At 42.9% G+C, this 232,182-nt stretch overlaps 13 protein-coding genes and 2 non-coding genes across 22 annotated transcripts; 10 read left to right on the top strand and 5 right to left on the bottom strand.

The window, feature by feature from the left end:
- Positions 1-492: 492 nt before the first annotated feature.
- LOC118110500 (adenylate cyclase type 6) lies at positions 493-39,487 on the bottom strand. Of its 2 annotated transcripts, none has more exons than XM_035158285.2 (24): positions 39,252-39,487; positions 35,402-35,597; positions 34,366-35,305; positions 16,687-16,836; positions 16,089-16,210; positions 13,315-13,426; positions 12,171-12,298; positions 11,930-12,088; positions 11,339-11,480; positions 10,398-10,526; positions 10,282-10,310; positions 10,053-10,197; positions 9,865-9,962; positions 9,214-9,301; positions 9,007-9,123; positions 8,175-8,333; positions 7,892-8,067; positions 6,674-6,700; positions 6,554-6,583; positions 6,081-6,213; positions 5,664-5,927; positions 4,937-5,141; positions 4,700-4,824; positions 493-3,345 (listed from the first exon to the last, which is right to left on the bottom strand). In XM_035158285.2, exons 2-24 carry the CDS (start codon positions 35,419-35,421, stop codon positions 3,217-3,219), a joined length of 3,627 nt encoding a protein of 1,208 aa, XP_035014176.1. In that variant the 5' UTR covers positions 35,422-35,597; positions 39,252-39,487; the 3' UTR covers positions 493-3,216. The 2 variants fall into 2 exon arrangements, with proteins under 2 accessions (XP_035014176.1, XP_035014177.1); XM_035158286.2 differs by having other exon boundaries at positions 35,402-35,671.
- A 3,100-nt stretch (positions 39,488-42,587) lies between these two features.
- LOC118110502 (voltage-dependent L-type calcium channel subunit beta-4) lies at positions 42,588-63,038 on the top strand. Of its 2 annotated transcripts, XM_035158289.2 has the most exons (15): positions 42,588-42,934; positions 44,510-44,602; positions 53,900-54,019; positions 54,902-55,024; positions 55,122-55,237; positions 55,522-55,601; positions 55,762-55,781; positions 56,070-56,147; positions 56,339-56,397; positions 56,513-56,613; positions 56,841-56,992; positions 57,084-57,179; positions 58,076-58,246; positions 58,422-58,467; positions 60,202-60,340. In XM_035158289.2, the coding sequence occupies exons 1-14, from the start codon at positions 42,851-42,853 to the stop codon at positions 58,449-58,451; spliced, it is 1,323 nt and encodes a 440-aa protein (XP_035014180.2). In that variant the 5' UTR covers positions 42,588-42,850; the 3' UTR covers positions 58,452-58,467; positions 60,202-60,340. The 2 variants fall into 2 exon arrangements, with proteins under 2 accessions (XP_035014180.2, XP_035014179.2); XM_035158288.2 differs by lacking the exon at positions 58,422-58,467 and having other exon boundaries at positions 42,591-42,934; positions 60,202-63,038.
- A 1,072-nt stretch (positions 63,039-64,110) lies between these two features.
- ddx23 (DEAD (Asp-Glu-Ala-Asp) box polypeptide 23) lies at positions 64,111-70,584 on the bottom strand. Its single transcript, XM_035158287.1, has 17 exons — positions 70,433-70,584; positions 69,313-69,452; positions 69,053-69,160; positions 68,756-68,849; positions 68,599-68,664; positions 68,370-68,508; positions 68,152-68,285; positions 67,844-67,956; positions 67,611-67,754; positions 67,280-67,505; positions 66,864-67,009; positions 66,568-66,745; positions 66,035-66,277; positions 65,789-65,940; positions 65,585-65,693; positions 65,063-65,237; positions 64,111-64,837 (listed from the first exon to the last, which is right to left on the bottom strand). The coding sequence occupies exons 2-17, from the start codon at positions 69,450-69,452 to the stop codon at positions 64,614-64,616; spliced, it is 2,391 nt and encodes a 796-aa protein (XP_035014178.1). The 5' UTR covers positions 70,433-70,584; the 3' UTR covers positions 64,111-64,613.
- Positions 70,585-78,592: 8,008 nt separating this feature from the next.
- On the bottom strand, positions 78,593-88,300 carry LOC118111683 (rho-related GTP-binding protein Rho6). Its single transcript, XM_035160493.2, has 5 exons — positions 88,085-88,300; positions 87,080-87,167; positions 82,950-83,059; positions 82,673-82,807; positions 78,593-82,544 (listed from the first exon to the last, which is right to left on the bottom strand). Exons 1-5 carry the CDS (start codon positions 88,202-88,204, stop codon positions 82,299-82,301), a joined length of 699 nt encoding a protein of 232 aa, XP_035016384.1. The 5' UTR covers positions 88,205-88,300; the 3' UTR covers positions 78,593-82,298.
- Positions 88,301-92,921: 4,621 nt separating this feature from the next.
- On the top strand, positions 92,922-97,136 carry prim1 (DNA primase subunit 1). The gene is made up of 13 exons (XM_035158079.2): positions 92,922-93,310; positions 93,942-94,099; positions 94,217-94,323; positions 94,448-94,521; positions 94,623-94,759; positions 94,953-95,011; positions 95,154-95,263; positions 95,362-95,453; positions 95,567-95,699; positions 95,796-95,865; positions 95,945-96,045; positions 96,648-96,746; positions 96,833-97,136. The coding sequence occupies exons 1-13, from the start codon at positions 93,202-93,204 to the stop codon at positions 96,850-96,852; spliced, it is 1,269 nt and encodes a 422-aa protein (XP_035013970.1). The 5' UTR covers positions 92,922-93,201; the 3' UTR covers positions 96,853-97,136.
- A 1,377-nt stretch (positions 97,137-98,513) lies between these two features.
- naca (nascent polypeptide associated complex subunit alpha) lies at positions 98,514-106,899 on the top strand. 5 transcript variants are annotated; one of them, XM_035158354.2, is made up of 9 exons: positions 98,514-98,603; positions 99,626-99,700; positions 101,405-102,133; positions 105,338-105,423; positions 105,694-105,771; positions 105,875-106,021; positions 106,221-106,349; positions 106,444-106,566; positions 106,777-106,899. In XM_035158354.2, exons 2-9 carry the CDS (start codon positions 99,631-99,633, stop codon positions 106,789-106,791), a joined length of 1,377 nt encoding a protein of 458 aa, XP_035014245.1. In that variant the 5' UTR covers positions 98,514-98,603; positions 99,626-99,630; the 3' UTR covers positions 106,792-106,899. The 5 variants fall into 5 exon arrangements, with proteins under 5 accessions (XP_035014245.1, XP_035014255.2, XP_035014256.1 ...); XM_035158355.2 differs by having other exon boundaries at positions 98,532-98,670; XM_035158365.1 differs by lacking the exon at positions 101,405-102,133 and having other exon boundaries at positions 98,518-98,603.
- Positions 105,533-105,604, top strand: LOC118111706. Its single transcript, XR_004697124.1, has one exon. It is a non-coding gene; the product is annotated as a small nucleolar RNA SNORD59 (small nucleolar RNA).
- On the top strand, positions 106,633-106,707 carry LOC118111707. Its single transcript, XR_004697125.1, has one exon. It is a non-coding gene; the product is annotated as a small nucleolar RNA SNORD59 (small nucleolar RNA).
- A 1,908-nt stretch (positions 106,900-108,807) lies between the features above and the next one.
- ptges3b (prostaglandin E synthase 3b (cytosolic)) lies at positions 108,808-113,662 on the top strand. The gene is made up of 8 exons (XM_035159763.1): positions 108,808-109,006; positions 110,632-110,745; positions 111,379-111,448; positions 111,572-111,670; positions 111,801-111,890; positions 112,297-112,350; positions 112,501-112,528; positions 112,633-113,662. Coding segments are annotated over exons 1-8 (477 nt in total). The 5' UTR covers positions 108,808-109,004; the 3' UTR covers positions 112,653-113,662.
- A 2,534-nt stretch (positions 113,663-116,196) lies between these two features.
- On the top strand, positions 116,197-132,896 carry baz2a (bromodomain adjacent to zinc finger domain, 2A). Its single transcript, XM_047340286.1, is given in 29 exon segments — positions 116,197-116,400; positions 117,648-117,771; positions 118,046-118,897; positions 120,211-122,223; positions 122,410-122,685; positions 122,774-123,127; positions 123,220-123,280; positions 123,367-123,475; positions 123,632-123,733; positions 123,901-124,123; positions 124,266-124,474; positions 124,569-124,958; positions 125,053-125,307; positions 125,645-125,859; positions 125,948-126,022; positions 126,132-126,303; positions 126,388-126,450; positions 126,529-126,673; positions 126,763-127,382; positions 127,487-127,829; positions 128,042-128,197; positions 128,378-128,538; positions 128,871-128,936; positions 129,037-129,320; positions 129,410-129,545; positions 129,658-129,804; positions 129,954-130,183; positions 130,289-130,432; positions 131,030-132,896. Coding segments are annotated over 28 exon segments (8,085 nt in total). The 5' UTR covers positions 116,197-116,400; the 3' UTR covers positions 131,190-132,896.
- A 4,196-nt stretch (positions 132,897-137,092) lies between these two features.
- On the top strand, positions 137,093-140,640 carry LOC118111306 (aquaporin-4). Its single transcript, XM_035159746.1, has 6 exons — positions 137,093-137,232; positions 137,750-137,944; positions 138,611-138,772; positions 138,860-139,024; positions 139,223-139,303; positions 140,024-140,640. The coding sequence occupies exons 1-6, from the start codon at positions 137,218-137,220 to the stop codon at positions 140,237-140,239; spliced, it is 834 nt and encodes a 277-aa protein (XP_035015637.1). The 5' UTR covers positions 137,093-137,217; the 3' UTR covers positions 140,240-140,640.
- A 3,648-nt stretch (positions 140,641-144,288) lies between these two features.
- On the top strand, positions 144,289-145,492 carry mipb (major intrinsic protein of lens fiber b). Its single transcript, XM_035159422.1, has 4 exons — positions 144,289-144,648; positions 144,866-145,030; positions 145,135-145,215; positions 145,307-145,492. The coding sequence occupies exons 1-4, from the start codon at positions 144,289-144,291 to the stop codon at positions 145,490-145,492; spliced, it is 792 nt and encodes a 263-aa protein (XP_035015313.1).
- Positions 145,493-148,462: 2,970 nt separating this feature from the next.
- On the bottom strand, positions 148,463-165,339 carry rbm38 (RNA binding motif protein 38). Its single transcript, XM_035158715.1, has 4 exons — positions 164,846-165,339; positions 162,886-163,009; positions 160,113-160,167; positions 148,463-149,965 (listed from the first exon to the last, which is right to left on the bottom strand). Exons 1-4 carry the CDS (start codon positions 165,065-165,067, stop codon positions 149,614-149,616), a joined length of 753 nt encoding a protein of 250 aa, XP_035014606.1. The 5' UTR covers positions 165,068-165,339; the 3' UTR covers positions 148,463-149,613.
- Positions 165,340-167,981: 2,642 nt separating this feature from the next.
- On the bottom strand, positions 167,982-228,281 carry LOC118110718 (nuclear receptor coactivator 3). Of its 2 annotated transcripts, none has more exons than XM_047340238.1 (23): positions 227,810-228,281; positions 193,001-193,089; positions 185,994-186,101; positions 184,684-184,844; positions 182,653-182,753; positions 182,369-182,543; positions 180,152-180,334; positions 179,389-179,475; positions 179,106-179,246; positions 178,391-178,538; positions 177,493-178,070; positions 176,260-177,371; positions 176,016-176,148; positions 175,384-175,539; positions 174,951-175,181; positions 174,405-174,504; positions 174,153-174,324; positions 173,499-173,825; positions 173,060-173,182; positions 172,706-172,952; positions 172,296-172,473; positions 171,982-172,186; positions 167,982-170,656 (listed from the first exon to the last, which is right to left on the bottom strand). In XM_047340238.1, the coding sequence occupies exons 3-23, from the start codon at positions 186,080-186,082 to the stop codon at positions 170,645-170,647; spliced, it is 4,659 nt and encodes a 1,552-aa protein (XP_047196194.1). In that variant the 5' UTR covers positions 186,083-186,101; positions 193,001-193,089; positions 227,810-228,281; the 3' UTR covers positions 167,982-170,644. The 2 variants fall into 2 exon arrangements, with proteins under 2 accessions (XP_047196194.1, XP_047196193.1); XM_047340237.1 differs by having other exon boundaries at positions 172,706-172,955; positions 227,810-228,280.
- LOC118110719 (retinol dehydrogenase 11) lies at positions 194,648-198,089 on the top strand. Its single transcript, XM_035158714.2, has 5 exons — positions 194,648-194,888; positions 195,615-195,733; positions 196,169-196,292; positions 196,472-196,798; positions 197,687-198,089. The coding sequence occupies exons 1-5, from the start codon at positions 194,765-194,767 to the stop codon at positions 197,944-197,946; spliced, it is 954 nt and encodes a 317-aa protein (XP_035014605.1). The 5' UTR covers positions 194,648-194,764; the 3' UTR covers positions 197,947-198,089.
- Positions 228,282-232,182: the final 3,901 nt, after the last annotated feature.

Here is a 232,182-nt window from a genome sequence, read left to right on the forward strand (position 1 = left end):
GTCTTGTGCTGCAGGGTAAAAGAAGTGAAACTTTGTGTACTTGTGTGAACTCTAATAACATCTTAAGCAGTGTCATTGAGTACAAATAGTTTTATAATAGCGCTCTGATGGAGTATTATGGCCACTTACAGTGGGGGAAAATTGAAGATTACGAGAATAAGTTATGAGAATGAAGTCGTTGTGTTGTGAGAGTAAAGTCATCATTTTAGTTCAGGTGGGATATCAGGAAATCAGTCTGTCACCTGCATTTAAATGAGGAATGTGGAGCAAGAAACTTGTCCAACAGTCTCTTCTGAAGAAAGAACCACACCGACTTGTTGGAAATTTGATCTTTTGTGGAGGAGGAAATGTTTGGAATAGCAACCATTGAGCTGTGACTTCAACGTATGTGTAAACACACTTCTTCTATATCCCTCAGTTCCAATCAGCCACCAGTTGATACATATTCACAGCACATCTAACACCAAAATTAAATATATGACCACAAAAAACAGCCATTGATTTTTTTTATTTTTTCTTCAAGGGGAAATGTTATTTTTCTCTTTGTCATAGTCCTCAACTCTTCTCGTCCTTCAGCTTTGCAAAACACTCCCCTCTCAAAACTCCTCCAACTCAGGGAAAATACAAATAAAACAAAAACAAATGCGGAAGGATTCATCAGGCCTGAGCAAAACACTGTTTCAGTAGTATGGGGACAACCTTCCTCCCCTCTCATACCCCCAAAACATCCCAAGAGTTAACAATCAACACAAGTCTATGGACAGCCAATAGAAATAGGATACATACAATGCACATTTTTATAAACTCATGTCCATTCTATAAACTCTTTGCTTATATGAATCACTCATCATTGGTCACAGTTCACGTGATAGTTGGTGATCTCCCTTACATTGCTGTACTGTGGTGCACCCACTGTTCCCCGAGGCCAAGTATCATTGCACAGCAGGGGGCCGATAGCACAAGGCTGCGTGAGCTGGCTTTGGTACAAACATGATCAACTGTTGGATGCCATTGTTAGAGTGTGGCGGAAGAGCTGTAAGTCAGGGCTGATTCTCCCGATAACAAAAGTCGAAGCCGGAGAAACAAAGATCACCGTGATGATTAGAAGGTTTACTTCTCGACAAGCCCTTATCCCGTTCTCTCCGTTCAAACGTCAGCAGTCCAGACAGAGCAAGCAGGCACAGTTCCTGTTAAGTCTTATTCTACAATTTGATTTATATTAACTTAAGGCAATCAAACTCAGCTAGTAGTTTTTTCCACTGAAAGACTGAGCGGGGGGAAAATAATGAAAGAAGTATGCATGTCGGCCAAACTAATTCTGCCTGTCCTGTTCACATAGTGTTACACCAGGGATGTTACTACTTTGAAGTTTAATGTACGGACGGGAGAGCTCATTTCAAAGTCTGACTGAGATTTACAATACTGCAATAGTGGCGTAAATAAAAAAAAAAAGCACAGTGAATCATCTGTAAATGTGTGTTTACTGCTATGCTTACGTGAGCATACACCACTCAGGCTCCGCTGCAAAGGCAGCTAATGGTTATTACTATCTATACATGATCATCACACCTACCACCAGTTGAAATACTGTATTGTACATTAGGATTGAACAGTTGAATTCATTGGCTGCAGTTGATCAGTTGGTACCAGTGAGCTTGAGCTTTTCAACTGGCGTTTTACTAGAAAGCGTGCTGGTCTTTGATCCTTATCATTGGAATGAAATGATCATAATAAGCTTAATAATTAATCAGAATCATCAGAATAATAATAACAACATTAAGAATATACAAATGATGGATACAGAAGTGATACAAAATACCCTACATTAAAACAAACATAAATGAAAACAAGATACCACAATCAGACATGCTTCAAAGCGGTTATGTTTGGCAAGAAAGCAGTTTTGTTGTATCATAAAAACCTCACAGTGAAAATAGTTATGCCCCTCCTGGATTACAAAGCACAGTATTCAGTCAAAATCAATATATTTATATTTTTTTCCTTCATCTATTTCTTCTTCATAGAAGAATCAGGATGTGTGGGATCACTGCGCTGAAATCCAAGGCCCACCTATCCTGTCCCGATGGCTCTGGAACAACTCTCTGATCTAAGTTCCTTCATTTCCATTTGCACCAAAAAAATACTTGTCTGAAAGGGAAGGAGCCATTGTTGACAACATACTGTTATGGCTGAAACCCGCCGTGCACGGGCTGCTCAAGCTCTAAGGAACCAACCTGACATAAAATGACAATGAAGAGGATCCTAATTCTAGTCGAAGCTATTTAAACTCCTCAGAGAGCGGAGATAAAAATATATATTTCACTTTCCAATAACATCCATAGTCATCTTTAGCAGTTTTGTCTAGAGGTTGAGGGCAACATTATAATTTAGAACATATTTGATCAGCGTTTTGCTGCCTGAATGACAGACAAAATAAATAAATTGTACACATTTTATGAAAATAACGACGCAGCCTTTGCTGCCTGCAGTCGGGCAAAAAAGACAAAGGGTTCAGGTCTGCTGCCTAAAAAAACAGAGGCGGTGGTCATTGCTGACTTTAGCGAGAACATATCAAACATGTCTTGCCTTGCTTTTAGTAAATACTTTAGTCTTTGGTCAATATATTTCTCCTCAGTTTATACATATATTCATACACACACAAATATGCATGTACATACACACTTATAAACGTGTAATAAACTGGATATTTGTGCACGCATGTATTCACACTTCTTCATAAAGGACCTTTTGCACAAAACATCGAGATCGAAATAAATAATTAATCCAGAAAACAAAATATGAGTACCTGTTCATAATTCATGAGATAAAAAAATACAGAAAAAGAAACACAAAGTAAAATTAAAAAGTAGCCTTATGTACAGCGTTAATCTTCTTTTGACACAGGCTAAAAGGCGTTGTTTTAAATAAACAGACTTTGCATCTTTCAAGAAGCCTGAGAGAGAGGCTAGACATGAGAAAAACACTTGTCCTTCAACATGTACGTGGGCCAAAATGGCTGCCAACCGAGAACATTTTCCTCTCATCAAGAACACTTTCCTTTTTGAAGTCTTAAAAGGGTTTTTTTTCCCTCTTCGCTGGGGATTCAAGTGATGGCATCTCTAGTTTTTAGTCGCTCCCTCACACTGTGAGTCCTCACTCAGTGGTGCCGTGTCCATGCCGTGGGAATTGTCCCAGCATCTGCTGTTGCCACGGCTGCTAACTGTTGGGCGGTCCATCATTCAGGAAGTAGGTTGTCATTTCCCCTTTACCTTTGACCTTCACAACCCCACGACACTCCAGCACGTAGCCTTTGTCTGAGAGCACCTGGTGGAGGTCTGTGGTCACCTGTGAGCAGAGCAGGAGGAGGCACAGTCACGGGATACATTTGAAATTTACCCAAAAATATATCATATTCACTTTTTAAAAATCAGGTAAATAATTATTTTTGAGTCAGACACAGTTCTATATATTAGGTTGGCCAGAAAAACAACTTTTAATGATGCCAGTGTTTTCCTATGTATTGCGTGTTTAGTTTAATTCGACAACTGTTTGCTAAAATGTTTGTCATATCAGCTTTTTAAGGAGTTTATAGTTTGATTTGCTCAAAATAAAACAGTGCATTTAAAGAGGTGCCCTGCTTTAGAATATGGGCAATGTCTACACACGTTCACTGGAGAGCAGCTCGAGCCACATTTTTTTTGTATCTGAATCCGTCTGAGCCAGAGAGAAAACTGTCCGTGGCCGACCCAGCCCGACAGGCTTCTTGTTTTTTGTATCCAACCCAGATGCAGTTGATGAAAGCTGCACTGAGCTCGTTTTTCCCTATCACGCAAGGTTATTTGTTTTCTCAGATTACAGACATGTGCACTGCGAAACATCAGCCCAGCCGTTGTACACGCCCCAAACCTGAATATCATTTCGAAATGATTATCTGAGCCTCGACAGGTCCTGACGGGCTCTTGTCACTAATACAAACTGATATTTTATGCAACAGCCTTTGTTTGACAAATTTATTCTCAAGAGACAATTATGTTATATTGACAAACTGTAAATCCTTCATTGTCTTCCTCAAACCTGTTGACTTTGTTTGTTTTGCCGTCACCTGGCTGCTTGACGAAAAGGTAAATATTCTCAGCCGTGAGAAATAAAAGAATTTACAACCACAATTTTCACTCAGGATCATAAATCTGTCTTTAAAATTTAAATTAATAATAATGTTACCTTTGTCGTGATGATTATTTTAATTGACTGATGTTTGTTCAGGGAAGAATCCAACAATTTCATTGCACCTGAGGGTTAGGGACAATTTTACCTCTTTAAATTCCGGATCAGGTGGAGGATCCAGGAAGGTTTTTTTGTCACTTTCTTTAACATTGCAAGAAAGGACGTTTTTTGACATCTTTTGACGCTGACGTTCCAGTGAATAATTCATGGATCTTAACGAAAGACATTTAGGAGACTGGTATCTATGAGTGTTTGTAATCTGGTGAAGCTTTATTGAATTTAAGGGGACTGATGGGCCACGGTGGAGGTGTGCGCTCTATTGAGTGTCATTCTAGTTCTAAAATGTATTAAATCAAATACTGTAACAAATCCCATTCTATTGTCAGCTTAACTTAAAAAAACATATAATTGGTGTTTTGCATTTAAAACCCCTGTTTGGGCTGAATTTTGAAAGTGGTGAGAAAGAAAGTCGTACCTGTATGCGGTCAGGTACACCCGTGCTGTCCATACGACTGGCCACGTTGACTGTGTTTCCCCAGATGTCATATTGAGGCTTCCGTGCCCCGATGACCCCTGCTACCACAGGTCCAATATTCAGACCTGGGAAATTAAAGATAATTGAAAAAAAGAAATACATCACAGTGCATCAACAAAAGCTGCTTTCTTACTAGTTAATTACTGTCACAGATAGAGAGCGGTCATTTCCCCGTACCTATCTTCATCTGGAAGTTGTTGAAAGAATGCTCATTGATGTATTTCATCTGTTCTCTTAGTCTCATGGCGTAGTCGGCCAGTGCAGTGATGTGGGAGCGACCCTCCTTGTCGTAGGTGGAGTCATTGAGGCCGGAGGCCGCCATGTAGGTGGAGCCAATGGTTTTGATCTTCTCGAGCTGCCTGAACTTCTCTTCACTGATGATCTGAGACATAATAAAAAAAATTGAATCAGGACTTGTTGTATATCTCCGTCATCTCCTCCTCGTCCTGAGTTATGGTGTGAAATAATGGGTAGTTTCTACTGAACATTATGGTAAAATGCTCTGTATCTATATAGTGCTTTTCTAGTCTTGATGACCACTCAAAGCGCTTTACAGCTCAGTTTTGCCATCCACCTGTTCACACACACATTCATACAGACAGTGCTTCTATGTGCAGCATTCTACAGAACATTATGATGTCACCGTGAAATTGACTTTTTGGATATAAAATGTTATCATTATATTCAATTAGACATTTCTCTTAAAATTTGTCATAATTAGAGCATTCATTCTTGAGATATGGCCAAAAACTCAATTCAATGATTTGTGAATTTGACCTTTGACCTTTCGCCAGCATAATCTGATCACATGTTCCTCAGATGCCGTATGTTTGGACTGACTGACTGAGCAGAGGTCAAATCTGCAGAATAACAGCGACTCACACATTTTTTACAAATACTTCACCTCATCGAAGTCAGCGATGATCTCATTGAGCAGCCGGAGACACTCCACTCCCTCGTTGTTGGCCTCCAACTCCACGTAGAACTCGGAGAAATTGCTGATGGAGGCGAACATGACGGCCACGCACTCACACGACTGGTAGTACAGCTCGTCGTTACGCCGCTCACGCGCCAGGAAGTGGGCGGCCACGTCTTTAGGCAGAATATTGTGGAGTAGGCGACGATTGTAGGCTTGCAGCTCCTCCATCTCCTCCTTCTCCTCTGTGGCCTGGGAGTGAAGCGTCTTTGTTAGATGTGTTCATCTCTTATTATGACACGTTTCTTTATTCATGGAGAACTTTGAGGCATCTGCAGCAGTGTTACAAGCCTGTTTGTAGTTCAAGTCAAATGGTGTCCTCTAGTGGTGTGGGGCGGTACATACCTGTAGTTTCCACAGGAAGTCGAGGCGTGCAGTGGATTCGACCTGCTGGGCGTGCAGGTACAGTGCCAGGACAAAGACTGTGAGGATCACTGGAGTCATGACCCTCAGGGACACTTTGGTCACAACAAATGGGCTGTGAAGAGACAGACTCGTGGTCACACTAGGCTCAAAGATACAGAAACTATTTTTACCTATTTCTACTTTTTATTAATGTAATGGGTGGTCTGTAATGGTGCTTTAATTAGTTGGTTTGTGTTTTTATATTTTAATCTATTCTTTTATTTGTGAAGCACTTTGTAGTGAAGTAAATAATAACCTGACCTGTAATGCAGTAGATATTTACAACAACACCAAATGGAAATACTTGTACAGTGCAAGTACAACTTAAGTGTAGTAGTTAAGTAAATGAGTAAATGTATTAAATGTACTGTAATATTAAGAGATAAAAATCTTCAAATGCAAAACAATCTTACCACTGGTTTGTAGTTTCATTGAAACTGGACCTAAAAGGAAAAAAATTACAAAAGAAACATTTGCTTAAATAGAACAAATTATAATTATTATATTTAAAGTATTAAAATTTGAGATCTTACCATTGAGCATTAGTTTCATTTAAATCACTGAAAAAAAAAAGAAAAGTCAGATTATAATACACGATATATTGCAATTCATACATAAATATTGTCAAATTGGACTTAATGTGGACTTTTGTTGGACTCTATGTTTATGGACTTGTATCTTGTTTTTTCCTTGTGTTTGGTTTTGTGTCTCTGTTGTTTACTCCTTGAGTTAAGTTTTGTCCATCCATCCAAATGGAAATGGAAATGGTGCGAATCCCAGCTGACATTGGGCGAGAGGCGGGGGACACCAACATACAAAGACACACAAAGAGCCCCCCCAACCTCAATCTGAATGTGTTTGGAATGTGGGAGGAAGCTGGAGCACCAGGAGAAAATCCACGCAGACACGGGGAGAACATGCAAACTCCACACTCCATATCAGTTATTTCCTGTTTTATTTTGTTACCTACCCTTGGGTCTCACTTGACATCCCGTCTTTGTCTGCCTTTCCCCCCCTACCCTGATTATCTTGATTCTTTGCACCTGAGTCTTGGTGACTCCTGTATTTAAACCCTGCGATCCCTCCTCTCCACTTTGTCTTGTCAGGTGTAGTCCTCATGTTTTCCTCCTGTAAGTTGCTTTGTTTTTTGACCTTGCCTTTTTACCTCAGTGTTTTTGGATACATCTGCCTTTCCATGTACCAAACCTTATTTGTACTATTGAAGACTGTTTGGATTTGGGTGAATATCTCAGGTTAAAGTTCACCGAAGTTAAACTCCTTGTGAAGCCACGCTGCGATGTGCCTCGCCACAGGAAGCGAATGTTAATACGCCCCCTCAATCTCACAGATTGGAAATGAACAGAAGGCGAAAATTTGCCACTGACAAAGTTGCGCATGTGTGACCGAACCCAAACGATAAACACAGAGTTCAACAATATATCATAATAGATTAATCAAAAGTCCTTTAAAAGTTTAACACAGAACAGAATCAGGACAAAACTGATACCAAATGATGGTTTTACTGCTTTAATGCTGAAAACCCTAACAAATTGTGCCAAATTACTCAGTATTTCCAGATTAAATTTACAAGTTTAACCTAAATAAAGTAAAGGATTATATACATCAGGAAATATGACATTAATGAATAAGTAAACAAGACAGAATATGACCAAGAATTTGTTTGAGCTGAGGAAATTGTATTAATTGTATCCTGCTCTCTCTCTCTCTATGTACATCCAGTTGGCACTCACATGGCATTGGAGGTGACAAAGAGGTCGGCGTTGTCGAAAAGTGCTACTTGTGGCCACTCCACCAGCAGCAGGAAGATGAGCTGGATGAGCAGCATGAGGGCCAGCTTCCCTATGCTGCTGATCTGCAGGAACACCGAGCAGGCCAGCAGCGTCAGCAGCACGCTGTAGCTGAAATACTGACACGAGCGGGAGACGGCGGCGTCACACAGAGGTATGATCCACAACACATGTCAGAAAAAAACAAACACACAAACTAAAACATGGTGACGTAAGATGAACTCACCTCAGGGAAGGGGCAGGAGGGGCCCTGGCTGGGACAGATCTCCAGACCCCCCTCGACAGACACATTCAAGCTGCGGATCAGACAGGGCGTCACCAGGGCTGCAGTGGTGTTCAGCTTCTCTGCAACGCATGCTGCTAAGCTCGTCGTGTCACAAGCAAACTGCAGGAAACACACGTGCACACATGTTCATGACAGTTTTCAACACGAATGATCGGTAAACTGTGTATGTGCATCCACATTAAGATTTTGGATTTATCAAGTAACCATAGGTGGCAAAAGTAGAGACATTCTTTACTCAAGTAGACGTTCAACTACTTGAGTTAAAAACAACTCGAGTGAAAGTATAAGTACTCATTTAACATCTTTACTAAAGTAAAAGTATAATGACTTATTCAACCTCATGTAAAAGTATAAAAGTACTGGCTCTAAAATGTAAACAAAGTATAAAAGTAACGTTTTTTTTATAGGTGGTGCTCAATTATGCAAAATAAAAAACTGGTAGTTTCCCATAAATGCATTCAAATGAAAGTAAAGTTTTGAAAATATAAGGAGAAGAAAGTACAGATATCTGTGATCAAATGTGGGGAGTAAAAGTTGTAAGGAAAAGAAATACTCTAGTAAAGTGGAGATACCTGATAAATGTACTCCAATGCAGTAATGTGCTTTGTTACGTCCCTCATTGTAAATACCAGTATTAGAGCTGTTGTTGTTAACCTGTATTGATATCACTTGAAAATGCTAATATGGACGCAGATAGTTTCAGTTTGTTTTTAAACTTCATTCAGCTTGATGTAGATGACGATGTTTGAGCAGCAGTTACTTTCACACTTACCATATTAACAAAGGCAGAGATGAAGACGAGGATGATGGTGAAAACTCCAACCAGGGTGCTGTTGGTGCGAGACTGGACAATCTTCTTTGAAACAGTCTGCATCGCAGCTGGAAAGAGCTACAGCAAAGAATTGACAGGTCAAATACACATATGCATATAAAAATACGAGCCAGGATTCTGTTCATGTTTCTTGATGAGCTCCGCTACCTTGATGCAGGAGTATATGGCACAGATGAAAAGGATGTTGGCGAGAATGAAGAAGATACTGATGTAGATTCCCAGCATGACTGGGGTGCTGCAGGAACACAACAGAAATTAAGTTATAACTCAGCGTTTCGTGTTTCTGGTTTGTTCGTCTGTTCGGTTTGGTTCATTTGGGCTGGTGTAAAAGCTGTCAATCAAATTCTGGCTTATCCGGGACACAACCGAGAACAACTCCGGTGTTTGTTGTGTTTATGTTAGTGAAAGCAAAACCCACTAACCACAGGACTGTTAGAGAGAATATATGTGTTTTTAGGATCTGTTAGCTTTCTGTATAAGCCTCTCAATATATTCACCTGTAACCATGGTAACTCGTGAGTGAGTATGAGGATTTTTCCCTGATGGATTAAAAAGTTAACATGAGTTAGAACAGAGGTTCACTTGTGTCCTGCTCTGTGTATTTTAAAAGTTCCACGATAAAAACTGAATGACAGCAACAAGTCGGTCTTAATTCTAGAACTAAAAGTTGGCAATGTGATATTTAATATTTGGTCCAAACCAAATGAACCAAACTACAGATGTAAAAAGAACCAAACAACACAGACAGTAAATATTGAAGGATTTACATTGTAGTATTATGATGTGTGTAGTACTCACTGTGGAAAGATGACAATCTGTATGAAAGATATGAAGCAGAATACGAGTAGAGTACAAGCAACATAGCCTCCAAAACGATCGTCCACCTTCTTAGAATACTGTGACAGGAAAAAGAAGAGAAGAAGAGCGTTAGAACATGTATCAGTTGAAGAAGCAGAGGAAATAATCAGAGGTTTTTTAGTTTGAACCTTTTTCTCCAGGCTGGAGGTCTGGAAGGTGAGCAGGAACTTCTTCACGTGGTCTTTTCGTAGCTGGTCAATGCTGCGAGCGTCAATGGCTCGCCCAAGAAATTCATCCACCTCATCCTCCGGGTTCATGGCCTCCTGAACGCGGCTGCAAAGAGAGGAGACACAGATCAGACGGGCGATAAAGAAAAAAAGCAGGTTTCCCTTCACACATTAAAGAATCACTACTCACTTGTCTTTACTGGAGGTCTCATCAATCCCCTGAGGAAGAAAACAGACGGACACAAATTAAGACTCCGGCAGGCTGGCTCTATCGGCACAGAGGAGCGTGTTGATGTTGAGCCTCACCATTTGTCTGAAGACTTTAGAGTCTTTGGTCCTGGAGAAGGTTCTGTCAGGGACCCAGCGCGGCATCAGCCCCTCGTTAGAGTTGGCTCTCGTCCGCTGCATCTTGGCCATCATCGCCTTCTCCTCCTTCTGCTCACAGGCAAGAACACGAAGGCTTGAATAACTCACTCAACAGACAGGGAACGATAATAGAAGTTCTTACAGTTTTGTCACTGTTGACCTGCACGTCTCCACTAAAGACTTGTACATAAAGATGGATGATGCATCTCTATTTCTTCCCACTATCCAGAAATGAAGCTAAGACATACGGGATACAAACGCTGCCATCATGCACATTTGGAGACAGAATCTACGCTGATACATCCATTTGTCCGATCGTGAGTCAGTCTCAGCTGTCAATCATGTTTCACCCCGTTTTAATTGCATGAATTAACTAATTAAAACCAAAATTAAAAATCAATAAAGAAGTGACCTAAGAAATAATAATAAGAAAAATGCATTTGATGTGTTCCATGTCCCATCCACTAACATGGAGGAAGTGGGATTTATAACCTACAGTGCAGCCAGCCACCAGGTGGTGATAAAGACGCTTTGACTCACTTTCGGGGAGGAGTTATGTCATCCATCTTTATTTACACACCACCAGCATTAGACCAACTGTACCCTGTGTGAAATGAAGCAGCCCCCTCATTCATTTAAATGGGCTCTGTAGCGTGGGTCTAAACTCTCAGTTTGTTATGAACCACTGTGTCTGAAGAACAGAAGGCATCACGCCCGCGTCGACACGGCCCTTTTTAAAGTTTGGGCTATTTCTGTTCTGAACACCCACTAAAGCATCAGTGGGTTCTTTCGGCCTCAATTGGAAAACTGCAATCAATTTTCAATTCAGTTTCAAGTTTAAATTTGTAAACCTGAGCCGTGTGTGTTTTTCGTGCACTGACCCGTTTCTCACTGCAGCCGAGGACCAGGAAGGTCTCGATGCTGTTGTCCTTCAGATACGCATTCCTCTCTCCTCCGAAACCCGGCTCCACCTCGTAGTCTCCATTAAGATACTGCAGCGTGGCCTTAGTGATGTGGATCCGCCTGCACAGACAAATAATATCACATGAAACTACAGGGACGTTTTTCACACAATTTAAAAAAGTCTGACATTGGTCTTGTTGTTGTTCTTGACTTGATAAATAGATGTCTTATAGGGAAAAGAGATTTAAATGTTTCATAAAGTGATCAACTGTTCTGTTATCAGTTGAACAAAGACAATTAATCGAATAATGATCAATCAATTGAGAAAATAATCAGATAAATCTATAATAAAAATAATGGTTGAGTTGCAGCTCCACTATAAACAGATAGTAACAAAACTATGTATATATTCCCACAAACTAAATTTAACAGTTTAAGCAAGAAGGAGAAAAACTTTCTGCTTAATTGATTAATCTAGTAAATGACAGTCTGATTAATCTATATTGAAAACATTTGTTGGTTGCAGACTTTTCTGTAAACGTGTGTGAACCTGTGTTTATTCCTCTCACCCGGCTTTGCCTCCCGCTTCCATGTGATTGGCCAGCGTGACGTCGTTTGACCACACGTCAAACTGCCACTTCCTGAGTCCGAGCACGCCGCAGTGCACGCGCCCGCTGTGAATGCCAACGCGCATGTTAACGTTGACCCCCGTCACCTCGCGCACCAACCTGCAGAGGAGCCACAGAGCAGAGGGTCAGCAGAGGACAAAACTTTCAAACGCACACTCGTACAAACGGGAGTTCTACTCACGAGATGGCCTCTATCATGTCAACACCCATCTCCACACAGCAGTGGGCGTGGTCGGCCCGGGGTTCAGGCAGCCCGGACACACAGTAGTAACAATCACCCAAGATTTTAATACGTAGACAGTGGTTCTCCTGACGAAGGGATACACACCAAGCAAGAGAGAGAGGGAAGGAGAGGACGAAGGAAAGGAAAACGTTTAGAAGAATAAGGGTCACTTAAACAGAAAAAAACTTGAGGATAATGTCTCAATATTACAAGAATACATTAGTAATACGAGGATAAAGTGTAATTTAACAAAAGAAATTCTACATTTAAGAGAATAAAGTTGTAATATCACGGTACTAAAGTAATATGTCATTTTACACGGGATCAGAAGATCAGCCTGTTGCATGTGTTAAAATGATGTTACGATAATGTCGGTAACTTATACTTTAGTACGCAAGTTTCACAATAAACAAAATACTTCATCGTTTGGCTCATCAGCACCATTTTATGTAAAACGATACAATTACATCAAAGAACTATAAACACTGGAACAGGTTTTGGTCAATGTAATCCGAATCACTCTTTCAGAGAAACTTATGTGGGACAACATCCGTCAGAACTCCTCGCTCTGAGTTAAACTACAGTATATTTCACAGTTTATATATCAAGATAATATATTCAGCAGTGTTAGTTAAACACATCATTATGTTTTCCACTATCTGTTTATGCAAATTCCTCTTTTTAGTGTCCTCTTGCAGTGTTTACTTACTGAGCTACTAATACAAACTTGGTAACTTCAGATCGTGTCCACCGTGTTTGTTTACCTGAAACTACTGTTTGTTTACCTGAAACTACTGGAGTTTTATTTTAGCTTTAGTTTAACTTTATGTTTATTTAGATTCTGTTCCACATCACCTAATCTGAAATGTATCTGGGAATGTGTCTTATAATAAACAGGAAGAAGGATCACAGCGAGAAAAACCTGTTGCAAGTGAACTTTTGAACATTATGAAGCCAAATCTTTAAGTATGAATCCGTGGGGAGGACACTGTTCGCTTATCGTAGCTTAGCACAGGTACTGGAGGCAGAGACAGCCTGACCCTGTGGACGTGTGTGGACGTGTCTCGTCAGACATTGGAGACAAGTGACTGCAGTGACTTACCGATGCCAGCTTGTCAAAACGGGCAAAGAGTTCATTGAGTGTCATGACCAGCTCCTGAGCTGTGCACTGAGAGGCCAGGCTGGTAAAACCCTCGATGTCTGCAAACAGGATACTGTGGGCGAGAGAGAGATGTTGACAGACGGCGTGAGAGAGAGAGAGAGAAACAAACAAACATTACAGGAGGAGGTGCGCAATAAAATATTTCCCTTCCTACCTTGTGACAAGAGGCATTTTAACCATAAATAAATTACAGGAGCTGGGTTAATATCATTTGTATTGTTTAGCAGTAACCCTTTATTAATTATGTAATTTAAAAGTATGTAAAGTATGCTGTTTCGGCCGCTAAAAACAATAACAGAAGACGTAGTTTTAATGATGTTGTGAAGCAGCGTGGGATCATGGGAGTTGTCTTAACAACTATTGCAGATGAAAATCTACCTGATGTGACTCAGCTTCAAAACATGTTCATAGATGAGATGAGTTTTATTCACGTTACGCAGCAAAGGGCCGATGAATAACGGTGATCCATTACGAGTGACCGATAAAAACAGTGGAAGGAAAACATGTGACTGTCTAACTGGCGAGCAGCGTGTTTATCCTTCATCACACGTGGAAGTTATTGCAGAGACAAATAAAGCCACAGGTAAAAAGGGTATTACGCAATTAAAAGGCGGCGGCTACAGCCGTTAGTTACAACACATGTTTGTGATGAACCTTTTCAGGTTTGGACGCACTAAACCCGACCTCCAGCCTGGAGTGAGCGGCTTCTCACTGAGGTTGAAACATGCCTCAGCTGCACTGGCACTAAAATGACGTCCTCGTGAGAAAAACTGTGAGTCCAGTCCGAAAACTGTACAAATATCTTCAGAGGTTTGGTATGAACGTTTCATATCTGTGTTGTGTTATGTTGTTATCAGGGCTGCTGACCTTGAGAGAGGCAGGAATGTTGACCTTAAAGTCTTCTGAAGGCGATCTGAGCGTGTGTGTGTGACTGTGGTGTGCAATGTGTTTGCTCAGTGCTGTAATTGAATGTGTGCTGAAGCTCTCCATCTTTAGGGATTATCTTATCTTGGCTGCTGGTGATTAAGTATTCCCTCACTAATGTTAATTAGCCTCCACTCTGCCAAACCACTCTACCCTCTGCTGACACTGTGAGCGCGCTGGTATACGTGTGTGTGTGTGTGTGTGTGTGTGTGTGTGTGTACGTGTGTGTGTGTGAAATGTTCTCAGGAAGAATGTGTTTGTTTTTGTTTTCGATATTAAAGGATTAATGAATAACAGCTTAGCGTTAATTTTTATGTTTTGAGGATGACGTCACATGACATGATCATAGTTGGTGTTATGCAGCCGCTCTTTTTTTTTTTTTACCTCTGCCAAGGGTGTTTTCCCCCTGTCCGTCCGTTTGTTTGTTTGTTTGTTTGTCAGCACGATTACGCATTAACAATTTAAAAGATTTCCACGAAACTTGGTGGAAGGATTGGACATCGGCCAAGAGAGAAAACATATAATTTTGGCAGAGATCTGGACAAAGGGGCCAAACCAAGATTTACTTTCTTTGGCATCGGGTTTCCCGGTTTTCTCAGGGAATAATTCATGGATCTTGATGAAAAAAAATTAGGGGGACTGATATCTATGAGTTTTTGTAATGTGGTGCGGCATGATTGAATTTAGGGAAACTGTTGTGTATATATACTGTTGCCATATAATAATATATCTTATTCATGATATGATTCGGGATACTTTGCCTTCAAGCCCACGTCATGGGACAACTGTATGTGTGATACTGTAACTAAAACCAGATCAGTCTCTGCTGGGACTTTATTTTGGATGAGGAAATATTGTATCATCACACAGTTAAAACAACATGTTATGATATCATGTTGTTATAAAACAGTCACCACGAATATTACAAGTGACTTAGCTGATTCCAGAGCGGTTACGTAAAGAGCGGCTAGTGTTTGCCAGTCTTTGTTGTTTCCTTCCAGCTCTGTTAGTCCTTCACTCCCTATGTCAGAGTATAAAACTACTCAAATATTTGCTAAAATGTAGGTGGAAGGTGATCACAAGCAGCAGACGTCAAGTTACACAACGCAACACATTCCCACTTCCTGAGGGGACGGGAAGTTAAAGACAAACTAAGGGTGTGCTTGTTGCTGATATGCTTATGGTTGATTTTAGCCTGGACGACAAACTGTAAAATAATCAGAAAGCTAATAATATATTTTTTAAGCCAGAAAAATTGGTATTTATTTCCAATAAAGGCTGATGAAATTTGGCACAAACATTGAGGGAAATAATTCTTGTTTTAAAGAAAAAAATGTAAATTATGTAGTAGTTCATTAAAAAATGTATCTGTTGTTTCCAGCTGGATTAAAAAATACCTAAGGTTTGTGTTTCAAACTGATATGAACACACTTTTTACGGCAGCTAAACGGCACTGAAACATATTTCTATCTGATTTCCTCAAACCAGACCTGTGAGATAAAGTGACTCAGTGTGGCACATTTACTGTAACTAAAAATAAACTACCAGCTAATGTTTGGCAAATTATGTGGAGCATTTCCAGGAAATTAGCTGGAATAAACACTACCTGTAAAATGAAGAGTTACCGAATATTATTTCTAACCGTAAAAGAGATCAGATACTGATTATAACTCCTTTTGACCGAACGTGTAGTCACTGTGTTTTGCAGTAAGTGAGAAAACACATGCAGGTTGATGATTAATCTAAAATCCACATAAAATCACACGGTGAAACCCAGTGTCCCGGCTGACCTGACATTGTCATGTTTCTGGATATAGATCTTATGAAACATCATGTCTTCCTTCTTGGCATTGATGTCAGCCTTCATCTCCATGGCAACATGCCTTGGCAACACTGACAGCAACAGACGTTCCTGGAAAACACACAGAAAAGAAGCAAAATGCAAATTGTGTCCGTCACAATATTGTCTGTGTTGTGTGTGTGTGTGTGTTGCTCTTTTAATCATGTCCCTGATGTCACTAAAACTGAGTCCCAGCCGCTACAGAGCGCTGGTCACCAAAGTTTATAAAGGGGAGCTGTCAATCAGGACATTTTACCCAATTTTTATAGCGTCAAATAACTAATCATCAAAAATGTGATGTGTAATTTGACTTTTCAGTCTGGCCCATGTCCCATTCACTAACATGGAGGACGTGGGTTAGGGTTTATAAACCTATACCGCAGGCAGCCACCAGAGGGCGATTGAGAGACGTTTTGGCTTCACTGTTGGGGAGCTATCACGTTGTCTATCTTTATATACAGTCTATGGTTGGGGTTAGTGTTGTTGTTGATGAATTTCCTCACAACTATTGTGTGTGTGTGTGTGCGTGTGCGTGTGCGCCTGCCCACCTGTTGCTGGTTCTCCCTCTGCAGATGTAGTCTGGCCTGGATGTATCCTCGGGTCTCCTGAAAGGCTTGTCTCTGGGAAACCTCGGCAGGGTAGTGGGTACAGATTCCAATGATGTTAGTGCAGAGGAAGATCAGGACGTTAGCGCTCACCTGAAGAGAAGAGGAGAAACAAACGATCAAATTTAAAACGAGGACGGAAAGAGAACGATGCGAAACCTGTGAGATAACGGAGGGAGAAAGTTGTATAAAATAGATCAGTGCGAGTGCTTTAGTTATGTGTGGTTGTAGTTGATATTACTTCCTGGGAAAGAAATGGTCTCATGAATCAAACCCTCAGAACAAGCACACAGGATAGGATGTAAAAGTGTAAATAAAAAAACATGTTTATCTTTGAAATAAGCCTAGATGTGGTTTTCTGTCAGTTTAACCTTAAATCCTGATGGAGCCTTTGACGATGAGAGGGACATTAATGCAGACAGAGAGAGTAACGTCCCTATGAGACGCCTAAAGTGCTCAACTTTACTGGAAAATCCCTGTATAAAAAACACATGAAAACATTAACCGGTGACAGGATTTATTGCAAAGTTATAATACTAGTGGCATGAATTTAATTCCCCTGTTGACCTCCTTTGTCAAACACTCCTGTTCCCTGGGTCTCTCAGGAAACTGCTTGTGCATTCAAGTCACAGTTGAACATAAGTTAGAGCGTCTCTATCTTTAACCCGTGAAACTGAATGAGCAAGATTTAGTTACTGGAGGGATTTTAATCAAATTGCTTAGATCTGATTGGACGTCTCAAAAGTCCAGGAGGAAGATGAGGGCTTAATGGTCAAAATAGACTTAGACCGCTTTCTTTGTTTATTTTATGTTAATGTAAAGCATCAAACTGCATCGTACTTTTATGTTTTAAGGAAGACAAAGAAGGAAGCAATCTTTACTCGGAGTTGCTGAGTATTTGTACCCGATATATACTTTCAAATACACAAAAGTACACACAAGTACACACGCTCACAAAACATTTCCTCTGACAGGAAATGGTCCCGTTTGTGGGATCAGTCGTCCCCTTTGCTCCTCTCAGTTCACTGACCACCTAATCATTTTTACAGCGTGCTCGTCTGCTGCCGCCTGTTGAGCTGCGTCAGTGGTTAAATGTGTTGCTGCAATTGGGGAAAAACCTCCTGTGTCCAACAACAGTCCCTGAGTGCACGGTGGAAATGCTGTTGACCCGTTAGAGAGCCACTTCCTTAAGAGAAGTGCTCTTGTTCACAGCCTGGATGTGACACACTTCACTCCAGAGGCTACATTTGGACACTAAGGTTTGGGAGCGTGGACCAGAAGGAAGTGCAGAACTGGAAAACTGAAATGATAAATAATAGCTTCAGGCCTTTCCTAAATAATTCTGATTAAGAATTAGTGTTGTAGTTCAAAGTTGACACGTGAAAACTAGAAAATGGAAATCACAGAATTGAAAGAAAGAATCAGGATAAGGACTAGGGTTATGTTTTAATAACTTTTTTATAACAAGGCATCTGTGCAGCCCATGATGAACATACACAGTCCTTCATAACCTTTTTGGTACCAACTAGGTTTAAAGAACTTTTTCAGCACGATGCAGGTCGTTTTTCCGTTACTTGTAAAGAAATCAACACCAGACGACGTTTCAGATCAATTCTTACATCTGCTCATGAATGCAGATACATTTAAAAGCCCACACGGACTGTTTACCTGCCTGCAACCAGGTCTGAACAAACACCATTGGTCACTAGAAAAGGAAACCAGAAAGCTTCAAGCCACAATATCTTATAGAGATTAATAAATTCCATGGTTCTTCTTCAAAAGATCACCACAGTTCCACCTCAAGTGTTTTATCCATCGATGACAACCTCCTTTGCTTTTCAAGTTTCCCTTGAACTTTTGTCCAAATATGTATAAAAAAAAAGATCTTAAATGTTGTCTGAAGATCTTATATCTTGATTTTTCTCAATTGTGCCTCATTCACATTCTCAGATTCCAATCAGGGTTTCTGTTTATGCCGTGTTTCCAGTACTTGCTACAAAAACATGGTGCAATCTTGAAATTGCCCATGTCGAGAACATTTCCACCATCAAAAGAGACTCGTTGGCAATAAATGAAAAAGTATTTACCATGGCTATAAAAGAATTCTCAGAATAGCAATTCCGAGTAAAGGTGACCCAAGGTGCCATAGTTTACATATGTACCATAGACACAGGAACAGAAGCAGATGGGTAATGGACGGATGAGTTTGAAAAGAAAACAAACAAGGGGTGAGGTTTAAAAATAATAGGCCGGCAGTGTAATGGACAGCACAGATAAATGGGAAAAATGTTGAGGATAGGCAGGAAAAAGGTGGTGATGATCAGGGATGAAGGAAGGACAAAGACAACGCGAGGACAGCGAAGGAAAGACGAGTGAGTGAGACGGAGAGACAGACAGAGAGCAGGACAGATATAGGCCACAGTGACATTAGGCAGATGGCTCCGAGCGCTCAGCTCTGTTTACATTACTCTCACTGTTCAAGTAAAAATAGCCACCAGACAAAAGTGAAACCTGGAGCATGGTGTTTGCAGGTGAATACCTCCTGTCAGTGCGTGTGCAGTCAACGTGTGGATATGTGTTTTCTCTGCACATGCGACAGCTGCCGTACGTATTTCTCTGTGGAGATTCACTCGACGTGCGTCCCACACTCCAGGTGTCTGAGCTCACAGGCTCAAACTAATTGCTTGCTTTTCTCAAGAGGGCAAGGGCTAGTGGGTTGACAGAGTACACAGTAAGGTCCTGTGTTTACGCAGCAGCACTCCGCCACTTTAGGAGTCCTGCTCGGCAGCGTTTACCTGCTACCTGTGCACGCTGCCACGCTCTCAGTGCGAGGCCGCCGCACCTGCTCGTCTCCTCTGTGCTCAACAACACGTTCATTTATCGAAACTCATCACTCATTGCCTCATCCTGTCGGCCTCTACCTTTCCTGGCGCGTCCAGCACCTTTACACTCCCCGTCAGGTGGACTTCATGAATGAGTTACCAATATGATTATGGAGCGAATAAAAATTGTTAAGTTCAGTTTTTTGAAGATGAAAATAAAGCAGGGATTGAACATCACGTCCTTGGAAAATCCTATAATTGTATTTTTAACCATTACAGCAGTCGTCATTTCCCCGAGGGCGACATGATGGAACATCCACAAACCGGCTGGTCTGTGGAGAGGACCTCAGCCTAATCCCTGGATATCAAAATGGCATTATGTAAGAGATGCTCTGATCCAGACAGGAAACACAGCAGTGACAGTGGCCATTCAGCACAACATAGATTAAAATGTATTTTACAAAAAGCCCCCAACAGCTTAGGGAGGATATGGAGACATAATCAATAAATGATCAACATTGTGTGTGTGTGTGTGTGTGTGTGTGTGTGTGTGTGTGTGTGTGTGTGTGTGTGTGTGTGTGTGTGTGTGTGTGTGTGTGTGTGTGTGTGTGTGTGTGTGTGTGTGTGTGTGTGCGCGCCCTGTATGAATAAATATACACATACATTTATATACTGTATACACACATATCTAATGCATGTATTTATATAATGTACATCTTTATCAGAAGGTGTAGAAGTTTGAAAATTGTAGCTTCAATGAAGAAACACAACAAACTGATACAAAAAAAAAAATCCACCCATTTACCTAATATTAATTTCCTTCTAAGCATGATATACTTTATTTTAATTCAATGTCAATTTTATTTATATAGCACATTTAAAACAACTTGGTTGACCAAAGTGCTTCACAAAGTATTAAGTGTATATAATGATTTCTCTTAAAAATCCCCCCTATTTGAAACTTTCTTTGTTAGGACATATTGTCTTATAAAATGTTATAATAATAAAGTTATTAAAGTGAATCTTAAAGGGACATGAAGGTTTGTACAATAACAACAGCAGTAGTAGTGAGAAGTTTCACTAAAATCGATGAATCTCAGCCCGATGGTGACACGAGAAGAAACGTCAGGAGATCATCAAACAAAGATGAGATGATCTAATCTAAGGAGGAATCCCTTGATTTGCGTGACCAGCTTGTCCCACCCTTCCAGCTGTCGCTTAGCAACAGAGCTGCAGCTGGACACGACAAAGTTTCAATGCCCCTTTCAGTTCAGTTGAAGCTCGATACTCGGGCATCACATGTGTCGTCGCTTGCCGAAGCACAATGACTCCCGGGACAGGTTGACCCAGAGGAGGATCCACCCGTTGGATCCTTTGTTTCTCTGGGATGATTGAAAGTATTTTCCTGCCGCAGATGGACAGTCTAGTCGGGCCGCTGTTACGCAATCGGTCTTCACATGCAGCCGACGAAAGAAGCCTCAGCTCATAAATGCCTGCTCAAAATTTCATGCTCATCCAGTTGATAGTTTGATGGATAGATGGACATTGCAACCAGTGGAACCCTGTGATAATGATGTGTGGTGGTGTGAGTGAGGAACACAGATGTCTAAAGAAACATGTGGCAGGAAACTGATACCAGCGGCCTATCACTGGCGACGCCTCGACAGCTACACCGCACGCCTAACGTCTCCGAGCTGGACGAGCAGACGATGATAGGAGTGGGGCTAATGGAATATTCAGAATCTGTATTTATAATTTTTATGATGGATTTAACACACCGGCTATTTACTTTCACAGGAAGTCTGCTGTCCTGACAGTGAGTCTATAAACATTGACTTTTAAGGCCATCTGGCCCCTCTTCAGTCTGGGCGAGAGTTTAAAGAGCAGAGAGCATCGTGGGAGAATGTGGACGAATGGAACATTTAACAGCTTCCTGCAAAGACTGACACAGATCTAATGTATCAGGAGGAAATTACATGAAGCAGAAATAATCAATAGTTCACATCAACAAAGGATCATGTGGCAGCTCGCATGTGAAGGAGTTTGCTCACCGTGACAAATCCACAAGGAACCGGAACGGCTCTCAATAGGCCCAACAATCCTACTCTTGATTTTCTAGTTCTTATAGAAGAGATAAAAAAGAAAGAAGGAAGTGTTCTAATAGCCCTGATGATTTATTACCTCCGACAGAGTTTTTCTTCTTTCTGCGTTTGTCTGATACTAAGCAGGATTACACAAAACCTACAGGATGGATAACCACGAGACTTGATGGAGGGCTGCAGGATGGGTCAGGGAAGATACCATTAAGTTTTGGTGTGGATCCAGGAGTTCTCTTTCACCTTCTTCAACATTGTGAGATGGGGTGTTTTTCATCATTTTCCTTGATTGCACCACAAACAAACAGACATAGGTGAAAACAATACCTCCATGACGGTATTAAGTGTTTTGGTTCACTCTCGCTGTTCTTAGCATCAGTTTTGCTACCAACAGGCAACTGTCTTCACCACAGGAGTTGGTAAGGAGCAGAAACGGAGCTAAAATCCGACTTGTGTTTGCCAAGTGGACAGAGACATGACTCAAAACGGATGATGGTTAAGCTCTGTTAGCCAAATGTGTAAATAAGCAGTTGTTTGGCAACTGATTTGCCATATGAAGTGAATTTGTGTGTGTGTGTGTGTGTGTGTGTGTGTGTGTGTGTGTGTGTGTGTGTGTGTGTGTGTGTGTGTGTGTGTGTGTGTGTGTGTGTGTGTGTGTGTGTGTGTGTGTGTGTGTGTGTGTGTGTGTGTGGTGTCCACAGTCTGAAGGATGTGACTAATTATCAGCACTCAAAGCCAATTCCATTTCAAACAACGCAATCCTAATCAAACTGGCTGAGGTTTCTGCAGAGAGCTACATGCCAGTGTCTCTTTTCTTTTTCTCACTTTGTTCACACGACACAGCGGTAGGTGACCTGTCCCGTCCGTTAATCCCCCCCGTCCCGCTCTCCATCCAACTTAACTTAATATGTTCGGCCCACCCAACAATGAAACACTGATCACAAGAGGGTGAGTGTGCAACACGCACCGCTTCATTCATTCAGACCCCGTGTGAAATCACTTCAGTTGCATCTTTTTGCAAGAAAGGCTTTGTCTTCCTTGCCCAGTCGGTACATTTAGAAGTCATTGCTGCAAAAACAAGATTATCTGTAATGAACATGCAGGTGTTATGTTCACTTCCTTGACTTAATATCCCTTTTAGAGAGTTGACTTTGAAGGCATCAGTCATTATGCATGGGAGATGGAGATGTGATGAGGACTTTATATTTATATTGTAACACCATCTCTCTCTCTCGCTGCGTGTGCTTCGTTCTCAGTCTTGTGAAAGGTTCTGCTTAGTGTTGGCCCGAGACTCACACCCACAGAGACTGTGAATTATCAGAGACGGCAGCGCAGCTTTCACTTAGCAACTATCACCCACATTCCACAGCCTCGCTCCAAAGACCTGCAGCCCCCCCACCCAGGTTCAAGGAGGGTGCAGCGGGGGGGAACCTGTCGAGGAGGGTCAGGGGTTAGGGTCTCATGTCTTTGTCTTACAAGCTCATTAAACCAACATACCACAGTAGGAATATGTATTATACATATTGTTTTTATGGCTTGTTTGCAACCTATGATCACAGCTGCAAACTAGAGGAGCGCTCATACGTCCACAGAGGCTAACGCCCCATCTCACCATTTAAAGAAAATGGGGGGAAAAAACTCCTGGATCCGCCCGTTTATCTGGATCCACTTCAACATTTAATGGGAAGTTGAAGTCCATAGTGTTTGTGTAATTCTCATGACAAAACAAACAAATGCAAAATGATGACATAAGGTAGGTTAGCAAAATCCCTGTTTAATGCTCACTCTGAGTAATTGATGATATTTCTGATATAACAAATTAAAGTAGTCGATGATCTGTTAAATCTTGGCCTCTCAAGTACTAATCAATTACTAATGTACAGCACAAAAAGGTTCAAATCCTGGTTGGAGCAGGGTGTAGGAGTGGGTGTAGTTTGCATGTTCTCCCCGTGTGTGTGGGGGGTTTTCTCTCCACTCCGGCTTCCTTCCACAGTCTAAATACATGAAGATTGGGGTTAAATAGATTGGAGACTTGATGGTAAATGAGAATGTGATTGATTGTTTGTCTCTATATATTGGTGATTTGTCCTGGGTGGACCCCACCGCTGGCTCCACCTCCCCCATCCCCCTCAAAAGGATGGATGGTGTAGATGATTGATGGATGGTTGGATGGATGGATCATTAGTCAGACATGCTAACGACTGTAGACAGTTCAACAGATACTCAGTGTTTTCTATTCCTTACACTTTGGCTCTTCTGTTTCAAACGATACCACCTTTTTTACTCTATTAAGGCTGAATATCACTCATGCTAAAGTCCCATGTACATCCTGTTATGTGGAGAAATCCAAAGCTTTGCAGGCCATCAGTATTATACTTTATAATCTATAACTGCAACAATTTGTCAATTAACCAATAACCTGATTGACAGAGAAAAATTATCTGCAAGTGCTGATTTATTTTGAGTCATTTATATCAAGCTAAATATGTGGAAGTTTTCTAATTTCAGCTTCTCACATGTGAATAAAGTCTAGTTCCTGTAGGTCTTTATGATCTTTATGACATATCTGCTGCACAAAAAGAAAACAAATGGTTAAAATACAGAAGGAAGTATTTAAAGACCAATAACAGCCTTGAAACCCAAGTATAAACAGGAATATGCCATCTAATAAAAAGGATGTCTTTAGCAAAGACTTAAAAGAGGACGGCGTCTAAGACAACCTCAGTCGTGTGTGATGCTTTACATGATATGTTTTGTACAGTTTATCTGACACCTCAACATCTGTAAAGAACATTTTTCACAATTTCCTGATATATTATTGACCAAATAACTGATCAATTATTCAAAAGTTTAATTGATAATACAAATAATTATTAGTTGAAAGACGACTGATTGACTATTGATTGTGGGAGGGGTTTAACAAAATGTCACTTGACTGACTGATCCTTTCTGCGCTGCTTAATTTCAAACAGCCCGGAGCTGCTGCAGACGACAGAGGTCACTTCACGCTGACTTGGAATAAATCATTAAGCTGGACAGAACTGACCAGTAAAACAAAGATGCGGATTTTATAAGACATTTTCTCCAGAGGGAGCAAGGACTGATGGGATATTGTTGTTGAAATGGGGCCAACGAGAGTGCCAGTCTGCCTTTGAGGAACATCTGGAACTCCTTAGAACATCTGTGTTGGATCAGGCTCTGTAAAAACACACTGTCGCACCAAAAACACAATGACAGTGCTTTACTTGTGACAAAACATAAGAGTCTCTCCCGTAGGTTCCCCCTTATCTGTCCCTGAGAGCGCTGCTTATTTATTTCCATATTCTTTTATTTATTTTCTCCCTCCTCCTCGCGCTCACTGTCACTTTTAGCCTTTGTTACAGACTCTGTGAATGTGTGCGCGGTGCCAGGCAGCTGCTGGGTTTGTGTACTCAGCCTGAGCCTCGTGTCTACACACAGCTCGCACTGCCCTTATCTGAAATGACCAGAACCACATCAACAGATAAAGAGTCAAGTCCCGCCTGCTCACTCTGCTCCCTCACTGGGTCGGTCTACACTACACACTGTCTGGAGGTGAGACGCACAACAAGCAGGCATTTGTGTATCACCCCGGAAAAACGTTACATAAAAACTCATTATCTACTCACCACTATGCCGATTGGGGGGGGGGGGTGAAGTGTTTGAGTCCACAACACACTTCTGGAGTCTCAGGGGTAAACAGTGTTAGGGCGGAATCCAAAACAGTTGAAGTAACTGGAGACCAAAGCTTCAGACGTAATAAAACAACATAACATGCCTCCATACTGCTGGTGAGGTGTCATCCAAGTGTCCACAAGCCCCGACATTCATATTCCACTCGAAACTGCGTCATTTACACCGTGTTTTAACCCTAAAAGTCCACCAGAAGTGGCTAAGCTAGCAGACATCAGCAAAGAGATCAGCTGACTTTTAGGTTTAAAACTTGACCTAAATACCCTCGTTTTGAGTCGAATATGAATGTCGGGGCTTGTGGACACTTGGATGACACCACACGAGCAGTATGGAGGCATGTTGTTTTGTTTCTGTTGTTTTATTACGTCTGAAGCTTTGGTCACCAGTTACTTCAATTGTATTGGATTCTGCTCTAGCGAAGTTTACCTCTGAGACTCCAGAAGTGTTTTGTGGACTCAAACACTTCACCCACCCCCATCGACATAGTGGTGAGTAGATGATGAGTGAATTTTCATTTCTGGGTGAACTATTGTTGTGCATTGAGCCAATAAATGGATCGGGTTCTAATTTCTATTATATTTTTCTATCTTTCAAAGTGGTTTCCAATGAAGAGAAGAACAAGCCTCCTGCAGGTCTATAAAGACGCATGATTTATACATCATTTACTCTTAGTGAACAATAAAACAATAAAACATCCAGACTTTTTTGTAACCCATTAATTCAGTCATATAAAAGATGCAGTTTACTCTAGACTCCATTAGCAGCTCTGGTCCTGGAATCTCTGGAGGAAGTGGTGTGTTCTGTGTGTATCTAAGTAAAATATATGACGCTTAACTAACATGTGATGCACAAGATAGATCACAAATAGATCAGGAAATGTGTAGCGGACATGTCCTGTTATTTTACAACAGGATATGGTGCAAATGTTGTTTTTAGCTAAAACCTGCTGACCCTCTTTATTCTCATCTAAAAACATTGTCTAACCGGCAAACAGTGATTTATTGTGCGACGTTTCGGTACTAGACAGTTTGTGTACGTATGCATAGGCCACTCCCTATTCAAGATGAATTCTCATTATCAAAAAATGTTTGTCTGATGAAGGTCTTGTACCGAAACATCGCAGCATAATAAATCACCAGTTAGACAGTGTGCGGGAGCTCTTTCACAAGTTTTCATCTGCTCGTCCCTCTCCTACGCACCTGTTCCGTGAAATGGAGGTGCGAAGCATTTTTTTGTTTTCGAGTCATCTAAAAACATAAAAAGCAACTGAAGACACATGGATTCCTATTGATAATTTGACTTTTTTGTGTTTTCTCCGACATCTTTGAATGTTAACGAAGCCGTGCGCTGAAACACAAAACCATACGTGTTCCATGAATAATGTAAAGCTAGGTGGCGAGCGGTTACTTGTAACGTAAAGCCAGTTATCCTGATCATACTCCTCAGTCATGTTTCTGTAAACATGGAGCGGGGACATGCTGGGGGGGGCCCCAACACAGGCAAACTACACACCACACACACACACACACACTTCTGTTGGCAACCAGGCGGGTGTGACTTCTGTGGAGAGAGTGTGACTATTAAAGCGTTCTGGCTTTGGAGTTTGTATTTGTAGTTAAAGAACAACACAACCTGCATAAAAGAGGAGTTTGAGGAAATTTAAATTATTTTCACAATATTATCAAGTTCTTTTAAAGAGCATGGGACCCCTGGGGGGGCTGCAGGACTTCACATGCTGCGGACACACAACAGGTTCAGGGGAAACTGCTGCGATCAAACAAGAGGAACCGCGTCAACATAACAAGAACGTAAGAGGAGTTGTACTTAGCGATGAACCCAATTATCTGTGCTGGAAAACAGAAGCACACAAGCTCTATTATTCAACCAGGCCAAGTTTCTTGAGTGTTTCTTTGAGGCCTAAAAACACATCCTGCGTTTCCACAGCACGGGGACGACAAACATGCACAGTCATCGTGAGCTGACCAGAGATAAGCTTCCCTGTACCAGACAACTGGCAAACAACATCCTGTGCATCCCTCCCTCTCATCTCCCCCGCCACCTCCACTCGTATGACCTCTCCTCTGTCATCGCCATGTTTAATTATGGACTGTCTCATTTCAACAGCGGAGAGGAGGAGGAGGGGGGGGCGACAAAGCACGAATCCATCGCGGCAGCCAAACAGCGGCGTGTCCACGTCTCTCAGACCCCTCTGACGCTCCAGCTCTCAGATTCTCAGATGGAGAGGGAATACGGCAGAAATCAATTTTGACCTGGTTTTTTTTTTTTCTTCTTTTTCTTGAATCACTTGAAGCAGCCGTTACCAAACTGCACAGCGTCAGGCTGAACTGGGTCTCAGCTCCTTGAGTTGTAGTTGTTTCCATGACAACCGCTGGGGCCAACTGAACACAGGCGCTGAGTGAAGACACATCGCAATGCTGTTTATTCCCCATCATTCAGAAGTGACGCTAAACTGATAACCTTTTCCCGCGCTCTTATTCGTCGACGTATTGATGTGTTATCGGTAGGTGTGTGTGTGTGTGTGTGTGTGTGTGTGTGTGTGTGTGTGTGTGTGTGTGTGTGTGTGTGTGTGTGTGTGTGTGTGTGTGTGTGTGTGTGTGTGTGTGTGTGTGTGTGTGTGTGTGTGTGTGTGTGTGTGTGTGTGTGTGTGTGTGTGTATTCATGTGTCTGTATCCATTTAATCCTCATAGACGTACACTATATTCTATATTCCACATTATATACCACCGTATATTGCTGCACTGTAATCTATAAACTATAGAGTGTATGCTGAACTACAACCGGGAGATAAAAAATGTATTATCTAATTTTCAATAAATGTATCTGTTCTGTATTTGTGTCAACACTCGGAACAGATAACCTGATTAATGGATGGCTATCGAGAAGAGGAATTTAACAAATGAGATGAAAAGTGTTTCAGAAACAACTCATCAACCCGATGACCAATTCATACGGAACATTAACCTCCACCAGGAGCTCAGAAATTCAGCTTTGCCTCCTGAGGACTGGGCTTTTCTGCAGGTGGAGTCCACATATATAAAACAGAATTACGGACACTAAAGAAAACTGTGGAAACAAGACATTACCGATCATCACACATTCATACTCTCACATTCACTGCAACCTCAGGAGCCTTTGAGTAAGAGTGTAGTGTGTGTGTGTCTGTGTGTGTGTGTGTGTGTGTGTACGTGTATGTGTGTGTGATCCCATCAGTCAGCACCCATCCCGGTCAGGAGCAAAGTGTACATGTGACAGGTATCCTCGTTAAAATGCTGCTGCGGCGTTAAACACACAAATTATTTATCAAGGAGGCTGTGGAGGGACTGTGTGGGGAGAATATCGGATTTTCGCCTCGCCGCCTCCTCCTCCTTCGCGTGTACAGGGTGTCTTATTCTATAGCTGCAGCCTCGCACATGGTGATGATCACCAGCTGACACTTCCTCCTCCGCTGGGATCCAAGTTTCCCATCTCAAAGCATCGAGCACACACAAGGTTATTCCAGCACCTTGAGCTGCTGTGAAACTGTGAACATCTGATACGATGTGAGATCTGCTCTTATCAAAATCAGGAAAATCTGACGCGAGACGATTGTAGACCTGCGTATGTAAGTGCATGAGCAGCACATTGTTATTTAAACTAATTTCCCCTATCTTATCTAATGAGTACAAACCACTTAAAACACTTAGTGGGAGCTGGACAATGAGACCAGTGGAACCCAGAGCCCACATCAGGGCCGGGTTTGCCCTCTGTTCTGTTCAATGGGCTTTTAGGGTCCCAGTGTCTCTGCTGTGATCAAAGATCAGAGAAAAATGCATCAGACTAAGACATTGTTGTTGTTGTGTGTGTGTGTGTGTGTGTTTGTGTGAGAGAAAATGCATGGCCCATGTGCATGCAGAGAAAAGGGGGAGGGGGGTGTAGATCAACCTGCCTGTTGCTCTGACGCAGGCTCTGATAAGACTGTTCCATGTGACGCCACAGTTAGCAGAAACACACAGGGCCGGTTATTTTTAGGACCCAGTCTTTGACTTCTCACGGCCCTTGTGTCAACAACATCCACACAACAATGCGAGTCGCTGTCGGGGGCCAAACAGCGAAATAATGCCTGCGTGAGGAATGTGCAGTTTTTTGGTGACAGAAAGAATCCAGAAATTTCACAGATTAACCATCTCAGGTAAAATAAAAATATGCACCGTGTACAGAATGCGCTTGGTGCGAATCGTATCCTCGCCGGACACATGTACAGAACAAGTTAGTATTCGCCATTTTCACAGATATGACCGGAGAAAATCCAGGGAATCGGCTATGAAGTTTATCCGTAGTCGGCCTTTCTCTGCACGAACGCGTTCACAACAGCAACAAAACCTCTGCATTATTCAGGCAGGAGGTGGAGCAGCCTCATCTTCGTCGATGTCTTCTACTTCTCCTGTAGAAACCACAAGTCCGTATGATATCAGGAGAAGTACTACACAACCCACAATCCTCAGGTGTAGCAGCGACAGCTTTTCTGATTGGTGAAGCTTGCTGTTGACATGGAAATGTTTACCACGGCCGCAAAAATCACATCGGCTACGATATATAGCAACACTATATCAACAAGGTTAAACTCAAACATAAGTATTTATTTATTAGAAAGGAATCATTCACAATGGTTTATGGGATGTGTAGTTCCTTCACTGTTAATATAAAACAAAATCTTGTACCTTTGCCTTTTTTTTTACGTTTTCCAATAATAGTTTTGCTCAGAGTCAAATGTTTTATGGTCAGGCTTCCTCTCGCAGCTGGTTGGCCGGGTTCAAGGCTTCAAACTATTTTTATTTTGAAGGATTTTCTGAAATGAAGAAAAGTAATTTACTGCTGGAACCAGAGCCGTTCTAAAAATGGGCGGTTTCCGCTACGCTCTGTAAGAAGCAGGACGATGATCTGTGGTGTTATTATCCAAGAAAAACAAACATTCAACTGAGACTGTTAGAGAAGGCGTCAACCATAACAAAGCATGAGATGGTGTGTGTGTGTGTGTGTGTGTGTGTGTGTGTGTGTGTGTGTGTGTGTGTGTGTGTGTGTGTGTGTGTGTGTGTGTGTGTGTGTGTGTGTGTGTGTGTGTGTGTGTGTGTGTGTGTGTTGATGGGTGTGTGTTGATGGGTGACTGGGTGGAACACACATATGTTCTGTACCGCTGTGGCTAATTGATTTCAGCTGAGGAGTCTAAGGATCAGAGAAATGGCGACACAGACAACGAGGAGCGCGCTGCACGTGTAACCGGACACCAGGAATTTAAAAAACCACTGTTCCTGTTCAAACTATAACACAACTGCTGCTTGTTTATGAAAGCAGCCCTGCATATTATAAGAAGGCGGTTCAAACCCTACATAGATGGAAAGTAGTGGATAATGTGGGTTATGGGGATTCTGCTGGGAGACTCGATTCTGCTGTACGCAGCTGTAAAAACACGCATACAGACCCACGCCAAGAGCAATACAGCTCAAGAAACAACCAGATGGGCCGCATGTGTTTTGAGACGTTTGAAGGCATCGAGGGTCATAAATTTCAAGAGCCGAACATGAGAATACTTTTCATATAGCGAACGGACAGCATCAAGATGTCGGTTAGGGGCCTCAGCTGCAACTACACAACACATTTTGTTAGATTCCCTGAATAAAACGCACAACGCTGGACGGATAAACTCACTTTAAATGAGCTAAGGTCAACACTGTTTTTACCGATGTTTTGTTTTTATCTTATATTTACAAAATGCAAAATCTGGAGAACCTCACGTGACGGGACCTGAACGGTTGTAGCTGTGACAGGTGACTGCACATAGAGAGACACTGATTGATAAAACTGGTTTGTGAGAGTATAAATGATTGTTTATGCTGCTCGGCTGCTCGTGAGCTGGTCCCGGTGCTGCTGACTCACTTGTGGCAACACTGACATTGACCTCCGACCCTTTTGCCCTGAGTGTGTGAGGCACCGTCCATGTGTTTACTGTGTGGCCCTCATATGTAAGTCATTAATCCTCCAACTGTAAATGAACTATCGGATCAAAGTTCAAATGAGAATACAAAGGTTTTTGGGAAAATCTAAATCCCAAACGTTACAAAGGTTATGTTTTCATCTGGATTGGTTTGTTTATGTTTTGTCAGCAGGATTATGCAAAAAACTACTGGACCGATATCCATGAAACCTGGTGGACGGATACAACGTGGGTCAAAGAAGAACCCTTTTGTGTGTAATTTCATGCAGTAATATGCAAACTATAAGGAGACTGTTGGGCCTTTGCCGAGGTATGAGAATCTACTGAGTGCCATTCTAGTTCTGATAATGGAATAATCATCATCTTCTTTTTTTAACAATTGCTGATCCTCGCTTCTCAAATGAAAGGGTTTGATGCTTTTTTTGTAAACCGACTCTGGGTTTTGGACGGTTGGTTGGACAAAACAAGAAATTTGAGACATTGGGAAAAATAGGATGGTGGAGGTTTTTTTTGAGTGGTAGACGATGTGGTGGCTTCGGGGTTTAGTTTCTGCATAGATCTGAAAATGAGGGCAGCGCAGCTTCTCAGATTCCCACTCACGAGTGGTCGCTGGTGGCTGGGGACCGCCCACCTTTGATTAGAGGGTGTTAGGAGTCATGTTCAACCCATAAACGTAGATTTTCTTTGATATTAAAACCAACATTAAGGTATTTCATCGACTAAGTCATATAATTTAGTTTACAGCTAAAAAAACACTTTTAATTTAAAGAATAATCAAGAAAATAACAATCTGTTGTCGCCTAAAATGCAAAAAATAATTTATGCTACATGAGGAGAGATTTAAAAACAACCCCCCCCCCCCTTCGTGATAGAGAAGAGAAATCCAGAATCTGGTCCCAGTCCCAGTCAACAATAACTTCTCGACTGCACAGATTCCTTCACTGTTCCCTGTTTAAACCTGCACAGGCCGCGATGAAAAGATAAAAAACAGAAAAGAGGATGTGCATTCACACCGTCGCTCACACACAACTCTCTCATTATGCACACCCATCAACAGAAACCCAGTGAGGTTAATGAGTTACTGCAGAAAGAGGAAACACTCGTACACAAGCGTGAAGCAGTGATTGATGACGCTGTATTACTGTGTCACATTGCACACAGACGACCTCGGGAATAAACAGCATTGCTGAGCTGCAGCTATCTCATGACATTCATTCACTTAATGACGGCAAACAATGTTTGGTGCCGGTGATGGATTGTGCTCGGCTGTATCACGCATCATGTTACTGAGTTCCCACGAATCGCCAACCTGCTCCTGTACTTCACTGACTCATTTATAATACACAAGGAATTCAGCGAACGTGTGAGAGGACATGTTGCCGAATGCTTACTGCAGCGGCAGAGACGTTACAGCGACTATCAGCGCTTCATCGCTAAGTCCTATATCCCGTTATTGTTTTCATGTAATGGTCTTCCCATTATAACTTTTCCCCCGGGTGATGGACATTTGGGAAACAGCTCCGGCCAAACGGAGCAGCCACCGTACTGTGGCCTGACCCCCCCGTCACCCCGCCCTTGGAGAAATATACAAAGCGTCTCTTGTGTGTGTCGCACAGAGACCTGAGTGACACCGCTTTATATCATCATATTCTCCCACTGTCTCACAACAAGCACACACAGACACACACACACACGCACACACACACAGAGCCGTCCAGCCGGGGCGCTTCATTCAGCCCACTGACCTTCAGCAAGCCCCTTGGTCCTTGGCGTGACACACAAACAACACACTGTACAGAGGGACCCGTGAGCTTCGCAGTAAATATAAATACACAGATACAACATGGTGACATACACATCAGAGAGCAGTGAGACAGTGTGTGCACTGCATCAGCTGTGCAGCCTGTTCACACGGTATCAGCCCATCATACGTGTCATATCGAACTTTTAAACGCAGCCACACATGATGGCACGTAAAATGTCAACTTGTGTCAAACTGGAGTGGCACAGAGCGCATATAACTCCGCCAAGGCCCAACACTCCTTTTTAATTTAATGAATCTGCACCAAATTTCACAAACACTCATGGACATCAGTCCCCTAAATGTGCCTGATTATTTTCATCAAGATCTGTGAATTATTCTCTGGGATCCGCACTAAACTCAATGGGTTCCTCCCTGACACAAACCACATTCTTCCAAAACGTTTCACGGAAGTCCGCTGGGTAGTTTTTGTGTAATCTCTTAAACTGCTTTCGGACATGCACCAGACTCCGGAGTATCATAAGTGAACGTAAATGTCCGAGTGAGACTCTCCGTAGTTTCTACAGAGTTTATCCGCCTGACCGTAGAAATCCAGGAGACGTCGATGTGACAACACAGCAACAGATGCAAAAATGAAGTGTTGATAAGAGCCGACAACTGTGCCGGGGTGATGTAAACATGATCACATGATCTCCGCAGCGGAGTTAATAAGTCACTTCCTGCCTCTGCCTGCTGCACGCGGCTGCTCCACCTCTCGCCTGAATAATGTGGAGGATTTGATGCTGTTGTGAACGCGTCTGTGTCCTCTCGCTGTGTTGTGCATGTGTGAATGCAACTTGTACTGTAAAGCACTCTGAGTGTCCATAAGACTTGTGCGGTATATAAATACAGTGCATTTACCATTTAGAGCACACTGTTAAACTACTACATGTGTGTGAGAGGTGTCTCTTCTAGTGACAAACCCACAGCACATTATCATTTAGCACTGTTGTGCTCATTGTTTTGGACAAATATAACCATCTCCAGACCTCGTCACTCACTCAAATAAAGTTATCTGGACTTGAATGACGCTCGGCTGCACAACATACATTTGTGCTGATTAATCAGAAATCAGTCGGAAAATCTACAGGAAACAATTTGCACATCTGAATGAGAAACAACAGAGAGAAAAGAACCAGGAGAGTTTCTGTCCTGTTCAGGTCGGCCGTGATAAACAGAGTCAAACCGTCGAGCTTCTCTCACCTGTTTCCAGAGGAACGGGTCTTCCTGGTTGATCTGCCAGGTGGTGACCACGTGTATGATGGACAGCACCGCTCCGCTCAGCACCGCCGCTCTCATCCTCACAGGCAGCAGCGTGTAGATGATGTAGATGAAGAACACGGACCACCATATGCCCTCCGAGGCGCTCCTGGGTGCCACCATGAGCACCCCAAACACCTGCACCGTCACCAACACTCCGATCACCAGGTAACTGACCATCCACATGTAGTCCTGGTGGAAGCCGTTGCGGTTGCAAACTACCATGAGAGCCATGAAGAGCGCCATCGCCACGGACAGTGCCGACGCATAGGCCACGTGAGGGGGAGCGTGGACACAGTGGAAGGTCAGCATGATGCCGCACACGATCACAAGCACCCCCATGAGCATAGTCAGGGAGCTCTGGTTCAGCCTAAAGAAGTAACGCTGGTACAAGCGCTCCAGTTTGCGGGACTGGAATTTCTTCGACTGGAACACTTGCACCACCCTGAGCCAGCAGTCCGCAGCCGTCACCACCCCTGCTGCGCCGTTGGGACCCTCATCGCCCATGTCCCCGCTTCCTCCGTTACATCCCCCTTTCCTTCCTTTCAGCTCCCCATCCTCAAAGCCCAGGTCGACCGATTTCAGCCCCACCCCTTCCCCGGGAGCCCCTCCCCTTTTGCCGTAGTGGTCCTCCTGCCACCCGCAACGGACGCCAAAGTTGCCGCCGCCTCCCACAGCCCCTGCCACCCCTCCACGGTGGTGCTGATGGAGGGGGGCTCCGGAGGGGGGCTCCATAGCATCTGGGTCCCGCAGACAGCTCATGTAACGCGGGTTGCAGAGAGATGAGCCTCCCTTCCGTTTAGACTTCTTGCCATTGCGCTCCCCCCACGCAGTCTTTCGGTCGTCCACTCTGGCGACTAGGAAACCACTGAACCAGGACATTCTGTGAGGGCAGACAGAGACATGTTCAGGTCAGAGACAGATAACAACTACTGGTATCATGTGAGGAGTGTTTCCTCCTCAGAAGTTGTTCATTTACCTGTTGGGGTTCTGGTACATGTCCCAGCCCTTGCTCTTGCAGCCGGTTCACTCATTTATCCCCCTGGGCGAAATGTTGAAGAAGTGAGGAGGGGTGTGTCGAGGCCACACTGCGGAGCTGCAGGGTGGTGGGTGACTGGATGAGGTCAAAATCAGCACCAGTCGCTTCACGAAGCTCCAGATGTTTGTGCCAGAGCCTGTGATCAGAGACCAAGGTTAATGAGGAGACCAATCTCTGCTGCCAGGCCTATCTCCACAGCTTCTGCTGGGCCTGCAGAGAAAAACGCACAGTAGATTGTAGTGAAACACAGGAAAAGTTGGTGCACAAACTTAGATCAGATGAAACACATCACTGTGTGTCAATGCTATGACTCACACTAATGAAAAAGGCCTGTCTCACGTTTAGCTCTTCCAATAACTTGTTAGCAAAGAGCTCCTTTATCCCAAATCTGACAGGAAATGGAATGCATCCGATTTTCTGCTAAATGCACATAAATCTCATTTCCTGGATAACCCCAGCTCACTTGAGATTTCATCTCATGCATGAAAACTGAGAATCAGAGGAGAAGAACAAGCTACTTACAAATCTATGGGGCAGGAAGAGGGAAAGAGAGAGAGGGAGAGGGAGAGAGTTGGGGGAGTGGGACCCAAAATAGCATGCTGGACTGGGTTTTTTGAGGTGAACCAGAACTTGCTCAATTTGACCCTCATGCAAAAACACACCCTGTGGTACAAACACATAACATCATTTTGGAGTCAGCTGTGCCGAAGATAAAGACGGACCACTTCTGCTGCAGCTCTGTTTATTATCACAATCAATGAGAGAAGAGGAGCAATAAATACAGATAAATGCAGCTGGACAACAGGATACTGTCAAGACAAATATCAAGACAGTGACGGTATATACACCATGACAGGATCTGTGGCCCTCGCAGCATTAGATTAAACCAAAAGTCGTTTAGGAATTAGTCAGAAATCCAGCTGCCAATGCTTCCCTTTGAGCATTATATACTATATATATATATATATATATATATATATATATATATATATATATACACCATATGTACATCACAGATGCATGTGCCTCTTACTTAAAAATTAATTTTATATTCTCATGGTTTTATCATTATTTTTGAGGGTTTTTTTAAACTGTGCGCACTTCCCTGCTGTCTCTCTAGAATGACAGACACAAGGTTTCGTGGATGGATTACCACCGAACTTGGTGGAGGGATGTGGAATGGGTCAGGTGCAGCTCTGCATCCGGGGATCAGATCAAGGATTTTGTTTTATCACATTCTTTAAAGCCCGGGTTGGTAATCCTGGAGAAGCTAACAAGAGCAGGCTACTCTTTGAGACGATGCAACAGATACACGTCTCACCCTCTCCCATCGGCCCTCTCGTCAAACCTAGAAGCCGACTTTTCCGCGACTCACGCGCTCACTTCTGGCGAACATCTCGGCTCCAGTGGAGTACGTCTCTCCAGGTTGTGACGACTCCGGTCCAGGCAGGGTGAGCGCAGGGAGGCAGGTCGGTTGGTGATGGAGCCAATCATTTCATTCGGTCGTGTTGCTTACAGTTCTGTGAAGGCCACAGACACCGGCTTTTTTTTCATTTTTATTGATGGCTATCGGGATGTGCAGAGAATTTAGAAACAAATAAGATAGTCAAGAACTCAGTCATGAGTCTCTGTCTTTACCTGCTTGATTTGGACCAGAATGTCGATACAATCCTGTGTGTTCATTCTGTCACTTAAGCGCCTTTTGGTTACTTTGCAACAGAATCTGTATAATGAGGCTACACTGTGGTTGTGGTTATTGTACTGACATATAATATCTCAAATAATCGCCCCTAACGGACTTAAAGTGGGGCTGTGAGACTCAGCTGCACGTTCGTGTTGACCTGGTCACATATGACAGTATTTATATCTGCGGTGATGTCACCATAACATCCCTGAAGCTCTTTTATAATAGCAAATACAATAACAGTGTGGTGGAGTAATCATTCACTGTAAGTGCTGTTAATTTTCGTCCTGATTCGATTACAAAACGTCCACATATGCCTCAGCAACTGCTACCAGCTGATCTTACCAGGCCTCCTCCTCCTCCTCCTCTTCCTCCCTCTTCCTCCTCCTCCAGACGCCCCTGAGCTCCTAGCAGCGCACAGAGACGCGCAAACGCAACGCAGCCGCGGCTACCGCGCTGCTGCAGCCGCTTCTCCTTCTGCTGCCGCCTCCTCGACCGGCATTTTCACCGGAGAGGCATGCTGGGCTGTTGAGGCAAAAATAGCATTTCCTCGCTGTATGTCGCCTGCATGCATGCGCCCTTCTCTGGCACGTATCCGTCCGAGCCGTGGTCCTCCTCCTCCTCCTCCTCCCAGCTGGCAGCGGATCGACAAGATTCAAGGAGAACACCCCCTCCCTCCCTCCCTCCCCCTTCTCTCACACACCTCCCCTCCCCTCTGCTCCCACCTCACCCGGCTGCGTCCCTCACCCACCCCGCGGCACAAGGTCGACCAGCTTGTACCCTCTCGCAAAACGTTGCCAGTCGCTTTTCGGTGCGTGTTCGCGTGGTGCTGTGAAGCTGTACTCTCCCGGTCGGCTCCCCCCCCCCCTCTCACCCCTCTAGCATCCACTCCACTAGCGCTAGGATAGGGGGAGGAGGTGGGGAGCGGGGAAGCGAGGAAGCGAGGAAGGGGAAGGCGGAGGTGACTTGACTATTCCCGGGGGACATTTTCAACCGGACAGCCGCTACAGTACAGCATCAAATCATTCATTGTGCATGGGGCTTGTTGCAGTCAGACACATCCGAGGCTACCTCTCCCTCTATGTGTGTGAGTGTGTGTGTTTGTGTGTGTGTGTGTGTGTGTGTGTGTGTGTGTGTGTGTGTGTGAGTATGTGTGTGTGTGTGTGTGTGGCTCAGTTGTCATCCATATGATACAGATGCGTAAACAGAGATCGAAGATGCATGCAACACCTTGAGGAGTCGTTCTGTGCGTTTGTTTGCCTCCTCGTCTCTGATCATGTGCGGATGATGCGTTTGCGCCCCCATGCACGGGCAGGCAGGCCGTGCGTGAGGGCCCGCATTCAAACAGCGTAGGCTTCTTGTTACATAACACCGTGGCCTATGTGACAACCATAGCGGCGACCATGAAACCATTCGTCCGGCGGCTCAAGTTAACGCACAAACACGCCTCTTCTCTCATGTCCGTGCGTAATTACGCATGTATTTATTTATGTCACTGAAAATGCTCAATGTGCAGCGGAGCCATGTCGCTCCGGATTAGTGCACAGACGAGCACGGGTAAATAAACACATATAAACATGTTAGTGCTGCTGCACATTCCTCAGCATCAGTCAGTGGAGGGGGGCACAATACTCCCATCATCTCCAACACCCATGTAAAAGCGTGCGTGTAGGAATAAGTGCGGTGTTTAACTTTAAAGTCATGCTTTAAATATATTCGTGTGTATATGTGCAGCTGGTGTGAATCACTGTGGAGCCTGTGCCTGTGTGATGACACCCAGCAGGACTGTCAGCTGGTACAGGAAACGCACTGGGATGCAGCTCATCCTTTTTTTACCCCCCTCACACAGATATGTTGTTATTAGTGGAAAACATGAACTGACCGTGGCTCCACCAGCAGCACAACCAGCAGCAGCAGCAGTGGCAGCAGCGGCACAGTGGAGCGGAGGCCTCACAGCAACTGTCGCCAGAAATGGTGGAGTGACAGACAAGTGGCAGAGGCGCTTCAGTGCGTTAGTGTGACAGGAGCGCGTATAACCTACATTACATGTCGGCCTGCGGTGTGTGTGTGTGCAGCGGAGAACCGGGAGAGGACAGACGGACTCACCGTGATCATCTTCAGCCTCTGCTCCCCCGACTGCGCCGCGCAGCAGACTATCCGGATCTCGCGTACTCGTCGGTGCCAGCGTCCCGGGTGGAGGCGCATTGGAAGCCTGTCTCTCCGGGGATGGTCACGGGTAAAAGTGGTCACCCCTGCGCCTGGATCTCCTCCTGTCGTCTTCTCGCTCCACTCCCTTGCCTCTCCTCCCCCTGACCCTCTCGGCTCCAAGCACCACCGTCAAGGCGAGGTGGGGAAGACAAACGCCACACTTCCGGTTTCTGATTTCAAAATAAAAACCCAACAATAAAAAGTACTAGTTGAGGGAAGGGGGTTGTCAAAGTTGCAAGACCAAAATACAGGCCAGGGAAATTATTACACACCCCTTAGATGTCCTGTAGTCAGAGTATGAACTGCTTCCATCAGATAGATACTCCTTGATTCAAAATATTTACAGGACGAGATACCTGAACAGGTATAAAAACTATTTTATTCCTCTGTCAATGAATCTCCACACCTGAAGAAGGATGTGAGAGACCGTTGCAATGTTAAAGAAAGTGATCAGAGGAATTTCAATCGTGGATCTGCCAATTCTTCTGCATCCATGCCAAAACTTAATGGTTTCTTCCGACAACCATGTCCCATCCTTCCACCAAGTTTCGTGGAAATCCAAACTAGTTTTTGCGTAATCCTGCTGACAATCAAAAACCAACCAATCCACCAACAGAGAAACGAATGGGTGACAAGCTCCTTGGCAAAGCAGTTAATAGATAAATGATGCATTTAAAATGTCACTTAAATCTGAGGTTAGGTGAAAATATTAGTACCAATACATTTGATGTTTAAGTATTCAATCTTAATCTAAGCCGAAGTGAAACAGGCCACATGTCATGTGCTGGAAATGTTTCTTTAGTAAGAGAACATTAAGTTGCCTAAGTATCAGGGGCATCTACTTTAACATCATGTTTTTAAAAATAAATAGTATTATTTAGTAATTTAGTGGTTGTACTGTAGATCAGTCTGCATCTGTTCATAGTCGTCGTCGAAATTGTCAATGTCTTATTTAACTTTGAATATTGTGGGTATTGATTTCAATCAATTGTCAGTAAATACGCAGCAAATAACTGTGGCCATTTTGTGTATAGAAAACCAGAAATCATTGAGACAATTTATTCATTATTTCACCACAATAATTATAACCTTATTTTTCTTAAACAAGTGCGACTCACATGATTAATATTGTTTGAGTTCATCACTATGTAGGTGATAAGACTCAACTATCCCTGCAGGTGTGGACATATATCACTGTGCAGGTTTTTGCTGCTCTATTCTGTGCTCACTGCATCTGCTGCTTTACTTCTTCATCTCTTTCTTCAAATTTTCTCTAGAGCTGTTTTCAGGGAAAGTTCTTGTATCATATGTTGTGCAGATGAAAAGCACCTGACAAAACATTTTGATACTGAGCTTTATAAATTAAATCGATTGGACTCAATTGCACTACATGTAAAATCCCTTGCACCGCTTTTTTGCTCTCTTTTGTGTTTGAGCTTTTATTTTGAAATGAAAATCCACGCAGTTCCGGTATGTTGCTGTCTAACTGTGGCTAATTGACGCAGCCCAGGCGCGCTGCCGCTCACACCACTCACATTCCCACTGTTAGTAACTCGGCACTCCCCCTAGAGGTGACCACTGACAGTGCACTCCTGCTCGAGTCCCAGAGGGAGAGAACAGTGATGAAGAGGGAGGTGAAGTCTTCGCCTCCACCTACATGTTTGTTTTTTATCCCTTTTACAGTTTGTCAACCTTTTCACATGGGGCCCTGGGGCCAAAGCAAACATGTGGTCTACTCAACTAGAGGCCTTTTCTATTTTCACTTTAGCTTCAGGAAATAATAACACATATTTGTCTCACTGTTTCTTTTTCTTTCATACAATAAACAATCAATTGATTATTATTGAAAAACGATAATTTAAGTAAGTTAATTGCTTAAAACCATAGAACGAATATAAAAGTGGACAACATGACAGCTCCCCTAAAGTGAAGCCAAAGCATCTATAACACCACCTGGTGGCTGGCTGTAGTATAGGTCATAAATCCCACCTTGTCCATGTTAGTGGGTGGGTCACTAATCAAACAAAAAGCCAAAGTCGAATATATTTTTCTCAAAGATGGTTTCTGTCATGCTCTTATCACACTAATGTTCGTTCAAGAGCAAATTTTACAGTTTTTCGTTTGGTTTTAATTCATTATTTGATGCTTCAAAACAGAGTGAAACGTCATGATGAGACTGCACAAGATGGCAGCGTTCATGTCCAGGATATTTTGTCTTCATTAGTGTCTAGTGAGAGGCACGTGCTCCATCTTTATTTACAATCTATGGTCAAAACAAAACAACAATTTAGGAAAACACACGTTTCACAAAACAAAAAGTGTGCAAACCTAAGTTTGTTCTTTTTGATTTATTTAAAATCACTGAATGCTATGTTTGCATCTTTTCTACAGAAACACGGACCAGAGGTACATACTTAGTAATGAGTTACATTTACTCTCTTACATGTACTCAAGAAAACCGTTTGAGTAACTTGTAGTTATTAGAGTAATTTGAATGCAGCAAACCTATTACTCTTACTCGAGTATCAATCATTACTTCTATCTACAAAGTACATACAGATACGATACACAACTCAAGGTTTTTTTCTCCTGTGGATATCACTCTTACTCAATTAATTATTATATTTTATCAATTATTATTAAATATTCCCTTTTTATTAAATGAAAAGGTGTTTTCGCCGAACCTGTCAATATAACTATTATAACTCTCAGCGCACAGAGTACTGTACATTTTGTACGGTATGCGTATCTTTTGTTATAAAAAAGTTGTTTTTTAAAAAAGGTGAATGTAAGTGGGGTCTGCTTTTCTTTTCACTGTGGTTCTCCTTTCCTAACTCTATATAGTAGGATTTTAGATATTTTTCCTGGCTACGTTACTGGGAAATAAACACAATAAACATGCCATTGTACACTGGGGGGATGGGGGGGTCAAGAGGGGCCAACAGCACATTTTTTCCCACAGTCCCCTGTAGGAGCTCAATCCGCCCCTGCTCATCAGACTGGCACAGGAACATGTCTCAGCAGCTCCTCTGCTGTGAACCATCAATTCAAAGATCCACAGATAAATTGAGTGTATGAATTATCCTTTTAGAAAGAAAACACTCGACACAGATGAGAAGGACACGTTGCTTGTTCCAAACATAAAAAAAAGGAACAGACAGATGGTTGTTGCCGGATGAACCAGCCCTGACACCCCCGGCACAGACGCACACTTAGTACGGACCTGCCTCAGTCTTCAGGGTCTCTCTCTCTCTCTCTCTACGCTCCGGTGTTTTTCCTGCGCGCCTCCTCTTCTCCGCTGTTTTATTTGCGAATCTCCAGCTTTTTTTTTTTCCCCCTCCTCTCCATCAGCCGAACGTGGATTTGACTCGTCTTCCTCTGCGCATTTTTTCGCTCCTCTCCCTCTTTTCATTGTTGCACATAGATGCGTTCGGCGTCGCCTGTTTCCTCCGGTGACCCATGTCTGCGCGCAGCTCGCCTCCCTGCGCTCTCAATAGATGGTGCAAGTCAAAATGTCCAAATCGCCCGTAGACCCTCTGTCTGCCATGGAGACCAGCGGCTCCCAGTCGCACTACTTCCAGGTAAAGCCTCTCACTGGAGCCCGGTGATCTCACATCCATCGCATCCACACACAGGAGGAGTCACTTCATGCCTCTGCTACTTGTTGTCGAAATGGAGACGTCGCGTTTTGGCAGCGACTTTTTCACCATTTTTCTGTTTTTTTTTTTCAATTTTTCCTCCAACACCTCCGCCTTCACTGAATCTGCAGCTCGACGCAGAGAAGCCGAGGTTTTTTTGGTTGTGATGCTTTTTTTAACGCAAAAACAAGTCTTTTCATAATTTGCTCTTTGTTGATTGGGCCTTTTGTGCGTTGATTGTGTTTTTTTTATGCCTCATGCATCTCCTGCAACACTGAATCCACACAGAGATCAACACACATCTCGAACCTCATGTGACTTGTGTGCTGTTTTTTTTCTGCATGAGTCCAAGTCACCTGTAGCCTGAGTCTTCAGGGCCTCTCAGCTCCCACTGCAACATCCAAGCTTTCTGTCTCACTGTAGGCCTGGTTGAAAAGCTGACTGGACACCGTGTGCAGTCACATTCATTTAATCCTGAGATATGTGTGATCGTGGCGAAGTTGCAGCTGATTTTATGTGTTGCACAGCAGCTCCTTCACATCCATTCTCCTTCCACGTAGGCCTTTATTTCTGTATCAGCACAGACAAGTTGGTTTCTGTCTATATCTGAGGTTGGATTCATTGTCGGGGGCAAAACAAATGTGTTGTGTTTCTTTATTGTCTCCAGGCACCAAGAAACCAACAAGTATACTCCATAGGTAAACTGACAGAAAATGATTGGCAGTTTTTTGACTGTTCAAACAAAGCAAGAAATGTGAATAACGATGTGTTGATGGCGCTACCTACCTACACATCTACCTACCCACCTACCTACCTACCTTACCACTGGCCAACCTTCTTACCAACCTACCTGACCACTTGCCTACCTACCTACCTACCTACCTACCTACCTACCTACCTGCCTACCTTACCACTGGCCAACCTTCCTACCTACCTACCTTACTACTGGCCAACCTTCCTACCTACCTACCTACCTACCTACCTTACCACTGGGCAACCTTCTTACCTACCTACCTACCTACCTTACTACTGGCAAACCTTCTTACCTACCTACCTACCTACCTACCTTACCACTGGGCAACCTTCTTACCTACCTACCTACCTACCTTACTATTGGCCAACCTTCCTACCTACCTTATCACTGGCAAACCTTCTTACCTACCTACCTACCTAGCCACTGGCCAACCTTCCTTCCTTCCTTCCTACCCAGCTACCTACCCACCCACTTTTTACCTTCCTACTTACCTACCTGCCTACCTACCTACTCTTCTTCCTACCTTCCCACCAGCCTATGTACCTAACTACCTATACCTATACCTACCTATCTACCCACCTTTCTTCATACCTACCTACCCCCCTTCCTACCTTTCCACCGGACTACGTACCTTACAACCTATACCTACCTACCTACCTACCTGCCTGCCTGCCTGTCTATCTCTATTAAACTCTACTCTTTCCATCTACTCTATCTAATCTATCTATTTTCCCTCTCACCATTGTGTTTCTTTTTCATCCCAGCTGCCCAGGAAGTTGCCTAAACGCAAGAGCCGCTTCAAACGCTCAGATGGCAGCACGTCTTCTGACACCACATCCAGCTTCATCAAACGACAGGTAAAAACTTCTCCGAGCCAGTTCCTGCTCTTCCATGTTTGTTTATACACACACACACACATTGCTGGCTACCTTGTGCTCTGGTTGGTTCCGGTACAACACAGTCACAGGAAGGTTAATCTCACTGATTTGTAGATGTGGGCCACACTGTGCTCGAAGGTCCTGATGAAACTACAGTACGACATACTGCTTCTTAATCTGCATAAGTGTGTTTTCTAAGATATTTTGTTGTGGTGGTGAATGCAGGTTCCTCAAAAATACATTTACTGGAATCCAGCTCATGTGCGCTCCACTGCACCTGTACCCTTGCAGCTGTCTCCTCAGTCGCAGTTGTTGCTTTGCACAGGAGAGGGCAGCAAAATGCTTGAAAGTGGGAGGTGTGTTACATCAAAATCCCTCCACAGCCCAGCTTTTTAATTAATGTTTTTAGGTCACACATGTGCAGGAGACTCAGAAGGAGATTTGGTGTTATTTAAGATGATCTGTGTGAGTGGGAAAAAAAGGAAAAAGCCAAAGCAGAATAGAATTCCCTCATGCTTTTACTGCGTGGCTGTTGTGAATCATACCCTCACATCCAGTTCAGATGGTGCATAATAATCAGGATGATTGGGTTGTTTTTGATGTATTTGGTTTGATCTGGGTGTCGGTGTAAAAGCAGAGGTGGTGTCAGGGAGTCCAGCAGAGCAGAGACTCCTGTAGAAAACATGTATCGAGTCGAGAAGTTTCACCGAGCTCGTCCCAAACCACCAGATCCCCGAGGTTCACGAGCCTCGTTACATCAAAGAGGATGAAACTACAAGGCTCTCTCTCTACAGTCCTCTTCTAAAGAATACACCAGGTCTCCACTATCCACTCCCAATTTATTAATATAGAGCAGAATTAAATGGAATTTAACTATGATTCAAAAAGGTGGAAGTTTGTCTTTGGTTAAAACACTTTAAACACATTAACAGCTATTTTGAGAACTAACTAATAATCCTGCAAAAACACTGAAGCCTTCTGAATGTGTGAATATGCAGTGTTTATCTGTTATGGAGGATTTTAAACTTAATACCTTTGGTTTGCAGACAGTGGTGGAATAAGATTTTAGAATAAAGTACAATTAGCAATAACTTTGTGTAGAACTACTGTGCGACAAGTATTGATTTCAGAAATGTGCTTAAATAAGTATCGAAAGATGCATAAACTACCAAAAGTATGTAAGTATGTACTTTTGGCTTATTTCAGAATAATGACTCTTTTTGGATAATGACGGATATTAAATGTTGCAGCTGGCAAACTACTTTTTTTATTGATTATACTTGTGTTATTTATCAAAATCTTCAAAGTAACAAGTAACTTAAGTTATCAACTAAATTTAGCGGAGTAAAAAGTACAATATTTACTTCTGTATTGTAGTTGACCAAAATTTCATTACAAATATACACTGTAGAAGTACTTGAGATACATACTTTTCTGTTTTAGTTTCAGTTAAGACATTTTAAAGATGAAAAAAACTGTCTTTTATACAATGAATAATTTTGTCTGGATTTATTCAGCTAAACTAAAACTGAGCTGATAGAAAAGAAGTTGAGAAGTGAGACAATATAACATTTAAAAGAGGAAATAACACAATCCTCCTTATCGGCTAATAGTTAATGTTGGCAAACATTAGGTGAGTCCCCCCCACCCCGCTGACCTGCTCTCACTACACGTTAACAACAAACACCAACACTCGTCAGAAGTTATTAGGACACAAACAGTACTTGAAGTTTACTCTGTGCTTGTTTGATTCACTCTAGAGTTCATGATACATGTATTTAAACACATTGACAAAAAGTCCAACATTTTTTGTTCACCTGCCACAGACAAGATGTATCACGCACATCAGGGTTAAAGCGACAAGAATGATTAAATGCATGTGATCGTTTCAGTTTGTGTGAAGAGTAACAGACGGGCAGACACACATACACAAACAGGAGAGACATTCTTCCTGCAGATTATGATTCAACGCTGTGTTTTAACTTCATGTCTTCAGTGAAATTCAGATGTTTCCATTACACTGACTGTAACTGAGCAGAAATGTGAGTCCGATTTTGACTATTTAGACAGAATGAGTGTAACGCTACATGCTAATGCTCCTTTAATTCTACTGTTTCATCGATAAACATAAAATCCAGTTTGTCAAAGCGCTTTAGCAGCTGATACAACTGCTGTTCGGCTAATTTAGGTTCTATAAAATGTAAAATGAGGAGCCATGGTTTATATCATTTAAGTGTCTTTATTATCTGTTTAAAAAAAAACAATAGCACTTTAACAGATCCACAAATGCTAACTCTGTTTTTCTGGAGAGTGAAAATCAGGTCAACAGTAGCCTCGCTGCTATTTCACAACCAAAATCAATATTTCATATTCAGGTTGTACAGGTTGTGAATTAATTGGGATTCAGCTTCATTAATGTTAATATTGATTTATTTAGTGAGAGTAGTATTTCTGTCTTCTCACTCCAACAACAGGTGATCTCAGTCGCAAACTCAATCTGAAATGGGGTTTTTTGTAACTTTATTAGTTTCAAATAGTGAAAATGTACGGAACAGGATTCAATAATGGCTTTAACGGAGTTCGGATCGTCAGAGGTGGACGAGATACAGGATTCAGATTCGATAAAATCCTATCAAACCCCAAACACCTGCTCATAGTGACGTCCTTAAATCGCTTGTGTTGTCTGAACACTGCTCCAAAACCAAAGAGATTTCATTTTCTACCATATGTGACAGTAACGAGCAGCAAATCGTCATATTTGAGAAGCTGGAAACTGCAAATATTCTGCATTTTTGCTTTAAAAATGACTCAAAACGATTAATCGATCTTCAAAATTGTCTTTTGATTGACTTAAGTTCCCCATTAAAATTCACTTACAAGGTTTCAATGTCTACAGGCATGATGTTCCCCTTTTTTACCAGAATGAGTCATTTGTTTGATGCCCACAAACATGTAAAAATCCAACACCATGAAAAATGGTTTCATGCACAGCACCATTAGCATCAGGGAATGTGGAGCATGTGTGAGAGGCGTTAGCGAGAGAGGGGGGTGAAAAAGGGCTGAGCAGACATCTTCTTCAGGAGGGGACATTAGTTATCCTGATCGGGGGGGCTTAATGACAATCTACAGATTCCCTCAGAATATTGCACGGCTTAAAATATTCATGATGCTCATTTTTAAGGCCTCGGGCGACGTGATTGGTGGGTTCAACATTTAATTTCTATCATTATACCTCTTCTCTGCACGCACACACACACACACACACAACAGGCATCCCACCCATAGGTGATGTGACAAAGTGTTTTATGCAGAAGCAGTGAATTTCCCAAACGGAGCTGATATAGTTTCTTGTCTGTGGTAGGGGTGGGGTGTCTATGGAGGAGCACTGGAGTATGACTCATTTCTGCAGCAGGATACAATAAGCAGAAGCTGCCACAAGTGGGGATGTATGTTGTTGGACATGAGGCTTTGAAACGGGATCAATCCCCAGCTGTGTATCATATATGATTGTGTGTGTCTGTGTGTGTGTGTGTGTGATTATAACAGCAGCTCCCTCTCCACCTGTGCACATTGAATGGAGGATGATGTAAATTTAGAAAGGCGGCTCGATCCGGTGACGCAAAAGCCTCGCGTTGGTTGTTGTTGTTTGTGCATGTGCTGCCGTGATGGAATGAGGTGGGGGTGAGAACAGAGGAGAAGGTGTTGCTGGTGCTTTGCTCCAGTGCAGGTCGCCGCTGGTTTAGCGGAGGGGATGGGACTCGGTTACAGTCCGTCTGCATTTTACAGCATGTAGCGTACAGAGAGGGAGGGACCGGCAGCGGCAGCATCACCACATTAACCTGAGTGAGTACAAACGACTCGCAGCACCGTCTTAACTCCTCTCCCCATGTCTCGCTTTGTTCCATCTTATCGTTGCCACTCCTTTGTTTTCCCACCCCGTCTTCACCACATCTCGCCTTTTTCTTTCTCTCATTCCTTCACCCGTTTTACTTTTTGATTGGCATCGTCCTGCACGTACGCTCCCACCAAGTCTTGTGATTGATCGGTCTCACACACAGTTTTCCCAATCTCGGCTCTGGTATTGCAGTACAGCCACATTGTTAACGAGTGATTTATTGAATTGTGCACGAGAGGGCTCTGTGCATGTGTCACTCGCTAACATTGAATTATGACCGCACAGTTAATCGAACACTTTTTGAAATTGGATACGTGGCGACTGGATTTCCAAATCGCTCGAGCTTGCAGTTTTTCTTTTGGTTTTTTTTTTTCCCTCGGAGGGGAAAAAGGTGTTTCAGCCTCCTGAATAATATATTCTGCTGTTGTGCAGAATCTCCTTCCTGCAAATCAAGCCAGAGAAATTACTTTTTCCCCCATCAGCACTCACTTTTACTGTACATAACCTTAAAGAAATGTGTGTTTTACATTTTTAATAAACATATTACAGAACGTGCAGTGTCAACATTACCACCAACCATTTTTAGGCACAAGTCTTTTTTCTGCTTTCCAGGTAAACTTTGGTTTTGGTCATGTTAGCGCCGTGAATCAAGGAAAAGCAATGTTGATCTGTCGTCGGGCTCAGAAGACAAAGCAAACAATGACCATGAAATTTAGTGCAGACGTTCATGTCGGTCATTAAAAGTGTGCAGCGCCAAATATCTGCAATGGCTTTTCCATTAGCCCCATTGTTGTTGAGGGCTGACTTCCTCCATCATGGGAGGTTATGTTTTCATCCAGGTTTGTTTGTTACTTAGCGACAATTTGCAAAATCTATTCAGTCAATTTCCATGACATTGTGTGGAGGGGAGGTACATGACCTCAGGAAGGACCTGTTAAATTTCAGTGCGGATCAAAATAAGGATTCTGAGCTTGTGAATTTTAATGTGGTTTCATAAGAGGACTGTTTGGCCTTGGCAGAGATGTAAAGTCTACTTAGTGCCACTGTAGTTGTTTAGTGCTAATTAGCAAATGCTAGAGGCTAAACTCGAATGTTGAAGATGAGTTTTTGGATGAAACGAGGAGCTTTGTTAGTTCACGCACTTCAGGATTCACAGCGAGTCGTGTTTGTCACATCAAATTTAAATAGAGGAAACCTGAAACATGACACCCACCAAACATCTGCATCTGCACGCATATATGTCATAGCTCTGCAGTGCGAAGAGGCCTGTGTGTGTTTTGTGTTTGTCAGATGGTCAAACATCTTCTGAAAATCTGATCCTTCATCAGCTGTTTGTTTTCTGAGAGCGACAATCGGGCTTTTCCATCCTTCTTCAATAACATGGCAGCAAACTGGAGACTCATCCATTTCATACCATGTGGTACGAGCCACAACCACTCAGGTCCTCCTTGTGATAGCAACTTTGTTACTGCCATTCAGAACAGCCATAATATTTTCTTTAGGGATCATATTCAAAAGTAAAAGCTTGATTTATATCACAGTTTGCAAACATCACTGATATGAACCACCTTGATTTATAGCTACTTGAATCAATATTTTTATTTCAACGAGGCATCAATTGACCGTGTAAAGTGAGAGGAGTCGTTAGTACTGATAAACCCGTGGAGATTTATAGTTGGACGACTGTAGTTCGCCCTCAGCTCAATGGAGCATTTAATTGTCTTTCAACTGTAGATTTCTCACCTGCAGCTGTCACGTTTTGATTCACTCTCACAGCTCTCATCAGCTGTTTTCACTCACAAACTCCTGAAAATGTGTCTGGATGTATAGATTGTGACTTTGAGGAAATGTGAAATTGGCTCTGGAGTTTGTCTTTCACATAAAAAAACGCAGCAGGAGATTGTCCAAGTCAAACTGGTTCACAACAAGGGGAAAAAATCTGGAACATTCAGGTGAGGGGTGGCGCCTGCAGATCATCACTAATAAATCCTGCCACGGAAATCCCAGTATTTTTGGCGTCAGTCAAAAGTTGACATCTTTGTCTGTGTCTTCTACGTGTGCGGCTTTTTCCCGTTTTGCATCTTTTGTGTGAGTTTTATTTTTCGTGTGAGTAACATTTTCCTGCAGTGTTCTCACATCAGCTCTATCGAGACATTTTCCAGAACATCCAGACTTCAGTGCATCTGTGAAAGCAGCTTTTGTTATGTCACCTCCATTAAGGAGGTTATATTTTCACCCCTGTCCGTTTTATTGGTTTGTTTGATTTTAAGCAAGATCACAAAAATCAACTCAACTCGATGAAAGGATGTGTTCTGGATCGGGGGAAGAATCCAGGAATCTTTTTCTTTAGCTCGTCATACAGGGCGATTTCCCTGATTTCCCACAGAATAATTCATGGTTTTGCTAAAAAAAAAAAGTCAAACATATTTAGGGGACTGATATCTATGAGTGTGTGTAGTTTGGTGCAGCTTGATTGAATTTCAGGGACCTGTTGGGACTTGGCAGCCTGAAAAGCTCTGATTGACTGTTTGCCACCTGCCCTGCACTGCAGCACCTTTGTTGTTTCGTGATTTCTGTGGGTTTAACATTCAGCCCGTTGTTTTTACGACCGGGACATTCTTGCATTTTCATATTATTGAGGATTTGCATTGAATCTGATCCACAATAGTTGTTCTGAGCTGACTCTTTGGCTCACTCCACCATGTTGGACCAGCTTAAATCAAAGAACACACGTCACAAAAGAAAGTTAGAACCCATTTGAATGTAAATTACTTAACAACCGAACAACGTATGAGTAGAGTCGTGATAATTAGTGCAGATTAGTGCAGAAGTCCCCTGCTGTTGTGTCTCTGGACTGATCACTCGGCCCTCCGGAGGACTGGACTCGCTGGATGACACGCTTCCCCCGCCGACCCCTCCCTGTGGAGCTGAGGCCATCAGTGTTGCAGTGTGTAAAGAATAATCACAGAAGCAGAATAGGAAAGGAACAGAGTTAAATTTAGCCTCCAGACGGGAACATTACGAGGAGAGAAAACACATCCTCAGACCAGACAATAAAGATGCACCGAGACTCGCTCCACTCTGCAGTGCAGAACCTGCAACATGCGCAGTTTTCCGCTGGTAACGCTGTGTTTCTGAAGGATTTGACAGGCAGCCGTGGGACAGAAGCGTGTGCAGAGCAGAGGTCCACACGCCTCATGTCCGTAACATTAATAATGAACGACAATCGCAGCCCGGCCTCGCAGCTCTCTGTGTTCTAACATGATTAAACAGCCCTCTGACATAATCACAGTATTTATTCCAGCTTGTGTTCCCAGTGAAGACAGAGCAGTGAGAGAGAAAAAACTCAGATTCATGTCTTTATCCGGCTCTAGCGCCGTCCTCCTAATCAGCCAGGTACGCGACTCTCTCCTCTATCTTTGTGTCTCTGTCTCTCGTGGTCATGGTCCTGCCCCTCCTCCTCCACCTCCTCCACCTCCCTCCTCCCCCCACACACACACTTTTTTTTTTCTTCTATCTGCGACGAGGATGGATATCTGGGTCTCACTCCGCTCCTTCATAGCATTTTATTATGTTCTAATCTCATCTCCCCCCTGAGATAGCCTCGCTTTATCTCGTCATATAAACCGTTTATACCCGTCTCTCTCTCGCCTCTCCTGCCATCCGTCAGTCACTCTCCGTCCCTGTACACATCCTTCTCTTTTCAGGATTTCTTTACAACGATGTTCACCCCCCTTATCTATCTATCTATCCATCTATCCATCCATCTATCTTGTTCCTCCTCACCCTCCTCTTCTCTCTCGGTGCTGCTCTGGTGCAGTGTTGCTTTGCAGAGCTGCTGAAAATCAGATCTAGTTATCTAACATAGACACATACAAAAAAAACAGAAACAAGAGGAGCTGTGCGCTTGCTGCCTTTCGGGGGCTTGAAGCGGAGCTGTAGATAAAGGTTTATTATTTTACATTGTACATATGAATTCTGAAATGCAAAGAAAGAAAACGGTGGTGGTTTGTTCTCCACGTCCGGCCGCTGTGTTTTCTGTATTTTTTGTTGTGCAGCTGCTAATTGGTCCTCCAGAGGATGTGTTTGTATATGTTGGCAAGATGGATGACCAGGACTAAGTCCGTGCACAGGAAGGACAGGAAAACCAGAGTGAAACTGTATTATATCTAATATTAGCTTACAATGTGCTTGATGGTCTCATCGTGCAGTGTAATAATGTAATCATGAATACTGCAGTTAACTGTGAGAGGATTATCTGAGCTTATCTTGTGTGTTTCAGTCATCACTTCTTTCTGTTTGTTTCCCGTCACGCCTTCCTCTCACGCCTGACTCGGGTTTGTTTTTGCTGCAGCAGCTCTCGTTGCTGACAGATTCAGGACTAAGTTCCTTCAGCGAAGCAAAATATTGGACATACACACACACACTCACACACACACACACACACACACACACACAGATTATTTTCTTCTCATTTTCTCTTTGGATATCAGCCCAATGGTCACTGTGAGCGACCATAACAATACAGCTGCATCCGTTTGGTTCTTATTGATTAAACTCTCAATTAATAGATTTTTCCCTTTGGCTATAAGATGCCCATAATAATTCTCCAGGCTCCACAATGTCATTTAAATCATTAAATGTCTTAGTTTTCAGGTTATTTTTCAGGGGATTTTTTCTTTATTAAAGATTTTAATACTTACAGAGTTTTGATTTGGTCGACTTCCTGATTAATGGACTAATAATTTCAGATCTACACTATATAACACTGATATTCAATAAAACCTTCTGAATGAAGGCCAGAGCAGCAGCACCTTATCCAGTGATTTCCTGCTTTTGACTGTGTCTGTGTTTGCTTCATATTCCGCTCTCGCTGGGATGTGTCCTTAAAGCGCTTACAATGACAAATGATAACCAGCATATATTTTGCTAATGAGGAGATGTCCTTGGAGAATAAACAGGGGAAGAAAGGATGTATATGTGCTGCACTGTGGGGGATGATCGAATGGATTGGGGCCAAGCAGGAGAGAAGAGGAAGCAGTTGCCGCCTTTGTGCTATATTTGGTCTACCAGAAGATGGCTGGTGTGGGAGAGCAGCGCATTGTGTTGGAGACACACACACACACAGACACACACACACACACACACACACACACACACACACACACACACAACCACACACACACATGAATGTGTTCATGAATACAGAGAAGCATTTGCATGCACACCTGCAAACAAGCGGACTGCAGACCAGAAAACAGATGAAAGCAGGAAGATGAACAGCAGATCTATGTTTCTCACCTCAGTATCACATCAAGCAAATCATGAAAATTCATATATCACCAATGTTAATACCACCACATGCACCTTTCTCCTGACAGGGGTCGGCTGATTCCTACACCAGTAGACCGTCGGATTCAGACCTGTCAGCAGAGGAGGACCGCGAGGCGTATCGGCGTGAAGCCGAGCGCCAGGCACAGCTGCAGCTCGACAGAGCTAAGGTAGATTCTCCCCTGACTCACACCGCGGCATTCAACAGTTTGATAAGTTAGAGTATGTGTAGGAGACGGCTCAAGACAAATGTGCTCATCCGCTGCTTCAGGAAAACTTAAGTGCTGAAAATAATAAAACAGACGCAACCTCAGCAAGAACAAAGGAGGATTCCCTGTTTCAGGACAGACAGACATACAGAGGATGTTGTGTTTACAGAAAAACTACAGAATCTGTCATGTCCGTTTGGACATAGTTCTAAAACTATTAAAGATGCATATAAACTGTTTTTCTATTGAATCCACATTATCTGCGTTACTTCTAATTGATTAGGTTCAGGGGGAATAAAGTTTGCAGAAGTAGATTTAACAATAAAATGAACCCCTAAAGGTCGGGATGAGCCAGAAAAGGAAAAATAAACTAATAGTGACCAGGACCAATATGACTGGTGTAATGACTGTAAGTGCGACTGAAATGATGTCAAGTTGTGGTTGTTAAAGGTAAAGAATTAATTATCAGGCTTTACTTTGAAAGAGTCGATTCGAAAAACACAAGCAGATATATAACATTTTCCAAGTAGTCTTGTTTTATTTAAAACACTATTAATCATAATTCACACTCCAAAACCAAACAAAAATAATAAGGTGGTGAAATCTATAAACATACTTTGAAATACTCAGGGGATAAATAACTGTTTATTCAAGGGAATTTGTCATATTATTAGAGGTAATTTTCACTTAAGTCCCAAAGGATCCATTGTTTTCAAAGTGATTCTCTTTCTCCTGTCGCTCTCTAAACACATGTTTATCCTTTTGGCAGAGTAAGGGGTCAGTTTAGGTTCGTCCTGTATCGTTGACCAGTGTTTCTCTCGTTCTAACTTCTCGCTGCCACAGTCCAAACCTGTAGCGTTTGCAGTAAAGACCAACGTGAGTTACTGTGGAGCTCTGGATGAGGACTGTCCCGTCCAAGGAGCTGCAGTCAATTTCGATGCCAAAGACTTCCTGCACATCAAAGAAGTGAGTGACTGTCACTGATGAGGACGAGCACACCTTCCTTTACAAGAACGCACAACAGGTGATATGTGACCTGCTGCTGTTGTTGTTGCATTAACAGAAGTACAATAATGACTGGTGGATCGGTCGGCTCGTCAAGGAGGGAGCGGACATCACCTTCATCCCCAGTCCTCTACGACTGGAGGCCATGAGACTGAAACACGAGCAGAGACAGAGGTCAGTGATCAGTTTGACCGAGTGTGAGATTCTCTGATGATGAGTTTGTGTTGATATTAGTATGATGGGTTTTTGTTGATATAAGTGTGATCTGTTTGTGTTTGTGTTGATATAAGTGTGATCTGTTTGTGTTTCTGTTAATATAAGTATGATGTGTTTGTGTTTGACATTAGTATGATGGGTTTGTGTTTGTGTTGATATAAGTATGATGTGTTTGTGTTGATATAAGTGTGATCTGTTTGTGTTGATATTAGTATGATGTTTTTGTGTTTGTGTTGTTGAAGGAAAACTGGAGGAAATTCCTCCAGTTTAGGAGACATGGTGACTGGGAGCTGGAGGACCACACCGCCATCTGCAGGTGAATGTGAGTACCACAAATCTTCCTCATCTGGAACCGAGACCGACCTCACCTCAGTCTTCTTTCTTTTTCCCTACACTGATTCATTACTTCCAGATGTGTGTGTAGGGATGTGTGTATGTATGAATCGCTTTCTAATCCTGATTCTGATCCTTGTTTTCACAAGCCAAACAGAAGCAAAAACAGGTAGGTTGGTGCACTTTATTAGGACACAGTACCAATAATTAACTTATTAAATGATTTTTTTAATTAGTTAATTCACCCATCAACTTTCTATATATAGATTTATACATTTCTCTATTTGTTTTTGAGAATTAAAAATAAGAAACACATGGATCCGATTTCAGGGTCTTTAAAAGTCTTCTTTATGCAGAAACCCTGATTATAGATGAAGCTTTTCACAACAAACAAACCCAACCACTGTTCTGTCCGTTCTTCGTCCCTCTCCCGTTGTCCTTCCCCTATTTCTGGCAGGAACACGTCCCTCCCTACGACGTGGTGCCCTCTATGAGGCCGGTGGTCCTCGTGGGACCATCGCTGAAGGGCTATGAGGTCAGCTTCTCCCCCGTTTCACCTCCAGCGGCCGCCTCACACTCTGTTCAAATTGTCCCTGCACTGCTGCATGTGTTTCAGCTGTTGTTCGCATCTGAGCTTATCTTTTGAATCAGAATTGACTTAATGGTTTTGTTGTTTGGTTCCTGTTCTGTCTTTTTAAAGCGATGTCTGTCTCATTGTCCTTTTAGGTGACGGACATGATGCAGAAAGCCCTTTTTGACTTCCTGAAACACAGATTCGATGGGAGGTCAGTGAAATGGAGGAGTTACAGAATAGCTGCTGCAGTTATGAAAATCAGGCTTCTAATTAATTTGATAGAGAGAGTTTGCCTGATTATTTTTCTCTGTGACTTCGTTTTGCAGAATCTCAATCACCCGTGTAACTGCCGACCTGTCTTTAGCCAAGAGGTCCGTCCTTAACAAAAGACCCATCATGGAGAGATCCAACACTCGCTCCAGCCTCGGTAAAAAAACCACTACACACGCACAGTATCTGTGTTTTCTCACTTAAATAACTTCTCAGCATTTCATCAGGGTTCACAGTGTGGGACTTCTATTGGCTAGGTTCCCCTTTGTAACAAATTTGATTTAGTCAAAGTTTTGTGTTTTTGACGGTTTCCAATCACACCTGTGGGATTTCTAAATATCTTATGGAATACGATGAGTTAGAACTTGTGTCGTCTCTGTGCAGCCGAGGTTCAGAGTGAGATCGAGAGGATATTCGAACTTGCCAAAACTCTGCAGCTGGTGGTTCTGGACGCCGACACCATCAACCATCCTGCACAGCTCGCCAAAACCTCCCTCGCACCCATCATTGTCTACGTGAAAGTTTCCTCACCAAAGGTACAGTAGATTCCCTCACTAGTGACGGTCGGATTCAGGCAGCCTCATCTTTTTTTTGATCTATGTAACGCTCCCTCTGCTTTCCTCTCAGGTGCTCCAGAGGCTGATCAAATCCAGGGGAAAGTCCCAGAGCAAACACCTGAATGTGCAGATGATGGCTTCAGACAAACTCTCTCAGTGTCCTCCTGTGAGTGGAGGGAGCGGGTTGATTTCTGTTCTCTGTTATAAAGCATAGTGGGTCCGAATCAATTTAGACGAATCATTTAAAACCAACAGGTCATATTTACAAGGGGAAAAGATTCACTGCTTTTCATTCCCCGACTCTCTCACCCTCTATAATTTACTTTATACGTATCTTATTAGTTAGATAAAGTAAGATAAAGTGTTTGTACTCGAACAGTTGTCACAAATTTGTTTTGACTAATATGGAGCAGCTGGGCAATTTTATGTCTGTTTATACCAAAGAAATTAGGTTATTTGTCCAAAATCCAAATCAAACTCCATTCCAATGCAATATGATGACGTAACGTATGCAGGTAAAGGACGTCCATTGTCCAAACCAAGATTTTTACATTACAGAAAAAAACAAGCTCTAGATCCTCCAGGTGCATGCTGGTCCTCTTCCTGTCTACCTATGGGAAACCAGAGGGCCGACAGTGCTGCCCACACACACAATAAAGGCCAAATAAACTAAATACACAACACTAAAATCACAGTAAATCGCTGAAATGTTTTAATGAATTTTATATAAAACTTGTGCAGTGCCCGTCCTGAACATGACTGTTTGGTTTAGGCTGTTTGTTTGGCCTGTGGTGACGCTGGTTACAGCTTTATTTCTGAAACTGCAAAGTAAATATACTTGGGCTGAAATTAATTGTAATATTTAATAATATATAAAGTAATCATTATTCCAAATTATTAGATTTTGAGAGAAATGCGCCCTGTAACGCTCAAGGAGGTGTGTTTGCTGTTTTTGTTTGAAATCGACAAAAATTTGTGGTTTCAGGTAAAATTTTCTGCTGATCCTATTTGAGATGAAATGCTTAACTTCTTCTCTACTTGTGTGTGGTTGTGCACGTGCAGGATATGTTTGATGTCATTTTGGATGAGAACCAGCTGGAGGACGCCTGCGAGCACTTGGCTGAATACCTGGAGATCTACTGGCGCGCCACTCACCTGCCAGGAAACACGCCTCTTAATCCCTTATTGGAGCAGAGTCTGATGACCCCGCCCTCTGCCATCTCTAGCTTACAGGTGAGTTTTTCCTCATCTGTTTTACAACTGTGTTAATACTGTTTAAAGAATCCTGTTTTGAACGTGTTGTATGTCCCTGTCCTGACCGGCTCTTCCCATCTCAGATTCTGTGTTTTGATTTGTCCCAGGTTGTCTTGTTTGTCCTCTCACTCATCCGTGCTTAACATTTTTGCAGTTTTCTGAAACACAGGAATTAATTGAATGATCGCGTACAAACCGGGGTGAGTAGTAGGGTTTATATATTTGCACTCTCGACCCCCCCAACAGTCCCCCCCTACGCACCCACCACCGACACCTGAACACGACCGGCCGCGGCTGAGACGGCGAATGAACAGCATCTTTTTTATTCATTCAGATCTCACCACAGAAAAGATGGCGCGTGTTTCCTTTCTTGCATCCTGCCTCCTTTCTTTTCGTTGATGGTCTCAGGTGAATCACAGCTGCTCCACACGCTGCCTGGGAGAAAATTCACAAAGCAGTCGAGCTCGGGCTTTTAATTTAACCCCATAATGGAGAACATTATGTTTGGAGTTTGTGTGATAAGTCAAAGTCTCGCTGGTGATTCTTTTTTATTTCCCTTTTTTCCCAGCATGCTTTGTGAATGGCGGCCCTGCTCACAGTGGCACATTATGCTGTCTGGAATGACCGAGCGAATTAATGACGTATGATCGGAGCTTAAATAATATATTCTCTGGAAATATATTTATACACAATAACTACACAAGAATAAACTGAGACCATGATGTGCAGTAACATGTTATGTGTGAGAGAAACCCCCTGACCATCCATTCAAGTGTTTCACTTGCATTTCTTTGGTTGAGTATCTGTATTAATGTGTTTACACACGGATAAAACGCTGTGAACACTTCACTGAAAGGACTTTGAAGAGACACATCAAACACTGCTGCATGTCAGGGGTTAACACCGCCACCTAGAGGAGAGGCACAGAACGTGAAACGTACTCAAACCTAGATTTTCTTTTACAGATCTTTACAACTGAATTTACATATTTTGTATTTCCATGTTTACAAATCTCAGCAGAATTGCATTTTCCATTCAAATATCAGCAACGATTTCCTTTCAGTTGTAGCAGTCCTGTACAGCCACAAAACCTCAGCGGTATAAGTATAATATATACAAAATAAATCTATAAAATTGCAAAACAAGGAGCATTCACACTCTGGATAAATTAAGAAGATTAATGCTATAATTTATTTGTTGTTAGAGCTGATTTATATAGACAACTGCTGTTAACTGGCATCATATCTGACATCGTCGCAGTATTTGTAATTATCACAGAACTCAAAGATTTTACTTTCACTTATGACCTGCTCATATCTATGATGAGTCACTGGTCTCTGTGATTGTTGCTGCTGGTTCTACTGGTGTAAATAGATCCCACCCGAAAGTGAATCCACTGTTATGATTCACATAACTCCCAGTTCTGCACAAAACTTCAGGAAATTAAAGACAATATTCATTATTTATGTAACAATTCCTCCACTGAAACTCAGCAATGAGGCGTAAAACACTGAAAAAACAAAAAGAGAAATCCTTAAAAGTTCTGTAAGTTATATATTATCAGCCTCAAGACTTCGAATGCATTTTTGCACAGAATAAGGACTGTGCATTTTTTCTATAATGCATTGCAAACAAGGTAGGAAAGGTTGTGTTTGCAGCCAGTGTGAACAGTAGGAACAATTTCAGTGACCAATAACCTTTTTACTGTGCATTTGGGTATGTGAGTGTTCTAACAACGATTTGAACCTTCTCTTCAAAATCCTTCTTGATGGAGCGTTGCTTTGTTTTTTCCACTCTCTGTGTGTCTGTGCTTTTAACAAAAAAGAGTTTGTCGAAAGTGTGAAGCTTCTTTGAGATGTTGTCCTGGTTCAGAGTTTCGTTTGACTCTGTGTTTTTGTTCTTTTTCCTCCTCCATGGCTCCTCCAATCCTCCAGAACCAGAACAAGAACCAGCCGCAGCCTCGTGAGGCGGCTGGCCCGGAGGGTGAAGAGGAGGAAGAGGCGGGCGAGGAGGCCCTTTCCCCCTTGGAGCAGGACAGTCTCATGCCATCCGACGAGGCCAGCGACTCCCTGTCTCGCGGCCGCAGGGGGAGCCCATGCCAAAGGGGGGTCGAGGAGGACGAGGAGGAGGAGGAGGAAGAAGAGGAGGAGGAGGAAGAGGAGGAGAATGAGTTTGCCTCCCCCTGCCATGCTCGCACATACAGGGACATGTACCCAGCTCAACGCGGGCACACGGGCAGTGCTCACAGTGCCAACGGGCACGAGTCGCAGGACAGGCTGCTGCTCCAGCGCGAAGCTCAGCAAGGTCACAACCAGAGGAACAACCGCCAGCGCAGCCGCCCCTGGCCCAGAGACACCTACTGAGGAACCACCAGGCCCCCCCACCCGCTCTCCTCAGCATGGAGATCACCCCGAGCCCTCCGCCGGTCCAAGAGCCCCAACACAACATTTAAAGATTAGGAAAACAAAAACAAAACTTCCAAACTTTTTACGTTATAGATTCCCAGTTTATGAAGCGGTTCAGGTGTTTAGTCTTTACATTTCTTCCAGACTCCCAGTTTTAATTTACACCGAGTAGATGTCACGACCTCTCCAGGGTCGAGGCATTCCGAGAAAAGTCAACAGGGCTACTCACCTCTGCAAGGGAAAGGTTTCAGGCTACCAGCCGTTACTCAAACTCAAACTTTAGCTGCTTTGCCTAAGGTTTCTCTATTGTACGATGTCTCATATACTGGCCTTAAAATTCCTAAGACTTTTAACTATCTTTACTATTGCATGAGTATAATTATTTTAAGACTATTTGCACACGACGTCAGAACAGGAACTGAATGAAGCTAATGTAGGAATGTTCTACTGTTGAATCATTTTATGAGGAATAGTAATGCATTTGATTCCAGTGTATATACTGAATGGCCACCTGCTTTCGTTCCATTGCTACTTTATCTATTGGTTTGTTTGATTCTGTTAATATTGACTTGTTTGCTGTTTCAGAAAAAAAAAAAAATGCTGCCATCACTTTTACTCTGACGGCGGTAAATGGCGTTCAGGAGACACACGTACAGTTTGTCATTCTGTCACATTGTGTGAGTACGAAGCTGCGGTACAGTGTCGGTGTCACTCGCGGTACCAGTGCGGTCTGGGCATCACTTGTCTTTGCTGTTGCACAATCACTCTCTCAACACCTCTAAAAAGCTAAAAAATAAAAATAAAAAAACACGTGCACAGAGAATGTAAACACAACCGAGAAAAGGGAATGTCGTCTTTTCGCAGGATGAATTATTTGCCGAAAAACTTGCTTGTTTACATCGAGTCACCGACATATTCCAAGCACACGCTGCGCAGCCGCAGCTCCTCTTCAGATCCAGTCTTCAGAGAATGTAAGCTCGCACGCCTTCTTTGCACCTCCGACCCAAACCGATCGCCCTGTAATTCGATTGTAGCACGTCATTGATTGTAGCATCCACACATAAATCTCACCTCTTCCCCCCCTGATTTCAGACATTCACGTCACATTTTGTGTACTGCAGTTTTACCGCTGCTTTTTTTTTTTTAACCAAAGCGGATCCTCAGGTGTAAGTCCTACACGCTCATCGCTCAAGTTCAAGTTCATGCACAGAACGGGTATCGTGCTCCCGGAGGACTCGTAGCACCCACGGCACAAGGTCATTCTGTTCCTGCACCATTTTAAGTCCACGAGCCGATGACGAGTTCGGACGCGAACCTGCTTGTGTTCACATACAGGGTCGATACTGTGTTCCCAGTCTGCTTTCACTGGTTTACTGCTTCCATGTCTCACAGGTATCGCTATATCTAGTGTGCTGTATATTTTTGAAGATTTAAAAAAAAAAAAAAAACTTGAGAAAAGGAAAAAATCAGCATGATTTAGAAACAAAAAGAAGAAAAAAATCTATGCAAGTGTTGCATGAAAATCTGATTGTTTCTTTTTACAGTTCAGTACTTTGGTAAATGCATTGATTCTGATTCTCCTCGTTGTCTCGTAGTGATGGTCTTGTCTTTGGGGCTACTCACTCCTCACACCACTAACAACACGACTACTGAAAATCTGAATGCATCCGTTTATTTATCCACACAACTTTTTTTTTCCCATGATATTGGGTGGACACACTGTTTCACGCACTTTTAGAAGTCACTCACTAAAACTTGCCCCAGATCAGGCCTGTGATTTAATTTAGTTTAATTTGTCATTAGAATTAAAGAAAAAAGGAATGAGTGAATTATTAGAAGCAAGTCTCAGTTCACCAATTAGTTCTTGTCACTATAGTTTGGCAGAGTATGTTTTTCAAAGCGGACCAATTTAGCAACTGAAAAAAAGCAGTTGAGCTTTTTCAATTTTACGAAGCACAATTTCTACAAGGGTTATTATTTTGTTTCCTCTGTCTTATTCTGTATGCAATACGAAGCCGAACATTGAGAAACTTTAAACGCCTTAGACCATCTGGACTTCCTCTTTTGTGTGAGTAGAGAAAACAAAAAAGAAAAAAGAATTGCACTACTTTTCTTTGGGGATGGTTGCTTTGTAATGCAATAACTGCACTAAGTATAACGATGTATCCACCAGACTAACACAGCGTGCTAGCGTGGCCCAACACGCCTCTTCCCTCTATTTATCAGAAGAGACAGCAGACGTGTAAAAAGTGAGACATTTCCTGCCTGATGCTGTATAGAATGCTTTCTATTTGAAAATAGATTTACAACAATGAGTAAAAAATATGACTTCAACAAAATAAACATGACATTTTATGTACTTTTAACTGTTTTGGGTCATTTCTTGTGTCTCACTAACCAACAATCGGATGTCGTGGTGTAAAGTTTTGTACCGATAGTTTCCAGATGATTTATCCTACAACACACTGTTGCCACTGTGAGGTGGATATTTCTGGTTTTAAAAGTCAGTGAAACAACTCAACAGAAATTTGGTTTAAACATTTAGGTAAAAACTTTTGGTTTATGATCAAACACCTGCAAAACAAATGACTCAGCTTTATCTTTACTTGTATTAGTAGTATTGCAACCTTCAGGGGATAGAGGTACAATTTCATCTGTGTTAAAGCAACAGTCTAGTGTTGCTATATATGTTCACTGAAACAAGTTTTGGTTATTGTGATCAGTCCTGGACTTCATACTGGCCTAGAGAAGTTCCCTTTTTAACATTCTTACACTGGAGAGACAATCCAAAGTCCTCATGTGTAAAACACTATCTGCAGAAAAACTTCCAAATTATTCAGTTTTATGAATCTTCTTTCAGATGTATGAAATTGTTGCCTTTTCTGTAAGAATCACAGAGGAAGTTATATAATAAAAAGACTTTAACTTTAGAAAACTTTCACTTGATTAATAACTTTTGTTGTGAGTGATCAGGATAAAAATCTACAGGCGCCAAGTGCTGAGTAATGAACAGTTTGATGACAGCAGGTAAAAGATGCGCCATCGACATTTAAGAAACATATTCTTACATATAATGAAATATGGCCAATTGTTTTTAAAAATCCAACAGAAAGGAACCGGCTGGACTTCACTGAGTGATCAGTATTTGGTCCAACCGGTTTGGTTTATCAGTTATAATTTTCAACACTAAAACTCATCTGTGCTTTTTCCAGAATGTGTATTTTGATCAGGTTTGATTTAAAACAACTCATCACAAATGGATTTAAATCTTGATTGAAAATGTGGTTCAACATCCCATTTTTCCAAATCAGTCCCACTGAATTAGAATGAGACAAATATGAAAATCTCAAATACTAAATTACCAAAACGTTGGCAGAGCACAGGATCATGCAGATGTTTAGTCTTTTCACATTAAATCTTCAGACAATGAGACACAGATTTCACTCAAACGTTCTGTATTTAGTTCATACAAATGTTTATATTTAAAACAATTTACTACAGTTTAGCCAGCTGATGTATTTGTGAAAATCTTCACCTTCTCTCTTGGTCTCTTAAACAGGAAACTCAGATTATGATAATTGGCGACGCTCAATTAAAAAATACACAACATAGTACTTACTACACATCTACTCTCACATCCTCGTTGGTATTTGTCACATTTGATAGTAAGTGAAGGGCAGAATCTTTACAGTGCACATTATCAGTGTCCTGCTAAGTAATCATGGGGTCACGTTCATACACCTTTGAAATGCCCTTGTGCCATCCCAAAACCACTGCTGTGGATTTCTGAAAGCGTTTCTGTCCGGGACTGGAATAAAAGACGAAAAACAGAAACGGGAGGCAAGGTGAGAAACAACTTAAGATATTGGCAAAGTTAACTTGGAGAGCAAATCCCTTGATGTGTAAAGAAACAACACGATGAAACAGTCTGTAACGGTAAATCAGGCAAAGATGGTCTCCTCGCGTCGCTTCTTGGTCAGGATGGTTCCCGGTTTGTGCTGAGCCTCCGGGTGGTTGGCGAGCTCTGGTGGGCAGTTGGAGACCGGGCTCTCGAGGATGGCCTGCTTCAGGTCGTAGAACACCACCGCGTCCTCTTTGGTGAGGAAGGTCATGGCCATACCGCTCTTACCAGCACGACCCGTACGACCGATACGATGGATGTAGTCTGGAAGAGGAGGAGAATAGAGGAAGAGTATTTTGTTACGGAATAAAATACTAACATAAGGATGGGTTAATTCAAATGTAGTTATTTATATGTATTGAACATTGCTTATATATTCTTAACAACAAGACTCTTTTCTACAAATGAATATCAAATTAAAGAAAAATAGAAACAGTAAAGAAAGACCATGAGTCCTGAGGAAACCCTGCACTGAATGAGGCCTCTTACCTTCGATGTTCTTCGCCATGTCGTAGTTCAGGACCATCGAGACGTCGTGGATATCAATACCTCGACCAGCAACGTCTGTGGCCACCAGAATGTCTTTGGCTCCGGCCTTGAGATTGGAGAGTGCAAACTCTCTCTGTTCCTGGCCTTTGCCACCGTGCAGCGTGCAGGCATTGTACTGTGAGGAGGAGGAGGAGGAGGAGACCATTCAGATTCAATTTTGTTGTATATTTTGATTAAAGTCCACCACATTTAAACTGAGTATACATCTATGCTAACAGATCTCTGATGCAGCTCAATCATCACAGATATATTTTACTGGGTCAGTAGAAACTGTGACCTGCTAGTGGCCCTAGAGGAAGAGTCAGGGGATAGTCAAGGTTACCAGGATTAATTCTGTGGGGACCATGAATGACTGTAAACAATTTAATGACAATTCATCCAGTAGTTACATTTTTTCAGGAGAAATATCAAACAGTGAAACCATAGTTTGGCAAAGTTGTGGTCTAATCCCCAGTGACTCACCCCCATCTTCTCCAGTGACTTGGCGAGCACGTCGCAACCCTTCTTCTGGTTGACAAAGATGATGATGGGAGGCTCGAAACCATGCGACAACACCTCCAGTAGCTTTTTCCTGCATCACACAAAACAAAATCCACAACACTCAGTATGTCACAGATATAAAAAGGGATGTTTGGTGTTTACAGTTTGCCGTTGTGTCCGACTAACCTCTTCTCTCCCTCTGACATAAGCAGGACCTTCTGTTCCACTCTCTCGTGCGGTTTGCCAGCAGACCCGATGTAAACCACAGCAGGACGTCTCAAGTAGCTCCTGGCCAGTCTCTCCACAGCCGCAGGCATAGTAGCTGTGAACATGACCGTCTGCAATGTGCAATCAAATACACGGTTAGAAAACATTGACGTGAGAGCACTGGGAACCTACAGAAGTGTCCTGCTTAATAAAAGATAAACATACTTGTCTGTATTTGTGTTTTCCTGATTCAAAGTTCATCATCATTTTCTCAGGGTCCTCAGCTTCTTCTGTGTCAGGTTTCTGATTGGTCACTGGGATGTACTCCAGAATCTTTTGGACATCAGGCTCGAAACCCATGTCAATCATACGATCGGCCTCATCCAGGACCACGTAGGTGCAGCGGCCCAGGACCAGGTAGCGGTTCTCCAGCACGTCGATCAGACGACCAGGAGTGGCGATCACAATCTGAATAGATGAGGAAAAAGAAAAGAGAGAATAAGTGATTCAGACGTTACTTCGATAATAAAGAAAATATCTTTGAGTTAAAGACTATAAAGAAGAACAGTTTATTAATTTCTTAGATTATTCACAAAAGTGACCCAGTATAACCAATGTTACTGATTAACAGGCTTAGGAAAGACTTTTGCAGCATTTTGTTCTCTGGATATTAACTTTACACCCTAACTTAAATGATGTTGTTACTGTTTCTTTTATATTCTTCCAAGAAACACAAGTGTATTTGCTGAATGTTTCACCTCACAGCCCATCCGGAGACGGAAGCCCTGGTCTTCTCTTGAGATTCCTCCTATCACAGCCACTGTACGGATACCGAGCGGTTTGCCGAACTTTAATGTCTCCTCTTCGATCTGCTGAGCCAGCTCACGAGTCGGGGCCAGGATCACAGCGTAAGGACCCTGGTCAGAGTCTTCAATCCTGCAGCAACAGCCCAGTGGAGGGAGTTAATGTGAGTGAAAAGACATAGAAGCTAAAAAAGATTTGAGAATCTAATTAGTGAGTTTATTTGAGTTTAACAGATCATAGATGGTTTTACCTGTCGATTTTCGGCAGGGTGGTAATCCAGACAAGCAGAGGAATCAGGAAAGCAGCTGTTTTACCGCTGCCAGTCTCGGCCACACCAATGATGTCACGGTTCTGTAAGCCAATAGGAATGGCCTGCCTCTGAATAGGTGTTGGGTCCTGGATTTGAAGAGGAAAATGGATCATTAGCGATTAAGTTACTCACCTAAAGATGTTCAGTGTAAGCCTTGGTTACAGCATAAAGCAATTTTCAGTTAATGACTATTTTTCTTTCAGCTCTATATTTTTTTCCCAAAGCATTGTATCTCTGCAGTGAACATCATACAAACATAATTCAAAGTTACATAAACTTAAAGATGGTCAAATATTCATAGTTGACCTCCACCACTCTGTATTCCTCTTATGAAAACTATGACTCAGCGATCTGACCTTGTAGCCACATTGGTCGATGACCTCCAGGATGTGATCAGGCAGCGAGTACTCCTTCCAGTTCCTGATGGGGTTCGGGATCTTTCCTCCCTTGGTGGTGATGCTGTAGTCCTCTCTGAAGATTCGCCAGTCTCTGTCCGTCATCTCGTCCAGTTTCTTCTGGGACCAGTGTCTGTCGTCCCAGCGCTGCTTGGCCTCCTTTTTACGCATCTTCTTCAGTCTCACCCTAAATGGAGTAGAAAGATTGGATAGTTTAGAGATGGAAGTGACGCAAACTTCTTATACACTCAGCATTAGTTTTTTGAGCTGATCACTTCAATGGGTTACTCACTCTTCCTGCTCCTTCTCTTCCAGCGTCCGCCTATTCTCCATCAGGTCACCATAGAAACGTGACTGCTCTCTTTTCTGCTGCTTCAAGTCGATGCCAGCGATGAAGCCTCGTCCATACAGCTGCACTGAATGCTTTTCTTTGTAACTGGAGGACAGATTGTGTTGTTTAGATATTTTTAACAAAACCTTCAATTCAAGAAATAAGGTTTCAACAAGAAGTTGATGCTGACTCACATTGGGTTGTAGTCGACTGATGTGTCCTCAGAGGCATCCCACTCAAATACAAATTTCCTGTCATTCAGGTGACGAGTCCTCCGACGTTTCTTGAGGCCACCCAGGTAACGCTCCTGCAAAAGGTTAGACGTTTACATAGATCAATCAATCATCCGTCGCTGGCTATGCAGTTCAAATTTGCAGCTACACATTACATTTAAAGTTTTCTAATATAATTTGCCAACAATATTTTTCTTAGATGATAAATACAAATGGTTTTGGGGATATTCATCCGCCTAAAAAAAATAGAGAGGTTTAAGATGACAAACCTTGATGGCCTGAAGTTCTTTGCCTTTATCCTTCTCCTCTCTGAGTTTTTGTCTTCCATCATCTTCCTCATTCCCGTTGTTCTCTCGCTCCATTCGCTCTCTGCGCTCTCGTCTCTCCCTTTCCTGGGGGTCCTCTGTAACAGACACTCTCATTTATTATCCACATACAACAACATGCTGACTGTCTACAACTGAACAGAACAGATGCTGATACAAACCCATCATTTTTCTCCCGATGTCTTGGAACATCCTCCTCTTCTTCCTCTCATCTTCCAACAACCTCTTCCTCTCCTCTGTCTGTTGCACCCTCCGTTTCAGAGCCTCGGCTTCTCGCTCTGCTTTGGACAGGAACTTGGGCTGAAAAGGAAAAATTACAAAATAAGCAAGGAAAAACAACGGAGCAACAAAAAAGGAAAAATAAAATGTATTGCTCGTGGAACTTCTCACCTTTGCCTCTGCTTCCTCTTCTGCCTTTTTTTTGGCCAGAAGCTCTTCTAACGACAGAGGCTGGGCCTGCACAGAAGCAACACATGTTAAAAACTCAAAACAACAATATGAGAAACAATGCAACACTATGAAAGATTCATTCAAACCAAGTTCATACCTTCTCTTTCTTGTTTTTTTCATCTTCCTCCTCTTCTGTTTTTATATCCTTGTCTCTCTTTAGCTTGGCATCCTTCGACTTTGGTGAGAGACTCCTTTGAAAAGGTGAGAGTGAGAGACGAATTTTACAGGTGTAATCAAAAGTTTTTACAACCTGGACATTGATTTGAAGGTTGTGTCCAAGTTGGAAATGTCAATGACCATAAAGTTGTTTGACATCTGTAGGCAACGTCACAGAGTAAAGCTGTTAGATTAAAGCATCCATTTCACAGAGTTGTGTATTTCAGCATTCACTTACTTGGACCTCTTGCCACGATCACGTCGATGGACATCTCTTTCCTTACGGCCCCTCTCTCTGTCCTTTTCTCTGTCTCTTTCTCTGTCCTTGTCTTTCATGCGACGGTCTCTATAACAATGAAACACGTCAGACACAATGTTACATTTTTTTAATTCAATAACCAACAAACTGAAGCTTGCTGCGAAAAAAGATAAGGTAGAAGTCGGTAAGGATTGAGGAGACTTAAATATCTGAGCTTAGTTTGTGATTGCGTTTGTTACCTTTCTGCAGATTTGGAGCGATTTCTTTCACGAGACCGTTGCCGTTTACGCTCTCTGTCTCGTGAGCGGCTGCGTTTCCTCTCTCTGTCTTTGGGCGCTGAGGATTCCGCATCTTTCTTGTCAGCGGAGTCTGCTGCCATCTGGAAAGAGGGATTCAAAATTATATATTGTTTTTCTTTACACATATAATAAGTCACCAGACCTTATTCGGGTCATGTATAACACCTGATGGTAGTTTCTGAAAACTGGTTGGTGACCATCACTTGTGGTACTTTGTTGCTGCAGTACACTGGTCATATTTACTATAGTATTTACAACAACATTGATTAGAAGAAACAGTTTGTAACATAATGTAGAAATGAATCAATGTTTAAAGTATTGAAACAAAAGAAAATGTCGGATAGAGATGAAGGGAGCAGCCATGACAAACTAATTGTTATTACTACATTCTGCATTAACAGAGTTTAAAATAATCCAAATTTGACCCATTTAATTAAATAAGGTGGCTTTGGATAATTTGCAGCCACTTCTCAAAAATGAGCAAATATGCATTCAGATTTGAAAGTGTAGTGAGATTTGAGCATGTGTAAAAGAAAAGGGTGAATGTGTACAAAAACCTGCAAACTCAAGAAAGTTATGTGTAAAACGAAGCAAATAAGTGCACAAAAAGAACTGAAAAACTAAAGATTGATAACTTTGTGACTTAATCTATGTAGTTTATCACGGTTGTTCAATGCAATTTAGACAGATCAATATACCATGTTAAGACGTATTTAAACAGTGAATGGATGCTCTATTATCGCACACACTCCTTAAAGATTACTGCTTTTAGTTCAAGGTTGATCAACTTCTTATGTAGATATCACAAAGTTAACTAAATAAGCTCTTTGCCGCACAAGACGTGGATAACTAAAGAAAACAGAATAAAGAAACTCAGCCTGTGCAGAATGAAAGCAGTGAATATCGTGAACAAGCTAGCTCCCGATGTTAGCTTACAACTTAGCATGAAAGCTAATGCTCTTCAATAAACAGCGACATTTAAAAACCTTCAGGAGAGTAAAATGTTTACATTTACTAAAAACCAGGAGGTTAATGCGTCGTTTACAACATTAAAACTCACCTTTTATCGCTTGTCAACAAACTATTTGCGATTTATCAACGCTTCAAGAAGACGCCATGTTGCCCGACACGAGCTGAAGCGAGCAATGGCTTGTGGGAGTTGAAGTGTGTGGAGTTTGCAGGCAGAGTGGAGAAGAAGCGGGAGGAAGCCGGCGTTAAAACTACATTTCCCTGCAATGCGGGCGAATCTTGTCAGGGCCTCGCTTGTTTGGCACACGGACACCTAAACGCCTGAACAAAAACATTTCAGCATTTTCTCTCTCGAGCACAAGGTGGCAGCGTCGTCACGAGCAAACACGAAGTGACGCCATGAAGAAGTTTTCCCTGTTTAACCACGTGAAACCAGGTAACTTTAGTTAAATCCTGATTAGATTGACCCACAGAACTCAAATGTTTAAAACAAAAGGGGTAAACCATTTCAAATCAGACCAGTTTTAATAATAAACACTATATATGGACTGTATATATAAGCAGGAACAAAGGTTTTACAAATCTGAAACTGGTTTCAGCCTCTGTGGGTTCACATTACCCAGAATAAATTATATAAAAGGTGTGTTAATACCAATCCTGTCAATTTAATGCAGTTTATATATTTTTCCAGCCAAAGCCAAAGAAGCATGAAGTCATGTGGACAACAACAATGGAAAAAGCTCCAGATTTAGGAACCAGCTGCAACTAAAGTCAGTGCAACCTTCACTGGTGAGACTCCATTCTTTTATTTTTTAAATATTTATTTTCTCCACCTTCCTAGTGAATTGTGTGTTGCGTAATTTTTCAAGGTAATCCACTGTGACTTCTGATATGGGAGGTATTTCCATTCCTGCTCACCGCTGCTGCAGCCGAGCTAACGTTCAGTATCATGAAAGCTTCAAGGTGTATTGCGATGTGATATTTTAAATACAGTCGTAAGAAAGAGTAGATAAGACTAAACCGTGTAGAGTTATCAGCACAGGGAAAGAGTTTCGTAAGACAATTTATACTGATGGGACTGAAAGACGCCTCCTGAATCTATATAATTCCGTGGGACAGTCTCTTATCAGTCTGTTGTTGACCACAGATTATAAAGTGCAGCCATGATGAAACAGGTCTGTCTGCTTAGTGGCTACCACTTAAAAACACAAAGCCTCTGCAGCATATTAACATTCAAGAAGTGCAGACACCGAACCTTGTTTTCCCTGTAATCTAAACCGTCCTCTGGTGTCTGTGTGAGCGTACATGCTCCTGCAAACAGATGAAAGACGTTTCAGATGCTGCCGTGCTCGACTACGGTCCAGACGGGCTGGATGCTTGTTCATATTCTGGACCTGCCTTTTCATCCACGGAGAGATCAAGAGAGATTTATGGAGCCCTTGTGAAGGTGAAGCGCTCTCAGTAGGAACAGATCAAAGTTGATGGGATAAAAAAATAAATGCTCACACAAAAGGGGGAAAGATAGTGAGGAAGAAAACAATGAGCTGGTGAGATAAAAGCCAGAGCTTGTATTTAATGTATTGAACTGGGGGTAGGATTTGACAAGCACTGGCCTGACAAACACCACGTGACTTCATGAAATCCGTGCAATGGAATGAACAGGAAAAACACAGTTTATTTTAATTTGGGAGTGTTCACACATCACAAATATGTGTTATGAGGAAAGAAACAACAAATGCACAAAAAAAGTACCATAATTGAACTTCTTTTTAACCACCAACTATCGACAAGGATAATGTAAATTTGTGTATTTTTCAAAATATCATACAATTGCTTTACAGTACATGGATTACATAGACATTGAGTAGTATAAGTATAACAAAATATATTAAAGATGTTCTTTTGCTCCAAGTACATGGGCCAGATATGACCCTCAAACATGTAGTTCCTATGGAGCAGCACCTCTTTTGACATTTCTCATATAGGGTGTTGGTTCTGCATGTCATCTGTAGGTGTAAAGCAAGAAGCCCTATAAGAAGGTTGTGAGACGATCACACCATTCAGGGTTAATGCTATGTCGGTAGAATTGAATGAACAGGAAAAACAGCCTTTATTTAAATTTGGGAGTGTTCCCACATTACTCCATTCAACTAGTTATTCCTGTTTTGGTGAGTTCAGTGAGCGTGAGGAAAAAAACGGTATTTAAAGCTGGAGGACTACGTTTTATGAGGAAGGAAGCAACTGAGGAATAAACTAAAAACTAGAAAGGCACTCTAGAGCACATACCTCCACCAAGGCCCAGCAGTCCCCCTTGAATTCAATCAAACTGAACTGAATTTCACACACTCACAGATGTCACTCATCTAAATGTGTCTGATGTTTTTTCATCAAGATCCATGAAAATGTCAGAATTCTATAGAAAGTGGAAAAAAAATAAAATCCTGGATCCGTCCCCTGATCCAAATCCGCATCAAACTTCATTGAGCCGTACTACATCCTTCCATGAAGTTTCATAGTAATCCGTCTTGTAGATTTTGTGTAATCTTGCTCAGGGACAGCGGTGAGAAAGCCACCTGCTTGGTGGAGGTAATTACATTTCTTTTATACCACATGAGGCTCCACCTTTCTACATGTTTTATTTGTGTCACAGCTCATGTTAATGTTTCTTCAGGTCCGGAAGCTTAACTGCTTTCAGCTAATGTTGTGTAATGTTGACTATTACCTAATTCTGATCTCTAACAGCTGACTATTGATTACAGTTAGGAGGAGATCAATTTCACAGGGTTGACAAACAGTGTTTTTTACGGGCCATCTCTTTCGCTCTCGACACTTTTGATGACAAGATATAATCATGAATAGACTCCACTGATCAGGAAATATTCTGTAAGTGATACAGTAGAAACAGGCTTAAGATGGAACCACATGCTTGGGTGGCACAGATATGATTGTTTTTAGCGGTTCTCCAGATGTGCACACCACATCTCCCTCTCCCACCAACTCATAACTATAGTCAACCCCCATCCCGAGCACCTAATGCCTTCCTGTCTTGACTCCCATCCCTGCACATTTCCCCATGTCAGGCGTGGATGTCTAATTAAACCGCCAGAAGAGCGCTCACTCTTGACATGCCCTCAGGGGGTGCCGAATGGGCGACGTGGGCAGGAAGTGGGGGTTAGGTGTGGTGATGGTGAACAATGTGCATAAACAGGGGTTTCTGGGGAGTGTCATAATTTGGGGGGAATGAGGGGAGGCAGACCAGGGGAGTCGAGGGACACGCGGGGTCTTATCTTTCCTGCAGCCCCGCGCTGAGCACCGGGGTGTGTGAACCTCACCTCGCTGCACTTCATAGGAAGGAGAAAATATGCAGAGCAGACACGATAAACTGCTTAGTATACACAGCACACGCTGACACACATTCATACACCAGTTCACATGTACATCATTACGCATGGATGCCATTAGCTGCAAATACAGTGCTCACAGACACACAAAGAGACAATAGAAACGCACTGGCAAAGAATAACATGATTTACAGCAGCAGATGTAGTTAGAGTATTCTTTATTTAATGAATACTAAAGTTAATTCCTAGCATATTATGCACAATATGCTAATACAGCTTATTATAGTAAATATTAATGTGAGTCAGTCCTCAGGGTTCAGGGCGATAGAAAGGCTGTGCTCTGCTGTCTGGTGATGTTTGTGTGCCTCATTGAGTCGCCCAAAGCACAAAGACGTTCACAGGCTGCGAGCTGCCCCGCCGCCTCAACCTGTCACATCACAGCAGCTCTGGGCTGAACCGTCAGACACGGAGGGACGGACTGATTGAACGAGACGTCACTTCCATAAGTCCAGTACGATTCAAGAAAATCAGCTTTTAATCTTCTTATTTTTGTGCCAATGTTGGCTGTTATATTCTGTCCCTTTGTCCGGGAGAAGGCAGACGGAGCGATCAATCATACTATGAATATACATTGACAGCTTGTATTTGAAAAGATTAATAGGCTGTTAAAAGGAATAGTTTGACATTTTGGGGAAATATGCTAATTTGTTTCCCTGCTGAGAATTAGATGAGAAGATCAATACCACTCTGATAACTGTCCTGGCGAATATACGGCCAAACAACCAAGATATATGGTGCTCATCAGTGAGCTATATGTGCTGGTTTTTGGATTTGGTTTTACAATTTTGACAGAGCCAGGCTTGCTGTTTCCAGTCATAACGCTAAGCTAACGGGCTACTGGTTGAAAGAGTTATTAGCCACACAGAAATCAGTCTAAAGTAGAATTCTCATTTCCAACATTTCTTAGCAGAACATGGATTATATAGACAAACAGTAGTACAAAAACATTTATAACCTAGAATTACTACCCTGTGGTTGTATGCCTCCGTCCAACCAGTGCAGTTTGAGTCTACACACATTTTTAATCCAGACTTGTATGAGGTCACTGTGACCTTTGACTTTTGACCCTTGAAATGTATTCAGTTCATCTTTGAGTCCATGTGAAAACTGATCAAAATTTGAAGAAATTCCCTGAAGGCAGACTTACTTGAGATATCATGTTGAAGAGGCTGAAAACATGTTTTGTGAGACCGCTGTTACTTTGACCTTTGACCTTCCAACACCAAGCTCTAATCAGCACTTCTTTGAGTCCAAGTTAACATTTGTAACAAAAAGGCTACTCATCGTGTTTTTAAGATAACATGGTCACAAGAAAAAAGGGGTTTGTGACGTCCCAGTGATCTTGGCCTTTGTCCTTTGACCACTACAATCGAATCAGTTCTTCTTTGAGTCCATGTGAACATTTCGGCCCAATTTGAAAGGATTCTCTCAAGGTGTTCGTGAGATCTTGTAATCACAAGACCAACAACGTACCAAAATTCGAATCAGTTCATCCGTGACACCAACTACACGTTTGTACCAAATTTGAGGAAGTTCCCCTTAAGGCGTTCTTAAGATATCATGATCAAAAAAAGGGCCTGGCCATGGCTGTCACTGGCACTGAGGTATATAAATATGTGAAAAATATGTAGAAGAACAGAATATATAGAAGAGAAAGAGTCTTATGTTTGAAATACATGGGCCAGCACCTCCTCTTTACAAATTGGGGAAAAAAACAAAGAAACATTGGTTCGGCTTTGTGATCAGAAGTCTGTCTCCTCCTCCTTATGGTCCGACTTTGGGATGATCACAGCATTCAGGGCCATTGCAACGCCAGCATGCACCTTCTCAAACTCCACTGGGCTCTCGACCGTGCTCGTCATGACGTCCAGTGTCTGCAGCAGTAATGACATCGTACAGCCTGTCATAGCGGCCATGTCCTCTGGAGTGAAGCGTGGAGAGTCAGACGACCATATGGGACATTCTTTCCCCTACACATCACCCAGCTGAGCCTTTGACATACAACCCCATTTCCCATCAAGGGACAGGAGTTATGACTCTGTCAGAGCAGCTGTGGCAAAGCTCGCTATTATAGTGTGTGTGTGTGTGTGTGTGTGTGTGTGTGTGTGTGTGTGTGTGTGTGTGTGTGTGTGTGTGTGTGTGTGTGTGTGTGTGTGTGTGTGTGTGTGTGTGTGTGTGTGTGTGTGTGTGTGTGTGTGTGTTCAGGCATTTGGGGGAATATAACCTATACGTCAGTCTGCAGATAGCTCATCAGTAACCAGGCAGCGTACTGAAGCTCATCCTCTCATGAGCCAGTTTTCCTCCTGCTCCGCTCCTGCGGCGGTGGAGAGGTCTGATAGGTTGGCTGAACGAATGTGTGTGAGAGACTGCATCATATTCACGTTTTCATGTGTGTCTGTGCTGCCATGTCTGATAGATGATTCGCTTATGTGGTAGTGAGCCCTGCTGCTCTGTGACCATTTTTTCTGACTCCCCATTACGGGTTTTCAGACGCCACAACTTCCTCATCCGAAATCATTTTCCCCCCAATTCCTGATCCTGATCCTCTGCAGTCGCAGCCTCTCTGCTGCAGGCACCATCCATCCAGGGAGGAAGGGACAAACGTCTAGACTGCACAGATCACTTGATTCTGACCTGTGCATCAGTCTTCATCCAACATGTCAGTAACACACATATCAATGTTGGCTTGTATGTATGACCACAATTTGATTCTGTCCATTTATGGATCTATAAATCAATTTGTATGACAAATGTATTCATACATATTTTTTATTGTACAATTATTTATTAGATTGTAAAATGTTTTATTGCTATTTCCGTGACACTTGTGGCCTTTACATCTATTAAGGAGCATCTATTGATTTTCATAAATGGTTTATGGACTTTAATTCTAAGTGTTTTGTTTTATTTTTGTATCTAATTACAAAATTAACCCTTGTGCATAGTTTTGAAAACAGTTCTTCTACCTTTTTACATTAAGTTCCAGACTTCTAACCCTTTCAAGCAACAATAAAAAAAGTATACAGATATCTTTCAGTGAATCGTTTTTTTTCTCACAAATACCAACACCATTTACCCTGGTGCTTCTTAACACCACTACAGCTGACAACACTGGTAAATTAAGGTAGGTTAAATTTTTTCCATCCGTACTGACATTTAATATATAAATAATGTAGCTGCTTAAAGTATTTCTGGGATTATTAAGTCAGTGATTATCACTGGTTTAGCATAAAGACTGGAAAGGGGAAATCGCTTGCATGACTGTCCCGGCCAAGAATCTTTTTTTCTTACACTAAGCTAAGTTGACCAGCTGCAGACATTAAATATGATTCGATCTTCTCATCTAACTGTCTAAAATATGTATTTCAAAACCAGCACAAAAAGCCTCATCCAAAAAGGTGGGGTCTTTTTTAGAAGACTACGTCTTGGCCTCAGCTCCACATCCCAGACGCACAGTGTAATCGTGCCTCGGAGCAAACTACCGTGGATGACAGGCTCAATGTGCCTTCATCAGAGGTTTATCTGATCTGCAGAGACATGCAATGTACATGGGCCAATTCTAGATAAATGTGTGCAATGTGTGAGAGAGTCGGGGAGACAGAGAAACTGGAGAAAGATAAGAAACAGGAGAAGCGTAGACACACAGGCTGGCAGCCCAGTTTATCCTAAAGACGATCAAACCGCTATTCCATTTCTGGCTGCGGAAAATCAATGTTGGAGTCGACAAGAGACTAAATTTATCTGAGGCCGGTGATGCAGAGCTTATTCTGACAATTTCCTCCTGTTGCACAAACGTAATGGATAAAGAGGTCATGAGCCACTGCTGTATCCTGTGTGTGATAGTTCAGGAATGGCAAACATTCAGCCACTTTATCATATCATCACGGAGCAGAGTGTGACAGCAGGACGGAGCCAGGGAGTTCCAGATAAGGGTCGATATCAGTCAAGTTAAAGACTAAGCAGATATAATAATGGAGGTCAGGAAGGATGGTTGGTGACATAAGGAAAAGAAGGAAGGAGAAGAGAGTGGAATTAAGTTTTTAATTTAAATGATGGTATATTTTGTTCTTCTTTGTAAAATTAATAGACTTTATCCGTTATTGCCTTTACCACACGTGAGCCCTACAGCCCAAATATGTGTGGGCAGATTGATAGCCTTGATACCTGCTTTCTATCATACGCTAAATATGAATATTGCCTGAAACACCCTCTCCCTGTATCCGTGTAAAGACAAAGCAGAGTTGTACCCACTGTAACAAAGCCTTGCCAGTTGAATTTATTTTGGTCTCCCAGTGTGTTATTTTTGGCATTTTTGTTTTTGACACCATATTGTGAAGCTGCTACCATCATCAGACTGTAGGTCACACAGTCCTTAGAGACTGCACAAAAAAAAAAGTTCACTCTGATGTGCAGAAAAATGACTTCAGTCTCATTTATTTTGTTTTGGAGAACTATAGTTAATGACCCTCATGAATTAGGCTAAATCAATCAACCTTTCTGTTAGACACACTATGTTATCTGTATATTGGCCTTCAGTGATCTACTGTGGCCATGGCCTGGGAACAGTCTATATTATCATTATTTCTCAAGACAAAATAGACAACGTGCTGCCAAGCAGGTTTTTGATTCTCTCAAGCAGCCTTGAAGTTGATTTAATTACCCAAAGAACCATTTGTTCTAATTTGATAAAACTCCTGAAACTGAGAGATGCAGCCTTGCGTTGTCTCATGACTTATAAAATACAGACATGTCGAACGTTAGATATCTTGCATTAAAAGTGTTAAATATTTCATGATTTGTGTTCCAACTTCTTTTAGTATTTCTCCCCCAAAAAAACACAGATTTGCAAATGAACATCAGACATATTTATTTAAATAAAGATTTAAAGATGAAAATGATGTATGACAATAACAAATACAGAATTCAGTCAATAATTTAAGCCTTGACGGGCAACATGACACAAACATTTGTTTTGCTCCAGTAACATTCTTTCCAGGGATTTGGGAAGAAGGATATGTACAACAAATCATCAACAAAACGGGCAGGAAAGAAACCGTAAAATCCAGGACATGTGCAGGTCTCGCAAAAATCTTAAAAAGCATTGAATGGAATATCTCAAAAATATTAAAAAGAATTCAATATAATAAAAAAAAAAAATCATAAATCTTGTCTTGTGGCAGCTGCAGTCAGCAGTGACTGTTATCAGTTACACACCTGTAAACAAAAATGACATTTAAAGACAATGGTCTGTGCAGCAGGAGGCTGTTAAAACACTCACTTTTAGCTACAGTAGTGAGGACGATCATCAGCTCAGAGATTTTTACAAATACATCCAATAATTTCTAATTAATTATTCAATCCATTAATTGTCAGTTTCTCCCCAGGTCACAAATCATATTTATTGTATTAATTCTACCATTGAGATATATCTCACATTCTATATATTTCTGGGACAAACTGGAAAATGCGATATAATATTTATTAATTCTAGTCTATATCTTTCTGTCTGCGATTATTCCTTCAAACATTGATCAGTATTACATTTAATTATTTGTGGTATTAAAAATCTTGATATTTATGTTAGTGAACCCTGAAATGTTTAATGTAAATAGAGTAAAATTGACGTCGTTTAGTAAAACACGATTCTCTGGACAGAGCAAGTGAAATAATGACTGCAGCAGAGACATGTTTTAAAAGACCTGCGATTTCCAACAACCCACTCATACTGGTTGCTACCAGTACGGGGTCTTTAAAACCAAGTAGAGATCTTAAGCTGCTCCCTGAAATGTCCACCCATCACCTTCGCTGTGGCTTCTGTCTAATGCTACAAGGTGAGGCGCCCTCTCCGAGAGCCATCCCTCCCTCTCTCTGGGAGACAGGAGTCCTGCTCACACTGTTGCTAGGCAACACATTAAATTCCAGTGTGCCGTAGATCCAGAGAAGTCCGGGCTTCTCGGTGCAGACCTACAAATCATCAAGTCCTCCATTAGCTGAGCTGTCAACAGCCACTAATGCCAGAAGACTCAAGCGAATACAAGAACAACATCAACAGCTACAAAACCATTGAAGACAACCACAAGCAAGAAGGAACATCCCCAAAAAAAACAACCTTATAAATGGAAAATGTCAGGAATACTTTGCAGGGAAGTTGAGAGATGTGATCAAAAATATTTTTTAAAAGCATAGAAATAAATAAAAAGAGGAATGAAAAAAAAACTCAATTCAGGACCGGCCTGTAATTCAATGTAAAACCCCCGCTCCACCACCCCTTCATCTCAGGGACATTTTGGGTGTTGATGCAGATGTGGTTGGAATTAGATTTTAAGCCCCAGGAGTAGGTGGTAATACCCAGGATGGTATGACGCTGGCCGCAATGCGCTTGTGGAATGATGGCAGAGCCGGTGTTGTGTCAGAGTCTGTTCCCCCTTCGGATAATCTTTCACTACTGTTAACTCTGTGGTTCCTGTAGCACCCTCCTCAGTTAGATCTTTGGTTAGGCTATGGTAAGGTTTGGCACATCAACCCTAACCATACCATTATCCTAAATGGTATGGCTAGGGTCACGTTAAGCATCTTCTATGACAACAGGCTGGGGTTAGAGATTTAGCTAAAGGTAATACTTGTTTTTAAACCAGCCAATCTTGCAAAGAAACACAAGAACTGATATTCGGGAAACTTGGGGTAAATATGTGAGAGTTTAGGTTTCAACAAAGACATTAAGTCGTTGATTACAATACTTATGGTCCAATGAAAGACTGAAGTCAGGGGGATTTAGTCTTAGTCATACTCTCCCTTGTTCTGTCAGTTTTCAGTCACTGAATCGCTCCAATCTGCACTGTTGGTTACAACGACCTACTCCCAATCCTCGGAATCTAAAGCCAACAATGCATCAAGGCATTAAATGGCTGCACAGGCATCTATACCGACCTGTTTTCCAGTCTTGGGGAATACTACTACTACTACGAACAGGATGTAAAAAAAAACTTTACCAGAACTCTGTAGCCATCTATGCCTGAAGCTAGCAGCCCGGGGCTACTTTAGCCACTACTAGCATAATCTCTATAAACAGATCCTGAATATGTGTGAAAAAGGAGACGAGTTGGAGTGTTCAGAGGTTTGGGTGAGCTGAAGATGGAGTCTTGGCCCGGATATCAGCTGTCTACACCGGAGGTCCCCAAAATATTGGCCTTTGAGCCCAGAGGCTAATGAGATTGCTACAAGCATGAGGCACCAAAATCACAGCTGAACTCTCAGCAGGGGAGTTGCAGTGTCAGTAGTTGCCAAGCTTTGGAAAAGTGTGAAACAGAGAAGATGATTACTCAGGTTGTGCAGCATCAGTTTCTATTGTTTTTTTAACCCAGCACCTGGAGCGTGTTGAAGGTGAGCACATGAGACACCGACAGTCCAAACTTACAGACTATTACTCTTTAAATATCCATGAGGCAGCAGATTCAAACAAATAACTTTTATGGTTCATTAAAATAAACCCACCTCGATTTGAATAGAAATATTTGTTTTATCTTTTATAGACTGAGAAATGTTGATTTAGTTGTTTGTATTAAAAACTGATATCCATTAAGCTACTAAAGCAGGAGGGAGTAGTTAGATGACGCATCATTGATGCAACACCACTCAAATCAAGGCTTATTGTTAATAACACTGAACAATTAAGTCTGCTGTGGTGATCGGGGATCTGATAAAACATGTCCATGGCCCAGATTCTGTTTGCATTTGTGACAGAGCACGTCATCCCGACGCTGTTTAGTGGCTCATGTGAGTGCTGAGTCACATTGCTCCTTCAGATGTGCTCGCAGGTCGCCCTCCCACCGCCTTTGCAAGTGAAAACTCTGCTTGCCAAATCCCTCCCGTCGCTCTACCCCTTTTTCTCCACTGTCAGCTTTAATTCCCAAACGAAACACTGCGAGGGTTCAGGGTGGAGGATTTTTTTTTCGTCAAGGGGCCTCGGTTTAAAATTACGCAGGCCGCATTTATCCTGCAATGTCAGATTTTACATTTCATCCAGTCACTCAGCCCATGTTGTGACCTTAAAGAGACATTCAAATCAAAAGATGGATGGGAAAGGGCTCCACTCTCGGAATTTCAAATGGGTCTCATCAGGGTAATGCAGTGTTTACAACCACTTCCCCCCTAGAAAAGAGGAGGCACTGACCTTATTTGAGCTGACTCCATCACAGCCACCTTTAAGTGAGGAGAGCAGCTCTGCACCTTCAAGTGCCTGTTACGCCCTCTTTGTACAGGATTATCTAATTTGATCAGAAATATTTGCAACATCAGACATTTTTCACTCTGTCCCTGCGCTGACTGCTGGTGACAGGTCATGGTGAAAAGTCCAGTGTCAGAGTTGACTATAGAGAGTGCATCTGTGGTTTTTTTGAAGTGGTGGAGGGAGTTTGGGCTGCAAAGGAGAGAGAGGGGCTTTGTAGAAATCCACATCGTTGCTCTCTCTCCCTTGCACACCCTGCGTCCTTTGCTGAACCAGCTACAGTATACAGTGGTTTGCTTGTCCTTGCTTTATGAGCATGATCCCAGCAGTTTTCACATGATGGAGCAACTCTTGGACTTGTCCTTGCTGAAGGTGGAGGAGAGCAGCTCTGTCTTGCTGGGCAGGTGGAGGAGTCGCTTGGAGAGGCGGCGGATGGGGCTGGGTTTGCTGGCAGGCTGGAGTTTGTTCATGCAGGCCTGAGCCGCGGTACGGAAAACACTGTGGATGCTCTTCTCTGACGTGAAGGCTGAGCACTCCAGGTAAGCCTCCGCTCCGAGCTGCTTGGCCATGGACGAGCCCTACGTTGTGAGGGGGGAAAATATAGGTATGTGAAATTAATGAGAGCGAGCTGGACGAGATGAAGTTACCAGGAGACAGATACCTAAATACATCACACAATGGGAGACAGAGAAGTCATGGAACAAACCTGTTCATGGGAGATGGGACTCTGTTTCTGATTGGACAGCTCCATGCGTGTGCATACATCCGTGCGCAGGTCTGTCTTACAGCCTATTAGCAGGATCCGTGTGCTGGGGCAGAAGTCCTGGATCTCTGCTTTCCACTTTCCAAATAGAAATCAAAAGAGATGTCACCAGACTGTCCCCGGAAAATGTGAATATGGAGGAGCACCCACTACTGATTGAGGAGGCTGCCACCTTTAGATGATTTCATGGAGACATAGTCTTTAATACAGCTGTCCATACCTTCTTCAGAGCACCGTCGACTGTGTCCGGTCGGCTGATGTCGAAGCACAAGAGCACAGCATCTGAGTCGCTGTAACACAGGGGTCTGACGTTGTCGTAGTATGGAGAACCTGAAAGGACATATCCGATAAAGAGTTGTTAAGTTTTAGTTTTATGAATGTTTAGTTTAGAAAGCTGAAAAAACTGTTTTGAAAATGAAAACCCTCAGTTTTCCTGTTGTCAGCAACAAAAAACTGAATCAGCGCAAACACAAGCAAACACATTCACACCTGCCAAACCATAGGATGTGCATAAAAATGAACGACTTGACTGCTCCCTAAAAGTGAAGCCAAAATATCTTAAAATACTCTTGGCAATGATTTTTCTATGATTAAGAGCCATAATAACTTTGGTCAGATGTAGATTTGGTTTTAAGAGAGCACATCAACCAGCCAATCGAATGGGAGACTACAGCCCTTTTGATTACAGTCATGATTTCTGCTTAATGTGCAAATTGTGTTTGTGAAGATAACAGAATTGTAAAATTATGAATTGTGCAAAAGTGAAGGAAACCAGTGCAACGACCACGACAACAAGTTATCATCTGTTTAACTTACATCTTAAGTTTCGTGAAGCCTGCTGTAATCTAAATAATTAGAGAAATGAGTTCAGCACAACGTTTTTAATGTTGGCCTCCTCCATTCATACCTGAGCTGCAGTATTGATGGTGTCAGCATGTTCTCACTTCTCAGACACGAACAATTATATCTTTATATTCCAGTGGTGTATCATTTCCATCCACCACTTGCACTACAGAGGCACTATTCCGCTGATCCTCTGCATGATTAACTTCACTCAGACAATCTACCCTAATATAATAAATATGACACCTTAGTGAGGAGAATGTGAATCATGGTGTGAAGGAAATTTCCATCTCTGCAGTTCTGGGAAGTTTTCTAACTCTCAGGAAGATTCCGGTGCTAAAAACAGACCGACAGGATGTCCGCTCTCTATTGTCTTCCCTCTGCCACCTAATCACTCCCCCCACACACCAACACTAAGATTTAATTTCCTGCTCCTGTCCTCAGGGGCCAAATGTGCACCAGAAGCATTCCTCGCAAATAAAAGACAATATAATTATACCAGGAATAGATACTTCTAATAAGCCTCAACCGGAATTAACTAACAATCACGTTATCTTGATGAGTCTGGCTCTGGAGACAGTGATGATTGCGTTTTTTTACTTTAATATCATGACCGAGTGAACCGAGCCCTTCTAGTTTACGCAGTCTTTGACTTAACTCTGCAAACTAGGACAACTTATACAACTAAAATCTATCAATAACTTTTCTTTTAGTGGAAATCAAAGCAGCCGTCACATAACTGTCCAAGGTGATGTAAGGCTGGAGAAAGAGGAGGCAGAGAGATTTAAAGAGCACACAACTTCTGCACCTACCAACGCCCACACATCAGCAGCCCCCTGCCTGGACACACAAACACACACACACACAGATATGCACATACACACACAACCCGTACAGTTGAGCAAACATTAGCTGAAGGAGTAGGGGTGGGCGATCAAATATATATTGAGATCTATCTTGAAGACGTCCACAACCTACGTTTCAAGAGAATAGTAAAGATCACGACATTTAATCACATTTAAAATGAGAAATTCCTCCGGAGATGCCTGATCGTGCATTGGCGAGGACCCTAATCTATGTCTATGTCATTTTTAAAGTACATTGGTTTCACCCAGTAGTGTAGCGTTAGCCAGAGCTAGCTGTGTGCAATTAGGCAATATTTGACAGTAGACTCCCACAAGTAAAATGGGGATGTCCACCATATGCAAGACTTAAGTTTCAAGCTAATTAAAGGAAGTAATGTGTATTTTTTTTTAAATTAGAATCTAATTAATCTAGTTAATCTATTGCATTTATTCTTTGCATGTATTTGTTTTTTAAAGGCCATACAACAACGCTCACAATCATTCCTTCCATACAGGGTTAGTTATTTACAGCTGTAAAAATGCATTATATAGGTTGTAATTTTTCTAAATGCACTGGTATCAGATACTCGGTATCGACCAATATGCGAAGTCCAGGTAAGGGAATTGGAGTCTGGAGGAGAAAAATGGTATCAGAACATTTATAATTTTCTACCTGGATAATATGGATCCACACATACCAACAGAATAAGTGGCTAAAGGATATATCTTTTGGTTTGGGACTTTTGATTGGATATAAACAGGAGTTTTTCGCCTCCGGGACATAGTTATGGACATTTTTCATAAACTTAATGATAAATAAATAAATTAAAAAGATAGAATAGCAGATTAATCCATTTTGACGTCTATAATTAGGACAGATGGAGCAATGTCATGAAGATAATAGTGTTGGAGGGTGAAAAACGCAAATGAAGACTGACAGGAACTTCTTACTTTGTGTGTATGTGTATTGCAAATGTAAATAAGTCTTGTGTAATATTTCCTCTGGAAACGGTGACTGTCCAGAAAGTTTTTTTCTTCGTGGGAGATAAACAGACAAACCTACATTAGTTCAGTGTTGGTCTTTGTTACATAATTGCTTTTTTAATGCAGCACACACCATAAGGCAGGGAGGAGGTCATGCATATCTTTTCTCTCAGTATCCCTCACTTGTGCCTTCTGTTCACAGCAACGGTACGACACACACACGTACACATAGTAAGACAGGACTCACACACACACACACACACACACACACACACACACACACACACACACACACACACACACACACACACACACACACAGTCACTTGCCCACAGACTTCCACCCCCTGCATGGATGAGGCTTCCCCCTTTCCCCGGTGAAACCTCTGCAGGCCAACTGGCATAGCTCCACTTCCTCTGAGCACAATGCCTCAGCCGCTACTGTTATGAAAGAAATCTATAATGCAGCTGATAGCTTTTTCCTATTGCTCCTACTTATATCATTTTTCTGTATGTTTAAGGTCATCAAGTCATTAGGCCACTGATATCAACCTATCCACACAGCTCACGACACATTTTCAATACAGCAATGCAAAACAGACATTTAATACATTTGGGATCCAAATCCAAAAGCAGAACTGTGACTAACTAATGATTATTTTCCTTATTGATCAATATGTTTATTGTTTTTGTTTTTTGAAAATAGCTGAGACACTAGACGGCTGAGACACACGTCTGATGTTGATGGTTCCAAATCATTAACCCACTTTGATTAAACCTAAGCTAAAATCATGGATTTGCTGCTTCTCTCTGATTTGTTTCATCAAGATCAATTTATTAATCTCTGAGAAATCAAGGAAAGTGTTAAAAAACATCCTATCTCCCAATGTTAAACCAAATGAAAAGAAAACATCTGTTGATCCGACCCCTGATCCAGATCTGCACCAAAATCTGAATGGGCTCTTCCCTGGGCCATGCCTCACAAAATTGTATGTAGTTTTTGCGTCATGCTGCTAACTAACAAACAAACAGACACAGACAAACACACAACTTCCATGGTGGAGGTAATGATCATTAGCTACAAACATAGTTGAATTAATGACAATACAAATTGCAAGACAAAAAGCTGTTAATTAGCAGTGAGTACATATTTAATTAAATTGGTTATCTTTCTCAAACTCTGCCTGTTTGTCTTTCGTTGTGAGTATTTAATTAATCCAAATTTTCAATCATTTAAAGGTCTCCATGTGTAGAACTATTATGCTGTGTGTACTATACTGTGTATGTCGGGCCCCAGTTGCTCTATGAGTTACCCAGTCAGGGTTTGTTTCTCAAGCCTGCCACTCACTCCCTGACTGTGACCAGATTTCACACTGTGGTGAAAAGGAGCTTAACTGCATCAAAACAGGACTGACAGATAGTGACGCCTGAGTCAACAACAACACTGTGAGTAGGACAAAGGAGCCGAGGGGGCTTCTCTCCAGACTCACTGTCTCATCGGGAGGGTAAACAAGTTCCACAAATTAACCTATGAATACAGTACTGAAACTGACGGCTTCAAACTCTGCTCAGACGCAAAACATTGACAGACTGGGTGGCTTTTAGATAACGTGTGAGGCAGACGGTTTAATTCAACTGTGAGCACATTAAAAAGAAGAAAAAAGTGCCAGGATCCTCACCTGATGTGTCCCAGAGACTGAGCTCCACTCGCTGGTCTTCAAGCTCCAGACAGGCTGTGTAGTTCTCAAACACAGTAGGGACATACGTCTAGAAATGGACCATTAAAAGAGGGAGTTAAAGGGAGCATTTTCAACTTGTGTTTTTCAAATCACAAACTCACATGAAAACTCATTAACTTACTCATAGGGCTGGGTGAAATGTTCTATATCAGTCTATATTGATAATAATCATAATAAATATCACATTATTATCCTTTTTTCAAAATTTAAAGACAGATTTTTGCCTCTTTGTGGTCTTTAACTCTTCTTAATGAGCAGAGAATTACAAATATTTGATCAACATTTAAAAAATCTGAGGTCATTCAATTACGTGTTATATCTCCTCACTGTGCTTACACAATGCATAGGCAATATAATGATATATATATTGGACTTTTGTTATATTGCTATTGATGAAAATTATATTGTTTTATTGCCCAGCCCTACTTATACATAATTTAGTAGTGAGAACAAATCCCCATGGTGAGGCTGGCCAACAGCAAAAGGTATGAAATGTTTAATTATACAAAATGAAAGACGAACTACACGTTCTCATTTGTTAACAACCTTGTTATTTTCAAGTGACTGACTCAATAAATCAATAATCAAAACTGATCAATTCATCGGTTCAGCAAATTGTAAATCTCTAATTTACACTGGTTTATTCCCAGTCTAAAAGTATAACCCAAACAATCTTTACAACACCAATCCAATATAGTATTAATCGTGCCATGGGAGTTACTTTACATAAAATAGTATGTTAAAACGTATCATTAGCTTTAAATATAGGAGCACTTAACCATAGATTATTGGAATAAGAAGTATAATATATGGAGCAGGAAGACAATGAACTCCTTCTACTATTAAAGACATATTAATTCATCATAGTTGCTTTAATGAACTGTGCTATAACACAATCGATGCTACAGTAAACGCAGGCACTTCATCATTATAGAGAGCTCATACCTCTGGGTAACAGTCCTTGGCCAACACTTGTAACATCGCTGTCTTCCCGCATTGGACGTCTCCAACCAGGACCAGTTTACACCTCGCTACAAAAGGCTGGGGTAGTCTTCTCTCCTTCATGGTGGGGAGTGATGGAAATAAAGGTGGAATACCAGTGGTTGGAAGAGGTGATAGAATGAGTCCTTCTGCCTCCGGCTCGGTGTGTCAGTGAGGGAGAGAGCAGCAGTGAGTGAGGGAGGGAGAGACACTGCTGAAGTTTATAATGAGGCTCCAACCAATGAGAGGAGGAGGAAGAGGAGGAGGAGGAGGAGGGCAGAGCTGCAGGGCTGCAGGGCTGTGGCCAGGTTGTTATAAATATTAAAGTCCTGTTGAATCCCCTCCATGCACCACCTCAACTCAACCACCCTCACACCTCCACCACAAAACAAAGACGAGGACAGTCTTTTAAATATTTGGCTTCTTCATACTTTAATTGTTCAGTAATTCAGTTTAAATTAGTCAGAGATTTAGCATACAGTGTAAAGAATACTAAGTATGTGAAGGCTTTTAATTCACAAAATGGAATATAAACTCCCTGCAGACAGAAATACACACACACACCTTAAGATTTCATGATTTACATATTTACATGTACATGCTTTTTGTCACCATAAGGAAGACAAGTCCCCATAATGTGACACCATTTCTCTTTTTCATCCTCTGGTTTTATTACACAATCTTTTTTCATATTTATTATGTTTACATTGTCTCAACATGCTGTTCCTCAACACATACATTTTCATAAATATTATTTGCTAATCTAAACTCTTAATTAATTAATTTATCATCAAGTTTATTTCTGAAAAATGGCCATCACTATACCTCAGAGCCCAAAATGAGATTGTTAAAAACAATTTTGGGAAATGTCATGATTGACAGCTGAGACTGAGTGTGTGTGCAAGTATTCGCACACGCACACATGATCGCCATTGGCTCCAAATGTGCAAGATGGCAGCTTTTGTATCCGGGATATTACTTTGTTAGTTTGTGAATGCAGCACAGATCCACGTTTATCTATAAACGTGGACTATAAATGTCATTAAATGTCACAATCTCAAGTAGATTGTGGACAAAGCAATCTGCAACAAAACAAACAAATATATTCTTAAAGTGTTACACCACTTCTTTAAGTAAACACAATAAGAATGCAGCGAATCCTGTTCATGGAAAAATGCATGTGTCTTTGTCTCAAAGCCTAAATCAACTTTTATTTACAGTTGATACCGAAACACCCCAAAAAATATTTCAACAAACCAGGAGGAAAATCAGATTTGTAGATATTTGTTTGCATTGCTACTTTCCTTCTGCAGCCCTTTGTGTTAGTGAAAACCAGAAGTAATCAGGAAGTACCTGTAGTCTGACTCAATAGGTTTTGTCTTATCGTGATATCTTCTTTGTCGTGTCATAGTCGTTACTCAAATGATAAACTGACTGACAATGTCTGTGAAAAGGTCTGAGGCAGGAAGGTACACAGAAATCTATCAGAATTTATCTCTCACTCTTTCTATAATGTATATTTTGTGTGTTTATCCTTCATCCAAATGTCGTGTGAGGATGTAAATTATTTTGACATGAAACGTATGAGTGACTTCACATATGTTTCTACAACACATAGCATGTAGCGTGCGGGGGGCCAAGCGCTGCCTGCAAACCCCAAATACATGACAGATGGCTTCATCAATCTGAAGTGTAACAGGGATTTGGAGAGTGTCAGCCATTTGGGGAGCAAGTGGAGCGTGGCGTGTTGTGCCGAACGTAAATGGAAGCAACCGCTCATCTGTCTCTTTGATGCCATTAACGTAAAGCGTGAAACTCTGCACGGGCACGTGGACTGCACCTGCTGCCTGGTGCAGAGATAAACCAGGTAAAATGCTCCTTGCTTCACTGAAATTTCTACCTATGTGCTCTGCTCTATTGTCTCTACACACAAATACATTACACTTATAGATGCAGACACTTACACTCAGCTACTTCAACCTTTCACGCCCTCAAGCTCCCATTCTGCCTCTTGCTGTATCTTTAAGTCTGACTTTCAAAATACTGAGTTACAGACAGTTTATCAGAATGAATTCATCGATTCCCTTTCTCCACTGTGGAAAAATCCCTGTCTTTCATTTTGTTATAATAATTATACACGTAAATATGGTTCAGTGGTTAGTGCTGTTGCCTCCCAGCAAGAGGGTTACTGGTTGCATGTTCTCCTCTTGTCTATATGGGTTTGTTTGGGGGGGTGTACTTCAGCTTCCTCCCACAGTATCTCATTACTGCACCGACATAAGAATAGGATCAATATTTTCATGTCAATATAATCATGCAGTATGTCCCAAAATGTTGAGTTATTTCCCAAAAGATCATTTATACCAGAGATACTGAACAGTCATTCCTTATTATGAAACTACTAGAGTTTAATAAAGTTTCCATGATTTGGGCTTTTTGAATCAGCACCATCGAATACAGTCATTCAGCATTTGCTCATGTGTTCAGCTGAATGTGTTTTAGAGGTTTCCTACTGAACTCTGTGTCACCAGTGTTTTCCTGATGCGAAGAGACAGCAGTCTGAGATGGTTGCACACTGTGGTCATCTGAAGACGCAGGGAGATTTTTTTTTGGATTTCCTGAAACTATGACTCCTTGTGTACAGCTAACATGTTGACCTATAGTGCTGGCTAACATGCTCTGTGGGCACCTGACGATTGTCTGACCTAGATTTATCAAGCACTGGGTTGAAAGGTGCTTTTTCCCCCCTTGTTTCACTTTTACCTACTTTTACCCTTGTTTGTGTGTGTGTGTGTGTGTGTGTGTGTGTGTATATATCAACATATAGAGATGCTAGAGAAGAGACAGACAGAAAGGCAATAATCCCAAATCCAACTCTAATCATCTTCGAGAAAGGACCCAAAAAGGAAAAACCCATCACAACCCCAATGCCTTGAAGCTGAACAATTTGCATAATTCGAGTACGACGTGGTTGAGAGCTCTCGCATTATGTAGATCAGGGTACGAATAAAGAGTATTAACATAAACACAAGTGCAATCATGAGGTGGAAATGTATTGCTGTGCACAGTTACAGTCAGACCAATACCGGCCTGTTAATTGCTGTTGAACATGCCACAGTTTACTGATGCTGCATGCAAAGGAGAAATTGGCTCATTATCATACATTTAGTGCAAAGGTATTTCTTATGGTTATGCTAAAAACTGGGTGAAAGCAGCGGTGGAGGATAGTCCCCACTCTTAGCATCTACCTGTCTGACAGTTATAGAAAGGGTGATAAATACAATGATAATATAAGATAAATAAATGGAGAGTATAAGAGTGGTGGTGGCTTGGTTTGTCAGTTCTGTAAAAGGATATTGACACACTAATAAGGTTGTGGAAATTATAGAGAGAGGTTCCAACAATACAAGTCATGAGATGAGACATAATTGATAAGACTATAGAGCCAATCATATCGAGGCTATTGTGCAGTAAAACTGTGCAAAGGGAGTTTTTTCACATCAAAAGTACAATAACTGACGAGAGCTCTTAACGCTGCCCAGCTCTCAACCTTCAGTCTGAACAGCGCCACTTCAGGAAGATAGAGTTTCAGAGTGGCTGCATGAAAACATAGAAGTAAAGCCACATTATTACTGAGCAGAAGAGGGGCACACCGGCTTTTGTCTGGGACGCAAAGGAGTGCCCTTTTCAAATGTCAGAGCAGAGCTTGAACCGTGCACTTTGCATGTACCTGCACTAGTATCAGGCAGAAAGGGGGAGGTCATAAATTAGAAAAATTTTGACCAAAAGAAACAAAAGAAGGCGCTTGTGTTGACCTGTGTGGTTTCTCTCTAGACCCCTGTTCACTTATAATTACACTCATGATGCTGAATGTTAGTGGTCTTATTGTAACCTTGGAAAAAACTGTGAAGAAGAATTTCAGTAGCATTTATTTGCAATTTCCAGGCAAGTGGAGCTCAATGTACCAATCCTGACAATATTGTCATGGCAATGTACTGCCCTCTAAAGGTGGGGAACAGAAAGTGCAGTGGATAAAGAGCCATGAAACCTCAACACAATGAAAATAGAGGATAAGGTGGAGTAAGCGTCGAATACTTCTCTGTGGTATCTAAAAAGAGGATGTTGCAGTAAAATACTTCAAAATGTCAGGAACTCTACTTCTACTTTACAAGAATCTTGACATACATTTTATTTATAGGCGCCTTTCACATCACTCAAGGCCACCTTACCAGGCAGAGATAAAAACAGAAGGAAAAAAAACATTAAAAAAAATCTATAAAATTGACAGTGAATAAAACAATGTGTAGGTTGGCCCAATGGAAAACAATAAGACTGGATATACCAGTTTAAAAAGATGGATACGATAAGGGTAACATTGTAGTTTGTAAATCAATCTTTAATGGAGATTGAGAAAAAATGATCATCTGTGTCAATGCAGTGGTGATAGCAACATATTATATAATATATATATAATATATATACTGTATATATATATAAATGTAGGAAATTGAGCTAAAGTGAAAAATATTACACACACATTTTCCTCTTTTTATTATTTACCTTTTGCAACTTATTAATTCATTTCCATTTTAATAATTTACACAGTACAGTACAATATTGCATTTTTTATTTTTTTATTTCATTGTTTGATTAAAAGGGAATCTTGCACCAGAGTAAAAAACAAATGACTACATGTCCCAGGATCCTCTCATCTCCCGTCAATACGTCACTTCCGGCGCTCTGTTCGTCGCAGTACAAATATTACAGGTAAAGTGACAGCTGACGTCCTGTAAGCTCCTCATAGTGACATCACACCTCATCATCATACATCTAAAGCACATTTCATCTTAATTTCAGCTCACTCGTCATATTTTCTTTTTCAGTCTGATCAAATATCTTCTCCTTTAAAAGTCACTTCCTGGATTTTGGTGACGACATCGTCTGCTCCTCGCCTCATTGGTTGTGTCCGCTGCTTATGAGTTTTTTCCCGCGTTGTAAACCAACACACAGAAGCTGGGAGTCGCGGGAAAGTTTAACGCTGTTTTACACGTTTACCGGAGAAGCGTGATCACCACCGGGAGATGTCGTCCTCCGGTTATGACCCGGCCTGCCTGCCGGATCTCCTGCCGCTGTATTACCGCCGCCTCTTCCCCTTCTCTCAGTATCACCGCTGGCTCAACTATGGAGGAGGTGACTGTCAGGGATTAGACAGGACAGTAACATCCCGTTAGCCTGATGTTAGCTAACTAAACTATCTTTGATCTGTGACTTTGTGACACAGCTGTGGTTGGTTTGTTTTCCTGTTAAACATTGAAACACTCAGTTATCAGTTCATTAGGTACACCTAGCTAAAACTGATGCATTTTGTGGTGCTGTTGATATTTAATAACTTGGCCTGCTTCAGTATTTATGGTAAATCTGTCACAACATAAACTTAAACACGAACACACAGTTGTTCATCACAAACAGCTCATTGAAAGGAGATATTGCATTAGATGGTGTTCATTTTTAAGTAGGTGTTCTTAAACTGACAACTGAACGCATTTGTTGTTGTATTGTTAAGGACAGAAGATTGCCATTTATTATGAAGCTCGGAGAGTAACCATATCCTATGTCCAATACGTTTATATCAATAGAGTTGGCTAAGTAAAAGAAGCACCTGTCGATAGAATTCAATACAGATCAACATCACCACAAACTTTAAGTAATCTTGTAATTGAATCAACAACGAGTTTTAGCCAAGTGTGCCTAATAAACTGGTGACTGACTGTCTGGTTGGTGAGTCTGAGAGGTCAATATGTTGTTTCTTCTCGAACCTCAGTGCAGAAGAACTACTTTCACAACCGGGAGTTCTCCTTCACACTCAAAGATGACATCTACGTGCGCTACCAGTCATTCACCACGCAGAGCGAGCTGGAGAAGGAGATCCAGAAGATGAACCCGTACAAGATTGACATCGGAGCAATATACAGTCACAGGGTGAGATTGCTTGCTTGCTCCTATTAGATGCACTCCTACAGGACTCTGTCTCTGCAGGGGCCTTTGCTGTTTGTGCAGGAACATTTAAAGATAATTTTGTCTGTTTGTCGCCCACAGCCAAACCAACACAACACAGTGAAGTCAGGAGGCTTCCAGGCACTGGAGAAGGAGCTGGTGTTTGATATTGATATGACAGATTATGATGATGTCAGAAGCTGCTGCAGGTAAATGGATTATAAGGTTCATTTTAGCTGATGTTCAAATATGTCTTATTGTCCTAAATTGCCATCCATATCACATCACTTTGACTATTTATTCAGCATATTCTGACATAAACTCTAATTTTAGTGCTGCAGCCATTTGTTCCAAGTGCTGGACCCTGATGACCGTTGCTATTCTTATCCTGGATAGAGCTCTTCGAGGTTTGTTTGCCATTGATTTTGTGTCCAGCCATCTGCTCGTGTTATTTTATTTTAGGCAAAATTAACATAAAGCACTTACTTTGTTTTATGTGAAATTCCAGAGGACTTTGGTTTCCAGCACCTGTTGTGGGTTTATTCTGGCAGAAGAGGAGTGCATTGCTGGGTGTGTGATGAAGCTGCCAGGAAGCTCTCTGTAGCTGCACGCTCAGCTGTTGCAGAATACCTGAGCCTGGTGAAGGTAACAGTATTTCAGCCTCTAGTGAATAATGAGGACATCTCTCATGACATAGTTTAGACCCAGACAGCCACCAAAAGCACTTGCTTAGCTCTTCTAAGGATTCATTTACTGTTTAAGGCTGTGAGGAACACTGAACGACTTGTATGTGCAAACCAGTCAGTACATTATTGAGATGTGGTGTTCTGATTGACAGGGTGGTGACGAGACGGTGAAGAAAGTGGTGCTGACACATCCTCTTCATCCTCTTATCGAGTAAGAATCTGATTGTTTGAAGCTGTTACTGTTTGTGTTCTGTCTTAATGTTTGTGTGTAATTTCCCTGATCATCGTTAAGGTTGTCCTCTGTGTCGGATGTTGCTTCTTCAACTGTTTAAATGTCTGTTTCATCTCAACAGAGAGGCTTTGGCTGTGGTGGAGAAATACTTTCCCCAGTATGCACTGCAGGATCAGGAAATACTGAGCCGCAAGGAGTCTGTGGACAAAGTGCTGGCAATGGTGCCTGAAGATATCCTTTTCACAGTTTGATGTGTATTCACAAGAACGCGCACAGTGGAGTTGGTGGTTAAACAGCATTTTCTCTCTTGACCTTAACTCATCTCTTACATGTTAGAAAAGAATTGCAGCAGGATTTCCAAAATGAGAAGAAACCTGACAGTCGTTGGAAACTGATTAAGGATCAAGCCAGTAAGAAACAGGTTAGTAGTTTCCAATGTCCTACCCCAGGACATTTCACGTTTTTTACACATTGCAACAAAAGGCATTATGACCAAGACAGGGGCAGTGACACAGTCCCCATCTATTCCTCCAGGGCACCGCCAAGAAGGGTCAATACTTTGAGAAAGAAATCATGCTGCAGTATTGTTACCCACGGCTCGATGTCAATGTCAGTAAAGGTGTGAACCATTTGCTGAAGAGCCCCTTCAGTGTCCACCCCAAAACAGGTGAGTGCAGATCTAATGAGATCAAATCAAGCCTGCAATGGTGAATATGTTGCTGACTGAGTCTCACTGTGACTTTTCTCTTCTAACTCGGTTCAGGACGCATTTCTGTTCCCATGGACCTCAAAGAATTAGAAACGTTTGATCCTTTTGATGTGCCCACAATCAGGTGAGCCATAATTTAAATGCCCTTGTGCTCTGTTGTGTGGACTGTTTGAGTTGATGATGTGACTTCTCTTTTTTCCTAGTCTGATCTGTGAGGAGCTGGATAGGCCCAGAACAGGAGAAGAGGAGTCGGAGGACGTGAAGGAAAACGAGAAGGACTCAGCAGAGAGACGAAAGATCAGAGGTGAAATTCTGAAATCTGAACATTTGTCCTACTGCATCACAAACAGGAGCTTTACCTGTCAATCTTTCTCAAAGTTATGAGTAGGTATAAGTAGGCTGATCATCTGGTTTTTCCTGCATCAAAATTTGGAAAGTGTGGTACGTTAACCATAACTTGCTGAAACTAAATTTGTTTTGATATCAAAAATGTACTTAAAACATGCTGCTGATGCAGAGGCCCACATCTGCTATCACTTCCTATAATAAATACAACATTTTATTTACAGAGTTGCTAAGACACCTATCAAGAAACCTACTGGGTTACATTAACAATGTGAGAGAAAGAAAGACCTTTACGATTAGAAATTCTTGATTAGTCATATGTATGATCAGAGCCAGTCGGGTTTCATCAGCTAAAAGTACTGGGTTGTACATTGCTTTACATTACATATCATAGTGACCAATACTACTCACTCTGTTTATAGAAGTAAAAAAAATGGAATTAATAGACTTAATTTGTAAAAGTAAAGGGTAATTGTATCTTTAAAGTCCAAAACTTTACTTTCAGTATTTTGATTAAAGAGCATCTGAATATTTCAGTTCACTGATTCAGTTTCTTCACAGATTACAAAAGAACCAGTTTGGCAAAGTATGTGAAATACTTTGATCAGTTTCTGGATGGAATGGCTCGATCGTGGAAAGGAGAACTTCTCAAAAAGAGTGGTAGGTTTTAATTTTGGTAGATTAAATGATGAGAGGTTTTACCTACATGTTTCATCAGCTTTCTTTTCTCCTTGTTTTTCTTTTAGATCTTGAGAAAGAATTCTGAACTGGATCAACGATCATAAAGTCGAACAATTTCTGAGGTGGAACTGTTGTGGCTTCATGTTGTGGTGGAATATTCTCATATCTCAGAGGAACAGTCATTTTCTGTTTCAAATCTGTTTTATTATACTCCTATCAGATTCAGTAATGATACGTTTATAAATTAAACAGGAGTAAATCATCTTAATTTGGGATTTTCTTTATTATATAATGTTAATTTTGTATTTTCTACTTGTTGCTACTGTACAGTCATTTGTGAAAATAAATTTTGGTATCCCTACCCTTTCATATTTTTGTATTCTAATTACTTTTAATAAAATGTGTTTTATTGAATTCTATAATGTTTTACAAAAATATTAGTCCATATTCAGTCAAATATAGGATACGGACCCTCTTTTATCAGCTCTTCTAATAATGTATTTTTAAGGAACAGTTATAGAATCTCTTTTTGGATTGTATCAGTGCACCTACATGGTTCCAACCATCACTAGCATGTTAATCTTTATTTGAGGTTTTATGTGTTGTCAATACGAGCAATAGAACATTATATACTGTATTCCCCACCTGACAATGTATCTCTGCTTTTATTACAACATTGAACTCCTTCAGTAGTGCATTGTACATCGTACATCCAGGGTACAGTGCTTAAAGGTTTGAGGTCTTGTTTGTCAGCAGGATTACACAAAAACCACTCAACGGATTTCCACAGTACTAAGTAGAAGGATGGGACACAAGCCAAGAAAGAACCTTTAAATAATGACACAGATGTGGACGAAGGGTTGGATCCAGGAATTGTATTTACTGAGCTGCTGCCTTTCTTGCAAAAAGTGAACAAGACACTTTTATCAAGAGACCTACCTGGTTACCTTTTACAAGTGTAAGAAAAAACCTTCATGATAAGTTCTCAATAAACTGTATGATCACAGCTAATCAGAAAACATCTGCTATATCCTTATTTCTTTATAAAAATCTCTTGAATTCTCTGTGATGTGACTTCAGTTTTTTAAGAAATCTTCTTGTGTCAAAATGTCCAGTGCCAATCCACACATAAGAAAATCCAGAGGAGAGAAGGGAAGAAATCAGCTGCTTGTATAGAGAAAAGAGTCAAAACACACAATATAGATACATTAGACAAATGGCACCAATAATCTAATGATCCATGTCACCTCTTACAGTTGGGACTATTCATCAAAATAATGCGTTAAAGGAACTTTATTCTGAAATTTGCAATGTTTTAGATAACATATGCATAGTGACAAATGCTAATTACACAACATACTTTTCTTTAGCGTTGATTCCCCAGAGAACTATTCAGGCACATGTAGGGGACTGATATCCATGAGCCTAGTTTTACTAACCTAAGGTGTAAGGTGTATTTGACCATAATTAAAAGTTGGATATAATACATAAATTGCTACATTTATTGTAGTTGTTCCTGTATTATTAGTGATAATGTAATCAAAATAAACTATGACAGGTCCTGTATCTTCCATCCTTTGACTGTGCAAATCTAAGACTGTACTAGTACTTTTGAAGGGCCAGGGCAGTTGTGAATACAGCAGTAAAAAAAAACAAAAAACACAGTATTATTTCCAGAAGTCTCATTAATAAAAAACGACATTGAGGTAAAAGAACTACGTGCTGCCCCTTTAAATAACCCGGAAGTAGAAAGTCCGCCTGTAAAGCGGATATCACCGTGACGCGGGGGTCAGGAGTTCTCTCTCACAGCCATCTTGGATATAACGTCCAGAGTCGGTGAGTGTCTCTGCGGACAATCCAACATCATCCAGCCGTTTCTTGCGAATCCTCGCCTCCGTTAAAGGTGTCGTATGCTCGGTTAAAGTCCCGTCGTCAGGCCGGTTCAGCTATTGTTACTCAACCGGCCTCCCGTTCACCGATTTATCCGCCGTTGTGTCACCGATTACCGGCTCAAAATGGGGGAACATGGTGACTGCCAGTGTGTACGAGCCGCCTGTCAGGGCCGGCGAGGGATGAGGGGTTTAACCCGAGCGAGCTGGTGTCTTTCCCGGGAGTAAAAGTAGAGGGGAGAGCCGTTGGGAAACGGGTTAATTAGCAGGTTAGCCTCCTCCCCGGTGGAGTTTGAAGGAAGCAGTTAGCTTAGCTTCCATCCAGGGGAAAGTAACGCCACAGCTGATGCTCACAAGCTAAAGCGTGGGCTCAGTCCGGCTGTGACAACTGCTGCAGTCCGGTTCGTTAGCGACGTGTTAACTGAGAAATCCCCAAATTATTGAATCCATAACAAATCTCGAGTTAACATTATTTCTCTATATTCAACCTCGAAGTCGAACTGAGCTTTATAGGAATGCCATCTTGTCTTTTCACGAATACTTGAGAGTAGTAATAACTGTAATCTGTATTTGTTAAACAGGGTTTACATCATTTCCTCTTAATCTAGTTTACATTTGACTTTGGTTAAATGGAACAGTTTTAGGTGTAGACCTGGTCTGATTGTTACACTTTTTGCAAAGTTAGTTTTTATTTTGTAATTGTTCATACTAATACTTTATCAGTGCTGTAATGTTTAAACCATGATGCCCATGTGAAGACAAAGTGTTAACCCATAGTCACTGTTAGAGATGAGCTTACCTTCAAAGTAAATTAGGGATGCTCAAAATACTCACACACAATAAGTTGGCACTGAAGAGTTTTGGGTTTAAATCAATTAGATCAATTATCCAAATCTGATTAGCTTGAGTTTATTAAGTCTTGTGGGATTAAATTGTTTTTACTTTCTTTTTTTTTCTCTTCCTCAAAAGCAACCATGCCCGGTGAAGCCACAGAAACGGTCCCTGTCACCGAGCAGGAGATGCAGCAGCCACAAGTGGAGACTGGTTCGTATATTTTATCTTCACATGCCTGCAATAGTGTGTTTTTAAAGAAAGGGGTCCTTGAACTCTCCGAACCTGTGAAGTGGTCAACAAACTGTGGAGGAATCCATATTGGATGGCTGGGCGGTTATTTGGTTAAAGAAGTTGACTCAGCTGCCGGGACACTTGAGTTGACGTAACAGGTGACGGTTATTTTGACCGTCACCAGCCATGTGTTCAGACATTAGTAACGGTAGTTTGCTCGCTAAGCAATCTGCAGTGGGGACGTTGCTTCACTGGCCCTGAAGAGTTATCCAGGACCCCTCTCTTTATTTATACAAACTCACAAAGGAGTGTGGTGACTTGCACTGACAACTGGACACGATGCATGATGTTTGTTGTGGGTTTCCCTGTGAAAAGTGAATGACTTTAACCCAGTTTGTGTATAACAGATGTTGCCTTGTTGGGGGATGGTGCCGATTATTCTGTGTTGTGTGTGTGTGTGTGTGTGTGTGTGTGTGTGTATATTTCGTATTGTAAAATGTGTGTCAATAGTTTCTCTAACATCAATCTTAACAACTTACTTTATTTCTTATTCATTTAAATGCAAATCACATTGTGTGTATATATAGTTAAATTCCGGGTTGACTTGTTAGTTGAAGGCTTTTATCCTGGATTTAATTTGAGTAGTTTTGTTTCGGGCAGGATGTTGGAGCAGAACTTCAATTTTTGCTTTAACAGTGAATCATCATTTTAGAATAATTCCATATAGCTTAAAAATCTTACTCATCACCTTTCACCAATATGCACTCAGGGTTTTCATGGTCTGTAAGTGGGTGGAGGTTCTTACACAGGGGTGTGACGAAGACTTCTATACTAACTGATCAGTTGCAGCTGGTAACTGAGATGCCTTGCCTAGTTATTTAGGATGTTTAGTCATTCATATACTAACTATTCAGTATTACTCCACATGGTTGCCAGGGAGCGGTGCAGTAATTCATCCTGAGCTGTAAAAGTAATTAAGAGGTCAAATAAATGCAAGTCCAGTATTCACAAGGGTCTTTTCATATCTGCACTTTTTTGTCCAGATTAATCAGATTCTGGTTTGTTTGTTCTTTTTTTTTTTCTCCTTGGGGTGATTTGTTGAGGCAGGTTTAAATGAAGTAAAAACACATGGGTCTTCAGCAAAACTATTTTAGAGCACTGTAGCCATGTGTTTTGCATTTTAGAATGCTGCAGAGCGAGCAAACTCTAGCAGCTTATGTAGTAATAAGGGACAAGGTACTTCACGTGGTTTTTATTGATTTTGGTTAAGTTGTATTCGTTGTGTGCAGTAAAGAAACTAAACCAGGGGGGAAAAGGCTAAAGTTTACAACTCGAAGAACAAACAAACTAGAAAATCTAAAACAGATCATCTTGGACTATAAATGGATTTATGGTTTATTTTTAATGCACCTGGCTGCTGTTTGGATTAAAGGTCTTAAAACACTTCTCTCACATTCGGACACTGCATGAATGGTCACTTTTTCCTTCTTTGAGTGCACCAACACCCCCTCTGTTTCTAAACGGGCAAATCAAGAGCCAGTTCCACATCACTGAACTTCCTTACACGTGTGGAGCACCGTTTCTTTTTCATTAGTATATTTATTAAGCTCTTACAATCTGCAATTTGAGCTCCTCAACTCTGATTTTCCTTCCCCATTACTGCCGCTGCTCTTCCCTCATCAGCTGCAGGAGTACTGACTACTACTTCTCCTGAGATGGCTGTTCCCACAGTGAACAAAGAATTGCCACTGGAGAATCCTCCAGAACCCCCTGCTCATGCCCAAGAGATAAGCCCCCCAGAAACTAGCATTGATTCTCAAATTGATCCACCAAATGGTGTTGCCGCAACTCAAGAAATGGCTGAACAAACAGAAAAGAGTGGGCTGGAAGCATCACCGGTTTCACAGCAAGTAACAGCTGCTGACTCAGCAGAGGCTTCCGCTGGTCTGCCAGTTCCTGAAGAGTCCGTGCCTTCACCCGAAGCTCCACCTGAAGAGGTAAAAAGTCAGGAATCTGTGGTTGCTGCTGAAGAATTGGTTGGCGAAGAGGCTAAGCAGATTCCTGTTGAAGCAAATCCCTCTGGAGAAGAGACGGAAACAGTGGCAGAAGAAATGCCAGATGATCCTGAACCATCTCCTCCTAAACCTTCTGCTCCTGAACCATCTGCTCCCGAACCATCTGCTCCTGAAGATGTCAGTTTAAACGGCGAAGATGCAAAAATTGAAGTAGAGAGTCCAAGAAACCTTTCTCTGAATGCAACTCAAGCCGTATTGCCTGGTGATGTGAACATTGACGTGGCCACTCAAAAGGAAAATCTCGACAAAGAACCCGTTATACTTCTTCCCAAGGCCATTCAGTCTAAGGGGACCTCCAAATGTGAAGGCCCACCTATTTCCACTCGCCACCTGTCAGGTTGGTTTTAGCAGCGTCCCCCCCCCCCCCCCCAACCTTTTTGAATTGTATTTCTGGAACGCTCCATCTTATTCAGGTTCAGCATATTTTTCACTATTAGTAACATAACATGTTTTCCACGCAACAAAATTGGAGTGACAATTTTGAGTGTGGGAAAGTTGGCTAAATTAAGGTAATTCTGCAGCCAAGGTTGCAGTGATTTTTGTCAGTGTGGGTCATGACTCTTTCAGCGTTAAATCTTGTTTTCGTCTGCAAGTCTTTCACTGTAATCATCTGTAAAAGGGTAATTCTTTCTATAACCGGTTTTCATACATTGCGCCCCCCATCAGTTGCAACTGTTTTGTCATTAAAATGGAAATAAAATGAAAAATATATACGACATTTTTAAAGACAAAATAAATTATTGAATCACTAGGCCAGTTGCACTATGCCTTATGTAGCGGAGTCCCTTGTTGTAATATGGAGATGTTGACATTTTATGTGCATCTTTCTTTTTATCCTAAGTGCATCCTGACTAAATGTAGAATGTGGTTTTCTGTGTGGAGGTTGGCAGTGTGTATTGTGCATTGTGAGTGGCAGTTTGTATCAAACTTTGAAACAAGGCAGGTCCTTTTCCTAACCCTAAAAATATGGTTGCATCTTGGTTTGTTAACTGGCATGAGTAAGACTTAAACAATCCCGTTAAAAAAATTTAAAGAATCTTTTTCTATTCAGCTACACCTCCTGCCCCTGCTTCTTCCAAGCAACCTCAGGCAGCTTCTGGCCCTGCTAAGCCCAAAGGCAAAGATGCCAAGGGTACTCAGGGTTCCTCTGCCCCAAAGGCTGTCCCTGGCAGAAGAAAACGCTCTTCTATGTCTGCCTCTTCCTCTTCTCCCACATCACCAAAATCAACTCCCTCCTCTACCCCCCTGTCACCTGTGACCTCTCCCCTAGCCGCCTCACCTGCTAGTTCCACTGCTTATCATGCTAACCGCTCCACTCCAAAAGTTGTCAAGGCTGGCAAGCAAGGAAAACCTAAGAAAGTAGAGGCATTTGTGCCTGCCTCTGAGGAGTGCAAGGTTACAGCAGCAGAGGCTCCATTAGCTGAAGCTAAACATGCCCCAGTTGAGACAAAGAAACCCTCACCTGCTGCTGCAAAGCCTGCAGCGGCACCTGCTGCTTTTAAAGTTACTTCAAAGCCTGCTGTAGCTGCACCAGTTTCCTTTTCAGAAACTCTTCCCTCAAGCCCTCCCAAACCATTTGAAGTTAAAGTAGCCTCATCAAAAACTGTTACTGCAGCCGCTGATGATGAACTGCCTCCACTTATCCCATCTGAAAAGTCAATTCAAATGCCTGTAATTGTACCCCTTGTTGAGAAACCTGCTCCTGTTGAGGCCAAACCTGCCCCCATTGAGGCTGTTGAGGCCAAACCTGCCCCCATTGAGGCTGTTAAGGCCAAACCTGCCCCCATTGAGGCTGTCGAGGCCAAACCTGCCCCGTTGAGGCTGCTAAGCCAGCTGTCGAGGCCAAACCTGCCCCCGTTGAGGCTGCTAAGCCAGCTGTCGAGGCCAAACCTGCCCCCGTTGAGGCTGCTAAGCCAGCTGTCGAGGCCAAACCTGCCCCAGTTGAGACTGCTAAGCCAGTTGTCGAGGCCAAACATGCCCCAGTTGAGGCTGTGAAGGCCAAACATGCCCCAGTTGAGGCTGTCAAGGCCAAACATGCCCCAGTTGAGGCTGCTAAGCCAGCTGTCGAGGCCAAACTTGCCCCAGTTGAGGCTGCTAAGCCAGCTGTCGAGGCCAAACTTGCCCCAGTTGAGGCTGCTAAGCCAGCTGTCGAGGCCAAACATGCCCCAGTTGAGGCTGCTAAGCCAGCTGTCGAGGCCAAACATGCCCCAGTTGAGGCTGTCGAGGCCAAACTTGCCCCAGTTGAGGCTGCTAAGCCAGCTGTCGAGGCCAAACATGCCCCCGTTGAGGCTGCTAAGCCAGTTGTCAAGGCCAAACATGCCCCGTTGAGGCTGCTAAGCCAGCTGTCGAGGCCAAACCTGCCCCAGTTGAGGCTGCTAAGCCAGCTGTCGAGGCCAAACCTGCCCCGGTTGAGGCTGCTAAGCCAGCTTTCAAGGTCAAATCTTCCCCCGTTGAGGTGGCTAAGCCAGCTGTTGAGGCCAAACCTGCCCCCGTTGATGTTAAGCCAGCTGTCGAGGCCAAACCTGCCCCCGTTGAGGTTGCTAAGCCGGCTGCCGAGGCCAAACCTATTACTGACGAGGTTCCTAAACAAGTCAAGGAAATTAAAGCTGCACCTGCTGAGATTTCAAAACCAGATGTCAAGTCTGCACCTGTTGAGGTTGTCAAGCCAGTTGCAGAACCTAAACCCACTGCCGCTGACGTTTCCAAGCTGCCTCCTGTTAAGGATGCTAAACTAGTAACTGAGGTGAAATTGGTTGAGGTCAAGGCTGCACCTGAAGAGGTTGCTAAGCCTGCTAAGCCCGCGGCTGAAACTTCATCCACTCCCTTAAAACCAGCTCAAGCTGAGCCTGCTGTTCCTGCCCCCGCTCCTCGTAAACTCACATTTGCAGAGGCACTTGCAAAACCTGTCCCTGTTAAACCTGAGGTTGAGGAAATACATACCCTTTCTGAACCCATCTCATCACCCAAACCTGCCCCCACACCTGCTAAAACACCAGCTAAAACACCAGCTAAAACACCAGCCAAGTTGGAGCCTGAGATCAAGGATGACAAGGGTATTTTCTTTTTCCTCTCTTTCTGTGCATCTATTTTTCCAACTGTCACTGCCACCTGGCATCTGCTGCACTACTTAGATATGTCATTCTCCAAGGTCATGACAAAAAAAAGGGTTAGGAAGTTTTTTTACGCTTAAAAAACAATGAGGTGCTACACAGCTGTCATAATGGATGCTCCTTGTTTTGGAGACAAATAATTTATGTTGTATAGTGTTTTTTGCCCTTTTATTTTTGATCATACGATGTCAGTTAGTTGGTTAAAATGTCTTGATGGTCTGGTTAATATGGTTTTAAAATGAAGGGGAATTGTTCTCAATACACAGAGTGCACAGTTGATTTTGAATTTGAGTCAGCATTAAGTTTTGGCAATACAAATGTGTTGCTATATTTTCCAGGAATGATTGCAGCTTATTTGCAGGAAATATCAGGTCTGCAACCATGTTAAAGGCACCATGTTGTGACTTATAGTCTCCTGTTGGTTTCTGTAGGATCTGGCACTGAGTCAGACAGCGATGACTCAGTCCCCGATCTGGAGGAACAGGACTCTGCACAGACACAGACACAGCAGGCTCAGGTAAGTTTTCATTCTGCTTTCTAATATTTTGCTGCCTTGAATCCAAACATACCAGACAACAGCATCCACTCAAGTTAAACCTTTAATGTAGATGTTGTGGGTTTCTGACTCTTCTGTGATTATTAATACAGTGACTTTCGTTCTTCTGAGTATACTGAAGCCAACCTCTGTCCTGAGAAGAGAAAAAAATGTTTATATGAGTGACAAGCATACAAATTATTAGTTTATTTACTTGTTGACATTAAATGTGGATGAATGTTTTCTTTAAAGCTTGCAGCAGCTGCTGAGATCGACGAGGAACCTGTCAGCAAAGCCAAACAGAGCCGCAGTGAAAAGAAGGCACGAAAGGTACTGGTCCTATCTTTTTTTATTTAAGGCAACAATGTTTTTCTTGATTACTTTGTAACATTCAAATTGGACACATTTTAAATATTATTTATATTTCTTCCAGGCAATGTCGAAGCTTGGTCTCAGGCAGGTAACAGGGGTCACCAGGGTCACAATTCGCAAATCAAAGAACATCTTGTTTGTCATCACCAAACCAGACGTCTACAAGAGCCCTGCATCAGACACATACATCGTCTTCGGTGAAGCTAAGGTATGAAGCCGAAATGACACAATCAACGTCTCTGTTTGTCCCTTCCTATGGTGTCAAATGTACTTACTGTTTTGACTCGTTTAACTTTTTATAAGCGCAGAAAAGACTCTGAGCATTTCAGTCAAGGTGTGAGTGCAGAACCTCAGCTAAAATGTTACTGTCATGTATTGATGTCTCATTTTGCTCTCTCTCGCTACAGATTGAAGATCTTTCCCAGCAAGCCCAGCTGGCTGCCGCAGAAAAATTCAAGGTACAGGGAGAAACTGTATCAAACATCCAAGAAAACACACAGACGCCAACAGTACAGGAGGAAAGCGAAGAAGAGGAGGTTAGAAGCAGTTTTATTCAAGTAACACAATTGAATATGAATTATTTAATGATATGAGGAGTTAAACATTTTTCTGTTCTATTTTTTTTCACAGGTTGATGAGACCGGAGTTGAGGTTAAAGACATTGAACTCGTCATGTCGCAAGCCAACGTGTCGCGGGCGAAGGCTGTACGGGCCCTGAAAAACAACAATAACGACATTGTCAATGCTATTATGGTAAGACTTAAACAAATTTTTCTAGTGTCTGTTTGGAATCATTATACTCATCAAGCCATCTTAAACTCTTCAGTGATGATTGAAACAGTGACTTTCGTTCTTCTGAGTTTCACTGAAGCTAACCTTTCTGTCCTGAGAAGAGAGAAACTCTACTAACTGGGAAAAAAATCTTAAACATTTGCTAACAAACTTTTCTTGTTCCCTCTGCAGGAGTTGACGATGTAATGGGACCCTGTCAACGAGGAGTTGGAGAAATGTTGCTGATTTAATCTAAGCTCGTTTATACAATTTATACCCAAGATGGAAATAAAGTTGTGGCTTGATAAAATGAAACTTTTGTGTTTGCTTTTCATTGGTAAATGGGGGTGGGGGGTGGCTTATTGCTGTGGATTATAAGCCTGGTCAAGCAAAGGATGGAGCAGGTGAATTTATACAGGGGACGACCGGAAATATTAATTTCTTATATTTTCTAAACCTACACATTCCTTATTTAGAGGTAACAGAGACCTCAGCTTTTTTAGGTTCAGGACATTAAGCTAATTCCTTCACTACTTTTCACCTTCCCTTTTGTAGTTTTCTAAAGAGAGGAAACATGGAGGTGTATGACGTGCACCAAATTGCCCCCACCCGGGCGCTCTCCACTTTGAGCTAAACTTGATCATTAACAGGCTTGTAGGGCAAAGGTGAATAGACATGTCTTTATCCAGAGTTGATCAGTTTAGTAAAATATCAATTATATACTTGTTGAACCCAATAGACTGCTGTTAGCCCAATCAGCTTGCAACACCTCGATGTTCAGAATGTGTTGATTGATGCAGGTTAACAATGTAGTACCAATACAATCAACAGATTGTAATGCTCTTAAGATGATAAATAAGATATGGGTAGGGTTACGGTTAAAATGACTAACGTAAAATTGGCTCATAAAAGTTCTTATAATGACATGAGTAACGACACACCCATCCTATAGTCACACAGTTGATCTTAAATAGACTCAGAGCACCTCCTCCACTCAAATGTTTTGACTGTTATGGCTGCACCCATCTTCTACCCCGCCACACCCCAGAAGACCTGTCCTCTGGAGATGGTACAGTCGCGTCAGCCTGGACTCCATAGATGAACGTTGACAGAAGAGTGAAGCAACAAACTGCAATTTCATTCTTATCAAAGAATTGTACTTAAATGAAAATATATTATTGAATTCTTCTAAACACATGGGAGACAATTGAATATTCTTTCTATTTTTTTTAATTTTTCCTAATGGATTATAAGTCTTAAAAGGAAAAAGAAACTTGGGTGTCATCTTGATGATTGAATTACTTTGAGAAGAACACTCATTTCTAATAAATTACATTTTTTGGGAATTGTCTTCTAACCAATCATGAAAAAAATTATCTTGTGCCGTATCGGAATATACTGCATTAATCTTGATTTTTGTCGTAGATTTAAAATGTGTAATGCCCTTAATAATTGACACAATCTGAAATTAACAGGAACACTTGGCCTCATTGAGCCACAGTAAAGTCATGAGTATTTTTAAACCAGATTTTCAGCGATGAATGTGATTCTGTAGATAGTCTGCATAAACATTTTAAATCTAAACGTGAAGCCCAAATCTAAACGTGGGAGCCCAAATCTAAATGTGGGAGCCCAAATCTAAACATGAAGTCTAAATATAAATGTTAAATATACATGTAAATCCTAGATATACATTTTTAATCTATATCTAACCCAAGCAAATGTAGCCCCTCAATAATGATAATAATATACTTTATTACTTAAAATACAGTATTGACAGACGCTTTGAAAGCAAAATACAGGTAAAGCAACGAGAGACAAATATAATAGTAATGTATTGTAAAGAGTCGTATAAATATAATATATTGTAAAGAATTTACTTAAATCTAATTATAATGTATTGTAAAGTGTTGTTTAAATACAATTATAATGTATTGTAAAGAGTTGTTTAAATATAATTATAATGTATTGTAAAGACTTGTATAAATATAATTATAATGTACTGTAAAGAGTTGTATAAATATAATGTATTGTAAAGAGTTGTATAAATATAATGTATTGTAAAGAGTTGTTTAAATGGAACAGTAATATATTGTTTATATATAATAGTAATATAAAGAGGTACAGCTCAGTATAAGGGTGGTGATCTCCCCCTCCCCTCCTCCCTCCCTCCCTCCTCCACCACTGACTCCGTAGAAAATCACATTAACTTCTAGAAGCGTCTAGTGCGCTGCAGCTGCGCCAGGCTGCTATTCACATCCCGAGATACGCAGGAGCATCCGGAGCAGCACAGTGCACAGGACCGAGGCTGTTGCAGTGACTGTGTGTGGGCAGCATTCCTGGTTCTTCACGGGCGTTACCGTTCTTCTTCTCCCGGGATTGTTTTACCTTCGCGACAGAGACTCACTCCGACCCCAGACATGTAAGTTATCGGAAGTTAAAGTGATGAAAGGACGGAGGGGAAAGTGCAATAGAGCAACACGCTTAGCGAGCTAGCTAGCTAGCTAGCGTTAGCCGTCCGTGAACATGCTTTCGCCAAGGCGGGAGGTTGGCCTTTCCCTGGTGATCTGTTAGCTAACGGTCACTCGCTGCTGCGTGGACCGGGTTTAAAAACACTGTTCGGCCCCGCACCCATTCCCGCAGATCCGGGATCCCGGTATCAGCCGCCTACTTTTTTTTTTTTACCCGGAGTTCGAGTCAGGTGCACCGCATGGCTGAAGTAAGGCAACGGCCAAAGTCAGCGTTGTTAGCTTGACTAGCAGGGTGTTCATTGATCACCAGGTTAGCACCGTGTCAGAGTCAGGTGTCGGGATATCGCCGGTTAGCAGTGAAAACACGGACTTTGGCGACGTGAAAACGGGCTGCTAGCGTGATCGCGAAGTTGTGGAAAGGGAGCGAGCGAGGATTAGCCAACATTTGTCCGAGGCTAGCTTCATATTGGTCCGCGATCATCTGTAAGAGGATTTGCTTAATGACGCCATCAGTTAAATGCTAAGAAGAGAGAATAATACCGACAATAAATACACAGGGCGTGTACAAATACCGGTGAAAACTGAATTTAAAAAAACCCACACTTAAATAATCAGAGGTTTGTGGTCGGTTATTGATTAGTTATAACCACAGATAAGTGTCTGTACTGCAGATCTACAGCGGAGTGGGGGGTTTTATCATTCAGAATCACATTATCCTTTAAGTCTCTAAAAAAAAAAAACGTGGTTTCTTTCGGGTTCTACTCATCTGGTCTTACAGCTACACCTTTAAAGTTAGACTTTAGCCTAAGGTGATGTAATCAACTTGCATTTTTCGCTCAATCCATTCCCCTAAACATCACATTTTTTTGTGTTTTTTTTTATCTAATTAAACCAAGAATATGTATAAATCCACACAAATGAAAAGCTGGATCTTATTGTATTATTTCAGGAATTTCAAATGAGTTGATTTAAATGATTAACCGATTATCAAATTAGATTCTAGGTCAATTTAACAGTTAAGTATGATTATTTGTATTTTACTGTTAAATCTATTAATAAAAATGATTTAAGTAACATGCCCACTATATAATATTCCACAGTATATAATTTAAACCTGTTCTAAATTGAAAAATATCCCAAAATAACTTCTGTTTTTATCATATGAATGTATTTTATAATTAAAATTGACTGGACATTGGAAGCGCTGAGATGAACCCGTCCAAACCATCTTGTTAATGTGACGAACTGTAACCAGAGGCTTTGTGGCAACCTGATACATGGGCTTTTTGATGGCAGCCCATTGTCTCGACCTAATCTCCTATAAACAGCATTCATATGTATAATCTGTTTTACAAGTTGTAGATCGGGGGAACTCTAAGAATGAATGAACGGTTTAGAATTGTTTTAAAAGTCACTCTTGTTGTTATTGAACCAAATCCACTTTGATCAAATAACTGTATCAGGAGCTCTACTTAGTTTTAATGGGCACAGCAAATTACAAATGCACAAACCACTGGACCTTAGGGTCTCGAACAGACTGTTTACATTGGTTTATATTTCCTCTTTCTTTTCACAGGCATCCAGCAACCGCCAAGTGGTACGACAGGAGGGACGCTGTTTTTATAGAGTTCTGTGTAGCAGACAGCAAAGATGTTAAAGTCACATTTGATAAAGCAAAGTTTGGTTTCAGGTAAGTTTGTCTCATGCAGACTCTAAAAATATTAAGTTGTACTAACTTGTCAACTCCTTGCCTGTTGGTTTGTTGTTAGTTATGTATCCTATTCAAACTTCTGAGACAAAAATCCTTGGATTAACACAGAATCTGGGCTCTTGTTCATCACAACTGGTCCTCTAGCTCACGAAGCGTCTTCTCAACAGTTGTCAAACATGTTTGACTTTATTTCAGCCAAAATCAGGATGAGTCTGAGACTAATACAGGAGTGGTGTCCAATCAGTGTGCAGCAGAGAACTATATGTAGGTAGGGAGGCAGACACCAAACCCAATTTCACAGATAAATGAAGAGCCCAGCACACAGACAGTAATCAGTTAATTAATGAAATGAGAAGTATGAAGTGTGCTTCATGTAAAGATGACTGAGCAACATAGTAACATGTCCAAAACTGTGGAAACACAATATAAAATCAAAACCAAGCAGTGCCAGCTTTAGTTTTATACACTTTTTTTGTTTTTTGCCACGTGTTATGATCTTATGCTGTCAGTCACAGTAATTCTGAGATTTTCAAAATCTTTTGTCTTGTTTTTCGTGTGTTTGTTGTTTCATTCTCCCCAAAATCTTTTGTTTTTTTTCTTTTCCCTCCACAGTTGTCTTGCAGGAACCGACAATGTCCAACATGACAATGAAATAGACCTTTTTGACGCCATTGATGAAAATGTACGTCACGGTTGGAGTCATTGCTTTGATTAATGTTGCTTTATGATATTGTAAATAATTATTTACACAACATTGTGAATGAGATTAATCTCACATTGCTGTTATCTTTCCGCCTCAATGTAGGATTCCAAACACAAATGCACAGGTCGCTCAGTGTTGTGTTACTTACGAAAAGTGCAGCCGGGAAAGCCGTGGCCGAGGCTAACAAAAGACAAGGTTAAGGTACGTAGTCAATCATTGAATGTAATGGACAATTTGTAGCCTACATTCGAAATGCAAATGGTTTCCAGAGAGATTCAGTTAGATTTGCATCAGATTCCTATAACATGAGACACTGATATTGTTTTCACAGCTGAGTTGGCTCAGTGTTGACTTCAGCAACTGGAGAGACTGGGAGGACGACTCAGATGAGGAGATGGTCAACTCCAACCCACTCTCAGATGTAAGCACCCTGATAAACAGAGATTAAAGAATTCATTATCACTGTTTTAAACGTAACCAAGAGCGTTTTCTAGACTGATGTTTCAGCTTCAGCATACTTGGTCAAAATTACAAACACACCCTAAAAACACTCAAGGCCCAAAATGTCTGACAAGCTTGTGTGAATATGGGTATAACACAATATTATGAAATAATGTAATGACTTATAATTAGTTGGTAGCATTTGCATGCCTTCTATTAAAATTTAATTTGATATTAGTCCAAATTTTATATTTATGTATATCTTTTACTATAACAACTGACTATTCCACTCTTGGCATAAAATGGACCAAATCTGTATATGAGTAAAGGACAGGTTTAAGATTGAAAAATGACTTGGCTTTAACACTGTTGGTGTCATATTACAGCTGATGAACAACATGGGAGGAGAGGAAGACCTTGATCTCGAAGGTCCAGAAGAAGTAAGAATCTTTTTACTTTGACTTTATTTCAAAGCACTTCAGTGATAATCACAAGTAAAAATAAAGCATGTGATATTCAGTGTCTATAATTGTTCTTGTTGAAACATTGATCAGATGATTATTCAACCTTCTACCTTTTTGTCTTTTTAGGATGAGTCTGCAGATAGCGATGATGAAAGTAAGTGTAATGCATCATATTATAACTGTATATAATGGTGATAATACAAGATTTATAAATCAGTGCTTTCGTGTGTGTAAGACTGTTTTTTCTTTCACTTTCAGAAATGCCAGATTTGGAATAGAAGACTGAGACTCTGGAAAGAAAATGGAAGAACAGATGGCAAGAGGAATCTTAAACAAATGTATATCTAAAATTGAAGGCAGTGACAAACAGCTGTACATACGAGTCAGTAGTCATATTTAAAACCATATTCTCTGCTCCAAACTCATGACCGATCAGTCCACTGAAGGTTGATATGCATGGTATTGTACAGAGCAGCTATCTCCACTTCCATTTGCTGTACTGCACCTTTTCGGGTATCTTGTTTTACTGTTAAATATTACAACCAAGCACACATTATTTGTTGGAAAAGCTGTATAGTTGTCCTCAACTGAGCAATATGTGTTTAAAAAGAGATAAAAACATTTTGTTTTCAAATTAATTGTGGTTTGAAATGATTAGGCCAACCCATTCCAAATGTTGTGGTTTTAAGTTAGTAGACTGGTGTAGTTTTCTCATGGTTTAAGTCAAACACTAGATGTGTACATCAAAAGAATTAGTTCCATTGATTTATCGATTTGGTTCCTCCAAAGCCTTCCATGTGATGTGAATTAGATATCCAGGAAGCCAGTCTCTGTTTCTGTAGCTTAACCTTCCAGCTTACATGTTTCCCTTTACTTCTCGTTTCTGAAACCATTGCAGAAACATTTGCATCTTCCCAGTGGTCACCTGCGTGGTAATCTGAATGAATCTCCATATTTAGTATCTTGAAAGTTCTTCTCTCCATACTCACATGACACACTATCATGTTAGACAGCAGAAACAAGGTGAAATGTTTTGAAGCTGTTAAAAGAAGCTTGAGGTTCATTCAACTTTATGTGGTTTGTTGCTATTCTCCAGGTTCTTTCCATGTTCATCTAGAATAGATCCCCCCTCGTTGGTGAGGACGTGTTGCAACGATGTGGTGCCGTGTAATGACCAAATTATATTTGCACTGTCAAATAAAATGTAAGGGGAGACAAGTAATGTTGACTTACAGTGGAAATTCTTTTTTTATTGTCTACATCTTTCTAATAAACTGTTTAAGAATCATTTAAAATGCCTTTTTTTTGGAAATTACATTTGACATGTGTTTGATTAATTTGTCACTGGACACAAAGTGTGAATTGTAAGGAAGCGTCATGATTCCAACTATCAGGAGCACAAGATACATCAGAATTTGGGGGGTCATGTTTGGCATCAAACCTGCCAGTAAATCAGAATTAATTCATGGACCCTGGTTTATTGTATTGTAGATTAATTTTGCACTTATTTTGAGAACCTATAAAATCAGTAATTTTATCTCCACATTAAGATGCAGTATATTCAGTGGCCACTTCATTTGATTCATATGTACAATGAAATCACAACTGCCCTGCTTTTAATTCTAGTTTTGTATATGTTCTGTACTACTTGATGTGAATATTTGGTGTTGAACTGAAATACATTTTATTCGGAGGTGTTTAAAATGTTAACCTCCTCGTACATGACGATGGCAGAATGTTAGAAAGTTTGAACCTTCTCATATTTAATATTTAAGAAAACATAAATATTTAGGAGTTAGGCATCATCGCTGTACTGTACAGTTATTGATATATTGGCATAGCGTATTCATTATAAAATCCTTTTCAGCAGACAATCCTGGCCTGTCGGTGCTGTTTTAAAACAGTAAACATTGTTATATTTAATAGAAGTAAACTCACTTATAATACAGTATTTCTACTTGATTATGATGTAACTGTAATTATATAATGTAACGTTCCCTCCTGAATGTTTTGGCTTTAGGACCCAGAGACCTGCAGCCGCCTCGGCCCATAATATTAGCATACTTCCTCTTCAGGCCTGATTTCTTCACTGTCATTTCCGTGAATATGACATTAATAAGCAGCATCAGTTTCCTGTTGTCACCCTGAAGAAAAATCTAATAAAAGTGTAGACTACATGGCCTGGATTATTAACCGGTATAGTCTGGTTTTCTGCTTTTATCAAAACCTTATGACTAAACTAGAAAGTACTCCTTCTGCAAAATTGTCTTAAATATCTATATTAGATAATAATTACTGATGCATCAAGCACCATTGAAATGTTACAGCTTGTAAAGTTTGGCCTTTAAGTGCTCTAATTTATAATTCTTACATATTTTTGATTATTGTTTGTTTTAATAATCTGATATTTCAAAGTAACTAGTATCTCCAGCTGTCATATAAATGTAGTGGAGTAGAAGTATAAATACCATCCAGAGATGGGGAGTAACAAAGTACAAATACTTTGTTACATTACTTAAGTAGATTTTTCAGGTATTTGTACTTTACTTGAGTATATCTTTTTCTGACAACCTTTTACTTTAACTGCCTTTACATTTTAACACATATATACTGTACTGTATTTTCAAAACAGGCTTGTTAATTTTGCTGTATTGCATTTGAGGTGAATCATCCGTTATTTTTTATTTTGCATCATCAAGCGTTGCCTTTCCAACATCAAGACAGATTTCAACCTAAATGGACAATAACACAGAAAAGACAATTCCTTTTACTTTAACATATCAAGTGAACATACATAACACGGCATAAAGATGAAAACAGCCCAGAGAGGGAGAATCAAGGGCAGAGAAGAGGTGCAGCACATATGTTTGTGACAAGGACCAACAACATGGAAGAAAATAAAGAATGACCCACATTACTAATAACCTTGTTAATGTCTACAAAGAAGCAGAGCAATCAATTTTCTATCGCTGGCCTTACTTGAATTAAAAATACTCCATTCAAAACATTGTGCACATTTCTTTTTTCATGCTCACAAAGCTTTTGTTGCTTTTACCCCTGTTTCAGTAATTTTTTTGTTTTTCTTAATTTGAAGTAAGAGTGGTTCAAGGTAAATAGCCTTCGAACTGTATTAATGTGACATGAGTCTCAGTTTGCTTTACACAGCTCGGAGAACATTTTTTACTTTCATACTTTGAGTACATTTCAGAACCGGTAATTTTATACTTTTACTTGAGTAAAGAGGTTGAATCAGTACTTATACTTTGACTTGAGTCGTTTGTAACACAAGATGTGTGTACTTTTACCACCTCTGGTTGTTCTTCACTGAGTAAAGGTGAGCTGTTTTACTTGAATATTTTCATTTTATGCTACTTTATGATTTGACACCACTACGTGAGATTACTTAAAATAATAATAATAATAATAATAAAAACAATAATAATAACAATGATAATAATTAAAATACACAACACACATACAATATCAGTATCATTCTTCTTCTTCTTCTTCTTCTTCTTCTTCTTCTTCTTCTTCTTCTTCTTATTGTTGTCATTATTATTATTATTATCATCATCATTATTATTGTTGTTGTTACTATTATTTTTATAATTTGTATCATTAATATTATTGTTCTCGTTATTATCATCATTATCATTATCATTCTTATTATTATTATCGTAATCGTTATTCTTATTATTTGTATCATTATTATTGTATTCATTGTTGTTGTTATTGTTATTATCATAATTGTTGTTGTTGTTGTTGTTGAGTGTTTTCTTGTGAAGTGTCATGAGGAAGGTGACCGGATGTGTGCGCGCTAACTCTGGGGAAGTTCACTCCGCTCGCGCTGTTCTGTGTGATCATGGCTGCACTGGACCACACCAGCCATGTTTGCTAATTTAAAACCCAGAGGTTGTGGGGATAGTTGTTTATTATTTATCGCCGTGGCGTCTTCACCCGCACTTCTGTAAAGACGAAAGGTTTTCCTGGAAGCGTCTGCGCCCCGGACAGCACCCGGAGTGAAAGGTTGGGAGAAGCTTTACGTGAAATATGGGGGAGAAACTTCTGATGGTGGCGGTGTGGGAGGATGATGCTCCGCTAGAAAGAGCAAAAAAAACAGTGTGTGTGTGCGTGCGGCGTAAACAATGTAACTTCATCTGGCTGCTAGCTAACGTTAGCCCGTGAACAAAAGGGGAGCACGCCTCCATCTGTGAACACACCGAGGCTCAACTCAACCGGCTCGTCGTTCGAGTGCCCCCCCCCCCCCGGCGCTCTCTCTCACAGCTGCCGGGGCTATCATGGATCCAGACCGGCGTGGTCGCGGTACCTGCTGCCCGGCTACGAGCTAACATCGCAGCTTAAAGCCCCGCACTCGCTCACTCCGGGTAAACATTAAAGATGCTAGCAGCTAGCTACCCCCAAAGGCTAGCGTGCGTTAGCTAGGCTCTATTGTGATGCCGTGGCTAAATAACCTTGGAAGTGAGGCGGGGGTTGTCTTTGTTTGGTGTGTTGTGTTACACTCGACCGCTTTGTGAACATTTAAAGTCGTTTTGTGTAACGTGAGCAGCGCTGGTTTGTTCGCTTCCAGGACTCAGCTAGCGCGGCGGAGCTAAGGGCTGCCTCTTGCCACGGCCTTCCTGGTTGAATTAGGAAATCAAGCGTCCATAGATGGCTACTTTGTGTAAGGGGGATATGGAAGTGTTAAACAGCGCGCGGTGTGGTAATAGATCTCCAGGCCCTTCGGAGTGACGGTGGGGAAATTATCCGGGCTAATCCCTCCATTGTTAGGCCACCGGGTGCCCGGGCACAGTGCGGACGCCTCGGTCGTTTCAGCGGTGGGTTGAGGAGGCTGTGCTCGGGTTAGCAGCGGCTCATCAGCGCTAATGATGAGCGTCTCCCGTAATTTTCCGCCTGTCCATTAAGGCTCAGGGCCTGGCAGCTGCCGCTGCGACATTTTGACGGTTGTTGTGGTTTGGAACCAAATGGTGCTGTCACAATCCGCAGCTGGCGAAACCGTCTTCGGGTGTGCCATTTACACCGAGTGTTTGACATCGAGCGTATCGCGTAGCGTCGAGTTGCGTTCGGAACAGCAGGAGAATAAAACGAAAGATGAATTAAATAATGATTTAGCGTGATTCACGTGGCGATGACATCGTGCCCGTGCATCTCAGGCTCAAACTTCCACGTGTCTTGCTGGAGAGGAGTGTTGAATGTGGAGTTTTTAAACGCGTGTTTTTTTTATTAATTTCTGTTTGTGTTTTTGTTTTTTTCAGATGGAGTCAAATAATCATTTCAACTATGGCACCCACTCCTCAGCAAACTCAGGACTGAAACGCTCCTCAGGGGATTCTCTTTATACTAACGGGTCCTCCATGAGTTTTCCTCAGCAGGGAAAGAGTACGTATTTGTTATTCTTTAGCACAAAATACAGTCCTGGTATTAACATCCGATCAGGAGAGGTGAACTTAAAGGTCCTGTGCTCACACTTGACATTACAATGAACGTGATCAGATCGCTCAAGACAGCTGTTGATACCAGGTCTGAACGGGGTCAGAACTCTTTGATTTGATAGTCAATATCTTTTAGTGTAAAAGTATTTTTTTTAAAATATTTATGTATATTTTACTCGAGCAAACCTTTTTTAACATGCCCATGTTCTTGTGTCTAACAGATATGAATGGTGAGATTAATGTGAATGGCACCACTACTGTACTCGGGTCTGGTGTGCCTAGTTCCCACCCACCATCAGCTCCTTACCCACACATGAGCAACCACCACCAGAGCAGCATGGCCTATGACTACCTGTGGGGGGGGCACCCACAGTATGGTCCAGCCATGGGCTCATCTCCAGGGCAGGGGATGCATCAGAAGCAGCCTGCACCTGGGATGCCACAGCCTCAGTCACAGCACCACTTCCAGGGTCATGGACAGTACCAACTGAATGGGGGTATTGAAAGCTCCCACCAGCCCCCTGTGGCAGGCCCACCAAACATGCCTCTAACTGGGAGTCAGTACTGGAACAGGAGTAACCCTGGCCCACAGCAGATAGGTTATAATTCTCACAGTATGTATGGGACCTACCAGAGTCAGGCCCATCTCGGGATTACACCGTCACAGCATCACCAGCAGCAGTCCTTACAGCCCCCCCAACATCAACCATCACAGCAGCAGCTCCACTCTCACCGCCACCAGCAGCACCAGCAACCGCAGCATTATGGCATGATGCCCAATGGGATGCCCTACTACCAGCATCAGCCCCAGCACCAGACCCTACCATCTCCTCAGCAGCAGCCGCCGCTGCAGTCGCAGCCTCAAGGCCCGAGTCAGCTGAAGCCCCCAGCAGCCCAGAACTTTACACCTCCACGCGGCAGCCCACAGCACCACAATTTAGGCAGAGCAGGCACTGGCAGCCCTCTCCCTGTGGGAATGACCTCTGCAACAATGATATCACCATCAACAGTGCAGGACAGTGGATCACCCAAGAGCCACAACAGGGATAGCAGCATGTCTTCTGTCATGCAAGGTGACCACTTCACACAGAGAAATAATTTTTGGGCCTATTTGATCCTGTCTGTCTTTTGTGTTTCCGTGGTTTCTATAGAAATGAATTACTATGACACATGTGTCTGCAGATGTTTAGTTTTAAGTTCTACCATTGGGCATCACAGCATTTATTTCCTCAGAAATGAAACTGCTCTGATAGTTAGATTTTCCTCATTTACTTGTCTTCTTCCTCTTTGGTCATACTCGATGTAGCTCGACATACTTGACATTGCACCCTCCCTGGGTGCATTAAACTCTCACATGGCAACTGTGCTAAGTCATATTGTTGAGGTACATTTTATTATTTAGTTAAAAACAACCAAGTCGGGTATTATAACGAGATTTCAACCTGGCTGGGAATATTTTCTTTTGGCAAGTTAGATGATTTATTAAATAGTCAGTTTTAAAATGTTGCTGCTTTCAACTTCTCAAATGTAGAGATATGTCTGACATCATAGTGAACTGAATATTATTATTTTGTTGCTTTTGATGAGACAAGGACATTTGAACACTTTCCATTATAATTTTGTTATATTTTATAAAACAGACAATTCGAGAAAATAATCAGAAGATTATTTAATTGGTGAAAACAATTTCTGTTTCCTTAAATTTCCTCGTTAAATGTGAATGTCTTGTACTGGGTCAGTCTGCCTGCCAGTGCTTAATACTGGGGCAGTGCCAGTATTTAACCAGCAGATGTCCCTGTTAGACTGTGTGCTAAGGTGTATGCAGCCTTTGGAAGTGTACCATCTCTGAGGTGATCTGTTAAGGAAAGCTAAGGCCCACTGAACACTTATCTATAAAACTTAATTATATCAGAATTAATTATCACTGTGAGATAAAGGATACTGTGTTGGCCTTTTGTTATATTTCAGGACTAGACAACTTCATGTTTATTCTTTACAGCGAATAAGTCGTATTCAATTGAGAGAGTACTCGTGGCTCCTGGGACAGGGAGCTCCAACCAAATAAAAGTTTTTGTTAAGCAGACAAACGCTCTCACATTGTCAGTTGGTTATGTTAGTGTTGTAGTTATAATCCTCTCACTATCAGTCCGGTTTTACCAGTGTGATCTTGTGTTGTGCACACTGTGATAAGCTGACAAGAATGTGAAGGACTTCAGAACTTGGTGCTCACTCAGAGACGTTTTATAAAGTTGTCCTGTAAGGACTTAGGCTCACTTCATCAGTGAGCACATTTGTTTTGCTTTTCTTCCTCCTAATGTCTGAGTCTATTATGGAAAACAACCTGTGTTGTGTGTTACTATTGACTGTTTTGTTGATTCTCTTTCAGGGCATACAAGGGAAGCCGTCGAGGAGGTAGACACGAGCTACAATGGCAGTGAAAGAGCACCTGTTGCTCATAGGCTTCCCAAAGCTGACAGTTACCAATCCAAACCCTCTGCCGCTCTTGTGGGACCTGCAAGTGATTATCGACCAAACTCCGAGATGGCTTCTCCTGTCCGAGACGCACCCTCTAATCCACCTCCCCAGTGTGTGTTGTCTCGGCTTTCCACATCTCCATCCCCTGCAGCTATGTCACCATCACTAACAAAGTCCTCTTCAGCTCCTCCTGTCTATGGATCTCCAAAATCTTCTCCTGGGCCCCAGAATGTTTCATCACTTGATGAATCTACTCCACCACAAATCTCAGCATCTCACACTGTGTCCTCCGTGCAAGGCATCAGACCCCTCCCTTCTGGTCAGACTGAAATAGCACCCACTGGATCCAAGCATTTGTCAGCAGGGTCCTCTTCCTCCTCCCTGCCGACATCACCTCTGAAGTTGACCACACCTTCAGCTTCGACAAATAATGAGCCCAGACCTACCACAGCTTCCTCTGTCTCTCCCGTCTCTTCCTCTTCATTGGAGTCCGTGTCTCATCAGTCAAACTTGCCTCCTAAAGCTCCTGGTCCTAGTGCGGCTGTCACCTCAGCAGACACAGTGTCCACGTCTTTCTCAGCGTCTGCACCAATCTCGTCTCTTCAGCAAATGGTCCAAAGTTCCAGCCTGTCTTGCTTTCCCGATAAATCTGGAGCGCAGTATGATAAGCCAGGACCCCCAAAGTTGATTACTGCCTCTTCATCTGCAGGTGTGAAATATTCATCAGCTGGTCTGGTTCCACCTCTCGTGTCAATATCAGGAGCTTCAGTTGTCAGTAAACCTTGTGAACCAGCTCACGCACCCCATCACCAGGCACGCACTCCTCCAGCTTTTGACACTGGTCTTTCCACTGCCTCTGCAGCAGCACCGTCACCACCAGGAGAGGTGAATTCACCTTCCCCATCAGCCCATGAAGGTCCTACAGTCAAACCTCTGTCTACCCTACCTCTTCTAACCACTCAAGCCTCCAGGACTGCACCTATGTCCGCCCCTCCTGCCTTGGTGTCTTTGCCTCCTGCAATGGGTACATCCTCAGGAGTGGTCCAAAGTTATGACTCTGAGCAGCATCCACCTAACACCACTCCTCCTCCTCCTGCACTGAAGCACCATGGTTGTAGTGGGGATAGCAAAGTGTTCAGTAATAAAAGAAATGGAAAACCAGAGGAACACCTCCCTCAGCTTGATTCAAGCACGAGGACGCCTCAGAAGGTGGAAGCGACTGAGATTAATAAATCTGAAAATTTCCCTCGTAAATCCCACACTGATCTTCCTGGGAAGTCTTTGCAGACCAAAGTTGCTTCTGATCAAACAGCCAAGACTAAACCGAAGGACTTTGAAAAACACCACATGCTGCAAAGCAGTGTCAGTGAAACAGGATTGGAGGATTCCATGACGGAGCAAACTCCACCCAGAAAGTCACCACAGCATCACAGCATGAGGGTAGAACATCTGACCGAAGACAGTTTTGATAACTCTTCACATGCTGATCCTCAATTTGATAACAATTCAACATGTGACACCCCTTCAAGACTCGATGTCAGCTCTGTCTTTGAAAAGTCGTCTCTTTTAGATGATGACAGCTTGTGCACAGACGACTCTACTAACTATGGCAACAGCTCGTACCTGAGAAATGACACTTCTCAGTTTGACAGCACCGCCCATGCAGAAGGGGAACCATCTACTGCTTATGACAGCACTAGAGACAGCAGCTTCTCCATGGAAGACTCCAGAGATGACACGTTGGACTCCACTAGAGACGAGGAAACCTCTGAGGCGGAAGAGACCAAGAACACTTCCCAAATCCCCGGGGAATCCATGCTGGAGTCTTCCCTAAACAGCTCCGCTCAGATGGACGAGCCCTCTGTCGACTCAAGTGACGGGTCCAAGCCACGCTTACTTGTGCCGTCTCAGAGTGGCCGTCAAGGTACAGTCTTAAATTATGGAAACTATTGTCACATGAGTTGAAAAGGGTTAGGGTTAGTCTCATTACTTAAAAAAACCAAAAAATGTTTCTCTGTTTATTGCAAACAAACTTGAGTTGCACAGTTTGTTTTCTTTTAGTGGAATTCATGCTGACACACGTCAAAGTAATTCTTTAATCTTTAATTAGGACCTGAAGCTGAGTGGGAGCCCAGAGGACTTCAAACACCCGACTTAGCTGGACGGATAAGCAAGAAGACCACTGTCAACGAGTCAGTGACTCTGCCAAATTTCAACATGAGAGATGAGAACTTCATCGCCTTCAGTACGCCAGTAGAGAGCCCTGCTGTGCACCCACTTCAACCAGTAACTGATCAGATGATGTCAGCTGCCGGAGGAAATCTGACAACCCCAGGAAAAACACGCAAACCTCGAACTCCAAAGGCAATATGGATTAAAACCCCAGGTATTCAACATGCTGATATTAATATAGTTTGTTTAAAAATATTAGATGTTTTTACTTGAGAATCTTTTTTTAAATGTTTTATTTACAGTTCCTGAGGGGGCCCAGCGAAAACCTCGGGCTCGAACTCCTAAGGTGGAGAAACTCAAGATCGTCGCAGAAGTCGGGGTAGCCACAAGCAGGAAGAGGAAGAAGTCCGTCAAAGTGGATGTAAAAGAAACATCAGATGTATCTGGAGAGGCTGGGCCTCCCGCAGAGCTTGATACAGTCACAGCCACCATTGAAGCTGTTCTGGCCAATGCTTTAGCCTTTAACCCAACAGGCGAGAAACTCAAGAAGGCGAAAAGAGTCAAGAAACAAGACGAAGAGGGAAACGTGGCAAAAACACCCAAACACGAGGCCGGAACTGCTGCTGATGAAAATGATGACGACAGCTCAACTGCAGGTAATTAAGAAGGTTGATGAGGTGACATTTTGTTGAAACATGTTGTGAATCAGTCTAATTTAATGTTTGGTTGTGTACATTTTTCCAAACAGGAGAATCAAACCGAAGGAGGGTTGCAACAGAGGAGCAGGTCCAGTTCCCATTGTCGCATGGGTAATTTTACCTTTAACCTCTTGCTTTACTTTGGTGTAAAGAGCTATAATTTGACAGAATGTAATGATGAACTCCACTAACCACAGGTGGAAGAGGGAGATTCGAGTGAAGAAAATGGAGAATCGCATGAAGGGGGAAACCTGGTACTACACACCTTGTGGAAGAAGGATGAAGCAATTCCCTGAAATAATCAAGGTACATTTTTATAAAAAAAAACTGAACCAAATGTTCTGAAGTTGCTAAAAATCAATGCTTTGATTTAATGACAAATACAATAGATGATGTCTGCATGGTTAAAACAGTCACCATTAAGTTCTTTGTCTCCTGCCTTCTCCTCACTGCTTCGCTCAGTACTTGAAGAGACGCACGGACAGCGACGTCTCCAGAGAACACTTCAGCTTTAGCCCACGCATGCCTGTCGGAGACTTCTATGAAGAGAGAGAAACTCCTGAGGTCAGTTGATGTTTGCTAAGTTCATTTTCATAAACGTTTACATAAAAACAAACTTCATATATTTTATTAATTTTCAGATAACTGTGAATCAGAACTACAGTGCATTTGCAACCAAAATGTGTAGAAGACTTTATGAGGGATTCATCATTCTCCACTGTATGTTACAGGGTGTGAAGTGGGTCCTCTTGGCGAATGAGGAGGTTCCCTCTATGATCATGGCCATCACCGGCCGGAGAGGTCGACCTCCAAACCCAGATAAAGAGAAACCTCGCAGAGTTCGTGGCCTGAAGGGAGCACAGGCCCGCCGCCCCGGTAGACCTCCCAAACCCAAGATGATCGACCTCCTTAGCAAAGTTGACGCCAAGCTGTTGAGCCGACTTGAGGCTAAGGGTGAGTGGCTGTCGAGTTATTGATGTATCAGGATGTGTTTGGCTAACAATTAAGCATTGGTTTTCATGTGTCTAAGATCAAATGGCTTAATTAGCAAGTAACCTCATGAGTGTGGCTAATTGTTTCTACTCGCTTTTTATAGAAGCTCTTACGGAGGAGGACAAGGAGAAACTTGCAAAAATCAAAAAGAAAATGAAGAAAAAGGTTTGTAGTCCAAACTTTAAATTTCATCTGTTCTGCGGTTACTATCTCATACTGACTTTTCTGCTGCTGTTCATGTTTTAGGCAAGAATGAAGAGAAGGCAGGATACTAAGATTAAGAAGATGAAAGATGAAAAAAAGAAAGCCAAGGTACAGACAAAAATATTACATGATTTATCAGCAATGTTCTTAGCACTACCTCTTTCTAACCTCCACCTGCTCTTTCTGTCCTTTGTGGCTTCAGCTGGAGCAAAAGGCAAAGGTCCTGGAGCTGAAGGCTGAATCAACCGACCCGACGGCCCCACAGGTCCCACCGCCCTCAGAGTCTGCACCAGAGCCCAAGAAGCCCGGCCGCAGAAGATCAGCCAAGGTTGTGGCTCCTCCACCAGTACGGCAGACGGACGAGGAGAGAATAGCCCAGGGTAAGAGGGTGCTGGGTGCTCGGAGTAAAGCAAAGGCTCTGGCTAAAGCTCAGGCTGAGGCGGAGGCTGCTGCTCAAGCTGCTCTGTCAGCTAAGAGGGCGGCAGAGAGGAGAGTGCAGGCCCAGAGACGTCTGGAGGAACGAAAGAGGCAGCAGTTGATTGCAGAAGAGCTGAAGAAGCCCACAGAGGACATGTGTCTAACTGACCACAAAGTGAGTTTCAATCTGTTCAGAACCGTTCTGTTTTAACTGACATTTAGAGATTTTTTCCATATGATTATGACCTTCAATCTTTTGTCTCCACCAGCCCCTGCCAGAGCTGTCCCATATTCCTGGTGTGGTTCTCTCCGGCACAGCCTTTGCACACTGCCTGGCTATGGTTGAGTTCCTCCATGGCTACGGAAAAGTGATCGGCCTCAATATACCCAAGGACATCCCCAGCCTTGCTACCCTACAGGAAGGTCTCCTGGGCCTGGGCGAAAGCCAAGGAGAAGTCCAAGACCTACTGATAAAGCTGATGGAGTCTGCACTCCATGACCCAGGCCTGCCGTCATTTTATCAGGTGTGAGATTAGAGTTATCAGGTGTGAGATTAGAGTTTAAATTGTTAGGCAGGGAATCGGCTAAGAAATAATTTCATGTAAAAGCAAACCAAACACTGACTTGTTTCAGCAGCTCCAGTGTAAGAATTTGCTGTTTTTCTTTTTATGTCATTCATCCGATTAAACAAGCAGTTTAAATGTCATCTTACCTTTTCGGACTTTTTAAAAACAAATTAATATATCAAGAAAGCAATCCTTAGTTTTAGTCCTCTGTTTAATACACTGTGAGAATATACATATTCTGTACATGTAATTATTTAAAAAAATACTCTGTCTATCTTTCCATTCCGACCTTCAGTCTGTAAAGATCCTTGGGGACAAGCTGGTTGAGTTGGAGCTGACCCGCAGCACGGTTTCAGAAGTTCTTCGCATCTTTTTGGAATCTCACGGTTATGACCCGGACGTGTGCGACACGCTGAGGACCAAAACATTTCACGCCCTCCCCCCTGACACCAAGGCAGCCATCCTGGGCTTCGTGGTGGAAGAGCTTAACGGCAGTAACATTGTGACAAGGTTAGACCAAGAGCTAACTATGTATTTACTCATTGAGGCCACTCTTTAACCCTTATCACTTTATACATGTATGCATTTTGTATTTCAGTGACATTGACAACACTTTGGAAAACATGGCAACCTACAGGAAGAACAAGTGGATCATTGAGGGGAAATTACGCAAGTAAGATCAGTCTCTTCATATACAGAATAAATAAATATATCACTCAGTTCTTCTGTGAGTCAAAGCACAGATCCATCACCATGCTCATTATGAATGTTGTGTGTGTCAGACTGAAGGCGGCACTCGCGCGTCGTACAGGACGCTCGGAGGAAGAGCTGTGTTTTGAGGAGAGGCGCCGCAGTGCCAGGGTGGCAGAGGAAGAGAACCTCTCTCTGGAGGAGAGCGGTGTACTAGAGAGGAGCAACCGCCGCTCACGCAAAGAAGAGCCAAAACTCAGCGATGTATGTATCTGATCTACTGGTTATATATTTAGAATTGAAATCATATATTTAATACATAACATTTTAATTAAATTCTTGCTACAGAGTGAGAGTCCTACCACTGCCAGCATTCCAGAGCTTGAGAGGCAGATAGATAAGCTAACCAAGGTAAGACCGATAACATGCTGGCCTTGTATTTTATACATTTCTGTAATGTTTTATTAAAAACTCTTTGTATCACTACAGCGCCAAGCATTTTTCCGTAAAAAGCTGCAACAAACATCTCATTCCATGCGGGCCATTTTACTGGGTCAGGACCGGTACAGGCGCAGATACTTGGCTTTGCCTCACCTCGGAGGAGTTCTAGTCGAGGGGCCAGAGGAGCTCTTGAGTGAGTCTGAGGATAAATTACAATTTTTGGACATTACAAACCATTGGACTGTCCATCTTTAATACATTTTCCTCATATTTCTCTTTCAGCTTCAGGAGAGGTCCTTGTAGCTGAGGTGCCTGTCACCTTCATCAAAAAGGAGCCCAAAGTTGAAGAGACCCCCATTCCTACCACATCTCCTGCTTCTCTACCTTCCTCTCCTTCCTCTGCTACCCCCGCCCCGAACCAGACCTTGTCTCCAGAGGAGGACCCCCTTCCTGGCACTGCATCCCTAATGAGCAGGCCAAGAGGACGTGGGCGCCCCCGAAAAATCAAACCCGAAGTTGAGCTTCACCTCCGCACAGCGAAGATCCGCCGCCGGCGTCGAAGTAGCATCAGGTCTGGCAGCGAGGAAGGGCCAGGATCACCGAACAGTGGCACACAAGACCTCACAAAAGCTGCTTTCCAGAACTGGCTCAGCCAATCACAGGATGCGATAGCCAACGGCACATGCGCAGCAGCAGGGGAAGCTGCAGAGGGGAATCAACCAGAGGAGAGTGTGAAGGAGATGGCAGAGAAACAGGGACAGTGGTTCAATCTGCTTCCCAAACAGCCGTGTGACAATCTCTCTCTCACTGAGCCCCAGCTGCCCACCTCACCTACGTCACCTCCTAAACTCCTCCCTCAGATTCCGAGTACTTTGCCTGCACTCGCTGCTCCACTCATGCAGGTTTGTCCACCACAATCAATACAAATCCATTTAATTATGGAATAAAAATGCACTTAAACAATTATGTTTGCAATATTAATAGGTAAACTCTCCTTACCCCTCAGCTGGACCCACTCATGCCTGGCTTGGCTCCTGCTGACCCTGTGACCTCAGCAACACCACAGGAAATTCCCCCTACAACCCTTACTTCTGCACTTCCTGTCACTGCCCTACCACCACTCCCTCAGCTCCTTCCAGCTCCCATTCCTCCTCCTGCTGCTCCTGCTGCTCCTACCACCCCTGCCAAGCCAGGTCGCAGGCGGAGGAGAGGAAGCAGAGGCAGCAGTCCTGCCCGCAGAGGGGCAAGAGCAGCTGCAGCCAAACGCCGCGGCCGCCCTCCCAACTCTGTGTTCCAGGAGCTGGAGCAACAGTACTTCACACAGCTTGTGGTCAAGCCCATTCCAGCATGTAAGTAGCGGTGTCCATGATTTCTCAGATTGCCGTCTGAGAGATGCATCCATTTAACAACCAATGAACTATGACACAGTTCAGAGCTGACATATGGTGTGCAAATATGTTCAGGAAACATGTTTATAATGGTCAATTATTTTGCTCTCTGTGTATAAGACAAGAAGAGTGTCATTTTATCATAGTCTTTAACTCGTATGTTTCTTTTACAGCAATGGTGCGTGGCTGGTGGTGGATCAAGGAGCCAGAGGAGCTGTTTAACACCTTACAGGCCCTCCACCCAAGAGGCATCAGGGAAAAGGTCCTCCATAAACATTTGGCCAAACATCTAGAGAGCTTAACCGAGATGTGCACCAAATCTTTTACCGGTGAGTGTTGTTGCAAATGGAAATGTGTAGTGGAATTTGCCACTTTTGGGATTTTAACCAATTCATTTTCTTATTTGACTCATGCCCACATCTCTGGATTTCTGGAGATATTCTTCTGCATGTTTCTCCTGTTGCCCTGTGTTCCTCCATTAATACTGTTCTTCTGTTGTTTTTGAATAGATCCAATATTTGAGTTGAAGGTTGAGGACAAACATGTGCTCGCGGAGGCTCTGCAGCACCCAAGGCAAGTGCAGGAGAAGGCTATGGAGACTGACGTCATCGCCCTGCAGTGGGTGGAGGACCTGGAGCAGCGAGTCATTGCTGCTGACCTCCATCTGAAGGTGAGGAATCACACTCTCCAATCTGCATCATTGGATTTATCAGACTTTGTCAAAACAATGACTGCAATCCAAGTTGTGTTGACAAAATGAAAGACAAAGTTTTTAAATGTGATAACGTGCTGAAATTGTGCCAATAGGAGGGCGTCTTTATTGCAAACCCCATCTATTTCCTCTTATTTACTGTTTATTTTCTCATGTTAAAATATCCCAAAAATACTTATAATAGATTTTCAGTATATTACTAAATGGTTAAAAACTTGTCTGACAGGACCTTGGCCATGTTCTGAGATGTGCACATACATTCTCTTATCTCCCTTTTTTGTTTCTTAAAGGTACCTCCTCAGAGCGCAGTGACCGATGCTGAACCTAACACAGAGACACCCATAATAGAATTCCAGGTAATTATCAAAGCTCTCGATAGTAATAATAATAAATTAATTAATAAAATGCATTATACCTGTGACTGATACTTAACCTCACCCTGTCTCCCCTATTAAGCCCTACACAATCCCAGATCCAGACTCCACACGGGAGGATCTCCAGTACTACGAACATGACGCGGACCCACGTGATGACTGGATTGTACGAACCAAGAAGGAGTGGTCGGGCCTGCCTCGCATGGCCACACACCCTCTGGACCTGGCCATGCTGCGACTGTCCAACCTTGAGCGAAACATCGAGAGACGCTACCTGAAGGAGCCACTGTGGAACCCCTCTGAAGTGATGCGCCTCGCTCCTCTCACGCCCACACCAGGGGAAGAGCATCCCATGGATGTCATTAGGTGAGAAGAACAGACAGGATCTGTCATTTGTTCTTTTTTTTTTATATATATATATTTTTACCTCGTCTAATAATGTTCCTCTGTTGCAGTCTGGAAAGTGAAATCACCTCTCGACTACGAACATGGCGGCAGGCTCTGGATCGCGTTCGCAGTGCTCCACAGATCTGTCTGTGTTTGCTCCAGCTGGAGAAGGCCATTGCTTGGGAGAGATCTGTGACTAAAGTGGTGAGTAACTTTATCTCGCTCTTTTTTTCTTGGACTCTGGTGTTCTCCGGTGTTTGGGAGCACACTGCCCAAAGTAATTTGAACATCTTGCCTTTGATTTCTCCTTTTCCAGAATTGCCAGGTTTGCAGGAAGGGAGACAATGATGAGTGCCTGTTGCTGTGCGATGGCTGTGATCGTGGCTGCCACATGTACTGCCTGAAGCCCAAAATCACTCAGGTGCCAGAGGGAGACTGGTTTTGTCCTACCTGTGTTGCCAGGGTAAGACCCAGTCATGTCTTTGCTAAGAGAGAAAATTTCAAGTAATAATTAGGGCAGTTGTGAATGATTTTTCATTCCGTTTCCTTTGTTCTGTGCCACATTTGATCCTCTGCAACTGAATGTGCCTCCATATTGGCTCTGTCTCTCAGGAGGAAGGTGAATCACAGCGCCTGACGAAAACCAGGTTCAGGGTGAAAAAGAGAAGATACGAAGACGAAAGCTCTGAAGACGAAACCACAACACGACGTAGTTCTGGCATGGCAACCCGGAACAAGGAGACCGTGGCACCGACCTCGTCCTCGCGTTTCTCTGGAGAAGGAGGCGGCACTAAACGCCGCCGCATGACGACCCGCAACCAGCCTGACCTCACCTTCTGCGAGTGAGTCACTGAAGAGATGTTTACTTACCTACGTAGGTCCACAGGGCAAAACCTGTTCTGTCCGTCAGGTTGTGATAGATTCACGTTGTTTTATTTTTCTCTTAGGATCATTCTGATGGAGATGGAGGCTCATGCAGAAGCTTGGCCGTTCGTTGAACCCGTAAACCCCCGACTGGTGCCAGGCTACCGTCGCATCGTCAAGATCCCGATGGACTTCCTCACCATGAGAGAGAGACTGCTACAGGGAGGGTAAGAGCAGATCACACAACACATCTAATCACTACTTTATTTATTCTCAAGTACAAATGTTAAGTAATATTATATAATGCTATAGTTTTGTGTTTGCCAGTCCTCTCCCACCCAAACAGAACTGATCAACTCCCAAAAAATCATCATTGTGACTCCTCTTCATCCTTTTTCTACATAGACTTTCACGTCTATGTAGAACAAGTCTTTGTACGTCTGCATACAAACAGATGTGTCGGCGATAAATCAGTCGTCATTGGTCTAAACAATGATTCAGCTCTTCACACTTGGCAAGGTCCAGTAAATCTAATCAAATATTTCATACAGCCAGTGACAACTTAATGACAAAGACAAACAATAAGCCTACACAAATGCACTACTGTAGATTAAATAGGAAATATAATTATATCCAAAGTCTGTACAGTTAAATATTTCACTGAAACCATCAACATGTCATTTTCTGTCCTGTTACATCCTGTATGATATATTCATTCATATGCAGAAGCTTTTTCCAATGATGGCCCAGTTCCTGAGAATCATTTGTTCCCTCTGGTGCTTTTTAACATCAACCTTTTCCTCTGTCCCGGTTCCTCCCCTCAGGTACTGCAGCTGTGAGGAGTTTGCTGCAGACGCTCACTTGATCTTCAACAACTGTGAGCTTTTCAACGAGGACACGTCGGAGGTGGGAATCGCCGGACACTCCATGAGGCGCTTTTTTGAGAGCCGCTGGGCGGAGTTCTACTCAAATAAGGACAAATAGGAGCCTGCGACGTTCTTCCTGATGGTGGGGCTGTAGACTGTTGGTGCTCTCACTGTCCCAGTCACACTCTCTGTGTTACTGCTGAGACTCTCTGGAGGTTCTTCCAGCCGTGTGTATTCTCTCATGTATAAGTATATATGTATAGATTTTGGCTATTGTCTGTTATTGTTTCCTCTACAGGCCGACTCTTTTCCAGGCCCACAGCTGAACTGGCTTGAACTCGTAACCATTCCCCATCAAAGAGAGTGAGAAACACGTCTCTCTTCACTTTTCCTTCCTCCTTAACATTTCTCCTCATCGTCACCACAGCACCTCATCCTCGTTCTCCTGTCACGTCCCTTCACAAAACCCTGTGTCGTAGCGAGGCCAAGTCGAGCCCTGCTGCGGGTGATGACACGGTCTCAGGCCCTGAGTATTTTGGCTCTCGACTCGTACTGAAGGTCAGGGACTGATCACATTATTGTAGCTGAACCGCTGCACACTGGACCTGCTTAGCATCGCTCAACGACAAAATGGATCAAAACTCTTCACAGAGCTTGCACCATTTCTTACCTGTTCAATGGAAATTTAATGTAACGTGGTCTTATGCCTAGAAGTAATTTTTTGCTCAATATATTTTTATTATATATTCTATATATAAATATATATAAAGATTACAATAGCTGGGATTATTTAATAGCAATAGCTTGTAGTGAACGTGTACAGATTACCTTATAGAGATGTCTAGACGATTTATGAAAAAGGCCAGTTAAACTAAAAGGAATCTGTTCTTGGACTGTCACAAGTAGACGTTGTATAACCTCCACTTAAAGTCTTGCACGCACACATTCACACACATGCGCACACACCACACACATGATTTCACACACACATTACCCACCTTCTGCTGCTGTGTGAAAGACACTGGTTTCTGAAACAGGAGGATTTTTAATGTTAGTTGGTCAGTGGGGGGGCTGAGACGTATGTCACTGTCCCTTGTGTTAAGAGTAAATAATCAGGGTGTTTCACCAGATCTGTGTCACAACTCGGAGGAGGCTACTGACGTCTCAGCACCTGTTGAATAGTCTGATTAGGGAACACGGCTCACACTGAAATGTTCCCCTTACTTAATGTAGAATTCCCTCAATTCCCTCAAAACTACAACTGAGCGACCAGGTGAAAACATCTGAAGGTGGTTTTACGTGAGGTTAAAATCCTCATTTTTAAAGACTAGAATTTCAAATGAGCTCTGATAATGAAGCATTGGGCAACTGCCCTGTTTTCTGACTTGCATTCCTTTTCATGGTTTTGTTATGGTTTTGTTTTTTGCTGTACAAGGGCCAATGTATCATGTTGCGCGGCATGGGTGGTGTTCTATGAAGGCGACAGGATGACTCCACAGTCCAGGTTTTATTTAAACTTGTTTCTTACACTGAACTCAAATCCGTTGATAGGAAATAAACTTTGCTGTTCCTTATTTCACTTAAAGGGACGAGACGTTTTTTTCAAAAAAGAAAAAAAAAAAGACATGACAACCAAACGTGGTGTTAAGTGAATTTTTAATAATGTACAGTTTTGGTGACTTTAAATTTGTTCCTTTATATTTTTAGGACCAATTCATCATTTTTAAGAGGAGGTATTACAAGACTCTGTTGTATTAAGGTGATGTAACACGTGTGCATCTGTAGAATGTACTGTGAGTTGAATAAAAACCACACCTAGTAGAGAGTATTTGTTTTGCCTCTTCTGTCTCTGACTCTTCTCCATATTTATCTCGTATTTTCAATTTCCCTCGTGTAGCTTCCACCCACAGATTGAAGACATTTGTTGACTCACCTGTTACTGTTAGGTTACTTTATTTGTGGAGGTATTCGTCTGTTAGACTGAACTCAGACCTCTAGCCCAGTGCATGCTGGGATATGCCCCAGACCCTGCTGACCATTCTGAACTGGAATCCGAGAAGAGCATGGACACATCCACTGACACGAGAGGGTGGCCATGTATATATGTTTATTAAAGTGTAAAATGTGATTTTTTTTTTTACAGAAATAAATGCATCTATTGCACTTTCACTGTAGATCTGAATAGAGCTGCAATGATAAACTCATCTGCATTTGATTATCGACTGTTTTAATCCTTGATTTAGCTTTTGACTCATTCTTTTTTTCAGCGAAATTGCCGAACATTACCTGGTTCCCGTTTCTTCTGTGAGGATTTAAAACCTATATAATAGTGAATGAAACACATCTGATTTCAGATTGATGTTCAGACAAAAATAGAAGAAAGAAATCTCTCTCTTTTGACATTTCTCAGACTGAACTAGAATGGCAACAAGTCGAGGCCCGACTGTTCTTAAATTCAATCAAGCTGCACCAAATTTCACACACACATAGATATCAGTTCCCTTAATGTGTGTCTTATTTTTCAAAATTCATGAATTGTTCCTTGGAGAAAACGAAAATATAAAAAAATCTCGCAATGATAAAAAATGTTTAATATACAGACGGGAGGGAAAACTATCCTTTGTGGAAGTCATGATTAATCAGTTATTCGGCAGCACAATTAATATAGATTGTAAGTATTGCTGCACTCGTGACTTAGTATAGAGACTGTAATGGATACACACATGGGAGGGTGTACAAATGTGACGACAAAATCTCGAATACAACAATTAATACAGAGTGACAATAAAATCCTAACTCAAGTTCCACACAAGCTTTTTCCAAGCAAACCTTTCATCTGCATCAATGTTATAATTACCAAAATAAGGTTATAATCAGACCTTGAGTTTTTATTTGACTAATGTTTTAATTGTAAATTCAGAATAAAGAAGGAAATGCAGCTACTAACGTTCATTAAATGAATCACTTGATCGTATACTGAACTTATTGATGCCATTAATATTAACACACCTTCCTTGTAACCATCCTGTTTCAATTATTAAACCAGATCTGGATGAAGGATCAGCTCTTGTACTTTGTGTTATATTTCTGATGTGGACTCTTGTGTCATTCAATGGTTAAAACAATATACTAATCTGTAAAATTAGTATTTGTAAAATATTCATGAGAGTGGAGCCTTTTTTTGGTGCTTTTATAGTGTGTTGACAAGTTATTTAATATTCCTGCTATTTATTTGATTGCTGTAAATACAAGAACAGGAAAGTGACATTGTCACATTGGGTTTATTAGTGAACTTTTTTGTCTGTTTCCTCAAACGCCTCCTCCACGATCTCACCGTATCTCACACGAGCAAAGTGCTGCAGTACTCGTCAGGTCTGAGAGCGAGAAGCAGCCCGACCACGACGCTGGACCCTGGTGGAGAGTGTGCAAGGGCCCCTGCAGCTCCCTGGAGAGTCCTGTCTGCGGCACATGCTGCCATCACTCCCAGCTGCTCCAAGGTGGAAAAGACTCGAGTACAACACACACACACACACACACTCACTGTATATACACACTTACATCTACACACATGACAAAACATCAAAAAAACAAAAAAAGACATGACTTTACTTAGAATTTAAAACTGTGAAACATGTGAACTGTGTCTCTCCGTCTCTCCCTTTGCCCTCTATCGCTCCCTCAAATCCCTGAGCCGGCACTTTGTGTGAGTGTGTGTGTATATTTGTGTGTGAGATTGTGTCAGCGTCAGCACTCTGGGTGAGAGGGGGGGCGGGGTGTTAAAAACTCCCCACGCCAGCGGGTTCCAGTTCGCCCCCCCCCGGTCCACACAGTTGGGCTTAGCTCCACAAAAGGGGGGATAACAGGGACACAGTTGCCGTGGAGAGGAGGGGGTAATCCAGGGTATAATGGGGCACACCAACACTGCCCCCACACCCCCCTGAGCCCCCCAGCCCAACCAACCAGTTGGTTCTGGACTCGGACTGAGGGCCCCTGATGCCCGGGAGAATCAGTCTGAGCTCCAAAACATCACGTCAGCTGCCTCCACTCTGCTGCTGAAACACGCATCTTACAATAAATATGAAATTAAATCATAAATCAATCACTCAGATAACGCTGAGCAGCCTCATTGTGTCCGTTTAGCGAGAAGCCGTCGCCGGGTCTGCGCTCGTTTGATATCAGCGGATGAAAATGAAACGTGTGCACAGATGCAGCATCACAATAGGCTCTATGGCAACCGCATCATGAAAGAGTTTGTACCCATGGTGATGAGAGCGGTACCTCACAAGTAGTTTGGAGGAGGATGGAAAGACATCATATTAAAGCTCTTTAGTGTCATAGCACAGCAGGGAGAGTTATGTTCAACCCTTCCCTGCTCCGTGTTTCTCTTCTCTTCCCTCAATCATACAATAAACCTGTACCTTTTGAAAACCAAATTTTTCCTCTTGGAGATGAAGCATTAAAATACAGAGTTGTGTTAATGTCATATTTATCTGCTGCAGAAATGCAACATACGACCCAGTGGATCATCTTAAAGCAGCTGACGTGATCTGTTCCTGTAGCTCTGGTTTCTCTCTCTATCTCTTACTGTATATGCAGCGACTGGTGACAGGTGCTCAGGACACGCCGACGCAGTTCAGCCCGACAACAGGAGACAACAGCACAGCTCACAAACACTGTGTTATCATTTTCTGTTACATATATATTGTTGTTTTGTCCATGTGCACTTCTGTCTATCCTGTTGAAGTTTTCCGTTACTTTAGTCGAGGGTCAAGGACAGAAGATGTCACACCTTGTACAACCTTTCATTGATTCATTTTATCCATGTGTCATGTTGATAAAGGATAAGTCGATATTCTTATTGTCACCCTGTCTGTGGCTCTGTGCACAAACAGAAATACATTTCGTCCTGATGATTGTAGGAAAAGTCAGTGATCATCAGTTCATGCTGAAGGCAACAACAAGTCTGTAAATGTCTTAGAAATCAAACAGACACTATCTCTGTAGAGTGAACGAAATCTGATCTCAAACATATGTCATCATTTAAAAAAAGGCCAAATGATTTACGTTAACTTTTGGACTCTTTAGTTTTGGGAAAACAGGGTGATGAAGCTGGCAGCGATATTGTGAGTAAACGAAATACCATAAACACCAGTTTAAAGTTCCTATTTCGTTTCATATACTCACTTTGATCACATTATTAGATCCACGTATACGAATGTAATGCAACAGATCTGCCCCAAATTTATAATGTCAAGTTATTGTTGACACAATCAGAGACGAGCTAATTACCTTTGCCAAGGAGATTGTGTTTTCATTGGCGTTTAGTCGAGTGACTTTAAATGTGGTTTCATTAGGGAACTGTTGGGTCTCGGCAGAGGTTTGACCTCTAGTGACATTACAGCTCTATATTTATCATTAGTATTTATGTTCTTTCTCACTCATGTTTGTAAAGGGCATGAGCAAAATTTTGGTTCAACACCACCTCAAACTCAGAACCCTTATAATAAACATACAGATAAATCAATACAATCAAACCTGAGCGTTGTTATTTTTTAAAATAAATATTAGTGTCTAAATTCTTTCTAGAATTAAGAAAGATAATTTGTAGCTACTTTTTATTTATCAAAAAACGAAATGAAACACAACATTTGAAGGTGATGACATAACTGACCCGGTGCTTTTAACTGTGATCAAGTTGCCATTTTCCACAAGTGTTTTCTGGCCTTAAAAGCAGCCGTGTGTTTGATTTCCATGCAGACCTTGTGCAACCCTCTGAAGTGGCCACAATCACTTCAGTTTGAAGACGAGGGAAAGGCTCCTCTTAGTTTTTCTGAAGGTGAGTCAAATTGCTCGGGTCGTGGAGGAGCACTGGGAGGACGAGCTTTAGGAGGCAGCTTGTGTCGGGTGAAGTTTGTGCACAGGCAGACTGGATAGGGCCGGAGGTGTCTGCTGAGGAGAGGGTGAGAGGAGAGAGACCGAGGGGGAGGAGGCTGCTCCCATCAAAGAACCTCTCAGACTCTACAAGTTGATGAGGGATGTCGCAGAGACCCTGAAGCCCTCAGACCCCAGCAGACAGACCGACCGACAGACGACAGGCAGACGGAGCTGCAGAGAAACAAACCTGAGGACCGGAGACTGACTTTGAAATGACGTGGCGTGAGGTGAGCATCCTATTTTATTGCATTGCTTGTTCAAATCTGTGGGAGAAAAAAGACAATAGATTGAATCACTGTCATGTGCGTTGATGTACTTGAAGACACTTTAAACTGCTTCAGCAAAAGAAGAACTCTATTCGTTTATTTAATTGTAATCGAGAACACATTGAACACAATGAGAAATTACATGTTGTCGGCTTGAAAATGACTTGTTTGTGTCAGACGGTGAAACAATGACTCTTATCTGTGTCTCGTTTTATGTCTTCAAGAGCATTTATTTCATCCTTGACAGTTTTTATTGCTCCTGGTGGCAGTGGAAAGATTATCTTAGACAGATAAACATAACCATCAGCATGTGAGATACATCTTTTATTAGGCTCTAGGACTATAAAAACTATGTGACTATATTTTTAATAATGGAGTTCAGCACTATTTGAGGTTTGAGCAGTTTTTTTCCGTTTTAATTCACCTCACGTGTGACACTAAATATAGGCCGTCTTTGTTTCTGCCCCTTTTTCCTGAGGAGCTACGGAGTCGGCAGTTTTGGCGAGCCATGCTGGCAGAGCTGCTCGGCACCCTGGTGTTAGTGAGTACCGTGCTGGGCGCCTCTGTGCCGGGCCAAGGAGAGGCCCCTGGGGGACCCCTGTACCCAGCTGTGGCCGTGGGTGTGGTGATTGTTGCACTGGGCCACTGTTTTGGAGAAATAAGTGGAGCACAGGTGAATGTCTCAGACGCACGTTGATTCTGAAATGTTAAATTTCTTTTGTCTGACTTGAACTTGAACTCTTTGTTGGTCGTCAGTGGTAGAAGAAGTACTCAGTAGTACAAGAACCTGTAACACAAAGTACAAATACTGAATTGCAACTAAGTGCCTTGTACTTCAAATTATTTTCGGTTAAAAACATTAATAGAGAAATATAAAAAATACAAGTATGTATAAAATCAACTAAATGTACTGAAGAATCAAAAGTTATTTTCCACAAAATAAAATTAAAGTTATGGTCGTTTCTCAAATCCTTTTTTTAAAGGAATTGAATTGGGTTGAGTGGAAAAGTTTCTTTGGTGAACAACTTACAAACATCTGAAACATGACCAGGAACTACAAGAGAGTATTATACATATTATACAATACAAGACATATTAAATCAGCGGTCACCAGCCACAAAGGATCTATCATAACACACTGCAGTTGTTAGATAAAAGTAGTGGAGTAAAAAGTAAAACATATTTCACCGAGGTACTGCAGAAAATTGGAAATACTCAAGTAAAGTAACTCAGAAATTTTACTTTGGTACAGTAACTAAGTAAATGTATTTAGTTACTTTCCACCTCTGTCGTTTGGTTGAGGATGTGATCTGACTGAAGTCTGTGTTTCTGTGATCAGGTGAACCCGGCAGTGACTCTGTCTCTGTTGGCCACTCGGAGGGTGGACGTCCTCAGGGCCCTCTTCTACATCGCTGTGCAGTGTCTGGGGGCCTCTCTGGGGGCCGGGGCCCTCTACCTGGCCCTGCCGATGAAAACCACGGCGGAACACTTCGTCAACAGGGTCAGTTTTTGAAATATTCAAGCGTCAAATTCAAAGTTTAAAAGTCGTGACATCATGTGTGAAGTATCCGGTGGTGATTCCACTCAGGTGCCTCTGGAGATGAACGCAGGCCAGGCGCTGGGTATTGAGGTTCTGTGCACCTTCCAGATGGTCTTCACTATTTTCTCAGTGGAGGACCAGCGGCGGAGGGAGAGTACAGAACCAGGATACTTAGCCATCGGACTCGCTCACACAGCTGGAGTGTTAATGGGGGTAAAATAAGCTTTTGGTACAGATTTATGTGGTTTTCTACCAGAAATAAATGTCCCAGTGATCACTTATTAACTGCTTAGTTAAAGTTATCAAGTTATTTTAAATTCCAGTTGTACTAATATTTCTTTTTACAGTTGTATTCCTTTATTCTGGAATCCAAAGATTCATTTGTGTTTGTGTTGTTTTTTTTCCTGTCAGGGACGGTTCTCTGGTGCGTGTATGAATCCTGCTCGTGCTCTGGGTCCAGCCATCATCGTCGGGTTCTGGGAAAATCACTGGGTGAGACAAAAAGTCCCAAACCTCTGTCCCTAGTAACACTCATCCAAATGTCCAGAGCGACTGTTTTAGAAATGTTTAAAAGTTTAGTCAATGTTCATACGATATCAAAACACTGATCCAAGCAGATATCAGTATTAAAGGATAAGGTGATAAGACAGGTCAGGACAAAAATCTATAAAAACCAACAAGGTGCTCGTCTGTCTCTCGACATTTTAAAGCCTGCAGAAGTTTAATTAAAAACCTACACGTTTATTCAAAGATTTATGAAACCAAACATTTATATTTCCTGACTACTTAAAGGCCAACAAAATATATATATAAGAAAAAGTAGACAGAAATAAAAAACATTAAAAATAACTTTTATTCTGGTCTAAATTTTCTGTGGGTGGTGATTGGACGACTTGTGATCACTGTATTATTAAGAGAGAAACTTGTAATGTTTCATTCGTGAGTTTTAAAAAGATTAAAAGGTCTATGATTCACAGAGGCATAAAGTTGAACAGGTTTTGGCTTCATACATCAATTTATTGTTGGTTTTCTGTTCAAGAGATTCATTGACAATAAAGTACAAATATAAATTCCACTGAACTTCTTATGGCCTCAGCTGATAATAAGCTTACACTATATTTTGGGGCTCTCTATGAACTGAAAACATTTCTCTGTCCGTACACTTCATTATAACATCTCCTCATCATCTGTTTTTCCTTGGCTCCCCTGCAGGTTTACTGGATAGGCCCGGTGCTCGGTGCTGTGCTGGGCGGAGTGTCCCACGAGTTCCTCTTCGCACGCAGCGCCTCTCGCCAGAAGCTGGTGGCGTGTCTGACCTGTAAGGACATCGAGATCGTGGAGACAACCAGTATGACCGGATCGTCCCTGTCCACGGTCACGCAGAACGCCATGAGAGCCAAGCAGGCCAACAAACAAGACGCCAACTGAGGACACATGCATTTAAAGAGAAAAGACACATGGAATCAATAATTACAGCAATATTACGGTGATTTGATGAAGATGTATAGTGTACAGATGATGTCATGCAGATTAGACTGAGCAGTGGTGAGGACCAAAGAAAAGGGAGAAGCTGTGGAAACTCTAACGTATGAAAACACCATATGTGATTAATAATATAAATACAATTAAATGTTATGTGATAAATGTTATAATACAAAAGATACAGAGGCTGAAGATGAGAGAGGTTATTGTACAGTGGCAAGAAAAAGTAAGTGAGTTATATAAACAATATAAAACTTGTAATAATAGAATTAATTTCACTGCAGATGTTTAGACCTGTTATAGAACTAAAACTAGTTACGGTTAGGGTTAGTGTTGCATTTAGGGTTAGGGTTAGGGTTGCTGTTAGGGTTTCTCATAGGGTTAGGGTTGTGTTATTGAGTCAGAAGATTAAAGATCCAGGAACCAGCCACCTTTATTGGATTATTGCCTACAGGGGTTGCAGGTTCATAATAAGATATCCAGATGAGTATGTGTAAGTAAAATGTACTTGCCCTTATTTGAACCATCAACCCTGTGGCTGAAGCCTGATGCTATACTGACTGAGCTAAAGAGCCCACATGAGACAGGCTGTTGAAGGTAACTGAGAGGTGGGGTGTAGGGGGGGAATCATCCACCCTGCTGGGTTAGGGTTAGAAATAGTGTTGAATTTAAAGGGACTGTTGGGCCTTTTTCAGAGGTATGAACTCTACAGTGCCATTCTAGTTTTTAACCTTTTAGTTTTTTTTACTGTAACAAGTTTAAATGTCTGCTGTGAAAAAAGATTGCAAAACTTTGTTGATAATTAATTAATTATATTATCTTTATAACAGATAGATATAAAATATAAGAGTTCTCTACTAAAACAGTCATATTTACACGTTGGATGATTGGTCAGTGAACTACAAACATGTGATTGAGTGGAAAAGTATAATTTTCACTATAAGATATAATAGAGAAAACACAGAAATAAAGAAATACTCAAATAAAGTAACTCAAAATATATGAAGTAACTTCCTGCCTCCAATAACCTGTAGTTTCAGGGATAAAAACAAATCTTTCAGAGATGTTATGAGAAGAATTTGACAATGATTTGATGGATTGACAGAAAATGATCATCTGCAGCTCAGCTTTAAAGAGCCTGATTGATATTTCAGTCGTCTTCCACTGAAACACTACAACACATAGTGCATGTTTATAATATTCTAGGGGGACAAAATCGGTGTGGGTTGTGCATTCTGGCCGAGACCTTTGAGGTCCCAGTGCCCTGTCATTAGTGCGTCTATGAGTGTCGCCAATATTGTGGGATTCGGTATTGTTACTTTCATATTTGCACATCATTAGAATATATAATGGGGACTCATTGAAATCCGTCTGAAAAACCCTCGTGTTTTCAGCTGCGCCTCGTGTTTGTGAATGCTTTGAAATGCTAAAGAGCTCCTTGCTCCACGCTGCAGGTTCAATGACGCCCTCAATCAGCCCAGCATCTCTCTCATGTGTGTGTGTGTGTGTGTGTGTGTGTGTGTCTGTCTCCTCTCTCACAAACAAATGGACCTTCATACCTCTGTAATGGCTCCACAGAGAGAACTCCTTCAGAGGAAATACGCTTTGTCATTTGTAATGGACATAAAGAGCACACTTGTATGTGTGTTTAGGTGTGTGAGAGACAATACTTGCTGCTTTCATGAAACCTTCATTCAAATGCAAGTTTTTGCTGTAATTGCCACGTTCGTTTTGAATTATTTCAAAGGGTCGGTTCACTCACACGTTTTTCATTGCGTCTCGTGATATTTAGCCGTGCAAAATTATTCTGTCCAGTGCTACGAGAGATTTCTTTTGTGGATTTGCATGAACTGACCCTTTAAAATACACATCTAACATAATAAACACTGTATTCATTGTGTATTCATGGTAATATTTGGAGTAAAACAGAGTTGTATATTGTGATATCTTGTACAAATATAACCATTTTAGCAATCTGTATTACTGTGGCAGTGTAATTTGAATATTCAGACAGGGATCAACAATAAGCTATTTACACACACACACACACACACACACACACACACACACACACACACACACACACACACACACACACACACACACACACACACACACACACACACACACACATGCACAATAGCTATAACGGCCACCGTGCCGCCAGCATTTTGCATTGTGTGTGTTTTTTCTAACATGTATAAAAGGGAGTTAAAACGACGAGCTCAGCGTTCTGCTTTCATCACCCGCACCCCGCCTCACCCTCAACAGTGATGGCTCTCGACTGGTCAGCGCGACGCCCGGTGCTTCTCAGTAACCCCACTGCCCCCCACCCTACAATCCTGCTGCTGCACTGACACACTTCTGACACACAGTCACACACACACACACACATACACACACACACTCACATGCAAACACACACACTCTCACAGGGAAGATTCAGGGCTTTGGTCGTAGGCCTAAATCGTCCTGCAACACACACAGTCTAAGCACCTCCTAGAATCCCCTGTGACAACGAAAAGTGAGCTGTGTCGTATACATTTTTGTTCGCCCCTGGCTCTCAGTGTTCTTGTCCTTGTCTTTGCCACATTCACTCCTTCTCCGCCTCCTCGTGCCTCCGGCCACATGACCCTGGCCGTGCAGTGGTGCGGCCAGTGAAGCCGCCGCGCTCTGAGGCAAAGTCAAGTTCAGGTTTCAGCCATCATCATCCTCGCAGGCCTCATCAGTGACTCCCTGACTTTTTCTTTTCCTCGTCCCTCTCCTCTGACTGATTATCACCAACAGTGGCCGGTGCGGAACTGTGTCCAGAACAGTCATCAGAAGCAATAAACCTGATCCTGAAGCTTTAGCATGTCAGATTTACGACACTTACTAGCGTCTGTGCTTTAGTTTAATATGTATTTTTGTCTTGTCTCCGTCCATACGTGGCCCACATGCATTGTACAGACAATGGTTTCACAGGGTCAGGCATTTCAGTGTATGGGTCAGTTCAGCGCTGTTAGCTTTGAGCACTTCCGTCCGGGGCCCCAACTGTATTATCTGCATCTGCGTATATGTGTGTGTGTGTGTGTGTGTCTGCGTGTGTGTGTGTGTGTGTGTGTGTGTGTGTGTGTGTGTGTGTGTGTGTGTGTGTGTGTGTGTGTGTGTGTGTTGTGTGCAGGTCTTTGTGCACACATGTGTGTTTTCTGTCCTTGTCCTTGAGCATTTGTGTCCCCTGATTATGACAGTTATGATATGTCAACAGATGACATACGCCCCAAAGAAAAGTTTGTCCTCTCAGCTCCAGCTGCTCTTCACTGAGGCTGTTCCTCTCAGCCACCCCCCTCCCCCCTCTTGAATAAAGACACAATCCTTCCTGTCATCTCTTTCTCTCTCTTACATCAAATGTCTTTCTTAGATTTCCACTCTTTCTCGCTTTATCTGTTTGTCCTCTCAAATTTGCTGCCTCTTTTGGCCTCGGCCTGTGACGGGGTGGAGACAGAAGGGTTAAGTTTGTTTGATTTAGGATGTCCCGCACCGCTGCCCCCCCGCCCTTGGCCCTGCAGGGGGATTATGGCGTCACCTGGGGCCCCTGGGGGGGTATTATAAAGCCCCTGTCTGGCCCTCTCCCCTCCGTCAGAGAGGCTAAAAGGTCCACCGGACACTCTGTCTATCCCCGTCTCTGCTTTAGAAATACCCCTTTAGCATTGATGCCCACCTCCTCTTGACAACTCATCACACCTGAGATCTCCACCCACTCCCACATCATCTCACACCTATGTCTTTGCGACAGGTGGACAGAGGTGGCAAGCGAACGCAGCTTTAACAGTTCATGGCTGTTGAGTGGATTCGTCTGTTGACGTTCTGAAATCCTGTTTTTTGTCTTCGAACTGAGAGGGAGATCCCTTTTTTTGTTTTGGGACTGAAAAGGTACATTGACCTTTTCTAGACTAATCCTGATTTATTTTTAAATTTCACTTCATCTGGTGGAGAGCCTCAAGTGAACAGTCACCATGTGGGAGTTCCGGTCCATGAATTTTTGGCGGGCGGTCTTTGCAGAGTTCTTTGGGACCATGTTCTTCGTATTTTTCGGCATGGGCGCTGCCCTGCGCTGGACCACTGGGCCTCATCATGTCCTCCATGTGGCCCTCTGCTTTGGGCTGGCAGCTGCCACCCTCATCCAGTCTATTGGCCACATCAGCGGCGGCCACATCAACCCTGCCGTCACCTTCGCCTACCTTGTCGGCTCACAGATGTCTCTTTTCCGCGCCATTTTCTACATCGTCGCCCAGTGCCTGGGCGCTGTAGCTGGGGCCGCTGTGCTGTACGGGGTCACACCCGGTAACATGAGAGGCAACATGGCGATGAACACGGTAAGGAATGTTTTAAGAAAACAAAGGCAAATGTTTTGGGGGCAACGTTTATTTTAGAGTTTGGGAATGTATTGAATTTGGAAGATTTAAGTGGTGGTACCAGCTCAATACAGCATGTTTTATGAGTATGAGGAGGTCATCCATTGAAAAACATCTGTATGTATCTGTGTATTTATACTTTCTATGACTGATGCATGTATTTTGTATACATCTCCAGCTGCAGCCTGGCATCAGCCTGGGAATGGCCACCACTGTGGAGGTTTTCCTCACCATGCAGCTCGTGGTTTGCATCTTCGCCGTGACGGATGAGAGGAGAAACGGACGCCTGGGATCTGCCGCCCTCTCCATCGGCTTCTCCGTCACCATTGGACATCTCATGGGGGTGAGACAACACGGACACAACAGTGACAAAATCCATCCATTCAGATACACGTGCAGATAAGTGCAGATAAAACACAATACAGTAACAAGTGCGTTGTGTTTCAGATGTACTACACCGGTGCTGGAATGAACCCTGCTCGCTCCTTTGCTCCTGCTGTGCTCTTCAGGAACTTCGTTAACCACTGGGTAAGAACCTGAAGAGATCATCTCCCACCTCTGTTTTCACTCTATTCCTCGTAAATAACTGTCTCACGATGCTGATGTTTGTTGCCGACAGGTGTACTGGGTCGGGCCAATGATAGGAGGTGCCATGGGCGCCCTCCTGTACGATTTCATGCTGTTCCCACGCATGAGGGGTCTGTCCGAGCGCCTGGCCACACTGAAGGGCAGTCGGCCCCCAGAGAGCGAGACCCAGCAGGACACCCGCGGCGAGCCCATCGAGCTCAAGACGCAAGCCCTATAAACCCGCTCCTGCACCCCCTTCTCCAATTATGATGAGGGACAAGGCCCTGAGCTGCGCCAACCCCACCTCCACTGCCCCCTTCACCACCACCAGCCATGCCTTCACACACCATCGCACGAGACTAACCCGAAATACTCACATCTAGACTAACAAGATTCTCCCAGTGTAGAAACCGTCACACACACACACACACACACACACACACACACACACACACACACACACACACACACACACACACACACACACACACACACACACACACACACACAAACACAGACAGGTTTGCATCCTTCAACCTCAGCACACATCAAGACTCCTCTAACCCCCCTGAGTCCTCACTCTGTATTCTGAGCTGGACACTGTGCCGTGATGATAAGTGGTGACCAGAACCTGAACCAGCAGCCACCTCGTCTCTCCCCCACCGTCCGCCCGCCTGCTTCCTCCACCCGGCCAGGCCTTCAGCTGTGACGCAACAACGGAGCGCGGAAAAGCCTCAAATCGAGGAGAGGAGAGAGGGGTTTGGGGAGGCGGGTGTTGGAAAGAGGGGGAGACCGAGGCAGGGATGTGGGTACAAGGGTCAGAGGGCATGGGGGCGAGGTGAGGGTGGAGCATAGAGGTGGGGGGTTGGGGTTTGGGTAAAGAGGGCAACACTCTGGGTTTGTGGTCGTTTCAAGTTGGGTTAGACCAGTGAAGATGGTCATGCTTTTCATTATTCACCTGAATTTATCTCCATTTTAGTTTCTTTTCTTAGGTTCATTTTGTTTTCTGCACTTCAGACACAAGACGTGGATGTATGATACCATTAGATTTTACCAGGGTTTCACTATTTTCAATCACTACATTTTATCTGTGGGTTTGTGTTCGTGTGTGTGTGGATACCTCTGCAGTACGTGTGAGTGTGTGCGTGAGAGTGAGCGCGTGCATGTGTGCGTGCATGCCCGTATGTACGAGTGTGTTTGCAAGTGAGTGTGTATATGTGTAGATTGCAGATACAGAACTTTTTATTTCATTTTTATTTTCATTACCGCTCTCCTGTCTCGTCCCAGTGACTGTGTTCATCTGTCAACACTTTTTAAGACACCATCATTTCTCCTCCCCTCACTGTGGGTATTTGCTATGATTCATTTTTACACAAACCATCTGCTTTTTTGTTCTGAACCAGCGCAATCCGAAGGAAATGTTGTATCCTATATAGGCTTTGATAGTGGGTCTGTTCACTGCAGATCAGCTGTGCAAGCTTTTACATTGAGTCTTATTTGATCCTTACTGGGAGCACAAGGCGTTTCAATAAAATTTCAACATTAATAAACATTTAAAAAAAAAAAAGAAGTTAATACAAGGTTTGGGTCATTTTTTTTCTGCACTTTGTGGAGGAAAGTTCGAGCTGCAATAAATGATTTTGGCCAGAAGGTGGCAAAAAGAGCACATGACAAACTCACATCTAGATTTCAAAATAAACCGGGGAATCTCCAGTGATTTCTGCATGAAAATGAAACATAATATTCAGCAGCAAATACACTTTAATAAAAACATAATGCTTCTAATGTAATAGATTACTTCCTACTGAGGCACGGAGGGGGGTGTAGTTCAGGGAGGGGCTGTTTGGCTCCACCCCACCCAAGACTATTACTGGTGTTTGATAAGAAACATGGTTTAAAACTGACTCTCACACATTTATCTCCCTCTGTCTTAGCTGATAAACCACAGAGTGACTCCAGCTCCAGAACAAACCAAACAGTTACAGGTGCATTTCAGTTCGAGTCAACAAATCCCATGAAAAGACCAAAACCAACAAAGAATTGATCAGTGTTGCCGGATCCAGATATAGATTATTTCAATTATTTATTCAAAAACTACAAATAAAACACAGCAGTGAGCCACGTCATGACACATCCCTTCATTATGAGGAATCTGGGAATTGTAGTTTATTTTGAATAGATCCCACAAACACTGTCCTGGCGCTGCATATAACAACATGTGTAAATACAATATGTTTGAGAAAGACTACAGTTCCCTGCTGTATGGGACTTTATTGATCTGGCAAATATTATTTCTATTGATTTATGTCCTTCAGTAGGAATGAATGGTTTCAGGAGCAGGGGCAGTCAAAGTACTGAGAGCAGAATGTGAGGTCACTTTTGGTCTTTGCATGGGATTTGGTGATGATGAAATATTGGATATTCAATAATATATATTAGTCAGTCGCCTATATATGAAATTAAAAAACGAATATCAGCTTTGTACATGTTCAGGCTGCTGGATTCATTCAAAAGAAAAGTTATATAAAATTGGGAGAGATGCTTTTTTGCTTTCTGACAAAGATATGAATTATGAAATAAAACCAGTATTATTAACCACACAGTATGTACTATGTGAAGCAACAGCCAGCAGCCGGGTAGATACGATCAGCTCAGGGACGGCTGTGGCTCAAGAGATAGAGGGTCGTCCACTAAACAAAAGGTTGAAGGTTTGATCCCCGGCATCTCCAGTCTGCATTCTGAAGTGTCTTTGGGCAAGATAATAAACTGCAAATAACCCTCGATGATGCATGATGTGTGTGTGTATGTGATAGAAAAAGTCCTGCATATAGAAGCACTGTATGAATGGGACTTATAATAAGAGTATTTAAAAACAGTCCATTTACAGTAAGGTCAGCATTAAAACTGGAAAAAGGGGAAACAGCTCGTTTTAAAAATCCACCTAAAGTTCACTGCTGGTTGCAGCTGATGTTTTTAACTCTTGAAAGTGAAAAAAGCATATTTCCCAAAAATGATGAACGTTTATTATCAGTGTGAAGTATTTTTATCGACACATGTAAATGTCTTACATGACTCACGTGCGACTCATCGGGCTCCTGACGGACGCATGCAGCAGATGTTTGGATACAGCTGATCGCGCTTTATTAATCCCAGTGGGATCTTTACCACAATGACTGTCACCCAACACTCAGAGAGCAATGCCATGTACTTTGTTTCAGAAATAATCATTTTATTTTGCATATTTGATGTATGGCTTGGTTCATGACCACTGATGTGGCGCCACAGCACCGAGAGACTCCGGTGTCATTGCTGAAACGTCTGTCTTTATTCTGCTGCAGGGAAATATAAAAACAACTCTGACCAGTACAATGAGCTGGAGAAGAATCTTGGTCCTCACACTGGTGATTACTGCATCATCGCTCTATTTCTCTGTCACACACACAGACACAAAATACACTCACACATCCACAACATTTACTTCTTAACACCTACATCAAAACAAATGTACTTGATATGTATGGATGGCTATGTTATTTAAATATCCTAAATGATGAGTACCCGAACAAATGGCCGAACGCCATCTGACGACTATTATGTTTTCAGTGTTAACAAAGTCTTTCTCTGAGTAAGGTTCTAAGAGTAGCAATATAAAAACAATACACCGACCAGTGCTGCCTACTTTGTTCATACTTATCCTTCATCATCATAATTGCATATTCTGTTAAACTGTGTGTAATAACCTTGCAGTGGTGGATAAGAGGAACAAAAGGGAGAACAACAGCCATTTTGTTCATTTGAGATGAGACACAAATAAAAATGGCAGATTGAAGCCGGTATGGAGGAAGAGAGATCTCTAAGGCCATAGACAGACATGTAACCTTTGATGAGCAGGTAATTGGACCTGTGTTTCTGAGAGAGGAGGCGGCTCCCAGCTTGGCTGATATCCAGCGTTGGGCTCAGTAGCGTACGGAGAAACTGCCGCCGCAGCATCATGTCAAGCAGACTTATTTCTCATTGTCTTTACCCGTGTACTCTCCGGTAGCGTCCGACCTCCACACTGAGGGTCAACGGTGTGAGAGACACACAGATTACCAGTCATCTCGCTCCAGTCCCTGACTTCTGCCATTTAGTAAAAAACATTCAGATCATATGCTGATGAAACCATAAAACATTTATTTCAACAATATTATATAAAAAAAAGAAACAGGAATGCGAGTGTTTTCTAAAAGCCCTTTGATTACATCACACTCTCTCCCTGGGGATTTAGTCTCATCCCGATGACGACACAGCTCAACAGTCAGACTGTCTTTGAATCGTCACTCCATCCACCACCACTGATCCTCTTTTTCTCAGGGCTGCTCACTGCATGCGGTCGGGCTGGTGCAGGGGGTAGTGGAGGAAGGCCTGCGGGGCAGCAGACATGGCGGTGAGTGCAGCCAGTGGAGGGGGGATGGCAGACGGAGGGGTCAGGGACGCCGCGAGAGAGGGCGCCGCTGTGCCAGGGGAGAAGCTGTAGCTGAGGTAGCCACCAGAGGGTGATGGTGAGGGGGTATAAGGGTACTGCTCCAGTCCTGTGGGGGTGTAGTGGCTGTAGGCGGAGCTGTAGTCCAGGTAAGGGGAGGACAGGGCCGCTGCTGTGGGGCTGAGCTGGGACTGCAGCATCAGGCTGGGCTGGAGGAACGCCTGTGGGTAGACGTACTGCTGGGTGAGCCTGGACAGACAGAGGAACCAGGGTTAGCACCAGAGATGTAAAAGAAGAGCTGAATCTAATGATCTGCACCAAATTGCATACACTCGCTACACACTAAATATTTCTTGATCAAAATCCACAAATTATTCTCAGAGAAATCAATGAAAATCTTGAAAAACACAGAAAAAATCCTGGATCTGCTGCCTGATCCATATCCGAAACAAAATCCAATAGGTTCTTGCTTCGGTCCTGCCCCACATCTCCATACAATTTAATGATTGGGTAGTTTTTGCATAATATTGCTAACAAACAAACAAACAAACAAACATGCGACGGAAAAAATAACCTCCTTGGCCATCCCAGTTTTCTAGAGTTCAAAGTTTTGGGTCTTTTTCTTCTGAACAACCGTCAGAAATTATTGAGATGCAATTTATTATCATTCAGACAAGGAAACAGCAAATTCCCACATTTGAGAACCAGAAAACACTTTGAATATAGATTCATTGTTTCTGTAATGTTTTAAGCAAAAATTACATGACAACATTTTTTGTACTGAAGCTTCTCAAATGCTAATATTTGCTATTTTGTTTACACCTGCTAATAAATGAAGATTTTTTTCTATTGTTGAATATTGATCTGACAAAGTAAGTAATTAATATACACCAGCTTGACAGATTTTCATTTTTCTCTGACTTAAGTAGACCAAACAATCAATCATCTAATCAAGAAATAAATCAGTAAATTAATCATCAGCGAAAATAATCATTACGTGTAAATTATAATAAATGAAAATGTTTCGAATTTAGAGCAAATAGATGAAAGAAGATAAATGAAAGAAGACTGAGCGAGTTTCACACAAATATAGGATTACACTTACACACACACACACACACACACACACACACACACACACACACACACACACACACACACACACACACACACACACACACACACACACACACACACACACACACACACACACACACACACACACACACACACACACACACACACACACACACACACACACACACCTGACCTCATTCATACATGCGTCTGAATATCCGAAAGGCAATGTCAGAAGAATCTGCTTTATGTGTTCAGAGCTGCCACTCGCTGCATCTGCTGAGGTCTGATCTGATCATCAGATGTCATTTTAACAACAGCGGTAACCAGAGACGGACACGTGTTGCCTGTTTAACATAAACAACCAGAAAACTCTTCACTAACTGCTCCGTCTATTTATATCCCAAACTAGAAGAGCATGTCTCCGCCAAGGTCCAACAGTCGCCTTCTGAAAAGACATTAGAATTCACTAGATCTAGATTTGTATTTAAACCGGTCCCCTGAATACACCTGATTTTGTTCCTGGCTAATCAGTGAAAATGTCAAAAAAACATCTCACAATGTGAAAGAAAGTCTCCTGCATCCGCCCCAAACTAAGTGGGTTCTTTCTTGGGCCAGCCCTCTACATCATTTCATGAAAATCAGTTGAGTAGTTTTTGCGTAATCCTGTAAACTATCAAACAAACACAGACAAAAAACAGACGAAAAAAACTCCTTGGCGAAGGTAATAGTAAAAACCAGAGCCCTGTAAAGGCTTCTTCCTCGTTTAAGAGCAATTAGCAGCAGTGTTGCTGTCGCCTTTAAATAGACCTCGTCCCTTGTGTTTAAGTTTAATTAGCACACGGCCTGAGAAAGAGAAAAGAAACGCTTTGTTCCAAATGAAATATCAACATACTTCAAAATGAAACTCTGAGTGTAGATCAACCACATGTGATTAGAATCTGTTGTATTTTTGGAATAAAAAAGAAAAGTGTTTTTTGAATTGAGTGGCACACACACACATACACACACAACCTGACACACACGCACGCGCGCGCACGCACACGCACAACCTGACACACCAGATGCAGCACATGAGATTGTTGTAACTCCGAAAGTAATGAGAGAAGAAGCCACTCCTCTGTCCTCCTGTATTCAGTCATGCCCTTGCCCGAGGCTGCCCACTTAACCTGAAATGTCTCAGTTACATCTGGCAACAGCAGCCGCGATCACATCGGAAGCTCCAGGTTGTGTTGCTGCTGCACTTTAAAACAACACAACATGACAGTATTTAACATGCGCACTAAAAAGACATTAACCTGACGACGACCGGAGCAGGTGATCAGAGCGGCGAGTGGCGGCTGCTGCTTATCCGTAAACAGTGAGGGCAGGGATCAGGCGTGATTACACAACAAACACAGACACTGGGCCTGTTCACACAAACTCTGCTGTATACACAACACACACAGACACACCAGTAAGTAAACTACACCTGCCAATGCATTCCAATGTTCTTATGTTATTATAAAGTCATTTAAACTTACCTAATAGGCTATACGTGTTAATCTAATGTATTTCTGTGCATTTATATTTCTTTATTTTATTGTATTTCTCTTTTTAACTGTTTTAAACTAACCATCACAGTGAGAACTATCTAAAATGTCAGAAACATCTTTGAGAAATATTAATTTGACGTGTATTTAGAAATTTTTGGTTCGGTCCATGTCCCATTCGCTAAGATGGACGAGGCGTGGTTTATGAGCTGTACCTTGGCCATCCACCAGGGGGCGATTGAAACGCTTTGGCTTCAGTTTTGAGGAGCTGTCATGTCATCCATCTTTGTGCACAGTCTCTGGAAAGTACTTAATTTCATTGTACCCTGTGCATAACAATAAATGTATTTCATTGAATTGTTTTGTATTGTATTCTATTATATTCTAACTTTCCTTTAAACAAGTAGATGTTTGTCTTAGTCTTTGTCCCAAATATTCCAGTTACATTTTTCCGTAAAAGTTTGTTTTAACATATTTTCCTGGAAATTATTTTTTCGATTAATAACCTTAATAATGCTGTTTATTAACTTTAATCTGTTTTGTATGTAATATCTTAATCTGTGAAGTATTTTCTAAGCTGCCTGATAAATGTAATGTACTAAAAATGTATATACTTTTCCTTCTCGAGAGATGGTGGCGTAGAAGTATAAAGTTGCATTGAATAAGATATTTAAATACCTTAAAAATTGTACTCAAGTACAGTACTTGAGTAGGTTGAAAGTACTTAGTTACTTTGCTGACTGGTGCACAGTAATAACATCATCTCCTTCCAGCTGAGCCTCGTTCCACATTTCTCACGTCAAATAACCAAAACTTATCAAACTGTGGCAGAACATTACGCGTCCACCGCTCACAGTAAGAAGCTCGGTGAGAAAACCTTTCAGGCCTTTTCTGCAGCGCCCTGTCACAGATAAAATCTGCAGACAAATGAGACACCCCAACGTGAAGTCAAAACAAAGCTGGAGCTAATAACGCTTCTCTCTTTATCCCATCTCTCCTCGCTCCCTCCGCTCGTCTCTCCCGGAGCAGAAGTGCAGTGTCATTTCCACGGCTGTGTGCCGCTGCCTGGCTGCCTGCACCGCCCTGACTGATGCAATGTGACAGCGGCATCGTACGAGAGGGAGCTTCGCCTCGCCTCTCTCCTCTCCGTGCCTGGCATCATCGCTGGCTGTCAAACACACATTTATACTTATATATGTACACACACACAAACACAGGGGGTGTAGACGGACATGCACGCAAAACACACTCACGCGGACATAAATCACAAAGCACATATCCACAATTAACAGGTTGTGTGCAGCGTAGAAGAGGAGTGTGTGTGTGTGTGTGTGTGTGTGTGTGTGTGTGTGTGTGTGTGTATGAAGGGGGGTTTCAGACATGGCAGGGCTAATTGGCGCAGCTGCATGGGTGTACGCTCACTAACAGACCCATGAGAGCAGAATAACCTCCACTGACTCCCCTCTCCATCCCCTCTCTGGGTTTACTCCCTCGTAGCCAGCAGCTTCCTCTGCTGCACTCCCCCTCACTGTCCTTCCTCAGAACCAGGATTAAAGAGACAGAGGGTGTACTGAGTGACAGAGAATGAAATAAAAAAAAACGAAACATCTGCAGTTTTGTTGTTGTTGTTATCCGTCGTGGGTCAAGGTCGGGACTCCTTGAGCGAGGAATGAGTGGGAGGGAGAGGAGCAGGGAGAGGAGCTGAGGGGTGAAGGATCAGCCATCATATCCTTCATGCCTCAGGACGGACACGCTTTTAATAGTTCAGATGAAGGATGTGAGGAGGGTGAGTCAAAGACACTAACACACACTCATGGAGACGCACACTGATGACCCCCTCGTCCTCTTGACACACACACACACACACACACACACACACACACACACACACACACACACACACACACACACACACACACACACACACACACACACACACACACACACACACACACACACACACACACACACACACACACACACACACACACACACACACACACACCTTGAGGGTGGGTGACAGACAGAAAGGCCAACATCAGCGCAGGACACTCAGCTCTCATGTCAGCGAGCAAGAAATGCACTTCAATTGGATTAATACAAATAATATGGAGACTGCAGCACGATGTGGAGAAGATGAGCCGAATGTTGTGATGCAAGTTTTTCTGGAAGCTGGTGAAAGGAGAACTCCGGCAGCAGCTGATGTCTGAAATCTGAAGATGTCTCACACAGCATCCCAACCTTCACCTCACGTCACCAATTCCAACAACACGTCCACGAAAGACTGGAGACACTGACACTCTATGTTACATGTAGGTGTTTGAATTAAGTGTGAAAGTCCCTGAGTGTAGATGCTATACAATGATGTGCGAGTTGGCCCTTTATCTACAACCTGACCTTGGGTACTGCTTAAGAGAGAAGGGAGTCTGTGTGGAAAGAGACAGGCTCTGTTCTCCTAATGGTGCTGTACAAATCATGTCAGTGGAAGTCCTGTTCATTTCCACATGTCTGAGACAAGATGTGCAAACAGCGTAACTCTTGCATGAACACGTCGGTGTAATGGAATCAAAATATTTTATGTTTCACTTTCACTTGTTGCACATTTGAATGAATCATTCGTTAGATGAGATAAATTCAAATTAACTTTGTGTGATGTGTGGCACTAAACTTTCCTTTTTTTCTCTTCCACCAGGAGCAGAATTCACAATAAACAATGCAGAAATAATTCAAGTTCTATATATTTAGTTGAATTGGTGTTTTGTTAAAAAAATATCAAACCTCAATTCCACTGAATGATTAACCATTGCCATTTAAAAAAAAATATATATATAGGCCCCAAAAACTCCACATTCATGGGATTCTACTTCACAGGAAAAGTCTTCTCTCTCTGCTTCTCACCTCGCTCTTGTCCTGGCAGTTGAAATATGGTTTACTATGTGGTGCCTGCAGTAAAAAATCTTGAACCTTAAATGATAGTTAACAATTATGTTCAATCTAGGATGGATGTGTTTTTGTTCCCCACTGTTTATGGCTGCAAAACGCACCGTTAAAAGAGGAACAGAAGCAGAGTTTAGCGTTAAAAGGCATATTTAAAAAAAACAAAAAAAACAAGAACAGTTTAAAAATGAAAAACTAAAAAGTGCAGATGCAGATTATCATAATTTAACAGACAACTTCACCATGTTTCCGTCAAAAGTTTGTTCTTTCTCTCCTCTTTCTCCACTTCACTCTGTAAAATGCCTTTGAGATTTGTCACAATTCAAATACAATTGAGTTGAATCGAACAAAACGGGAGCTTTATGTTCTGTGAAAAGCTTCAAACATGAGCCTTTTTCTCCCCAGATTTCTTCTTCAAATCATGCAACAGAAGGGTCTCTCCTAATTTCTGTCTCTCCTTAATTGCGTCCCTGGGTATAAGAGGACAATACACCTGAGGATTCGCCAACTACCCCAACCCCCTCCTGACCGAGAGAGTAACACCTACCGGCTGAGAGAGAAGAGGAGGAGGAGGAGAAGCAGGTGAGAAAAAACATCATGTGCAGGGGGAGGAAGACAAAGAGGAAACAGAGGAAGAGTGAACAAATTAGTTATGTGGAGAAAAACGGTAAACGTATCATCAGATGTGTCAGCGCCCACGGAGGCTGTTTCAAGATCCACTGATGCTCCGCTGAGGAACATTTTTCACAGACAAAGACGAGCACCGTCGTCACGTCTACCACCGACCCCCAAAGCTGCTGCTACACGAGGCCACAGGTGTGCGTGAACCCCCCACACACAGGAACAGGAAGTCCCTGCCCCTGCCGCCGCCGCCCCTCAGTCTCACACCACTTCTGTCTCCTTCCTCTCTCTCTCTCTCTCTTTCATCTCTCACAAAACACCAGGACACAAAACAAGAAATAAAAGAAGAGTTTTTCTTCCGCCAAGCGTTCGTGCCGATGTGTCGGGCGCTAAAGGCAATAACAGGCCGCCATGAGTGACAGACGCCCCCCCCACCCCCACTCAGCTGTAACTCAGAGCCACATTTGGCACCAGCCCGTTCTCTGTCATCTTGAAACTCAAAGCAAATATGCCAAAGCGGCAGACAGAGGCCTGCTGTGTTTGACTTTATCTGTGTTTTTCTTTGTTATTTGCTGTGTGAGTGTGGAGGCAGAGCCATGTGTGAGTGTCAGACCTCTTAAGGCCCCCGGGAGCCAGGAATGGGAATAAGACCTCACTTGACTCTGTGTTGATTGTTGGGGAAAACTGGAAGAAATTTTAGTTTCACAGTCTTTAGAGATCTGAGATCAAATTCTGCGGTGGCACTGGCAGCGTTATGCTTCATAACACTGCAGAGGAAAAGTGACATAAACACATACATTTGGCCCATTTCCCACTTAAAACACGGATCATGAGGCAGTTTTAAGGTAAAGGTCTATTCCTCCAGACAGTTTCAGTCCAGTTCTTGGTGTTGGAGGATTTATTTAGTCTATCTGAGTTTTCCCAGTTGTAATGTGACATAAGAGCAATCGACTTCTATTCCTACATTTTTCATTAATTCTTTAATGATAGTGGTGATTTGTACGGATGCACTGTTACAGTCAGACAGATCAGCAGATGTCGCTGAGGCTGACACACAAGTAAGAGAGAGAAGAGGTGAGGTTTTTAGGAGACCTATATTTATGTGTGTGTGAAATTTGGTGAAGCTTGATTGAATTGACCTGTTGAGCCTTGGAGATGTGTGTGTGCCACTGTTTTATGTTGCTGCTGAAATGGTATTGTTCCATCTTGATTATTTTATTTTACAACATCTATAGAACATTTATATGTGAATTCCCTGTGTACGCAATTGTGCTCTATGTCAATAAACACAATTTAAAGTTGGATACTTTTACATCCTTCTGTGATGAAAGATGGAGAAATGCTCCTTTTCTTTATCAACTGCACAGACCGGTTTAAACCTTGAGCTTGCTCCTTTAAATCTCCTTCACTGAGCTCAGAGATGTTTGAAGCTGACTGCAGTCATACTGATCATGTCAAAGACACATGCAGCCTCGGAGCAGAAAGATCTGGACAAACGCAACCTAGTTCACATGAACTAAAACAGACGAGCATACAGGTTCGACAGGCTGCGGCTGTAATTACGCCTGTTGAAACATGCAATTTCTGTTGTTTATGAATTTAAGAGGATAAGTCAATGTCATCTCAGGTCTCCTGACAATTTAGACAAACTACAGTTTGTGTTGATTTGAGGGTGACAGAGATCGTAGTTTAAGTTTCTGTTGTGAAGAAATTCATCCAAACATCACCACATCTTGCAGCTGTGCCTTAATAAATCTGCAGAGGTGAAACATGTTGGTTTCACTTCTTCTTCTACAGAGACAGATTTTTCGATTAGAACATTATCAAAAATCGAAACTGAACCAGATTCACGAGACACATCTTCCACTGATTGTTTAGATTTCTGCTTCACAGTGAGGTTTGTTTGAAGAGGACAGTGAAAACGATTCAACACATCATCTGGAGATACCCTCGCAACTCATTTCACACACATTCATTGATTTCCTTAATCATTGTCTGACCCTAACCCTACACCTCAAACTTAACTTAACCTTAACTTTTAACCCAAACCAACCCTAAAATTTAATGATTTACTTTATTACACACACACACACACACACACACACACACACACACACACACACACACACACACACACACACACACACACACACACACACACACACACACACACACACACACACACACACACACACACACACACACACACACACACACACACGTCTAACCTAGAGTCCAAAACCTAAAGATATCCATGCTACAATCACACAGGACTGATAAAAGCAGCACATCCCATCTAAGTAGCTCAAACACACAACTGTCACAAACAGCTTAACGCTTAAATAAGCAGGTGTTTCTACACAAGTAAACAAAGCAACACCTTTGTGTGTGTGTGTGTCTTTCAGGCTAGTGTTAGTGTGCCAGGTGATATTTTGCCTCTTACACTTCAGGTGTCAGAGCTGTGATTTGAAGCAGAGACGAACAGAGACTCCTCCTGCTCCGACTGTCCGCCCTCACTGTGGGAGACTTTCAATCAGCCCATCATCACTCATTCATCGACTCATCTGGGTCAGCCTCAATTCCCTCATCACTCATTCACAAATCACAAATTGAGGACTGCAATATTAATAGCACTCAGAGCAGTTGAGGTTTTTAATGGGCATTTCTGTAGCTGCAGGATCCAAACTTGTCGTCCTGCAGAAAGTCCGTTGGCCGAGACATTTTCCAAACCACTACATCCTGTAGAAAAAACACAGTTCTACTCTTTAACTTCATCAGATAAATCCAGAACCTGTCTCCTGAGGAAGCAGATATCTAAATTTGAAATGATGCCTGCAGAGTCAATACACACACAACAGACAGCTGTGATACAGGATGACAGTTTCCCCGTTTCACCTCAGCGACAGTGAAACACAGAATATCTGAGTCAAGCCTGAGTAAGTGTAGTCAGAAGTGTCGGCTATGCTCAACTTACACAACAAGAAGCTGCTGAGCTCGACCTGCAGTGTTTCTCCTCTGCCTGTAGCAGACAGGGAGTGAATCACCGTCCATGTTTCACTCAGCAAACTTAGTCATTAAGTTTAGTCTTTTTTTTGTTCACACTGAAACTCAGGGAGACCTTCGCATGTGGATTCATGTGAGTTACCAGGCAGAGCAAGATCCTGGGAAACAACAAGCAGATTCTGGGCACCTCAGAAAAACTGTCCCCCCATCCGAAACGAGAGGATGACCTGCATTCACTTCCTGATTGGGTCTCATCAGCCACAACTCGACAACCACTGGTGAATGAAAAGCGTCGCTAACACCAACTGTCAGTAACAGTTCCACCTCGTTGTCGGCCTGAGAAAAGAAATCCCTGCGCTTACTTTTTACCATATTTTCTGTAACTAAGCAACAAACTGCAGAGTAGACAATCAGCTTCCTGTTCACACCAGCTGCCAAGCGAACATGAATGGTAATGTGACAGGCGTTTAAGTATTGTGTAAGTATGGACAGAGTTAACTCCTGATACAAAGCTAAAACGCTCGTCTGGGTCGACATCGTTTTAGATAAAAAATGTATGGGTGTAGCCTAACTTTAGATTAATCTGGTGACCCCTGTTGGGGGTGCTGACCCTTAAGGTTGGGAACCACTGACCCAATACACCCGGATACCAAACTCACAAAAGCCTACATCGATTCATTAGACACAATGTCAATGCAACAATCTCTGTGTGCACTAATGTGAGGAGAAAGTATGTGAGAGGTAATGGCAGCACTGTGTTTATAAGCGTGTGTGCGTGTGTGTGACTGTGTAGAGAGGGAAGAAAAATGAAAAGCGATGTAGGGAAGTTTGACTAAATGGTTCGGTGCCTCAGTGAAGCCCAAGTCATGCGTGAGAGAAATCCAGAATTGAGCTCCTCATGAGTTTAATAAGGCAGAAAGACGGAGAGACAACACAAGACCAATCCAAATACATTGTGCAGACACGGATAAAAAAGAAAAAAGAAAAGACTGTGTTTGAAGCGCCGTTTAAACAAGCGTCATTTGTGCTTGTGACAACAAACGGGGCTTCTTCTTCTTTGTCTCACGTTGCAGAGTGGCACTAACCAACACAAAACCCCGAGCAGGAGGCAGAGCTCACACAAATGTCAAGGACGGAGGAGTGAAGTGTATCGTGTTGAGGAGGAGGAGGCAGGTGAGGTGAGGGAGAGAGGTGGAAATAGAGGTATTGATTCTTCTCCATCTTACCCATATTGCCTCTGAGCCCACGTAGGATGGACTTGCTGAACTCCAACAGAGAGACCTGCAGACAAAGAGAGAGAGAGTGAGAGAGAGAGAGAGAGAGAGAGAGAGAGGCCGTGGGGATGTTTTAGCGATCTGCAGCACACGCGATGAAAGAGACGGGCGGACAAGGACAGAGCCGATTCTCTCGCTCTCTGTCTCTGCGTGTTTGTCTCAGATGTTAGCATGTATACCAGGGAATCACAGACTGTTGGCACACACACACACACACACACACACACACACACACTCGAAACGCTCACACAACTATTGCTATTGCTCACAAACATCTGTGACCTCGCTGCCTCCAGAGTTCACCAGGAATCAGCTGAGGATGAGTAAGAGAGGAGAAAGTTATCCGACTCCTCTCTGCCCCTCCTCTCGCTTCGTCTCCACATTCCTGCAGCTATTCACTCCTTTCTCCCGCTTACTGTACAGACTCATGACTTCATCAGCCCTCCTCTTTTGTTCGTGCACACGTCTAAATGCACGTTTCCTTTCTTTGCAAGGACAAAGCAGAGACAGACACGGTGTTATTTCTTGGCCCTTAACAGTCTCGTCCCCTCTCGCTCTTCTTATTCTCTCCCTTTCTCTCGCTTACGCTCAAGAGAGCGCAGCAAAATACCAAGCGCTGCCATCTCCCATCAGCTGCGTGCTTGGGGAGTTGCGTCGCAGCACTGGTCCAGGAATAGGGACACACAGTCAGTGGTTGTTTGTCAATCACACCTACACTCTGTGGTATTTCAGCCAGCGAGCATTAAATGAGGCAGTGAGGGAGAAGCAGTGAAAACATCGGAGGGGGAAAGCACGAAAGCGTGTTCGCTGCTGGTACGCTGGAAAAGCCCGGCGGCATGAAAGCTGTGCGGATGTATGGTGGGAATGAGCAGAGACAGTCGGCTGGGTGATGAGCATACCAGTGGTTTTGGATGTTTTATCCCACCAACCTCAAATTAGTATGTTTATTTATTACACTTTAGATTGATTTTCTATGGGTTTCCATTTATTTCAGTGAAGCTTAAAAACCAACAAGGAGACCATTTAGCTGCTTTTATCTTTTTTTCATCAAAGTTGCATTATTGTCTTGGGGTGAGGACTGATTTCACACACATTAGCACCACGGTCTGATGGAATTCAGGATAAGATGTTTTAAACCCGATTACTCATATCTCTGTATCCAGATGTTTTATAGTCCAGCTGCAGGTGTGATACAATGGCTCTACATCTCAACCTGCATGTAACTCTGTACTGTATTCGTCATAACAAAAGTGACGATACAATTTGACTTTTCATTTGGTTTTGGGGTTTTCCTCATTCACGTCAAGTCATTCACCATCATATGTTTAGGGAAATGATTTACAATGAAGGTCAAATGTTTATGCTATTGCATGTTTTTTTTAATCTTATGTCTCTATCTGCTTCAGAGGCTGACAAATTAAAGTTTTTGTAAACACCAGTATTTCTCAAAGTGCTTCAGGAAACCCTCAAATTTCAAGGGGTCGTTTTCCAACAACGACTTAAGGGTTTAGAGTGTGTTTTTATTCTGCATAACTATTATCTGCTGTCACATCTGAGAGAGGCAGAAGAAGAACCTGGATTAGCTGTTTACATTGCTTCAGTATCCTGGTTTCTGTTGGAGGATTCCAGCGAACATATCCAGGTCCCTGAAACCAGGGTCTGGTGTTTACATGTGCAACACAGAGAGGAGAAACTAGTGCACATATAAACACAGTCGGTGTTGTTGTAAGGTTTGTTTTTAGCTCGGAACCATTGTTGCACATCAAGCTCCTCCCTCCCTCCCTCTCCATGTTTTCTATCTGCAGCTACTGCCTCAATTCTCCATAAAAATCAAAACACCACAATAATAATCCAGAACAGTATTATCTCTCAAATTCATGATAATTTGATGGTAGCATAACATTGAGGCAACTTCACAAGTAAAATAGTTACTGTCTGGGGCGAGTTTTCATAGTCTGACTTACAACATTAGATACTAGAAAATTACGATCCATGCATGAACATGTTAGAGGTTTGTATGACTCACAAACTATAACAAGACAAACAATTACCTCTGCCAAGGTTCTTATGCTTGTTGTCTTTTATTTAGCTGGATTTCGTAAAGACTATTGGACCTATTACCACAAAACTTGGTGGAGGGATGCGGGATGGGTCATGAAAGAACTCAGCAAATTTTGGTTGAAGATCTCGATCAGGGGGCAGATCCAGCAATTTTATATTTCTTTCTTTAACGTGGTGACATTGGAGTGTTTTTTGACGTTTTCACCAATTTCCTCTTGATGAAAGAAAATCAGGCATATTTAGGGAACTGATATCCATGAGTGTTTGCAATGCGGTGCAGGTCCAGATCAAAATCCACATCTTGAGAATTGAAATGTGGTTTTCTAGGGGGACTGTTGGGCCTGGGCGGAGCTATGAGCTCTACTGAGCCCTTCTCGTTGTCTGTGTGGCCGAAGCCCGATTCACCTGGTTCCTCTGACCCATTGACCTTTATTTATGTCAGCCTGATTTCTTAGGGGGAAAATAATCCTCAACAAATATAACATTATAACTCCTATTGACCTGTTTTACTGGGAATGGGAGTGACAGACGGCGTAGAGAAATCAGAAAGTAATCAGAGTCTGTGTTGTACCCTTTAAGTTACATGATTTGTATTATTGGGGTGAAACGTGGTTAAAAGCTGCTCTGTGATCCTGTGTGTTCAGCTGTGATCTCACAAACTTACTTGTCTGCGAGCTGCGAGGTTTTGCTCCCAGGTACGCCAGGTTCACGTTGGCCTTCCTGCCGTCGATGATGGGGTTTGCATCTTTGCACGCCCGCTCCGCCGCCCCTCTGTCCACCATGGTCACCTGTTGACAATGTCACAGCATCTCATATTAACATCACTCTGGTTAAACTCTTTAGGCAACATCATCGCATCATGTGAAAGCTTCTCTATCCGGAGCGGAGGGAGTGATCCTGACATGAGCGCTGCAATGAAGCAACAGACCCAGAGCGGGGCGGCCCTCAGGGAGCCGCTGTCCTAGTCTCTCCTCAAATGATTCAATCTTTTAGCTGAAAGCGTGAGGAAACACTGACTGCACTTCATGGAGGCAGCAATTAGAGTGTTTTAATGCTTCCAGTGGAGCGTCGGTTGTGTGTACGCTCTGGTGTGGGCTGATACGTAGGAGGCAGATTTGTTTTTTTTTTCACACTGGGCTGCCAAGGATGAGATACTGGATTCTTCCTTGAGGGAGTGAGTCGACGTGTGGGCAGATAGCAGTGGGAAGGAGTAGAGAAGGTGAGGACACACACACACACACACACACACACACACACACACACACACACACACACACACACACACACACACACACACACACACACACACACACACACACACACACACACACACACACACACACACACACACACACACACACACACACACACACACACACACACACACACAGTCTGCAGACAACTAAACCACCAAGAAACGGGCCACTGGAAACCAAGCCGCCACGCTTGCTTTTGTTTCACAGCATCAGACTCTGGCCTCTCATGCAAACAGGAGGCGAGCGGATGGTCTGAAATCGTTCAAGAAGCTGCTGCTGGGAATTAAAGACCACCTGGGGGAACACAACACACACTCATCACCTCAGCTGATTGGCTCACTGGCCACGGCGAGGCAGAGATAATTTGCTCTGCTCAGGGGTCATAGTACAGAACACACAAATTCCTCTCGGCCTTTTTTGTCTTGTAACGCACAAACTCACAGTCGCACACACGAACAACAGAAAAACCATCCAAGCTGAGGGGGGTGTGGGGGGAGGGGGCTGCGAGGGAGGAAGTCAAAATGAAACTACTGCAGCCTTATCTTGCAGAGCCAACTGACATGTCACACCTCTGTGAACAAAGACACCCCCTTACCCTCCAACACACACGCACACACACACTCTTGTACTTCTATATTAGTGAGGACATTCATTGGCACAATGTATTTGCCAGCCCCTCACCCTAACCATCACAACTAAATACCTAACCCTAATATCTTCTTAGGCCATAATACAACAATATATATATAAACGACATAGATATAAAGTTACCGTGGTGGCCGTGCTCTTCTTGACATTAGGTGTCCCCCTAATCCTAACATGACCCTAAAACAGCCATTTGAATTTGTGAGGACCGGCCAAAATGTCCTCACAAAGTCACAATGTCCTCACTGTGGCTGTGGGCTCAAAATGGTCCTCACACACACACACACACACACACATACAAAGATCCCCTTGAGTTGGTATAAACTGGTGCAGCTGTGGACAGATGTCTCTCTTTGTGCTGTGTGTGTCTGTGTGTGTGTGGGTGTGTGGGACTTTGGGACTCCAGAGATAATTGATGACACACATTTAAGAAATAACCTGCTACTCATGCCTCAAGCATGTGACTGCCACCACCAGACACATCGCACATGGCTGCAGCTGGAACAAAGTGTCAGTGTGTGCAACTCCAAGGCTCATGAAGACAAAAAATAAAACTCCAGGAGACAGTGATAATAACCAGGAGATTAATAAAAAATACAATTAACTTTCATGATAAGGTCGTTTTAACCCCATTACTGACTGAAACTGTTTCTCCTCCTCCAGAGAAGCTGTTAAATCCCCATTTCACTTTCTGCTCCACCAGACAACATTGGATGAACTCACAAAGCCGTATCCTCTGGATTTCCCCGTCTGCTTGTCCGTGATCACCACCGCCTCGTCGATGTCCCCGAAAGTCTCGAAATATTTCCGAAGTGACGCGTCGTTGGTGTGATAGGGCAGCCCGCCGACGAAGATCTTGGTGTAAGTTGTGTCCTTCTCCATGGTGGGGTGCATTATTTCTAACGGGACCCCGAGCAGCTGACCCACAAACAGCGGAGAACTCATGCGGGTTGAGGGGGAAAGACAAACGGAGAGAGCAGCGGGAGAGGATTGGCACAAAGAAACACAACTTTACGCGCCTCGGTCACCGAGAGGCTACAGCTACGATAACCGCACGTCCATGGCTATAAACACGCAGCCTCCAGATGTTTCACACGCAGCAGCTGGATGTACCGTCCTCCCGACAGGTGTCTCCCACCCTCTTGTCTCATGTCCCGGAAAAAAAACATCAGTCTTTAAGCTTCTGGAGGCGCGTCCTGCGTGCGCCCACTGCGCGTCTGCTCCAATAGACGGGCGGTGCGTCTTTTTCATTGGAGCATCCCGCCTCCTGCTCCACCCTGCTGCTGCTGACACACACACACACGCACGCACACGCACACATACACACAGTCGGTGTCTCCATGACTTCAGAGGACATTACATTGACTTACATTCACTTCCTGGACACTAACTCTAACCTTAACCACATATACGAACCTTAACCCTTAACATCACCTGAACCTAATCTTAATCTAACCTTAAAATATTTCTTCACTTAAAATTTACTGATTTACATTATGGGGACTTGATTTCTGTCCCCATAATGTGACGATGTAAAAAGATCCCCACAATATACTGTAAGTAATATGTGAAACACATGCATTACCCATTACAACTCTAACTCTTGCCCAAACCTAAACCTAGTTGTAAGCCTTCATTTGCACAGCTATCCTTGTTAGGACTTTGCATTGACTTCCATTCATTGTGGACAGCCCAGCCAAACCCTGATCCCTAACTTTAACCATAACCAATCAATGCCTAACCCGAAACTTAACCTAATCACAAGTTACATCTTACCACTAACCCTAACCAGGACCTCTAGTTTTACTTCGTTAGGACTGAGCCTTGGTCCCCCAAGGTCCTGAGAAGGTCATTGTTTATTCTGGAAAAAGTCCTGACAAGGCAACACAAACGAGTATGCAAACACACACAGGCACACACATAGGAAACCCCCCCCACACATGGCAGTAGTGAAAGAAAACAGCAAGAACAGAACAAAGTCAAGTGAGGATTATTAAAGCTCAGTCATAATACAATGACTAGAATTATTGCAAATATTGATATCGACTGATATATTCTTTTTTATCTTGATTGTTTTTGTGGCCATATTCCTGAGTCCTACATGATTATATGAAGAATATGTATTTGTTGTCTTCACTGTCTGCAATGGAGACATGGAAACTGTCTTAATTTTTTACCTTATTCTCAGCACTTGATCTTTTTCTTCTCATCTTCATGATTATGCATCAAAACACCAAAGTTAATTCTTTGTATGTGAAAAACCCACAAGACAATGATTGTCTTGATTCTGAAGGCGTTGAAAACCCAGAAACTAAAAGTCTCCGCAGACTCTGTTGGAGCATCTTTTTTTTGTGCCGAGATCACCGGTTAAAATTAGACACCAGATGTCTCATTTTTAATTCATGATTTTTATGAAAGCAGTGCTTTGGTTTTTATTTATTTATTCATTACTTTTAACTTGTTTAACTACTGTTTGAGGGAGAGTAAAGTCTTTGAGGGGTTTTCTGCTGATCGTTGGTCCGACGTAGTTTATGGATGAAATTACTGTCAATCCAGATTATTTTCATGTAATTATGAAACATGCTATTTTAATAATGTATAGCTATCTAGTATATAGCTAATGTTAAGTCAGTATTTGGTCATCATGATGTAATTGTGGGTTTTTACGACTACATTAACTGCAGCTATTATTATTTAAACATGTTAGGATTCTAAAGCCACGGTGGGTTTGTGAAGCGACATTACTGAGTTTAGTAACTTGAGCAATTGCTTGAACTTCATAGTAATGTCATTGTGCTCTTTGTGACAATACTACTGTTGTTACTTAGTAAATATAATATTTACCATATTCATCAGACTTGTTTTGCTACGGTTCTTCTTTATTAGCTTATTATTTATCCTCTTTTGGTTCTTATAACTTTGTAATCATGTCTTTGTTGTTTTGCGTACCTCTATATGTTTTAATGTCTTTTATTGCTTTTACTTTATTTGCTTTATTTTATGTGAAGCACTTTGAGCTGCATTTAAAGAATTAAAGGTGTTTTGGAAATGTATTTTTATTATTACCATCTTTGTTAGTGTGATAGTATGTTAGCATTTGACAATCTGCATTACTGAGGCAAATTAGAGTGTTATTAGCAATTAATTGGAAATAATAATTTTTAATAACAAAAATTTACATATTAAAATGTATTTCTTCTGATGGCGAGATGTCATCTTGAGGGGAACATGAGAGCGAGAATCAGTTTTCATGGCGGTACATTGAACAGATGTTTGAACCACAAATGTCAAACATCATGACGCTATGGAGGAAATGCCAAAATATTCATGGTAATTAAGTCATTAGGATTCAAACCATTTTGATGTCTGAACAAATCTCATCGCAGATTAGTTGTTGAGATATTTGATTCTGGACCAAAGTAATGGAAAAACACAGTCGTACCGAAATCCAAACAATTCGTGTGGATAATAAAAACAATGATGGAATAATAAAACATTTTCTTTTGGTATTTGGTGTTACACAGTGTGAAGGGTCCATAAACCCTTTACACAAACAGTTGGGATGACCTTGAGCTGGGAGATCTCTTTAAAACTGTGAGTGGATAAAAGTGGCGTGATTAAAAACGAGTGTTAGCGGCAGCATGAAAGCGCGGCTGCAGACGGCGGCGTGGATGTGAATGTCCCTGAGAGGAGCGAGTCTGAGAAGAGGCTCTCGTCTTTTTCAGTTCAACTCTGAGGATGTGCCACACAGATGTCCTTCAAAATCTGAATCCCCTCCACTTCAGTTTCTGCACAATGTCCCTTCATGCAAAAAAATACAATCAAAATTTTCTTATTCAAAAAAACAGCAGAGACAGTGTAATGTTTAAATATAAATTTATATTTACATCGATATTAACATCAAGGAACAAGGTAAGAAAAAAACGCAATAGTAATTTACATCCTGTAGTTATGACTGTAAGTTTCCCAGATGTGTCTTCTCTTTTCTTTAAGCAAAACACAGGCATTTTCTTAATACTTGTAGATCAATCTTTCATATTCTTCATAGAGATCAGGATTTGGAAAAAAAACAAAAAACAAAACTGACAAACTTCGAGCTACTGTTCTGAGACATAATGACATCAATCATGAGTCCTCTCCGCTCAAGACATTCTCAGGTGAAATAACTGTTTGCAGCACCACAATTCAACCGGGTGTAAGTTCTACAGGAAGGAAGAAACAATCACAAACAAAAAGTCAAAACCACCTCAGCAGACTGGTCTCTACTCTATCTCATACGGATGGGGGATATAATATATGCAATTAAACATATTTAGTTCAATGTATATCATAGGTTATGTGCAACAATAAAAGCACACATGAGAACTTGCACGATCTACGTCAGGAACTGTTTCTACGCACCGCAGAATGACAAACAAAAATCTTTGGATTGAGCATGTTGCCTTTCGAAGGTAGATTTCTGAACAAAAAGCTTCACAGGAAACACGTTGAAAATGAAGGCAAAACTCAACATGTCAACAAAAAAATAGAAACAGTCCGTTATGGGATTTAAATGCTTTCTTGTGTTGCTTCCATCAGGATGCAAAAAAAACATCTGCGAACCAATCAAACAAACACAGTTAAACGCTGATTTCCAAATTCTCATATCTGAGGCCGAAATCAGCAAAAGCCGAAGCACAGAAATCTCAGGAGTGAAGCTCACGCGTGGAAGCATGAGATTCAGGATCAGAAACAAAAAAATAATAATCAACCTCACATACTGATAAGACGTCTGGGCCCCTTGAAGCCAAACACAATCATGTGTCAACTCTTCTCGTATATAGGCATATTTTGTGTTGGATTTTTTTTTTTTGCCAAAGGAAAAATAATTTATTCAAGAGAAAATTACTCGCTAGCACCTGTTCAGCTACGACTATGTCTGAGTAAAGAGAGAGAGCGGCAGCGTGAGAGAGAACCCACCCACACCGTTTACAAACGTCCTTTACAACCGGTGGTTTAACTACTGAAAATAAAAGCTGACCTATGACGGAATAAGAAAATTACACTTTTAAATATCAAGCCTTACAATCTGTGCAAAAACAGTATGTGACCTACAAAAGCATATATATATTTATATATAGTACATTTGAAGCATATTTACAATTCATATTCACAGACGAACAAAGGAATAAAACGGCTCCAAACAAACGAGACATCACGTCTAATACTGCAGTACCGTCGCTTTGAGTAGATGATGCTTCAGCTTTGTCCTCAGAGGAAAACCAGGAGGAAGGATTATTGCTAGAAATCTGCGCGGCTACAGTGAACGCTAACACTTCCTCTCAGTGTGTGTGTGTGTCAGATATCAATTTAATCACCGACTATACTTTTAATTTCTGCAACACTGTAAATTGGTGCAAAATAACCAAAATATCTGGATTTTAAAAATCACCTCTGGAATGATAAAACGCCCTCCTCCCGATTCTGTATAAATATAAGCGGAGATTTGAACATTATTCAAAGTCCAAATGATCTTTTGTTAAAACGACTTTAAAACTATGAATTTCTCTGGTTGTAATAAATTCGCTCCGCTGTAGAAGAGAGGATAAAATCTGTGCTTACTGCCTTTCTACTGGTTCCCGCTTTAGAACAAAGATCATCATGGTTACCCATTCCCAATCAACAGCCCCCATTTCTCGGAGAGGAAAACACGCGCACACACGAAAATAAAACAGTAAATGTCTGCTGCTATGTGTCATTTCTTGGGTAAAGGCCTCTATATTGCCACAATCCTTTTGATGTTGGCCTTTCCTTAAAGTGCAATCAGCCAACAAATAATTCAGTCGTACTTCAGCCCAGCAGCGTCCTGGAGGAGCGAAACAATGTGCTACTGCTTAATGACATTCATCTGAGTGTCACAATCTGATGGCTCGTCGTCTAGAAACCGGGGTTTTTTGTTTTGCTTCGCAGATATTTCTTCCAAGAGCAGCAGAGAGAGAGATGGCAAATTTGAGAAAATCCCACAAAGTTCAGAGACAGGGAGAAGGAATCTGAACACAGCCTCGTGGTACATTCGACGAAGGAGAGGGTGTCCGCACACGTTTTGTCCGAGTTCGTGATCGATGCAAATGCCTGCCCACCTTCACTGGTTTGGTCCAGCGAGCTGTGCGTTTACTGAGGTACGCACACTGCTCGTAAAGAGAGGATTTTTAAAACTACAGTCCACACGAGGAATCCCGGAGCTGTCTGACAGTCTTCATGTGTGTGAATGAGTCACAGTGTTTCTGATTTTCATGAACCGTGTGTGTCTCTCTGTCGATTTTTCCTCACGTTGCAAGACTGCAACTACTGGCCATGTGTCCAAAGGAAAGGAAGTTCACTCCCCCGTCTGGTGAGAGCGCAGCACTGCACACGGACACACACACGCACACACACGTACACACACACGCACACACACGCCACCTGATCCTACACACACACTCCAGTGCTGCAGCTGTGTCCCGTCTCTGAATCACAGTGAGATAAATGCTTCTGTCGCCAGGTTCAGCAGTATTTCTAGATAAGAGGGAAGAAAAGGGAAAAAAGTGCATAAAATGTTAATTAAGTATTTCTCTGCTGTCAAAACAGACGCAAATATTTTGTCAGGTTTATCTTAAAACAGCACTGACTTGCTTGTATGCACATTGTAAGGCTTATCGGTAACTGTTCTTCCTATCGATGTAAGTTAAGCAATGGGGGGAAAAAAACCTCCGTCCTTGATTGATACATAAATCTATTTCTAAAGTTAATCAGTAATGAGTTTAAGCTTCTAAAGTGTGAATTACACAAATAAAATGAATGTTGACCCTGGCAGGTTATATTACATCAGACCCGTCTCTTATCTTATTGGAAGAGCATCAGCTTTTGCAATCAAGCAGAAAACAGAACTCATTTGTTCCTCAGTCTGTCAAACTGTTAAATCAAAGTTTGATCCGTGTGGACTGAGCACTATAAATGTGATAATATCGAATGCACTTGAGCCATCACTTTATTCGTAATGTGTGATGCAATAACTCCTGTTAGATGTTTTTGTTGTCATTCATGTGAAACGGTGCACGTCTTGGGACACATAACACATTTCAGAAGAGCACTCTGTAATAAAGGGTAATCTCATCTAATCTTTAAACTCCATAGTACAAAGTCCCTATTTGTGTTTCCACAGACATTTGACAGGTTTCCATTCAAATTCTATCACAATTCACATCAAATTAAAAAAAAGGAAACATTTTAATCCCCCAGTGCAAATATAAGGATTCATTGCGATAAACTGCTGCTACTTCTCCAGTCAGGTGCCATTAAACTAGAGCTAAACAGAACTAAGAGCGATGAGATAATGTGATGAAAGAGCGACAGTAAAACCTCAAATGGTGAAAAACAACGGAGATGCAAACAAGGTATTTATTTTTTTACTTCATCTATCAATTTAAGGAGTCGCTCTTACAGATTCAATGACTCCGGCTATTTTTCATCTTTTCACGAAGTTAAAAGTTTTAAGGGACATTTAAGTTTCAGTTGCACTTTTGGTTTCATTCTTAAACCAACTTGTTCCCCTTCTTTACACGCAGACATGCATAAAAACACGTAGATGGAAACATGCTCTGTGTTTCTTTGCTAAACCACAGCAGAGGGAGAGAAAATACAAAGTTGGCAACTGCTTCTAAAAGACTGTAAATTAGTTCATATCAGTTTAGACGTATTTTATCCCCCATCTCTTACACCGACATTGTTATCAGAAATTACATCAAGCAGTAACTATACATATGGTCAGGTCAGTATCGTTTAAACACAACTTGTTAACCTGTCCTTTGAGCATTCAGACCCTTTCTACCCTGTGCACATACCTGATCAGGCCCCATAGGCATGCGTCCCATCACCATCGGGTTCATACCCATCTGTCCTCCCATCTGGCCCATGTGTCCCCCTCCTCCGCTGGCCGGCATGCCCCCGTTCATCATCATGCCGCCATACTGCCCCGGATTCCCCTGCTGCCCAAACTGCTGCTGCCCCGGAGGTCCCTGCTGCCCAAACTGCTGCTGAGGGTACGAACTGACGAAGAAGATCAACGGGAAGGATGAAGGGTTAAACTGTGTGCATTCAAGAGGAGAAACACTGAATCTGTCTCCTGCTCTAAACACAGATGTGGTTGATGTGGTACCTGTTGCGCCCCATGCCTCCCTGCGACCAGCCTTTCATATCTGCACCTTGGTACATGGGACTGCCCTGTGGGTGCTGTTGCATCATGGGGTTTGGCGGTCCCAGGCGGCCTGGCATCATGGCGTTAGGAGGACTGGCGCCTGAGGGGCCAAACGAGGGGTCTCCTTGCTGACCCATCCCTGCATAGATAAATCAGCTGACTTCTCTCTTCACAGACAATAGATAATTGATACAAGCGATAGATATAGATGATGATCCTGTGGCCTGCTAGTGATCTCTCATAATTACTTTACCTTCAGTTATTATATTTGGACTAACTATTATAAACAGAGACAAGGGAGAACCCTGCAGCACACAGACTCACCACCAGGTAGCAGCACTACTATTGAGCACCCGGCTCACTGGACTCACCATAGCTCCCACCATAGGCGAACTGCTGGGGGCCCGGCGGGCCCATGTTTGGCCCCCCCATAGGGTTATCCATGCCACCAGGAGCTGTGACGTTCGGAGGCGGACTGAATCCTCCCGCTGCCGCAGCCGCTGCCGCCGCCTGTTGCTGCTGCTGCTGCTGCATCAGCATCATCATGCGCTGCCTCCTCATCTGCATGGTGACCATCTCCCTGCTGCGCTGAGCCATCATCTGAGCGTTGATGAAGCCCTGCTGCACAAGACAAACACATTCAAACAAACATCTTAGTACGTGTGTACAAACTTTGCTAACTCAGATGATAATATATATTTAAAAAATGTGTTTCTGTCATCTACCTGTCCTCCCATGGCAGGCTGCATACCAGGCCTCATGCCAGGGCTCATGCCAGGGCTCATGCCAGGGCTCCCTCCTGGGTTCTCCATCTTGATGCCCATGCCCTGCCGCGTCTGATTCATAAACTGAGGAGGAAAAAAGAACATTAAACTCAAGCTGAAGAAGCCAGTGTTACTCTGACCTTCTCCCACTTACATAACATATATTTACAGATAAATCTAATTCTTATATTGATGATTCAATATTTTGGCAGTTGAAACACAAGAAATCTACAAAACAGACTTTGGGGTCGCACAAAATCAGGCGTCAGGCATCACTTCAGCTGTGCAACCTCAAGTTTGATATCGTTCCAATGTGAACACACTAAATACTCAATACTTGTTAGTTCGCCTAAGTATTTTAATGCAAAGTGTTGGATCCATGCACTTCCTGTCCTCGTACCTGCTGTCCCTGCAGCCTCTGCTGCAGCTGGAGTCTCATGGGCTTGTTGGCACTCATCATCCTCGGTCTCATCATGTTGGCTCGAGGGTGCCCCATGCCCCCCATTCCACCCATACCAGGGAAACTGCCACCTTGGCCCATCTGTGAGAGCATGGGCCCAAATCCACTCTGCTGGGCCTGCCCCTGCATGGGGTTCCCTCCATAGCCGGACTGCATCGGCATGGTGGGGGGTCCTGGATAGCCCTGTCCATAGATAGGCTTCTGGTCAAGCACCATGGACGGGTCCTGTCCTGGAAACGGCTCCAGCTGCTGCTCTGCCCCTTGGTTCTGGAGCAGATAGGACACCAGGACAAAAAGAGAAGTTTGTCAAACTTCTCCATCTTATTGATTCATTTCCAATTGGTTAGCTCCTTAATTGTCTTTTTTTAAGCAGCACAGATGTCTCCCTCTGGGCTCATCTTCATGGCTTTAGTGAAAAAACAGCCTGAACAAGGTGAGTCATGACTGAAATGACTAATGATGAATGTCATGTTCACTTATGAGTCATGACATGTTGACTGATCTACTTTTAAACTTCCTCTGAAGGAATCTAACGAAACACACAGGCGAACGTGTTGTTTATCCATCTTTTTAATCTTTTTCTTTTGACCTCACCTGGCTGACGAGGTCCGGGATTCCCAGGGCTCGGTCTATCTCCTCCAGAGCGATGCCATCTGTGTTGTTCAGCAGAGAGTCCAGCTGGTCGAGGAGCGCCCGCTCGTCGCTCTGACCCTCGCTGGTGGTGGGAGGCACCAGAAGATCATCTAAGGTGCTGCCGAACTGCCGTCTACAACACAGAGAAGCTCAGCATGAGTGCACTGTAAATAATTAATTACCAATATACACAGAAAGAGATCTTGCACTGACCTGTTGCCCTCCATGCCCATCATGGTATCCGGCCACGAGGGGGACTGGTTGGGTTGACCCTGCTGGGTAAAGGGGCCCATGCCCATGTCACCGGAGCCACCTAAAGCACAAAGACATTTCTTTACACAAATACATATTTATAGATGTGTTGTCAAAATGATGTAGATAATAAGTTTCTTTTGGTTTTTTATTGTCTTCCTTTTTACTGCAGCATTATGTCAGATTCATAACAACTAAAACTGGTCATCAGAGTGGATTCACCAAAGAAGTGAAATCCGACAGGTGTGCACTCATTTTGAAACACACTGTTCTTAGTGGAATCACTTTGGCGATCCTCGAACATTTTACCTGTTAAACATCTGCATCTAAGCATCATCTTTGTTAGCACTCTGACTTTTAGCTCGAAGCATCCCTGTGCCTAACTACAGTCTCACAGAGCTGTTAGCACACCTATAGACGCTGAACCATCCTGAAGTTTTGTTGAATATCTTCACGTTCCAATTCTTATGATAATTTCCTCAGCATCTGGCTGGAACTGAAACGTACCCATATCCATGAGCTGTTGCTGCAGCATCGACCTGCCGCCCGGCACGCTGTTGGAGCGGCTGACCGTGGGTCCTGACATCATGCCCTTGCTATTGTTGTACTCCATGCCTGGACGCATCATGGACGGGTGTCCTGCTGAGCCCACGGGACTGGCGCTGGAGCGAGGCATGCCCCACTCACCCGACCCTCCCATGGGAGACCTCTGGGGAACCATGCCCCTGCTCATTGGTCCTGGTAATGAATAAACACAAGATGTGCATATGTCAGTGTTGAAGGAGAGCAGCGTGGGCCAGTATTGATCCTCATCATGTCTTAAATCTGTTTTAAAATAGATTATAACTAATTCTCATATAGTCAAGGACCTAGAGTGGGTATCACATGGTCTAATAGTAACAAGGGGAGGGAGGAAGAGAGAGGTTAGTTGAACACGCACCCATGTTTCCAGGGTAGCTGTCCGGGCTGCCCATCATCTCCTGCTTGATAAGCATGGGGCGTCTACCTGCTCCTCCAGGACCACCTGGAGGCTTCCCGTCCATGGACATGGCCCTCTGGAAGGGCCCCCGAGGTCCCGGACCCATTCCCGGACTTCCTGTAAAATATATATAGACTCGTTGGTCAGCAGGTTTCCATTTTCCTCAAAAGTAGGTAGAATAATGTGCTCCATGAAATTAAATATGGGCGATAAGGGAAGATATATCTCACTACCCTGTGGCATTTTGAAAATATTGAAATCTTAAAACATTTTTAAGTTTTTCTCATAAAATATATATTCTTATGGATTCATGAATAAATTAATATATAATGACAATTGTCAGAGTTACCAACCATGAATAATTAACACGACTTTTGTAAAGTACCTAATCATGCACTTGTCCATTGACCCTCTTTTACACACTTACTGAAATAATTCACCTCATCAGTCTCTCCAGTGTGGTAATCAATCATTAAATCAGGAATGCAGAAGTCATTTTTAGTTTTTAGGATAAAATGTTCTTTTAAACAGCTTTGCTGTCAATCTTGATTACAAATCTTTGAATTTTCCAGATGTAATTACTTAAATCTTACCCTGCAGGCTGTCGTCAAGGCAACCCTGAGGTTTGGCTCCTGTGTCGTTAGACCCTCCACTTCCTGCCTGATCGGGGTAAAAGTCAGAGCTTGAGCCCCTCAGATCTCCCAGGATCGACTCCAGGTTGTGCAACTGAAAATAAGGAATAATTCTTTTGAAAGAACATATCTACATTTACTCTGGATGGGTAAATCTCAATTACAATATTACAGTAGCAGTTTTCCAAATATTAATCAATCTTACGTCGTCAGGTGGTTCTGACTTGATCTTGCTCTCAGGATGTTCCGGTGCAGGACCAGGTCCAGATCCAGGGCCGTTTCGTGAAGGGCCGCCAGCAGCCCCTGGAGGTCCCTTCCCCTCTAGCTCTTCAAGTTTGGGCTTGACATCTGCTGGCTCTTTGGAGTCATCCTTGTTGAGGAGGTAGTGGAGGAGGGCATGTGTCTTCTCCTTCTTGGGGCTGTGCTGCTCCTGCTTAGGCTCTGTGATCGACCCAGGCCCGGCCCCTGATGCTGCCGTCCCCCCCTCACCACCTTCCTGGTTCCCAAGTGTCACCTTTCCTGTGGCCTCTGCTGTGATTTTAGCCACATCATCTGGGGTGTTGCCATTTTGAAGAAGCTTGTGGAGGATCTTGTGCTTCTCTTGCAGCGAGCCGGTGTAGTGGGCTGACGATAACGATGCGGACAGTCCCCCTTGCCCGGTCGCCTGGCCTGGATTGGCACTGGCTGAGGAAGAGGAGGACACCCCAGTGGACGAGGGACTAGTCATGCCCCCAATGGGGTCCTTACTGTCTGACCCTGCAGGAGTATTGCTGCTGGTCGTTGGGGGTGGTACCGGAGGTCCTGTTGGTCCACTATTACCTTTACCCAGCTCCTCAGTTGGAGAAGTCAGCAATTGCAGCAACTTCTTATGCCCCTTACTGTCTGGTAACCTCCGAGGGGGTTCGGCGCTCGCCACCCCTGCCTCATTGCTCCCCTCTCCAAATTCTTTAGTAGCTGTACTGGCCTGGCTGTCTGGTCTGTCTCCAGAACTCTCAGCCTGAGGATGCGGATGATGGTGGTGATGGTGCATCTGGTGGTGATGGTCAGCAGGTCCAGGCCCTAAGCCTCCTGCTGGACTTTTTGAGCCATCTTGGCCTGGCTTGGCAGGCTGACTGGGCTGAGTGGAAGAGGAGGAGTGGATGCTGGGAGAGCTGTCTGGTTTGTGGGCTGGTGAGGGAGACATTAGGGTGGAGGGGAGGGAGCTCCCGACTCCTTCACTGATGGCTTGTAGGGCGTTTAGGGAGCTGCTGGAGAAGGTGGTGGTGCCTCCTCCACTTCCTCCACCACTGCCAATGCCGCTCATAGGAGAGTGTATGCCTGGAACACAAACAAAAGTCATAAAATCAAATAATTCTAATCAAAGAAATAAGTAACCATACATAATCTATTCAAAATCCAATGATACTGATGCTACATTTCTGGTCACTGATGGATTTACCTCCAGGTGAAAACTGGTTGGCCCCCATTTTTGGGCTCCCTCGGTTCCGCGGTGACATCAGGAGTCCCTGCTGGGGGCCGCCCATCCTGGGGCTCCCCGACGGGCTGTTCATGCCACTGAGCCCAAACCCGCCGCTGCTCTGAAACGGTGGCTGCTGTGGGTGCTGCTGCGGGTGCTGTTGTGGATGCTGCTGCGGGTGCTGCTGCGGATGCTGCTGTGGGTGCTGCTGTGGGTGCTGCTGCATGCCTTGGCCTGGGTGATTCATGGGACCCATCTGATTCATGTGCCCCACCTGATTCATCTGCCCCATCTGGTTCATCTGCATCATGCGGTTACCGATGCCGCCGCCGCCACCTCCGCTGCTCCCTCCGTACATAGAGCCACCACCCACTGGACCCATATGACCCATGTGGCCCTGCTCGTTCATGCCAAAGCCCCTGTTCATGCCACCCATCCCCATCCCCCCACTGGTGTTCATGTTCATCTGGGCATTCGGGTTGGGGCCTCCCATGCCCTGTTGTCTGATGGTGTTCGGCATCATGCTGCCGCCCTGAGTCGAGCGGTAACCATTAGGTTCTCTGTGTGGAAGGAGAACGAAAATAAATAAGCAGGTTTGAAAAGTGACAAAAAAAAACCTTGAGAATACGGTTTCCGACCGTCGCCGCTCTCAGGTTAAAGAGGCTTAATATAAATGCAACCAAACCAGGAGCTCCTGTATGGAGTCTTCTCACTATTCAATGGACATTGGTGCATAAAAGCTACTTCAGATACTACTTCAGCTATTCATGCTACATGAATGCCTTGGCTGCCTGCATAGATACGCTGGAAGTGCTTTTTTTTGTCAATATAGTAAATTACTTCCTTCAGTGTGTGTGTGTGTATTCTAAGTTTTTCTGACCTCTGTAGTAGGTGAGTGGAGATGAAGCCTTGCGGCTCGTTGCTCATGGGATGGCGGTACAGCTTGCTCTTGGTTTGGGCCGTGACTGGAGTGCCGTCGGACAGAGAGAAGCGGTACAGGGGCGTCTCGGCGTGACCCTGCAGAAAAGCTGCGGAGACAGATAAAACGAGCGATTAACACCGTGAAGCACTTCTCTGATAACAAAGGTCATCAATCACTGTCTTTATGTTGAAACCAACTCTGTGATTACAGTGAGAATCAATGTTGTATAGCTCAGACATTCATATTCATGAGATCAATACTGATACACTGATGCATGAGGTGTGTGTGTGTGTGTGTGTGTGTCTAATTGAGATTCAGTTCCTGAGTGGAGGTCCCAAGCAATAATTAAAAACAAATAATTTCAGTCAGTTAATACAATGGTCACAGTGACTGTAAGTATAACACTGAGAGATAGAAAACAGTTAATTAAATACAACGACGTTCTGATGCTTTTGCCTCAAGGCCTTTCATTGTGGATTTAACAGCAATTAACAAGCTGAATTCTCCAAGTTTGAAGCACAGCTAATTCTAGTGTGTGTGTGTGTGTGTGTGTGTGTGTGTGTGTGTGTGTGTGTGTGTGTGTGTGTGTGTGTGTGTGTGTGTGTGTGTGTGTGTGTGTGTGTGTGTGTGTGTGTGTGTGTGTGTGTGTGTGATCACAGGACGTGTGACCCACCCTCGTGGTAGTGGCGTTTGTGTGACCACGGCTGCCCGTCGCTGTGCTGCAGGAACATTTGAATGCAACGCCTCAACAAATCCTCCCAGCCCGGACGCATCGACGCTCGCAGAGAGTTCTGGTCGATCTGGATCAGTTTACCTGCCGGGGAGGACAGAAGGAGGCCGAAGAAACAAGAAGACGTGAGAGGGACGAAAAAGAAAAATAGCGCCATGGTTCTTTTGAGCTTACTCGGTGTGTTCGGTGAGCGTTTAGGTGTGTGTGTGTGTGTGCGGCACCTCACCTGAGAGCTCATGCCGGGTGTTGAAACTCTCCGTTCTCTCCATAGCTGACACCCGTCGGGCGACACAGATCATACATGACTGCAGGTCTGCACATGAGAGGAGTAACGTGTCATAATCACTGAAAAATGTAATATAAATATAAAGGTTTTTTAGTTTTTTATCGTCTGGTGTTACCCGACTCTGCCAAGAGGGTTATGTTATCATCTGCATTTGTTTGTTTGTCTGTCTGGTACTTAGCAGGATTATTCAAAAACTACTGGACAGATTACTATGGAACATGGTGGAATAATGTAGTATTGGTCAGGAGAGAACCCATTAAATTCTGGAGCAGATCCAGATCAGGATCCATAAAGATTCTTTATGACATTTACTTGAATTAATTACATTTATTTCTTTGAATTAATTACATTTATCTACAAATATTTTTTTGGTTCATAGGTGGAATTTCTGGACACAACATGTCTCTTCCTTCACTGTAAAGCCTATTCTTAAAACATTGTGTTTCTACATCCCACTTTTATAAGTTGCATACAGATGTTCAAACTAGTTGTGATGTCACAAATTCTTGTTCATACATCTGAGTCTTAAACGTATTTAATTTTGTTTAGACAAACTTTCCCCTTTTAGTTGATGAATTTAAAAAACAGCCTTCTTGTGCCAAACTCAGCACAAAGTGTTCATGATTCTGCAGTGATCGTCAACCACCAAAGTGAAGAAACTGTAAAACTCATTTATGAGGAAGTCTGTGTGATGCCTGCGTACCTTCCCCCTCCTCAATCATGGCCTTGGGCTGGGTGAGGGCGAAACACTGCATGGTCTCGTAGCGTGGCCCCGCTGGCCCCTCCTCCATCGGGCCGTGGACGTGGCCAAACTTAACCAGCATCCGGCAAGTGAAGGTGTGACTCTTCTGTCGGGCGGCCTCGCTTCCCCACGACACCCCATTTACTGAGAGGAAGCACAGGCACAAACAAACACATCACGCTGACAGAACTTTACACTTGGGAGTAAAATGGAATGAGCATGGAACTCCTGGGACTGAAGGAAAAAAATAAACCCACATGGAAGTATGAATGGATTGCCTGTAATCAGATATCACACAGCTCACACACCCTATCCTGCCACAGATGCACACAATCACACACACAGACACAAACACACACCAAACAAAACAAACAAATCAAACTGCAACATGAATTTTCCCTCTTAAATTGAGGAGCAGAAGCCTCTCCTGCTGTTCCGATCCCCGGCTAAATGGACCATAGGATTAATGTAGCCAAGGTGTCGATTTCCAATATCTCTCCCTCTCTGTTTGCTCTGCAGCGGGCAGAGGCCAGGGACACTCAGCCATCTATCCTCATTTAGACCCTGACTCTTCATCACAGCACACACACACACACACACACACACATCAAGAAAGGGTCACCTTCACAAGGGGGAGAGGGAGGAAGAGGGGGGGAAACAAAGGCGAGGCAAACTTCAGAGAGACATCCAACTGTCCCTCCAAGGTCTGAGTGAAGCCTTATCGGGGGCCTTGAGTTGGCCGGAGGTTTCTGTCTGGCAGGTGCAGGGAGGATTCGAGCGAGGGCCCGGGAGAGCGAGGCATGTCGAGGAGGTAGGATGGCGGTGGTGGGGAGGGGCCAGCTGATAGCGAGAGGTGATTTAACAAGGCCTTGGCTTTCTCTCCTCGACAGAGAAAATGCAGCGCGCTCCCCGGGGCGGACATCTCCCCTCAGACACAATTAGCCGACAGTGAGGCAAGACAGAGGGGTCAGAAAAGCACGCCGGCCAACAACAAAGGCTTGCTCCGTGTTAGGTGCACGAGCGTGTGTCTATACTTGTAACTGCATGTGTGTGTCATGGGTCCCTGTGTGTGTGTGTGTGTGTGTGTGTGTGTGTGTGTGTGTGTGTGTGTGTGTGTGTGTGTGTGTGTGTGTGTGTGTGTGTGTGTGTGTTTAACTGTAGCTGGCGTGGTCAGCGGTCATCCCACAGGAATGTGCAGAGAGAGCGTATTTCATTCATGGCTCCAAAAGATAATGAAGGGGCAGAGTAGCAGAGCGAGACACAATGAGGGGTGGGAAAGCAGCGCGCGGCAGGTTGAGAAACAGACAAGCACAATATTCATCTTAGTGGGCAGCCATATTAAGTATGAATGAGGGGGGAAAAGTAGATAAGAGGCGAGTCTTAAAAGATAAAGAGAGTGAGTGAATAGGAGGAGCGTGCAGGGGGAAGAGGAGGAATAAGTGAGGGAACGTGTCGATGACATGTCGGAGCCGCGGCTGCTTAGGAACATTACTGCAGAGTTAATCAAATCGCAGGTTCAGTCGAGCACACATATCCATAATTAATCAGCTTTATAAATAGTGCTCTGTGCACAAGCTCATGGGTCCACACACACACACAGCAACTTCAAAAAATGCAACCCCACTACTGACACAGGCATGTAAATAGCTGATAAAACATACATATGCTCATGCAAACACACAGCGAATTAAGTAGAGGAAAGTGTGGAGGTGCATTATTCAGCAGTAAGTAGTTTCCAGATGGCTGCTATGGGGTCTGAATAGAGCTCAGGCCTGTTTTACACTGTCTGGACCACTGAGTGTGACTGACAGCTGCGCTACGCTCTGCCTGCTTAGCACCGAGTGGGTGGGTGCTTCTGTGCACATGAGTGTTTTGTCAGGTGTGTGTGTGTGTGTGTGTGTGTGTACGTCTTTCTGAAAAGCTCTCATGCACACGAGCAGTCGTCCCAGGAGCTCCTGATTATAATGAGAGAAAGACTTAAGAACAGAGGAGCATGAATAAATAACTGAGTATGTGTACGTTGACGTGCGTGCCGAGTTGTTGTAACCTCTTCGAAAGTTTGTTTTGTAGCTCTGCCCTGTGAAAGATGTCAAGCAGGGTTTGCTTCCAAGCAGACGTGCAACTTCCCTGTGAGTGTGTACATGTGTGTAAATGTATGTGTGTGTGTGTGTTTCTCACTGTTAGACTTGGGCAGGTTCTTGTGGAACTCCTCCCTGTCGTCCTCATGGAGAATGTTGTACACGCTGGTGTTGATGAGCTCCTCCTGTTTGTACTGCAGGTACTGCGTCACGTTGTCCGACACAAACACGATGCTGCCCTCGCGGTTCACAACGAACAGGAAGCCGTCCAGAGCCTGAGAGGAGAACGGCGGCATGGAGGAGAAAGTCACCACCAGACATTCGGCCGATCAAAGCCTTGAATAACTATCTTATATTCAAAGCAGGGAGGACGGTCTGACTCACCTGCAGCAGCAGCGGCCCCAGGTGCTCCTTGTCGATGACCCCCTGACCTGTTGAGGACACGTCTGACTTCTGAACGTCATCATCGTTGGACGAAGCTTTTCCTGTGGGAGAGGAAAGCGAGGGAAGAAGAAAACAGAGAAAAGGCATTACAAAAAAAAAACTGCACCAACAGCCACTTCCAGCCCTGTTAACTACAAAGATGACAAAAAAAAAGAGCAAAGTAAAAACGCAAGGTGAGAGCATCGATACCTGAAACCGGAGGAGCCAGCCAGACACGCACTACTCTAGCTGCACCAGCAGGGGGCAGCGTTTCTCAATCTTCACTTTTTATATTTTTTAGGGGGGATTTAAAACTACAGGTGAGGAGGGAGACGGACGGAGGCAGGTTTCTCTGAGGAGCCCGTCAGGAGGAGTAGAGGGCTGGGTGCATGTGGAGCAGGTAGCTGCCGTCCTCATGCTTTATATTCAGTGTCAGACTCCGAGGGACTGTCTGGTAGGCTGGGGCTGAGAGAGAGAGAGAGAGAGAGAGAGAGAGAGAGAGAGAGAGAGAGAGAGAGAGGGAGAGGGAGCGCGGGAGAGAGCCGGAGAGGTTGTGGAAGCTGTAATGGTGCAGGGGCAGGAGCTGAGACACCTGAATTAATGGAGGGGCTGAGGGTGATGGAGGGAAAGAGAGACAGACAGATAAAGAGAGACAGACAGGAAGGACTGGGGCTGAGGCAGAGTGGTGTGGACGGCGACAGGAAAACGGCTGCTGTGTTAATACAGGGCTTGGTCTGAGAGGCGGGGGCTGCTCAGCTACAGGAATCATTCTATCTGATTAGCTCCCAAGGGGCACAGATACCCACACAAAGAAAAAACAGCCATCGCTGCCTACAGCCAGGCTCTGTGAAGTTAGGTAGAGAAGGACTGAAAGAACGAGGGAGATGAAGAGGAGCGAGAATGAGACATAAACAGAGTGTGAGAGAGACAGAACGAGAGAGGCTGCACTCCATCAGTTCACTCAATACCTTAAGATGCTGGAGGCAAACCTGGAGATGCTGCAACTCATTGTGCTGCAATACAGATGAGACATGTGGGGGGGAAAAAACAGGGAGGAGGAGGAGGAGGAGGAGGAGGAGGATGCAGGAGCAGGGTGCATTAAATCCAAGTGAGATGAAGATTGGGAATGGTTGTAGGGGAGGGAACAAAATGAAGACTGGCAGAAAGCACACTGAAAGTGAGGAGAGGTGAAGAGGAACAGGTAGAGAGCGAGAGACGAGTCTAAATGCCCGTGTCATTATGTCTTCACTTCCTGTAACTATGGCAACCTGTCAGCAGCCAATCGGGGCCGGCTGTAGCCTCTTCCCCTTCCTGTCGAGGTGGCAGACACTGACTGAGCCAAGCAGAAACACAAGAGCAAAATTCACCACCGGCTCTTTCCGCCCTCCCTGAAATCCACCTTGAACGTAGAAAATAAAAGTAAACCGACGCACAAGTCTGCATGGCGTGAATTAAAAGTGTCAATTCTGCACCGACGCTGCATCTGCAACGCAAACGTCTCAGCCTGCAGCTTTTTAAACAGTTCACTGCAGAAACCACTGCTGCATAATGGAGACAGAACTACGACAACAGCAGCTGTAACAGAACTAATAATTTGGCAGTTCAGCAGAATGGATGGGCATGTGATTACCTGCAAACGTCCAATTAAACAGCCCCTGGTGAGGCCAGTGCACAGCTGGCCATGCACATAACACTCACACACACACACACACACACAACGAGCGCAAATGACAGCTTCACAAAGCATTGCCAATGTTTCCTTCCAAACATAAACAGTTGAGGCTGTGAAATTTGTGGGAGATGAATGACTGATTCGTCCTTGCACCTGGGCTCTGAGGCATGTGTGTGTGTGTGCTAACCCCAAGCTGCCCCCCTCTCCTCAACCCTTTACCTCATGTTTCCTACACACACACTTCTTAACAGTCCGACTGACGTGCGGCTGCAGCTGTCTGGCTCCAGCCTTCAGGTTTTCAGACGACTGTGTCCACTCACCCTGCTCTTTGATCTGCCGGATCTGGCGCACCGTCTCTTTGAGGATGGCACATTTGTCTGGTTTGACGTTGAAACTGTCGATGTCGCTGAGGTTGGCAGAGATCAGCTCTGCCAGCTCCTCTATGTATTTGCTCTCCTGCTCCCGACGCTTCCTGTCACACCTGCGGGGGCCAACGTGCAGAGATTAAAGCTGAGTTAATGCTACCCTACTTTTTGCCAAAATTGGCCGTGATGTTTTTTTTATATATAAAAACAACACAGTGGCTCCCAAGAAGACAGAAAGTTGTTCAGCAACTTAGTGCTCTTTGATCACAGTGAAACACCAAAAAAGAAAAGTTGTGGGCTGAAGATTTGAACAGAATGACTGTACTTTTGAAGGCTGCACTTTTATGTGTCATTTGCTGATGTTGGTAATTGAACAGTAGTGAAACAAGCGTAAGTTAAAGGAATAGTTAGACATTTTGGAAAATATACTTATTTCGATTCGACTCAAATCTGCACCCTACATACGAAGCTACAGCCAGGACATAATTAACTCTGCATAATTTAAAGAAACAGCCGGAGAGGTGACAATGATTTTGTTTGGGCGGGTGGGGGGGGTTCTGTGCTGCAGCATTTCCGGCAGGAGGCATGTTAGAAATGTCATCAACACACCTACTCACTCAACTTTCCAGACATTTTCCTGCCGTATTCTCTCGTAGGCTCACTCTGACATTTTACTCAGGGGGGGGGTTCCAGTACCGACTTGGACATTTGCGTTCTCACATACAGCCCATCCGGAACGTTTCTGGGAAATGTCTGCAAGCAGCTTTATTCTTCTTTGGGTTTTGTACACTTTTAGTTTTTAAACTTCAGACAGACTCAGGCCATTTTCAGTTGTGATGCTAAGCTAAGCTAACCAGCTGCTAGCTCTAGCTTTATGGTTAAAGACATGAAAGCAATATCAATATCATAATTTTGACATAAAAGTGAATATAGGTGTATATTTTCCAAAATATTTTTACTTTTCATTTGACATATTCGTTATGCTATTTTGCATAAATGGTTTATGTTGTTTGGATATTATTTCTGCTTGAATCACACTTTTTTTTTGACTAAATTCTCAAGATCCTAATGTGGTTTGGTATAAATCATATAATTCAATTCAAGTGCTTTTTCTACCTAAGCATCACACAAAATCTTTGTGCACTCAGTTTGGTTCCTACTCGTCACAGCATACATCCACAAAAGGAGGCACATGACCGGGGCGACAGAAACCACTGACCCAGTAGCCCACTTTCCCCTCTCCTGTGCTTATCAGACACACTCACCCCAGACCTGGCGTGTCACAAGTGGAGAGCTTGCGTTTCCGGTTTTCTGAGCTCAGAGGCTCCATGGAGTTCTCCCCCAGTCCGCTCATCGTGTACACATATCAGCACCTGAGTGGAAGGAGCACACACACAGACACAGGTATGAATAAGGGTTAAACATTATTTAGTCCCTATTAGCCTTTTATCACTTATTATTTAGGTAATTGTGAAGGGGAGAAGATACGGGACACTTCCTTTGTGAATTCAGCTCAAATAACCAACACAAAGGCAGGTTGTAATGTGGATACAGTGCAAAACAGTGCACAGCAGAGTAAAATATGCTTAGATCATGCAAATCATATTCTCCTGGCAGACTCTGACGAACATCAACATGTCTCGTCGGCCTCCTCCTCTTTGGAGAGAATGAGAGTAAGCGTGTGAGGCTGCATTTGTTTGTGTGTGGGCCGGTGCATGTATGAGTTCATTAGCTCATACGGTGCCTCCACACAAATACACACACACATGCGCACACACAGGATTAGCAGCGTCTCTGATGATAAGCCACGCTGCACAACTAACCCCGTTAGACAGCCGTCTGTCTCCCATAATGCATCACATTTCGTCTCCAGGAAATGAGCTGATGAAGGTTGTGGGGAAGAGGGGCAGATGGGACGAAAGGAGGCGAGGAGGAGGAAGAGAAGGGAATAGAGGGAAGAATAGGAAGGAGTAAGGGAGGAAGGGAGGGAGGGAGGGAAGAGAAGCCGGTGTTGTGAAGTGAGCTGTGATTGGTCACTTTCTTTGCCACAGTGACAGCAGCTGACACTGGGGAAAGGTAGGAGGGAGGGAGGGAAAAGAGGATGGAGGGAGGGAGGGAGGAGAGGAAAGTAAATGGCGAGGGAATAGAGAGAGAGAGCACAAATATAGTGGGAGACAGAGGATGGAGAGAAAATGCAGAAGAAATGAAAAAAAAAAATACCAGGGGGGAGAATCAGAGCGAAAAGAGGCGGAGGCAGTGGGAGGGAGCGAGCCGAGAGAAAGAAAGATAAAGGCATGTCAGAGAAAGACAGGAGGGAAGAGGAACAGGTGAGAGGAGGAGATGTAACATTCACACAGTCTGCTGTGGATTCTGAATGCATGTGTGGCACACCGAGTGGGCTGAAAGCCTCCAGTACCCCTCTTAACCTTCACAGCCAAAGCAGCCTTTTCATTCCATTGATTACATGGTTATCCTCTGACCAGAGCACTGCCTCTCCTGCATAGCAAATCAGGCCAATGGCAGGGGAGAGATGCCGGCCTGTTATTTAATCATCATGCACCATCATCTCAGGCTTGTGGGATCAGAGCTGTCGGCAAAAACGTCTGATTGCATTTGTGTTGTTTTTTTTGTTCTTGGATAGTGCGTGTTCCAGAATCCAGCTGTTGGCTCAACCACATCTGGCTAAAACAAGCGGTAAACACAGCTTCTTATTGAGACGGGATCAATATAAAAGGTTTCTTTCATGCAATTCTTCCAAGACCAGGTGAAACACGAGACAACAACGGGGAATACTCATGACTCTTCTTCTAAAAGCCAGGGATGCTCTGAAGATGCGTCGATCCTCTTGCTCAATCCCTGCTGCTTTGAGTTTCTTTCAAATTCCTCTTTTAATCCCTCCCTTGAGTCCCTCCCATCTGACTGTCTGTCTGACTGTCTCGTTGCCTTTGTGTGCTTGCCTACCTGCATCTCTTCTCGCTCCTGTCTGCCTCCCTTTGTGCCCGTCTACCTGCCTCCCCTCCGCTGCTCATCATTAGACAAATCCCCCACTTGCTGTTGTCTGATGAAACCTACCACGAGGGAGACGGCACAAAAAGAGGAGAGGGGAGGCACAAAGTCGTAGGGTTCAGAACTCAAAGAGCCAAAGCAAAGTGTTTGAGTGAAACTCCATCTTTGCTCCTCTGTCGATCCAGCCCGCCCGCCCGCCTGCCTATTGATGGAGTTCTCAAAGGGGGAGTTGCTCTAATTGCGGAGTGAATGAGGCGGCCCCAGAGAATGGTTGATTAGGAGGCTGCTGAATGCCCCAGGGAAATGGGTCACCTCCAGCCTGGCGCAGGCCGCCCGCTTTTCCAGTGCAGGGAGAAAGTCAATTACACGCCACAGGCAGTGGGGCCTGGTGGCACAGAGGCAGCGGGGCTGCGGTGGGTACAATAGAGCAGCAGGGGGCAGTGGGAATGAGACACGTAAAGAGGGAAATGGGAGGTGGTGATGGAGGACGGAGGCCGCGAGAGGCGGAGGTGGGCATGAAGATGCCAATTTAAAGGAGAGATGGGTTGAGAAAAAAAAGTAAATGGTAAGTTCGTTTTTCTACACCTGGGCGGATGTTGCATTGGAGATTAGGAAAACATCAACAGAAATGCTGGAAATGTAAAAAAGTAAAAATAGGAAGATGGAGCCCAATCCAATGATGCCTGCATTTTCAACACCAATTTGCATGTGACTTTTCGGAAACAGCTATGAACACTTTAGTCTTCAGACACGATCGGATATACAAACCACAGACAGACGACATAACTACTCCCCCCAAAAAAAACATATGGCTTCATTTTTGTTGGATTCCTTGTCCACCAGAATAATTAACTATTTCTAATTTAATCATATAGATGAGGATGAGTCAGAGGCACTGATCAGAGTTTGTGAGCTGATCATCAGAGGAAAACAAGAATAAGGCTCCAGGTTAACTGAGCTGTCAGGAGAAAGACTCCTGTTCTCCTGCTGGTCAGTACAGGCGACTGCATCCATGCAGGTAAACAGAACTGAACTTTCACAGGACGAAGTTTGACCCGATTCTCAACCCTGATCTTGACCTGGGTTATTTTAGGGGGTCAACGCCTTCACGCTGACAGTTGACCCACATATTTTCTGGGTCATTAGTCGGGGCGTGAAAGGAGGATCACTCGGGTCAACACTGATGATGGCCTCACCTGGGGTGAAAGCTTAACTCCTGAGGTCTTCCACAGGACAGCAACCTGCCGGTGACCCTGCAGCCCAGTGGGAGCACCGCTCACCAGGAACCACAGTCTTTGTGGATTTATGGCAAAACCAGAGGAAGCAGCTCACCTCATAAACCTGACAGCTCGCAGCTCAGTTACGTTCACACGCTACAGGGTACGTGATGGCAAGACAACGAGTAGGAGACAGAACGCTGACATGCTGGCTGACAGAATATCCTAAAAAATAAACACTTTGTTTGACCAGATAATTTAAAAATGATACTTTTTGATTATAAAGACCAGGTTTCTCTAAAATTTACTGTAGATATTCATGAGGCCCAGAACCCCTGAACTCAGGCCAAGGTATCCTCTTTAGAACCCGAACAATTTTTGGGAAATGTAAACATAAATGCACATGATTTCTGAATTGTTGATTCTGTAAAATAAAAGTTGCCATATCGGCAAACACAAACGTCGATATGGCGGTGAATTGGCGAACCTATTCATGATTTAATATATAATAGATGATAGATGATCTTAATGGATGCAGGAAAAACAGTTATTCAATTTATCTGTGTGAATGTTTAACCTTGACGCTGCTGCAGCCTTTTCATGAATCTGACTGTATTTAATCCAGCCTTGTGTCGTGTTGATAGTGGAACAGAAATCTGAGCCTTGTTGGGTCAATGCTCGTGTGCTGACTTCTTTGAATCTTGGAAATCAGAGTCATGTTCCCCTCGGGATGAACCATCCTCATTTTAATCATCTCATAATTTGGTGTTCCGTCACCTTCATTATGACTTTTACAGTTTAGCCCCACAACTGGTAACTGCTCAGAGTGTCTTTTTTGGAATAATAGGAGGCATGTGACATTTCAGCCTCTGGGTTTTTCTGATTAGCTTCAGTTCCCTGTTGGAATAATCACAAAATGTTTTATTATTGCAAAAGTAAATGAAGCTTGCAAAGATTTTATCGTTTCTCACAATAATCCTGAAAAGGGTTGTGGAGTTTATTGATTTAACATTTAATAATAACCCATCTCACCCTCTCCACCGGTTACTGCATCAGGCAGACGTTACCAAGTCCCACTGGCCTGAAAAAAACATCTACAAGAAATCCTTTATTCCCTCTGCAGTAACCACCCTCAACAATTTCAAAATAAGACGCTGCACTTTAACCTGTTTTTGTCAGCTGCTGTTTTTAACAGTCCCTTCTTATGTGCCTATTCTGGAATTGGGTTTAGATGTGTGCCATGTGTTTTGAATGTAAACCGTGTGTATTGTTGAGTCTTGTTTTTTAAATATGTACTGTGTGTTGTCAAATAAGAATTATGTGTGTATTGTTGAGCCCTGTCCAAAGGAGGATTTCTGTCACTTGGGACGGACAAAGTTTATCTATCTATCTAATATTTATTTTTTAGAATGTGAAAACTAAACTAAGACATGTTTAAGATAATCAGAAGGAGGGAGAAAGTTTTATTTCCAGAGTTTATCCGGCCTCTGGGCCAATGACAGCTGTTATTGGCTCGATCCCTCCCTCGCAATGAGCAGCACAGCTAATGGATGGACGGATTATACAAGTCACACAACGCCAATTTCTTGACATCTGTCACAATTATGGCTTTGCGCTGACTTCACTTTTTCCCTTTTTCTCTCAGTGAAATTGTAGAAATGTGTGTTTTTTATTTTTGGTTCTGCCTCAGAGTACACAATAAAAGTGTTTGCAATAAGATGAGCAGTGCCTCAATAACGCTGCCGAGTTAAAACTCACAGACTCTAGGGGCAACGCCATTAAAATGGATGAACAGCAGCTAAAGACTGAGAGCAAAAAAATTAGATATGGGAAGAAAGGAAACAAAGTGGAGAGACGACAGACCTCCCACGACACAGTGAGTCACAGCAGAGGGGGGGGAAAACAATGCAACAAACAAGAATGTGTCGGAAAGAGTAACCGGGGGCAGATGAGTGCACAGGAAAATATGAGCAAGAAGAAAAAATACTACCTACTTCTTTATTTAATCTGTGTTGTTCTTAATCTGCACAGGTTTATTGCAGGCTCAACATCACCTGAAATATCCCGGATGGATATGGATTCAGCCGATGTTCAAGTTTCCTTCAGGGCTCAACGGTTTGTTTGTGTATGAGACAGTTTCAAGGTTAACACAGGAAGTTTTCTAAATGTAAGTGAAAGGCACAAACATATTTTTAAAAAAAAGCTGAGGTGGCATTAAAACTCCCGTTGTTTGACAAGCGTCTCTCTTTCGGTTCGCTCTTTGTTGGGGAAGCTAAGACGGCACGAAGGCAGGACGTTCTGGTGCTGGCGACGAGCGGGAGGAGGAGAGAGAAAGGGAGAGAAGAAGGGAGGGAAGGTGAGGGTGTTAGCAGGGCGGGTGAGCTCAGACGGGGTGATGCAAATAGCCCCGCTGTCTCCTCCCCCGCCGCCCGCCCGCCCGCCAGCCGCTCTTTCATAATCTCTGTTGACAAAACAGAGGCACACGGCCCTGGTGTGGCCTTGTAAACTCACACCAGTGACATGACCAGAGCTGCAGCTGCTTCGCTTTGACGACTCGAGCCACGAGTCTTCAACTGGTTTCTGCCGCCTGAGGAAGAAACTGGCTCAGATTTCCACGACTGATTTTGACCGACGTCCGATCTCAAATCACTTCTGCTGATTTAAATTGATTGGGTCTACAACTAACACCATAAACTGTAAAGTAATGAATATACATAACAGAGCCCTCTGGAAGTTACATTATACTACATGTTTATGTTGTAACCACCATCAGAGTTATTCCAACTTTTTTTGAAGTTAGTCATTTAGGGTGAAAGATCGTGGATTTGCGAAATCGATTTATCTGACGATTGTTTTCTTGATTTTTCTGTGAGCTCTTTGGCCGACAAAATGTGAGACAATAGTGACAAATTCCAAAGTTAATATATTTAATTTGCTTGTTTCGTGAGTCCAACGATTCAAAATGCAAAGACATTTAGTTTAATATCACAGAAGACAAAAAAACAGCAAATATTCATATTATATGTTTTGTTGTTTTATACAATATTGTTTAGACATTTTTGCTTCACATAAACTTCTGATTGATTTTCTTTATCAATCAAGTCGAGTGGATGATCTGTGTACTCCAGTTCCCATAAGCACATTCAGCAGGGCAGATTCAGCCCTTTGTTAATGGCCGCCACAGTGAACCCTCCTTATTCTAACTGTACGTTCACATGCTTTTGACTGTTTAAAAACCACATGAACCAGGAGAGGTTTTTTTTTTCTTTTTAATTATGCAGCTGCAGGTCATGAGACATTACTCTGTGTATTTGCAGAATAATGAATGGGATTTATACTTTTGGGATCCCTGGAATGACTCATTTCACTTTACAGTGTGACCTGCTCCTCCTCATCTTCATCCTCCCTGGTTTTACCTCCTGTTCATGTCCAGAGTCTCCTCTGTCTGGACATGGACTCTGACTCCTCCCCTCTCAAACCAACCTCACTATACTTACACAATCGCTCCTGCTATCTGTGCAACAGCAGCACGTCCACAGAAGAAGCATGTGTGAGGACGCACGTGAACGAAAGAGAGAGTGTGGTTAAGTCTGGGTACATTTGTGTGTGTGTGTGTGTGTGTGTGTGTGTGTGTGTGTGTGTGTGTGTGTGTGTGTGTGTGTGTGTGTGTGTGTGTGTGTGTTGTTGTCACCTGCAGACACGGGTAAAAGATTAATGCTCTCTTTCAGCCTCTGTGGCAGGTGGAGCACAAAGAATAATTTGACTTCTCCTCCTGTCTCCCTGCCGTCTTCCCACTCTCCATTTTCTCATCTGCCTGAAAACCACTTGATCAAGCCTCCTCCAAAAGATCCAGAATCAAAACCTCAAATACAAAAACACCTTTATAAAACATTTGCTTTGCAAAACACACACACACTGTTCTCTGCGCTCAGGTCAGGAGGATGTTGCAAGAATGTGGCAACATCGAGAAACTGTCTGTGGCGAACCGCTCAACCTAAACCTACTGTAGCAGGCCGTTACCATGCCAACCATATGGGATGTTAGCCCACCTTGTAATGGTGCCGAGATGATGGACGATCCGATTCCCCCTTCCTCTTCCCTCTGGGGGTGTGGTCCTATGTGGGCTGGTCAATTGAGTCTGGGGGGAAAAAAATACAAAATAAAATAAAAGTTATGCTCAACAGTGCAAATTTTTTATGGTGATATTAATCAATAAAATGCGACATTATTAATCAGAGGCCTGAAGACACGTGCACAGGAAGCTGCATTAACAGCTTAATGAGCAGAAGCAAGTGTGAGGGAGCCGTGGCTCGCTGAGTGCCTTTGTCTTCATTACGGCTGCAAACATATCAGGGCTCCTACGCATTTGCATTAACACAGATCGCTCCCACGGCCAGACCAACCACACCCACCCACCCACCCACCCACCCAACACACACACACACACACACACACACACACACACACACACACACACACACACACACACACACACACACACACACACACACACACACACACACACACACACACACACACACACACACACACACACTATTTGAAAAAGGATGTGAAGACACAAGCTTTACAGGAAACCAAATGGTCAAAACCTGAAAGTGACGATAGCATGTGATCAATTATTCAGTCCCCAACTATAAAAGGTAAAAGAAAGTGCTTCCATGTCTTTTCCATTAAACGTGCACCCCACATCCATAAAAATGGATTTAAACATCATTATTGTTAAATATCTCTCATGCTTTATAGACTCAGAGCAAGAGAACGAAAACAGACCATTAGGCTGTTTCATCGCTCTGATCCCAAAAGTACATAATAGGCTAATTTGTGTCCATTTAGGTCCTGATAAGGAACAATTTGTGTCCGCGTGGACATGCATGCATACATGACTGTGATTTGGAAACGCTGCGCTGTTGTAGTACCTCAAGTGTTCTGTCTGAACAATCATAAGAGAGTGTCCTGTGGGGGTAGAGAGTGTGAAGCCATGGAAAACACAGGGCGTTTCCATGACACCCTGTCATCAGCGCCAGGATGTCTCATGTTCAGCTGTGTCTGTGTGCGTGAGTGTGTGTTAGTGAGAGAGCGCATGCAAAATAAGGAAAGAGAGAAAGTACGTTTACTTTCAGTTTTGTGAGAGAATAGTTTCTGAGTGCACTTTTTCATTTTGGGTTGTGTGTGTGCATGTTTTTTGTGCATGTGTCTGTGTGTGTGTATATATATATCTCTGTCTGTGTGTGTCTTGTGGACGAAGCCTCAGTCACTCAGTCTTGTTCAAAAGCAGCAGTTTATTATTTATTATTAGTTATTATTATTATTATCTGTCCGGTCAGATTCTTTGTTGTATCAAAGCTGCAGTTAATCAATAATCAATCAATAAAACACAACAAATCAGCAGCTGATTTTCAGTCTGACTTTTCTTATTTTTAAAATTTTCAGATACTTCAATTTCAATTGACTGAAGAGGAACTCAGATCTTTTAATGAAGAAACATTTTTGTATAAAACTCAAATTATTAAATTAAATTATACACAGAAAAGAGCTTAATGCAGATATATGTCCATTGTGAGTTTTATATATTTTTCATGATCTTATTCATTATAGCATTTGATGGTTTTGACCTGTGCATTAACGTGTGAGCAGCAGTGAAATGCTGTAACTTTACACTGGAGGAAAAAGCACAGGAAGTAGACAGGGTGGAGCGGGCGGCCGTTACAAAGTCCAAGCCTGTGAACGGCCGCTCACTTCACTCACTTCACTTCTTTCACTCAGCGTCTGTAGTTTTACTTTTTACATTCAGGATGCTGCTGCTGCTGCTGCTGCTAGTGCTGCTGCTGGGTGGAGCAATTTATTTTCTCTATGTTGTAAAGAGTCCCAGATGTAAGAGTAGTGCAAAGTTACACGGGAAAACGGTGATCATTACAGGTGAGTTGAAAACTGCAGAACTTCCTCCACAGGATTAACTATTAACATGCACACACTGGAAACTGCTCTTTCCATCTGAGGACACAGAACCAGAGATATGAATGATATTGTTAATAATGATAATTGATAATGATAATAATAATAATAATAATAATATTTTTCACAGGAAATATATCAGAAGGCTTCAAATCTTTTAAAACCCATATAGGTTATGAAAGATATCACTGTGTTTGAACTTTGTCCAGGAATTTCAACCATTGAAGAGCAGGTGCGTTTTAGAGGTGTGTCCAAATCAAGGGTTTTAGATTTGAGATCGTAATTTCATTCTTCACAACAGCTGCTCACTACAGAGTCCAGAAGTATCTGCCACAGAAGATCAAGATCAGCTGATTCCAGATGTTGTTGCCGAGGTCGAGAATGAAAAGCACAATCTCGACTTTTGTGCCAAAATAGACAAAAGCGATATCAAAGTGAAAGAGACAAAAACAAAAACTGTTCTCAGAGTCCGAACCTCAGTGAAGCCACAAATCGAACATTAGTCCTGATGGTGACAGAGGACAGACGCTGCTGTCCCGGTCCTCATTCATGTCCAAACTTTCATAGAAATCTAGTCACCGTTTTTGGGATTTTTCCAATCAGGACCAAACTGGTAGATTTAAAGTTGAGCCACGTCTCAAGCACGACTTCAACAAATCTTCCCTCCTTGATTCTGTCGTCCTTCTCCAGGAGCAAACACCGGCATCGGTAAGACCACGGCGATGGACCTGGCCAGGAGGGGGGCCAGAGTGATTCTCGCCTGCCGGGACAAGCGGCGAGCTGAGGCAGCCGTCCAGGAAATTGTCCAGGTGAGGACACAAGAGCTTAGAGGTCAGGAATATACCCCAATAATTTAGATTAAGGTTCATCTCGCTTCACGTGACATCATGACTCAGTAAACCAAAAATGTTCTTCCTCATATTATACGGCCAATGATACGTGTGACTTTTTATAACAACATCTGGTGTACCTCAAGGCTCCATCCTAGTTCCTCTTCTCTTTTACATTTAGTTTGTAATCGCCTGCTATTCACTACTAATATTCACTACTATCATCTTCATTGTTATGCTGATGATTCACAGCTTTTCACACCAAGTTAAGCGCCCCATTTCTTTTCATTAGCGATAGTTTAGTGCGGTTTGTTGTATTAAAACAACACAGCTGAGAAACAAAACACTCATCTGTAAGAGCTGGAAACCATGTAATGATTGAGAAACTTGCTTTTCTAACCGCGTCGTGATCAGGAGACCAAGAACAAACAGGTGATCTTCATGCAGCTCAACCTGGCCAGTCTGAAGTCCGTTCGATCCTTCGCAGACAACTTCCTGCGGTCGGAGTCCAGGTTGGATCTTCTCATCAACAACGCAGGTCAGGCCTCTGTTATTAATCTGCATGCTTAACAGCATTGAGTATTGGGCCTTCAAAACCTTTCTCTGAGCTGGATGCATCATCTACCTGTGGGAGACACAGCTACCTGGGATTTCTTCAACTCTTCGAATGGAAGTTTTGTGTTGTGTTTAGTGTGTTTCTGGTGTTTCGGTCTTCAGGCCTGTTGAACTCTGGGAAAACGGAGGATGGTTTCGGGATGATATTCGGCGTCAATCACCTGGGTCACTTCCTGCTGACGGTGTTGCTGCTGGACCGGCTGAAGGCGAGTGGACCGAGCCGTGTGGTGAACTTGTCCTCCAGAGCCTTTGAGGCTGGGGAGGTGGATTTGAGCTTTCTGAGGACTCACAGAGATTTGGCTTTGGGCAGTAGCAACTTCCAGCTCCTCCTGACCTACAGCCACAGCAAACTGTGCAACAACCTCTTCACCTACGAGCTGGCAAAGAGACTGCAGGGCAGCGACGTCACTTGCTACAGCGTCCACCCAGGTCAGTTCACAGCAGCAGTCAACCACTGACTCTTCAACTCGTCTCACATGTTTGCTTGTTGCTTGTTATGTCTCCGCGCCGGCGACACCCAGTGGCCGGAGGCATTATGTTCTCGAGTTGTCTGTCCTCCCGATACCGTGAACGCGATATCTTAAGAGTGCCTTGAGGGAATTTCCTCAAACTTGGTACAAATATTCTCTTGGACTCAAAGATGAACTGGTTAGGTTTGGTGCCTGGAGGTCAAAAGTCAAGGTCACCAGGGGGCTCCGTAACTTGGACATTCACACAGGGATGTTTTACCAGCTGTTTTCCTGCATTTAGCAGCTGTAACTGTATTTATTTTAGTCTGGATAATGTCTTTGTTCTCCTATTTTTATTATACAACAGTTTGAGCCTCGCAAAATATGAGGCTTTGCTGTCAGTTCATTATCTCTCTCTGTCTCTCTCTATCTTTCTCTGTCTCTCTCTGTCTGTCTCTGTCTCTCTCTGTCTTTCTGTCTCTCCCTCACATTGAGTCTGGTTCTTTATTCCAGTTAATGAGGAGTTTTTTCTCTCGCAGTCATCAGAGCTGCTCATTGTGGGAACTGTTGGTTTCTCTATCATTTTTAAGATCTCAACATTAATATGTAAAGTTTCTTCAGATAATGTTTATTATGATGATATACAAATAAAATCAGCAGCTCTACAGCTTAAACATTAAATAGGAAAACACGGTCTCAACTTTCTATCTCAATATTTTCTCTTCACTTAATTTTGACTAAGAATCATCAATTAATATGATTGGGATTTTTGTTGTTGTTCCACACATTTAATATTTCTCCTCTGGCAGTGACGTTCTTTTATTAACTCTCAGTAAATGTCTTGTCTCTCGGGTTCTTTTCTCTCCAGGATATGTGAAGACAGAGATTGGTCGTAACTTCAGCAACTGGTGGAAGTTCCTCTTTCGTTTTACCGAAGTCTTCACTAGAGATGCTGTGTCTGGATGTCAGACCACGCTCCACTGTGCCCTGGTACAAGGCATCGAACACCTCAGCGGCCATTTCTTCTCAGACTGCGCCCCAATGCTCAACATCGCGTCGAAGGCTAGAGACGATGCTGTGGCCAAAAAGCTGTGGGAGCTCAGTGAGACTTTCTGTGGTCTGTCTTAAAAGGAAACGTCGAATCTGAGCTTCGGTCTTTTTCTTCGGTGAACATAACTCACGTTTTTCACCTCTGACACCTGCGCTGCTCATTAAAGTGCATAATTGTAAAAAAATAAAAATAAACACAAAGTCTGACATTTCTTGATTGCAATTTTGACACATCTCTCACAAATCAATACTAATAATATATAATAATAAAAATTATATAAATGTACTGTATGTATTTATATGAATGTATGTATGTGTGTGTGTGTGCGAATGCGTGTGTGTATAGCTGACTTCATGCCTACCAAGCCTATGTTGTGTATGTTTACATGTGTGTGTGTTAGCATGTGCACCATTAATCGTCAGCAACCTGACCGCTGGCTGCACCCGTGATTGGGAGCAGATGGGGACTGTTGGTGTGTGTGTGTGTGTGTGTGTGTGTGTGTGTGTGTGTGTGTGTGTGTGTGTGTGTGTGTGTGTGTGTGTGTGTGTGTGTGTGTGTGTGTGTGTGTGTGTGTGTGTGTGTTAGAAGGAGGAGGGGTGCGTGCTCTAGTTTAGGTGATGTATGGACTCTCACACCAACAAAGACCCTCCTTCAACCAATGTGTTTCCTATTAATTGAAAGGGAAGAATAATGGAGTCGGCGAGCGACTGCTTAAGCAGGAAGAATTTATAGCTCGGCTGTGACAAAAAGCAACCGACTCCATTTTTTATGCAAAAGTGGGGTAAAAAAAATAAAGAGTGGTACTATGTGGCAGCCACGAGCAGGGATGAGAGACCCTTCAGTGCAATCATCACTGCTCTCTGTGCTCGCGCTGACACAGCCCTGAAAACTAGAGTGAATGGAATGTTGTTTGCAGCACGTGGAGCTGCTCATAGTGGTGTAAAGCCTTAATCATAAAAGCAGTGTGAACAAGCTTAAGATACAGAGGTTGAGTCAATGGAAAAATGTGAAGCTTGCAGTTGCTGAAGCATTTTTTTTTTTACAGTCGCCTCTCCAGCTCTCGACACGTCTGTTTATCTCCTCGCTTTTCAATAACTCGTCTGCTGAGATCTAAACAAGCCATCATCCTTTCACTGTGAGAATGTTTGTGCTCTTGTATGTCATCAATGCACACTCAAGCAGCACAATGAACATCTTGAATAACAGCATCTTGCTCTTGTTAAAAATGCAAAAAGATGCAACCAGAGTTTACTGAGGATGCTCATATTAACTCAAGGAAAATGTCATGATACAAAAGGCACAGATCTCACCTCAGTGACGACTCTGCATTTAAAAGCTGTATTATTATCAGACTATTAGAAGCCAACTGATGCTGATATTAGGGGGTCAGAAATGACCTATACATTATATCGAAAGTATAGGTAGACACAGCCCACGACATATATATCAATCAATGTTTATTTGGGCTCCTCTTGGTTCCAATTTACTTTGTATTTCCTTGAAACTCATCCAACCTTAAGTTAAAGCTGCCATAAGTATTAAACTTAATAAGGCAGAGGATCAGCCAAAAATAACTCAAATGGCACTGAGTAGAGCGCATACCTCCACCAAGGCCAAACAATTCATTAGGATTAGAGGGAAACCTGTGTCCTCCAGTTTCCTTCTGGGCTCAACAACCTGTCGATGATGATCCACATCGACCTGTGCTCTGATGACAGTGGTCCTCCTGAACACCACATACACACCAAGTGATGTATAATTACTGCACATTGAGCCGGTGGATCGAGCCACAGCCGTAGCAGGAACAGAATATCACACTTTCTCAAATAGTGTGATCCTGACCACCGTAAAGATGCACAGAGCTGATAAACTGCTCTTATAACATGAAGAGGGTTGACACACACACACACACACACCTTCATCGGTCACCTCAGTCTGAACCAGGAAGAAAACTAAGAGAGCCACGTACTGAAGAAATGTGTGAACATGGCCGTTGGGGAGCGAGAGTATGACACCCTCTATCTTTTGGTAACAAAGTCCATTTCAACCTGCACACTCATCAGTCAGCGTGTTTTATGATTTTCAAGCAGAGGATCTGCGACAGTAAACTCTGAACTAGTTCCTGATCCAAAATGGACGTGTGAAAGCCAACATGAATAAGTGCGTCTGTGAAATAACACCTCACACCTCCAGAGAGGGGCCTGTGATCAGAGCTGATACTGATGCTGCTTGGATCTGAATCAGACAAAGTTACAAGACTCGATACCTGCAGCAACAGAATGGGGCCATATCTGGAACCTGTAGTACAAATGACTACAAATGGGGTGTGTAAGTTAATGAGTTTAAGGGATTATCAGTCGTGGAAATATTGCCCAGAGGGTTGTGATACGAGGAAACAGGATTTTTTAATGTGATCACTCTATACAATACGTTATAACGTAATCTACCAGGACGTATGAGCATGGATGGATTATTATGGCCACAGGCCCTAGACACAAAATAAAAAACACAAAACTTAACATGTTAAAAATAGCCTAAAAATAAATCTCAAGGACAAGGGCCCCCATTGGCTCCTGGGACCTTGGCACGTGCCCATGCGGTAATCCGTCACAGCATATGAATAGTCTATAAGGCACTTTGCCAAGAGGTTGGTATGAGTCTGTGACTGTATAAAAAGATGGACAACATGACAGCTCCCCTAAATCCTAAATTCCTGCCACCTCCATGTAAGCGGATGGGACATGGGCCAAACTTAAAACTCAACATAAATGTCAAATAAATTTCTCTCAGAGATGGTTCCTGACACTTTAGGTCCTTCTCGTCACACTGATTTTTTGTTTGAGTGTTTATTTCTCCGGTGAGTTCGTTTTCTATTAATTACAAACTGAGAAGAAAGAGTTCTCTGATCATTTGAAGGTAAAAACCATTAACCTGATCAATTACAGCTATGATATGAATGAAAGTTTAGATACAGATTCTTAAAATTGTCGTTGTGCAATCACCTACCATTGTTTTAGTCGAGATGAATAATTGAACTACACAAACACACAGTCCAGTTAAGGTCATGTCACAAAGTGATTGAGTCTTTTTCCCTCACAGTGGACATTTGGAACTCGGAGCTCGGAGAGAGAGACGGAGCCCATTAACCAGACAAAAAGCCAAACATTTCACTTTGGCCTTTTATCAAGAAACTTGCAAAAATGGACTAAATAATTAGGTGCCGCTGATATGATCTGCCGTCGGTGATCATTAATTTGAACCAGTGGAAGTGACCAGCCAAAACTGAGGAGCAGAGATAAACTGATATTAGTTCACTGCGGATAGATGAATGTGGATGTGCATCGGCCAATAAGAAGAAATTGCAGGACAGATATGTCAAATTTGTTTTTCAAGGGTTATTGAAAAACAGTGCCTCCATTACATCATTTGTCCACCAGAGAAAACATGTGGTTCATGTCTTTGTTACATTGTTTACACGTGATCGGGATTGTTTTGGTTTCTCATCGCAACTAAGGGTGCAAACTAAAGACGTATGTGTGTGTGTGACATACGTACGTCCTGTCGTCATCACCTACTGTGTCTACCTATACTCGGCATTCATTGGTTTGTCGATGGGCGTGTGTTTGACACCGGCTCGTTGTCAGTTCGTCTATTGTATTTGATTTGCTAACTTTTCTATATCAAAGACAGAAAAGAGTAATGTTTCAGTTTGAATGGAAAATAATGAAACCCTCCACTTTGTGTATTTCGTTGCGACTGTAATATTATTTGAGTGGCATCATCAGCGAAATGAAGGTCTTTGTCGTTCAAAAATGATATCGTCTGAGGCTAAGTCTATAAAGCAATCGTGCCTCAGCTTCTTTTTCCATTGTTCAATCCTGTCTTATCTTCCTATTGGACCAAAGTCCGAACTACACAAACAATTTTTTTCACACTGCAGACGAACCAAAACATGTTTTGTTTGATCCAGACCTAGATCACCTGTTTTTGTCAGACCACATTTTGGTCCATTGGTTCAGACTGAGGTCAAAGGAAACTCTCTCATCGGTTATTTTGGTCGGGACTAAACTGAGGAATCCAAAGGTCCGGACATAATAGGAAGGTGTGAAAGCCCTCACAAAGAACAAATTACAGTTACTATATAATAATACAAAATTTCGATGGCGATACTGAGAAGCCTGCTAACACTATTAAACTGATTATTATTCCAGCTTCGCAATTCAAGGTATTTTGCCAAACAGGAACTGGAAGTTTTTAATTTATTTGAATATACTAACAATTACAGTGGAAAATGCCAAAAGTGAGTATTAGAACCACCCTTTGATTAAACAGTCGCATCCAGCCAGAAAACTGTGAAGCATCATTGGGTGACTGATGAAAAATGAAATTCAAGTTTGTTCTGTGTGAGCTTCTCTCTCGTCCCTTCTTTCACCCCCGTCTCTTCTCTCTGTAACAGGAGTCCCCCCTCTCTGCATCTGTCTTCTGTAAAGACTGTGAATAAGGGAAATTGTGTGCACCAGCCAGCACACACAACAGCGCAGTGAAGAACGCATAAAAGTACATTGTGTGTAAGTGTGTGCGAGTGTGTACTTTGGGTGACTCTGCTTTCGTTTTGCTTCACCCCCCCCTCCCAACAAATCCAGCACTCACACTGGAGCAAAATAGGAGCCGAGCCACATCTTGGCACCTTGCCTCCCCTTAAACAAATCAGACCACAGAGGCTAATAAAAAACTCCAAAGCTCTCCTCCACAGACGAGGGGGTACCGAAGAGGGGAGCCATTCTCAGCTGCCCCGCGCCGACTAAAATGAACTTGTACGAGACGGAGCGTTGCTTTTCAGCCGGGACAAAAAGTGCCAGTCTCCCCAACGTCTCCGCCATCCACCCCCTCCCCCCTACCCCCCCTTTGTTCACTGTTAAATACTTCTTCAATGTGATGTTCTTAACTAGCCGTGGTTGAAAAAACAAACCGCTTCTCAGATCAGTGACAAAGTGGGAGTGAAGTTTCCATCTTTAGACCAATTACTGCTATCATAGCACAGTGCCTGCTGCTTCAAACTTCACACTTCACAGAGGGATGAGAGGAGATGGAGGAGGAAGAAAAGCAGAGGGAGAGCGTCTGGCTCGGGGCAGAGAGAGGCCAGGCAGGTCTAAAAATCTAAAACGCATCCAGCCATCCAGGGCGTGTCTGCCGTAGGCTGCCATCAAACATGCATTTACATATTCAAAAAAGGAAACAGGCCTTCGCATGAGTCATCCTTTCCAAGAAGGTAGAGGAAACCAAGCTCGCAGCGCCGCGCTACAGTACACAACACAAACAGTAGCCGGCTCACAGACAGGACAAACTGTTGAAAGAGAAGTGACCGTAAAAAGAAGCGAAAGACAAATTATTGCATCAGGTTTTTGTAATAACAGCCCGAGGCCACCTTAAAATGACTTTACAGTGCAACATCTGCTTTGAGTACAGGCCGACACTCAATGCAATAAAACAGGCAATTTTCTTCTCTTGGGATATAAATACTATAAGACCACATTTGAAGATCAAAAAACGAGGGGATCACTGCGCACACGCACGGCTTCATGTCTGTTTATATTCGTGTTTCTCCTGATGAACTGACCTTGCACCTGACTGGTCTGTGGTACCTGTGCTTCTTTCTCTACTATAGAGAAAACACACTGTTTTAATAATACACATATGTTACAATTTACAAACGCTCACTATTCAATTTAAAATATTACTTCGTAGGGTTAGGGTATTTTCGGTATAAAAATAATAGATTTTTTAATGATATCTGTGGTGATACCTTTAAAGTATATGCAATGCTCAGGAGAGAAATATGAAAAACAAAAAAAAGAGCTAACTGATTTGTTTTTAATCAAAATTACTGTAACAGAGCTTCACTGTTTCACTTCACGATTGAAAACTGACCATTAAATAAACTAACAACAAACTTTTACTAAGAATGAAATAATATAATTTCAAAACAGCTTATTTTTATTTATTTGGCTCTTCTTTTTCATCCGGATATATTTGTGTTCTTCCTGTTTTGCATCCTTGTCGCGTTGACACATGATCAACGCACACACTCGCCCGCTTTTTTTTTTTTTCAGACACGGACTCAAGCTGACATGTTCCAGACATTTCACTAGGGGGCTGGCAGGAAAAGTTCAGGAAAATGACCAGATCAACTGACTCTGACATTTGGCAAATTTCGGGAAAATGTCCAGACTTCAGTGCACGTCTGAAAGCAGCAACAGAAATTGAGAACTTGCAGGTGCAAACTACTTCAGTTTCTGCTTCAGTGTGCCAATGCTGACACATCCGAATAAGTGGCAAATCGAAAAAGCTTCATTGTCTAAACTATTCCGTGCCCCCCACTTGAACTTTGTGCTGTATGGATGCATTTGTTACACTTCTCCTATCATCAAGTCAGATTTTCCCCCAATTTGTCAACCGTCAGTACATCATGTACTGCAAGTTAACGTGCTGCTTATTTTGATTTGTCAAAACTTCTTGACCCTGCATAAAAAAGTTCAACCTGTGCCTCCGAGTCAAACGAGTCGCTCTCAGTGTCAATGTTGACACTGTTTGTGTGCGCAGTAAATGAGCGCGCCACAGTCAGGTTTGGGCAGTCACACAACAGTTGAAGAGTCTCTACGTTACCTCCATGAACGGTGTCAGGGGACGTGAGCTGCACGCCCTAAATGAGGGCTGACCGAGATCATTAAAAGTCTTTGCTGGATTGTAATCTTGCGTTTCAGTCAAACCCTGAGCAGAATAACTGTGCATGTTGTCAACAACAGCTTTATTTGAACCTGGCCACATGCTGAACATGTGTGTGGAGAGGAAGGAGGGAGGGTGGGGGGGTGGAGGACAGTATGAAGGAATGGACACATTCTTGTTTGTCAAGTGACAACAGTAATGTTGCAGAGCCAGCAACCATCCCTGATTAGATAAGGACAGTAAACCACACGTGTCCTCATTTCTCACCTTCACTTGACATGGACTGTGTCACATGGACGGACTTTTTATTCTCAGTGTCAGAACGTGTGGGGACTGTTCACATGTAACGCGTAGCAACAGTTGAACACGTCTGCGTAGTTGAGCAGAAAACTAGGTTAAATAAAACGCCTCATTGGAAACCATCACTTATTCAGGAGCTTTACATTATCATAACATATAGTTCCATTTCTCTGAGGTAATTAACAATGAGCCGAAAAAGACGAGGCTGTCAAATATAAAGACAGTGAGTGACTGGAGATTTAGTAAATACTTAAAACATTCCTGACAGACTAGGGTAAATTGCCTAGTTACAGGCCTCATGGGGAAGAGAAGGAAAATCCGGTGAAATTGCAGATAAACAGTTGTCAACTGCTTTTTGTCGCTGGTGAAATGAATCAGAAGCAGGAGGGGGAAAAATAGACAAATCTCTACAGTCATTCAGCCCAGGCACAATGAGGCCACGGGCTGTGGATGTGGCTAGTTTTCCAGACTGTTCTTGCCTAATTAGTGGAACAGGTCAATCAATAACCCCCCCCCCCCCTCCATCTCTAACCACGCCTCTGACCCTCATTCTGTCACCACTGTAACGTGCAGGTTTTTCCTCTTTTCACGGCAGAAACAATATGCACATATTATGCACTATGCAACACAACAGGGGGACAGGTCAACAGCAGCAGCACCTTCATCCGCCAATATATTCATCACACAGATAAATTAAAACAGCTTCAAATAAAACTGATCATAGATTTACTGCACGACTGTTGATTAGATGATTAGCCATTTATTTAAGTGAGGTGTAAACCACATGGCCATCAAGTAGTTACTCTGTAATTTAGCATTCAAACACAAAATTAGAGAATTTACGATACCAGCTTTGGAAATGCCTCCAATAGTGCAGAAGTCCTTGTACCACTCCGATAATGCATCTTTAAAATATATTAGTTTCATCCAGGTACAACTGCAATTTTCTGTTCCCGGAAATCAGCAGTAGCGCTGAACTACCACATGTACCGTGCTATAGTCAGGCAGTACAACAATGATAGCAGTAATCCCTTCCATACAGAGTTAGTATCATACAGCTGTTAAAATATGTTGGTTAAGTTGTTATTTTTTTAAATGCACTGCTATTGGATTGGCACTCGGTAAAGGCCGATATTCCAGGTATCAGAATCGGGAATCAGCAGTGGGGTAAGCATTTAAATTTAGAAAGTTGCAATACTGAGATAGAAAAATACTTTGAGAGTGTAATATTACTGAATTATTATTACTGATAGAGTAATATGTAAGAAAAATATTAGTTGTTTGAGTTGGAGCTAGTTTGAACGATTTAATATTTTGTGTAAATGCTGTAAATGTGTTGAATTGTCATGAAGCAAAAAGGTATAAAACTGGCCAGATTGGAAAACATAAAAACTTGAATTTTTTTATTTATACTCATATACAATACTTGAGTAAATGTACATGGTTACAAACCAAATTACATGACACGTAGAGAGGGTAATCAAAGCTATAGCATACACACCTACCACTGATCCTGTGTAAATGGAGACGACCAGGAAATACCCCATGACACGTAAATGGTCGAATGCGTTCCGTATCCTGTATCAAAAGCAGCCTTTGTACATCGAAGCTGAGTAATGTTGCGAGGTGAACATAAAGGTCAATTAACGAAACTTGGTGCAGTTGAAAACAAATTTTAAAAAAGGCATGGGGGGGCGTGTGAAAGAACAGTATGTCAGCGTAAAGGTGTTTTTCTCACAAGATAATTGCATGCATATAAAACTCAAGCTCTTCACTGCTGCCAGGAAAAAAGAGCAATTCTTCTGCTGACGTGTGTCGATGAGTGAGTGTGTGAGTGAAAAAGGAAAAAAAAAGCTGAGAGTTTCTTTAGTGGGAATGGGACATAATTGGCTCACAATAACCCATCAGTGTGGTCTTAGCGAGAGAACACCATCTTCTCCTCAACCTCTACTTTCCCTCCGCGCCTCCTTCCTCACACTCTCTCGCTGTGACAGTGAGGGAGCAGATTCGACACATAAACACCCCCCCCCATCCCTCTTTCCCTCCCTCCTCCTCCTCCCTCTGTTTATTTACTCAGTCCAAAAACTGCACAGCACAGGGAAAAAAAATGATGGGGGGTGGGACGTGTGGAAGAAGAGGAGAGAAGGAGAGGAGGGAGGGACACACACACACACACACACACACACACACACACACACACACACACACACACACACACACACACACACACACACACACACACACACACACACACACACACACACACACACACACACACACACACACACACACACACACACTCCTGGTGGAGCATCTAAATCACATTAGCTGCCTGCCTGACATCCATCACTCCCACAGACAAAAGCACATGCCGGAGAGGCAGGGAAACTGCATGGCAACATGCATAACCACCCACAAACAAACACACACACACACACACACACAGACACACTCGGTCACAGAGCAGCCAACACACCTTGAAAACATACGACAGGAAAAAGAAAACCTCTCACAATATTCCCCAATCAGAAATCAACCGGCATTCACTTGCACACACATCACTGTCAGGACACATCAACTGTACGTTCAGGGATACACTCATTCGCCCCCATGCTGCTGCAGCTGTGTGCGTGTGCGTGTGTGTGTGTGTGTGTGTGTGTGTGCTCAGCAAAGTTGCATTAGCATCAGACAATTCTATGATAATGCAATGAAAAAAAAAAAAACATGGTTGCTTTAAATATTTAGAGCGGAAGCAGGGGCAGAGCGATATCTTGAGAAATCTTTTTTTCTGTCGGTATCAATCTTCTTTCCCATTAGAGGGGGATGGGGCCCCTTATCTAACAGTGTGTATTTGTGTGTTTGTGTGTGTTTGTTGGGGGGGGGTGCCTCTTATCTTGAAGATGGTATGGGTGCATGTCAGTGGGGTGCTCCTTACCTAATGGGATGCATGGGGAGTGCGTGTGTGTGTGTGTTTGTTTGTGTGTGTGTGTTTTTTATCTAATGGCCTGTCTCTTGGGAAAAGTAATTGGCTGGTGGAAGAAGAAGGAGGGCAGAGGATAGAGGACTAGAGGACGAGAGAGGAGGAGAGAGAAGGAGAAGAGTTTTCGAGAGACCAGACAAACTTGACGTATGCTCTGTACATCAGAGGACCATATGGTGCCCACTGTGCGGCAGAGGCAGGCAGGGCACCACAGCGCAGCCCTCATCCACTCGTTTATCAAGCCAGTCTCAGCTCCCACAGATTCTCCCTCCCTCCCTCTCTCCCTCCCTCCGCCTCTGTCTGGTTAACTCAATAACATCCACATCCTCCTCTCTTAACTCACTGCAAAAAAAAAAAAAAGAAAACCCATCCAGCCTCCTCTCTCCTCCTGCTTTCTCTCATCCCAGACAACTGGTTCTGGCTAGCGTCTCCTCCACACCTCCACACCTAGATGCTGCAGCAACCCCTCGACTCATTGTAGAGCGCTTAATCCGAACCAAAAAGGATTACTTCCATCGCATTAAAATCTGACAACTGACGGTGCCCGGTATGTGACATCTTTGATGATGACGACGAGCACTCGAGAGCATGTTTACACGTGCACATGTGCAGCACAAGAGGGAGGGAGGGGGAGAAGATGCCAAAATAACTCAACAATTACAGTAGACACATCTCCGCCGCCGTGCTGTGTAGTTAAGGAACGGCTAATGACCGATATGCAGCTGCAAGCCGGTGTGTCTACGTGCATGCATCAAAGCGGCGAAGTGAGAGGGCTGCTCTTTTAAATGGCTCATGAAATAATTTAAAATCGGCCCGTTATGCACACACACATACACACACACACACACACACACACACACACACATAACACACACCCCCTCCATCCCAGTCGTTTGATGTGTAATGAGAGAAACCATTAGCAATAAAAATGGGCTCTCCCCGCCCTGTCGCTCAGCAGATTTTAGTCAGAGCGACAGTTATATGTCTATTTATACATTCACTCCCCTTTACATTGTCTTATTCTCTGACAGGGAGCAGTTTGTGCAGCACCGAGTCGGGCTGCGTTTCCTCCTGCCCTGCTCTCCCCGTGTCCTCTTCTTCTTCTTCTTCTACTGCTTCTCTCCCTCTGTCTCTACTCCCATCCCCCCTCTCTCTGGCTGTCTCCTTCCTCTCCATACCCTTCCCCCAGCTCTTTCCTGCTCTGTGCCTCCCTCCCTCCCTGCCTGCCTGCCTGCCTGCTTGCCTCCCTCCCTCCCTCCCTCTCATCAGGCTATATGCAGCAAGGCACAAATTCATCAGGGGAAAGAGAGAGAGAGCAAGAGAGAGAGAGAGAGAGAGAGAGAGAGAGAGAGAGACAGTCAAGGAGAGCTGGAGATAGAGGAGGGGGTTTTGAAACGGAGCCTGGTTCGGACTGAAAAGAGAGCAAAACAAGAGCGAATGACAGACTAACGGGGAATGAAAGGATGCACGGCAGAGAGAAAAAGGCAGAGGAGAAAGTGAGAGGCATCGGGAAAAAGAGAAGGTGGGGGGGGGCTAGGTTGGGGGGAGACTAGCGGCGAGGAGGGGGAAAAGCTCGCTCTCGCTATAGCGATGGGCGTTCCTCTCCCCGGTTCCTGCGGGGTCAAAAGTTTACCGTGGTTTTAATTTCACCTTTCCGCAGCCAATCAGAGCGCGTCCCCGGCTGCTGGGGGAACTTTGACCTAGTCGGAGAATTTGACTGTCAAGATCTGAAACTCGCCTCTGCTTCTCTCACTTTGTTCCGTTTTCTTCTGTTTCTTATTTTTTATTTTCACTTTTACCATGCAGTGGACACCCCCCCTCTCCTGCTTCATGTTTATCTGAAGGTCCTTGATGACAGAGGACAGAAAAATAAATGAAACCCAGTTGTTGCTGTTGTCTAAAGGGATTGTGAGAAGGGGGAGGAAAATTGAGCCTTCATTGTTTTTCGACATTTCTGTACTTTTCCTATGCTTGACGAACCAGACGCCACCTAGACGGCGTGTGGGTCGAAAAAACCACAAGATCAACAGCCTCTGCTCCAGGATGAACACTGACACTGAGGTCCACAGTCCACACACCACTTGATCCAAACAACATGCACATAAACACTCACAGGCCGAGTGCAGGGACACACCCCGCACTCTGCCAGTGAGCAGAACGGTTGGTGTATAAGCACTTGTTTGAGTGTGTGTGTTTGTGTGTGTGCAGGCATGTGAGTGGAGAGAGTGTAAGTGTGTATCTATGAAAGGGAGGAGGCTGCAGTTAGATCATAGCATCAGAGAGGGGAGGGGTGGCTCTGCAAATAGAGCGAGCAGAGAGTCGGCATGGCTGGCGACAGTAGAATGGCTTCAAGCCTCTTGTAAGGAGACGAGACCGTGTGTGCGTGTGTGTGTGTGTGTGTTTTTCTGTGGCCGCTTCATCACTGTCTGAGTTTGTATGTGCGTGTTTGATTAATTAACAGCCACAGTCACTGAAGAAGCTCCCTGTTGTTCTATTCTCCCCACATCAACTGCACAATTGCTCCCACCCTCCTCCTCCTCCATCCACCTGACTGCGATAATAAGGCACATGCAGGCGTGAGCCCACACAACACACACACACACACACACACACACACACACACACACACACACACACACACACACACACACACACACACACACACACACACACACACACACACACACACACACACACACACACACACACACACACACACACACACACACACACACGAGAGAGCACCAGGCTTTCACGGGTGTGAGCAGATGAAGTGTAGACTCTGAGACCTGACGAGATATATAGCCGCCCTCCACCTTTAACTGACTTTCTTTTCCCATTTAGCACCAAAAAAAATGTCTGTTGTATTCAGCTTCACTCCAAGAATAATTCTGGTGATATTTTATATTTTTCTTATTGCCACCAAAAGCAATAAGACGCAGACAGAAACAATAAAAAAAGATTTTCAGTCAATCCCACACTGTTCTGCTACTTATAATATTTACAATACTTAAGCATTAAATCCAACACCGAACAGTGCTCAACAATGGCACCACTTATTCAAACATTTAAAATTTAATGTCCAGCAGTTTTAGGTAATTATATAGCCTTTTTAAAAACATATATATAAATTTGTGACCTCCTCCCCCCTATTTTCATGGCATTTTATGGACAATGACAAAAATACAGTCTTTCACCAGCCCTAATATTACTTTTTTCTAAATGTTTATTACATGTATCCCTGAGGAAAGTATGAGAAGTTTTTTTTAAAGATTTGATATTAATACTCATATTTAATACAATTTGTTCCAACTGTAGTGTGTTAAAAATCAGGTCTATGACAAGGTCTTTCTTTATCAAGGAAATATCTCAAACATTCACTGATTCCAGCTTCTCAAATGTGACCATTTCCTGTTACGAGTACTAAGTGACGTCTTTAAAAGGTCCCATGTTTGCAGAAATTTGATTTCCATGTCCTATTTCATTATAAAGTAGGCTGTGAAAGTGCGCCAGTCATAAAGAAGTACACAAAGTGCTTATTCAGCTTCTGTAACTTTGTGATGTCACAACATCCAGCCCACAACCTGACCCACATGGACCAACCAGCCAACCCTGAAGGATTTGATTTTTCCAAGTACGTACATGATAACTACTATATTTGTTTTCAGTCTTATTAAGTGTTTTCTCAGCCTTTTCATCCTTTTCTCATCTGCCAAGGGGGGGGTTGTATAATTTTCCTTTTCAAAGTTTCACTCTGTTTTTCCACCTCTCTCTTTGACCAGTTCTTAGGTCACAGAGATCACCAGTGGATTGTTTTTGTACCAGTGTGAAATTTTGTGTAGAGGGTGTTTGTAAAGAGCCTGAAAAGACACTGAAAGCAACTGGTGGCGTTTCCCCATTCCACCAGTGAACTTTTGGTTCAAAGCTGACGGAGTAACAATTTTAAGTTGCTTAAGTTGTTGTTGTTTTATTTATATTTTATATAAAAACATGAACATTTAATTCATGCAAAAATCATGGAAACCCGTAAAAATGGGAGTTCAAAACAAGCACCGTTACCGGACTAAGCTGCTGTTGTAAAGTGGTCTGTAATAACCTTGCCTGGGGGAGAGAGCAGTGTTACCCCTGGGTTTGAAGTTACACCGTAAATGGACGGTTTGAAAAACACTTGAAATTGAACAATGTCAACTGCATTGCCCATTCTTCTGCTGCTTCAACTCCCCCAACCCCCCCGTGGCAGTAAAACCTAAAACCTTACGTCTTCTCTCCTCTACGCCTTCTGACTTTCTTTCTTGCAGAAGAAGCAAAGTGAAGCAGCTGAAGAGCTTGGGGGGAAAAATAACCCTAACCCTTATCCACGGCCTCGGTTTGTTTTGTTGGTAAATACAAACTCCGAAAGTGCTTAAAGAAAGAAACACACACTCTACGCAGTGTTTGCCATAGAATGGTAGTCACACAGCAACAAGTGGCCCAACCCCCTTAACCCTGCTTAACTCCTCCAGCTATATTTCTGGTCTTTTGTGCAGCTGAAGCGTGTCAGGACAAAGGTTAAATGCAGAGCGGTCACAAATTAGTCCTAACTACTCAGAGTTGAATCTATGTGTGAGTAATGTGGTGTCAAAAGGACACTAAAAGCGAACGGAGATATACAGCAGGCACACTACAATGAATAAAATCAGTGAGGACAAACAGAGGCTTGTCAGCTTGTTAGTGTTGTAATCAGCCTCCTGGTTCACAGATTAAATCTCCTGCACATGTTAAACTTACCTTGCACAAAGCCAAACTGCTTTGAGGAACCATAAAAATAAACAATTCTGCCGTCGCTTCCTGACGCAGCAAATCATCTTTAATGAAAACTTCAGTCCGGTGATTTAGATTCTGCAAATAATCGTCACTGTTCACACCCCTTTCGCTGAGTTTCATCAAGCCCCATAGTTCATCTTTGGTGTATTTTAAAATGCTGAAGTGCCAAGGTTTTGATTAATTTTGACCAAGCAATGGATTATGGGTTCGATGTGCTTGAAAAAAAGTCAGTTGGTACAAAGTTTAAACCAACAACTTCAGGCAAGGAAACTCTCCACAGCTTCAGAGTCCCTCGCCACATTCCCACGGTCATAGGACAAAACCTGTGGTCATAGGGTAAATGGGGATGAATTGCGCAAATGGGAATAATGCCACAGTGTAAGGAATTAGTTGTGCTAGAAATTAAAATCGAGAGTTTGAGAGACACACAACTGGCCAATGTCTGCCTCAAGTGACTTTGCTGGTTGAACTGTCTTTTTTGGAAAGTTAAGAAAGTAGTTGGATGCCACCCTGAGCAATTCCGAAGACGAAAATTTGTGCACAGAGAGCTGGTAGATGATCCTACAAGCATTATGTTTGAAGCCTACTCAATGTCTGAGCCAACGACTGCTTGCTCAACACATCCTGTAGCTGGTTCATGGTAAAAGTTTGCAAATCCAAAACAGAAAAGAACCATTACTATGAAACGGACGATAAGGAACCAGAATAAAAAAACTAGTTATTTACTTAAGAATGATGATTAAAACTTCTGAGTTAGTGTAAGCAGCTTCAGGAAGGAGGTAAAGAGAGATCACCTCCTTTTTAAAGTAAATTATCTTTGATATTTGATTTTTAGTATCTTCTGTTTTCAGTTTTCACCTTTGACTAATTTGGAAAAGTTCATCTATGCTCTGAAGATACCTCCTTTATGCATTATGAACAGCAGTCTTTGCCAAAGGTTAAACATTCATTTGTAGACGTAATTGCTGCCTTTGCTCTATTTATCCATGATTGCCTGGACATCAAATTACAGCAAACCAAAAAGCTTTAATTGCAGGAAATGGAAAGCAAGTGCCATCCCCAGACAGCGGATTTCTAGAACTTAACCCTTAAGAGCAGAATGTAAAATGCAGATTGTGGGTAATTTACTTCGCAATGTGAACAGGGCAAGTATTAAGTATACCTCAAGTTCATCATGAGGGAGGATAACATTATTTTAGCTGTGATAACTTCCCACAGTTCTAAAATCCTCATAGTATACCCTTGTTCGTTTTGGCAGCTTGAAACTCATTAATCTTTTACTTAAACTGTCCTTCCTGGATCATATTTCATCTCCTCGCTGGAGCCGTTTTTCGTAGCCAAGTGCTATTTTGGGTCTAAACGTCCACTACGCACCTGAGTACACCTGGGCAGTGGCTGTGGGCATCGACTTCCAGCCTGCACATAGCAGTTAGATCATGTGAAAGAGTTTCCCAACAGTATACAACATTCTACAGAACACTTTGTTCTTTGCTGAACACCCCTGACCAGAACTAAAGGTCGAACTAGAAGTGTCCTCCAGGTAAATTATTAATGACTTGTTTTCTTTTCCTCCCAGCACCTCTGCTCTCCATCCATCCGTCCGTCTCCTCCCCCCCCCTTTCTCCTGCTTGGATTGTTGTTTTCTCACTCTGCTCCCTCACATCCAGTCATCCCCACATTCTCCTTCCCACTCCCCTCCACCCGCTCTGAATTCTCCCTCCCTCCTTCTCACTGTCCAAGTGTAGTGTGGAGATGGTGTTATTTTTAGCCCTGATGAGATGGGGAGAGATCGTGCTGGGCTACCACGTACTCACCACAAGGCCTTTACTGGAGACCTGTCACCAACATGTGAGAGAAAATGGTATTCAGTTAACACATACAGTGAATGTGTTCCGCCATGTGTTTACTGTCGTATCACATGAAGCTGCTTTCCCCTCTTGTAGACTGCAAAAGCAACCTCAATATTATAATATGATTAAGAACTTGTAGTTACGACCAAATAGAATAAAAGTTTAGGTAATACTAACATAACACTACAAAAATTACTATTACATGTGGGGATTTTTAAAGATTTGTTTTCGTCAGTAAAGTCCGTAACGACAGGCCAGTGTTTCAAATATACTTCTTCAGAGCTTGAAGTGGGATATTTGGCTTTAGATAGTGGGTCAAGGTTGAGAGTCTGCAAGATAAAATAAGGCCTTTCCAGTGTGATTAGAGTTTTTGAATCCAAGGAAGTTTGGTATGAGGGTTAGTTATTATTATTATCATTAATATACTATACAAATATGCTTTATCTGACTTTTATATGTTATTGAGGAAGACCATCAAATCCATACGCACTTAAAGGGGCTGTGGTTTTGCAGCTGAGCGTGACCTCAGACTGAAGAGTGGTTTCATTCTGAGAGGAGTTTGCATGCTCTTCCCATGTCTGTGGGAAGTATGCCGTCCTTCTCCCACAGTCCAAAGACATACAGATTGGGGTTAGATTAATTGCAGACTCTAAATGGGAATGTGAGATGCAGTGGATGGTTGTCCTTGGATACGCTGGAAACCTATCCAGGGCGTACACTCCCTCTAGCCCAATGTCCACTGGGATTGGCTTCAGCTTCCACGCGACCCTCAAAGGATACATAGAAGCGATAATGGGTGGACTTGAGCTTTACTTAAATATATAGAGAAGCTCAAGTTTGTGCTCCTGGTTCCAGTTTATATATACAATTGCCAGGGGATGCTCCTGAGATGTTAACAGTGTAAAACCACTACAGACACAGGGGACAGTGAAGACGTTGACTTGCTCAAGGACCCTTTGGCTGATTTGAATTGGCACTGTAACCCATTGAAGTCACAAAGACTCAACACTGTGTCCATTAAGAAGAGAGTTTCATGGAAAGAGCAGAAAGGTAATCATTCAAAACTTCTTCTCAGAAAAAGACACAGACAAGTCTTAACTGAATCAATATTATTGACCTGAAAATAACTTTTTTTCTAGATATGCTACTGGCATGGCTCTAGAGATGACAATGTCGATCTGTTGATCATTCCAAATACCTGGAGAGGGAAATGCAGAATTTCCCATAGCACACGTACATGTCAACTGTCTGTCAGTCAGTCCTCCAGTAGTCGGGCTTGATCGGCTCAATAAACCACACCTACATCCCTCTCGATCTGCAGGAAAGCTGAGGCAGCTCACCTGATGATTACCTGAGTGGGCAGCTGAGTCCAGCAGGAGATGATATTTCATCCTGGGCATCAAATCTAACCAACCGATGCCAAACTCAGCTACAGGAGCTTGCACACAAACACAACGAGCATTAACGCAAGCAAAGCCTTCTTTTTGGTGATTTGCTGGAAATCGGCTAAAAATACAAAAGCAACAGCTATAAAAAGCCCCAGAAAGAGGAACAACAAGAAGAACCGGAATCTTTGTCTCACATTGCATCAAATCAATATTTAAATTCTGGCCCCTTTTTCCTCCAACAAGAGCATGAGGATGTCACTGCCTGTTTACTACGACTCAGATCTCCCAGGACTAGCAGATTCATTGTGAGGGAGGGAGGCAGTATAAGAAAATGAGAGGGGTGGGGCTTTAGACAAGAAAAGCTGATTCAACCAAAGTCGCTCCCCTCTGCCTGAGCTGAGGCCGATGCACCGAGGGTTTCTTTCACTCCCCAGCTTGGCAGAACCAGATGGGTAAAGGCAGTAACTCTGCTAAGTCCACAGCAGAGTGTGAAATTCAGCACTTTGACTAAAGCATGAGCGTGCGTCTGGCTTGTATGTCGTTGCCACGCTTTCGAAAATCTCCCAAGTCATACACTCACTGAGAAACTTATTAGGAGCACCATACTAATACTGGGTAGAGACTCCCTTTGCTCTCAGAACAACTCTAATGTTTCATAGCATGGATTTTAAAAGAAGTTATTCCTTTGGTCCATTTTGACATGATTGTAACACATCATTGCAGCCGATTTAGCATCTGCAAATTCATGTTCTGAATCTCAGATCCGGTGACTGGAGAGGCCGGTGAATTAAACTAACCTGACTGTTATGTTCCTGTTCGACAAACCATGCAGAAAGTAGCCATTAGAAGATGGCCAATTTGGGCCATAAAGGGTTGCACAGGGTCACCAATGGTTCTCAGTAAGGCTATGGCATTCAAATGATGATTGATTGATGTTGAGTGGCCCAAAGTTTGCCATAAAAAAACACTCCACACCATTAAACTACCACCAGCCTCATGGACTGTTGACTCGAGGCAGGTTGGCTCCATGGATTCATGCTGATTCATTTCTGACCCTACCATCTGCGTGCCACTGTCGAAATCGAGATTCATCAGACCAAGTTAGGATTTTCCAGTCTTCATTTGTCCAGTTTTATCAACGTCTGTCCCCTGAAGCCTCATATTTGTGTTGTTGCCTGACAGGAGTGGAACCTGAGTGGTCTTCTGCTGTTGCGGTCCATCCATGTCAAAATCCAATTCTGAGATGCTTTCCTGCTCTCGAGTAGTAATAAAGAGTGGTTATCCGAGTTGGTATTCACGAACAGAAACGACATGCGTGTTTGTTTGTATCAAGTGGGAAGGTGAGATCACGAGACGTATGTGGGGCCACATTTTAAATGCCAGGCGTGTACTGGGCCTCTCTCATCATTCAGGCATTAGCAGTGAGGACGTTTTTTGATTAATTTTAAAAGTGCTCTAGAGACGGCTGTGCAGGAAATATCCCAGGAGAATAACAGTTTCAGAAATAATTCAACCGGCCAGAAGAACATGAGGAGTTTGATGCTGAACCAAGTCACAGCTCCAACCATCCAACCATCTCATAACATCATTTATAGGAAAACAATTGATAGAACATTTTACTTCGAGAAAAAGGGGCAAATGAAGCTAATTTTCAACCATTTTCATTTGTTATTCTGCAAATTGTCTCATCTTAACGTTGGTCTTGTTGCCTTCTCTTGTTTAACAGACACAGAGGGAATTCAAATTGTTTTGTTTGTTTTTGTTAATTGTGCTTGTTGTTGGGTTTCGATTCGACTTCAGGAAGTATGGCGACCACACAGTAGGAAGTTGGCTGCAGATCCCTACAAATAAATAAAGGGAGGCCAATCACCGATGCTTGTGCAAGGTGCTGTTGTGTACAGTATGTCGCAACTGAGCTTGACAGGAGGTACAAATAAACAAGCCTGTGACATCACAGCTCCAACGGTGTGGCCTCAGAGGGGAGGGTGGAGAGGTAGCCAATCAGACGAGCCGCGCTCGGCCAGCCCGCTTCCATACACCAAGGTGACGAGGTGGGGGTAGCAGACCTTGAAGTGCTCTCCCGCTATCCTGAGATGAGTGATGCTGCTGCTGATGACACCGGAGAGAGGAACTGGTGGATGAAGATGGCTGCGTGAGTGTGTGTGTAAGGGGTGGGTTGGAGTAGAGTTATATAGGAGGTGTGGCGACTGAGGGGAAGGCAGGACAGGAGTGAATTAAGTTGAGGAGGTGGTCACGTAACAGCCGGGTTCAGGCAGAGTTGAAACCACTTGCTCGCTGTGCTGCAGCTGGTAACATTTACCTCAGCTCCTACCCCATAAACGTGTGTATGCATTTGTGCGTCTGTGTGTGTGTGTGCAAGGGCATGTTAAGGAGCTTTAAAACATATAAACTAGGCCTGGATTTTTACAATGGAAAATAAGTAAAAAAACAGAAGTCCCCTTCTTACACACACACACTCACTCTGTTTAACAAGCATCTATTACCTTACAGCAGAAGAAACGTGAACCTTCTCCCCTCCTCCCCCTAACCCCCAGCTCTCCTCTACTTGGGGCTCACATAAAAAGTGACCAATTGTGTTTTTCTAACTCTCTCTTTAACAATAATACACACACACACACACGGCTGCCCAACACCATCACGTCACTGACCACAAAAGGTGACACGATTCTTCACCGTTCTCCCAGAAAATAGCGACTCTTTGTCAGCTTTGCGAAAAATCCTGTTGAACTCCGTGTGCACTCTGTGGAGAGCGAGAGGAGAAAACCAGAAGTAGAACAAAACCTGCCTCCATATTAGGCCCCTGCACAAGTTGTCTTTACGCTATTTCGAGGCAGATTGAGGAATATTGTCAGTAGCCGAGCTCTTATCTGTAACACGCCAACAATGGTCTTCTGCTATCTGACCTTTGTGTGTTTGCGGAGCCACAACACGTGAGCCAGGTTTCTTAGTGACCCTACACTGTTTGATTTCCGTGGCCCCCAGATAAAAGTTGACAATCATGATGGAAATTAGGTCAAGTCTCTCGTCATCAATCCTAAAACAGTGGTCCTATGATTTAACGGAAACATTTAACGAACAGCCGTTATATTTTGTGCATATATTCATGGTACCCAGAAGATGAATCTCACAGACTTAAGGGATGTCCTGATTTTTCCGCATGCACTATAATGTAGTTGAGATTTGTGGTTTTTCCTCTACAACCTAAAATCAGATTCAGACAGAAGTTAATCGCAGGTCATTCTCTGAATTTGGTTCAAATCTTTGGAATATGACTAAAACCCTACAGAAGTAACCAGAGACCATCTTGCTATGGGATCACACCAGCTGCAACACAACATGTTGACGCTCAGTGGTCATTACGCCATTATCACACAAGTTCTCAGTAAACACAGGCACGACCATGACCTCGACCTTTATTTTCATCTCAATTAGACACGTGCAAAAAGTTTCGTCAGTGCATCTTGCGCAGTTGTGACACAAATCTGTCCACAGACAAACATCTGCCAAAGTACCTACAGTCCCATCTGCGGTAGTTCACACAACACTGGGTGTTTCCAGGACCATATTGTGCGATGATGACTCACACACACGTACACAGGTGCATTATTTATTGTATGTTGAGTTTGATTTTGCAGATCATGCAAACACATGTCAGTGCAAGAATGTTGCCATGCTAGCATTAGCATTTCACTGTGTTTAAGTCTCACAGAGCTGTTAATATGGCTGATTCTGCTATCAAGCACATTTCAATTCCCCAGTTATTCACCACACAATCTGACAGACCTCAAACTAGATTTCATCACCTGACACAGACTGTCACCAAGATTTCATTAGACTTCATCTCAGGCAACATGCGATGAACCTTCAAGATGGTTGATCCTCCACAGAGGAGGAGAGGAGAGGAGGGGAGAAAAGGAGGACAAGAGAGGAGAGGAGAGGAGGACAGGAGAGGAGGGGAGAAAAGGAAATGAGGAGATGAGGAGGACAAGAGAGGAGAGGAGAGGAAAGGAGAGGAGGGGAGAAAAGGAGATGAGGAGGACAGGAGAGGAGAGGAGCCAGGTAGCTTCACCATTAGAGAAAGGAAAACACAAAGCCAAGCTCTGCTGCTCGATTCCTCTCCAGCCACTGTATTCCTCTCTCTCCCACTGACCAGCTAAATATTTTATCAGCTGGCAAAAGAACCTACAAGCCCCAAGGCCAGAGGCTCTTTTTTGTTTGTTTCTTTATTGAAGAAAGTAACTGTGTGTGTGTGTGTGTGTGTGTGTGTGTGTGTGTGTGTGTGTGTGTGTGTGTGTGTGTGTGTGTGTCAGAGGGGGGTGGAGGGAGGGCTGAGTATGCTCACTGACCACGACGTCACCGGAGTGCTTTTGATTGGTCACTTTGAAGTAGTTTTTCTGTTTCCCTCTCCCTCACCCTCTCTCTCTCGCTCTCTCTCTCTCTCTCTCTCTCTTCGCGTGCATCCTACGTGCAGCACGCTGCCTCAGAACTGGATGAACGACCTTGAGCAGGCGCGAAGGGCTGTGTTGCCATGGCAACGAAGCCTCGCGCAACCAGTAACAGCTGGATGCAACAGCACTCCCTGAATTTTAGCGGGAGTCGCCACGTTAATAAAACGACTCTCCACCTCTCCTCCTCTCCTCCTCCTCTCTTCCTCACCCTCACTCTCTGCCCCCACCCTCTTCATCTTTCTCCACTCAGACACATGGGCCCGTACCACAACACAAAAGAAAGCCACGGCCGCACGAGTACAGTATGTTTTAATGAATTAACTTATTTAGCTTCCTGGCCACCAGGTAATTGCAGATAGCAGGAGTGAAACACAACGGAGAAGACGACAAAGACTGCAGAGGAGAGAAAGACGGAAATTGGGAGAGAAGTGCAAGTAACAAAACTAAACGCAGAACAGGGAGAAACGCACCGAGATGGGCACTTGACATTCCTCTCACAGAAGAAATAGCTCTCAGAAAAGGACACGAGCTGCACTGAGGCATTGTGGGGAAAGAAAGGAAACAGAAAGCAAGGATACAGAGTCGACTGTTGTTCTGACGGCGCATCAGCTCATTCCCCCCATCTCTCTCTTTTTCTCTCTTTCTACTCCTCATCGGTTCATTCTGAGAACTGATATTCAGTTATTCCATTATCACAGACAAACCTAAGAACTATTTTTCAGCCACTTAACTTTACCAAAAATACATTATTAACCTCCCTCAAGCCATTTTTCCTCGGAAATGAGGAAATACAGAAATAAAGATTGACAGAAATTCCAAACAGGTCAAATAGTAGAAGTTACTGGCAAAGCTCATAGATCAATTTCAGGCCAATGCGCAGACCTGACCCATGTTTACTGTTAGTGTGATCGAGTCAACACGTATTATGTGACCTGGTTTCACAACTCGCTCCAGATCTGTGTCTGGTGAAAGTTTACATTAATCATCAGGTTTTCACTTTTAAAAATATTAAGTACAACAATATATGCATTTAAAAAAGCAATTTGATCAACAATTAAAATGTAAATAATTCGGATTAATCGTTTAAGTCTATGATGTGTCAGAAAAGTGTCATGAAACAAAGGTTTGTGTAATAGTTTATTAATTAATTCTTTAAAAAAACAACATCCAACATGTTTGAAAACATAAGAAATCATATCAGTACATAAACTACAATTTAAGCACGAAAATAATTCATTTAAATGACACAATTTTTAGTTCAGTCCTTCATGGCGATGAAGCTCAAACCCAACATCATTAGCTGACCAATCGTGAGTCAGTCTCTGCCGTCAGTTATGATGTTTCACCCCGTTTATATAGCAACAAATAACTAATTTAAAAACCTGACCTTACTGGAGAAATGAATCAGAGTAATACAAACATATTCGAGAAAAATGTATTAGACGTGTAGTGTGACTTTTTAGTTTGCCCCATTCCCCATCCGCTAACACGGAGGAGACGGGACTCATGACCTATACTGCTGTCAGCCACCAGGTGGCAAATTTGGCTTCACTTTTGGGGAGCAATCATGTAGTCCGTTTTTATATACAGTTCATGTCGTCCCCAGAGAATTGCTGAAGAATTAGTGTAACTATATTGTGAATAGTGGCGTGCTCCGGAGTCCGACAGGGTTTTAAGTGACCATGGGCCAAATAATCCCCGGTTTAAGTAAACCGCTTGTTGTATGTCATTTCACATCTCACCCACACACCCACACACCCACACACACACACACGCACACACGCACACGCACACGCACACAGAGGTTTCCATTTAGAAAACTGCCCGGAACCACTTTTAAAGAAGTGAAAATTGAGATTGATATGAGTGCTTGTAAAAATCTACAGGGAAGCTGTAGCAGTGATGTGTTTCTTGCAGACTTCATGCGTGAATGAACAATAACGACTGCAGCCAACAGTCTGGTGTAAGCGGTCAAAGGCAGTTTTGATGCATCACAACACAAAAGTTTGTGTCAGTCGCAAATCCCACTTTCACACTTTTGGAACTACAATGTCAGACTGTGCTCGACACAAACTGTAATTACAAAATGTCAGACTTTTCCTTTTAAAGTCTGTTTTGTCTCAATGACAGTAAAGTTTTATACAAATCTGATTCACTGGACTTGAGTGTCCTCACAACTTTTTTAAAGGGGGTGTTGTTGGCGACACAGAGGTTGTGGTGTTGAAGCACCGACACTTTCTACTGTATTATCTCGACTCGTGAAAGCAGCTTCCGGCACAACCACGAGAGCAATAGCTCCACACACACACACACACACACACACACACACACACACACACACACACACACACACACACACACACACACACACACACACACACACACACACACACACACACACACACACACACACACACACACACACACACGAAGTAAAAGGAAGTTACAGTTGTATTTTTATACGAGTGTAAAATACTTATGAGTGCATTTATGGGAAGGACAGTGAGAGTCAGAGAAACAAGAGTCAACAAGTAATTACAATAATCGTAACCTCACAGGATAAACTTACATCTCTAATGCTCATTAAAAAGAACTTAAAGCTTTTACATTCACACTATTTAATTGATTGTTAAATAAGTCCAACGGCCTTACGAGGCTCTAAAAGCAGCCAATGTGTTTTTTAACTGGATGTGGATGGCAGCTCTGGTTTCAAACTGTTCGCTGTACGATAAAATAAAACTCATTTGGGTGTCAAAGCCAAAGCCAGCTCATAAATCCTCTGTCTATCTCCAATTCATTATCAGAAGAGCAGCAGCAAAGTGTGAGTCCTGATGACGCTGCAGGTGGGAATGCTGACTCTGTGGCTCGGGAGGAGAGAGACATATTACATCGACATATGAAACATTAGAGGGAGAACACATCCGAATTCTGTTTTTGTGTTTATTGTTTGAATGATTCCAGGAGTATCAAACCTCAATACTTAATTTATCTTTTGCCTGCAGTACTGAAACGAAAATCTGGTGCCCCAAGTTGGCATCAAATGTCAGGTCAATATTTACTAGTATTTACCGCTCCCCCGAGGAGCCAGTCATAACATTGAAACCGTAACCTTTCCATAACCACACATAAAGCTAAAGTGTAAGAAGTTAATTAAAACAGAAGAGTGTCTCTCAGTAGAGTCAAGGCGTCCTGCAAGGCTGAACAACACCATTGTCTACTTCTAGTTGCTTACACTTATAAAACAATCAAACATATATTAATCTACACCTGAATCCACATGACCTCAGTTACACACAAGTGATAGTTGCAGGTTTATCTAGAGCTATGTTGCTATCTATTATTCCCTGACAATTTTACAAAAATCTTGAAAATATCCATATGTCACAAAGTAAAGAAAAGATTCCTAAATGCCTCCTAATCCACATCTGCTCCAAAATTTTGTGCAATCCTGCTAACAAATAAAACAACAAACTCGTGAAAACTAAAATGTATCTGCTCTAACACAAGCTGCAATTACGTTATTCATCATCCTAAGTTTTCTTTCTGAACATTGAATAGAAAAAAATAATGCAAGTGATATATTTTGTGAGACAGTTGCTAGTACTCAAGAGCTAGAGCTCAAACATTGAGTCACTTAATATCATCTATTGTCAAATTAATCAGACTTATATTACCAGAACCGGGGGGGGGGGCTGAAATAGCTCCACTCAATTAACTAACTCATTAGCAGTCGTGTTTACTTTTTATTTAATAAGACAAGTCCTGATTTAAATACTAATTTTGCCAATTTTATTACAAAAAACTTTGAGAGCTGATTCTTTTTTCTCAAGATAATGGTAAAAGTATTGTTTTAGTATCAAAACTCAAATAATTAATAATAAAGCCACGATTTGCTGTTTACTATTTGTCTATAATGTGTCAGAAATTTGTTAAAATGCTCATCCTATATGTTCAGTGTCCAACATGGTGTCTTTAAATGTCTTGTTTTGTCCATTAAATATCCAAAGATATTACGTTTACAATCATATGAGAGAGAGACAGAGAAGTTTCGTATTCTTTCTTCAATAAACACTCAGTGGTTATTAGCAAAATAGTGATCGATCATAATGTCAGTAATGACAAAAGATACCCAGCCCGATCATTTGGGACACACGGAGTACGGGGGATGTCCACCACTGGACTCGAGATGCCTGAGTCCATGACAGGAGGACACAAATAAGTGAGATTAAAAAAGAAAAGAAAGAGACCCCTCCTCCACAAAGCAAAATCAATGAGAGCTGGTGAAGATTAATTCCTGTTTAACACATCCTGACACATGGGAGAGGGGCCGCGACGACAACAGGACAACCGTTCAGCTCACTACACTGCTGCTGGGGGAGGCAGGGGACAGCGAGAGACATACCATAGAGAGAGAGCAGCAAAGAATGTGGACGGTTTGAGTCAGACGACTTCCTGATTCCACTGAAGAGTGAAAAAAAAAAAAAAGAACCACACAGACTAAAGGACGTCAAAAGCAAGATCAACAAAAGACCAGGAAGGACACAAAAGAGAAAAAATGCCAGGTTAAATTCCAACAAGAGGCTCCACCTGAGCCCCTCCCCTTCACACCCACACACAAACACAAACACAGGGACTGGTGTGTGAGGATCCTCCCCCTCCTGCTTGGCCTGGTGAGCCCAGCCCCCCAGCGCCTGACCCAGTCACCAGCATCCCCTGCTAACCTCTGTCCCCCTTTTCCCCATTCAGCAAACATCATGCATCAATGTCGCCCGCCTCCTGCTCCTCGTCCACGCGTTCATCCCACAGTCCGCTTACCGAAGACCTCTCATGGGGGCCTATGGGGTCCAAGCAGCTTGCCCACGTCCCCCTCCTTGACCGTGATTCGTTGTGTGCAGGCCGTGGGCGCGTGTGTGTCGGCACGTGTGCGAAGACTCGGGCCACGGAGTCGACAGTAAATCTGTCAGGAGAGAGGGGCTGTGAAAGGCGTCGTGGGCTACTTGCTGCCACACCCCTTCACTTGGGCAACAGACGGTTCAGCTGCGATTAGTCCAATAAACGGTTGATCTACGCAAATTAATCACCAATTATTTAGATAATAGATTCATCATTTAAAACCCTTTAATACGCTGTAAATTAAGTGTGAGTTTACGTCGACAGAAAGAGCAGTGACACCTCTTATATGACACCACTTCCAAATCATTTCAGAACCTAATAAACAAAATAATTTGTAAAGAGGACATGGAACGATTAGTTGATCAACTCAATCAAAAGAAAAAAAATCTGCAACGGTTTTAAGGTTGACCCGAATGCCTTGAAGCTTCGAACCTTTGACCTTCGCCAAAGTAAATGACGTCAAAATCAGTTTTCAATTGCTGCGTGGTTTTTTTCCACGTTTTTTCCTCAAACAATGATATTTAATCTTAGTTGTAGTTTTGTGCCTCAAATCTCTTTATTACACAACCAACACTGACACAACTACACCTGACAATGTAACAACAATAATCGCAACAACATAACCAACATGTCAACAAGGTCAAGTGTAGTGGATAACTTCTACATCCAAACTAGAATGGCACTATAGAGCGCATGTCTCCGCTAAGGCTCTTACATTCAATCAAGCTGCACCAAATTTCACACACTTAGATGTCAGGTCCCTAAATGTGTCTTTGTTATTTCCATCAAGATCCATGAATTATTCTCTCGGAAAAGGTGAAAATGTTAAAGAAAGTGATAAGAAAATTCCTGGATCTGCACCAAAATGTTAAGTGTTCTGCCCTGACTCGTATCGCATCCTTCCACAAAGTTGCATGGAAATCCGCTCTTTTGTTTTGGTTTAATCTTGCTCTCACTTACATTTATGAAATTTTGAGCATTAAACCTTTATAATCAAAATAGTTTTACGCCATTAAAAAGGGGATCAAGAACAATTGCAGTCTTTATTTTGGGTATTTCATTGTCAGGTTTATGCAAGAAGAAGAAGAAGAAGGGGTGTTTGTCATTTATCAATCAAAAGTCATAACCTCTTTTGTTGCAGCTTCTCAAATATGAGGGTCGGCTGCTTATCGTCAGAAGACGTCAATTTGAATCCAGGGAAATGACAATAATTATCGAGAAAGAATGCTGCAGATTAAAAAAGGTAGATTTTAACACTGACCACAATGTAATAAATTCACACCCCTCACCTGTCTGACACACACACACACACAGCATCACCTCCATTCACCTTATGTGAAGAGGAGGGCCGCTATTATTCAGTGTGAGCAGGTACTGTAATAGGGCTCTGGTGACATGCTCAAGGACACGGTGCTTCCACACACACACACACACACACACACACACACACACACACACACACACACACACACACACACACACACACACACACACACACACACACACACACACACACACACACACACACACACACACACACACACACACACACACACACACACACACGTTCAGGGATCCAGGGCAGTGTATGGTGTGTGTATTACGCACAGGGCCACGTTGCTGCCCCCTGCAGACATACAGTGAAATACATTACTGAGGAAGAAGCAGATGACAGGAGGAGGTGATGAAGGAGACCTAACGTGAAAAAACACACAACCACCAGCCACCACTCACTCTCTCAACACACGCGTGTACAAGCCAATGCGTGATCCAGCCGGTGCACCACTCCGCACACTGGAGACATGCAGGGGAGTCAGTGCACTTTTTCATGGGCTCAGCACACGGGACCCGGGCAGGCTGAGCGACGTCCACTCAGTCCTGTCACTAACATGCACACTCAATCTCTATCAGACATGATGCATGTGATACACGATCTGATTGTGCGTGCACGAAATTTGCTCCAACAAACATTTCCGTCCAGATTTCCCCTCATGTTGCGACCGCGTCAGCTCGTGCACAGTTCCCCCCACACCCACAGCCCTCTGCAGCCCGGACAAACCCGTCAACTGTCACCGCTGTCCGTCTCCTGCAACGTGTGTGCGTGTGCAAGTGCAAACTGTGCGGTGCATGTGTGCGTGTGCAAAAATAAAACAAACTTCCCGCGGTACTGTCTCAATTTGGGAACACTTCTACGACCCAGCCAGCCTGTGCGTAAACTACCCAAAGCCCCGGCACCGTCTCCAAGTTCTCACCCGGGCTGAACCGCTCTCCGCGCCGCAGCCCGGGCTGTCACACGAGCAGCAGCCCCGGTGCACACCTCACCCCCCCGGCATGGAGAGGTTAGCGAAGCCCCGCTGTCACGCTCGGGATGACCATGCACTGTGCCCTCCGCACCAATGCCAATATTGTGTGTTGCACCGCCGCTGGGAAACCACACTCGCTGCGTTTCCGTCCTCCACCTCGAAACGCACACCGAATGAAAAGTGGCGTAAAATCCGCCGAGTGACACCAGAAAACGCGCGGCGCGGTCTTACCTTGACGCCGCTGTCTCTCCGCCGGGCTCGGTAATTTCTTCTTTACACCATTAACTCTCCGCCATCTTCGGCACTGTTTGTTTAAATGGGAAACACTCCCGGAGCTCAAGAAGCCAGTTCTGTAAGTTGAGGCGTCGCGGGGGGTTCTGGGTAAAGGAGTTCCTGCGAGGGGAGCGCGTCGCCTCCGCGCCGCCGCCCACCACCCGGAAGCGGACTACAAGGCGGACTCCACCGCCGCCACAGGAGGGAGGAGACGGGGGTGGCGCTGGGGGAGCAGCCGCTGTCTGTGTCGCTGCTCACAGACGGATGTCAGCGGCGGAGAGGAGACACACACGCGGCGGTTTGTATTTTCTGTTTCACGGCAGCAGCAGATAAAACTAACTCCGACCTATTTGCTCCAAGACGCGTGAAGTAGAGCAGAATATCCGGAGTTTGTGCGTAAAGACGCGTCTGAGCGCACAGAGAAGTAGACAGACTGAAGTTCAGAGCAAATTAGGTCGCGGGCGTCTTATCCTCCACTGATGAGGAGGAGTTGGTCCATTTGGAAAAGTAAAAGTGGTTCATGTGCCAGGGTCATCCTCTTTAATGAAAGCTGGGATTAGTTAACACTTTACAGCACCGCTCCATTTGTAAAACTCAATTCCCTGCCATGCTGTTGGCTGTCTTCAAACCTGTTAGGTCTCCAATGTAATTACTTTTTACTTATGTTGCTACAATACCAGCATGATGGTTCACGTGCCCCCTTGCGCACTTTGCATATGTAGGATTAAACCATACATCCACCAGGGGGCAAATCAGGAAGAGGAAGTGTGGCGACACTTGGGTTGAGGTTAAAACATGTTAATGAAATCGCTGTAAACAGATTCCACGTTTGAAGATTCAGAATATGTATGCAAGCGTTTCGAGGTTTCAGAGCTGGATGCCTTCTGGTTTCCAGTTTGACCAATCACATGTGAGCAGGCTTTGGTTGCCCTGCAGGTACAAAGTCCACGTGGAGAGCACAAGAACACGTTGACCCAAATGCATCAGCTATTTAATTTATCTGCATTCATAAGCAGATGGCAGTTGAAAGAGTTTAGCCAAAATGTTGTCTGGACCCAAAACACCTCCAAAAAATATCGCTGTTTGTCTTTTGTAAGGAGCAACGTTCAACTTGTGTAATAAAAGATACTAGTGATCTGAAACTGAGATCACAGGAGAGAAACTGGTCGCAGTGACATCAGAAACGGTTCGTTAGGAGGACGAGTTTTAAAAGTTTCCTTTCCACCAATGATGTGTTGAGCCAAAACTGCTGCCGACCTTACTTTCTGATATCGCCCCCCACTGGTCAGTGCTGAATTGCATGTTGCAGCTAATGCTGCTGTAGTCGGGCTGACTTGGAAAAACAAACTAAAAAAACAGCCCTCTCGTCGAATCAATCCGAGCCGGCCTGTCGGTGTAGCTATTGAAGTGAAATTTGCAAAAGCACTGGTATGGTTCTTTACATTGATTTTTGTCTGAATTATAGTCTAATAACTTTCTGCCTATTTCTTACAATATGTTTTATTATGAAACGGTGGCTGGTTGTGTGTCCAATTAAATGAATTAAAGTGAACTTGTGATTCATCAGACACAATATTTTATATTTTAATGAGCTGTGAGCATTTGTTGACTTCTGAGTGAATTCTACCACCTTAATGAACTGAAAGCATTTTATTGATAAAATTCAGAAACATATTTGTGTAAAGGAACAAACTAATTATGTAGTTGATGTTTATTTTCTGATTTGTTAATCCTCTCTTGACGCCTGCTATATGCTAGCATTAACTACAGGGGGGTTTGATAATAATCGATTGTCAGCCACAGTGGTGTTTGGACCAGCTTGTGGCTTAAAAACTCAAAGTCTCATATTAAAAACAAGGTCACAAATTTGATCTTACAGTGGGTCAGTTGTATCACTATAGAGTATTTTACCATAGGAAACTATCAGATGTTACATCAAATAGTCACACCCCCTTATTAAGTGAATTATAATATTTCTGTATGGACAAGTTAAGCTGTATTCTTTACATTTATTACCATTTTATGATTTCTATAACTGTTTTTCAGTCACAGTGGGATGTGTCAGAACAAACTAGGAACATAATTTTCTGTGTGTAATAACCTGACAAAAATCCTCTTATCCAAACTAACTATAAATTCTTATTTTATCTGATTCCAGCCTATGACATGTGAGAATTCTAAATATTTTGGGGTGTTATGACTTTGACTTTAATTAAACAAGACATTTAAAAGCAAACCTGTAACGTGATGTGCACTCCTTGGTAATATCCCCATGTTTGACAGATTAATTGCTAACGGAAATGTTATTTGCAGCGCTTTTTTCCGTTTGAGGCAACTTGTTAAGAAAAAGGCTTGTTCTACCATCAAATCTTGGTTGTTCCTCCTCATAAAACGAAATGTCACTTCACTTCCCTGCAGCTCTTTTTGCAGGAGCCAGCCTTCTGTGAACTGGGTTTGTTTGACCGGAGGGTCTGTGGCTCCTTCAGGCCACGTATCTCTTATAGATGAGGTGCATATGTGAGCTCCATATGCGAGCTGGCAGGGTCAGAATGGAGCAGTGACGTCGGGAGCCGGGTGGCCTATGAACTGGGACACGTCGACACGGTGCCCGACTCTGCTGCCAAGATATACAAGGCAGGGAAAGACAGCACCAGAATCCGTCACCATGGTTATACCAGGCAGACAGGAGCACACATCGATGGATAGATACACACAGGAAAACACACACACACACACACACACACACACACACACACGCCATGAGTCAGGATCCTATTGTGTCAGTGACAGTGGGAATGAAAGAAGATGAGAAGAGGAAGGTGAGAGAGAAGTGAGACAAGATGATGAGATAGTGGAGTTTAGTTTAAGGCAGATTAAGAGGACGCGGAGACAAGATCACAGATAATGATAAATGGTGCCCATTGCCTGAAGAGAAGGGGAGCTGGGAAAACCTATAGGTGTTAAAGACAACAAAGTAGAGAACGGGGAGAGAAGAAGAGACTGCGGAGTTGTCAGTTTGATAGAGGACGACGGGAAGTAGCTCGAAAAAAAAAAAGGAGAAAGGACCTAGAGGGAGTGAAAATAAGAAAGACCTGCTCCAATTTTATGGGAAAAATGAGGGAGGGAGTGCAAACGAGAAGAGAGAGAGAGGAAACTGTAAGGGACCAAGGATGGAGTGTAAGGAAATGTTGAAGTATGGTTGTGGAGAAGGTTTAAAGCAATTAGCCTCGTGGGTCAGGCATAATTCATCAGGCGAGAGCAACAGAACGGCTAAAGGAGGAGAAAATGTGATTCGAATATCACTCGGTGAGAGATGCAAAAATGTGAACGATCCTGTGAAGCAGAAATGATGCTTCAAAGATTCTTAAGAATTTAATTATGAGTTTATCACTTTTGTGCACATCATGCTGAAAAGAAACAAGCAAATGGAGTGTGAGCGGTTCATTTTGTACTGTAAACCCACCGATTGACACATTCACTCAGACACACACATGCAGGGATGAGTGGAAGCCAAAGGATTTAGAGACGTTTTAAGCCTCCTTTAAAAAAAAGAAATTAGACTTGGAAGACATTTGAGGTCTGCTGGCCGAATTATACCATTGAGCATCAGAGAGTTATAGTTTACAGAGCACCTAATTGCAGGTGAGCTTCAAGATGCAATTTCTTTTCTATACCTGCCCTTTACACTGTATGTAAACAGATTCTGCGCGTTAATATACAAGACTATATATTAGTCTATATTCACGGACTTATGACTAAGATTTATAAAAATCTAGATACAATAATCACTATTTGATCGTCTTTCATTTAAGGAACAATCATTGTTTGATCGTCTTTCATTTAAGGACAATGTGTTTTTTTTTTTAGTAACTCAACTACAAACCACAACTTGATTCATGTGATACGGAAGGAAAACTAATGCCTGCCTGGAAGGTAGGATAAAATATTTAGAACTGTAAAACATAAACGTCCGGCTCGGACAATAGTTGGCAGTAAGGTTTGTAATAAATGGCCGACAGCTGGCAAAACATTTTAACAGGGACAGACGGAATAATTCATGAGTTATATTATTAAAAACTTACTGACAGTTAATATACTTTTAGAACTATTATTACATCAAAGCCCTATGAGACAAACAGATCTGTGATTATGGGATATACACATATATTTGATTGATTGATAAAAGCAAAGGGATCGATGATTTCTACTGAAACCTATCGGAGATATTTCAGACATTTGTCATCACAAAGAATTAGATGAACTGCTTTAAAGAAAATCTGCCACAGTCGCCTTTCAGAGTGAAACAGTAGAATTCATCAGGTCTGTTCTGC

This window comes from Hippoglossus stenolepis, chromosome 6, assembly GCF_022539355.2.
Source record: "Hippoglossus stenolepis isolate QCI-W04-F060 chromosome 6, HSTE1.2, whole genome shotgun sequence".
In the NCBI taxonomy this organism is placed as follows: domain Eukaryota; kingdom Metazoa; phylum Chordata; class Actinopteri; order Pleuronectiformes; family Pleuronectidae; genus Hippoglossus; species Hippoglossus stenolepis.

What these genes read in the sequence shown, in the direction of transcription:
- LOC118110500 (XM_035158285.2), bottom strand. Translation starts at nt 35,421, where the DNA reads ATGTACCAGAACCCCAACAG. An exon ending in CAGATTGTCATCTTTCCACA is followed by an intron (nt 9,302 to 9,864) that starts GTGAGTACTACA and finishes GTGTTCCTGCAG; the next exon opens with CACCCCAGTCATGCTGGGAA. An exon ending in CCATATACTCCTGCATCAAG is followed by an intron (nt 9,124 to 9,213) that starts GTAGCGGAGCTC and finishes TCTTTGCTGTAG; the next exon opens with CTCTTTCCAGCTGCGATGCA.
- LOC118110502 (XM_035158288.2), top strand. Translation starts at nt 42,851, where the DNA reads ATGGTGCAAGTCAAAATGTCCAAATCGCCCGTAGACCCTCTGTCTGCC. An exon ending in CCAGCTTCATCAAACGACAG is followed by an intron (nt 44,603 to 53,899) that starts GTAAAAACTTCT and finishes TTCTCCTGACAG; the next exon opens with GGGTCGGCTGATTCCTACAC. An exon ending in ACTTCCTGCACATCAAAGAA is followed by an intron (nt 55,025 to 55,121) that starts GTGAGTGACTGT and finishes TTGCATTAACAG; the next exon opens with AAGTACAATAATGACTGGTG.
- ddx23 (XM_035158287.1), bottom strand. Translation starts at nt 69,452, where the DNA reads ATGGCAGCAGACTCCGCTGACAAGAAAGATGCGGAATCCTCAGCGCCC. An exon ending in CATCGGGAGAAAAATGATGG is followed by an intron (nt 68,286 to 68,369) that starts GTTTGTATCAGC and finishes TGTCTGTTACAG; the next exon opens with AGGACCCCCAGGAAAGGGAG. An exon ending in ACCCTGCCGAAAATCGACAG is followed by an intron (nt 66,746 to 66,863) that starts GTAAAACCATCT and finishes CTGTTGCTGCAG; the next exon opens with GATTGAAGACTCTGACCAGG.
- LOC118111683 (XM_035160493.2), bottom strand. Translation starts at nt 88,204, where the DNA reads ATGAAGGAGAGAAGACTACCCCAGCCTTTTGTAGCGAGGTGTAAACTG. An exon ending in CCAAGGACTGTTACCCAGAG is followed by an intron (nt 87,168 to 88,084) that starts GTATGAGCTCTC and finishes GTCCATTTCTAG; the next exon opens with ACGTATGTCCCTACTGTGTT. An exon ending in TCGACGGTGCTCTGAAGAAG is followed by an intron (nt 82,808 to 82,949) that starts GTATGGACAGCT and finishes CTATTTGGAAAG; the next exon opens with TGGAAAGCAGAGATCCAGGA.
- prim1 (XM_035158079.2), top strand. Translation starts at nt 93,202, where the DNA reads ATGTCGTCCTCCGGTTATGACCCGGCCTGCCTGCCGGATCTCCTGCCG. An exon ending in GAGCAATATACAGTCACAGG is followed by an intron (nt 94,100 to 94,216) that starts GTGAGATTGCTT and finishes TGTCGCCCACAG; the next exon opens with CCAAACCAACACAACACAGT. An exon ending in CCTCTTCATCCTCTTATCGA is followed by an intron (nt 95,012 to 95,153) that starts GTAAGAATCTGA and finishes TCATCTCAACAG; the next exon opens with AGAGGCTTTGGCTGTGGTGG.
- naca (XM_035158354.2), top strand. Translation starts at nt 99,631, where the DNA reads ATGCCCGGTGAAGCCACAGAAACGGTCCCTGTCACCGAGCAGGAGATG. An exon ending in TCGTCTTCGGTGAAGCTAAG is followed by an intron (nt 106,022 to 106,220) that starts GTATGAAGCCGA and finishes CTCTCGCTACAG; the next exon opens with ATTGAAGATCTTTCCCAGCA. An exon ending in AGGAAAGCGAAGAAGAGGAG is followed by an intron (nt 106,350 to 106,443) that starts GTTAGAAGCAGT and finishes TTTTTTTCACAG; the next exon opens with GTTGATGAGACCGGAGTTGA.
- ptges3b (XM_035159763.1), top strand. An exon ending in TTGACGCCATTGATGAAAAT is followed by an intron (nt 111,449 to 111,571) that starts GTACGTCACGGT and finishes GCCTCAATGTAG; the next exon opens with GATTCCAAACACAAATGCAC. An exon ending in TAACAAAAGACAAGGTTAAG is followed by an intron (nt 111,671 to 111,800) that starts GTACGTAGTCAA and finishes TTGTTTTCACAG; the next exon opens with CTGAGTTGGCTCAGTGTTGA.
- LOC118111306 (XM_035159746.1), top strand. An exon ending in GAGAAATAAGTGGAGCACAG is followed by an intron (nt 137,945 to 138,610) that starts GTGAATGTCTCA and finishes TTCTGTGATCAG; the next exon opens with GTGAACCCGGCAGTGACTCT. An exon ending in CAGCTGGAGTGTTAATGGGG is followed by an intron (nt 139,025 to 139,222) that starts GTAAAATAAGCT and finishes TTTTCCTGTCAG; the next exon opens with GGACGGTTCTCTGGTGCGTG.
- mipb (XM_035159422.1), top strand. Translation starts at nt 144,289, where the DNA reads ATGTGGGAGTTCCGGTCCATGAATTTTTGGCGGGCGGTCTTTGCAGAG. An exon ending in GCAACATGGCGATGAACACG is followed by an intron (nt 144,649 to 144,865) that starts GTAAGGAATGTT and finishes ATACATCTCCAG; the next exon opens with CTGCAGCCTGGCATCAGCCT. An exon ending in GGAACTTCGTTAACCACTGG is followed by an intron (nt 145,216 to 145,306) that starts GTAAGAACCTGA and finishes TGTTGCCGACAG; the next exon opens with GTGTACTGGGTCGGGCCAAT.
- rbm38 (XM_035158715.1), bottom strand. Translation starts at nt 165,067, where the DNA reads ATGAGTTCTCCGCTGTTTGTGGGTCAGCTGCTCGGGGTCCCGTTAGAA. An exon ending in ACCTCGCAGCTCGCAGACAA is followed by an intron (nt 160,168 to 162,885) that starts GTAAGTTTGTGA and finishes CTTTGTCTGCAG; the next exon opens with GTCTCTCTGTTGGAGTTCAG. An exon ending in TGGGCTCAGAGGCAATATGG is followed by an intron (nt 149,966 to 160,112) that starts GTAAGATGGAGA and finishes CTGTCTGTCCAG; the next exon opens with GCTCACCCAGCAGTACGTCT.
- LOC118110718 (XM_047340237.1), bottom strand. Translation starts at nt 186,082, where the DNA reads ATGAGCGGACTGGGGGAGAACTCCATGGAGCCTCTGAGCTCAGAAAAC. An exon ending in TGGGGCCGCTGCTGCTGCAG is followed by an intron (nt 182,544 to 182,652) that starts GTGAGTCAGACC and finishes TTCTCCTCTCAG; the next exon opens with GCTCTGGACGGCTTCCTGTT. An exon ending in ATGGGCATGGAGGGCAACAG is followed by an intron (nt 174,325 to 174,404) that starts GTCAGTGCAAGA and finishes TCTGTGTTGTAG; the next exon opens with ACGGCAGTTCGGCAGCACCT.
- LOC118110719 (XM_035158714.2), top strand. Translation starts at nt 194,765, where the DNA reads ATGCTGCTGCTGCTGCTGCTGCTAGTGCTGCTGCTGGGTGGAGCAATT. An exon ending in GAAAACGGTGATCATTACAG is followed by an intron (nt 194,889 to 195,614) that starts GTGAGTTGAAAA and finishes GTCCTTCTCCAG; the next exon opens with GAGCAAACACCGGCATCGGT. An exon ending in CCGTCCAGGAAATTGTCCAG is followed by an intron (nt 195,734 to 196,168) that starts GTGAGGACACAA and finishes CGTCGTGATCAG; the next exon opens with GAGACCAAGAACAAACAGGT.